General features: G+C 37.1%; 2 protein-coding genes across 2 annotated transcripts in view; one reads left to right on the plus strand and one right to left on the minus strand.

Moving 5' to 3' along the window:
- Nucleotides 1–114,758: 114,758 nt before the first annotated feature.
- FBN2 (fibrillin 2) lies at nt 114,759–242,199 on the plus strand. Its single transcript, XM_032214594.1, has 65 exons — nt 114,759–115,155; nt 117,442–117,524; nt 120,925–121,023; nt 122,713–122,808; nt 127,673–127,768; nt 134,774–134,971; nt 142,090–142,215; nt 148,371–148,496; nt 151,989–152,141; nt 153,146–153,352; nt 154,951–155,088; nt 156,713–156,832; nt 158,307–158,432; nt 158,784–158,906; nt 159,912–160,034; nt 160,531–160,683; nt 161,853–161,906; nt 162,621–162,746; nt 164,698–164,823; nt 170,376–170,495; nt 171,188–171,325; nt 175,900–175,950; nt 177,710–177,835; nt 180,217–180,444; nt 182,486–182,611; nt 185,810–185,938; nt 187,617–187,742; nt 192,422–192,547; nt 192,954–193,076; nt 195,009–195,134; nt 196,161–196,286; nt 197,492–197,614; nt 198,575–198,697; nt 198,998–199,123; nt 200,589–200,711; nt 201,683–201,805; nt 203,806–203,967; nt 204,193–204,261; nt 205,806–205,931; nt 207,052–207,177; nt 208,392–208,544; nt 210,463–210,531; nt 210,994–211,119; nt 212,072–212,197; nt 212,566–212,691; nt 215,215–215,331; nt 222,922–223,050; nt 223,743–223,862; nt 224,483–224,608; nt 225,394–225,546; nt 225,962–226,027; nt 227,138–227,263; nt 227,383–227,502; nt 229,684–229,806; nt 230,169–230,300; nt 231,455–231,580; nt 232,040–232,246; nt 233,056–233,181; nt 233,926–234,048; nt 235,248–235,364; nt 235,860–235,988; nt 236,996–237,115; nt 237,442–237,673; nt 239,734–239,899; nt 241,412–242,199. The coding sequence occupies exons 1-65, from the start codon at nt 114,932–114,934 to the stop codon at nt 241,775–241,777; spliced, it is 8,667 nt and encodes a 2,888-aa protein (XP_032070485.1). The 5' UTR covers nt 114,759–114,931; the 3' UTR covers nt 241,778–242,199.
- A 12,620-nt stretch (nt 242,200–254,819) lies between these two features.
- SLC12A2 (solute carrier family 12 member 2) overlaps nt 254,820–271,350 on the minus strand; it is a 49,963-nt gene continuing 33,432 nt past the window's right edge. The window contains exons 19-28 of the mRNA XM_032214509.1: nt 269,830–269,936; nt 267,765–267,844; nt 264,018–264,143; nt 262,992–263,039; nt 262,185–262,307; nt 261,969–262,080; nt 260,334–260,420; nt 258,737–258,872; nt 258,551–258,618; nt 254,820–257,293 (exon numbers count right to left, since the gene is read on the minus strand). Coding sequence (XP_032070400.1) covers nt 257,158–257,293; nt 258,551–258,618; nt 258,737–258,872; nt 260,334–260,420; nt 261,969–262,080; nt 262,185–262,307; nt 262,992–263,039; nt 264,018–264,143; nt 267,765–267,844; nt 269,830–269,936 — 1,023 coding nt within the window. The 3' untranslated portion in view covers nt 254,820–257,157. The remainder of the gene's footprint in view (nt 257,294–258,550; nt 258,619–258,736; nt 258,873–260,333; nt 260,421–261,968; nt 262,081–262,184; nt 262,308–262,991; nt 263,040–264,017; nt 264,144–267,764; nt 267,845–269,829; nt 269,937–271,350) is intronic.

The following is a 271,350-nucleotide window of genomic DNA, read 5'->3' on the forward strand; positions in this document are numbered from 1 at the left end:
GCTTTGCGGAAGGCCTGAAGGGTGGTGAGGGTCCGAATCTCCACGGGGAGCTCGTTCCAGAGGGCCGGAGCAGCCAAAGAGAAGGCCGTCCTCTGGGTGGTAGCCAGGCGACATTGGCCGGTAGATGGAATTCGGAGGAGGCCTACTCTGTGGGATCTAATAGGTCTATTGGAGGTAATTGGCAGCAGGCAGTCTCTCAAATATCCAGGTCCAATACCATGAAGGGCTTTATAAGTGACGACTAGCACCTTGAAGCGTATCTGGAGACCAATGGGCAGCCAGTGCAGCTCGTGGAGGATAGGTGTAACGTGGGTGTACCGGGGTGCACCCACAATCGCTCGCGCGGCTGCATTCTGGACAAGCTGAAGTCTTCGAATGCTCTTCAGGGGCTGCCCCATGTAGAGCGCATTGCAGTAGTCGAGTCTTGAGGTCACAAGGGCATGAGTGACTGTTGCGAGTGCCTCCTGGTTCAGGTAGGGACGCAATTGGTGCACCAGGCGAGCCTGGGCAAATGCCCCCCTAGTCACAGCCAACAAATGGTGTTCTAAAGTCAGCTGTGGATCCAGGAGGACTCCCAAATTGCGAACTCTGTCTGAGGGGCGTATAATTTCACCCCCCAGCCTGAGAGATGGAATATCTAGCCAATTGTTGGGAGGAAAACACACAAGCCACTTGGTCTTGTCCGGATTGAGTACAAGCTTGTTTACCCCCATCCAGACCCTAACAGCCTCCAAGCACTGACACATCACGTCAACCGCTTCACTGAGTTGGCATGGGGCGGACAGATATAACTGAGTATCGTCCGCATACTGGTGATATTTTATCCCGTGCCGTCGAATGATCTCACCCAGCGTTGTTGTTGTTGTTGTTGTTATTATTATTATTATTATTATTGCATTATAAATATAGATGATGAAGTTCACACCGTGGCTAGAAGGCACATTGTGTGCATTTCTATCTGTGTATCTCCGAACAGCTCTTTCCTGTCTAAGAGAGAACAGCTTAATTGGCTCTTTTTTTTCAATGCTGCCCCAGAGGAATATTTCTTTCTTTCACTCATGACTGCTATTTGGTGCCTGCATCCCACTGAACACGATAACAAGCAGGCTGGTAATAGGACCAGAGGGAGCAAAAATAGCATCTTAAAGGCTTAACTGTTAATATCTCATCCTCTATCACTGAGCAGCTGAGTGACGGTTTCCCAGTTTGGGTCAAGGAAGCAGCATTAGAAAACAGATATGTACGCAAACCCCTGAGAAGTTGGTGTGAATTCATTTAAAATATAATGGGTTATTAGAGAGGTATGAAAAGATTGTGCCTTCTGTCTCTTCCTGCTCCTTCTACTGTATTTTATTCTCACAAACATCCTTTCTTGCATGGTTATGATGTGCTATCCTTTCTCAGGCTAATAGTCCAGTGTCTCCATGCCTTTCCCACAAGAAAACTCATACCTACCACTAGCATGTACAGTTTTCTTTACAGTATTATGGGTGCTAATAGAGCTCCCTTCCCTATAAACCCAGCCAGTCACTTCATTTTTTGGAATAGCCAGCCCAGCTTGAGAAATTACATAAGTTAATAACATTGTATAAAAATAGTAGTAATTACATTTGTTGTCTTTTAATTGTATGAAGGAGCTTCATACAATAATCTTTCAGCCTTCTGGTTTTGTTTCAACAGATAATTTTCTGTGATTTTATCATTTACAGAGAGGAAGTTTAGATAAATTGGGAAAATATTAATCATTTATGTTGCCATTTTCTTCTAAAATATGCATATATACAGTAGATAAATCTTGTAACATTGAATCACACATTATGTAACTGTACTTGTAACTCAGAGAAAGCCTATGATTTGGTCCTCATTCTTATGTAACAATCTTAAAAGTTTAAAGCATATATATTGCAATAGCCTCGTAAGTCCTCGGACTTACGAATGACAACTCAGCAGCAGCCAGGCGCGTCTTAGCCAATCAGACGCTCCTGCAAGTTGCCGGGCTGTCATTCACAAGGCTATTGGCTCGTCCGTCTGACAGCTCCATATAAAAGGCTGTCAGACGGAGGCTTACAGTTACTGTTCTTGCCTGTAATAAAGAATTCCTGAAGGTTACCTCAGACGCCTCTTCATTTTTGTACTGCCGCCGATCTAACACTGGCGACGAGCAGTGGGATCACCGGCTCTGAGCACGACCTAGAGGGCAAGCAATGATCGTGTTAGGCGCGTAGACCGGACAAGAAAACCACGCCTCAAATCGCCTCAGCCACCTCGCCGCCTCAGCCGCGAACCGTTATGGCCGGCATGCTAGCCTTCGCTCCGTCCGGAGCTGCCGGAGAGAGTTGGGCTGCATTCTTAGAAAGATTTGAATGCTTTCTCATCGCCAACAACTGGCAAGGCTACTCTCAGGCCAGAAAGTGCGGATTTTTCCTAACCGCCTGTGGTCCTGAGATGTTCACAACGGCCCACTCATTCGCTGCCCCTAGGGCTGTATATGATCTGACCTGGGAAGAACTAACTGAGGGGCTCCAAGCGTACTACGCCCCAACCCCATCTCAGATCGCCCGCCGTTTCGCCTACCGCAGGCGAATGCAGAAGCCGTCCGAATCGGTGAATCAATTCTTGCAGGCTCTGCGAGTCGCCATGGCGCAATGTGACTTCCCCGACTTGGAAGACAACCTAGCAGAGCAATTTGTGTGCGGCCTCAAGGATATATTCCTGAGGCGCCGACTCCTTGGGAAGCCTAAAGTCACCTTAGTCTATGCTATTGATGAAGCCAGGGCCGCTGAACTTGCCGACCTCTCCTCAGTAGAGATCGACCATTATCTGCCTCAAGCGGCCCCTTCCTCTCTTGTGCCTGCCTTGCCAGCCTTGCCGGGGCCTGCCCCCGCACCACCACAATTGTCTACATATATTACTAACTTGATAGATGAGCTGGCACCCTTGCCTGAACAATTCTACACCGACCAGGTGGATTGCCTAAGGGCCACCCCTCGCCGGCCTCAACAACAGCAGCCGGCGCTGATTCGCGCTCCTGCGGCTTCTCCTGCTTGCCTCGGCTGCGGAGGCTCTCACTCCCGGTCTACCTGCCCTTTCAAGACCGCCGTCTGCCACCGATGCGGCAAGAAGGGTCACTTGGCGCAGGTCTGCCGGGCAGCCCTGCCTCCTCTCTCACCAGCCGAACAACCTCCAGTCTACGGTCCAGCAGCCAGGCGCGTCTTAGCCAATCAGACGTGCCTGCAAGTTGCCAGGCTGTCATTCACAAGGCTATTGGCTCGTCCGTCTGACAGCTCCATATAAAAGGCTGTCAGACGGAGGCTTACAGTTACTGTTCTTGCCTGTAATAAAGAATTCCTGAAGGTTACCTCAGACGCCTCTTCATTTTTGTACTGCCGCCGATCTAACACTGGCGACGAGCAGTGGGATCACCGGCTCTGAGCACGACCTAGAGGGCAAGCAACGATCGTGTTAGGCGCGTAGACCGGACAAGAAAACCACGCCTCAAATCGCCTCAGCCACCTCGCCGCCTCAGCCGCGAACCGTTATGGCCGGCATGCTAGCCTTTGCTCCGTCTGGAGCTGCCGGAGAGAGTTGGGCTGCATTCTTAGAAAGATTTGAATGCTTTCTCATCGCCAACAACTGGCAAGGCTACTCTCAGGCCAGAAAGTGCGGATTTTTCCTAACCGCCTGTGGTCCTGAGATGTTCACAACGGCCCACTCATTCGCTGCCCCTGGGGCTGTATATGATCTGACCTGGGAAGAACTAACTGAGGGGCTCCAAGCGTACTACGCCCCAACCCCATCTCAGATCGCCCGCCGTTTCGCCTACCGCAGGCGAATGCAGAAGCCGTCCGAATCGGTGAATCAATTCTTGCAGGCTCTGCGAGTCGCCATGGCGCAATGTGACTTCCCCGACTTGGAAGACAACCTAGCAGAGCAATTTGTGTGCGGCCTCAAGGATATATTCCTGAGGCGCCGGCTCCTTGGGAAGCCTAAAGTCACCTTAGTCTATGCTATTGATGAAGCCAGGGCCGCTGAACTTGCCGACCTCTCCTCAGTAGAGATCGACCATTATCTGCCTCAAGCGGCCCCTTCCTCTCTTGTGCCTGCCTTGCCAGCCTTGCCGGGGCCTGCCCCCGCACCACCACAATTGTCTACATATATTACTAACTTGATAGATGAGCTGGCACCCTTGCCTGAACAATTCTACACCGACCAGGTGGATTGCCTAAGGGCCACCCCTCGCCGGCCTCAACAACAGCAGCCGGTGCTGATTCGCGCTCCTGCGGCTTCTCCTGCTTGCCTCGGCTGCGGAGGCTCTCACTCCCGGTCTACCTGCCCTTTCAAGACCGCCGTCTGCCACCGATGCGGCAAGAAGGGTCACTTGGCGCAGGTCTGCCGGGCAGCCCTGCCTCCTCTCTCACCAGCCGAACAACCTCCAGTCTACGGTCCAGCAGCCAGGCGCGTCTTAGCCAATCAGACGTGCCTGCAAGTTGCCAGGCTGTCATTCGCAAGGCTATTGGCTTGTCCGTCTGATAGCTCCATATAAAAGGCTGTCAGATGGAGGAGAGGTGCCGGTCTACTTACAGTTACTGTTCTTGCCTGTAATAAAGAATTCCTAAAGGTTACCTCAGACGCCTCTTCGTTTTTGTACTGCCGCCGATCTAACGTATATGTGGCTATACCCCTATACACTGATGTAAAAATAAGTTCTAAAATCCAGTAAACCAACTTAGAAAACTAAATAGAACATCAATTAATGGCTCTTTTGTGCAATCAGATACAGCTCCTCGTTTTATACTACTACCATTTTTAAGTATGTCCTGAAACTGTTTTGTAGTAACCTTTGGAGGAAGCTATTATCACCACAAGAAAGAAATATCTTAGACTGATACTTCTGCTGCTAACGGGTACTTTGCTACTAAGCAGTGAAGAGCAACTAAGCATTCTAGATCAATAGTAGATTGCTTTGTCAGCTTGTTGTCTACGTAAGTCATTAATCATGTCAGCCATTGATGCCTGACCTGGATAACATTGACACTTGCTACAATTGCTCATGGCTGCAACCCATAGTCCTATGCAATGCCACTGACAATAAAGCAGCTGGGAAGAGAGCCAAAAAATGAGAAAAGGTTTGAACATGAATAAACACAGGGTGAATGAGTGAATCTTGTAGCTGCAATATCTGGCCAATTTTGTCAGTGCTTTGAAGCTAAGCACAATTGAGCCTGAAGGTAACTTGGGTAGCACCACAGCATGTTGAGGTGCAGGCTAGATTGAAAATTCAGAAAATATCCCCCAAGTGCAAATCACTTTCATATTGTTGCCTTAAAAATTGACTAAATGTGCCACATAATAACCTGGATTTGAACCCAGTTAGAGAGTTTCTTCATCTTAGAACCATATAAGGATCTGTTTTATGGTATTTCTGGCATTGTATTAACTTTCTATGGTACCATTTTAAATGATGATAAACAGTGCAGATTCAGTATTTGAAGCTGGCATGTATGTGGACAAAAATACTAAAAAGCATATTAAACTGGGATTAAATTTTATTTTATGGTGAAAATAAGTTGCATACCACATATATTTGGGGCAAACATATTTACTTTTAAATATATTTGTTTAGTTGTAAACATAAGCTAGGATCCAATGAGACTTAACTTTCTTGCATTTTTTGTAAACCATTAATTTCCCACCCCATTCATAGAAAGGGTGATATAATGTGGCTAAGAGACTGTTCACATGAGAGGTGATATTCAGCAGGTTCTGACCAGTTCTGGGGAACCAGTAGTGGAAATTTTGAGTAGTTCGGAGAACCGATAAATACCCCCTATGACTGGCCCTGCCCCCATCTATTCTCTGCCTCCCAAATCCCAGCTGATTGGGGGGGAATGGAGATTTTACAGTATCCTTCTCCTGGAGTACGATGGGAATGGAACTTTTACAGTATCCTTATTGTAATAGTGAAATCTAGTAAACTAAAATAAAAAAGAATAAGGAATAACCAGTGCAACAAAAAAGAAAAAATATTATAAAGAGCGAGAAAAGAAATACATAAAGAAGTGACTTCCAACCTTCATCACAATAAGTATAAACAAATTTAGTAACTCTTTATCTCTCTAAAATTACAAGCATGTACATACTTCTCCATACCATATTTCACCTCTTATCTATAAACCTGGCATCTGCAGAAAGTCTAGAGTCCTGGCATCTGCAGAAAGTCTAGAAAAGATAGCTAGAAGTAACAACATATTTTACTTTAACTTGATCAAATAAATCAAATTTATATTCATATCAGTTATTCAACTGTCATTAGGATTTAATTTCTCTTCATTTATTCTTTGTTCCATCACAAAGAGTTCTCCAAGGTTTAACAAGCCTCTTTTGTAAATTAAATATGAAAAATTTATTAAGGTCACTCTCATAGTTTGTTATTTGTATTTTGCTTTTAAATTTTAAAACCTCAACCAGTATCTTTTGAAATATCCTTTTAAAGTCATTCTCTCTGCTTGTCCATTATAAATCCACTTTTGATACCATCTCTATCTTTTTGGGTAAAAAGTGTTCTACATATGCCATTTCTTCAATAATATCTTTTGGACATAGTCTACCCATAGAAGCAAATATCATTACTTAAATTGCTGATATTGTGGCTATTATTTTCTGATTCCATTCTTCAAAAGACTCCAGTATTTTTATTGTCATCTTAAAAGCCTGTATATATTTCCTCAACCTAAAATCTTTAGTCCCCTCTAGTGTCCAATTTTTGAAATCATGAAATTACTTATGTATGTTGTGCCTCAAAACCAAAGCAAGGTCCATTTCCCAGGATAACCTATTTGTATTTTGTAATCAATTCCAAAATATTAAGGTAAACATTGCCATATTCCAATCTTATCTGGATCCTTAATCCTATTGTATTTGCCTAAGATTAAAATTTGACTTAGTTTTTTGTTGTTTATTTCAGATTTTTTAAAAAATCTTTCATTCAGGATTGAAGACAGGCTCATTTTGAATCTTCAAACCTGATGTCCAAAAGTTTCTAATACCTTAAAAGTAGTTAATCAGCTATTTCTGAAAATGATTAGAAAGTGACATTTGTAAATTTAGTATCCTCTATGCAGTTGTGAGCAAGATAACTAATCCCATAATTTCCCTGCATTCAAACTCGTGGAAATCGGCTGTCCTGTATTCTTCTTGTAACACGCAGCCATTTGGAGCACATATGGGTGATCTTCCATCTTTTCCTTACCCGAAGAGGATCCAGGGAACTGGTCTACTCACCAGTTCCTTGATCTTTGTCACAGTTACTCAGTTCATCATACATCCCAGTAGCCTTGAAGACCTGAATCTCAATCACTTTATTGTGGGGATATGGGGACATTCATGTGAGGACCAGTTACTAAAAATATATTCCCAAATGTTTCTCTTTAAATATGTATGCTTTAAAAGATGTTGGTGGAATTTATGGGCTGCCAAAGAAGCCTTTGGCCCACTGGCATTTAAAAAAAATCACAGTCACTGCAACCAGGAAAGATGTGCCATCATGACATCCTAGATTTTCCTATCTCTTCTGCCCTAAAAAACCCACCGCCAAGTGCCTCAAGGATATAACCAGCTCCATTGCTACCGCTGCTCCATTAGCTGCCAAACATGACCAACATGGCACTGCAATTATTGTAGGATATTAATGTGACACACACACACACCCAAATGTTGTTTATACTGCTTAACAATGTATTGTTGGATGTATTTATATAAATATATAATGACTGAGATAAATGCAAAATTAAAACTATATTGAGGAATAAATTCTCAAACAAAACACAAAATAAAACAGTGATGACATCATTACTTTTTTGAACTCTATTATTCCACCCATTCTTTAATTTTGGGTTGATTGCTCTTAAAATTATAACTAAGGAAAAAAAAGAGAGTTTAAAATAAAAGGAAACTAGCTTTATTGCACTTATATGATGACATCTGCTGGCAGGACTTAGTAATGCTTAATAAATGGCTTAAAGATATTTGGTTGAACTCATCTTCCCATTGAAAGTAACCTCTTGTAAATTTAAAATATATAACAAATAATATTAAAATATTAAAGTTTATATGGAAAATAATTTATAGCCAATGCAATGTGAACCACTTATAGGAAATAAGGACCACATAATAATAAGAGGATTGCAGTATTTTAGAATTTGTGTAGTAGAGGCAGCTAGTGAGATCTGCTAGAACAGCGGTTACCAACTGGTGGAGAAATGTTGGTGGTCCACAGAAAATTTGCATTTTTTATATTGCACTAAATCAGTAGTCCTCAAACTATAGCCCTTGGGCCAGATATGTGCAATGAACATTTGTGTTGCTGCAGAGAGTTTTGCCCTTCTAGGTCTTTTTGTGCAGTTGGAGATGGGGCAGAAATTCTGACTTGGGGTCTGCTTCAGCCTCCTGGTGCAGGGCTTTAGAGAAGGCTGGAGGGAAGTGCCACTGGTGGTGAAGAGCTGGAGGGCCTTCTTCCAGTGGGATGGCATCATGGTCTGGAATTGACTGACCATCTCAGCCCACTGAGCTTCCAGGTGCCAGTACCTGGCAAGTCTTCCCTCTACTTGGAAAGCCTATGCTCGTAGCTCTCAGTGAGGTGCTTCTGCTAAGCCTCCATCTCGGTCAGATCCAATTTGAACTGAGCAGGCTGTTTTTCCAACTCCTTCTCATGGTGGCTGCTTAGCTCCAGCAACTGCTTCCTGTTGGGGCACTAAGGAGCCCAGGCGGGCAGGCGAGGAGTGGCGAGTAGAGGTTGGCAAGGCATCCCCCGATGTGAATGACATCAAGTTGGCCATGCCCACCCAGTCACATGACCATCTTGCCACACCTATCCAGCCGGTAATTAGGCAGATCATATTAGTGGTCCGTGGGATTTAAAATTATGAATTTAGTGGTCCCTGAGATCCAAAAGGTTGGTGACCCTTGTGCTAGAGTGTGAATATTTATTTTTCTCTGGATCCACGTGCTGCTTTCTATTCTTCCATGTTTTCTTTTAATTAGCATTGCTTAAACTAGTATTTTATTCATAACATTTTAGCAATGACTCTAATCATTTGAATACCTTAAGCTCATAGAAACATTTGTCATTCAGAACTCTTTACAAAGTAGTACAGTTTTCAAACTGACTGCTTTCCAATAAGGCTCCCAGATCCATACTGTTAATCTGAAGGAGAATTGGAAAACAAAAAAGAGTTAACATTTTCAATAGCTCTTTGCTACAATATGATGTCCAGATTTTTGCAGGCAGACCATGCTGCAAACATGCAGTACTTCCTTCATTTTTTCTGCCTTTTCACAGATATGATTTTGGCAAGGATTTAATATCAATACTAAACAAGCTTGGAATTCTTTTCCCAATAAATACTATATGGTAGAATCAAAGATATTTTACCTGGCTTTCCAGATGTTAGTGTTTTTACAATCAATTGTTTTCTTAAATTTAAGTGCCCCTGAATAATATTGTGAAATCTCTGGTAATCCATATCTCCCTTTTAAAAAGCTTTTAAAATGATTGCTGCTAATGTGAAAACAATGAGAAACATTACTCAGATAAATAAAATAAGAAACAAAAATGGACCCTCCCAAGGAATAGAAAATAAATTAAGTGAATGCATATTAAATAAAAAAAGCCCAGTTCTTAAATAACAAATTACACTTTCATCCCACTCAACAATATTGATTGTGTTTTCAAAAATGTTGATGGAAATCTTATTCATACTTCCTTTACAATAACTGTTTTCTTGAAGAACTGCAGCTTGTGGCTGTCTTCTTCATTCGTACCTCCACCACAGAAACTTTTTTCTTGCTAACTCAATTAGAAATGGGATAGACAGTGCATCTGGGGATCAAACAGTTAAAATTATTTTAACTTTGGATGCCAGAACATCAGCTAGTAAAAAAAGAACTAAAGCCATCCAAAGGACAAAGAGAATAGAGCTGATTTTTCTATAGATGAAAATATTCTCATTTACTATAATTCAGATGACCGAGTAGGGTTTAGGAAGTTAGGAGTAACACGCTTAATACAGCAGTAGTATTTCCGCTGAAGATGTGCTCCCAAGGAAAATTCACATTATATTGTCTTCTCTGTGCACAAACCACTGAAGAGTTACATAGCTTCAAAATATTTATTTAAGATATTTCTTTTCCACCGTTGTCCTCCAAAAAGGTGCTCAACTTGGCTTACAAAAATAAAAGGATTAAACATGTATTTTTCGGACTATAAGAGGCATCGGTGTATAAGACGCACCAAGATTTCAAAGAGGTAAGTAAGAAAAAACTTTTTTGTCCTCCCTCTGCAGGCTTCAGTAGGGCTGGGGGGGGGGGGGAAACACCCCTGTTTTTGTTAAAAACAGGCACAAATGGGCCATTTTTTGCAAAAATGGGGCCATTTTTCCCTTCCCCCAGCCCTGCTGAAGCCTGCAGTACTTCTGGGGGCTGGAGAAAATGAAAAACACCTCCGTTTTTGTGAAAAATGGCCCGTTTTTCTCCCATTTTTCGCAAAAAATGAGATGTGGAGGTGGGACTTCGGGAGGCAAAAAATGGCTGCATTCGGTGTATAAGATGCACCAACATTTCCATGCTCTTTTAGGAGGGAAAAAGGTATGTCTTATACTCCAAAAAATATGGTAGCGAAAATGAGTAGCAAACTAAAAACAGCAGCAAAAAAAAGTAAAATCAGGCAATTTAAACAACAATAAAGAGTACTTGGTGGAACACACACACAGAGAGAATATATCCTCAGAAAAAAAACATCAACTAGAGTGTTGCCAAAAAGGAAATCTTCACATGGTCATGAATGATACCACTGAGGAAAAATTGCATGTCTAAGTGGGGCACAATAGTTGACTTTGTAGAATTGTAAAGGTTATAATTAGCATACTGATTTGCCCTAGGAAATGTGCTATCCATTGCAAATTACCCAGCATATAGCAACAGAAATCTATTACACTGCTAGAATAGCATTCTGATTTAGTTGACATTCCAGCTACTCATATCTTTCTATCTGGCTGTTAAAATATAGCTTTCATCCATCTTCTGACCTTCCTCTCTTGTCTGCTATCTTCTCCTACCCTACATGACTGCAAAATGCACGACCCTCTTGACCTTCTTGAATAATTCTTTTCTCTAACATTCCCTTCAATTTCTGTATGGTTTCAGCATTCCACATTCTGACTTTTTCTCTATCCATCTCTCCTTTCCCACTAATGCTTAAATCTAGCTTTCCCATATTTCTGAATATATTGGAATTGGGGGTGGGGGAGAATGCTATGCTGTGAAATAATTATTTGTCAGAAATTGAATTGGTGAATGTAAAAGGCCAATAACTTGTGAAAAGGTTGGAATCAGGTACATGAATCCTTCCTTAGTTTCTCTTCTCATCAGGTTTATTTATGTATTTATTTATTTTATTTATTTGGAGTTTTTATATGCCGCCCAATCCCAAAGGACTCCGGGCGGCTTACAAGAAATATAAAAAGCACATAACGACAAAACAATTTAAAACAACAGACACCCCTCATACATTCATTCTAGTTGGGGCCGGACCTCAACAGCCCCAGGCCTGCCGGAACAGCCAAGTTTTTATGGCTTTCCTGAAGGCCATTAGAGTGGATATGGTCCGGATTTCCGGTGGGAGCTGGTTCCAAAGAGTTGGAGCAGCCACCGAGAAGGTTCTCCTCTGAGGGCCCGCCAGCCAACATTGTTTGGCCGATGGCATCTGAAGGAGACCCAATCTATGGGATCTTACTGGCCGCTGGGAGGTATGTGTCAGCAGGCAGTCTCGAAGGTATCCTGGCCCTAAGCCATGTAGGTTGTCTGAAAAATATACTACTGTATATATATACAGAAACCATTAAGTTTACTTTACAAACATATGCACAAAAGCACACAAACTAGAGACATAGGATGTACATTTATATAGATTCGGGTCCTATTCATCTTCTGTATGCAGATATTGTTGTGCTGCTCTTTCAGATGCAGAATGTCCTGAAGTAGACATTTTATCCATTTACTGACCATTCTCAAGAAGAACTACTAGAAATTAACTATTCAAAAGCCAAGGTCATAGTGTTTGCCAAACATCCTAGGACAGGGATCAGCAAACTGTGGCTCTGGAGCAGCATGTGGCTCTTTCCTCCCTCTGCTGTGGCTCTGTCACCGGTTGGCGCCACCATTTTGAGAGGCGCTTCCAGGGGGGGAGAGAGAAGCACAGTGCACCAGGAGAAGACTCTATGGCAAGGGGAGGGTTTTCCAGTTGTCTCCACAACTAATAGGGCTTTCAGTTATGACAGGTAGAGGAAAAAGTATGCCAAGCTAGGAGGAGACTCTATGGTAAGGGAACTGAACTTCCAGTCAGCCTCAGAATTAAACAGGGAGCTTCCAGATACGACCTTTGTGTCTCCCGGTGTTTTCTGTGGGAAATGGGTCCAGAAGGCTCTTTGAGTGTTTAGGTTTGCTGACCCCTGCTTTAGGACACATGTCTGTCAGCTAAACAACCATCTAATAAAACAAGGTAAGGCCTTCAAATACCTAAAGATTGTTTTCTATGTTATGGGCAACATGCCTGCTATATCAGCTTAAATATGAAGAAAAGAGCTTCAGCTGTGCGATCTTCCTACTTATCTAAAGGAGCCCAACACATAGTTGCAGTGGTCAAAGTCTTTCCACTCAGACCTGAGCTTAGTTCCTCCTTGGAGTCCAGTTGGGTATTACAATAGTTTCTTCCCTTTGGAAAAGTTCAATCTAAGTGTTTGAACTATATCTTCCAGATACCCTGCTGCATTTCCAATGTGATGCTTCTCCATGAAGCCAGCCTACTTAAAATAGAAACTTCTGCCAAGATTTACATCCTTTTGTACTGGCTAAATTTATTTTTTTCCAGCTTGGTTCCTTTAATTGTGACTGACAGCTTCCAGTCTGTCTGGTGTTAGGCAATACATGAAAAATTAAAATCCTACTGCTCCTAACAGGCAGTCATCATCTTAATAGGCTACATATGTACACTAACATATTAAACCATGTACCAGAGCTGCAATCAGATTTGTCAGTTTTGTTCAGAAACATCCTTTTGAGCCACTCTAAACATTTACTACACATAGCCAGATACTTCAGTTGCATGACATCTCCTAAATTTAGAAGGGCTTTGTCCTTGTCTGGATTCAGTGCCCTTCCATCAGCAATTATTGAAGGGAGATATTGAAACATCCATTTTAAGCAGACATTGAACCTATGCAGTGAAAAAGTGATTAAAACACTGGAATATGTTACATTATAATGCTCCTTCTAGGAATTCCTATTTATCACCAAACACCCTGGTCACTGTGATTATTTTTTCATCGCTAATTGCTATTAACAAACCAATCTCATTATATTTTGATGAACAACATTATGAGGACTATGGAGACTGTTGATATTGTAGGGTAGACTGCTAATAACCAGATATAGGTTCAAGGTTCAGAAGGACATTGATAAACTTGAACACTGGGCTATATCCAGCAAAATTCAGTTTACTAGAGAGAAATGTAAGATTCTGTACTTAGTTAAGAAAAAACACATGCACATACAGAACGTACATGGTGCCATACTTGGCAGTAGTACTTCTGAGAAGGATCTAAGTGCCATGGTAGACTATAAATTGAACATGAGCCAGCAGTATGCTGCAGCTGCCAAAAGAGCTAATGCATACTTGGACTGCATCAACAAAGAAATGGTGCTGAGATCATAGGAAGTGATAGTTCTACTCTAAGCTACATTAGTCTGACTGCACCTGGAATATTTTTTCTAGCTGATTATCTCACTTCAAAAAATCTTTTAAAAACCCTGAAGAACTAGAAAGTGTTCAGAAAAGAGCAATGAAGGATTGTAGGCTAAATGCTATGAAGAATTGTTAATGCCTTATACAGCATGGGGCCAAGTTATCTGACTGCCTCTTCCCAATTACATCTATCTATCCTATCAGATCTGCCAAGCAGAAGCATGCTGTAGGTCCTGTCTGCAAAAAAAAAAAAAGGTTCATCTAACAGGATCAAGGAAATGAGCCTTTTCTGCCATGGCACCTGCCCTCTGGAACATCACCTCTCCTGGGATAATTTTCATGGCCTTCTGGAAAGTTCTTAAAACATGTTGGCTTTCTTTCCCCCAGCAAGCCTGGGAATTTTTTAGTAACAGGGAACCTGTTGTGGCCCAGCAGGAGCTGTTGGAGCTGCAAACAGACTCCGACAGCGAGGGGCCCTATGAGTCGGCTCTGGAAGATGTGGAGGACCCTGGACAGGGTCCGACTCCAAGCAGGGATCAGAGAGGCTGGTTGGCCACCAGGAGGTGCCTGAGGCATGGAGTAGCAGTGAAAGCCAAAGGGAGTGTGCTCCTGATGTCTTGGAGCAGTGGGGAGGAGACAAGGGAGTTGGTCCTGGATGCCCAGCAATGGCAGGCAGATAGGCATAGAGAACAACTACGTAGATACAGAAGATAATTGGACCCAGGTGGTTGTAATTAGGCTCCTCTCAAGATAGTATATAAGGAGAGATTTTGTGAGGAGGCTGGTTGCAGGAATCAGCTTAATTATCAACACTGGAAAAGCTGTTATCTGTATCTGTCGGAGTCTGAGTTGCTGCCAAGGTTCTTTATCTGTTCATTCGTGTTTGGGCTTTCAGCCACCAAGATTTATAGTCCTGCTAATAAAGTGTTGTGGCATTCCAGCTAAGCTTGTCTCGGCATTCATTACTGGACAGAGGGGGGGGGGATCAGAACAGGAACCTATGCATTGGTTGTATCATATTTAATGTTTTCCCTCTTGTTATTTTCCTTTTGTCTATATTGATTGCTTTAATTTTTTCATGGTAAATTTTAAGAGTAGGTTTCATTGTGTACTGCCCAGAGTCATTTTGAATGAATTGGACAGCCATATAAATGTGACAGACTAAAGAAATGAATCAAGTTATTTAGTCTAAAGAAGAGAAGTCTAAGTAGAGATATGATAACAATATTGAAAGACATAAAGAGCTGCCACAGAAAAGGCGGCATGATTTTATTTATTGCCTAAGGGCAGAGCAAAAATCAACACGTGGAAGGGGTAATCCAAACCTCAGAAAATGAGAACATTACTGAGAACTGTTAAGATGTGCAAATACTAAGAAATGGAACTCTTGATGCTCCATCACTTGAGTTTTACAAGCAAAATTTGGATAGTACTATATTTTACCTATGATAGTGTGATTTTGCCCTGGATTGGCCCTTTGTCTATAAAATTTCCTTCCAACTATATGATTCTGTGATCAGCTGCATACTGTCCAAATGTTCTACAAGCCTCCCATGAGATCTAGTCTCCTTGCATTGTTTCCAGGCATGTCGTCCCTAACTTTGGCAGCCTTCCTCAATAGTGCTTCCTTTAATTTTGCAAACGATTTGGGACACAATTCAAATTTATTGGAAGTAACTGGGAAAATTGAGAAGAAGATAGAGTTTATATTAGAAAAAAAAATGATGGAGATTGAGCCCCAAAAATTGAAGAGAAAAATGAATACAAAGATAAGAAAACTAATGATTTGATTTCTGGAGCGAAAATGGTTGAAAGTGAAAAAATGGGAGTATGGAAAATGGAATTTGATGGACCGGAGCTCTACCCCAAATCTCAAGGCACAAAATAAGAAAAAATGATGGTTTTAAAGAGAAAAAAATTATCAGAAGTATTTATTAGAAGCACGATTGATAATCAAAAATAAATTAATTAAAGTAGCAAAAGGGCGCCGAGATTACCTGAGAGATGCAACAAGCAACAAGGTGCGGAGAAATGTCCATACAAACTTTACCAAGGAAATAAACAGAAGATTAACTCCACAAATGGCAAAAGAAATAAGACTATATGCCTTCTGGAAGGACACAGGTTGATATATGAAAATTGATAATAAAAAATAGCAAAGTTTGATGATTAGTAAGTAGGAACTTAGTAATTTTTAGATTGCTTTGTTAAATAGTTGATAATGGTAACAAGGTACATTTCTATGTTGGCTGGAGGTGAAGAAGTTGGATATAAGTAATACATGATTTTGTTAACAAATATTAATAATAACAATAATAATGAAATGATATAGTTATATATATATATATATATATATATATATATATATATATATATATATATATATACACACACACACACATACACATATACATACATACATACATACATACATACATACTAGTTTAATATAAGGAATTTGGATATAAATTGTAAAGAGTGACTTGGAAAAAAGGCTTAGAAATTTTGTTAATTAATTCTTATTTTGAATATGTTATAAAGATGTAATGTTATTGGATGTATGAAAGTCGATAACAAAAAATTAACTAAATTTTATAATTAGTAAGTAGTAATTTAGTAACTTTTAGATTTTTATGTTAAATAAATAATTGATAATGACAATAAGGTACACACATGTGTTGGCGTGATGAGAAGAAAGTGGATATAAACAGTAAAGGATTTTCGTAAATGATTTTGTTAACAAATATTGACGACAACAATAATAATGAAATGATAAGAGATGTAGTTAATGATATATATATTGATATATATATATATATATGTACTAGTTTAACATAAGGAATTTGGATATAAATTGCAAACAGTGATTTGGGGAAAAGGTTTAGAAATTTAGTTAATTAATTCTTATTTTGAATATGTTATAAAGGTGTAATGTTATTGGATATATGAAAGTAGATAACAAAAAATTTAACTAAGTTTTATAATTAGTAAGTAGGAATTTAGTAACTTATAGATTGCTATGTTAAATAAATAATTGATAAGGGAAATAAGGTACACATATGTTGGTTCGATGAGAAGAAAATGGCTATAAACAGTAAAGGATTTTTTTGTTAACCAATATTAATTATAATAACTAATAATGGAATGATAAGGATAAGCGATACAGTTAATTATATATATGTCTCTCTGTGTGTGTGTGTACTACCATAACAAAAGGAACCAGCACACAAATTATAAACAGTGACTTGGGGGAAAAAAGGGCTTAGAAACTTTGTCAACTAATCTTTATTTAGAATATGTTATAAAGGTTTAAGGCTATTGGATGATTTTGTAATAATTAATGAAATGCCATCAGGTGGTTGTGTTTTTAACTATGGATTATTTTAGGCAAAAGGACACTAAAACAATTTCAGTCAAATGAGAACTATGCTACAGTATGTTGATAGTAAGACCCATTAAGAATCTTTGACATTTGATATGAATATAAGTAATGACTGTGGAAGAGATGCACGGAAGCTAATTGTAACCAATTGACACACTTTCTACAAGATGTAATGTAAGATGATGATTGTGTGTATGTGTGTTGTTTGTTTAATAAAAATAAAAATTTCTTGCCAAAAAAAATAGTGCTTCCTTTCCCATTACACTTCCTATTTCCATTACTAGCTCCAGATTATGATTGTTTCCCCTTCCATTTCCCAGTAGTACTACCAGGTCTATATATTCAACTCCACGTTCTGTTTTTGTTTGCTTTTCTGGAAAGTGAAATATTATCTGGTCAGGCAGTGAAGTGGTTGCCTCAAATGGCTGATAATGAATGCTAAGATTCACTGTTCTCTGATGATGTTCTCTTATAGATCCCATAGAATCTGCTCTATATCTATTAAGATTCACTGCAGCACTCAGGTAAGGTGAAGGTTGTTTCATCACCAGCATCAACGTCTGATAGCTTCTGCAGGTGGAATGGAATATTTTTCAGCTTGCCTTTTATCTTAGGTAACAAAAGTGCATGAGGGGATCTAATACACTCATTTTGATTTATCTTTTCCTTGGCCTTGAGTTAGTGAGCAAACTCATTAAAACGTGACTGGGTTTAAGCATCCAGTACATACATGTTCTGCTTTAATGTACTAGAAATTATAACCATCTATTGATTTTTCTGACAATTGAGAAACAAAGTGGAGATCTTTGAAATCTTAAGACTTGAACTGTTTAGGTCCATATATATATTGACAAAGAAAACTTCCGGAATCAAAATATATAAATCTAGTAGTACTGACAGTTTGTTCAGAACACACCAGCCACCTCAGATTTAATTTTGATTTACACAACAGTGACATTTGTTAAATTGTTAGACCATATCTGTCAAACTCTGTAATTACTTTTCCCTTTTAGACTTCACAGTCTGTTACTTGCAATACAATACAGTACCCTTTAACTGGGGACAGAAAGCTAAAAAGGTAATTACTTTCAAAAGATTTCTAATACTGCAGGAGCCCAAGCCTGACACAATGTTAAGCAAGGTACTGATAATATCAGTAACTTCTTTTCATGTCTCTTGGGGAGAGAGGCAAAGCAATAAATAACCTTCTATTGTGCAAAACAAGGGTCTAAAATGATTTATTGTAAAAAATTCTGAAAATTTATAACTTTGAGTTTTTCTTCAAATGTCCTTGAAGGACATTGCAATCAATGTAAAAGATAAATGAAACCCAGATTTTTAACATTTTAAATCTGAGATACGAGTATTTCATTATTTAAAACACTTCATGTAATATGTATTTCATAATAGTGAAGGACTATCTGTAGTTTTTGCCAGCAATTTACCTTCTATGTCTTATTTTCTAGGACAGTGATGGCGAACCTTTTCCAGAACAAGTGTCCAAAGCACATGTGCATGTGCAACCCGCCAAAAGGCAATATGCACATGGCCCCCATACATGCGCTCCACCCACACACATGTGCATGTGCCCCCACATGCGCCCCAACCCCTCACATGTACACACACACACATACCTGTATGCACCCCATCCCCCATGCATGCTCAGCAGAGAACTGAAGACCAGCTGGCAGGCGGGAGGTATGCATGCATGTATGGTGGAGTTGAGCTGGGTGACAACTCATGTGCCCACAGAGAGGGCTCTGTGTGCCACCTCTGCCATGAGTGCCATAGGTTCGCCATCACTGTTCTAGGATGCAGAGACCTCAGATAATATGAGCTGACTACTGGTAGTATGTCGCCTTGGTCTACCTTGACAAAGGGACATGGATTGTTAGTCTATCTCAGCCATTCAATCTATCCAGTGTCTTCTCCCCATAAATTTCGTTATAGAAAAATTGTTACCATTCCACTAAATAGGATGCTTCTTTATGGAAACACTTGAAGAGTCACTTAATTCAGATCAAAAACATGAAATACTTTTTGAAGTTCTGCTGCATCCTATTACTTTTTCTTCAGATTATGCATATTTGTATTCAATTTCTCTATTAATTTTTGAATCTTTTAAAAATGCTAAACTATAAATTCATACAAAAACAAAATGCAAAACGAGATGCACTTTGAATTAAAATGCCGGCCACACAATTTTCACTAATATCGCTAACTGAACACAAAATTCATAGAATCCAGTAGAAGGATCCATGACTATCCAGGTTTATTTATGTAGATTCCGATTTCCATTTTTATAGTTTGCTGGTCAACCAGCAACCAGTTTGCTTCAGTTACCCTCAAAAATACATTATTGAGACTATACTTCAGATCTAAAATCTAAATTATCATCATATATCAAGATCAAATACAACTTCTCTCTATGAAGTAGAGAACCACCACTTACATATTAGTTACAGAACTCTTTGAGTTCTTGATTTTAAGTTTTGTGGTACTGGAATTTTTGGTATCATTCACATTATTTAATTGCATTGGATACTGACTTTTCTATGTATGAGTAATGTCACATATTCTGCTTGGTGAATGATTGCAGAGTTGCTAATGCTTTACTTTTATCATCTCTCAAAATATAATCAAGTATAATCCATGATTACTGATTTAGAACTTGATGTTATGTGAGACAGTAAGGCATATCAAGTTCACATTTTTAATTTTTTCCCCATCTCTTTTAATCCAACTATTCAGTGGTTTATAGAATTGACTCATATAATCATGGTTTCAATTTAACAATATAAATATATCTGCTTATATACATGTATGGCAGTTGGGACCAGAATTTTTGTTATGAAATAATGCGGTCATAAAACATGATCACATCACTAAACAGTGACAATCCCTGCAGTCATAGTTGCTGTTCTTAACCAAGTCCCATTGATATTTGGCAAGGAAGGTTCCTGCCAGCTTCCCACAATCTAAGTCAGCAGGAAGTTGCAAGTCCCAAGCACACAGACAGGTAAATGGCTCTGCTGGGTGGAGGAGGTAGGAATGGAATGCACATGGATGAAGGGAAGGTTCAGGGAGGAGGCACACAGATGCAAGGAAGGGCTTGGGAAGGCAGGAGTAGCAATATGAGTTCAGGTGGGAGGTGGAGGAGAGGGTATAGGTGGGGGTGGGGTGGGGGAGACTTCTCCTAACAACTTGCAATGTTCCCTGCTGTCTTCCCCGTTGATTTTCTAGGAAAGTTGGCAAGAAAGATTGCAATCCCCTGATTGCAGGATGTTGCAACCAGTCATAAATGTGAACCTGTTGCAAAGTGCACAGATCACACATTACTATGGGAGTGCTAGGATGGCCACACCTCCAGGGACCAGTTGTAACCATCACTCACTCAGCACCATTAAATAAATGGTTGTAAGTTAAGGATTCTCCCCCCCCCCTCTCTCTCTGTGTTTTCCTCATTGTTTTGTATTCAGGTACTTTACAAAATGGGTTAATATTTTTGATGCAATCTTATACCTATCCATTCAGAACTAAATTTCCTCATTTTAATTTAATTATTCTGGAACATCGAAAAGAGAGTTATAGCTTTAACTATGAACCTGTTGATTAAATTGCAGCATTATAATCAAGTTGCCTTTTTTTACCCACCTTTATTATTTTTGTAAAGAAGAACAAGGCAGCAAACACACTGAATACTCCTTCCTCCTACTTTTTTTCCCATAACAACTCAGATTTTTCTGATTTCTAGCTTGTGTCTTAATCAGTCTGAAATTTAAGAACATATTAATGCTTTATGATCCTGAGATTTTATATTCTTGCATTTTATTTGATCTTCCTTTTTCAGATTTTCCAAGAAAGCTGTTGATGTTGGGTAGTGTAAAAATAATGTAATCAGGCAGTCTTTCACAGAATATACATATATAAATAATCATCTTACAGAAGAAATTAGTCCCCACAGATCCAATTTTCCCTGTGCGATTGATGACAGTAATGTTTCTTTCAGTTGCTGCATATAATTCACATATCTTGATGTCACCAATTTGGTATAAAAATTCTTTCCACACATCTGTTTTTAATCCATTCCCAACTGTGAGGCAAATTCTGATTCTTTTATCCTCTTTCTACAAGACATTTTAAAATAACAGGCACTTAATATGAAGCTGTCACTTCTGAATGTATGATGCGTTTCACTGACTGCTACAAGGACTGCTACCAAGGGTCTATCCCCCATCATCAGATGGAGGTGTGAATTCACCCTGTAAATCAGGGCTCTCCAAACTTGGCAAATTTAAGACTTTAATTTTTAAGAATGTAAGAATTCCCCAGCCAGCCAGACCCACAATCTGGATTTTTTTATACTTTCATACTCTGTTTTCACTTTCCTTTATATCTGGGGTGTCCAAACTTGACAACTTTAAGACTTGTGGGCTTCATCTCCCAGAATTCCCTAGCCAGCCGTGCTGTTGAAGTCCACATGTCTTGGAGTTGCCAAGTTTGGACAGCCCTGCTGTAAATGAACGCACACATGGAATCTGGTCGACATTGCAGGTGGAGAAGTCAAGAAAATATCTTCATTCCAAATTTATTTTGAAAGAAGATACCACAATACAAATATTAAAAAGTAGGAAGACTTTACTTTGCTTAACCAATTTCAAATTTTCAAAGTTTTAACATATTCAGTTCATTTTCAATTTGGAAAAAAAATGCACCAGAATCAATCAATCTGCCTGGATGGAGAGCTACAGGCTTTTTCTTCAATGAATATAAAAAAAAGAATCAAGAAGTTAGGGAAGAAATCATAGTAAATTTCCAACAGTTTCTTTTAAAATTAATTTCTTTAATATGAGTGGAGAATATATATTTCTGAGGTTATAGATGTTTTGTTCAAAAATTAATAAATAGGGCTGTACCATGCTTCAAATTCAAAGGCATAAAGTTGTTTAGGAGTAATAGGGAGCATGACCATAATTCCCAGATGATATTCCTTAAGACGATGTTTTTCAAACTTGGCAACTTCAAGATGTATAGACCTAACTCCCAGAATTCCCCAGCCAGCATTCTGGGAATTGGAGTCCACACATCTTAAAGTTGCCAAGTTTCAAAATGCTGCCTTAAAGCAACCAAAGTTCCTGTTACAGCTGCATACAATCACAGAAAAAGATATGTTTGGTTTAAGGACTTGCAGATATGTGTTGCATTTCTACATAAACAGTCCAGAGTGCTACAAAGTGCTGCACTGTATTAAAACGCATACCAATGGTCTTACTACAGTATGTGACTCAGTTTGGTTATAATCAAGCAGTGAAATGTAAGCATTGTGCAGTTTTTAAAAAAATAGAATGATCATAATCAAAAACGCCCACTTTGGACCTTCCATTCCAATTCCTGCTAATCATTGAAATCCAACTTAAATAATTCCTGGAAGATGTTGTATGGGGATCCTACCATTAGTCTGAGTAATTGAGTTTTCTGTTCCTATTGTTTAAAAAGGGTGTTTGTTTGTTTGTTTGATTTCTACCACACATTTGTTTTGTATAACTCAAGGTAGAATATATATAGCTCCTGCTTTCTGTATTCCCCACAACAACCCTGTGAGGTAAGATGGGCTGGCCCAAATCCACCCAGCCAGCTTGTTCTAACAAAGAGAATCTCCCTTTCTACAATTTAAATCCATTGCTATATGATTCTTTCTACCACAAATCTCGGCTTTTTGAAGCACTCAGATGCCCGGTTTTCATGACCAAATACCACAGCCTCTGAAACATCACATTTATTACTTCACTAAGTTTACTGGGTACTTTATGTAAATCCTGCTGAAACGTCTCTAAATTTTTTAAAAAGGATTTTTATTCCACTTTCTTGTTCAGCAGTATGATCAAAGAAAATAGCCCAACTCAGACTGAAGGGTTAATTTGTAGGTTTCAGGAAGTTAAACTCTCTAATAGCCAACTTAACATCTAGGGAAACTCTGCTTTCATGTCTCCCTTTCATTAACAAAAGGAAATAGTGTTGATTGTAGACATTCCACTAGAACACAGATAAATTCAAACTGTTTCTGTAGCCCTCTTTCCAATCTTGATTATGTAAGTTCATAGATACTATTGAAAGTCAGAACAAAGTGATTTTAAACAGTTCAAATATATCCTAAGGCACAAAATACTTTGAACCAGGTCCAAAGCCACTGAGAAAAAGAGGCATATATAGTGCAGAACTGCAGGAATGTATGATTTTTGGGATCAGGCAAAATCATGGCGAGAAGGTTACATATTACCCAGATGCAGGATTCTGGTAGATCCCAAACCAGTTCATTACAGTGAAAAGAGAAAGTATGATAAGGTGCATAATTGAGGTGATGCATAGGAATGTGTGTATCTTCTGAGATTTGTTCACAAAAAAACAGAAACATTCTGAGTTGTGTTGCTGGCTGACACCATTGTCTAGAATGTCAAAGTATGGCTTTATTTAAGCAATAACAGGAAAATAAATAAAAACATATGTTCTTTCCAATGTTACTCCCTCCCCCTTTCTCAGGAATTACCAGTTTTGTTGTCCATGGTTTGACAGGAGAAATAGCTTGTATGAAGGAGAAAGCATCTAAAATATTAGGTCAGAATGGAAGACCATGTTTATTTCTTGAAATAAATACAATAACCTTTTTTGAAGAGTAATACTGTACATTCATTATGGTAGAGATGTTTATGCACCAAAGAAAAAGTCTACTTCTATGCATCACACTGAGGCATTATTTTCTTGATTGTGGTTTAGATTTGACTAAGCTTATGGCACCATAAACCATAAATTCTACTACTATATTTAATGTCTGGGTTTAATATTCATACTAATGCAATGTGTGATATGTGTGAGTCCATATGTTAACTTCAGTTGGCAGAGATATGAAATTCGTGGATTTCTATTCCATCTGGTGAATGGATGGCCATGTTATTGAAAGCAAATGCTGATAATATGATATCACACATATATTTACATGTGCAAGACCACAACCCTCCCCCCCACACAGAAAAGAAACCATGACTAACATTAGTAAGCAGAGTAAGAGAGTTGCTGACAGACATTTGAAGCCCCCAAATTGAATCCTCAACTGCTATCATCCTATTAAACCTGTATCCTTCAAATGAAGTCTATTGAATTTAAAGCCTACCCTGAATTTAGCAAATTAACCTCTATTATGCATTGCATATCACCAAATTTAAGTAAGAATGAAGTGCCAGTCTCTCTTTTTCCCATAAAATAAGTAGCAATATCTTTCCTACATTAATGACTAAGCCATGAAAAGCATGATAGAAAAGCCTTAGAATGGGTTACGACATGATTTCAGAAATGCAGAAGTTATAATTTAATGATGTCATTCATGAGTTTATTTTGTGTACATGGTGTAGTATTGTAAAGTAAGTCTCTGGAAGACCGTCTAAATGATACATTGAGGTTGAGGACATCTTGATCATTACAATACAAAAGTTAAAGTTAATAAAGAGCAATAGAAAGAAGAGGTATTTCAGAATAGTGGCAATCAGGTCATTCATTAATTTGGTAGATGTCCCAATTAGGAAGGTTCTCAGAATCTTCTTTCCGGTCTAGGACTGAAATGACCATCAATCTGTCAGACCCACAATCTGGAATTATTTTATACTTTCTCACCCCCCTTCCCACTTTCCTTTATATCAGGTATGTCCAACCTTGGCAACTTTTAAGAACTATGGACTTCAACTCCCAGAATCCCTCAGCCAGTATTGGGGAATAAAGTTGCCAAGGTTGGACACCCCTGCTTTATATCAAAAGTATTTTTCAAGTTAATATTCAAACCTTCATTATTTATATTTTTTTAAAAATGAAAGAGTGTTTGACTCTCTCTTGAGCAATACAGATTTTCTGTTACTATGCCTTTTCAAGACAGGCAAGTTATCCAGTTATAGAATTGTACTTAATAATTGCAGAGGGCTGCCTAAGAGAAAGCATAATAGCATGTGATAAGGATGTCATCAAAGTAAAATTAAGAAAGAGACACCCTGCTTTCAAAGGGGACTATTTTTATTATGCCATAACATTTAACAGATTAAAATCTATTCATAGACTGCAGCTAGCAAATCACATTATGGTTCTTACATTTTCAAGTGTCACAGGACTTTGTTCTTCTCACATCGGCAGTTGCCCACAACCGAAGTCAGTCCTTAATATGGAGGAAGCTGAACTGTTTAATATCACTTTCAAATCAAAAGAGTTGCTTATTCAGAATGTCTGTGGGACAAATAATTTAAAGTTAGAAACAAGCTACACACTGATGTCTAGATGGTTTAAATCTTCCACATAAAAAGGTAATTGGATAATGGAAAATCATGTATCAATCCTATTATTATTGTTCTGCTTGTTCATTTATGCTTATTCTGAATATTTTACCATGGAATTTGACTATTTAAGTATATTTTATCTGCATTATTATAATGCATTCTATGAGAGGTAGTGTTGTGTCCCCATCGGAGCCTGAATCTGCAGAGGAAGACGACCCGGAACTGGAACCTGCAGAGATCAAGGGGGAGGCTTCGTTGGCTTCAGAAGAATATGGGGAGAAACAGGCTGAGTCAGGCCAGGGCCTTTCAGGATTGGGACAGCTTGTAGGAAGGGAGGTATAGGGGCAAATGACCAAGAGAGGTGAAGCAATGAATATGAGAGATAGAGCTCAGCCTATGAGCAAGGACCACAACCTCTTGATCTTTGAGCACAGAGAGTGGAGAGAATTCATGGAGTGTTGTGTGCCGTTGCCGATGTTTGACGTTTCTTGAACTTCTTGCTTTAATTCTTGCTTCCTGGATTAATTGCCTTGTTCCTTTGTTTCCTGAACTTATGACTTATTCACTTGCCCTGCTCGGTTTCTTGCTTTGCAGCCATTGTGCTCAGAGCTAGGAATTAATAAAATAAACAATAGACATACTACTAGGAAGCAATGGGATAATACAACAGACATACTATCACATTTAATAAACGGACAGTACTGAATGTGTCCATATAAGGTCCTGATATGGAATAAGCCAGTAACTTCTAACTATTTAGGCATGCCTCTAGTGCAGGCCTGCCAAACTGGTGGCCCACAGGCTGGATGTGTCACATGCCTACTCCACAAAGGCAAAAAAGTCACACGATTCATCATGTGACATTATTAAGTTTGATACCCGTGCTATAGTGCATATATTGCTTTTCTGCAAAAAACATGTTGCTATTATAGGTGCTACAACATGCTACTAGTAGTAGTACAATGGTGGGTTCTGGATCCCGTTCCAACCGGTACAGTAGGAACAGGCCCCGCGGCGTCCACATGGACAACTTAGCACCTCTGCGAGCCTCCGCAACACTCCAGCTGCTCAGCGGACCATCGTGCAGGCTCTGTACGCGCCGTGTGCGAAAGCACCTAAGAGTTAAGAGTGAGGAGCTTGGGCGGGCAGGTGGGGCTTCTGGAGCACCATACTGGAACGGTATCCAGTGCTCAGGCAGGCTCTGGTACGCCTGTACCAGGGTGTACTGCCTGCAAACCACCACTGTAGTAGTACCTAGCAATTCTACTAGATTTTAGCTACCAAACCGGGCATGCAAAATGCATCAATTAGATAAAAGAAATGAGATATAGGAAGTGGTATTTAAGGGTTATTTGGATTTTTACCCAAATAACTCCTAAATCGTCCAAGTCTTCGTCATATACATGGGTTTTCTATTTTTTGGTAGTTACTGATTTTTAATACAAAATGTAGGAAAGAACACTCTTCCCTGATCAAGGAGTTTGCTAGAGCCCTTACAACAAGGGAGCAAGGCAATGTAGGAGAAAAATTTCTTCCTTCCCTTCCCTCCTCTTCCTTTTGCAAACAACCACGTGAAAGAGATTAACAATGAAATCATACTAACAGAATGAGGAGATGGGACCTTATAAAAACATTAAGTTATGACCAGCTGCTAGAGTTCATAACCCTTAAACATGGATGCACGGTAGGTGTTGTAGCTGAATGAGAGAGAGGAGAGTGATGTCATTTCAATTCTTTGCCAGTGCTTATATATTTCAGTTTCCTGTCCACCAGGGGTAAAAGCAACACACTTCCTTCTTATAGATAGCAGAGGAATCTATGCAGCATTAGAGCTTGTGCTGTTGAATGGGTCGAATCAAATATTTGGCCAGGGGTGGTAGTGTTGGAGGTAGAATGCTTGGCCTTTGCCAAGAGAAAGCTTATCTGTGTGGGAATGCAGAGTGGATGGGGAGATAAGTTTAGACAAGACAGTGCACTCGCATATAGCAAAGGGGATATGAAGAGATTATCATTAGAGTAATGTAGCATTGCATAAGCATGTTTATCCTTTTAAACGATCAGATGTTTGTCTTTTTAAACTTCTGGGATTATAGTCTTAAAGAGCTACAATATCTGCAAGCAAAAGAAATATGCATCATTTCTAAAGCACTTTTAGGGTGGGTTGAAAGAGGAGAAGCAGTTCTATATTTTGTTTTGTTTTTTGATCTCCCCAATAGGAGGCAACTACATAGTCTATGGCAGTTGACCATGAGTGTATCTAGATTCTGAGACAGAGATGGATCGATCCTGTGAACCAGTGGTGGGTTTGTACCAGGTTTGTACCAGTTCGCCCCTGCGCACACGTAGTCTCTCGCACACGTGTGCGATGCTTCTGCGCATGCACAGAAGCCTAGGGGAGTGGGAGGAACCTCCCACCACCACCACTACTGGTTCAGCCAAACCGTGCCGAACCAGCAGCAACGCACTTCTGCTGTGAACTCATAGCTTCTGTTCTGACAGGCCATGTGGCAAACCTCCTTTTGCCCAATGCTGATGTTTGATGGAGTAGAATAATGACAGAAGAATTAGAAAGTTCAGAGAGGATTACAAGATCTTGATTTCTAAGGGTGAATTATTTTTTGCTGAACCATCATAACAGAAGAACTGGCCAGTCCAAAGGCTCATTTAGACAGATTGCTGCCCAAACACAGAATTGTAATTTTTATTGTATAAAAATGTGTGAAGGGTTATACCAAAAAATTCCACTTCCCTGTAAAAATGCAAGAAATCTCCTTAAGGACTGAATTGCAAAATGGTAACTTAGCCCTTTTTTCTAGAAGTATAAAACAGATAATTGCTTGAGAACAGAATAGTAGTTGACGTCCAAATCAATACCACTTAGCAGTCACCAACAACCTTTTCCCCATCTGGCCACTTATGAACTGTTTTGTCTTTTACTTAAACAAAACATCCTTTGCTAATCCTTTATTACATAATTAACAACTACATCAGGTGATGTTTTAAGATCTCAAAATATGCTTTAGAAGAAAAAATGTTACTGTAATAAGAACTGTATCATATAGAAGAGGAGGTCTTCCTATCCAGACAAAATTAATTGTTGCTTATATCATGATTATCTTGGCGGATGTTTGAATGCTTTGAGTGAGCTATTTAAATATCAGATTTAATTATCACTCAGAATTTTTAGGATTCTTAAAACTCATTACAACACAATTCTATCACTTCAGCATATACTGTGCAAAGGACAATGTGTATAATTGCTTCAGTCCTTTAGACCATAATAAAGTCTTGTTTGTTGGCTTGCTTGCTTTCTTACTTGTTTTATACTTCTTTAGAACTTAAAGACTAAGACTTTTGGTCATCTCTAGGGTACTTAAAGAAAACATAAATTTATTTTTTTTTAGTTTCACATTTTGTCACTTTGGGGAAGATGAGAATTTTATCTTCTGTTTTTAATTCTGATTTCATCACAATGGAAAATGATGGTAATATAAACAATGGGGTGTGTGATTTATGAGGGATTAGCTATTCATTATGTTGAAGAGGTTTTCTTGCCAAATAATTTCATTTGGATTTGGTATAATAACTGTATTTATGTTCTTGATGAATTATGGTGATCTGCGGTGGTTTTTATGCCAAGAGACACTCGATGTGTAGCTGTTAAGGAAAAGTTCCTGAGCACAATAGCCAAGATTTTAAAAAGAGGCGAAGACTTTACTGGAAGCACTTACAACTACATTTATCATACAGTTTAATACTGTGTAAATGTTTTTACAATTCAAAATATTGTTCATATCTCGGAACTGTTATTTCATTCCCACTTTGAATGCCTATAACATATTGTTAATAGCAATATATTTGATTTTTATATTTGGGGGTTTTGGGGGGAGATTGTGTTCATCAATCTAAACAGTGGGCCCTGCACCTGTGGAAACATCGCTAGGAAAATGATGAGGATGCGGATGAGTATATTTGAGGTTTTTTTATTTTGTTTAGACTAGAGGTCCCCAACCTGTGAGCCACAACCCACTAATGGGCCATAAGGAGATTACAACTGGGCTGTGGAAAAGGCTGTGTGCATGCGCATGCACATTCTCAATTGCAAGAGCATTGGGGGACCACATGCACACATGCTCCATTTGCGTGAATGGCAGGCATGCCGCTCATACAAATGGAGCTGATTGTGCATGTCCTGGCCAGCCACTCACACGGAGCCATCCCCTCTCACCCTCCACTGGTCTGTAAAGTCGGAAATGTTGGGGAACACTGGTTTAGACGTTCCATTTCATGTCAATCATCAAATTTAATTCTTCCATTAATCTGAAAATATGATGATATGGTTATTCTTAATTTAAAAATATTTATCAGGAATATGAATCTATTTGATAACTTCTTCGCTGTAAGATTAATCTTAAAGCAAATAACATTCAATATGATTTGACTGATTAATATTCAACCACACTTTGATTAATTTCATTCCAAAATATCTAGCTGATTTTCCTTCTCCTTTCTGATAAGTAGCACATCATCCCTCCCTCCAACTAGGATGAAGAAAGCAAAAGTCCTATGCTGTTTTACAAAATGGCTATCACCTTTTGGAAGAGGATTCTCAGAGCTAGCTAGCTAGATTACTGAACAGGGAAAAAAAGGCAATAAACATAGCCATTTAATTTTGGCCATGCTCCATTCCCCCACCTGTCACATTTACGTCCCGTTCCAATAAGAACTAAGAGTTCTGAGGTCACATTCTGCAGGCACTTCTGAGACCCATGACTGTTGAACACCTGGGTTGGCTTTCTGCAGCTTGGGAGGTTCTTCCATAGGCACTTCATCCATAATGCCTAATTCTGAGTAATTCCTCAAAGTGAAATATTGGCCATGAATCGTAGGCAGGCCAGAACCTGGCAAGAGTGGGACATGAGATTCTAGTCTAGTCCAGCCTAATATAGTCCTCTCTAGTCTACCTTTTGAGATTGTGATCTAAGAAGATGTTTTACTAAAACAGCTTATATCAACAGAACTTGACATATATTTTTACAATTCCCAATGTTTATTCCCACATTTAGACCTTCAGTGAAGGAACACAGTGAACTACATCTATTATTTTTAAGACTCTTCACTCTGAGCACTGATGATGTTACCTAGTTTGGGTAATGAAAAATCTACAAGAAAACAAACAAGCTCAGAGAGCACCGAGGGCCCCTCATTTTAACCATGAGCTACAAATATTCTACTTTATTGGTAGGGTTCGCTCTCTTGTTAAGTGTTAATTTTTTGCCCTTTTATTAAACAAACATTTTTTGAAATTAAAACATGTGGTCTCTTATCAATAGCAGGTGTCAGCACTAACCTAAATTACAGTTAGGAATTCAACTTGTCAGAAGAGGAAAAAGAAACTAAGGCATGAAAGATGAGGTCCATATAAAAACGTCCAATTAAACTGATTTATTGCTAACAGCCTGTGTACAACAGTCTTCTCAACTAATGCCTAGCACCTGCTTGGAATTAGATAAGGGTTCATGGAATTTAAGGATGATTGGAGTGAGCCCACTGATGGCTATGTAGCAGAGGTGGATTCCTACCAATTCGCACCTATTCGGTAGAACTGGTTCGTCAAATCTACCAAACCAGTTAGAAGAGGTTCCACCAGTGGACCCAGAAAACAGGCCACACCTACAGAAGAGGTTCCAAAAATTTTTGAAACCCACCACTGGTGGGTGTGTAATGTCCCACATTTACGCATTAATAATGATCTAGTAATATTTCCTTATACATTTTAGGGACCTTTCCTTACATAATTGGTGTTTTCTTTCATACTTTTGGATTTCTAATTTCTGTTTCCATTAGTTGGCAATTGCTAAAACCAATCCCATGTGAAAAAGTATTCAAAGCCTTCTTGATTTTAATTGTCAATTTATTTATTCCTGGGCATTGTAATATTTATTCATTTACATATCTCTGTTTTTCCACTGTTGTGCAAACACAATTCCAGTAGCTGCTAACATGTGTAAAATTAAATATATATTATACTCCCTTTCAAATATTTCTGGTTTTAATTCCATATCTTGCTTTACGATTGCTTCTAACCACTAACTTATGAATAGCTACTTGGACCGACCTAAGTACTAATTCATAATTTCATATCCGGTCACATGGGTGGCAAGCCACTCCCATCCGGTCACATGGGCAGCAAGCCACTCCCATCCAGTCACATGGGTGTCAAGCCACTCCCACAAAGGAGGCCACACCCACAGAGTAGGTTCCAACAATTTTTGAAACCCACCACTGCTATGTAGAGATTCTAGGCTTCTCCCTCTTTTAATTCCATCATCAGGTTCGGCTATTCCTTCTCCTACATTCTTTAGAAGAAAAACGAGAATATAAGATTTTTTTTCTGGATCATATCTAAACCATCGTTAGTATCATGCAATGATAAACCAATGCATTCTATCAAAATGTTGATCATCCTGAACAATTAACTGGGTTAAAATTGTAAGTCATTTTTAGCTTTCTAAGCTAAAGGTGCAAGACACAATGGAATGTCGTGTTAGGGTAGATACTATAATCCTTCTGTAATCAATTTTTTGGTGATCATTTTACTGCATTTGCCACTATTATGATATCTTAACTGAGGTGCAGAAAGCATAACTTTGTATAATAGTCTACGGAGTTTTAAAACAGTGCCACACTGTGGAAGTTATAAGAAATCAGGATTCTGAGCTCACCTTTTCCAGCTAACACGTTTTCTTTAAAAGATTTAACTTTTTGTAAGCCTACTTCAACATATATAACTCATGAAAAAAAGTATTCCTTTTGTTTGTTGCTACCATAAATGAACACGACTGTCTTCCCATAATGCCTGAGGAGGTGGCTACTAACAATGCAACCATTTTCAGTTTAAAAGATGATACAGTACATTAGGTTAATGCTTAACAAACAATTTCTAGCAGCAATTATTCTATATTCTTCCTATTAACAATTTTGTTTTTCACTCCTGGAGCATGTTACTGTTATCGATACCCTAAGCATAATAGAGGTACTCCTCAACTTACAGCCAATCATAGTGACCATTTGAACTTACAATGGTACTGAAAAAGTAACTTGTGGTTGTTTTTCAAAACTTATAACTGTAGGAGCATCTCAATAGTCACATGATCAAAATTTGAACCCTTGGCAACTGGCATGTATGCTTCCAGTGTCCCAAGATCATGGGATCCATTTGGCGACCTTCTACAAGCAGGCTCAATGGTGAAGTCAGAGTCACTTAATAATCAGGTTACTAAATTAACAACTGCCAGATTCACTTAACAACTATAACAAGAACGGTTGTAAAATGGGGCAAAATTCATTTAACAACTGTCTTGTTTAGCATCAGAAATTTTGGGCTTAATTGTGGTGGTAAGTTGAGGACTACCTGTAAAAGTCATGCTGGAGCTTTTATAAATAGAAGGTAGTCTTCGACTTACAATAATTCATTTAGGGACAGTTCAAAGTTAAATGGGCAGTGAAAAAGGTGACTTCTGCTTATTTTTTTTATACTTATGACCATTGCAGCATCTCTATGTCATGTGTCAGGTCTGCAGCCATATTCCTCTTGGATCTTTAGCCTGCCACACTTTCTATTATTCTACTATGCCTTTTCTATTGTGGGAAAATGGAAGGGGGGATTGTACGGAGTCAGATGCTATGTAGCCAAAACAAAATTCCTTCTAGAAAACCAAGGTCATCCTTTCTCTCTGCACCTTTGTACCTGACCAGAACTGGATGGGTGGAACTGCCAGCATGGCAGTGGAAGATTTAGACCATGTGATGGGTTTGTGGGTGTGGGGCAAGATCTTGAACTTTCAACTGGGTAGGGAAAACTGGGAAGCTTTCACTTTTGGGTTTTCCCAGATGTGCCAACATGGCTCTATTAATAAATTGGAACTTTGAGCAATACTTTGCTTTGGATTCTGATTTAATTTTGGATGCTATTTGGAACCCTGACATTGTGATTTACATTTGGATGCTTGACAACTGACTCATATTTATGATGGTTGCAGTGTCCTGGAGTTATGTGATTTCCTTTTGCAATTTTCTGACAAGCAAAGTCAATGGGGAAACCAGATTCATTTAACAACCATGTTACTAATTTAAGAATTACAGGGATTAGGTTTAGGTTTAGGTTTATTGGGATTTATATGCCGCCCTTTTCCCTGAGGGGACTCAGGGCGGCTTACAACCACAGGGGAGGGGGGTGCAAGGTCAGAAACAAAACAATATGTGCACAAAGAAAAAATAATAAAACACAACTTTCATTCAGCAATCAAACACTCGGGCGGGTAATTAGAAACCTATCCCCAGGCCTGCTGGGAGAGCCAGATCTTGAGGGCTGCGCGGAAGGTCTGGATAGTGGTGAGGGTACGGATCTCCATGGGGAGCTCGTTCCACAGGGTCGGGGCAGCAACAGAAAAGGCTCTCCTCCGTGTGGTCGCCAGTCGACATTGACTGGCAGATGGGATTCGGAGGAGGCCCAGTCTGTGCGATCTAATTGGTCGATTTAGGGAGGTAATCGGCAGAAGGCGGTCTCTCAAGTACCCAGATCCACTACCATGGAGTGCTTTAAAGATGGTCATCAGTATCCTGAAGCGCACCCGGAGACCAACAGGTAGCCAGTGCAGCTCGCGGAGGACAGGTGTAACGTGGGCGAACCGCGGTGCGCCCACTATCACTCGCGCGGCTGCATTTTGGACTAGCTGTAGTCGCCGGATGCACCTCAAGGGCAACCCCATGTAGAGCCCATTGCAGTATTCCAGTCTAGAGATCACAAGGGCTCGAGTGACTGTTGTGAGAGCCCCCCGGTCTAGGTAGGGCCGCAACTGGCGGACCAGGCGAACCTGGGCAAATGCCCCCCTGGTCACAGCCGACAGCTGGTGATCAAAAGTCAGCTGTGGATCCAGGAGGACTCCTAAGTTGCGGACCCTATCTGAGGGGTATAAAATTTGACCCCCCAGCCTAAGCGTTGGTGTATTAGCCAAATTATTGGGGGGGAAGCACAACAGCCACTCGGTCTTATCCGGGTTGAGTACCAGTTTGTTAGCACTCATCCAGTTCTTAACGGCCTCCAAACCCTGGTTCATCACGTCCACCGCTTCATTGAGTTGGCACGGGGCGGACAGATACAATTGCGTATCGTCCGCATATTGATGGTATTTTATCCCGTGCCTCCGAATGATCTCGCCCAGCGGTTTCATGTATATGTTAAATAGTAGGGGGGATAGGACCGAACCCTGAGGTACCCCACATGTTAGGGGCCTCAGGGACGATCTCTGCCCCCCGACCAACACCGACTGCGACCTGTCCGAGAGGTAGGAGGAGAACCACCGCAGAACAGTGCCTCCCACTCCCACCTCCCGCAGTCGTCGCAGAAGGATACCATGGTCGATGGTATCGAAAGCCGCTGAGAGGTCAAGGAGAACCAGGATGGACGCATAGCCTCCATCTCTGGCCCTCCAGAGATCATCGGTCAATGCGACCAAAGCGGTTTCTGTGCTGTAACCAGGTCTGAAGCCGGACTGGAAGGGGTCAAGATAGCTAGCTTCCTCCAAGGCCCGTTGAAGCTGAAAGGCCACCACCTTCTCGACAACCTTCCCGATAAAGGGAAGGTTGGAGACAGGACGAAAGTTGTTTAAGATGGCTGGATCTAACGATGGTTTCTTCAGGAGGGGTCTCACCACCGCCGTTTTAAGTACGGCGGGGAAGTGCCCCTCCCGAAGGGAGGCGGTGACAACCGCCTGGATCCAGCCATGTGTCACCTCCCTGCTGTTAGCCACCAGCCAGGAGGGACACGGGTCCAAAATACAAGTGGAGGCACTTACAGCTCGAATGGCCTTGTCCACATCCCCAGAGGCAACTTCCTGGAACTCAACCCAGAGCTGATGTGACAAATGATCCTCCTGTGACTCAGCTGGACCTACTGCGGTGGAGTCCAAGTCCGATCGAAACCGAGCTACTTTGTCCGCCAAGAATTGAGCATAATCCTCAGCCCTACCCTGCAAGGGGTCTCCCGCATCCCTCCTATTGAGGAGGGAGCGGGTTATCCTAAACAGGGCGGCTGGGCGCGACTCGGCGGACGCAACCAAGGCAGAAATATATGATCTTTTTGCGGCTCTTAATGCTCGGACATAGTCCTTGGTGCAGGTAGTCAAGAGTGCTCGGTTCGCCTTGGACCTATCGGACCTCCACTGGTGCTCTAGGCATCTCCTCCGGCGTTTCTTCTCCCGGAGTTCCTCGGTGAACCAGGGAGCTCTCCGGGATCCACTGACCCGGAGGGGCCGTAGTGGCGCAATCCGGTCGAGAGACTCCGACGCCGCCGAGTACCAGGCGGCAGCCAGAGTCTCCGCCGAACTGTGGGCGAGAGTATCAGGAATAACCCCAAGCTCCGTCTGGAACCTCAAAGGGTCCATAAGTCGCCTGGGGCGGAACCACCTGGTCGGTTCCTCCTCCCTACGGTGGGGGTTTGGCCTCCGGAAGTCAAGCCTCAGTAGGCAATGGTCTGACCACGACAGGGGTATGATCTCATTACCCTTCAGACCAAGATCACACATCCACTGCTCCGAGAGAAATACGAGGTCGAGCATGTGACCCGCTGCATGGGTTGGGCCCCGAATTACTTGGGTCAAGCCCATGGCTGTCATGGAAGCCATGAACTCCTGCGCCCCATCAGAGCGTTCACCGAGCGATGGCAAGTTGAAATCCCCCAGAACTATAAGCCTGGGGAAGTCAACCGCCAGCTCGGCTACTGACTCGAGGAGCGAGGGGAGGGATGCTGCAACGCAGTTGGGAGGCAGGTACGTTAGCAGCAAACCCACTTGACCCTTGAGGTCCAACTTTATCAGCAGAGACTCACACCCGACAAGCTCCGGAGCAGGGACCCTACGAGGTAACAGAGACTCCCGGATTACAATAGCCACACCGCCACCCCTTCCCTGGGCTCTCGGCTGATGAAGCACCTGAAATCCCTCTGGGCACATCTCTACAAGGGGGACTCCTCCTTCTGTGCCCAGCCAGGTTTCAGTAATACATGCCAGGTCTGCCCTCTCGTCAACAATTAAGTCCCGGACGAGGGGAGCTTTGTGAACAACAGACCTGGCATTTAGCGACAACAGCCTGAGACCAGGGTCCTGACTACTCGCGCCATCTGGTCTTGGAGTGGGACTCCTAGGGCCGGAAGGAGGGATCTCTGTAATGTAGCGAACCCTCCTTCCCCGGTAATGGCCAGCCCTAAGGTCCCCGCCGTATCTGCCTCTCCCTGTCTTGACTTAACAAATGTGGCAAGAAAAGTTGTAAAATGAGGCAAAAGTCACTTAACTAATTTTTCACTTAGCAACATCAATTTTAGGCTCAATTGTGGTGGTAACTTTAGGATTACCTGTATATCTCATTTGTTTCAAACCATGGCAACTTTCCTTTTATAGCTATTCAAGGCTGCTAATTCATAATTTTATGTTTTATTGCTGTCTAAACTGTTTCATTTTTACGCAATATATTATGCTCATAAGAATTTAATCTCTTTGTCTAAGTTCTGCAATGAACTCTGAATGCTTTGAAAGCAATATACCTTATTTATAAATTCTTGAATGTTGAAGCTAAACTGTTGCTTGTATTGTTTAAGAATGCTCACTGTATATGTGTTGTGGCCCACCAGTGGAGCTGGCAGCAGATTCGGACAGTGAGGCAGTTGGGGAGGAACATGGGCCAGTCCTGGAGTCTAGGGAAGGCTCTGATCAGGCATCTGTGTCAGAGGCAGAGAGGAGGCAGGAGCCATATGCCAGCTATCAGCTGCCTTCAGAGTCAGACATCAGTGAGGCAGACCAACAGTTGGAGCCTGTTCCCAGTGTGCGCATGCTCAGAGTTGCCAGACAAAGGGAACAACTAAAGAACAGGGGTTGACTTGGGAGTAAGGCCATACGATTAATGGCCCCTCCCAGAGGAAATAAAAGAGGAGCAAAAGGGGAGTGGAGTTTGCAGGAGACAATTAGTTCGCTAATTGGTTCATGACTCTCGGAGACTCCTTACCAAGTGCTGCAGATATTGGCCTGTCAGCTCTCCAAGCCAGATAAGGGCTGTGACTTTAAATCCTCCCTTGAAAAACTTTGCAGGCTGTGAATGAGCAGAATCCACAGTAAATTAATAAAAGGTTTTTTTGTTGAGACAAGGAGTTTGTTTCATACTCTTGAGAAGCCTAGGTCAGAACAATGTGTATCAAACTCTGAAGACAGTATGTGAGGAAATCATTGAAAAGTATTTGCTGAAATTAGATGACCCATTATTTTAAAGAGAAGACTAGCAATACCTGTATTTTCCACCCGCAATTATATCTGTATTAGAGATTAACTAATGAAATTGTCCTTCATAAATAGCCACATAAATGTATCATATGTTAAAGGCTATTTTCCTTTTTCATTTCCTCAACTGCTATGCTGAGTCTGCCAAAATATTTGCCAATTAGTCTACTTGCATTGGCAAACTGGTGAGATAAGAGCCTTGCTGAGAAAGACCACCCAGGCATTTCACTGGTTGCTGAACATCTGCCAGTGGATAGTAACCTTCCCTCACTTCAAATCTGAGCTCGATTCCAACTCAGCATTTGCTTTCAATGCCAATATTTGCTACTTAAATCAAAGGAAATCAAAGTAGAAACGGCCATTACACACCCTACTGAAAATGTTCATGTTCTGTTCCTTTGTTTTTCCCAAAACCTCTGATCTTTTGTATTTTATTTCCAGAAAATATGGATCTAGGTTTTATGAAGGCGGACAGATGCATGGCAATTTTTCAAACTGAACCAAAATCTAGTGAACTTTAATTGAAAGTTGAAAATTTCACCTTTGATAATACATCAGGCAAAAAGGGATACAATACATAACAGGTATGCAATAGATCCTGATACATAGAGTGAATCAATGCCACATGTGGTTTTTGTGCAAGAGAGGAAAAGTATTGAATGCAAAATTCAATCATGACTACTGAAAATGTGTCTGAACCTTTGATATTATGTAGGTACATTGTATTTATTATCATTCAATCCAGTAGAGGGCACCCTTGTGTTAAAATCAAGCATTTGGATGGAATGATGGAAGGAAGGAAGGAAGGAAGGAAGGAAGGAAGGAAGGAAGGAAGGAAGGAAGGAAGGAAGGAAGGAAGGAAGGAAGGAAGGAAGGAATCTGTAATATAAAATGTAAAGAAATACAAGTTATTATAGCAAATATCCTTCCTGTGAATTGTGTGAGAATTTAATTAACAAAAACCTGGAAGGCTCTGACTTTCATTCTGATTTTTCCTACAGCTCATATTTTCAAATGTAATCTCAATTTTCAAGAAGCTTCATACTGTTTCATCACATTTTTATGGAACAGTAACAAATAATTTCACTGGCCAGCATGAATTGATATATAATTTTGTACAAATCTTTTTTTTCTTTTATTGTCTCTTTTGTAAATTAACAAATCTAAAAATACATGGCCTTTTGGAATTTTCCCACTTTATTCTTGTTTTACAAGTTGCATGAATCCTATTAATATTTCAGGCACCTGGGCACAGGTAGTTGTTGCTTATAAGAAGTCACTAAACTACTCCAAAAATACTCCTGAGAATTGATGCTTTCATTAAACCTGTTTTCTTTTTGCAGCTTTACGGAGAAACTAGATGTTATACAGTAGCCTATGCTTTTGCCAATGCAGCTAACCTTTTAAAATTAAAGATAATTAACTAAGAAGAGAGGAAAAATGTTACAAAATTGGTTAAGAATTGAATACTCTTTGAACCTTATGAATGGAAGTTTCCTTAAAGAACCTTGCTGTACTCTAGGAAGAGAATTAATAGAGTCATGATGAGAAGTATACACCACCAAATACATTGGGAACATTTCCAGTCATAGATATTAATTAGTTTTGACATAGATCACCTTGCTTCTTCCCAAGACTGTACTGCTTCTTGGTTATGTCATTGCAGAATAAAAATAGGTCTTCAGATGTTTCCCTGGAATTTCTATCATTCCTGATCAGTGGGCTATGCTGGCTGGGTGGCTGGCAGATGCATCTAAAAGCATCTGTAAGGTCCCAGGTTTATCATCTCTGACTTATGGTTTTGCAGAAGCTTTTTTCGGTTAAATGACACTAACATCAGTAGATTAGGGTTCATCCCAGCTGCTACTATGTGAAATATAACAAGATCAGGAAGATACATCAACACAAGTCTTCCATAAAACAGTCCAAAAAGCATCTCCTCCCAAATGCTGCTGCTGCTGCTCCTTCTCCTCTGCTTAATTCAGAAAGCTTTTTTGAAAATCAAAATCTACAAATACTTTTTTTCTATATATGCTATCAAATTAGTTTTGATTTTTAGCAACCACATTGATACATTTTCTGCAGGACAATCTGTCTCCAACTTGGTCCTTCAAATCTTTCAGTAGTGCAGTCATAATCTCTGTAATTGACTTCATCCCAGTTTTCTGTTGGTCATCTTCTTTCTGTCTTTCCAGTTTCCGCAGCATTATAGGTTACTCAAGAGGCCAAGGTCTTTACAATAATGTGTCCAAATATGGTAATTTGAGCCTCAAGCTCTGAATGGATTTTTCCCATGAATAAGTAATTATTAATATTGTAAATTTCAAATGTTACAGCAATAATTGATTTCAATTAAACTCAAAAAATTATCAAATAGTCTCCATCTGAGAAATCCAAGAGTTTCGGTAACACTAAGGTAGGATATATATATATGATATATATATATATCCTACCTTAGGTTAAATGCAGCACTGCAGGCTACTGCTAGATCAGCAGGTCAGCGGTTCAAATCTCACCGGCTCAGGGTTGACTCAGCCTTCCATCCTTCCGAGGTGGGTAAAATGAGGACCCAGATTGTTGGGGGCAATATGCTGACTCTCTGTAAACCGCTTAGAGAGGCCTGAAAGGCCTATGAAGCGGTATATAAGTCTACTGCTATTGCTATTGCTATTATGACAAATAAAACATTTTAAGGGATAACATAGAAATATAATCCTATGAAACTCTGTGTGATGTTGTTCATGTAATTTAATCTCCAATCAAACTGGATACACAGATCTGCGACTAAAAAGCTGTTTGATTATTTTCATCTAATTTCCATGTATTTTGGTGTGCTGAAAACAAATAAAATATTGAAAAAACTCCTAGACGTCATGATTTGCCACAACATGCAAAACTGTCTTCAAACTTATCAATTCATTTAAAATGTTTAGTATTTTTTTATATTATGGGTTTTTAACCAAATTTAAAGTCCAAATTACTATTAATTAATTAATTCACACAAGTGCATTTAAGATATAAAATGCCAAAAAAAACCTTAAAAGGTTTGTCTGAGTTATGTAAAAAAATATAGCACTGTAAATCTGATGGTCAGCAATATATACATAAACTAAGCAAGTTTTAAGTCTGTGGTAGAAGGGGTTAATCTTTCCTGAAGAATCCAATGGGAGGGAGACACAGGGCAGATAGCAGCATCTCCGGTCAGTGCAGGGGACATGGCCAGCACTATGACATCTTGTGTACAGACACAGAGCTGCTCTCTCCTGCATGCCACACTTGTGCACGAATCATCATCAGGTTCTTGGTTCTAGGCTGTTCTCACTTTTTCATCACAATTCATGTTAGCTCGTCATTCTTCAACCATTATGTTATGGCTCCGCGAAAGTGTATTAATTTGCCAGACAGTTTCTGCTTCATCTGTAGTGAATATACAGTGTTGAAGCAACAACAGACTATTACAGAATTTGTGAAAAAAAGTATACTTTGCATACTTTGGACTAAAAATTGGAGATCAAGATAAAGTTTCGGCGCCTCATAAAATGTGCAAACTGTGTGTTGAGGACCTCCAAAACTGGTTCAAGGGTAAGAAAAAATCTTTCTGTTATGGGATTCCTATGGTATGGCGAGAGCAAAAGAACCACAGTGATGACTGTTACTTTTGTTCATGCGATGTGAAAAGGTTTAATTCCAAATGGAAGCATTCCATTTCATACCCCAATCTTCACTCAGCAATTTGTCCCATCCCCTATGGCACAGTTATACCAGTACCCAAGCCTCCTGCTACCTTTTCCAAGGTAGCAGGAGGCTTGGGTACTGGTATAACTGTGCCATAGGGGATGGGACAAATTGCTGAGTGAAGATTGGGGTATGAAATGGAATGCTTATTATGAAGGTAAAGTCATACCTGAACCAGATGACGAATCAAGTTCTGACTTTGAAGATGATAGAAGACCAAAATTGTTTTCTCAGGAGGAGATGAATGATTTGGTAAGAACTTGAATCTTCCCAAAAATGCTTCTGAGTTACTCGGATCAAGGCTGAAAAGCAGGAACTTATTGTTGCCAGGAGTGTCATCTTCATGGTTCAGACATCGTGAAAAGGAGTTTGTTCCTTACTTTGTCCAGGAAGACAAGTTGGTTTATTGCCTCGATGTCGAAGGTCTGATGGGTCAATTTAAAATCCAATATGATTCAGAGCAATGGTGTCTTTTTATAGACTCTTCAAAAAGAAGTCTCGTTGTGGTTTTACTCCACAACGGTTTTTACGCTTCCATACCTGTAGGTCATTCCGTACACTTGAAGAAAACCTACAAGAACTTGGAATTGGTTCTTCATAAACTTAAATATGAAGACCATGGTTGGCACGTATGTGGGGACTTGAAGGTCTTGTGCCTGCTGCTCGGGCAACAAGCTGGGTATACCAAATACCCTTGTTTTCTGTCTCTATGGGGCAGTCGAGACCGACAAAATCACTGGACCAAGAAGAGTTGGCAGCCAAGAGTGCTAACAGACAGTGAAAAAAAATGTCCTCCGAGAAACTTTGGTACCTTCCCATAAAGTTCTTCTACCACCTCTCCACATAAAATTGGGATTGATGAAGCAATTCGTAAAATCACTTCCAAGAGATGGAGAATGCTTCAAATACTTGGTCACCAAGTTTCCATGCCTGTCGGTGGCAAAATTGAAGAAAGGTGTGTTCATTGGACCAGACATTAGAAGGCTTATAGTTGATCCAGAGTTTGTCAATACCATGACGGATCCTCAAAAAGAAGGGTGGATTGCATTTAAAGAAGTCGTACAGAAATTTTTAGGCAATAACAAAGATCCTCAATACAAAAAGATCGTCGGAAGAATGCTGAAAGCATTTCAAGCTTTAGGTTGCCTGATGAGTTTGAAAATGCATTTACTCCAGTCCCACCTTGACTACTTTCCTGAAAATTTGGCAGCTGTGAGTGAGGAACAAGGTGAACAATTCCACCAAGACATTAAAGAGATGGAAAGGAGATACCAGGGAAAATGGAGCATTACAATGATGGCAGACTACTGTTGGATGCTTCAGAGAGACATTCCAGATGTTACTCACAAGCATAAATGCACCAAGAGAAGCCTCACAAGGAAGAAGAATCGAGTTTAGTGTGTGTAGGTGAGCTCATTTCAGTTCAAAAAAGGATTTTCATGAAAATATTGTAATAAAACTTTAATTTTGTAAGTCTATTTCTATTTATTTTGAGGTATTGCCTTATTTAACATAGTTACCTAAATTGTCAGGAAACGTGGTGTCCTATGACAAAATGGAGGTCATTTTCAGATTCAGCACACCAAAAAACATAAAGATTACGTGGAATAACCAAAACAACTCTCAAAAATTTTTTTTTGCAGACCTGTGATTAGCTTGACCAGTGCAGAATGGTTTTACTGGGATAAAATAAGTAGGAACTATCAGCTGACTAGCAGATAATATCTTATCAAGGCAAACAACAAGGCACTAAATAGAGAACATGATATTAGAGAAGAAATAAAATAATCTAATGTTGTAAAATGAGGCTGCAAGGTAGCTTAAAAGGAGAGCAAAGCAAGAATTATTCAATGCCAATATATTCATTCATTTATTTAACAAGTTTACATTATCAGAATCATGTATATATTGTCTTACATTTTCAAACCTAAAACAGTATATGATACCTACATTATTTTGATGTCTGGATTACAATATGGAAACATTTTTATTTGGATCCCTTTTCGATCATGCTGTAATTATGTTTTTAAGTCTCTATAACTATGTAATTACTTCATTTTGTTTGTTTTAATTGAAAACAGATATTTCTCTTTTACAAAAGAATCACTTTGGGATTTAAGGCTTTTAGAAGTCTCCCTGATTATAAGTCCTGAGTATTGTCCCATTTGTTTGGACTCTCTGTCAAAAAGTGACAAAGAGTTTCTGTCTGGGTTGTCTTCTGAATGAGATTTTGTTATAAAAGCAAATAAATCAAGGCTTGAACCATCCACCTTCTTTCTTTCATTCCTATGCATTCTTTTGTATGAAAAGAAGAAACACCCCGGTTGGAGCTGCATAAAGCAGATTTTTGGTACTACTACTGGAATCTGTGATGAAAATGTTTAATAATAATAATATATACTAAGACATACGACTGATGTGGTTGGGTGATCATTTCAATAGTAGAAAGAGGAAAGAAAGATGAAAAACATGACTGAGGCTTATGACACATGAAGCATAAGACAAAAGACCATCACTGCTACCAGATTTGCAACAATTAAAGCAATTTAAACAATTAAAAAAAGGCTTGCCCTTTAGCGTATTTTTTGGAGTACAAGATACATCTTTTTCCTTCAAAAAAGAGGCTGAAAATATGGTCTTATACACTGAATACACCATTTTTTGCCTCCCGAAACCACACCCCTTCACCAAAATGCTGTGCAAAGCCTGTAGAAGGCTTCCAGAGAGCTCCTGGGGGCTGGGGAGGGTAGAAATGAGTGAAAAACAGGCTGCTTTTTGCTCAATTCTCCCCCCCCCCAGACCCCAGGAACACGCTACAAACCTCCTAAAGGCTATTTATGCCCTTTTCTGACAAAAAAATGGGCCTGTTTTTTGTGAAAAACTGGCCATTTTGGGGAGGTCTGCAGAGTGCAAAAACTTTTTTTAAAAATTTGCCTCTTTAAAATCATGCTGTGTCTTATACTCCAGTGTGACTTATACTCCAAAAAAATACAGTATCTCTTGAATAGTTTCTGAACATTCATTATATATACATAATATCCTATCTTTCTTCTTCTGAATTATGAAATGTAATTCATAATCTTAGGAAAAAATCCTAATATGTTGCCCATCCAAGCATGCTTAGCAATGACAATTTTTTGATACTAGCACTCCCCAGGCAGAATCCTCTAACTGACTGCTATGAAAACTTCCTCCCAAGGTCCATCTATTTATTTGTGAATAAATACACAATCCTCCTAATCACACTGAAAGGAAGTGAACTTTGGATAAAGATCTGCAACCTTCATTTTGCAACACTCTCCCCTTCCAAAGAAGCATGGATAAGTATGAATAATGATTCTGACAGCACAAAATGTTGGAAATAATATTGATATACTTAGCAAGAAGTGAATTTTGTTTCTACACAAATAGTTGCTACAGAGGTGCAACAAATCTAGTGATTTATATCTATTGTAACAGAGAGATCACTGAGAGAAGTCTTTTTACCCAACTGTACAATAGCAAAAATCATACCATGAAGATAGGACACAGACCAGTGCAGGAGATCATCACTATAGTATTTCTCCATTTTATTGTAAGAGTACATATGCATGGACTAATAACAGAGGCTAGCAGATCAACATTGATTCATAATACCAAATAAAATATTTACAGAAGTAGAATTGAAAGAACTAAAAAGGTCTACCCAGGGGGAAAAAAAGCAAAATCTTGCCAGAAGTAGATAGGACTATAGCGGCAAACCAGGGAATCAGAAGTAAAGAAAACCATCAAATCTATTAACTCATTTTCATTCCCAAAGAAGGCACCCTCTCCTGTGCCTTCCCCTTCTGAAAGAACAAAGCCCTAAAGATAATTGAAACAAAGAATAACTGAGCGTCTAAAACAGCACAAAGACAATAGAAAATGTTCCTTGCATTAACATTTGTTCCAAAGAAACTGCTAGTACAAGTATTAAAATATTCCAATACTGTAGTATCAAATATAAGCACCAGCTCACTCCAAGAAACAAAGAACTAATGTACAGCATATCTGCAACTGAATACCCTGAATGCAAAGACATGCAGCATGGATGAAAAAAATGGTTAGGAATTTTAAAAAATGGTGTGAGAGAAATCGTAATAGTAGAAGCTACTATGGTGGAAGAGAGGACAAGGAAGATCAAGAATTGGTCAGCACCAGATGAAAATGAACTGCATAGTTTTTAGTTGAAAGATCTGACTAGCTTATACCCACTCATTGCCAAAGAATATAAAAGAACTTTATAAGTGAATACATCGTGAGAGTGAAGATCTTAAAGTCTTAACTCAATTGAAGAAATACTATCAAGAAAATTAACAACTGGTCAATTATAGCCATTAGATATACAACTTGAATAGAGGACTGGACTCAAGCAGAACTGAAAATAATGGCAATGAATCATGTCATTTATCCGTGCAGTGACATTGACAGATTCTGCTTACCAAGGAAATTAGATGGATGTGGAATGTTGCAAGTACACCAAAAGCTGAAGAAGATAAAAGGACATTGAAAATATCTGAAGGATAGTGAAGAAGATGTACTGAAGCTAGTATATTATGATGGTGTATTGAGTATTGAAAGACTAAACTGACCTACAACAAAGACCAAATGAAGAATAGAAAAGAGATGTGGCAAAGCAAAATATTACATGGCTAGTATATAAAAATGCTAGTAGGCAAAACAGATAACAAGACCTAGAAATGGCTCAGGCAGGAAAGTTGAAGAACTAGATGGAGGGGCTAATTCTGGCTGCACAAGAATAAGTTTTAAGAACAAATGCATACAAAAGCCAGAACTGAGAAGATAGCAACAGAAAGTAAATGCCGCCTCTGCAAAGATCTGCCTATTCCAGGACCTTGGGAAAGACTTAATAGGCAGATAAAAGTGCCAAATCCAATCCAAACATCTGCCTGACTTTGTCCAACAACAACAACAATAATTCCTACAAGCTGCATTTACTTTTGCAACAAAGAGTACAGCTATCCAATTCAGATTTCCAAAATCCACGTGACCATTAAATGCAGATAAGTCTAATTCCTTGCTACCACCAATGATTGTCCAGTTTTTTTGCAACACAGATTTGGTATCACTAGCCAAGAGGCATCTCATAATTCATGGGAGAATTCCTCCTCATTTTATTTCATTCCTTTGATTCTACCCATTTTCTTTCCTAACAGAGTGTACTGTTTGTGTTATATTCCAGTGTAAACAAAATCCCAGATGCTTTAGCACACTTGTCTGAAGCATATACTTTCTGTTCTTTATTTACATATTCTAGCAAATATTTTACCAAGGAAATTGGTGAATGTTGACTAGTTGGAACAAGATCCTATGCTACACTGTTAATTTCTTTGTAAAGTTTTTTTTTTCATTGAAATGTATATTGCTTTCTGACCACAATGACAAAATAATTTTAACTCCTCCTATTCAGTCAGTTCTTGATGTTATTCCACCTGGGATAAAAAGAAAAATGTAGTCATCTGGGACAGTGTTTCCTATTAATTTCAGTGCTTCAGTCTGAATGGATAAAATAAGAACAGAAAGGTCCTCTAGTGATGCTAGCAGGGTAGTAGAATCTGCCTTGGATTCCCTTGTTCCCACAGAGTATTGTACCATAAACATCAGCTCAGATAATAAGGCAAGCTTGGCATATGCTAAGCATGTGTGAAGATTGTCACTGTCTGCAGACTTCAGCTCCCTACTGAACTCTGAGTGCTCCCACACTTGTTGTATTTCCCTCATTTCTTCTGTTTTGATTGCCTGATCTTTCACTTGAACCATGAGAAATTTGGCTTTTCTTCATGAGAAATTACTAGCAGAAATAAAGTCGTGCCTCTGGTAGTAGAAATGGGATCTGCAACCAAACGCCAGGTTTGCATCCTGTCATCCTCTTCTGCCTCAGGAATAACCAGCATTCTATGACATCTTAGCATGAATTGCCTTTTCCTCTCCGGCCATAATATCCATCATACCATAAAGGGGTAGGCTTCAAAAATTTCAGCAATAGATTTTCTGCCTAGTTGCTGGGTGGACATGGTCTAGTCAGCCTCCTGCACCATGGCAGAGGGGAGCATTTTCACTTTCGCCAGGCTTTGGAGGCTTTCCTCAAGCCTCCTGAGAGGGCAAAATCTTCCTCCGGAGGCCAAAAACTGATACCATATATATGCAGAAGATCAGCTACTGAAGCACACAGAAATCAAGCCATATGTATAGGACTTTCTCCAGGCTTGTAATTCTAGGTTTTTTCCTCTCACCCTTTTGAGTCAACATAAACTTGGATATTTTCTTCCTGGCCTTAAAACTGGGAAACATCTGCTTAAAGTTTATAGAACTGTTTTGTCTATCCTAAGATCCGTTGCTTCTCACCCTACCAGAATAAAAAAATAAAGGTTTACCTTCTCATAGCTCTGTCATGACTAAGTCTGAATAATACTAAAGAACTATGGTGATAGGAAGCAGAACACAGGAAGAAGCTGCTGGCTATATTCAAATGGGGTAAGAAAATCCCTTTGATGTCATATGTAAGAAATATTAGATATTTTTTTCCCAAATTGTAAAATGCTAAATTTAGGGAATATTGTCAATTTGCTAGCATGTCTGTCAAATCCATTCAGAGCAATAAACCATAGGCCCAGGTACTGTTCCTCAGTGCGAACACTGGAGAAATAATTAAAAACAAAAAGATTGCTATATATTTTGTTTCATCTTTAACAGAAATAATTATTCAAAATATATTTAAAGTTTAAAGTTATGCAACAATAAATAATCAAGATTCCTTTTTCTTTCTGGAGTCATAATGATCAAGTCTTGTCAGCTAATAATTCTGAGCCTGAGAGATAATCCCCAGGTAGAAATTTTAGAGTTGAGGAGTTCCTGTTGTCAGAGGTTCATCCATAGCACACCATTAGAAATCCAATAAACACTCAAGAGCTAACAATGGAAGAGCCAAGGACAAAGCTCGGATAAAAAATTGCTTTTATTGCAGACACAATGAATCATAATAATGGAAATCAGCTACTGCAAAGTGTAGTCTGCTGTATTTAAAAGCTCAGAACTGACGGCCAAGGTGGGTTCAGCAGAGGAAGCATCACACTGCTAACATCCAACAGATACTAGAAAACGCAAGACAGTTGCAAAAAATACACTTAATGTTGCAGGTCGTGATATATAAGAAGTTTTATTGCGTAGGCCAAACAAATTGTGAAAAAATGTGGGTATATCTTTCCCCCATCTATCTCTTGAATTATTTGTATAATTACCAGAAGCAAGAGCCAGAACCGTTTATTATTTATTAGTATTACATTTATATGCTGTCTAAATTCCAAAACCTCTAGGAAGTTCATGAGTTAAAACATTAAAAACTAGAAAGAAATAGAATGGAAAATGACAAGAATGAGAACAAAACAGAAATTGACGCACATGATTCAAAGTGGGTTTTGCTCACCAGGCCTCACCAAAGGCCTGGATAAAGAGAATGAAACATGAAGGAAATAACTGGTTCTAGATTGGGAAGGAGTGTGCAAAAGTTCTATATGGTTATTTTATTTATTTGATATGCAAAGCATTTCATTAGAAATTCTAGACTAGAACAAATAGACATTTGACTTTAATAAATTCATAATCTCATTTATGCTAACAATATCATTATAGATGCTGAAAGTGAGCAAGGCAATTTCTTGTTGAAATTGAAAGAAGACAAAAAACAAACAAACCCAATCTACATTTTTTTAAATTAAATTTATAGGCCACCCAAATGTATCAAAACGAGTGGCTTAAAGAATAAAAACAAAAACATGAAGGGTCCTTCGTGATCTCTGAGCTTGTTTTTTTGCAGATGTTTCATTACCTAAACTAGGTAGCATCATCAGTGCTGAATTCTGGGAGTTGAAGTCCACAAGTCCCCTGGTCTACTGTATTTTTTGGAGCATAAAATGCACCAGAGTATAAGACGCACCAAGATTTTGAAGAGGTAAATTTTTTAAAAAAGGTTTTGCACTCTGCAGACCTCCCAAACCCTCTGCACTCCTCATTTTTTGTGAAAAACGGGGCATGCAGAGAGTTTGAGAGGCCTCCAAAGTGCTCCTGGGGGCTGGGTGAGGGAAAGCAAAAAATGGCCTATTTTTCACAAAAACGGGCCCATTTTTGCCCAAACAAAGGGCACGCATAGCCTTTAGGAGGCTTATAGAGTGCTCCTGGGGGCTGGGGGAGGCAAAAACGAACAAAAAACAGTCCATTTTCCATTCATTTTTGCCCTCCCCAGCCCACAGGAGCACTTTGCAGGCCTCCCAAACCATCTGCACGTCCATTTTTGTGGAAGGGGAGGGGTTTGGGGAGGCCAAAAATGCTGTATTCAGTGTATAAGACCCACCCAAATTTTCACCCTCTTTTTGGGAGATGATAGGTGCGTCTTATATTCCAAAAATATGATGAATCTTTTTCCATCTCTCTATTTATTATTTCTGTTTTACTTTCTAAAATTTCAATTTTGTCATGGTTTTATTTTTCATGTAAGTTGTCCTATAATTTTTTAATATTTTTGTAACTTCTTCTTTCATCTCCTCTTTCATCTTTACACACTTCCATTCTCACTTTAAAATCACTTTTAACAAATTTTAAAGCTTCAGATAATTGTTTTTTCCATCTCTTCAAACATTTTTGTAATATTTCTGAAGTCATCCCCATTTCTGTCAGTTGCTCCAATTATTCTCTTCTTCCTTTAACAAGCTTTGTTGTTTTCCTGGTGGTCGCCATTGGTTTTTTATAACCCCGGAGTGCAAGTAACTAAGTTACAAATATAAAAGTATAAAGCAGGTTCCACTTTTTCCTATTACACTTTTTCCTAACTCTTAAGGCTTTAATCAAATCTATCTTTCCATGGTTTTAATGGCACAATCCATTTTATGTTACACTTATGTCCTTAATTTGTAAAAATCCATCAATTGTCTTTTCCCTTTGATGTCAGACAGTCAACATTCCCATGTCTATTATTTAATTAATTACCAACAACTCCAAAAGCACTTTTGCCAAAAAATTAATATTTTGAATGTATATAATTCATTTTAACTGTTGTAACTTTCCTAGTCAAAATCTCATTAAGCTCTTTGCTGTCATTTTAAAGTCTTTTAAAAGTGTTTATTTTTCTCTTTATTTTCAGAAGGAAGGCTGCCTCATGAAGTGCTTGTTTCCTTTACTCGGCTGTTTAAAAAAGACCTCATTTCAACTGCAAATTTATTGTATCCAAAGACAATTTTTAAAAGTGAGGGTTTGGCCCAGGGATGGGTTCCTGTACCAGTTGGTACCAGTTTGCCTCACATGCACCCGCTATGCATTGCTCAAGCATGTGCAGTTGACTGTAATTTATTCTGCGCATGCGCAGAAATATGCCAGCAATGGAAGAAGAAATCGGGGAATCAGTTCAGAGGCGTGGCAAGGCATTTCCGTCCTATGGTTTCCTCAAAAGAAGCCGCTATCCGGGCTGCAGGTGGGCAATCTATTGGTCTCTCCTTTATTTGAAAAGGCTTTGCTGGCCAGAAATCACTGTTGTCCAACATTCACTTCCAAAGAGCCATCTTCACTCCTTTTGAGATGTCTACTTCACCACGGAACTTCACCCAGAAATCTAGCATACTGTGTTCTTAAAGCAAACCAGCAGCTTGTCAATATCCACCCACTATCCTAGATAAAGAAGTAGGAAGTAGAAGAAGCCAGTTTACCATGTTAAATGTGTTCCTTAATCTAGATAACTAAGAAAATTATAACCAAAATGAATAAAATCTATACAATTGAATTTAGGTAATATCTTTCCCACTTAACAACTAGAAGCTTGAGGCAGAAGGCAACCACTTCTGAATATCTTTACATCCTGAGCCCTCAGTTTGGAATGAGTCTCTTTTCCATTGTGGACTATTGAAGCAATGATCTGTAGCTGTGGGAAGATATAGTCAAGCATACAAGACATAGACTGCTATGTGTCATTAGTTTTTCAAAGCAGTTATATCAGAGATAATGGTAGCCATAGACAATATTTAAAAGAAGAAATGGCAGGTTTATATATCAATGATTTCATAACAGCAGGTTTTTAAATCATTGGATATATATGAATATGGAACCTGGCTTTTCAAACCCAGATATGCTATTTTACTTTGTGTTAGCATGGAGAATATTTTGGAAATATATCAGGAAACTTGTCTGAATTTTTACTTTTCTTTGGAATAATGTGATTATCCATTTGGTTCCTCATAAGAAAAGTTGGCCAAACGTTTTGTGGCTTGAACTCAGTAAATGAGACCAGTGAAAGCTACAATAGAATTGGTTTCTTTCATGATTTTGAAACAACACTGAATGCATAGTGCACACCTCCTCTTTTAACCACAAAAACTCCTTGTAGATAACCTGAAGCAAAAGTGTTTCTAGGGATTTGCTCATAGAAAACTGACAAAAAAAGATGGAAAATAGCCATTTGGTTTAAGGAAAATGGGAGGACCATGACATCCTGAGGTTTGAGACAGCTAAACTATATTAATCTTCACACTAGGGCCTCCTAGCAAAACTGCCAAGGTATCTGGAATAGCCAGTAGTGGAAAAAGCCAGAAGCATAGTATGGAAAGAAAGCTAAATATCAAAACTAGGTTAAAAATTATATTTTCTGTATTGGCAACCATAACTTGATGCATGCCAAGCACATCTAAAAATGGCCACACATGCACTGATGACTATGCCAGAGCATACGAAGGAACAAAATGAAATAGGAATACATAGTAGATACTGCTACTAGCAAAAAGAAATATAAGGAAAGTACAGTTCTGGAAATAATGTAGAAAGATATCTTTGCATTTCTATTTTCTTGTAACTTCCCTCAGCAGCAGATTTATTTATTTGTTTGTTAGTTTATTTATTTATTTATTTATTTGAGAAGGGAGATTTATTGTTAGTGAATCCATATTATACAAGCATAATTATGTTTGTAGCAATTTCAGTTTCAGTTTGTATAAGGAATCATTCCTTGGAAGACAGAACTTCAGTGGAATTGTTTTATTATATTGTCTGAGTTCAGAGATGGGTTGCTACTGGTTCGCACCAGTTCAGGCGAACTGGTAGTGGCAATCGGACTGGGTCACTGAACCGGCCACACCCCTGAACTAGTTTCCTGGTTGGCCATGCCATTGCCAGCATGGTTTTTTTTTTTGTCATTTTATAATGTTCTGTGCATGCGTAGAACAATTTATAGGCAACCGCGCATCCACAAGCAACGTGTGGCGGGCACACATGCGAAGTGAACTGGCAGTAACACTGGCAGCAACCCACCCCTGTCTGAGTTGCATTTGAATTACAAGAACCTGCAAGGAGAGGTATTTAGTTCATATTGTCTCTTCATTGTCTCCGGCAAAGGTTTTTCCTATCATTTCAATACTTTAACTCAGTATAGCCAGCCTTGTGCACTTCATCAATGCCACTTAGTATGACCCATAGCAACTTTAACCATAACTTTGGAGGGAACTAGGTTGCCTATCTCTGCTTTAAGTATGCATGGAGTGTAATATTTATTTAATTTGATACTGCCTGATTTCAAACAAATTCTGGGTGAGTCACAATCTTGAATAATGATTTCTCCTTATATTTGTACTATACTTTTTACAGCTTTTCCTTTCTCCTAGTGAGATGGACTTTGCAGAATAACAGAGTTGGAATGGACTTTGGAGGTCTTCTATTCCAACCCTCTGCTCAGGAAACCATTTCAGACAAATGGTTGTCCAATCTCTTTTTAAAAACTTCCAGTGTTGGAGCATTCACAACTTCTAGAAGCAAGTCATTCCATTGAACAATTGTTCTACTGTGAATGTCAGGAAATTTCTCCATAGTTGTATGTTGGCTGTCTCCTTGATTAGTTTCCATCCATTGTTTCCAGTTCTGCCTTCAGGTGCTTTGGAGAATAGGTTGACTCCCTCTTCTTTGTGATTTCAAAAATTAAACTCTCAGTCACTTTGGATTTAGTTTAAGATAAGAAAACCTTTGTTGGAAAAGATCACAAATATGAAATTGTGTTTCTCACACTAATCTCATCCAAGATTAAGGTACTGTCATCAGAGATTCTATTTTGTAGCATTAAAATAAAATAGTGTGTTCCTGACTAGTCTACATGGTCAACTGACAGGTACAAAGGCAGTATTTTTCTTTGACTAATATCCTCTAGCAATCAATATTAAGTCACATAATGTCCTCAGAAGATGACCTGATATGTTAACCAATATAATTTCAAACAGTAGTGAGCAGCCTTTTTCTTCTTCTTCAGGATGGGACTCCTCTTCAGCCAACAGGATAACTGAAAAACCACTATCTGTTACAAGATTGTTCAAAGCAGGAAACATAGTGGATTCATGGATTGTCTAATGGGCAGGATTCCTGCTGATATAGAAACCATCATTTTCATGCAAAAGTTCCTTCCCCTAGATCTTAAGCCTAGATCTGTGATGGCAAACCTATGGCACGAGTGCCACAAGTGGCAAGCAGAGCCCTCTCTGTGGGCACGCCAGCCGTCAACTGAGCCCAGCTCCACCCCACATGTGCGTGGGCCTCCTGCCAGCCATCTGATCTTTGGGTCTCTGCTGCACATGCACGAGCGGGCAGGTGCATGTGAGGTGTGCTCATATTGCATTTTGGGACCTTGCATAGCACTCCTGCACCCCATTTTGCTTTCCATTTTGGTGTAGAAAGTTTTCCAGGCACAAAACGGGGCACGGGGGGCCTCACATCAACCTGGAAGCCAAAAATGGGTGACAGAGAGAGGGGCAACGCTCGCATTGCATTTTGGGTTTTGAGCACTTGTGCTTGCTTTTGGCACTTGGCACCAAAAAGGTTAACCATCACTAGCCTAGATCTTCACTGTTTGCTCTAGCAAGATTGCCTCAAGTGTAACTCATAAATGGAAAGAGCTTCTCATCTTAGTTCCCATGTCCTATCAAAGTCATAATAAAGCACCAGCAAATTAACTAATTTTAGATCTCTCTAATCTGATGGCCATTGTCATTAACCATGTGCTGTGTAAAGAATTGCATCTGTCAGCAGGCTTCTCACATAATTTGTCTGCAATTCGTCTGCACTTTCCCTTTGCTGCAGTTTAGACGTGTGTTCTGAGTTTGTTCTTTTCATTGGCACGTAGATAATATACAAAAAGTTATAACTGGGAGACTTTAACAAAGAATGCAAAGTGCCAGAATGGATAGATGCAAACATGTTGGATTAAGTCTGTCATGTCAACCCAAAGCCCTCTGCCATTATAAGATCCCTGTAATGTCCCTTTTGTAATAACTAACAAATAGAGCAATAAGGTCTTCCTTGATATGTTAGAAAAGTTCAAAATACATGTTTGGTCAAGTTCCAGAAATAATTCATAATCCAATAATATAATCCATATTTGAGCTTTCTTCAATTGATACTTAATAGTATTGGTCAAATCATTTGAATAGCACTAGTGGTAGTCCTCAGTTAATGATCGTTAGTTGCTGAATAAGCATTGATTATGTTCAGTCTTCAAAGTTGTGGCCCCTGTGGTCATGTGATTGAGAACTCGGAACTTGGTAACTGGTTCACACTTACAACATTTACAGTGTCACTTCATGTGATCATAATTTGTGACGTTACTTGCCAGCTTCCCATAAACAAATGAATGTTGAAAGGGAAAGTCACAACTTGTTCAGGTAACTCTCTCCCATATGAATAAACAAATTCAGATGAAACAAGATCTAAACTAAGAGCTATGGTGGCACAGTGGTTAGAATGCAGTACAGCAGGCTAATTCAATGCTCACTTCAGGAGTTTGATTCTGACCGGCTCAAGGTTTATTCAGCCTTCCATTCTTCTGAGATTCCAGATTGTTGGGGGCAATATGCTAACTCTGTAAGTCACTTAGAGACGGTATAAAGCACTATGAAGTGGTATATAAGTCTACGTGCTATTGCTATTGCTAAACTAAAATAACTTTGACTCTATGTTGAAATATATTACCATTTTAATTCAATAAATTTATGTATAATTTTATGCCAAAATATCCCTTAACTTTTTCTTAAATCTACGTAAATGTTTGTCATTCAATATATGAAATGATTTAAATTTCGATTCCTGGAATAACCACACTGTTAATTTGAGCTGAATGTTCTAGAAAACATTTGTATTCATTTATAAACTCGTAAGAAGACTGGTGGACTAAAATGAACTTTTGTTCTGGCAGTAGACTTATGATGTCACAATCATGTGACTTTCAAAGTTGGTATCCCTCTCTTTCAATACAATACTGACAAAGACGAACATCGCCAAGAATTTAGTTCCATTAAGTTCCCAAAAACAATTGGTAAAAAGTGCTTGTAACAAACTGTTTTTCAAAGCCATAGTTTTTCTGCTGAAGCATATTAAAATTGAAAAGAATGATAAAAATAGTCTATATCTATTACTGTATGAACAACACAAACAATTTACAAAGCAGAAATACTGTTTAAATATCTCACATCTAAAATTACAAGCATGGGATGATGGATAACTTCCTGTGTCCCACCATCCATGTAAAAAAAAAAAAAGACGACCATAAATGTAGAGTCCAAAATAGGGATAAAAGATTTGGCCCTACTCTGAAAAATAATTAGAAATGATATGCTCCATAACTTTAGCCAAAAAGTTCTAAGTGGAAAGGCATGCTAAGCGTTGTTATTTACTTTCTCATATGGGTACATATTATTAGTTGCTCAAGTAGACCTATTATTTTTATTACCTTTTAGGCTGCTTTATTGTGGATTTTATTTTATCATCTGCTACAGTTTCACTTAATATTATACACAGATTGTCTCCATGATATCATTTGATGAAGGGCAAATTATAACTATTTAAAATAGATTTTTGTTAACTAAAATGAGTATCCATTTCTAACCTCAGAAAAGGAAATTTGTATAAATTTTAGCTATGGGTTTTGGATTTATTTCTATTTATGATTCTATTATGATCCTGGAATCTCAGACTTAGAACCTGAACCTGGTTCATTAGATTTGTTAAAACAGCTTAATGAAGTACAACATAGAGGGGCCAAACATTGAGCCAAAGTATGGTTTAATGTGATGGCCTGATTGACATAGAATGTTAAATCAGTGGCTAAGTTCCCACATAGTTCATAAATAGATGGGGAAGAAATGAAGGTAGATTTTATTTTTCTGGGCTCCAAGATCACTCCAGATTGAGATTGCAGCCAAGAAATGAAAAGATGCTTGCTCCTGGAGAGGAAAGCTATGGCAAATCTAGACAACATACTAAAAAGCAGAGACATCACCCTGCCAACAAAAGTGCGTATAGTCAAGGCTATGGTTTTCCCAGTTGCAATGTATGGCTGTGAAAGTTGGATCATAAGAAAGGCTGAATGCCAAAGAATTGAGGCCTTTGAACTATGGTGCTGGAAAGGACTCCCGTGAGTCCCTTGGACTGCAAGGTGATCAAACCGGTTAGTCCTAGAGGGGACTGCTCTTTAGAAGGCCAGATCCTGAAGATGAAACTTAAATACTTTGGCTATCTAATGAGATGGAAAGACTCACTGGTGAAGAGCCTAATGCTGGGAAAGATTGAGGGCAAAAGAAGAAAGGGACGACAGAGAATGAGGTGGAGTCTGTTGTATAGTTAAAGTTAGTCCTCGCTGTTACGAATGACAGCTCGGCAGCAGCCAGGCGCGTCTTAGCCAATCAGACGCGCCTGTCAGTTGCCGGGCTGTCAGGCGCGCGAGTCTGCGGAACTATAAAAGGCAGACTCTTTCAAACTGTCAGTTGTTCAGCACCAGAGCAGACGAACTCTCCGGTCCAGCTGGAGCTGCTTCGCTGCCTCTCTACACAGAATATCCTTCTGTTTGTTACATTGTTAAACCAGCACCATTGCCTGGTCGTATCCTGTTACTGTTACAAGTTGTGTTAAAATAAATTGGTTACAGAGTTACCGGACACGAGCCTCTGTCTCATTCCTGAAGATATAATAGAGTCACTGAAGTAGTTGGCGTGAGTCTTAAATGGACTCCAGAGGGAGGACAGGAAGGCCTGGAGGAACATTGTCCATGGGGTTGCAATGGGTCAAACACAACTTCTTAACTAACAACATAACAAAGTTCCCACAACATACTGAACTACCTGAACCAGTGTTAACCTTGTTTAGTATATGATTTTAGTTTTCATCCATAAAGGAATTTATGGAAAACTTGCAAAATATAGAAGGGATTAGAATTTCATCCAATACTTTGCAGTGGTAATCAGATATATAAACTTTGTGCTAAAACATCAATATGTATATTAAAAAAGCATAGATTTCTATTTCATGGTGATTAGTGGCATTACAATCTTCAAAAAAAGTTCCAAGTATTAGCACAAATTATCTTTCTCTCTTTTACATATTATTTAGATAAATTTAGACAATGTTAGGTCAACAATATAACTTAAACTGCTAACAAATTTAACTCATACATGGGATATAGTGTGTGTGTATGTGTGCATGTGCATGTGTGGTATGTGTGCAGTTCCCAATCCTAGAGCCAATTTCTGTCCCAATACAATTATTTTGTTGCTATTGCCAAAATTACTACTAATTATTTTTAGTGGCCAGCTGGAGAACATCTTTAAGAATACCATTTATGGTTTCTCTTTTGCTTGTTTATCTAGTGCTACATTGAACATACACTATCTCTTTGAATAAACAAAGAAAGATTTTTTTGCTAGTACAATGCAACTCATTTATGTAAAACACATACATTTGAAATTAACATATCTGATTAACTTTCTGAATGTTTTTTCTGTGTTTTGGGGCTCTAATTATAAGGTACAGATCTCTTTGATAGTAACTGGTATGGGTGGTGAATTGATTATTGATGATTACTTGTGGTATGATACTTCTAGGGATATTTTTTCAGAAAGAATAGATCCTTGATGTGATATGAATTTCTAAGAATTTTGCAAATAACATTTATAAAGTGGAAGTTTTACTTAAGACATTTTCTGATCACAACATTTTAATACTTAAGAGAAAATCTATAATTTTTAAATTCAGATTAAATGAAGTATTGTTTACAGAAAGACTTGATGGTAGGTGACTACAGGAAGATACGAAGTGATTTTTTTTTGTTTACGGCAATTGAGATAAAGAGATGGAGTTAAAGATTATTTGGGATGCCAATAAAGCTTTTATGAACGGGTTTTTTAATCCAATATGATCAAGAATTTTTAAAAAATCTCAAGAAAAATTACAGGCCATTTTGGATGAAATTAAAGAAAGAAGATGTATAAAATTCACCAATGAGTGCAACTATTATATATCACACTAAACTTCTACAAGAACTATCTATGCTAAAAAAAACTATCTATGCTAACTGTAAGATAAATGGAGACAAAATTGTAATGTGTGAAATACAAAAAATGAATTTGTAAATAAACCTGGGAAATGTTTTGCATATAAACTGAGAAAGGCAAAAGAAAAGGAAATAATATTGAAAATTCAAGGAGGTAAGGTATTAGTGAGCAATGCAAGTCTACAGAAAACTTTATTATTATTTCAATTTGTTTAAAGTATAAGATATTCTCTCAGGAAATATTGAGAAATAATTTAAAAAGTAAAATTCATCAAAATTTTCACAATCCCAGAAACAAATTATACACAAATTATAAACTATATACTAGTTCTATATCTGGTATATCTAGAAATATCAGAAGTTATAAAAAAGATTAAAATAGGGAGACAGGAGAAAATCTTTGTTATAAAAATTTTAAAGACCAACTTTTATAATTATTTCAGAAAATGAAGAATTCTATTTTACAAGCATTTTATTAGATGAGCCATTTTAGGGAAAAGGAGTATTATGTATATTTGCTGCCTTGAGTTACTTATAAAAGTAATAAAGGCCGGATAAAAATCAATCAACCAGTCAAATAAATAAATAGTTGGTTGGAATTACAAGAATTTGGCAACAATATAGAAGTGATTCTCCTCCTCTTCCTCATGTAGGATTTTCCTGATGATTCATCACAACTGAGCCAATTGCATTTAGCTTTTTTTGAGATGAGACAAGGTGAAATGTACTACTGCCAATTGTGACATAATGTATTCTAAACAGTCTCTCTCCAAGAATGCAGCCAACTGTATAAGAAATTAGGAATGTTTTTTCCATCTTTTTTTAAAATAAAAACTCATATTTGTAAAAAATCACACAAACACACACACACAAACGCACACACTGCCACACCTTATGTAACTAAATGAGGCAATATTAAAAACTCAAAAGAGAAATTTAAGCACATATGAAAAAGGAAAAGAAATACCATTTATTTTAGGTAAATACCTGCATGTTTATGGATACTATAAGATTAGACAGACAGACTTTAAAAACAAATATGTTTTTGTCTACCAGGAATTTCAATATTTCTATAGTTTTCTTTGGGCATATGAGAACAAATCATATACTACAAAATTAGAATTTAAATGAAGGAATGGGAATAAAATATATCAGTGTATGCTTTTAATTCCCACTCATTATTTCATATGTGGAGAATGTAATAGTTTTAAATGAAAAATCAGTTTTATATGGAAAAACATGATGTGACATAAAGAAAATGAAATTAATGCTGCGTGATTTTACTTTTAATGTTTAGAGCTTTATTTACTTTACTACAATATGGAATGGATTTGATTGTACAAATTGGGGACGGAAGGAATGGTTTTCTGACTTAAGTGTACACATTCTAGGGCAAGTACATGGGGTTGAGACATTTGTCACCATTTAAATGTTACTGAAATGCAGTTCCTATCATTCTTAATTTTTGTTAGTTTCGATTGGTCCTTCTTATCTCCTTGTGGCATTTTGAATCAGACGCCTCTTTATTGCACCTTTCCCTCCCCCCTTAATTCTTTGAGGTACTGTAGGGGCTATCTTATTTATCTTAGGAAATGTTGCTTGTAATTCAGACAAATTAACTTTGTATATGACATGGGTTCCATCCTGATGGGGTGTGCAGAATTTTTTGCAGGGTTTGTGGGCCACTGTAATGACTGGTGGTTGGAACAACCTACACAAAACTCGAGTAAAGAACCAAGATTGTAAATATGTTAGCAGCCACCCATCCTGTTAATCCCAACTACATATTTGACTGGGATAATACTGAAAACAGCCAAAAAAAAAAAAGCCAGAGCATTTCTAGAAGTTTGGCAGTCAAATAAATAGAACATTAACAGATCCAGTGAACTGGATACCATCTCCCATCCAGTGAAGTGCCTGAACCAAAACACCCATAAGATTAAAATGGGGAGGACTAATCAAAATGAAGAAAACAACATTCCCATCAACCAATTCATTGTCACCTCACAGAAAACATCCAATCACCAAGTAATATCCCAGAATGCAAAGTACAAATACCACAAGGCAGTCTTGCCACCTCTTCATACTCCTTGCACTGAAGAAGCCTGGTGGAAACTTGGGGCAAAACATCTGCAGACAACTTTATTACTGCCTCAAAGCATGAAGAATTTGAGTACAAGGTATGTACATCAAACCTGGGGCTGCCTCTGTTCCAAGAAATTCATTTTCCAAATGAGTTTAAGGAACCTTTCTGACACTGGAGAGCAGTGGTTTAAGTCCATTATTGTCATTTGAGATGTGGTAAGCACACTTTTGGGGATTACAGTATTCTGAATTATTATTTTTTTTTTAAAAAAATGCCCTTAAAACTCTGGACATCTAGAAACAACTGGACCTGTATTCTTCTAGATACTCAACCTGCAGAGATATTTGCATTAACTCATCCTATCATTCTATTTCATGCTGCATATCTAGGATGTACATTACACCACTTTTGAATAGTAACCCTGCCACAAGATACGGCATTGCCAAATTCTGCATAGCAGTGCTCAAAATCCATCAGATGATGATTTTTGGGTTGTGCTTGAGACACCGCATTATAAATTAGGTTCAGTGTGCAGCTAGCTTTCAATATGAGGATGTTTTGTAATGTAGAGTGTCACATTTTATTTTCCCTACACACTTCTCAAGCTCCTATTCCTCCTTTTACATTATCATGCTTTATATTAACATTTATACTTTTTACATATATACATACCAGGGGTGGGTTCCGGCAGTCACTCTTGCCGGTACGTTCGTGGGTGTGTCGTACATGCATGCACAGTGCAATAAAAATTGAACTGTGCATGTGCAGAAGCAAAAAACAAGATGGTGGCGCAAATGGTGAACCAATTCAGGGGTGTGGTAGGCCTCCAGTGACCCAGGCAGCCAAATCACTAGCGGTTTGGCCAAACTGTCCAAACTAGTAGGAACCCACCACTCATACATACATACATACATACATACATACATACATACATAAATAATAGCAGAGTTGGAAGGGAGCTTGGAGGTCTTCTAGTCCAACCCCCTGCCTAGGCAGGAAACTCTATACCATTTCAGACAAATGGCGATCCAACATCTTTTTAAAGACTTCCAATGTTGGGGCATTCACAACTTCTGGAGGCAAGCTGTTCCACTGATTAATTGTTCTAACTGTCAGGAAATTTCTCCTCAGTTCTAAGTTGCTTCTCTCCTTGATGAGTTTCCACCCATTGCTTCTTGTTCTACCCTCAGGTCCCTTGGAGAATAGTTTGACTCCCTCTTCTTTGTGGCAACTCCTGAGACATTGGAACACTGCTATCATGTCTCCCCTAGTCCTTCTTTTCATTAAACTAGACATACTCAGTTCCTGCAACCATTCTTCATGTGTTTTAGTCTCCAGTGCCCTAATCACCTTTGTTGCTCTTCTCTGCACTCTTTCTAGAGTCTCCACATCTTTTCTACATTGTGGTGACCAAAACTGAATGCAGTATTCCAAGAGTGGCCTTACCAAGGCATTATAAAGTGGTATTAACACTTCATATGATCTTGATTCCATCCCTCTGTTTATGCAGTCTAGAACTGTGTTGGCTTTTTTGGCAGCTGCTGCACACACAGAGACACACATACACACACATCTTTTCATGATTTATTTCTATTATATTTTCACGGGTTTGCCCCCCACAATGTCTGTATCCCATCTTTTAAGCTGGTGTATAAGCAGAGCAAAGATTTGATTTAATAGGTAGCTACTGCAGAGATGTTTCCTTAGGATAATCACTCCCTAGAAATCTAAGGCTGTTCTCCATTGCTTGGTTCTGCCAGGTGCCAAAAAGTGCCTTATCTGTGGTTTGCACAAATCTTCAACAAGTAGGAGGGGGTTACTTTCAAGGAACAGGAAACTGTCTCTTTATGGGGGGAAGATAATAATGCTTGTGGTAAAAGGAATGAAGGCTTGTAGACAGTGATCCAAAAGGCTGCAGCTGCTTTTGTCTATTCGGGGCAGAGAGAAGACAGCTGTGGGTTGTAACCAAACATTTTTCACCATTTGGCCTAATTATCCTTATAATGTGATATAGAAGGTATGCAAGAATGGGAACACTGCTTTTATATTGAGGAAGGAAGGGAAATGGTTAGGCAAGGCTATCAGAAATGTATAGTAGATTGTTTCCATTTGATTTTGAATGTGCTTTTGTCTTTATAGTCGTCCAGAGTCAGACGCTCGGTTTCCTCCTGGGGTGACTGTGGAGAAAGTGGCTATGTTGGGATAGGTTATTTCAACAAATAAACATTGTTGTAGTAGACTCTCTCTTTTTGCTCAGTGCCAAACCTTGGGTTGCCCGTTTTATAAGCTGTGTCAAGGCTGTGCAATTGAAACATGCACATTATTTTGGCACTGTTCACTGTCCCCCATTTGGCAGTCAGAGAGTTTAAGAATGCTTTGCAGCTGCAACAATAAAAAGTCCAGGCAGGAGAGCCCTGAATTTTTACTGGTTTTTTTTTTTTAAAGAAAGCTTGATTTGTACCATTCTCTGCAGATCTTCAAGTTACTTTTTCTTTGGTACCTTCAGGCTGTGGAAGAATAATGCTTTCCCTCTAGGACTATTTCTATTTTTCTTTCTGGATTTTTCAAGGCCAGATATTAGCACTTCTGAAAATCTGCAATAGGGCCACATATCTGAACCTTAGAAAGCTTGAAAAAAAAATGAGTTATGATTGAGATAATGATTCTTTTTAATAGACACAGAAGGTTAAGGTTCCTTATTAAAATGATGAGAGGGATTGTATAAGGTGACCAGATTTTCAGATTGGTAAAGAGGGACACCTTTGACCGGGGGGGGGAGGGAGGACTTGATTAAAAAATTTATACGGAGCAACAAAAATTTTCATACAATGCAAAAATAGTGTTGTAATATTTTTTTATTTCAACATAACTACAATTTACAAATATAAATTGTAACTGTTGCCAAACATCAAAATTTTGATCACGTGACCATGAGGATGCTGCAACGGTTGCTAAGTGTGAAAATGATCACTAAGTGTGAAAAATGGTCATCAGTCACTTTTTTCAATGCCATTGTAACTTTGGTCACTATACCACCTTTCTTGCCACAGTTCTTAAGTGAATAACTGCAGCTGATAAGTTAGTAGCATAAGTGAATCTGGTTTCCCCATTTGACTTTGTCAAAAGGTGGCCCCAGGACACTGAAACCATCATAAATCCGAATCTGTTGCCAAAAATCAAAATTTTGATCGCGTGACCATGAGGATGCTGCAATGGTCGCTAAGTGTGAAAATGGTCGCTAAGTGTGAAAATGGTCATCAGTCACTTTTTTCAATGCCATTGTAACTTTGGTCACTATACCACCTTTCTTGCCACAGTTCTTAAGTGAATAATGCAGCTGGTATTTTGTATTTTGGATAGAATCTTTTTTTAAATAGTCTAAGACAATTTAAAAAAAGAATCCACACAGAATAAATTGAAGTAAAACATTTCAAAGTATTGTGCATAGAATTTATTTTGGATAGAATCTTTTTTTTAAATAGTCTAAGACAATTTAAAAAAAGAATCCACACAGAATAAAAATATTTTAAAAAATCCTATGCACAATAAATAAAATATTATTTTAAAATACATTAAAAAATAAAAGAAAAAAACCCAGTTCACTTACCAGCAAGCACAAGTGAGCATTCCAAGTCAATCCAGAATGATGTAAATGTTAATACAAAGAACTGAACAACTTAAAATGGTGAAATTAATCAGGGAAATATTTTTCAAAGAAACTTTGCCACCATTTTTTCCGACCTCCAACCTCCATGCCCCTCCCCTCTGGAAAATCCAGGAAGTAACACTCGTGGCTTCTCTAGCCAAGCATTTCCTGGAGCTCTATGGTACTTGGTCATTTTTTCTTATAAAATGAGGTAAAAGGGGCGCAGAGGTGGGTGGGTCCGCTTTCTTGCTTTAATGTTTTAATATTTTCAATGAAAGTACTGAGACAGAGAGAGAGGTTAGTTAGATAGAGTGTCTTTTGTGTTGCCCCGGTTAGAATTTCTTAAGCAAATCCACTGGGCTTTCAACATGAAGCCAGAAAATCAGGACTTTTAAAAACCGCAGCGGGACACGGGACAAATTGTTATAAAGCGTGACTGTACCACTGAAATCGGGACATCTGGTCACTTTAGGATTGTATCAAAGTTAGTTTCAAATGAAGATGCAAGTAGATAAAATGTAAAACATTTAAATACTTATAGAATATTAGTTATAAATCTTTTGGATGTGTAAAGTTTAAACAATGGCAAGAGGAAACCATCTCCACTGATCTCCACTGATTTAGCACTAAATTGCTTTCCTCCACCTCAAGTGAGGAAGGACCTTCCTTCCTCATATCTTTTTCAATGGAGGATTTATGTACTTACTTACTACTATATAGCTTAGAAAAAAGTGGACATATATTAGAACTTGCTAATTATTTAGCCATCTTTTAAAAAGAAAAAAACTCTCAACATGAATTTGGAGTTTATGATAGAATCTTATCCACATGAAAATAGGAGAAAGACTTTTTAGTTTAATAAAGCTGGTTCCTCTACATATAGGTTCAAGATTGCCCCACTGTATGCATATCTCTAAGTAGGGATCAAACACTCTAAGAAAATATAAATGGATATTGAATAAGAAAGTAGAGTACTCAAATTAAGATTATACATGAAGTCAGATTTTTTTTTATTCTATGGCTAAGGAAATTGCTGGATGGATTCTGATGAGATAACCTGATGCTATTTTCATTCCCACTCCTTAAGTGTTTATTATGTTTGCAAACTACTCTTTCTTCTAAAAGGGATGAATACAGTTTTCATTTGCCTGAACTAGTACAGAGTTTCTTGCTTGAGCAGAGTTTGGACAAGAAGACCTCCAAGGTCCTTGCCAGTTTTGTTATTCTAACAGTTTTCCATTTTCATAGCATAGATATCACTACAAAATGTTACTCCTTTTGAAGGCCTGAACAAGATCCTTTAAGAAAATATAATTATTTTTGAAAATTAGCCATAGGCTGTCTTCTGAAGCTGAATTAATGTCGGTTTATGATTCATATCATACATTTCTGATATGTCAGGCAGGCAGTTTTAACACAGATAAGTACTAATGTCCATGTACTTTCCAAATAATAGTATAACAGCATCAGACTTTTTAAAATCTAAATTACAGTAAATGTACTTAAAACAAACATCTTTAAGATAAGTTGATTTAGTGTTACAGAATATTAAATTACTTTTTGGCTCACATGATAGTGTGTCTTGTTATATTCAAGGACACACTGACCTAGATAAGGTTTAAGAATTAATATCCTATCCAAAGTATATTTTTATCATCTTCCCAGACTGTGAACTTTGTTTAGGGGGGATGTGACTAGAGAAAAAGAGTTAAGTAAAATAATTTTTAGCCTAGTTTATATTCAGATTTTAACAGAAACTTTACACATTATGGAGTTTAATGGCTGCGAACATCCATCTTTTTCTACTTTATTTTAAAACATTTATTTTTCTGGGAAAAATAAAACAATGCTGGTAGTACATTCTATACATAAACGATTTTATCTGGTGTGTCCCACTCCCCAAGAAACCATCACTGAACCCCACCATTCTGAATAATTTTTGTCCAATCTCTCCTCTTCCCTTTTTAGGGAAGGTGGTTAAGAAGATGGTGGTGTTGCAACTCCAGAAGATCCTGGATAAACTAGGTTATCTGGACTCCTTTCAGTCAGGTTTGTGCCCCAGATATGGAACAGAAACAGCATTGATTGCACTTTTAGATGATCTCTGGCAAGAGCAGGATGGAAGTCTGCATCCATCCTTGCTTTTCTTGACCTCTCTTGCCAGCTTTCAATGTCATCAACCATGGTATCCTTTTGAGCCAGTTTACAGAGCTGGTAGTAGATTGTACAATAGTATGTCACCTCATCTCCTTCCTCAGAGACTGGTCCCAATTGATGCTGAGTTCATGGCTCCTACTTTGTGGGGTGCCACAGGGCATAGATGCTCTCTCTGCTCCTTTTTAGCATCTATGTTAAACCAAGGCTGGAAAGTCTCAAGAAGGTCCTTACTTAATGACCCACCATCCTCACTTACTGACGGCAATGAAAACTGTTGGGATTGCCATTGCTAAATGAGGCAGTCATGTGATATCATACTTTAAATGTGCTTCACAATGGGAATTCCAGCTCCAATTATTGTTTTAACCAAGAACCAGCTGTATGGATAGTAGCCATGTCTGAGGTTTACAAAGCTGTATGCAGTAGAGGGAAAATAGGTGTTTTTAAAAATCTCATTATATTAGTACATGTAAGTCTTTTAATAAAATCAGTGGAAATTGGGTACAGGGTAGAACAAGGGAAAATATTTCTTCACAAAACTCGTAATTAGCACCACCACAGCTAATCATGATGGCCATTATCAGTGCCTGCCCAAGACACTTTTCTGCCTGAATTCCAGATGAGAATTCCTGCCTCTCAGGGGTTTGCTTATGTTGTAATCTTACCACTTCATTAAGACCTGACTTCCTGCATTCCTTTGTTCTGCCCCACTACAGAGCAATGATCACATTGCAATTCCATTCTATCTGAGGCCTTGGGCTTTTAAAAATCAACAATTACCACATGAGAAAAACTTCTACACAAAAACAGAACCTGAACATTGTATAATTCTATGTGGGTTTTAATACTGATGCCACCATAATTTCTAGTATGGCCCTTTCCCTCTAATACAGACAGTGACTCAGAGGTGGCATTCAGCAGGTTCTGACCAGTTTTGGAGAACTGGTAGTGGAAATTTTGAGTAGTTTGGAGAAATACCACCTCTGACTGGCCCCGTCCCCATCTATTCTCTGCCTCCCGAGCCCCAGCTGATCGGGAGGGAATGGAGATTTTACAGTATCCTTCCCCTGCCATGCCCACCAAGCCACGCCACACCCACAGAACTGGTAGTAAAAAAAATTGAATCCCACCACTGCAGTGACTTACATGTGCGCCAGAACCAGGAGATTTATTTGAGTGTTGAATCCAATACAGACAATCCTTGACTTATAACACAACTTATGAACCCCAAATTTATGTTGCTAAGTGAGACATTTGTTAAGTGAGTTTTGCCCCATTTTACAACCTTTCTTGCTACAGTTGTTAAGTGAATCATTGCAGTTGTTAAGTTAGTCACAGGGTTGTTAAAGAAATCTGGCTTCCCCATTGACTTTGCTTGTCAGAAGGTCACAAAAGGTCACATGACCCTGGTATATTGCAACTGTCATAAAGATGAACCATTTTCCAAGCATCTGAATTTTGGTCACATAACCATGGGGATGTTGCAGTGCTCATAAGTGTGAAAAATGATCATGTCATTTTTTTCAGTGCCAATGCAACTTTGAACAGTCACTAAAGAAAATGTTATAAGTCCAGGATTACCTGTATATTAATCACTGCTTCACAAGTGATTTTCTTCACTTTTTTCCAGTATGCTGACTGACCTGGACTATGCAAGCCATACAGAACTGATATGTTAATGATTCCTATTTTAGACATTTTTTAAAATCGAGCAACTCATATGAACAAATGCATTCCATATAAAATAACATACTTAAGCATAATACCATCCACAGTGGGCTTAATAAAAAGGCAACATGGTTACTTCATGATCAAAGTCCTTTGTTTCATTTTGAGTCTCTCCTGGGGATGCTCCTGTGTATAAGATAAATACTTAGGAGTTGGGGGCAAAACCCTTCATATGCAAGATTTCAACTTATTGGCGATAATTTGCTTCATCCGTTAATATTTTGGAGCATATGATATTAAATTATAGGTTCTTGTCTGATTTAGCTATTGATCAGATTACATATTCATGGTAATTTTGAAATTATTGTTACATTAAACACTGGTAATATAGAAGTTTTGAATGTATCTTTCATCAGGTCAGTATGCTGTTTCCTTTATTTACATTGATGTTTTATATTACGCTTAATAGATGTTTTGGTTTAGCTTAGCAGGTAGCTTAGCAGAGTTTTCCTCCTGTGGTTCTTTAGATTTAACCACTATATTTCATATTTTTTAGACTCAGCATTTGAATAGACATCTGCTTTTATGGTTCACAGGTCTTTTTAATTTATTGCTCTATTTAATGTGGTGAAATCTGTCTTAAATATGTTTCAGTTTTGATTTGACACTTCTGAAATCTTTCACATTTCTCCTACATTTATATAAGCATTGCATTTTATTGCTTGTAATGTTAAGCTATCATTTAAAGCAGAAAGAGGTAACTCCCTACGCCTGAGAAGTTTTTCTTTTTAAATGTCTCTTTGGGGGTCTATGATTCTTTATGTTTTTGAAGGAAGAGTGATTGGGCTTTGAAAAGTATAAAAAAGTAGGTCAAACAGGAAAATCTTAATGCATGGATTACTCCTCTGCTTTATAGAAGCTGTATCTATTGCTTTGCATCTTTTGAATACAAAAACATATAATAAAGCCACAAATATTTTTTAAAAACCTGATTATGTTCCTCTCCTTGCACAGGCATAGCACAAAATTGGAAGAATCTGTTTCATTTCAGAATTTTCATATCAACCAAACCTGAAATGGGCCTGATGTTAACTAGGGTTGGTGAAAACAAGTTAGCTTTATCACTGACCATCTGAAATGCACTTGCTTCCACTAATTATAATTAAAATTAGCCATAATTTGTTTGAGTTTCAATTTAGAAACTGTGGATATCTAAGACAGAAATCAAAGCTTCTGAGCTCTTGCTCATAGCCAGGTTGACAGAGGGATGGAAGACACATGTGAACTTGGCAAGAGATTGGGTTCATAATAAAGACTATATTATAGTTTAGCATCATGTTTGAGCCAGGCAGTTGTTGCCTCTGAAGATGATTATTATTCAATATAAAGATCTCTTCCATCTGTTCTTCATAATAGCATATTTCTCATTCTTTTAGCATCAAGTATAGATGTATCGATTTAATGTAGTCAAAATCCAGAGTATGTTATATAAACATAAAAGACTTTTCCCAAGTAATACCACACATTACTTGCCTCTTTGTTTAGTTAAGGTCTTCAGTGACAAGTACAATTACTGTGTAGACTTTAGAAAATTCCAGTGTAAATAAAAAATGGATAATTTTTTTGAAAATTGTATTTATATTAAAGTTTACCAACTGGCCAATCACAGCCTCTTGGTATTTTTATCTTAAAATCTCTCTCTCTCTCACTCTCTCCCTCCCTCCCTCTCTCCCTTTTAGTTTACATGTATATCTCCATAAATAGAATGCATATGCATATTCTTTTTAATATTTGTGATCTATTAAATCCCCCAAGACTAACATTTTTAAGTGTGTGCACATTTTATGGAGTGCCACTCATTTTGCCAACAAAAATAACAAAAAAAAAAAAACCACAAAATCTCCTGTGCTTTTTAAAAAAAAATACATTTGGATTCCTTCACCTTTTATTTCTTTAATTTACAGTCAATGTGTTTCCATTCAAAAGCTTTTATTTTTGACTATAAAGCTAATGGGCTTTTTAAAGCAAAGTTGGATGTAATTTTAAATTATATTATGTAACTCAGGATAAGGAGCTATTATAGAAAATACAAAAATAAATAAGGAGTGCACTGAATATATTTGTAATGGATTAAGAAGGGATTACCTAAAGAGAATATCCTTTTAACATTATATTGGGTAGCATTTCTTCAAACAATCAGTTGTGTTGTCTTAGATCTCCTATATATTATTTACATATATACACAACTCTCTCTGTGTGTGTGTCTGATTGTGTGCCTGTGTCATAAAAAGTAATATCTTCATCCTTAATTATGTTTAAGGATATATTTGCATCTGATAACCAGAATACCTTGCTGTTATCTGAGTGTTTTGTAAGGTACTAGAATGAAGTAAATGTATTCAGAACACATTAAAAGGTCCATGTAGAAATTACTTGGGCTTGAATTTTGTATCTGATTAGTTTATCAGCTCTTTCAAAATGCATAGCCTCTAATGTAGCTTTTCCTTATAGTACATAATGGATTGCACATGTTTGGTAATGAATAAATGAATGAGAATCTGTCCAAAGGGACAATAGATACATTTATCCAACAACGCTAGAAAAGATACGAAGTGAATTGTAATATTTTCCAGATTAGAGTGCTAGTACTCTTCAGTAAATTTAACCAGTAACTATAGATTAAGATAAACAATTCTGTGTCTTTTTCTTATTATGCAGATGACTGATATTGGGATCAATCAAGCAAAGTCTTGCCAATCTGCTAATCCAATATACACATGCACAGAGACTCTAATGGTTGATGATACCCTCCTTTTCTGAGGTTCATGTGATGTAAAGCAAACTTTCCTGCTTGACATCCCACCCCCACCCCCCTTTGGAATCTCTTTGGACTTGATGATGGTGTCAATCCTGCCTACTTTCTATAAAGAAGTTAAAACCGTTTTGTTTGAACGTTTTTTGGTCCATTGCTCTTCTTAGCTGCTTTATGCATGTGTGTTATTTATAGTGGGTGTGCTTGGGCTGAATGCTTGATATTACTCATCCACAGAATAACAGGATTAGGACAGAATATAGAACATAACAGAATAACAGAGTTGGAAGCGACCTTGGAGGTTTTCTAGTCCAACCCCCTGCTGAAGCAGGAGACCCTATACCAGTGATGGTGAATGTTTGTTTGCTCGGTTGTCAAAAAGGTGTGTGCACAATAGCACATGTGTGCATGCCAACACCCATAATGCAATGCACGCACAAACCCCTTGTGCTCCCCCCCCCCATGCATGCACACAGGCCTCACTGAAACCTACAGACTTCCAATAGGCCTATTGCGCCATTTTTTGCCCTCTCCAGCTTCAGGAAACCCTCTGGAGCCTGTGGATGGTGAAAAACGGGCCCAACAGGCCTACCAGAAGTTTGGAAACAAACTTCCAGTAGGTCCATTGGGCAGTTTTTCACCCTCCCCAGGCTTCAGAGGTTTTCCTGCAGCCTGGGGAAGGCCAAAAATCAGCTGGCCAGCATGCACATGCACACTGGGGCTGACATAGGGCAACGCCTCATGTGCCCTCAGATACGGTTCCCCGTGCCACCTGAGGCACATGTGCCATAGGTTTACCATCACAGCCCTATACCATTCCACACAAGTATCCAGTTTCTTCTAAAAAGCCTCCAGTAATGGAGCAGTCACAACTTATGAAGGCAAGATGTCCCATTGATTTAATTGTTCTCACTATTTTGCATCAAAAAGTATAGTGATTTCTATCCCTGATTGGAAAAGGATTAAGCGTAATTAGAATAATTGAAATATTGTGTGTTTATTAACAAACTCTAATTCCAGTTCAGATACTGACATGCCTTATTTTGTATTGAATGAGAAAAAATGTCATTTCATTTGGTTCAAATGAAGTTGTGTTATTTTCCTTTTCTGTTCCATTTTATTTCCAAGTCTCTTTGGCTTTTTTCCATAAATAAATGTTACAAACCATTATTTAGTTTTGAAATGGGCATATTCCTGACCAGCCTAATATGTAATTTACAGAGTTTTCTAGAAGTAATAGAATTTCTTAGTTACTAAGTATCAGGAATAAAATACCAGACCCTGTATTACCTGTAGTCGCTATTTAAGGTAAAGTTGGGGCAACTGGATGAAGCTGAGCATTTATTGGCCAGATCCCTTCCTGACTTGCACCACCCTGCATGCATCTTTCCCAGAGGTGGGTTCCTACCAGTTCGTACCTATTCGGTAGAACCGGTTCGTCAAATCTACCGAACCGGTTAGAAGAGGTTCCACCAGTAGACCCAGAAAGCAGGCCATACCTACAGAAGAGGTTCCAAAAAATTTTGAAACCCACCACTGGTCCTTGGATATGATTATTCTACACTATCATGCTCATATTTATAAAACTCAGTGCCTCTGTGAACGGTAAGGATGACTACTGCGTTTGTGGTGCAATCAGAACATTGCGTGTGTTGAAGTTGTTTTGACCCAAACCAAACATGCCTTTTAAAAAACAAGTTTACATCATATTCTTATGCATGCCAGTGCTATGTGTGAGGTAATTTAAGGTGATTCTGACAAGTGTCGTCGGCATCTTCATATCCGGTCACATGCGTGGCAAGCCACTCCCATCCGGTCACATGGGCAGCAAGCCACTCCCACAAAGGCGGCCACACCCACAGAGTAGGTTCGAACAATTTTTGAAACCCACCACTGATCTTTCCTGACTTGCATGGCACCTCTTGAATACCTTCAGGCACCTTTCTCAATCCACATGCCCCCCACCCCACCATCTCCAACTGGTACAACACCTCTCTCTCTCACACCCCTGCAATACTGATGCACTCTTGACACATTCTGCCTCGTACACAACCCCATGACCACCCCAAACCCTTGATCCATGCTACCCCACCCTGCCCCCTCCCAATCCACATAGCACTTCTTTCGCATCCCTGGGCACTCCTCCTTATCTACCTGCAAGCCTTCCCTGACTTCATGCAGCATCTTTGATGCACTCTCATACACCTTTCCCAACTCATGCGGCATCTCCTATATATCCCTCGGTACCATTCCTGACACACACACAGCACCTCTACATACTATTTCTGAACCACACTCCTTTAATCCCTTCTCCACCTGGCAGCAGCCACTTATCTGCCTGCTGGCCTTGGATTTGCAACTTCCTGGTGGCTTCTGCACTGACTTTCTCCTAGCAAACTTCTCCAAAGCAAAGTAAATGGGGAATCCATCAAGAATTCTTGGGAGGGATGGAGGGAGGGAAGAAGGAAGAGTTTCTGATGTTCCCACAAGGAGCCCAGCATGAAGTCAGAAGTTGCTTCTGTTCCTATTGTTTTTTTGTCCTGCTCTGTTTCTCTATTTAGATAAGGAAAGGTCTTTGAAATGAGAACCCAACGGGGCATGAGTTGTCTATCGTGTTTCCCCGAAAATAAGACAGGGCCTTATTTTCTTTTGCCCCATGAAATATGGCCTTGGGATTATTATAGGGGAGGGCTTATTATTTTCCAGGGCAGGTGAGAAGCGAGGCGCACCTTTTACCTTTCCAGCTCCATCACGTTCCTCGCCCTTTCACCCATTGAATCCCCTTGTAAAAAAACCTCATAAGTTCAACTCATGGGGGTTTTTTTACAAGGGGATTCAAATGGCAAAAGGGCGAGGAACGCGACGGAGCTGGAAAGGTAAGAGGTGTGCCTCGCGACTCAACACTGCCCACCTCGCCCCAATGGTAAAGGCAGCCTGCCTGGTTCCCTTCCCCACCGTCCCTTTAGCGAGCAGTATCAGGTGGGGGGAGAAGCTAGGTGCGCCCCTTACCTTTCCAGGTCCGTTGGGTCCATTGCCCTTTCGCCCATTGAATCCCCTTGTAAAAAAAAAGCCCTGATGAGTTCAACTCGCGAGGTTTTTTTTACAAGGGGATTCAATGGGTGAAAGGGCAACGGACCCAACGGACCTGGAAAGGTAAGAGGCACGCCTCGCTTCTCCCCCCCCACCTGCCACCCCTCACTAAAGGGACGGCGGGGAAGGGAACCAGGCAGGCTGCCTTTACCATTGGGGTACGCGGTGTCTTTTTGTGTGAGAAGGAACAGGCAGGAGGGGGTGATCGCATTGCTGGCCTGCCGCTGTTTTTGTGGCAAGCTCTTTTTGCGTGGGAGAGAAGGGCGGGAGGTGGAAGCACTTTGCTTCACCTGCTGCTGTTTTTGCAGCGAGCTCTCTTTTTGCCCTGCAAGCTGTACCGGTAGCATGCGCTTAAATAGTTGACTTCCTGGGAGGAGCCTGCTGGTGGTGGCAGCAAAAAATCAGCTGCCTCCGAATTCCTGGCTACGTACTTGTTTAGAGGATCTTCCATCTGACGTCTTATCAGGTTTTCTTATCCTTCAGGCAAGAAGGAAAGAAGAAACTGTTTTGCTGGCAAATGCTCTTCGATTTTTGCAGCTTTTGTGCTTGCAGGGAAAGGGGGGCTAGCCCAAGGCAGAACGGCTGTCCGTGCTGGGAACTTCAAACTGCCTTGTGCAGGACAAAGTAGGTCTCCCCCACTCTGTTCAAAGTTTTGTTTGATTTAATCTTATCACGAGCTGAATCCGTTTGCGTGGACAATAATTGTTTATCAACATTTTAGCTTCTTTTCATTTTCTCCTCCGAAAAATTATTTACTTAGAGGCTTTTAAAATGGCACCGAGCAGGCTGGTTTCTCCGGTAATAACGAACACTTTTTCTTAATGCTCACAAGAATTCAAAACAAAAGAGATTGCTTATCATATGTTTTGGTTTCACAATAGGCCAGCAGAAGCTTTTTATTTAGTTTCATTTTTACAAGAATTTTACTCCTTCATTAACCTTGCTTATCTGGAAGTTAAATTGTGATGAATCTGCTGAACGGTCTTGTTACAATGTTTACTCACTGAAAGTTTTGCCAAGCCTTAAACTTCAAAATAAAAGGGGAACTCAGCCTCTTTACTTAAAGCTGCATATTCAGGCAATAGAGTTTTATTAACTGCAGGCAGATAAATTTTGAAATGGCCTCAAAACCAAATATTAACTTGAAGTCGTCACCCTCTACTTCCAGGGGCACATCTTCAGTGCCTGGCACAAAGCTGCAGCCTCCGCTTCCTACGCCCCCTGCTGGGGATGTGTTAACGAAAGAATTTTTCCTGAGTAATCTAAGCGAGGCTCTTAATGCACAGACAATTAAAATGGAAGATAAGTTTAGAGATAATAGAGAGGTGGTAAAGCAGGAGAGAAAAGAGGAAATAAAAGAAATGAAAGAAGAAATTAAAAGTGAAATAAAAGGACTTAAACAGGAGCTGTATGAGAAATTTGATGCTAAGGTTGGTAAAATTAGAGACGACATGCTGAGACTTGTAACTGTATTAACAGAACATATTTCTGGACTGGAAGATACTGTAGAGGTTCTTAATGATGCCAATGCTAACTTGACATTGAAAACAGAGGTGGTGGAACAAAAAGTGGAAAATGCTGAAAAAGAAATTATTATGATACAGTACCGACAAATGGAGTTCGCATTAAGAGTAAGGGGGCTGCGTGAGGAGAAACAGGAGAACCTGAAACAGATCCTATCGGAAGCTTTTGACCGCCTGATGGGAAGACCAGGGACCAACCTAGACTGGCAAATTGACAAAGCTTACCGCGTTAACTCCTGGCTGGCAAAGCAGAAGCAGCTTCCTCGAGACATCGTTATATATTTTACTACAAGAGAGCTTAGAAATATGGTACTGCAAGTGTCTTATAACACTAAGCTCCAAATTGGCGGTCAAGACCTGGCTGTTTTGAAAGAGATACCACCTCAAATGTTAAGAGCCAGGAGAGACTACGCTTTTTTGGTTGAAGAACTCAGAAATCGTCAGATACAGTATAGATGGGATGCACCATTTGGCATCATATTTACATTTGATAAGCAAAAGTACCGCCTCAACTCGGTATGGAAAGCCCGAGATTTTTATTATAATATATTGAAGGCCGGACACCCTGCACCATCTGGACCTAGAGAAAGACCACAAGAAGGACAGGATAGACAGCAAACTACACAACCACCAGACAAGATGGAGCATCTCTCTTCTCTAGAAGTGCAAGGTGCTATGGAACCAAGACCTAGCTGCATGACTACTAGACGTATGGAGAAACAAGCTAAAAAGCAACAGCATCAACAATCATCGGCCATCGATCAAGGAACTACAATAACAAATCTGGAAGCAGTGGGAGGAGCTAGACCTAAGGTTAAACAGACCATGCAGGAAGCTCTAAAAATGCTTCAACCAACCAAAGATGACAACTAAGATTTTAACATGGAATGTCAACGGACTGAATTCTCCACAGAAGAGGAAGAAAATATTTCATTATCTCAAACAGTTTAAGAACGATGTAATTTGTTTGCAAGAAACTCATATCAAGTCAACTGATCAAAAATATTTGATCAACTCAAAACTTGGTCAACATTTTGCAGCTTCTGCTATGGAAAAGAAGAATGGTATAGTTGTATACTTAAGAAAAGATATGAAAGCTGAATTAATAGAAGCATATCCCTTAGGAAGATATATTGCTTTAGACTTAATCTTAGAAGGGAAAAAGACATTACTTTTGGGAATTTATGCTCCCAATCAACAGCAAGATAGATTCTATAGAAATCTTTATGCTAAATTAGTACAGTGGAACTATAGTTCCTGTATACTATTGGGTGACTGGAATGGAGTGATAGACACTAAGAGAGATAAGAAGATTTCCCGCCTAAATACCAAGATGCGAGCAAAGTTACCCAAATCTTTCTTTGACATTATGGATGATTTTGAATTGAGAGATATTTGGCGAGAAAGAAATGCAGAGGAATATGACTTCACCTTCTTCTCGGATAGGCATCAATCCCTTTCAAGGATTGATTTTATTCTAACCACTAACGATTTGCTTTCTAGGGTCAAGAAAACAAAGATTGCGGCTAGGGTCCTTTCGGACCATAACCCAGTTTGGATGGAGTTGGGAAGGGTAGTGCAGGCAAGAAGGTCTTGGAGATTGAATGAAAACTTATTTAGATATGAAAAGTATATTAATGATTGTAAAAAATTACTATCTGAATATTTTGTTTTGAATATGAATAAGGGTACATCTATGGAATTTGTATGGGATGCAAGCAAAGCGTATATGAGAGGAGTCTTGATGAATATAAATAAAACACATAGAAATAAGCAAGGGTTAAAACGAACAGAACTGGAAGAGGAAATTAAGAGAAAAGAGCTGGAGTTAACAATGAACCCAGACGATACAAAGGTTAAGGAAGCTATTAACATATTAAAATCTCAATTTGATATGTTGATCTCTGACCAGGTAGCTACTAATTTATTATATGCAAAACACAATACTTTTTGTAATGCAAACAAACCTGGCAGATGGTTAGCTTATCAGATTAGGAAAAAAAGGAAAACTCAAAATATATCTAAACTGATTTACAGAGGGAAGGAGGTGTTTCAACAGGAAGAGATTCAAAAGGCTTTCTGGGAATTTTTTACAGAACTGTATAAAGGGGATAAAATTAATGGTTTAGACATAGACAAATATTTAGACAAAGAGAAAATACCTTCAGTTAGAGAAGAACACAGGCAAAAATTGAATCAACCAATAACCTCGGGGGAAATCCTGCAGGTAATTAAGCAATTAAAGTCAGGGAAAGCACCAGGTACAGATGGCTTGACAGCGGTTTACTATAAAAACTTACAGTTAGAAATGGTAGAACCTCTTAGAGAATTATTTAATATGATTCAAACGGAAGGTAAAGTCCCTCCATCTTGGAAGACAGCGTTTATATCTTTGATACCCAAAGAAGATCAAGATACTACTCAACCCAAAAATTATAGACCTATTTCATTACTGAATGTAGATTATAAAATTTTTACTAAAATATTAGCAAATAGGTTAATGTTGGTTATTCAACAATTGATACATACGGACCAAACAGGTTTTATACAAGGGAGACAGATGAAAAGTAATGTCAGATTAATTATTAATGCATTAGAATATTTGGGAAAGAACAATCAGATCTCTGCTGCGTTTATATTTTTGGATGCTGAGAAGGCCTTTGATCGAGTTAATTGGCAATTTCTGCTGAAGATACTGCAAAAAATGCAGATAGGAGATAATTTTTTACAGTCAATTAAAGCAATATACCAACAGCAAACAGCACAAATCATAGTCAATGGAAGTTTAACAGACTCTTTTCAAATTGGAAAAGGTACAAGACAGGGCTGTCCTTTGTCCCCGTTATTGTTTATTATAACTTTGGAAGTATTGTTGAATAAAATACGGGGCTTGGATGGTTTAAAAGGGATCAAGATTAGGCAGCAAGAATATAGAGTCCGCGCTTTTGCGGATGATTTGGTCATAATATTGGAACAACCGCAGGAATCCAGTATGGTTTTAATGAATACGATTAATCAATATGGTCAAGTGTCTGGCTTTAAAATAAATTTAGGAAAAACCAAAATATTAGCTATAAATATGAATATTAAACAAAAGGAAGAATTAGGAGTGATGTTAGGATGTGAGGTAGTTAAAAAAGTCAAATATCTTGGAGTTAACATTTTAACTTCAAATGGGAAATTATATACGCATAATTATGAACCACTATGGCATAGCATACAGACAGAGATGAAAAAATGGGAGAAATTGCACTTATCTTTGCTGGGTAGGATAGCGGCAGTGAAAATGAACATTTTACCAAAATTTTTATTTCTTTTCCAAATGTTACCTATACTCAAAAAAGATGCGAACCTTTTAGAATGGCAGAAGGGTATCAACAAATTTGTGTGGGCAGGAAAGAAGCCGAGGGTAAAGATGAAAATAATGCAAGATGTACGTGAGAGAGGAGGATTGAAACTACCTAATTTAAAACTATATTATGATGCAGTGGCATTATCTGTAATTAGTGATTGGACTCATTTAACCAATGATAGAATATTGAATATTGAGGGACACGATCTGGTATTTGGTTGGCATGCTTACCTGTTATTCAACAAAAAATTGGATAAGAATTTTAAAAGTCATATTTTAAGAAATGCTTTATTGCGGGTTTGGAAGAAATACCAATATAAATTAAATGACAAGATACCCATGTGGGCAATTCCTAGACACGCAATTGAAAATATGAATACAGCACAAAAACAGGACAGAATTACTTACAGACAGCTTCTTACCTCGGAAAGGGGGGTATTACAATTAAAATCTTTAGAGGTATTAAAAGAGGAGAAGGTAGTTCAAACATGGTTCCAGTATGGGCAATTACAGGCTAGGTGGAAAATAGATCAAAAAATTGGTTTTATCCAAGTTGAGGATAATCTGTTTAAACAAATAAGAGATCAAAGCTTGATGCATATAAAGAGGATATATAATGTATTAATACAGATGGATTCGGAAACAGAATTAGTTAAAGATTGTATGATAAAATGGGCTCAAAATATTGAGGAACCAATAATGTTGGATACATGGGAAAGAATCTGGGTAAGAAATGTGAAATTCACACAAGCTCAAAATCTGAGAGAAAATTTTTACATGATGTTCTATAGATGGCATTTAGATCCTAAAAAGTTGGCTTCTATGTATCCGAATGTACAGCCTAAATGTTGGAGGTGTGGTTCTCTCGATGCTACATATTATCATATATGGTGGACCTGCCAAAAGGTTAAGGCATTCTGGATAAAAATATGGTGGGTCATGCAAAATATTTTTAAAAGAAGGATAAAGTTTATTCCTCAGTTATTTTTACTAGGTATATGTACTGACTTTACAGTGGTAGAGACTAATTTGATTTTGCACCTGATAACTGCAGCAAGACTGTTGGTGGCGCAATATTGGAAGAAGGAAGACTTGCCTACAATCCAAGAATGGACATTGAAAGTGACAAACTTAGCCGAGATGGCTAAAATATCGGCATATCTCAAAGATCATTCAAATGAGATATATAAACGAGACTGGAAAAAATGGATTGACTATATACAAAATAAATACGGGACCAAGAAATTCCAGTTAGCCTATGCTTAAGATCAGAAATGATTTAAACTGTTAAAAGTTAGTTCAGTAAGAAGAAGCTAAGGTCAATGTAGAATGTCATTAATTTCTTTATTTCTTTTTTCTCAATAGATTTTAGACTGTGTTAGTTAAAAATCCATACCGTGTACGGGTTCTGGGAAGTCGGGGGGGGGGGAGGAGGGGGGTGGGGGGAGGGAGGGAGGGGCACACACAAAAAAATTGTATTTCAATATCTTAACGATTGACAAATAATGAAATATTTGTGTTTTTTTTTTAAAGAAATAAAATAAATATTTGGAAAAAAAATAGTTGGGGCGGGCTTATTTTTGGGGGAGGGCTTATAATGGTGCATGCTCTGAAAAGCCTGATTGGGCTTATTAGCAGGGCATGTCTTATTTTCGGGGAAACACAGTAGTGTAAAATTGTAAATGTCCATCTTCATCTTTAGGACTATCAGCCTTACAATTCTTTTTAAATATAACTTGTTTCTTCCCAATCTGGTAATTAGGAACTTCAAATAGGAGCTAATTTAAATTTGATTTAATTTAAAATGGGTACTTTCACCATTCTTCATACTATATTGGGGTCAACCTAATATTTGCTTGGAATTAGTGGTGGGCTCTCCTTCCCACTAGTTTTCATGTGGATTGCTTCCCACTAGTTTTCCTTTTGGGCATTTTGTGGGCACAAAAGCAGCCATTGCAAGATAATAAGACATTCTGTGTTGTTTTACATGTTGGTGATATACATACAGTAAGTGAGTGTATTGACTGAGGAAAGAATAACTGGATCATTTAATTTCTATAATAGAAATTCTTAACCTAGATTTTTGATGGTTTATAAATTATGTTTATGCTATTTTTCAAATCTAGTTCAGTTAGTCCTCAAATTATAACTGGTGAACATATGAAGTTGCAATGGACCTCCCCAAGGCTACTTATGACCCAAATCTGAAGTTCCAATGGCTGAGTCCACCCAGTACAGTCACATGATCACATTTTGAGTCTTTGGATGTCTGGATTTAGGGCAATTTGTAGTATCCCACAGTCATGTGACAGTGATTTTTGACATTTTTTGTTGGAAACCAGCATTTATTTATTTTCTTGCAAAAAAATGCCCTTTATGGACAATGAATTCACTTAAAAGCACCAGCATTTGCTTATCAACCACTGCAAAAATCAGTCATGTGGTAGCCTGCTTAATGATTTATGGCCATAATTCCAAGCTCAATTATGGTTGTAAGTGGACTACTCCCTGTACTGTATTATATTTTAGCATGATTGGTGTCCTTTGTAATGCAATCTATATTTTTGTATTTCTTTGCATTTAAATGTATGCTTCCTGAGAAGAGCTCTGTAGGTTTCACAAAATCCTCAAAGACTCATGGAATAAAAAAAAGTTAAGAACCTCTAAGCTGGTATATTATTTTACATAACCAAATGGTCCTGATATTTGTGGCTACGTGTGATAATTTATGCCTTCTGACAAGTGATCTATGGTATTACTTGTATTGAAAAAAGTGCTGTGGATGCTAAATGGGTGCCTTCAGCATGGGATCTGTTGAAAAAATGCTATTGTATATGGCTTATGTGGGAATGTTATTGGTAGAGATGTCATTAGTGAATGGCAACAGTGTTGCTGCAGAACCTATGAAAGTATATTTTGTTGCCGTCTCTTCTGTTGAATCTGTCTTCCTTTTGATGTTCCTGGGGAAGACTGTTTCCTGTTACACTACCGCAAGCTTAAATGCAGCAGTTCATATCTCATCTCAGCATTGCTCTGCCCTTTGGAAATGTCTGTAATCTAATTCTGTAATCTACTTCTGCTCAAAGAAGTGAAGCATGTATTTTTTTTGAAGAAATGCCAAAGAAGTTAAAACAGGCATTTGTTGAGTGTGACTGTCTGAAAAAGAACTGTATGTAATGTAATGCCAAAGATAATTTGAGGCAGATTTAAGGATAGACAGACAGAATGCAGTACTGATTTTTAGTTATATTTTTAAACACACATACACACATGTGTATGTTGTCATTGGGAGAAAAACAAAATTTCAACTCTATCTCTTACTTTTTTTAGTTTTTGCTAAATACATTAGCTGTCAGGTTGGGCAATTAATAATTTATCCAGACAGAGAGGACTGAAAAAGAGGTTTAAATAATGTAGCCATATTACTTCCATATGTTAAATTAACTATTCTGACGCATTTTTACAAGGTCAAGAACTCAATGTACTCAATGCTAGGTGAGTTAGCCATCTATTCGGCTGGAAAAATATATGTGTTGAGTTGATGTTGGTAGCCTGCCACGAAATCAGATCTAGCATCTCAGTCATGGTACAGTACAGACACAACAGGAAATAAGATTATTTTGGAAACTTACTTCCAATCAAATGTTTGTAAAATGTAAATTATTTATATTTTGCAATGTTTTTAGTTCCCGAGTTGACTATAACAAAAAATCATTTGGTCTTTAATATAATAAAAGAAAGTTTGCAGAGAGATAAAGTTCTTTCTATTTAGGGAAATAACTACATTATCTATTCACTCTTAGAAATAGTGAAACTTTCTCCTCTTGAACCACCAGGCTTAAATGGCCATGCCAACTTATATTTCATCATTTATATGTAATATTCATTTCACTTTTCATTTTCTGAATGATCCCAAAGCAAAAGATGCAAAGTAAAACAATACATGTAAATACATTTTTAAAGAACAGTAAAAAAAAAGTTTAAGGAGTGCAGATTCAAACAACAGTGTGAGCACACAAATATATCTTCAGCTAACAATGAAGATTTGTAACAATAGACCAAAACAGAAAAATCCTCATGCATTTAAAATTCCCAGCCTCTTATTTTTTCTCAGGGGTTTCCTGGAATCATCAGGCAAGTTGGGCTAATCATATGGTAGCATAGTTGCAGGAAATTCTGGATGAAAAAAAATATTTATTGCTGATTTAAATAGATTAGTCTCTTTCAGCATAGGAGGAGCAGTAGTAGTCCTGGATTAACCATTAAGGGAAATAAGCATGTGCTTAAGGAACTATGGGAAACAGGGCACCACACAGTTTTCCCTTGAGCTGTCATGCAATAACTCTTTCACTGCCACACCCATCTTTAATTTTCATCATGCTGAGTTTTAATGGCTTGTCAGCTACATATGGCTGAGAGGCACTATTGTTGGGCTGAGTTTAGGGCATCAGTTGGCTTTAATCCTACTATAAGGGGGAGCAATCTCTCTCTCATCACATTTATTGGCTAAAGTAAATTATACCACTTCTACTCTGTCCATTTTGTTTGATTTTTGAGTCAAAATAGTTATAGTCTGATCTCACCCGGAAACATATGAAAGCATCCAGTTTTCCTCCCATCAAAACTCTAAATAAACTTTGTTTTCGTCTGAGATGCAACAGAACACCGTCTATTTGTCTAACTCCCAAAGTTCAGAATCACTTGTATCAACATTGCTTCTTGGCTCTGGATTTAGCTTCATCTTATTTGTCCAGATTACAACTGTTCAGCCTTCATACAATCTCTCTTGATCCAGATGGAGTTATCACCATATGATTATCCTAGATAATTTCAACCAGTGGTGTAATTCATTTTTTTTACTACCAGTTCTGTGGGAGTGGCTTTGTGGGCATGGCAGGGGAAGGATACTGTAAAATCTTCATTCCCACCCCACTCTGGGGCCAGCCACAAGTTATATTTGCGGTTCTCTGAACTACTCAAAATTTCTCCAGAACCTGTCAGAACTGCTGAATTTCACTCCTGATTTTATTTGTATGGTCTACAAAGATCCATACAACCTTTCCCACTCTACTAAGAAAGCAGAAGCTTCCTATTACAATGAAAGGCTTGCCTAATTGGTTTATTCTGACCTTAAAAAAACCAAAATGTCAAAGCTTTTGACTGTAGAATAATGGGATCACTTTTATGGACAGTCATAAGTAACAACAGATTAAACAATCTATAGTCAGAAGACTTTCTGCAGTCTTCCAAAACTTTGGCTTCACCCACAGGATTTCACTAAATGTTGCATCTGAGTTCCATTTTGGAACTCAGTGATTAAATATCTTGGAAATAATCATGTGTATAATATCATGTTGACTTTAGTTGATTAACATGAAAAATTAAATCAAATTTGTTTATTTTGCTATTCCCCAGCCATGATTTGAAGTAAGCTTACCATTCATAGACCAAAATGGGATTTGTGACTGTTCTAGAATGCTATCTTACATAAGCAACACAGGAACACATAATACAATATCTACGTATACATAATATTTTTATAGACACCGTTGTTAGTTTGTTTGATTATCATCAATAATGATTATATGCACAGTAAGAGTCATGTGTACTATCAGGTGAAAAAGTCTCATGTGATAGCAGCATTTTAGTGGGTTTTGGATGCTAGACTTTGTATTATAGTCCAGTTCCCAATTGATCTTAGCACTCTCTATTTTCTTCTAAATACTGTATTAGATAAAGATATAAAAGATGTGAAGATAGAAATGAAATGAAGTTCTTGTTTATCTATCCAGAACAAGGGGATATTTCTATTCTAAGTTATTTATTTAGTATGTTTTGGATTAAACTAATTTAGTCCAATTATGTTTCAGTGGAAATGTGAATCAAGCTACTTTAGGAACTGGCTAGGCTTTACATTTTTAACTGATTCTTTGCCAGCCCTGGCTTATTGTATGGAGCAAGGCAAAGGCTGATCCAATATATCCAGCCATAAACATTTTTTAGATGGCAACCTGCCAATATATTGTAGAACTGTTTCCCACCATTTTTTGGTCAAATCCTTGTTGTTCTTACAGAAATAAAGGAACTTTATGTTCAATCTGGGGACAGTACAAATGTCACTACAGCTTCTTTTCTTTGGCAACTATTAACATTTGAAGGAATCAAAATATTCATGTGAATCCCTTCTTACCCCTATGGGTAGTATGTATTTTCCTCAGTCTCAGGTCCTTTACCAAAAAGCTGAGAGTTTGATGGTTCTGTGTAGTATCTTAGCTGTTCCCAGCACTTCACTCTTCTGGACAGATAGCTCTGGTGTTGTTCCTGAGATCTGTCAGAGTCACTCGCCCAGTTTAGGAGTCACATCCTCAAGTGCTCCTACCACCCAGGAACTACTTTATTCCTTCCTTTCCACAACTTTCTGGTTTCTCCTTTAGACCCCGGTACTTCTCCAGTGTCTCCTACTCATTTGACTAATGTTGCTGTCACTTGGCATTGCTATATCTATCACCACTGTCTTCTACTCTTGTCTATTAACACAGCGTCTGGTTGATTGGCCAGTATTGCCTGATCATCTATATCGGGATGTCCCATAAAATCTTAGCCTTGTTATCCTCTATGACCTTCTATGGAATCTCCCATCTGGATTTGGGAGAGGGTAGCCCACACACTGTGCAGATGTTCATGTACATAATTCCAGCTACTTGGTTTTGCCATTCAAAGTATGATGTTCCTACTTTATCTTATACCCTGCCATATATGTTGGATTGTCTCTGATACATCCCATGATGGATTTTGTCTTGCCATGGCAATTCCTCTGCTTGATCTTTCTCTCATCTCTGCTGCTGCCTCAGGCATTGTCTCAGCAGCTTATCTTTGAATATCAGTTGTTCTCCAGATCTTCATATTCTTGATCCACAGTTGGATGGCTGGTACTGCAGTGGTGGCTGGTTCCTACTCTGGGAGATTGCTGTGGTCTGTTCTCAGGTCTTACAACCAGTGTCCATTGATGTTATATGTCTTCTCTTTCTCTGGTTTCTTGAGGGAGAAGGAGCCTGGCAAACCTTGGGCAGATGGCCTTTCTTGCCACACTTGCGGCAGCCAGCGGATCTAAAATGGCAGAATGCACAAGCGTGGTTGCTGCCGCACCCAGCACAAGGGCTCAGAGAGGGCTTCTTTTTGGCTCTTCTAGAAGAGAGCATAGTAGACCTGAGGCGGCATATGTCATCTTCCTCAGTCTCAGACAAGGAGTCCTCCTCCATGTCTCATGGTGGACGTTCTCTGACTTGACAGGTGCCCTTGCAGCGTGGAATTTCTGAATTTCTGCTGAGGAATGGTCTGGCATTTCAGCCGCCGAACCTTCATCAATAGCTGACTGAAGGGTTAAATCAGGGAGAGCCAGTAGACAGTGTTGGAGCCGCAGATCTCGGACCCCACAGACTAACTGTTCCAGGAGGGAGTCATCTAAATTTGGGAAGTCACAGTACAAAGCAGCAAACGTGAGAGAAGCCAGATAATGGTTTACTGACTGACTCTCCTTTTTTATTAACTGCCTGAAGGAATATCTTGTGGTGATACGGGAAGGTCCTGGGGTGTAATGCGCCTTCAGTTTTTCCAGCAATGTCTCCCATGGCACGGAGTGAATGGACTAAGGGGCGGACAAAACCTTGGCCGTTCCAAAAATCTCAGGGCTGCAGGCATTTAGAAATTTTGCTCGCTTCATGCTGCTAGGCAAACCAGTCATATTGTTGGCCTCAAGGAAGCACTCAAAGCACTCTATGTAGGCTTCCCACGACTTGGTTGTCAGAGAGAAAACCGCAAAACTGTTTGAAGAAGCCATCCCGAAAAGGACGCATGGCTGAGGAGATTGCCTCACAGTTATCGTGTCAGTGACTATGAGGTGCAGTCAGTTCGTTGTGCCTCGGTTCTTAAATGGTGACTTCGCTCTTATTATTCGCCTCAGCCAATCTCACCTTCGTTGCCAGTTTTATATATGTAGAGGCGGCAAGAATGACTGAGGCAAAATGGCAACTTAACAGAAACCTTTATTAACACACTAACGGCAACTCCAGAACTAGGGTAAAGAACAGTTCCCGCTTGACAGCTTTTATACCCCAAGCTGTCAATGGGGCGGCCAATCAGGATGCGCTAATCTTCCTGCTCTGATTTTATGGCTTGGCCAATCAGGAATGACTGTGCACGGACAAGTCTCATGAAACTGGGACATAACACAATCTCAAGGGTTGACTGAAGCTAGTTTATTCATGATGTTAGTAAAACATTTTATTAGTAATACTTAAATAACACCTCATCCTGGTTTAGATAAGATTACATATATTCTAACTTCAAGAGATCACAAAGCTTGATCACAAAGTCACTTTCCTGACAATCAGTTATAAAACCTTGAACAAAGCATTGCAGAAAAACATAAAAGCTTTAATGAAAAAGGAGAAATATAGGGCAAAAACAGATGGCCAATTGTTAGGAAAGAACCTTATATAGGTTCCCTAATGGAAAACAGCCCCCACTCTCCCACACAAATCAATCCCAAATTACAGGAAGTCCTTGCTTAACAACCATTTGTTCAGCAACCATTCAAAGTTATGACGGCACTGAACAAACAGTAGTTAAAACTGGTTCTCAGAATCACAGCTGTTGCAGTGTCCCTGCCAAGGCATAATCAAAATTTGGGCACTTGGCAGCCCACCCACACTTACAACTGTAGCATGCACTTCAAATTCCCCATCTTCCTGTCTCCTTTGCATGGCCTTCACAAGCCCTTGCCGAAGCTGTGGGAGGCCTTGTGTGGTATTGTGAAGGCCTTGCAAAGGAACAGCAGCTGCCTCAGCCAGGTTCTGACTCACAAGGCCTCACAAAGAGCCAGCAGCTGCCTCAGTGAGATATAAGGATATAGGGAGACCTTGCATGCTGCCATGGAGATCTCCCAAGGCCTTAGGGAGGCCTGGCATGGTGTCACAAAGGCCTTGCATGGCTTCACAAAGGGCCAGCAGATGCTTTAAGCAGGGTCTGCCTTGCAAAGACTTTATAAAGGATCAAGAGCTGCCTCAGTGAGCCATTGCCACACGGAGGCCGTAGGGAGTCCTGGTATGGTGTCACAGAGGCCTCACGTGGCCTCAGAAAGGGCCAGCAGAGGCTTCAACCAGGCTTTAAAAATATGCAGATATTTTTAAAATAATTTAGGGCATGCTTCCTAGAACACAGTACTCTTCCTTCAAAAAGCTTATACAAAGAATTTATTGTCCCTGGTATCAAAGGAGCAGTAGTACTTAGCACTAAAATTTTAATAAGCTGTAGATTTTTGCTGCCTTAAAATAATAATTCCATATGAAATACTTGATAGAAGAAAATATTATTTAATGAAAAATAATTCCTCAGATGTTATAGTCCCCCACTTGTTTTAAAAAAAGAACATTTTGGTGTACCAAAACACAATAAATAAATTTTCTCTTACTTTTTTGAAAATTTTAAAAGTTTTTAAAAACTTTTAAGTTTCATCAAAAAATAAAATATAAGAAAACAAAAATAAGTAGAAAATGAAAACCTCAGAAAAGAAACAAATTAGGAACAAAAAAGGGGAAAAAGACTTTCTCTGGTACAGATACAAATATAAAATATAGGAATCCTTTACTATCATATTAACAATAATACACAATATTTCTATAATCACAAACAGTTCTAATTATCCCTGCGACCAATAAGATCACATAGATTAGGCCTCCTCCGTATACCATCGGCCAGCCAGTGTCGGCTGGCAACTACAAGGAGGAGGGCCTTCTCAGTAGTAGCCCCGACCCTTTGGAACGAGCTCCCCGTAGAGATTCGCACCCTCGCCACCGTCCAGGCCTTCCGCACAGCCTTGAAGAACTGGCTCGCCCGTCAGGCCTGGGGACAAGGATAATTCCCCTCCCGAATGATGAATGTATGTTGTTTATTATTTTATTATATGTCTTATCTTAATGTCTGTATCTCCCCTTCCCCTATTTTATGTGAGCCGCCCTGAGTCCCCTCAGGGAAAAGGGCGGCCTACAAATATTAATAAATCTCTCTAATCTCTAATTATCAAATGCCAAAATTAAAGTTTCATCCCAAAAAATCCAAAAGTGGTTTCCAGGTAAAAATACAACTTGATAAATTCTTTTTCTTTATTCAAAATAGTTAATTTCGTAATCTTCTCCAACTCAATTAGCTTCATCATCTATTCTTCCATTGTGGGAATCTGTAAATCCTTCCGTCTATGTGTATACAAAAGTCTTGCTGCTGTTATCATGTATAAAAACAAAGTTTCATTTTTTTCAAGCTGTGTCCTAGTTTCAAATGTACCTTTGCTCCAACAATTATCTGAATTAAAGCACATATTGATCTCCAAATTTCTTAGTTTTCTTACATGTCCCCCAATGATGATTAAAAGGCATCTTCAGCTTGATTACATTTCCATTATATAATTGACACACCCTTCTACATCTTTGACAACTTATCATATGTTAAATACCAATGACATCATTTTATAAAAATCATGTTTCAAATTATAATTCAATGTAAATTTCAATCCTTTACTCTACACATTCTCCCATTGATCATTAGAATCTAGTCATACTGTAGCATTATATTCAGATATTTTAGTCATAAATTGCATTTATTTCCAATATATTGAATAATGCCAGCAATATTCCTCCTGTTCCTAAACACGTTTAATTGGACTGAAATTAAAATGGGGTTTCCCTGAAATAATTAAGGGAACCAGAGCAATGTAGTGGTTAAGTTGCTGAACTAGTAACCTGAAGAGGCAGATTCTAGTTTAAGCATGGAAACTAGCAGGATAACCTCGAATGAATCATTCAGTCTTTATCAAGCTGTGGAACAAGCTGACTGAAAAAGAAATTCCCTTATCACATCATGCACTGATGTGTTTTGCTGAAGACCTAAGGTGAGCACGTGCAAAACAAGTGATCTTGCAACTAAGCAGGATAAGAGCTAAGAAGAACAAGAACAACTTGCCTGAAAGTGAATGTGTTTGGGATTCTGTTTAAAATACTTTGAAGATGACAAGTGCAATAAGAATTCTGGTTATTCTCTGCTCTTTCCCAGAGGTTAATTTGAGCCAGAAAGACCTAAGGCTTAACTCCAGAACCTGTTTTAAATACCATGGGCATGCAAAGTAGAAATAGAATACATATGTGCATATGAACAATGGCATTCTTTGCCACTAAATAACCACAACATCTCCCAGACATCTGGATTTACAGCCATCAAAGAGTGCAGCTTCTTGGCAAGCCGATTCTTGAACCCCAGCCCCTTCATTTTAGAATTCAAGCATTACTCCATGCGGTCTTCTCAGCACCAAATATAACTTTCCATTATTTTTTATCCTATTTTGTCTATCTCTGTATAAGCTATTTGCATTGCATATCTGTCCACTTTTTGCCTCCTCTCTTTTAATGAACTGGAACATCAGTATGCTTTTATTTCCAGGATATTGGGTGAAAAGATTATTTGTGCCACTTAACAAAGCAAAACAATTTTCCTTCCAAAATTCCAATATAGAGTAAAATAAAAAGGCAAAGCATCAACTCTGCTCTTGATCTAAGGCAGATTTCCCCAACCTAATACATGCTTTAGGGCAGCTCTTAGGAATATCTAGAATAACTTCTCAATGGGACTTCAGCCCTTTATTAAAATAGACAATTTGTTTACAGTTAAATAAATTTTTCCTGGACCATTGTTTTCCTATGTGTTTTCTAAGATTCTTCTAAAATGCAACTATTTTACTGAAAAAATCCAACCAGGTTTATAGAAATAGAATTGGCCTAGATTATTAGGTAATATTAGCTAAAAAAATAATCAATTGGGTAGTCTTTACTTAAAAACTGATCTGTCTAGTGACTGTGAAGTTATGACAGTAGTGAAAAATAACTTTACAATCACTTCTCACATTTACAATTATCACCATATCCCTATTTATCATGTGGTTGATATTCAGGCACTTTGCAGGTTTTATGACTGTCCTAGTATTTTGTGGTCATGTGATTGCATTTGCATTCTTCATAGCCCTCTTCCACAGAAGCAGAATCAATGAAGAAGTCCATAGTAAAATCATAAATTGCACTCACATGATTTCCTGCTTAATATGCCATCATTGTCATGTGATGTTTCATTTAGCAAGCACATCATTTAGCAATGGATTTGCTGATCCCAGTTGTGGTCACCAAGCAAGGATTACCCGTACTTTCACTTCCTAGTTTCCAATGAGCAATAACTTGTAATATTTGATTGTGGTGGTTTAAATATTGAGTTACATTGTCCCAAAGGTGCTTTTTTTCAAGAGGCAACTGGTGTTTCTGGTTTTTCTTTGAAGACGTTTCCCTTCTCATCAAAGAAGCTTCTTCAGCTCTGACTGGATGGTGGGGAATGGAAGGATTTTACAGACTACTCTTCTGAATACAGCAAAGTCCACATTTTGAATAGAGAGAACTGCTGGTTTGAAAGAGGGGTTAAATAGGCCATCTATGTCAAAACTGAACAGCCCTTCCTCAACAGAGGAGGATTCGACATCACCTATCTCCAATCTACAACACATTCCTTTTAACAGTTCCAAGAAGGCTCCACACCAGTTTGCACCACTCAGGTGACTCTGATGACCCAGATAAACCTCCAGGTGACCTTAACAACCTGCTAAAAGAATGCAAATGATTAGCTGCCTGCAAGGAGTATAAATCCTTCCAGTCCCCGCCATCCAGTCAGAGCTGAAGAAGCTTCTTGAATGAGAAGCAAAACATCTTCAAAGAAAAACCAGAAACTCCAGTTGCCTCTTGAAAAAGAACCTTTGGACAACCATGACCTGGCTGACTGAGAATCTCCATACACATTGAGTTGCATTTTTCCGCTCCAGTTATATACCAGGTTAAAACATGTGTAGAGGTAAGTATGAATAACCTTTGGAAAGAAGAGAAAGAGACATGTCCTAGACAACAGTATTATAAATGAAATTTGAATCTGAAGGAGCGGCAAAAGTGTCTCACAAGAGACCCTCCCTAGTTTTAAAGAGAGTAAACATGAGAGGCAGGAACAGTGGTGAACTTCAAAATTTTTTACTACTGGTTCTGTGCGTATGGCTTGGTGGATGTGGCAGAGGAAGGATATTGTAAAATCTCAATTCCCTCCCCACTCCAGGGGAAGGTTGTTGCAAAATTTCCATTCCCTCCCTATCAGCTGGGATCCAGGAGGCAGAGAATAGATGGAGGGCGGGGCCAGTCAAAGATGGTATTTACCGGTTCTTGAACTACTCAAAATTTCCGCTACCGGTTCTCCACAACTGGTCAAAACCTGCTGAATACCACCTCAGGGCAGGAAGGTGTCTTTCAGTTTTTCAAGATTCTGTTACTCTAATCTTATTATAAAGATAGATCTAGAATTCATTTTTCTGGTATTTCAGTGCAACTAGCAAGCTAGTCTTGCAATGAATGAAATAAGATACAGTGTAAGTGGTGTAACTAAATCTGGATAGCAGCTGATAGAATGGATAGGCAAGACTACGATAATCTAAATGGCTCCTGTAATGAAATTTCATTTTAATGAATGCCAATTAGTGTACATTCAAAGTGACAATAAAGTTATTCTAAGTCCAAGTCTTCCAAGTCCTTGGTCTCATTCTGGAAAGGCTTGAAGGAAATCCAAAGTTGACCTCCTGGTGCTGCTACTCTTGTAATCCAGCTACTTGGTTAGGACAAGAATGTATAAGATGAGACTGCATGGGACAGTCTGTGGTACAAAGAGAAGTGAAGATCCTTCAAAGTCCATGAAATCAAACACTGCATTATTACTATGATGCAAATTATACCAAGTACATCATTGCTGCAAAACAAATAATACAAATCATTTCATTTGTATAACCAACCAATGTTATTTGCATAAAACACAATCATATCAATGAGACAATTTGAGGTCTATGCATGTGATGTCTCTTGCCCTGAGATGAGGAAAACTGAGGACTAGATTACATTCTTTTATTGTTGTTGTTGCTCATAATATATGTGTGCTTATTGTTTAATTCACAAAAGTATTTTAATGCTTTTTGTACTTTATATGATTTTACTACAAAAAAGTAAGATATAGTAATATTTCTTAATGGCAATATGGATATTATAGAAATTTGACCCAAATGCTTTGGAGCAAAGATGTAAGTTTGCTTAGTACTGAAAAATAATTTTTGCTTAATTTTTTTGGCAAAATTTAATTTCTTTTAACTGACCAAAATTGCATTTTATGTTCTCTGCTTTCACAACAATGGGAAACATATGAATTCATTGTGTCACGTAGCTTCTAGCACACATTAGATATTTTGCAACAGAATATATGGTAATAAAAAACATAAGCAATTAAGCAAACTGTATTTCTAACTGGTGTGACTGTTGCGGATGAAATATGAGCAAGACTACCATCTGTTAAATTTTCAATGCAATCTACAAACTAGACTAACTGGAAGATTTGGATTTATGCCAAATTCAGGGGGACTAATCAGCTGAAGTTGGGTAGATAATTTAGACTTGATTATCTTCGGGATTCATTTTTTAATTTTTATTAATATTTCAGAATCTCTCTTTACAGATTGATAGGGAAAATTGTTCATTGACAACTTTTTATTTTCCCTTTGAAAGCTTGTTTTAAAAATTACTATGAAATGTGAAAAACACAGCATAGTACAATCATGCAGCATAACCGGAACGGTATAAAAGGGTAGCATTAATGCAAGTTATTTTATGCTTGGGTTTTTTTGTTTGCTTCCTGCCTTTTATTTTTACAATTAACTCAAGGTGGCAAACATGTTTCCCTTATTACATGTATAATTGGCTGTATTTTGAATAACAATATAAATGTAAATTTTGGCATATTAGCTTACTGGAATTATACAATATTGTCAACGTCTGATTTAGAAAGTATAATTTTATCTGAGCAAGCTAACCTATTTCCTTACATTTCTAAGTTGCCAGCATTCTATAATTGCAGACTTGGCATTGTCTTCTGACTTTTTCAAAATGCCAGATGAAATGAATGATTTTATAAAAGTCAGGAGATTTACTAGAAGAATTTCACCCTATGGAATGGATTGCCTTTCATAATGTAGATCATTTATCCTATACTGTAGTTTGTTATTTCATCCTATTAGATCAGAACAGTAATGCAAAGTACTGATACAGATCATATTTTTTTTAAAAGCCACTATATAACTTGCATCAGTTGTACAGAAAATACAAACTGCGTGAAGAAAAAACCTTATTAATTTGGTAGCAATTATTATTTTGCTATGTTGAGAGATATTGCTACAAAAAATTATTTACAAGCTAATTTTTCACAGAAAAATAAAAAAAATCTTGGACACCTAGAAAACATATCTGTATTTTAATGACTTTTGAATAATATTTAGTAATGTTTCATTTTTATATAAAATGCCAAAATATTAAAAGATCAAAATCTTTTTAACTCGACTGATATGCCTCACCATACATTTCTCACACCTGTGCTCACAGCATTAATTCTACATCAATCAATTATATCCAACTAAGTTGTGAATAATGAAGCCATGCATGACAAACATTTCTGAAGAAGTGCCAATAAAATCTTACTCCTATGCCTAACTCAATTTCTCTTTTAAAGGCTATGAATAAACTGTAAAAAGGTGTAGAAATTGCATTTCATACTCATGAATGCTTCCCAATCTTTGGAAAATCTAACTTCATTAGTGCTAATGTGCTTTATCAGAAAGGTTAATGGCAACGTTTTTAACAATATGAGGAAACCTTGTTTCATTGATTAATTGGTGGCAGAGGTCTTTGTTATTTAGAAAGTCCATTATTTCATCATAGCAATTGATACCATGATGATGTTATCTATGTGAATTACTTTATAATATGTAATTCATGCCATTGGTAAATCAATAATATGAAAAATAGTGGAAATTTAGTTTACTGTATATAAAGTCTGTAAATTGAAATTTGGCAATACATGTTTTTAAAATTAAAAAAAATTACAAAACCAGAGATATTAAAGAGTGTGGAACATGAGAACAGATTCTTATTTAACCAACGTAAGCAATTATTTGTGAATATTGCATACAAAGGTTTGTATATTATCAGTGCTTTTAAAAGCATACAGTATATGGAGCTATGAAAGCATTCATAGAGGGAAAGTTATGTACAAAATGTATAGCGGGTGATAATGAATGCTGTGTTTTCAGTAGTTCAAATGCAAAAAATATCTTTCAATGTTATAGGGCTTGGATTCATCTACCTATCCTCCTACTTTATAATTATATAGTATTGTTTATATTGTGAAAGCATTTGCTATCTTAAATATAAAGCTAATTTTATAACAACGATATGCACTGGAGGGCTAACTCTTTGTACAACTTCATTTATTATGAAAATAGTAAATCAAGTTATATGCCTTTTAGGGAGTAGCTGTTGGACACAAACACACATAAATATTTCTCCAGATTTAGTAAAAGCCCCAGGCAGATGAAAGCTTACTGTGATCACAATGAGTGGTATCCTATAACTTTAATTCTGTATCTTAATTCCAGAATTCTTCAAGTATTTTGAGCCGGGTTAGAAACTGGGAAACCATACATTCTAATCCTGCCTTGGCACAAAGCCAGCTGAATGACATTTGGCCAGTCATACCCTCCTAGCTCTTGGAAGAAGGCAATGGAGAGCCAATTCTGAAAAACATGTGAAGAAAACTGCAGTTAGTTGTGTCAGGACTCATGAACAAACTCAAAAGCAACAATAACAAAAAAAATGGAAATTTTTGTTGCAGTAAATGTTACATTTTCTATAAAGCATATATGATAGAGTCATATGCAAGGGTGCATCGTTGCTTGTTTGTTTGTTTTGTTTTGTGTTTGCCTTTCTAGTGTATATCACTTTAGACAAGTGCCCTCCTGGAATGCATTTTAATCTCAAGCTAGTTCTGATATATACTTAATAAATAACAGAGCACTGCTGATGATGCCATTAGCTTCTGTTATAGATTTACACTAGAAATGAAATCAAAGCCTCAAACATACATTTACATTTTACAGTATATTTTCAGCAAGATAGTTTCAGACTCTGGATCATTATATACAGTAGCAAGAATCCTTCGTGTTTCAGTCTATGTTCAGCCAGTCTAACAACTTCCAGTACAAATCCCTGGCATAGATTTTTTTTATTCTTCTCACTGATAGTGCTTAAGAAACTGGATGTAATTAACTCGGCCATTTTTTCTATCTTTACTGAAAAATAGGAATCTCTTTATAGATAAAACTGCTGTGTGTGTAAAATATTTGAATATCTGCTTAAGAAATATTTTATCTATACAAAAATTTAGAAACATTTAATTAGTAGAGGAATTGCTGAAGTTGTTAAGAACAATGAATAGTTGTGCTACAATCAAGAAGGGAGAGAGACTGAGAGGAACTAGACAATGAAAATGATAGCTGTAAGAGAATAAGACTGTATAATTAAAATAAGTGGAGATAGAAATTAGCTATATGAGGAATACTGAGCTGAAATGCATAACTGACATCTGTGAAATTATACTGATGTTTAATTAAAAATATTTGTTTTATCACTTTCTTTCCTCGATGCTAAACAGTGAGTTCTTGCTTGCTAGCTTCTTTTTCATAAAGAAAAGTTTGACTGGACCATCTGCTGACCTAAAACAGTATTACAGTGGCTTACTGTATGCTTATCAACTTTCTATTAGACAGCACTTGGCAATATTAAATTAACATATTAAAATATTTAAACATTATTTTGTTACTTTTCCATTCCAGTAATTTATGGATGACATTTTGAAGTTGAAGTTGATTTTTCCCCAAACAATCACAGTAGAAATCATTGTTGCTTCTATTATACACAAGTGAGTTTTAAATGTCTATTGCGTGCTGCACATTTTTAAAAATAAGCACAAAAAATCTTCACTATAGACCATTTCAACAGCTGTATTCAGTAGTTGGCACCAGTAGGAGAGCTGTGCAACATTAAACATTATGGCTTCCTAAGCATTTCAGGTGCTATTCCATTGTATCAAGCTTTCCATTATTTTTGGCAGGGACACCTTAGGAATGTCTGCTTCGTTCAACTGTAGCTTGGATGCCAAGATCATGCTGGGGCAAAAAGGGGCTTACAGTAGAAAGCAAAGCAAAGCAATACAAAGCAAAGGAAAGTAAATTCACTATTTTCAGAACCATGAATTAAAATAATCAGATTCGATCAGTCTGGCAATTAAGAAGATAGAACCTGTTTGCCAGACTAAATGGCTTCTCAAGGTAGCTCATTTATTTAGTTGGATGAAATACTCAGAAAACTGTCAATCTATGGAGATAAAAACAAGACTTATTCCTGTGTTGGTATGAGGAAAGGAGGCAAGCTGAGTATAAATTTAAGAAATTGCTTGTCAATAAAACACTTGCTTAGAACACTTCTATATACTGTTGGCTGCTTAATAAACTTAATAACTTATTAAAGGTTACTAAATATTATAACTAAGACTTGTTTTTAGAGAACAATTAAATATTGTTGAGAGGAAAACCTGAACCCTATCTCCAGATTTACATCAGAACTGGCATCCATTGTTTGATATGATGCAAGAATGTTATTTCATCGTAGTTGCAATGTGAACTTTTGCTTAAATGCCCGACATGTAGATCCTGTGTAACATTTGCTTTAACACAGAAAATGGTTTTTTCTGATGGTAGTTAATTAGTCCATGATAATTATTTTGTGAGTTACGTGAAATATTCTTTTTGATTTTTATTTCATGTTTTCAAGAGAAAATAACCAACCAGCATGGTACATCTAAAGAAAACCAGTTTGGTCTAATAATTAAGACACCAGTATAACAACCAGGAGACAGTGAGTTCTAGTCTTATTCTGGAGACTTAGTGTAGTTTAAGGAAAGAAAGCCAGCTGGGTGATTTTGGGCCAGTCAGCCTGTCTCCACACACAGCATCAGGCTCAGGCAACAAGCCAGTTGGTCAATTCCTTTGCAATCAAAGGATCAACACTTGGTTGATCTGGGGGGAAAAACAGGTCCTGCACTTGTGGGAAAATGCTAGGAAAAACTTGAATGCGATCTAATGGTAGAAATTATTGTTGGATTCAAATATTTATTTTTTGAGGTTCTCTTTTAAAAGATTAGTTTCATGTCAGTTTCAATTGAAAGAAGCTTATTTCACTCTGAAAGGGGAAACCATTCAGACCATAGTGGCAACTGAAGACTATAATTTCAATAGTAAAAGAAGAAAAGAGAAAGTTGTAAGCTTACCCGATTAGCATTTCATATGCCTTCAGTTGAAAAACAGAGGCATAGCATTTCCCATTTGTATATATTCAAAACTGGAGTGGAAATGATGAATAAAATCTATCAGAAATCTTGCCAATCAACTACTGTCAAAATGAATCCAATTCTACCCATCTGCATGACATGGCCCTGCCCTCTCTACATCATGGCTGTTGCAAATCTTCAATATCAAAAATCCTAAGTGCGGTCTGAGTTACAAAGAGTTTATATGTGTCCTGATTATATTGAACTTCCCTATGCTCCCCAAGCTTCTTCCTTTTCTTCATTTTATTTGCCAATAACAGAACATATTTGTGTCTTCCAATAATTTATTGTGGGAAGAAATTACAGGAGCCATCCACGCAGAAAACCATTTTTTATGTTGCCTTTGTTACATTTTGTGTTGCGTTTGTGCTGATAAATAAATAAAGGGAGACTAGTATAGATCTATTTCAAGCTATTTAGCTCCCCTACTGGGAATCGAACATACATACATGCATGCATGCATGCATACATACATACATACATACATACATACATACATACATTGACCTTATCTTTTATATTCTGGGATCTTTTTTTTAAACTAGAAATGCTGAGTGGATAAGTTACATTAGTATAGCTGCACTTTTGTCCTGTCATCTAATCCGCACTGTATATTGCAAGCCTAGGCATAATGTAGATCACAGATGATAGGTCTCAAGTCTATCTTTTTTTAACTAGAAGCCCAACGTCTTGTAGGCAGTTACTAGAGTTGAATAACAAAAGGATACTGAACATATTCTGATTGTTTGCTTTGCCAAACATTTTTTAACTCTTATTTTTACTCAGAAATATTATTGTCCATGTTACCTCCAGCTTTCTTCATTTTGACAGCCTAATTTAGATATAAGCAAGATAGATAGTGCTTGCTTCAGTTAAACACGTGAAAGTCAAAAGTCAATTATAATCAACCAGAAATTGCCCCTTTTTATCAATGTAATGAAGGACAGATTTTCAGAGAACATTTCTGTTCCATTTGTAGTTTTGGTCAGACAAAATATTAAGTGGAATTTAATTGTGAATTATCGGCATTACTTTTGCAAGCAGTAAATTCTACTCAGAACAGAATAGAACAAAACAGCAGAGCTGCAAGGACCTTGGAGGTCTTCTAGTCTGATCCCCTATTTAAGTATGTGGTTTGCTATGTTATGTTTATGTGCAAATGGGAACTCTGAATTATTTCTCCTTGAACAAACCAGGATCAAAACATGTTAGCAATGACAGTTCTGCTAGTCCCCTCTGCTAGTGCAATTGTTAGGCAAGTTGTTAGTTGCCATCATTAGTCAAGGATCTCATGTTTCACCTGCCCTGACATTGTCACTTCTGTTTCAACTCTCTCTGCCCACTTATCTTCCCTCTATCATCATGGTTCCAGCTCTCCAGGGGTGAAATCAACTTACCTTCGCTACCAGTTTGCAAATGTGAGGGTGTGCACACAGAGACCTTCCACACATGCGCAAAGTGTCAAAAACGGGATGTGATGATGTCCAAGTGGGTGGGTGGAGCCTCCCGCCGCCACTGCCGCCGATTCACCCGAACCAGATAGAATCACCTGAATTGCACCACTGCAGCTAACTATCACTGTTTTCTCTATGTTAATGATGAGGTGTGCTGAGCAAAGCAGTTGCTAGTACTTCAGGAGGCCACCCTGAGACCACCCATTCAAGATCTCAGGAAGGACCAGCAGCTTCCTTGGCCAGGTGCACCTTGACAGTGGTTATGGAAGAATTGATGAGAATCAGCTGGGACTGACAAGAGGCAGCAGATGTAGGTGGTGGCAGAGTGCAGGGCAGCCAAATAGACAGATATTGGAGCAAAATGGGCGAGGCAGTTAAAGCTCATGTTATGGTCATAAATATGTCTGGACTGCCAAGTGGCAGATTTTGTTCACATGACCACAGAGCCACTACAATAGCCATAACTTCAAGAATGGCCATAATTACTGTTTGTTCTATGCTGTAGTAATTTCAAGTAGGAAAACAAGGATATACCATATTTTTCGGACTATAAGACACACCAGAGTATAAGATGCATCATGATTTTGAAGAGATACAGTAAATTAAAAAATATATTTTTTTGCACTCTGCATGCCTCCCAAACCTTCTGCACGCCTCATTTTTTTGCAAAAAAGGGGGGGGAGCAGACCTTTGGGAGGCTTGTAGAGTGCTCCTGGGAGTTTGGGGAGGGAGAAACAAGCAAAAAATAAAGGGCATGCAGAGGCTTTGGGAGGGTTGTAGAGTGCTCCTGGGGGCTGGGGGGCAAAAACAAACAAAATCAGCCCATTTTTTGCTCATTTTTGCCCTCTCCAGCCCTCAAGAGCACTTTGCAAGCCTCTCAAACCCTCTGCACAACCATTTTTGCAAAGAGGGTAGGGTTTCAGTAGACCAAATGTTGTATTCAGTCTATAAGATGCACCCAGATTTTTACTCTCTTTTTTGAGGGATAAAGGTGTATCATACTCCAAAATATGGTAATTGGTTGTTGTTGTTGTTGTTGTTTATTAGTTTTGTATGCTGCCCACTCCCGAAGGACTCCGGGCGGCTCACAATAAACACGGAAAGGGAAATAAATAAGACAATACAAAGAATTTAAAAAATGCACAACATTCACAATTGAGGCGGGCCTGGATATTTCAACAGCCCCCAGCCTGTCAGAACAGCCAGGACTTGGTAGCTTTATGGAAGGCCGGGAGGGTAGTAAGGGTCCGGATCTCCACGAGGAGCTCATTCCAGAGGGCCAGTGCAGCAATAGAGAAGGCTCTCCCCCGGGGGGGTTGCCAGCCGACATTGGCTGGCCGATGAAACCCGGAGAAGGCCAAGCCTGTGAGATTGAATCAGTCTTTGGGAGGTAATTGGCAGAAGGCGGTCTCTCAGGTTCATGTACTAAAAACTATTAATGCTGTGAGCACAGGTGTGCAAAATATGTGGTGAGACATATCAGTGGAGTTAAAAAGAATTTGATCTTTTAATATTTAATATTTAATATGAAAAGAATGAAAAGTTGCTAAATATCCAAAAGTCATTAAAAATACAGATCAATTTGATAGATGTACAATATTTTGTTTGAAAAATAAATATTTGCCAGCTGTAAAATTGTACTTTTAATATTGGCAAAACACCCATTTTTAATGTGTAAACAACAATTCAATATGTCATAGTAAAACTTTGTTATGTTGGAAAAAATGTATGAAATCATAAATACTGTACTTCTGCTCTTATGTCAGATGCTTATGTTCAAGTCTGATAAAGGAAAAAATGAGTAAGGAGTAACTATACATCTCAGCTCTTTTCAATCTATAAGTTACAGCAGTTATGATTTTTTATTACAAATATAATTTGCTTTTCTTCAAAGAGTTTATTAGTGCACATAAATTAATCCAGCTTAATCCGCACATTTGGTGCTCAATAATTATTTATCTCAAGGCACCATCTATAATTTCATGTCTCAATTTTAGTTTTGGGGTGTCAAACACTATTTGCTTGCTTTGTCTATCCTTTGATTCAGTAATCCTTTGTGTAAATATAAGAACATACATCTAATTAATTAATTTGTACTAAAATTTGCCTCTTTATTTTTCTTAATATTATGCTTGTAACATTTATTTTTCTCTGTTGGAATGTGGGATGGTTAAGCTACTGTAGTGCAGAGACTAATGAATTCCATACGCTTGGGAGAGTCTCTAGATTTTTTTTCTTTTTTGTCATTGGAACAAAAGTGTTCTTTGTGGCATGAATAGTTGTTTACAAACTTGCACCAAGTTGTATCAGATGCAACCCTTCTTGGATAGACATAGCCATGCTTCAGTCATCCATGTCATAACAACTTCTTGTTTAAATTACTGAAGTGTGTTGCAATGAGGTTGCAAAATTTTGATTAATGCAGAATATGAGACCTAGAATCTGACTGGAACTGCATATTGTGTTATGTATGCCATCTCCATTGTCTTCTAGTTTATTTGTATTTTGTTTCTTATTAAACTCTTTATTGGAGTATGTTGTCTGAAAATATGCTTCCTCTTTTATAGATCTAAAATCAATTGCAGAAGCTCTCATATAAATAGCAAATAATGTGGCATTTTGAATAGCCACTTGAGTAGGCCTTTGTCATGATAGCCTTTGTGCTTGGCAGTATCATATTAGTGTTTCCTTAGGCATGAATGCTGGCTGCATGACTTTGGAGTTTCATATTCATTCTCTCTCTCTCTCTCTCTCTCTCTCTCTCTCTCTCTCTCTCTCTCTCTCCCTCCCTCCCTCCCTCCCTCCCTCCCTCCCTCCCTCCCTCCTTCTCTCCCTACATCTCCCCCCCAATTCTTCAAAACTATTTTTAGCCTACTTTTAGTATCTACTACTAGTAGCACTTCTGTATTTTTCCTAATTAAAATTGAATAGCTTTCACCCAAAGTAACATTACTAGCACAAAACTTTTAAAGTTATGATAGACTGTACAGGTATTTGAAGCTTTGTTTCTCAAGATAGCCAAATACCCACATATAGATTAGTTTTGCTGAAAAATTATTTTACGCTTTCCGGACCTTAGGCTGAAAAGCTAACATATTAAATAAATAGAAATTCTGTAGGTGTGTGTTTTGCCTTTTTCCCCACATTAAATTTCAATACTACTATAATTCATTCTGAATTTGAGAGAATGCCATCACAAATAGTTGAGAGACTCACAATAGGGTTGGTGTCTTTAGAGCTGGACCACTGTTATCTCTGTTCATTAATCACTATGGTAATTATGTAAATATCTATATTAATATCTTAGTATTTGCCGAGTAATTTTATATGAGTGGCTTCAAAACCACTGGGTTCAAGATGAGGGGAAGTGGGGCATATAGAAGGTGAAGTCACAGTGATAAATACCTTGTGCCTGCTCTTTTTCCAAGCACAAATTGTCATTGTTGATTGCATGTACTGAAGCAAGCCACTTTTTAGCAAGCTGGTTTTAGATAGAAAAATAATCAGACATACATCTTGCCATGGCATGTAAGCAATCATTGGTATTGATTCTGATTCTATGCATCTCTCTATGCATGCAAAAGATCTTTATCTGGTCATTATCATTATCAGTTCTCTAAAGTTTGTGAGTTAATTCCTTGGGAATAGAATACACTCATAAAATACCAATGGAAGGTTTTTGCATTCCCTATCTTAAAATAATAAAATACTACTTGCATCATGAGTGTGGGATCAACAGTGTCAAAATATTTGGTGTAATTGGGTAATTGAAATGCTGATTCTTTTTACATGCATGCAATGCAGATGACACATTTTTAAAAAGAGTTGGGACTTCAATTGCCTGGTTGCAGCTGTCATTTGATGCCATTGATCTCACTATCACAAACACACAGGTATCCATATTCAATATGAGAATGGAGGAATGGGATTAAGTGAATCAAGCTGTAAAATCCACCTAGGTTTTTAAACCGAAGGTTGTACGAGAAAAATGCTAAATTAAATGCTAAAATGTATACAGTATTGGTGGAAAAATAGACCACTTATAGAAGATTTTGGAAGGCAACAGAAGAAATGAAAATGATACACAGAAAAATATAATAGTTGGAAATGAAACAAAAGAACTAAGCAACATAATGTCATAATCAAAACTAGCATCTGGCTAAAAGCACCTGCTGGAAGAATCTTTCAGCCTTCTTGTCTGTTTAATTTATTGTCAATTTTAGTAAAGTACTTCACACTTGATTGATCATTCTCCACATCTACTCCAAGCTGTAAAGAGGAATGCTGTTATTTCGCCAAGAATATGTGGCAGTGAATGTGTTGGATGGAGTTTTGGGCAAATTTCCTATACCTTTTTTAAAAAATTGATAACAATAAATTAATAGTAAATATTTTGATTTACAACCAATGAATCAGTTCGCCAAATAAATCACAAGTATAGGACTGAGGAAAAATAGATACTATTCTTTTGGCTAATGGCACTGATTGAGCCCCCACTCATTTAAACCCAATCATCACACGCTTGGACTGTTGCAACATGCTCTGCATGGGGCCTTGAAAAATATTCTAAAGCTACAGCTGGCACAAAATACATCTCCACAGACAGTTCTTGGGGGCCCTAGGGTAGCCCACACCCTGTTTTGTAAGCTGCACTGGTTGCCAGTTGCTTCTGGGTCCAGTTCAAGGAATTAATTAACACATTTAAAGCACTTCATGCCATGGGTCCACATTGTCTAAGAAACCGTCTCACTCCAGTGGGATTGGTTAGCAAAAATATCCCCAAATCTGGGCAAGAAGTATTCTTCAGCTTATATTAGTGAAGTAATGTTAAGTCTAAAATCACTATGGATCCCAATAGTTCCACCACATGCATGTCTAGCCCATTGGCTGCCTGCAATTAATATATATACCCAGTAAGGGTATGGCTAGCTGATGAGAGCTAAATAGCTTGAAATAGATCTATACTAGTATCCCTTTATTTATTTACCAGCACAAATAAAACACACACACACACACACACACACACACACACACACACACACACACACACACACACACATATATATATATATATATATATATATATATATATATATATATATCTGTTTTTTAATGCAATTCAATTCATTTTTGCTTATAGTGTATTGCATATGGAACTGGAGTTTTTTTTTTTTTTTTTTTTTTTTTTTTTTTTTTTACCTTTGATGCATTTGAATGCTAGCTTCATTCAAAAGTTTTTCATCATCCAATTCCATTTTCAGTTTATTCTTGGTGGTCTCTTTGAAAGCAAGCACAGCACGTTGGCTATTGATGGAATCCTAATCCAGCTGAGACTCTTCAGCCAATCATGGACCCAAAGTACTGGACCACTTGTTTTTGTAATACATAAGCCTAGGAATATACAATACCTTGCTAATTATTATATTATTCCAGGGGTCCTCAACCCCTTGCAGCCTGTTAGGAACCAGGCTGCACAGCTGCAGGTGAGCAAGTGAGCAAAACCAAAATCATGCTCCCCTGCCGCCTGTTGAAAAATTGTCTTCCATGAAACTGGTTGAGTGCGGGGGTAAACACCCATTCTTCCTCAAAATAATAATACTAATACTAAAATGAAATTACTATTGAATAAATATTTTAATTAATTTCTCAGTCTTATTTACTCCTAAAATCCTTTTTGTAACATGGGTAATACGCAAGGAGTAGGAATGTTAGTTTATAGGATGATTGCAGTCAATTTTCTATACTATCTTTAGTATATTTTGGTGCTATTAAACAACTGGGTTTTTTTTTTTCCTGTTCAATCACGTCCAATTCTTGGAGACTGGACCGATCCCTTTAGGAGTTTTTTGGCAAGATTTTGGAGGCTTGCCATTGCCTCTTTCCTAGGGCTGAGAGAAAAGTGAGCAGCCTACTATTACCCAGCTGACTTTGGGCCTAAGGAGACACTAGAACTCATGATTTTCCTGTTTCTACCCTCATGCTTTTACCACTATATCAAACTGGCTCTGTAAACAAGTGTTGAAAAGAAATACAGAGCCAATTTGGTTTAGTGGTTAAGGCAAAAGGGTAGAAACTATAAGACTATGAGTTCTAGTTCTGCCTTAGGCATGAAGCCATCTGGGTGACCTTGGGCCAATCATTCTCTCTCATCCATAGGAAGAAGGCAATGGCAAACCAATCCCAAAAATACTTGCAAAGAAAATTATAGGTACCATTCCAGGCACTCACAGGTACAGAGACGAAGAAGAAACACATTATTGTGAATGTGATTTTTACAAGATGTATATATAATCAGACAATAGAATTCTGCATTAAAAAGTGGTTATCCAGCCCAATCTATTTAGATTCGGAAATACTGTTATTTGCTTTTTAAAATATATTGAAAGGTGACTCATCTGCAAAGATCCCTTTTGTAATAGCAGTTTACTGTGTATGTAAAGGAATTCAGAATATTTCTTTTTGCTTGAATTATGATCAGCTTCAAACACAGATGTAGAATTTAAAGAATTTTAATATAAAAAATATGGGAACAAAACTCAATATGCTATAAAATCAAGCATATTATTATGGAAAACTGAGACATGAACTAAAAGTTTAGTTCTGTCAAGTTTTGTTTTATCTGGAAAAATTAATAATGGGCACATCATCAAATACGTAATATATAACCATTATAATGATTTATAAATAATGAGAAAAAAGATGAAGCACTACATAGTGCTCTTTATGCCTGTTAGATGTGGGCTAATAACTTAAATTTTAAGGACATGTAAAATTCCCTTTTCTGTACAAAATAGTATTGTGATACATTAATCTTATTGCTGGAGCTAAACACTTACTTACCTTATCATCATCTGATTCTAAACCTCTTTTCATCCACCACCACCCCAGCCCTCCTACTGTTATACTCCAAGTCTTCTTTCACAGTCATTTTTCAAGAATGACTGTTGCTGCTGCTCCTTCAGTCTTAATTTAAAGGTAATGAATTTGAAATTAATTCTCACTTGAAGTCTGGGATATTTGCAGGGGAGGTCAAAAAAGTCAAGGTCGCAACCAAGTCATAGAACCAAAGCTCCATCCCTTTTTATGTATTGTGTATATATTTCGTTTTTAAAATCCTCAACGGTCTAAGTTAGACCACTCTAAACATTAGAGTGTTAATAATCTTTAATCAACACTGCACAAATATCACTGTATCAAACAATATAATGTATTGAGTAAGTTAGCAACAATATAATAAAAATATTACTATTTAAAAATGTTCTGTGATCTCTCAGCTAGAAAGATCTCCTTCATTGTAAGCTCAGCATCAAAAAGAGAAAGAGTTTCAAGCGCTAAGGCAATTGGTTGCTGATCCATTTTTAACACTTCTCCTAATTAAACTTGAAACAAGATCTTGCTCGTTTATTTTGGAGTGATCTTGGGGGGGGGGGGACTCTTGTTAACTCTCCTGAAACAAAATTATTGATGAAATGGGTTTGTTGTGAAGCCAGCCTGCCTTACAGCTCTGCCAGTATTCCAGAGTGTGTTGGGTAAACTGCAGACATTTTGAATCCACCATTTGTTTGAGTCTGAATGTAAATAATTCAGAGGGACAGATTGATTGATTGATTGATTAGATTAGATTAGATTACCATCCTACCTGTCATTCAAGAGCTCAGAGCTATATATGCTGTATTTCACCTTTTTCCAAGAGAAGACCTGTGAAGTAGGTTGAGCTGAGAGGGATCGATTGACCCAAAATCATCCAGTTAGCTTCTGTGGATATGTGTGTATTAGAAATTAGTCAAAACAGAAACAACTGTATGGTGACTCGGTGGTTTACAAGATTATAATATCAGAGCTTTTTGTCTTTCTTATTGACAGTTGTTAAGTTGGGGTGTTACGTGGCAGGTGCGTGTCTATTTGAATTCTGAAGTCCCAGACCAATATAGCTTCTTCATTTTCTATTTCTTTCTCTATTTTGTAATCCCACTGCTTTTGCCTGCAGAGAAATGGTATTCTTACAGATCTGCCAATGAAATATTGCTACTTTGTCATGCCATTATTTGTAGTCAGTCTGTGAGAACTTCTTGCAGCAGCTAATAAATGGTCCACTGTTTCTTCAGCTATAACACAGAGTTGGCATTTGACGTCTGTTGTTGTCATCTCATTTCTGGCTTTGTATACATTTGCTCTTAAGGTTTGGTCCTGTGCAGCCAGAATTAGCCCTTCTTTTTTTTCAATTTTCCTGCTCTTAGCCATTGCCAGCTCTTGTTATTTGCTTTACTATTTTTTATGGAGCTGTGTAATTTGTATTGCTGTGTCTCTTTTTATTCTTCATTTGTTCTCTCAGTTTGATCGTTCCAGTACAAGTAAGCTTTTTGCTGCTTTCATTATCAGGAAAGTTTTGGCAGATGTCAACCAATCTTCAATTTCACTTCTTGCAGTATATTTGCTTAGCAATGGAATGGGTATAGGCCAGTCAGATGCTTGCAGTTCATCTTCACCTGGTGCTGATTAATTCTTGATCTTCCTTGCCCCTTTCACCACTATTTCTGCTGTTATATTATTATTATACAATTGTATCACAGCGGCCAGTTGTTTTGCCAGATTTGGCATTGGTTACTAGTCGGGCCCCACCCAGGGGCCTAGGACGTCGTAACATATTTTTGTAATATCTGAGCAGATCCAAGCAGTACGGCTTTTTGCATTTGACTGATGGTGATTTTGTCAATTTTTAACTGTTTTAAATGTAATTCCAGTGCTTTTGGAATAGCACCCAGTGTGCCAATTACTACTGGAATTATCACTGCTGGTTTATGCCATAGTCGTTGAATTTCAATTTTTAAGTGCTGGTATTTTGCGATTTTTTTATGTTCCTTCTCGGCAACCCTGCTATCACCTGGTATTGCGATGTCTATGATTGTGATCTTATTTTTCTCAACCAGTGTGATGTCTGGTGTATTATGCGCCAGTATTTTGTTCATTTGTATATGGAAATCCCACAAGATCTTGACCATCTGATTTTCGGTGACTTTTTCAGGCTGATGTTCCCACCAGTTTGTTGCTGTTTTAATATTATAATTTTTGCACAAATTCCAATGGATCATTTGTGCTACTGAATTGTGCCACAATTTATAATCAGTCTGCGTGATTTTTTTACAGCAGCTAAGTATGTGGTCAACAGTTTCATCAGCTTCTTTGCAAAGTCTGCATTTGGCATCATCAGAGGATTTTTCGATTTTGGCCTTAATGGCATTAGTGTGGATAGCTTGTTCTTGCGCAGCCAGGATTAGTGACTCTGTTTCTTTCTTTAATGTACCTGTTGTTAACCATAACCACGTTTGTTCACTGTCCACTTTATGTTTTATTTTTTCCAGAAATTGGCCATGCAGTGCTTTGTTCTGCCAACTCTCCATTCTTGATTTTATCACATCTTTTCTGTATTCTTGTTTCATCTGTTGGGCCTTCAGTAGATTTTTGTTCTTTATTTCGATTAATAGATGTTCTTGACTTTCTTTTAAATAATCAGCCAGTGCATGTTTTTCTTCTTCAACTGTTTGCTTCACTTGTAATAATCCTCTGCCACCTGATTTTTGGGGCAGGTACAATCTATCAGTATCACCACGTGGATGTAAACTGGACCCAGCATTTCAAACTTGGCTTGGCTAAGACAAAGCAGTGTGGGACATCGCTACTTTTGAGGTGAACTCAATGCTCCTGCTAATACATCCCAAAATGGCACTTTCATGATTTATGGTGATGGTGGGGAAGAAATAACTGACCCATTGATCCTTTGTTGTTTTCCTTTATTTCTAAGGTCTACATAGATTTCCTGTAAAATGAAATACGGCAATTCAAAATTTTACCTGCTATTAAAAAGTCTTAATTCATTATACTGTGATTCCTTTTGTAGAATCTATAGTGGTTTTAGTGTCATATCAGAGTACAAGTATTTGTAGAATCTTTTAGAACTAGGATTTTTTTAATGTGTCAGGCCTTAGAATATGCTATATTTTGAGTTTTTAATTTTCTATTCTGTTGCAGTAAAATGGTATTCTCTTTTGAGCAATATCCATAAAAGTTTATAAAAACAAACAGGTCTACCACTCTAGAATGCTCATAAATTATATATTTAGATAATATATAAAGAATTTTTCTTACACAGACATTTAAAAAACACCTAAACAGATCCCAGGTTTTTTTTATTAGCAATTTTTACTAGCTTTCTATTTCAACATAGTCTAAATATAGCCAATTACTACTAAAAGTTAAAACATATATAGTTGGTGAATGTCTATGGAAATTCTCAGTCATCCAGGTCATGCTTCTCCCACAGATGTGTCTTTCCAAGAGGCGACTGGACTTTCTGGTTTTTCTTTGAAGATGTTTTGCTTCTCATCCAAGAAGCTTCTTCAGTTGTATAGTTGGTATTTCTATATAGACAATAAACATAAAAATTCCGTAGCTGTTGAGTTTAATTCTACTGACTACAGTTTTAATTCAACTGTTTTAATACTGTTTATATTTTGTATTTTTATTATAGAATTTTATGAAACATTTTCCTTAATTTAAATTATTTTGGGAGTTCTTTCTCTTTGGTGATTGGTGGTAGGCCATGCAATAATGACTATTGGCTGGGCATGGTTTCAATTCTTCCCAAACCAAACCATGTATGGTGTTTACTTTACTTTTTTTTTTGGTATGACTTTTAGTATGCCTTCCACAGGATGGGTATTTGGGACATTATCTACCTATTGATCACTTCCTGTCTATTTTTTCGATTAACGTTGGTACTTTTGTTGTTTGCTGGTATTTTTCCAGGATGTTTCCTGGCATTCTCATATTTTTCCTTATTGATATTTTTTTCTTATTTCTGATCATTTTTTCATATTTGCAAGTGCTCTGTTACAACTTTTGCTTTGCTCTCTTGTTCCTTGCTTATATGAATTTGTCATTCTGTTTTGGTTTCATTTCATCTGTCTCTTGACATTGCTTTTAACATATCCACCGGGTAATAGATTCAGTGTGCTTTGCTTGGCAGATAGACACTTTTTTCATTTAAGACAGCTGTAGATTAAATGGAGAAGCCTTCCTCCAATACTCAGTATTGTGTAATATAACATTTTAGTCTTTTCTTCCCTGATTTTGGCCCCTTCTCCCATAAATGGTATTGGTGAATTTAAAGAAAAAGGATGGCAGGAAAGAAAATAGACAATTCAAACATATTCATACTCAAAATGTATAACATATATATGGGAACTTTAATCATGGTATGGTAACCTGATATATCTATCTTGTTATGTATATGGAAACTTTAATCATGTAACCAGATATATCTTTCTTGTTTCCATTCCAAAAATCAGCTAGGGTTGTTATGTCATATTACTAAAAGTAATTTTAGTGTATTCTACATATTCCAATAGTGTTGGACGTCTTCAGAAGTGATATCTATATTTGTAGCATTATTTTTATAAATCAACCAACTTATGGAATCCTCCCAATAAGAATATATTTTAAGATGCAGTAATCCCTTATTAGGAGTCCATTGGGAAATGGGAAATTCCAAAATGTGATAAATAAACCCCTAAGATGTCCAGGAGACTAGCATGATTGCCTCCTTACCATCCAGTCTTTATCATGTCACTGATAATGCTGAAGGAAGTAAGTCATTCTGGGAGGTGTGAAAGGAGAGCAGGCAGCAACCATAGAGGAACTGCAGTAGCACTGGGAGCAGGAAGAGCTTCTTGTGAAGTTGCCTGGGTGAACCTGTCCTTGCAGCTGCTACTCAACCTTTTGAATTTGGTTGGCAACCATCTTGTTCTCATTGTGCAGGATCTGACTCTGGAAAGGATGGAAAAAACTGCCATGGGTATTTGGAACTTCTGAATTTCCCTTCTGGACTTTAGATCTTTCCCTCATGAACCTTTAATAAATGAGTTACATTTGAACTTGGAAGATTTTCATAAATGGGTGCTGTTTGGGCTTCACACAGAAGATAGCAATAGCAGTAGACTTATATACCGCTTCATAGGCCTTTCAGGTCTCTCTAAGCGGTTTACAGAGAGTCAGCATATTGCCCCCAACAATCTGGGTCCTCATTTTACCCACCTCGGAAGGATGGAAGGCTGAGTCAACCCTGAGCCAGTGAGATTTGAACCGCTGACCTGCTGATCTAGCAGTAGCCTGCAGTGCTGCATTTAACCACTGCGCCACCTTGGGAGGTGGTCCACCTTGGGCGCAGAGGTAGGAGGAGGACAGTAGCTTTCAATCCACCTTTGGGTTGATAGAAAAGTGTAAGGCTTTCTAGTACTCTGGTGTTGCTTAGTATTCTGGGAGGAATTTGATCCTGTTAGTAATAGTGGAATGAACAGAGGTTTTGGAATAGAAAGCTTGGCTTCCCATATATGGGATCTATGTCCCTCCTGATTAGCTTAGACTTATTTGGAGATGAAATATAGTTGGGCCAGGACACAATGAATTCATCCTTGATAGACAAGGTAGTTCTAAGGTTGGAGATAGCAGTTTACCTTCTCATCAAAAAGCCATCAATGTCCACTCGCCATCTTTCTCTTTCTCTAGTCCCAGGCTAGATAATTTAATCATCTGTATGAGAAGAATTGAGCAAGCAGCTGTTGCTCTTCTCCACATGTTTTGTCTACCTTCTCAAGAAAACAAGATGAAAATAGCCTGTATATATTTATTTCTCCTACCAGAAGAAATAAAAGCTTGGTTTTTTCAGAAGGCTTCTGGTGCTTCAGAGCTCTAAGAACCTGTTTGTATTTGTATTATTTTATCCCCTTATTATTAAAATTTTATAATATTCTATTATCAATGTTTTAATATCGCTAAACTATCTAGAATTCAAGAAACTGAAAGCACTACATTGTACAAATGGCACAAAAAATAAATTCTATTCAGAATGGAAAAATGTTGCTGGCAATGGTGCAAAGAGAAGTCATCTCTCTTCACTGCACCCATTGTCAAGAGACTTCAGAGAAGTCTTACAAAAGACCTCATTCTGATTTGACCCATCCTGAAAGTTCCTAACTTTGTTCTCCCTTTGTTTTCTGCTTCTTTGTTGCTTTCTGCTTCCTGTTAAAACAACGTTGCTGTGTTAAAGAGAAGGGGATGCTTAGGAGTAATAGGTTAAACTGACCCAAGTAGCTCATATTCCAGAGATTGGCCGGGGTTGAGCAGGACTTCTGAGAAAAGATTCCTCAAAAGCATTCTGGAAACTATCTCTGCTGGAAGAGCAAAACATCCATTTTGGGGGGAATAACACCCTCCTGCTACAATGCTTTCTTGAACTTTTTGGACCAAAGGGAGCAGCCAAATATTTTCATACCCTTCTTTTTCAAGGAATTATTGTTCCATTTCCAAGATCATTTTGCCAACAATGGAGTTCTGGACATGGATATTTCTGAAACATTGCGGGGGGGGGGGGGGTTGGGGGTTGGGGGATGACCTTCCCTTGTTCTTGTGTTTGCAGCTGCCAGCTTCTCTGATCAAAGCTGAGCCGGTGCTCTCAGTGACATCAGTGGCAAAGGATGGTGTCTTGAGCCTGACAGATAACTGAAGAATCGTTACGAAATCCCGTTGTGAGTGTCACAGAGAGACCCACAGACCCTGACAAACTACCACAAGCCAGTTGTGTAGCCTAAACACATTTCTTCCAAACTCAGGAAGTGAAGGGCAACACCAAGTTTTACTGGCAATCAATCCGATCCGTCTTTTTATGTTTTTATGGCAGTTGCTCTCCGAGGGTCTACAAGAATTGCGATAGGAAGCGGTGGCAACGAGCGAAAGCCTCTTTTTAGCTCCTTCGTTGGGTAAAAAAGAGGATGCCAAGAGCCGTCGGAGAAGGTACCACGACGCGGTACTCCTGGGACTGAGAGACTGACTGACTGGCGCCCACCTCCTCCTCCGTCAGTCTTCTCCAGCGCCCCCTTCCAACTTCCCGGCCTCAGCTCCTTCTCTCGCATCCCGGTTTCCCAAACTTTCCCCCCTGCTTTCAGCCAATTACCAGCGCCGCGCGGGCTTTCCTTTTCCATCCTCCGCCCCCACCCGACTCTCGGCGCCCCCTTGGCTCAGCCTCCCTCCCGCCTCCAGTGGGCTCCTTTCCCACGTGTTTGGCGCGCCGCTGCTGCTCCCCACTGACAGGCAGGCAATCGCCTCCCCCTTGCCCTTTCTTTCCTCCCTCGCCCAGCCGCGCTTTCCTCCTCCCCTCATTCTTCTTTCCGTACACCGGATCGCCGCCTTTCCTCGCTCCTGGGGCGGCAGCAGCGTAGCAAGGAGTTCCTGAAGCTTTTGTTTTTGCTTTTTTTGCCGCTGGGTTCGCCGCCCGGGTGAAGTTGGCTCGTGTCTGCTGTGGTTATTAGTAACTTTAATGTTTTATTTTTGTGGCGGACAATTCTCTTTATTTTTTCTTTCTTTGCAAAGAGCAGTTTTGGCTCCCTGAGGATTCTTTTCAGTTAGTGTAAAACGACTGGTTCAGACAACGTTTCCCGCCCTCCTGCCTTCCCCCCTTTTCCCCCCAACGGTTCCCTCGAAAGAAACTGGAAGCCTCACTTGTTGCTCTAATTTTTTTTCTTTGGGGGGGGGGTGAAATTTGCGCGCTTTCCAGTTGCTCAGGAGGAAAAAGGGGGAAGGAGGGAGTGAGAAAGATGTACCGCGGAAGGCGAGCAGCAGTCCCCTTGACCGCCACGACCCGCAAAGCGTCTCGCTGAGGGGGCGGAGGGCCAGCAGCAGGAGCGTCGCTCGCTTCGCCGAGGAGGGCAGCGGGCGAGAGAGGAGCAGCAGCGGGCGCTCCCCTAGGAACAAGTCGGACTCAGTGCCGACACCTCAGGAATTCCAGCCGTCCGCGATGGGGAGACGGCGGGCGCTTTGCCTGCAGCCTTATTTCCTTTGGCTGGGGTGTGTGGCGCTGTGGGCGCATGGATCCTCCGGGCAGCAGCGGCAGGGTCGTCCGGCGGAGGGTGCGGATGCTAGCCGCTACTCTATCTTGGGGAGCCTGGAAGGAGGCACAGCGTCCGCCGCCGCCGCCGCCAATCGTGTCCGCAGGAGAGGCCAGCAGGACGTGCTCAGGGGGTAGGAAAGCAACCTTTGCTCGCACCCACGTCCGCCACAGGTAGGCCTGTTTCCTGCAGACAGCAGTGGAAGGTAGTATAAACCTGCGCCTGGATGGGATCACTACAGACGGCAGGTAGGGAGTGGCATGCTGAAATGTGCCTTCCCAGGGATAAAACCGACTAATCCCTGAGCAAAGATAAGGAGGGGACTAGGACTGTAGTCTACCTACCCTTCTTGGCTCTGCTGCTATGCGCAGGAATGTCTTGGCTCTGCTCTCTCCCTTCCACTTATTGTGACCCTCCATCTCTGAAAGGGTTGTCTGAAGTGGTACAATTCAGCCACAGGTTTTCTTCCTCAGCTGCTGTTTGGGGGAAAATAGGCCACAACAGCAATTATGTAGTTGACCACATCTTTTAAACTTAGATATGAACTGTATAGGCCTTAATATCTGAAGGTAACTCACAGATAGAATGGTGCTGTCATTTTTTTGCTTCTGTAACACTTATAACTAGCCATCTTCCACCTTTAAGCATTATTCCACAGTACCAATATCAAGATAGTATAGGTACTAATTTTGTTCCTCCTTAAACAAAGGAGGTTGTGACATAGATTGTAGAATAGAGAGACACTTTGTCTTTAATCCCTTATGGCCTTCATCTGTTTCTAAAACTTTTCTTAAACTTTCCATAGCTTTAGGCAGGTAATTCACCTGCTTGAAATACAATGACCATCTTCATTCTTCAGCCATGTAAGCCTGTTGGCCATTGATCAAGTCTATGTTTTAGGTATATCCTCATTGACTAAAATGCCATTTCAAGATTGTAGTCTTTAAAGAGACAGCATACTATTTTATTCTGTGTCCTTAAAGACTAAAGCAGTCTTGAAATCTACCAGTAGTTACAGGCTTATAGTCCATAAGTCTGTTTTGATGTCACATTTCTGCCAAATTATGTTTTTACTTCTAAACCCATTGTCTTTCTTTGATTTGATTATTAACCTTCTCAAGAACATGGCGAGGCCTACATGATACAGGAATGTCTATGTACCTAACTACCTCAGCAACCTGTGTCCAAACAATTCATTTACCCACAGGTAGCATCAAGTCTGGGGCAAAACCACATTGTTTAAAACACACTTCCACCTTGCTTCGCTAACAAATCTGTATGTCCAAAACTGGATTGTACTTAGGTTTTAAATAGTTAATTGTTTGAAGTATTGCCATAACATTGGCAACACTTCACTCAGTATTTGTGTAATTTCATGACAGAATCTTGCTCACAAGTTTAAATTGGAAGTTCCATATATAATTTCCTTTCCTTTATTCCTATTTGCTTGTTGTGTTCATTTTAATTGTGTTACAACAGCCACTTCTTTATTTTACTTGTTTTCTCAGGTAAAATGCATCATATCTTAGTATATTATTCCCTTTAAAACTTTTAGTCTAAATACTTGGCAAGTATCTCAGTTTTCCTTTTGAACACTGCAATATATCATTTCCCATATTTATAATTGTTATTCCTTTTTAATTTTAATTTTGTTCCTTGTTGGAAACTTTTCATGTATCTTGAGGGTCTGGTGTAAAACTAAAACTAAAAAAAATAACTCAGGGGTCCTTGGTGCTTTCAGAGCTTAGTTGTTTTCTTGCAGATGTTTCATTACTCAAACTAGGCAACACCATCAGTTACTTTTCTAAAAGCCAGTTGAAAACAACAACTGGCTTTTAAAAAACTAAACATACATAATATGATACCAGCAAGAGTACCAAATGTAGTGGATATTATCAAGTTTTAAAGGGTTTTGGTATAGTAAAGTTGAAGAATCATTTCAATTAAACCTGATAAAGATACATGCTTTTTCAAATTTAAGGGGAGAAACTTAAAAGTGCCACTATATAAAATGTGTGACAAATCCTTTCCATTTTAAGTCTTTGTAATGGCTTACTTGCATACCAGTTTGATAGACGCTGTAATTCTTTCTCTTGAGATAGAAATGTTTTGTCAGATGTCTTTGATGTTTCACTCTTTAATAAAAATAAAGTATGCATGGATTTGATCCATTCACAGAATAGTTTAAAATGGAAAACATATTGCTCATCTCCCCCTCCTTTTTTTTTTTTTGCTAAGAAGCAAGTTATTAATTTTTAAAATAATTAGTAGGAATCTTTTTTTTAGAAATATAAAACCTATTTGAATTTGTCTGTCATTGCTATAGACGATACTTTTTTTTAATTCTGTGGCGCAAATATTTGAATGGCTGTTCTAAATGACCTGTGTTTTTGTGTATGTATTTGTTTGCATGCAACAGACCAAATGTGTGTGGCTCCAGATTCCACTCCTACTGTTGCCCTGGATGGAAAACACTCCCTGGGGGAAATCAGTGTATTGTTCGTAAGTGTTCTGGCTTCAGAGTTTGCAATATTGATTTTTAGTAGATACTTATATTTAAACAAAAATATGAATTTATACTACAGTAGCTGAATTGCTAAATTTAGCCTTCAACTTTGAATTTAAGAAATAGCAATTGCTTGACAGTTTCTAAAACAAAAATATGGGCAATGTAAACTAAAGTTTAAAAATAATGTGATAAAAAACTCATTTATGAAATTCATAAATAATATAGTACATAAATGATATGAATTGGTTAGGATATTTGTATTTTTGCTGTACTTAAGTTATAATAGATTTAGATTAGATGTGATAAGCGTATTTTAATAGCTTATCAGTCTTGTTTGGCCAATATTATGTGACTACTTGGTAAAATGGTCTTGGTAAAATGGAATTTAGTTGTTCTATGCCTGGAATTCACCAAGATAGACCTCTACAATCTGTGGTTGAGATCATCTTTCAGCTCTAGAACATTTGAAAAAAAATGATAAAAAGTATTGGGCAGAATATTTTTGATTTCTTCTGGTTTTTCTATTGATCTACTATCTATAGATAATATATAAATTATATCTATTTTGGGGTAAATTGAATTTTATTACAGTGAAATCCTATGTACGTTTATTTACAAGTAATTCTTATTAAATACAATAGGGCTTATGCCTGAGGGACAAACAATGGAGTATATTAAATTATGAATATGTGGTTGCTCTCCTTTTTTAAAAAAATTGAACACAATGGATTGACTTAGGTCAAGGCCACTGCATGGGTGGGGGAAGTTTTCACTACAGCCTTTACCTTTACTATTCTCAAATACATGAAGATTAAAATCATTGGTTCCAGTGAAACTTTTCACCTCTATGTGCATACATACACAAATGTGAATTTTCAGAAATGTAGAATTTGAGAGGATTAGTCTTCTTTATGTGGTGCTGGTTTTTGGTTGACAAATAAAAATCCCAAAAACATTTCTGTGCTACCCAATTAATACATTGTATAAATAGCCTGTTTTATTGTTCATTTTTGTGGTTATCAGAGAGGCCTACCAGTTATTCCACCCAATATAATAACAATTCATGAAGCAAATACTAAGCTTATATACTACCACAAACCTAATATTGTCCTAAATCAAATAGCTAAAAATCACACATGTACAGTGAGGCATAAATCTCAAATAACCTAACAATGTCAATCAATAAAAGAGACAGATCACCAGGAAAGGAAAAAACATGCAGGCCAGTGCAATGACATATAACAGACTCTAATCTACTAAAAGTACTCTACATCTTAAGTTATGTTCATCAGCTTGCACCACTGTGTTTTAGCTTCTCTGTTCCCTTCAGGCATCTGGATATGCTTTTTAAAAAGTGTCCCAAAGATGCTTTTTCAAGAGGAAATGAACTTTCTTTGTGTTTTTCCTTGAAGACATTTTGCTTCTCATCCAAGAACCTCCTTAGATGAGAAGCGAAATGCTAACCTTTGGGTCAACCATGACCTGGATGACTGAGAATCTCCATAGACATTCAGAAGAAAGTCAGCGTTCCAAATATCATGCAGAATTAAATCAGAGTCGAAGGCAAAACTATGCTTAAAGTTCCAATTTAATAAGGCAGGCATGTTGGCATTGTTCTGTGGGATTCCAACTCTGGAAGTTACAGCAGAATCCCACCCAGTTAAAAGTTTATGATCTTGCCCCCAAACCCACAGTCCATCACATGGTCCAATCTTCTTCTTCCACGCTGGCTTCTACGCCTAACTGTTTCCAGTCAGGTGTAAAGGTTTGGGAGAGAAAAGTTGACCTTGAGCTTCTAGGAAGGAATTTTTTATTTTGGAAACAACACATTCTACCCCTTGCTAAATCCCCTCCCCCTTAATAAAAGTATGGCAGGCCAAAGATTCTTAAAGGAACCATTGCAGGCCTGACAGTCGAACACCAATTATCCAGAGTTTGTTTTCTAACAATAGTTGTACCACCCAGAGTGGAGATAAAGGATGCCTGCCAGTTAATAAAATAAAAATAGAAAAATGAGGGAGATGGAACCTGATGGTTGCCAAGAAAACTATCTATGAGCATATGTGAATGTTATATTCCAGGTATAGAAACAGATTCAAATCATTCATTCATTATGGTGACTTGTCTTTTTTTTTTTATGGCTTGGCATTGCCTTCTTCCTAAGGCTGAGAGAGAGTGACTGGCCCAAGGCCACCCAGCTGGCTTTGTCTAGAAGCAGGGACCAGAACTCATAGTCTACTGGTTTCTAACCTGGCATTTCAACTACTACATCAGCCTGGCTCTCAAGATAGATTTGAAGTACAGCCTTTCTACCAATGTCCATAATTTCTTTCCGCCAAAATATCAGCCTTGCCAACTTGTTTGATGGCATTACTCTGCTTAATGCGGCTCTCATTGTCTATAGCATTTAATTAAAATATCCCTGTCTTAAGGGTATTTTGAAATAAACCTCTTTGAACTAATAAATTTCTTTTGAAGAAGTAAAGAAAGAAATCAACTGTAAAGAAAGGATGTATCTATAGTATGTGTTCATGTATATAGTTTGCAAAGGGGCAGTTAAAGCAGAATTAAGATCTCATTTTAATATTTTATAAATGTAGCCAGTTAACTAAGAAAAATATATTGTTCTTTGAAGTGAAGCTAGAAATGCATTTGCAATTAGTGCATCTAAACAATGTCTAAACCTAGTATATCTCAAAAACACATGCTTTGGTTGGGAAAATAATACTACTGAAGGTTGTTTTTTAAAGATATCAGCTGGAAAGCAATAGTTTAGTCCTAGCTACATGTAAGAATCTATCAATAAATCTGTCAAAGTAGCAATCATGAGATTGTGTGGAGAAATAAAACTAGAATTCAGATAAATGGGAACTGATTTCAGTTGACTTCCCCTTTCATATCCCACTTCTGATAGAAATCTTTTCCCCCTGAAGGTGTTCAATGGGAAACTTCCATTGCCTATCATTGATTTTAATAGCATCTTAGGGTAGGCTTATTTGTAGACATTCCTGCCCTACTGATCCCCATATCTCTCAGTCTTAAATTGTCTTGACAATAAAAACTTGATATCCTATTTTTATCTATATAGATGATCTGGATGATTCTGATTTCTATATCGACTTTGTACTACCTGTATATAATTTCTTTGGAGAAGAATTTTGTGTGCTTTGTCCCACACTGAACATTTTAAAGATACTGAATGAAGACTATTGTTTTCATTCTGTTTGTTGAAGCATTAAATAGATTGTAAATGAGAGCAAAATAATAAAAATTCCTAATATAATTAAGGAAAATGGCTACATTCTGTAGTTTTGAAACTTTAAAATCTATGTTTTATTGTTTATTTAACAATGTAATATTGCAAGTCATCTAATATATTATTTTTTTCCACAGCAATATGTAGAAATAGTTGTGGTGATGGATTTTGTTCTCGTCCTAATATGTGCACTTGCTCCAATGGACAGATATTGCCAAGCTGTGGACCAAAATCTAGTAAGGCTTAAATAGCATCATTTTCATTTTATTATACGTAATAAAGGCATTTGCTGTTTAAGGTTAGAGGGATTCCATTTATTCTGGGATTCTGTTTAAAAATAGATAAATAGTAATCCAGTTACTGTCTTTTGAAACTTCTAGTATGTGTCCACAGTTTTCCTACCCTTCTGTTGTGTCTCTTCTGTTGCATGTTGGTTACCCATACCTAAAAGCACAAAAAGCTTAGCACATTATCTGGGTTTGTTCACAGATCATGCTGGGTCAGGATATAATGTTAGTTTATTGAAAATTTTAAATAGCTCTGTTCGTATAACACAGTAATCACTAAATCATGATTGAGAAACAACTGTGGATACACTGTCAGAAGCAAACAATCTGCTTTACAGTATGTAAATATGGATGAACATGATCTGATTCTAATTCTAATTTCACTGTTTACTTAGTTTCTTCCTAGATCTATATGTTTGAGTGCAAAGAACTTTGCAAGCAAGATGTTGTTGACTTTTTGCTATGTTTAATTACCTAAATAATAGGGCTGTGCAAAGTTTCAAACCCTTTTTTTGTTTTGATAGCTTGCATGAAGCACCCCTTTGAAGTTATCTCATCGACTATATCCCTTTCCCCCTTCTTATAGCAAAGTGAATATAGTTTTCCTTCCTGTTGTTTTGACCTCATTCATTTTTGTTTGTGATCATTTACAATATCCCGTTGTTTTACTGAATTTTTATATTGGTTAATAATTTTTATGAGCCACATTGGTTTTTTGATTGAAAAATAAGATATCAATTGTGTTATGTGGTAAACAACTAAAATATGTAACTTGTATACTCAAAATTGCAATAACATGAGTTTAGATGTGTGTTGGAGTGAACTTAATTAAACAAAGTGGAAATTAGTTGAAATCAGAATGATAGAGTTTTAAATTAAATGAATGTAATAAAGATAAAAAAAGCTTCAAAGCATTAATAGAGAACCAATTAAAGATGATTAAAGATCAAGGTAATGTAGTCAAAGGAATTAGTGGAGGAAACCATATTCTAAATACAAAAGAAAAACTATAGTTGGGTTGAGTTTATTAATGCAGAATTCAGATACTCTAGTGTTATTTTGGCAAAGAAATGAAACATTGAAACAGCATTTGAGAAACAAAGAAATAGATGAAATGTGTTAAGGACAAATGTATATGTGCTGAGGAACAGTAAGAAAGAGGCATTAATAGGAAAACTGCACAAAAAAACTGAACAGATAGTCCCCAAAATTATACATACAGTAGCATTTATAAAGAAACATTTATTAATTTACATCCTGCCTCTATTGTTTTTATAAATAACTCAAGGCAGGGAACATAGCTAATACTCCTTCTTCCTCCTATTTCTCCCACAATATCAACCCTCTGAGGTGACTGGCCAAAGTCACCCAGCAGGTTTTCATGGCTAAGACAGGACTGGAACTCACAGTCTCCTGATTTCTAGCCTGATGCTTTAATGACTATTAGTCACTTATACTAGAACCTTAAATCAGTTTAAAGTGAAATCTTAAGCCACAAAAATGCTAATAGATATTATATTTTACATGATGTATTTTTAATGTATATATATATTATTGCATTTCTCAATATTTGTGTCCCTGCTACCTAATATAAAATGACAATTTAATGCACAATTAATTGTCTATATTTTTCTGTAGTACAACAGTGTAACGTCAGATGTCTGAACGGTGGTACCTGTCTAGATGACCAATGCCAGTGTCAAAAAGGATATATTGGCACTTACTGTGGGCAACGTAAGTAGACATTTGGCAGCTGTGATTTATTTGAATTATTCCTGTCATGGATGTAGCATAGGTATTTGCTTAGTCTTCTGATATTTTTGAATGGCTGCTATTTCATCTGGATATGGAAATTGTGAATTTAGTGCATTTTTCATCTGTTAGGTTCAATGGATAGTCATGAACAAACATGTATTATGTAGATAGGGTAGTTACAGGGAAGACATATTTCTCTCAGATGTAATTATTATAAAAACACAGAGATGTATTTATAAGAAGCAGTAATAGCATTAATTGTTTAAGCACCATTAGAATTGTGAATTAAAGTACTGGCAGTAAGTAGGAATATTTTGAATGAATTTTTACATTTCAAGGAGTCCTTAATTAAGCAGACTTTTTAGTTTATATGTAAAAACAATAACATTGTTATATATTTTGTGTTTTATGTATATATATCATCTGAATTTCTGCTGTTCACTTCAAATGCTACAGCTATGCTTCACATTCTGGTGTTTTTCAGAAAAAAAAATGATAATAATAAGTACTTAATAATACTTAATAATAAGTCCTGATGGTTTGGTTTGTCAATATGGCACTGTAAAGTCTATGCAACAGCCTTTTCATTTGGAAAAGATTTGGCATGTAAATTACATTAAAATGCCTCAAATGTTAAACTTATGGCACTCATACTCTACATGTAATCTTCATTTAATGTCTACCTACCTGCATAGTGAAATAGAAATGACTACAATACTTACATGCACTGCTGATTAATGTAATAATTGAAAAGTGATTGTTGTCATTTCTTTGGAACATATAAAGCCATGTATAAATAAGTATAATGGAAGTTTGAAAACTCTACATTTTATAAATTACAGCCTGCAGCAAATGACAAACTGTGACTTAAGGAAGCACAGGGAAATTGGAGTGTTTCTTCATTCACTGAATTTACAGCTCAGTCTCTGAAACAGCTAGTAATTGATAACTAATGAAATAATAAATGCATTTTTCTCTTAAAGGTTATAAAATTTAAAAGTTTCCAAAAACTAATATAGGCGGTGCTAATCTGGTAGCAATTAATTTTGTAGAATGTACAATATTTTCTGAAGTATTTGCTTAGCTGATTGTGTAGAGCAAAGCAACTTAAGGAATCTACACTAGAACATTTAGAAACTTCTTTCTCATGATATTATTAATATTTGTAAACAGGACCTATAAAGTATATTCTAAAAATGTGAAGCCATGGTTGGATATTACCTCAATAAATAGAACGTGGCTCCAAAGTCCTATACTCCCTCTTTATATTATAAATTCAATGTTTCCTTTCGGGTTCTTAATCAGTCATTAATTGCCCTTAGACCGGATTCCAAACACACATTTTAAGAGCAAGTTAAAGTTATAAAGCAATAATTTGCAGGTTCTGATAAGTGGTAAATAATCTATGTACAAAAATTGAAAAGTTTTGTAGAAGTGATGGAGCACAAGAAGAAGACTGGGAGATGGAGCTTTTTTTAAAAAAAAATCAAAGGATTGATTTTGTTTCTGAAAAAAATTCTGGTTTATTGTTGTCGGCAACTTGTTCCTTAGCTATAAGAATAGAAATATATGATGTAAGCAAAATACAGTTATCTATTACTTGTCTCAGAAGATCCTGTTTTATATCTGTTGCTCTTTTTTCAACCTTCTTTCTTTTCATAATACAGTATTTGTATTCCCACTACTTTTATATTAGCTGTTTCATGCTATGTTTCTCTACTAGTTCATTGGTTCTGATTAAACTATGCATCATTTCATTACTTTGTTTCTTACTGCTATATCCTATTTTTGCTGTTTTGAGTTGGAGCACCATTTTTAAATGAAAAAAGTACCAAAATTCCACATACATGGTCTTAACAAATTTGTGAATTGTCATTAATTTAATTTATCAAATTGATTATGACCTATTACACCATTAGACAGGAAAGTTTACAGAATTCTCAAAAAAAACCCATTAGAAATGCATAAAAAGACAGCCTCAGACTAAATCAAGCAGAACAATAAACCATACAATGCAAGAAGGGCCCCATATGTGCATTAAGAAACACATTAACCCAGGCCTTGAAGCAGAGCCAGCTCTTAGGGACTTTGTGAAATTCAGGGAGATTATTTAAGGGAAGAGAACTCAATGAAGAATCAACATGGTTTGTGTTTAAAATTCTTGTATAGTGGTGTTACAGAAGAATGGAATATCCTGAAGAAGGGCATGGCTGATTAAAATGAGGTCAGGATAAAATTATATTGTAACATTTTGTGGCAATTCCCATTTGGAGTCATTGAATTTTAGTTCACAAGTATTTAGAGAGATAATCTTTAGATTATGACAATATAGTTATTTGTTACATAAATTGTTCAGTTGCTGCCATAATTCACTGTCCTACTTTATAATTTATTATATAAAAAATAATTGTATGGTAATTACCAAACAGCAATCATTCATTCAATGAGATCTAATTTCTTTTTTCCATGTTTAAATAGTCCCCCTCCCTTCTTTCTACTTATCTGTTCTTTTGGCACAAGAGAATGAATGCTTTCAATAGCTGATCATATGCTGTTTGAGCCTTTAGTTGCGAAAATTGCCTAAAATACTCAAACCAAATAACCTTTAGCTTTTTCTTAAGGAAGTTATAAACGTGTTATAAATGTATCTGTTTTGTAACAGTGAAATACAACTATTATGTATGCATCATTTTTTCATACTTTGTAGACTATTGGAGCAATTGTGCATACTGCAATGAAGGATTAATTTTGAATTTATAGGCAAGTATTGCCTTTTTAAAAAATGTCTTGGAATTCAACATGTCTGCTATAGAAGTAATACAAATTTGTCAAGTTCTGTTATTCAAGTTTAAATAAGCTAACATAAACATACTTGGAAAAAAACGGATGCCTGTTCAAAATTTGTATTTTTTTTTAATTCACACAATTACACAGACCATCTGTGAATGAAAATGTGTTGACAATTTTAACACTGGTTTCTACATATACTTAGGACTGTTTGTAAGTTTACATTTTTAGATTTCTGTATATTCATTAGTTTTACTCACCCTTGCTTTGGAAGATTTTACCTTAGTTATTAATGACTACATTGTGCCAGTAAGAGAAGAAATGTATTTATTATATTTTTATGTATTCAATGCAGGAGTTTTTCAGGTTGATTAGTGTGTTATAGAAGAGTAAATATAAAAATACTAACAAAATAATACAGTAAGCAATGAAATATATTTATTTTATTAATAGATAACAAATTAAATCAAAGAAGCATTAAAATAATGCAATTACCCTGATACAAAAGCATATGAAATAAAATATATAAATACAACTATCCACGTATAATATGGACAGTGTAATTTTTCACTCTCTTTTTACAGATGACATACATAATCCCAAGGTTTTGTAGCCTCAAAACATATGATAGAAAAGTCTTTAAGCTGTTGCCATTATTTTTTCAACACTGTAGATGAATTATGTTGCTTTTTTTTTTTTTGCATTTTGATCTTTTCAACACAATCTTTTCCTTAGTTCCTTCACTTTGAGTATTTCTTGTCTCCTCTAACTATCTGGATGTATGTTTTCCCCCCTTCTTTTCCCAGACACTGTGGCACTGCAAACAAATGTCATGTCCCTTGAGATGTCTTGATCTGCAAGAGAAGGGAGTGGGTTCTGCTGAATATAAATGCTTGTTTTCTTAGAGGCCAGGTCAAAAATCTTAGGCAATATAGAAAGCATAACAAATGGTGCTTTAATCGTTGTATGGTAGAAATTCTTACTTCAGACAGATGTGTGAAATCCTTTATTTTAGAAAATCCTTTCAGGCTGTACTTGGCACATGTAATTTCTATATGTTATATTTAAAAAGTGATATATTTGAATATGATTTTCAGTGAAACTGTATTTTGATATTTTAGTATTGAAAACAACATTTTAATGTAGCATAACATTTCTTTCTTTCTTTTCTGCTACAATTAATAATTGGTTTAAAACTGTCATACAACATTTTTTTCTTTGATTATACAGCTAACCTCTGAATAAGTAGTGCCATTTACCTAAATGTTTTTAAGACATTGTGGTCATGTTTTGGAATAGATTTTCAATATCTATTTAACATTCAAATACCTTCTGATTTCTCCAGCCGTCATGTATGACCTTCTTTCTCCCAAAGCTTTAGGCACAATGTATACAACTAAACTTATCATTAAAGCAAATGTCTTCCACCCACCCATCCTTCAGGTTCATGAGAGCAATTAGTCATTATTTTTCCTTTCAAGAAGTTATGCTTAGTATGAGGGGAGAGAAAGCTGTGGCAATCCACCAGTTTTTTTTTTCATTTGTCCCTCATTAAAATTGTAGGGACAACATCTGCCAGTCATTTTAATATGGTCATGAGGAAAAACCTTAATTTAGATGTTCCTCAAAAATCCATTTACATTTTCAATTATGCCTTGTCAACACCTATTGCAATGACACTTGTATTGGTTGAGGGCAAGTACAAGGTATCATAGCTTATTTTGGACTCATCAATGAAGCTGTGTCATCTAGTGGGATGCAGGAATCATGGCTTTTCTGATGTAGTACCTTTCCTCTGGAATGACAACTGGCCAGAGAAATCTGATAATGTTCAACAATTAAATACTTGGCAAAGAATTTAAGCCTTGTCCCAGGCTTAAAATTGTATGAATTAGCTAATTAATTAATTAATACAGGCACATTTTCCTAATTCATTTTCTTCTAAGCCTTTTAAATTAGGAATAATGATTATTGTGACTATCTAGATTTTTAATAGTCCTCAAGTGACTATTTTCACTTTATTATAGACATATAATAATTTTATTCAAAAACACAGCTGTCTGTGAACATGGATGCCAGAATGGAGGTCGCTGCATTGGGCCCAATCGTTGTGCATGTGTATATGGATTCACAGGCCCTCAATGTGAAAGAGGTAAGAACCACAAAATCAAAATGAAATGTACCCAAAATATGAATGTTAAGTGCTGTAGTGCTAAATAAGAGGCATGCGCGATATCATTTCTCTTTGCAAGCAATTAGAATAGCAGTTTTTAATATGATGTTGATATTACTCCAGTTGGAAATTTAAGATTTTTTTTCAAAGAATCGGCAGATAGCAGAGCCCTGTATTTCCGCTAAGCAAGATAGTAGAGTTGTACAATAATCTGAGCATTGGGAATGGATCAGCATGTAGGTAATCCTCAACGTATAATGGTTCATTTAGTGACTAAAGTTAAAAAGTGATTTATGACCGTTTTTCACACTAATGACGATTGCGGCACCCTCGTGGTCATGTGTTCAAAATTTGGGCATTTAGTAATTGGTATGTATTTATGATGGTTGCAGTGTCCTAAGGACATTTGATCACTTTTTTGCAAACTTCTGATAAGCAAAGTCAATAGGGAAGCCAATTCACTTAATAAACGTCTTACTAACTTAACAACTGCAGTGATTCACTTAACAAGTGTAGCAAGAAAGATTGTAAAATGGGGTAAAATTCACTTTATGTTTTGCTTAGCAACAGAAATTGTGAGCTCAATTGTGGCTCTATGTTGAGGACTGCTTGTATTAGTAAAGATATAACTGAATTAGAATTCTTAATGCTTGGTTAGTTTATGGTTCAGTGTATTGTACCCCATGCAGGATAATAAAGAAGAGGTCTTAGCTTTTAGCGTTTGGTTAGTTTATGGTTCAGTGTATTGTGTCCCATGCAGCAATCCAAACTAAAGAATTCCTGAGAAACGACTACTTATACTTGTTATTTCATATATTATACTCCAGGATAATAAAGAAGAGGTCTTAGCTTTTAGCTTTTGGTTAGTTTATGGTTCAGTGTATTGTGCTCCATGCAGCAATCCAAACTAAAGAATTCCTGACAAATGACTACTTATACTTGAATATATCTTTTGGAGGAGCACAACTCAATTTTTATATAATTGATTCCAGTGCTGAATTTCTCTTGCTACCAGAAAAACTTTCATCCTGTTCAAATGGAATCTGCTTTTCTGTAGTAAATTAAGTCTGTTATTTCATATATTATACTCCAGGATAATAAAGAAGAGGTCTTAGCTTTTAGTGACATTCCTTGAATAATGTCTCATGCACCATGAACATTCCTAATCCATCAATTTCTCTTAACAGAATTTAATGTATGGTATTAATAGATACTTTTGTAGTGTTGACTGCCAAATTTCATTCTACTGTTTTCAGTCTATTTGTATTCAAAATTCATTATGAATTCTACTTTCTTCTACCATCTTAGTTATCCCTCCCAGTACTGTGTTGTCTGCAAATTTTGTAACTTTTTATGTCATCTAAATACAGGTAGTTCTCAACTTACAACCACAATTGAGCCCAAAATATATGTTGCTAAGTGAGACATTTGTTAATGAATTTTGGCCCATTTTACCACCTTTCTTGCCACAGATCCTAAGTGAATCACTGCAATTAGTAAGTTAGTAACATAGTTGCTAAGTGAATCTGGCTTCCCTATTGACTTTGCTTGTCAGAAGGTGGCAAAAGGTGATCACATGAACCTGGGACACTGCAGCCATCATAATTATGAGTCAATTGACAAGTGTCTGAATTTTGATCGTGCAATTGTAGGGATCATGCAATTTTTGTAAGTGTAAAAAATGATCATAAGTCACTTTTTTCAGTTTGTAATTTTGAACTGTCACTAAACAAACTATTCTAAGTCGAAGACTACCTGTAGTTAATAAAAATGTTGACTGTTAAAGACCAAACACTAGACCTGGTGGCATATATACGTACGTACATACGTACGTATGTACGTACGTACGTATGTACATACATACATACATACATACATACATACATACATACATACATACATACATACAAAAGGGGCCATTTTGGGGAGGTTTGCAAAGTGCAAAAACCTTTTTTTTTAAATTTGCCTCTTCAAAACCTTGGTGCGTCTTAGATTCTGTTGCTTTCCTAAGTACATTTTTCTATATAAATATTTATATTCATTATTGAACTGTTGGTTGTGGTTAGCTCTATTTCTGGTGTAAAAGACATACATTCTGGGAGGTTTTTTTTGAATAAAACCTAGAACAAAATGGAAACATTCTTTTTAAACACAATGTATCTTATAAATATAAATTTGTAAGTTATAAATTTCATTTAAATTATGAGAAAATACAAAAGGTAATGGCATTTTTTTTTTAATTTGCTTGGGAAAGTAAAGGTTTTAAAAAGGTGCCAGAAAGATTGTAATAGAGATGCCAGATACATTTCTTTAGGGAAGACATTCCACAAGTGGGATGTCACCCTCAAAAGCTTTTTCTTTAGTTGTTTCTTGGCTTGTTTTCAGTAAGCCTTTTCTTGCATTTACTTATATTGGCTGCTTGTGACTCAATATAATTCAGCCCAGTTACGCATCTTACTATAAAGAAGCCACAATATACACGCCAATAGCAATCATTAAAGATTGCGAAATATTTCTTTATCATTTTGTTTTTCCAGTGTTTCAGACTGCAATGCATGTGAGCATATATATTCTATATGTTTGTTTCTATGTATCATTTTAAAGTAAATAATTGGAATTTCTCAATTTAAAATACTAGATATTCAGTACTCTTTATTGACTTTTCTGTTCATAACATATATTTTACCAAAATAAGATATATTTTAACCAACTTAAGGAAACTATTTCATAATAAATTTAAGAATTGTATATGAACATAGTTTAATGAGTAAAATAATTATCCTTACATGACAATGATACTAATGCTTACACTTGAAACATTTTTTGTTTCTCAAGTTGTATATCTATATTCATAATTATTATTTATAATCCTCTAATCATCCTTATTTATCTTCTATAAAGCCATCTAACTCTTTATGATAAAGCTGAAGACAGTGCTTAGTGGGATCTGCATAAGTTGAGTAGAGTGAAATGTCCTATTATTTTGAAGTGTGTGTGTGTGTGTGTGTGTGTGTCTGTGTGTTGCTGATTCATAATATATTTACAATACAATACAATAGTAGAGTTGAAAGGCACTTTGGAGGTCTTCTAGTCCAACCCCCTGCCTAGGCAGGAAACCCTATATCATTTCAGATAAATGTCTATCCAACTTCTTCTTAAAGACTTACAGTGTTGGGGCATTCACAACTTCTGGAGGCAAGCTGTTCCACTGATTAATTGCTCTAACTGTCAGGAAATTTGTCCTCAGTTCTAAGTTGCTTCTCTCCTTGATTAGTTTCCACCCATTGCTTCTTGTTCTACCCTCAGGTGCCTTGGAAAATAGTTTGACTCCCTCTTCTTTGTGGCAACCCCTGAGATATTGGAACACTGCTATCATGTCTCTCCTAGTCCTTCTTTCTATTAAACTAGACATATACAGTTCCTGCAACCGTTCTTCATATGTTTTAGTCTCCAGTCCCCTAATCATCTTTGTTGCTCTTCTCTGCACTCTTTCTAGAGTCTCCACATCTTTTCTACATCATGGTGATCAAAACTGAATGCAGTATTCCAAGTGTAGCCTTACCAAGGCATTATAAAGTGGTATTAACACTTTATGTGATCTTGATTCTATCCCTCTGTTTATGCAGCCTAGAACTGTGTTGGCTTTTTTGGCAGCTGCTGCACACTGCTGGCTCATATTTAAATGGTTGTCCACTAGGACTCCAAAATCCCTTTCACAGTTACTACTGTATAGCCTATACTGTACCTGTGCATTTCGTTTTTGTTGCCTAAATGTAGAACCTTACTCTTTTCACCATTGAATTTCATTTTATTAGATAGTGCCCAATGTTCAAGTTTGTCAAGATCCTTCTGTATCTTTAGCCTATCTTCTGGAGTGTTGACTATTCATGCCAGCTTGGTGTCATCTGCAAATTTGATGAGTTCCCCATTTATTCCCTCATCCAAATCATTGATGAAGATACTGAAGAGTACTGGGCCCAAAACAGAGCCTTGGGATATTCCACTGCATACTTCCCTCCATGAAGATGCAGTTCCATTGAGGACTACATGTTGAGTGTGGTTGGTCAGCCAGTTACAAATCCATCTGATGGTGATGCTGTCTAACCCACATTCTTCTACTTTATCTAGTAGTAGGTTATGGTCTACCTTATCAAATGCCTTACTGAAGTCCAAGTAAACTATATCGACGGCATTCCTCTGGTCCACTAATTTCTGTCACTTTGTCAAAGAATGCAATAAGATTAGTCTGGCAGGATCTGTTTTTGACAAACCCAGGTTGGCTTTTGGCTATTACTTTGTTTGCTTCTAGGTGTTCACTAATTCATTGCTTGATTATCTTTTCCAGAATCTTTCCTGGTATTGAGGTCAGGCTGATAGGTCTGTAGTTTCCTGGATCTGTTTTTTCCCCCTTTTTTGAAGATTGGGCTTTTGTAATCTCATTTTTCAAAATTTCCCAAGTTTCTTGAGTTGTTTTCCCCTTGAGGATTCTCATCCATGGAATTTTTCCCAAGCTCTTTCTAAGTTTATATAAATTAGCTCTCTTAAAGTTCAAGAATCTAGTTTCACTTTGTTCTTCTACTTGTGTTTGCATAATGTTGAATTCCAATATTGCATGGTCACTTGCCCCCAGGGTTCCTGTGGCTTCAACACCTTCTATCACTTCCTCTCTGTTAGTGAGAATTAAGTCCAATATGGCTGATCCCCTTGTTCCCTTCTCTACTTTAGGGAAACAAAGTTGTCTGCTAGGTTTGTTAGGAACCTGTTGGATCTTCGACTTGGTGCAGAGTTTGTTTCCAGTTGAGGTCAGGGTAGTTAAAATCTACCACTACTATTTGTAGGTACTTTTATTTATTTATTTAATTTATTTAGCATATATTGACTCTTGGAATTTATCAGTATGGTGAGGAGCATTTTTTCAGCTCTTCTGGCTTTTTGTCCTTTGTAGTTGTTTATTTTGACAGATGGACATAAACAATTCCAGTCAGAACCTATCCTTTCCCTTAATCAATTTTACATATGGACAATATATATATTCTTTAAATTCAAAGATTCTAGGGATAACCAGCAGAGTAAATTTTGTGACAAACAGAAAAGTGCTACAAGGATCTGGTGTGTTAAATTAAGCACTACCTAGTTAAAAAGTCAGTAATTCTTAGTATATCTGGAATAGAGTAACTGGTTCCCAGTATAATTTGCATTGCTGTCCTTACTCATGTATTAGAGGACTGAACAGCTGAAGAAGGAAAGAAAGCCTATAGGTGTTTCATGTGATTAACAATCTTCATTCAGTCCATAAAGTTTTAATTGGTCCATCCATATTGCCTGGAGAAGGCTTTAGGCTACGTGTTTAATCTTGTTATAATTTTATGGTGCATTCAAGACTGGCCATTAGTAAAAATATGATTTTCCCCATAATTTTACATTTCCAAAATTTTAATATCTATTAGTTTTTTAAAATATATATTTCAATGTAATATTAAAAGTGTTTTTCAAACGAAAAGCTAAAGAGAATAATGTTAGGAAATCACATCCACATCCTCAGTTTACCAGGACACTCTATGGAACTTTACAAGTCTGGAAGCTTAGCTAGTCATCAAAAATAAATGAAGATTATTCAAATGTTATAATTCAGTAAAATGAATAACCACACAAAAGGGAAATTGAGACTGAATAACCCAATCTGATAATGTGATCTTCAATTTATTATAAGACTAATAATCATGAGAGATATCATCCTGGGAAATATATCCATGTTGGTTTGAATATATATATATATATATATATATATATATATATATATATATATATATATATATATATATATATATATACATACATACATACATACATACATACATACATACATACACACACACACACATACACATACTTTAAAGTCACAACCCCTGGTATGCCCAAGTATGGGAGGAAGGTCACACTTCCACTCTCTGTCATTAGGCTCGTCACAAGAGACCATCCAGACAGAAACCCAATATTTTTTACTGTTGCCTTTTTTGTTACATTTGTTATATTTATGCTGATAAATAAATAAAGGGAGACTAGTATAGATCTATTTCAAGCTATTTAGCTCTCATCAGCTAGCCATACCCAAGTTTGGGAATCGAACCTGTGCTCTATTGCCTCCCAGGCAGGGAGTTAACCATTTGAGCTACAGAGAACGACTCCTTATCATATATATGTGTGTGTGTGTGTGTGTGTGTGTGCGCGTGTGTGGGCGCGCGCGCGCAAGCGCATATATAGATATAGATATAGATAGATGATAGATAGATAGATAGATAGATAGATAGATAGATAGATAGATACATACATACATCATCTAATGATGGAGGAGAATGTATTTCAGTTAAGTTATTAATTGAATTTAACTCTTTTTTAAAATCAGGAATGGGATAGAAGGTTAAAATAATCTGATTATAATTGTAAAACAGATGTTCTTTAATTGCAAAAGTAAAGATATAATCCTTTATTTGTTAAATTTCTGGTCTTGCAAATATTTGAATAATAATACTGTGTTTTTCCCACCTCAAGGGATAACTTTTTGAACATGATCATTTTCTCAAATACATTCTTTACCTGAATTATTTTTAATCTGTTTACATTTGTGTGTGTTTTCTGTAAATTGAAATAATAAAAAGCAACATTTTGAAATTTGGCATTCTGTCAGTTATATAATAGGATATTGTATAGTAGAGATTTTTATTAAACCCTTCCATTATTTGAAAAGATAGACAAGGTGCTCTAAGACTAGAGTTTCACTTTTAATATTTTTGGTGGTTATAAAAAATATTTTAAAAATCATGCCCTTGGACCTTAGAGATCAGTGGTTTATTGGGACAAGAGCATTAATGGAGAACAGATTACTGCATTGGATAACAGAACTAGATTGAAAAATTCCTGTGTGTTTAAACAGATGGGATGGAGGGACACTGCTTGTATATTAAACTGTTTCCTTTTAATTTCCAGATTATAGGACAGGGCCTTGTTTTATTCAAGTCAACAATCAGATGTGTCAAGGTCAGCTAGCTGGTATTGTTTGCACGAAGACACTTTGTTGTGCAACTATTGGACGTGCATGGGGCCATCCTTGTGAAATGTGCCCTGCTCAACCTCAACCATGTCGTCGTGGTTTCATTCCAAACATCCGCACTGGAGCATGTCAAGGTGAGCAAAGTACTTTACTAATGTTAAATGTTTTCCTGCTGTGAAATATCTTAGAATAAATTATTCCAGCCAGATGATATTTATTGCTTTTTGTATACTGTTTGTGCAAGTATCAAGTACTTATTAGGTTGCATTATGTCACAATGAAATGAATGTCTTTGGGAAACACACTACAAAGAAAACAAGAAGCAAAAAAGAACTGTATTGTGTATTTGTTAATTAAGACATGAGTTTAATTTCTACAGTTTTCTTGGATATTAATTATTAGGGAGGTTTCAAATGCAAATGATCCATTGCAGGTCCTACCTACATTTTTGAGTTTGAAACAACTTTTTGCATTTGAAATTATCTCAATCATTTTGGATATGCTTAAACTCTATTTTGAATTCCTAAAATTTGAAAACTGGAGCAACTATTTTGAACTTAAAATAGTTTTATTAAATTTTTTAAGAAGTTTGAAATAGAACATTACTACACATTATCACATTTCCATGTATTAAATAATTCATGTTTCCTTAAGAAGTAAGATAGAGACGCAAATGATGCTTAACTAAAAGATGATTCCATAGTGAACATTTACTATGCAACCATAACTCCCTAATTATTATTATTTTTATATGCATTAACAGGGCTAAAAAGTACAAGACAGATATTGCGAGATATCCCTTTGAGGGATATTTTTTGCTATATTTTATTCTAAACATAATAGCAAATACAGGGTAGCACATGGCTGCTTATTTATAAAGTTAACAAATGCTTGCCAGCAATGAAGAATGTTGTCATTTCAAGAAAAAGGCAAATTATAGTAGGATGCCACCTGCTAAGTGCATCATTGATACTATCACAAGATGGCATAATATTTGGCAGATTTAACTAGCAGTGATTATAATTAGTAGTATGAACATTTATTTATTTATTTATTTATACCCCACCTATATTATTTTTATAAAAAACCTGAGTGGTGAATATACCTAACGTCCTTCCTCCTATTTTCCCACAACAATCATGTGAGGTGAGTTCGACAGAGAGAAAGAGAGAGAGAGTGACTGGCCCAAAGTGACCCAGCTGGCTTTCATTTCTAAGGCAGGACTAGAGCTCAATTTTTCAGTTTTTAGCCTTTCAGTTTCTACCTGAACACTAGATTAAGCTGACTTGTATATAAAATATGGCAATCATATTATTTTGCTTTATATTTTGACAGGATATTTTTAATCTATTCTTTAAGATTGTTACTACTGTACAATTTAACAAACATGAAGCTCATAATAAGAAAAAAGCCCAATTATTTGTGGTTTCTTTTGCATTCTGAATACAGCATTCTTTCATTTTAAAATATTATCATAATAGTATTACAAGGTTAATGATTATTGACCATGTTCAACAAATTGGGAAAGAGAGATGCAAACATCTTTATATCTACATGAACATGTCAGAACAAATGGCAGTGGTGGGTTCCTGCCAGTTCGAACCTCTTCTATAGAAGAGGTTCCACAAATCTACAGTGCCGTTTAGAGCCGGTTCTAGCTCCCTCCCCCCACTCGTCCACACATCATCAAGATGAAGAGTGAGAGGAGGAATTCTGGGAGTTGAAGTCCACAAGTCTTGAAGCTGTCAAGTCTGAACACCCCGGGGTTTTTTTCCTAAAGGGTTAGGGGTGCAAGCGTCTTGTAACTTGACAGCTTTAAGACTTGCACACTTCAATGCCAGAGTTCTTGATCCAACATGACTGGAGGAGAAATCCTGGGAGTTGAAGTCCACAAGTCTTAAAGCTGTCAAGTTTGAACACCCCTGGGGTTTTTTTCTAAAGGGTTAGGGGTGCGAAGGTCATGTAACTTGACAGCTTTAAGACTTGCGTGCTTCAAATGCCAGAGTTTCTGAGCCAACATTTTGGTTGCTAAGCAAGAGCTTTGTTAAATGAGTTTCACCACATTTTACAAGTTGGCCACGCCCATCCAGTCACATGGCTGGCAAGCCACTGCCACCCGGTCACATGGCTGGCAAGCAACTCCCACAAAGCAGGCCACACCTACAGAAGAGGTTCTAAAAAAAATTGAAACCCACCACTGACAAATGGTAAAAAGATTTTAAAGATTTTAAATCTTTACTGATTTCAGCAGTTCCCTGTTGGCAGTGGAAGTACAGAAGATGAGAGCAGCACAAAAACCCCTTATTTGTGTAATGTAGTTATACGTCTCAAATGCTTCAGGCAGTGAGACACAACAAACTTAAACATACATAAACAAGTAAAAGCATTTTTGAAAATATACATATTAGAAACTAAGTGTCTTTAGTTTTGCAATTTTGTTTGCAGTCAAATATATTTGGGAGGAAACTCTCCAAGTTTTTAATACATTATTTAATACATTATGTTTAATTAAACATTTATGTTGGGAGTGTGGATTTTTTGTTTCTTTAATTCAATTTTATTTTTATTCTTTTCATTTGTATTCTTTCTTTATTCTTTCTTACTACCCACAAGCTCATCTTATCTGAGACCGAACCTCAGACTAATTATAATCCAAGTACCAATATATCAATTTTATAACCAACTGCAAAGTATAGCATTCTGTTCCATTAGCTCAACACATATAATTTCTAGACTTAGTTGTTCCTAAAGTACTCTGATAGAATGCATCATATTTTTTTAATTTGTTTATTGTTTTTATTAAACAACACACACACAAAAAAGAATCATCTTTCATTACATCTTGTAGAAAGCATGTCAATTGGTTACAGGTACATTTCGTGCATTCTTCCGCAATCATTACATATATTTCATTCAGGTTGAGTTGTACATTTTAGAATTTATGTATTTTACTATCATCGTACCACAATTTTCATTTAATAATAGTTACTTAGACGTGTTTTTTCCCCCTAAGATCATTCATATTTGAAGACACAACCACCTACTGGCATACTTTCACAATCTCAGTGAATCTGTCATAACTTTACATCTTTATATCATATTCTAAAAGAAAGTCAGTTAGGAGAATATCCAACATTCCCTCTCCTCCCCCCCCCCCAATCTCACATATTAACGCTTCTGTCTATTTAACTTTTACTGGTATAACATAACTGTATGTATCAATATTTAATGATACCTGTATGTATCATTAAATATTATCCATTAACTTTTCTTTGTTATTATTATAGTTAACTAAAGATTATTTACTATTTATCTCACCTCTCCTGTCCAAAGGCCCAAACGAGATTATACCTTTATAACCATCTTTAAACAAAGATTTATTAATAAAATTTATACGTCTTTTCCCTCAATCCCAGATTAATTAATTACGTGTTAAGATAAACATTAAAAATCTAAAACAATCTAAGAGATGTTAACATTTCTACTTAATAATCACCAAAAGTATACATTAGCATTTCCTTATTTATATCACGTCTCGTCTCTTTTGACCCAAATTATTCATACCTTCATAACAAGATATAAACAAAAAATTTGTAAGATTTGTACATCTTTTCGCCAGATCCCGAATTACAATTTATGGCCCATTATTTATCCTAATTAAGGTTATTATTTCACTATTAGTATCATACTAAATTATATGTTAACGAATAAACATTCAATGATAATCTAGAACAGTCTACGAAGTACTAAAATCTCTACTTATTAATCATCAATAATTAGTTAACTTTTTATCATCAACTAGCATTGTTAACCAGTAAACATGTATCATGTTTTTCACAATCAGGTTATGTTAGAGAAACTAGTTTTAGGAGTCTGACAAATAAAAGATTAGAATATTGATTAATAATATACTTCTTAGTTAAATACAAAATCATTGATATAACTGAAAGGAAATGGCATTATTTCAGCAATATGGGCTATTACAGATTTTATGAAATGAGATTTAAGAATGTACATCAGGATAAATAAATAAATAAATAAAAAATAAATAAAAAAAACCAACTCAGGAGCAAAGAATACAATCCCTGAAAACTATAAGAGAAAGGAAACAATTCACATTTTAATTAAGGATTTTAATTAAGAATTCAAATTGCATAGAATTATTCTAAATATGATACCCTATTATGAAGCATGATAATAAAGCTTCTAGCTATAACTGAAAGACCTAATCAAACTACCTAAAGAAGCTCAGAAAAAGCTTCTAGCTGTAGGTAAAAGACCTAATCAAACTAACCTACATTTGAAAGAAATACAGAACAGACAAATATAGGTACTGAAGATTTTATGATTCTGTTTCTAAGAACAGATCCCTATAAACAAGCTAACATAGTGGTCCCCAACCTTTCTGGCTCCACAGACCAGCAGCAGAGATCAGGGCAAAGATTTTGTGCGTGCAACCTAATCCCATGCATACGCAAATGAAGCTTCACACACTTGCCAACCATTTGCATGGCCCAATTTGTTTGTATTTGGCAGTGAACAATCATTAGCCTTCAAAGATAGGCTAATTGTCATAGGACAATAATTTGATATCTGTCTTAGATTAAATAAAAGTTGTTACAGTGGTGTTGCCAAGGAGTTCAGCTAGTGGAGAAAAAATCAGAATAGATTTAGTAAAAGGAATTATAGAAAGAGATAACTGTACAAAGGGAAATGTGATTTTTCATTTATATTTTCTGGTAATGATTCACAGCTATTGTGAATATATCATTGTGTATGTCTATCTGATATATCTGCAGATATACTTCAGCCCTAGGTTATTTCCTTGTCTAGTAAGATATTTTCTAACTTCAGGTCATAATATAGGAAAACTATTTTTTTTAAAAATCTTGATCTCTTTTCAGTAGATCAGTCTTAACATAATGCAAGTCACCTGCCTTTCCTCATTTAGAATTTTTTTTTTAATAATTTCGTTATAGACTGACTCAACATTTGTTCAATGCAAAAATATTTTTAAGGAGAAAGGGAAACTTAGCATATTTTTGTTTCCTATGAGTACAAGGGGTCCTTGTATTTTTTCTCTGCTAATCATTGCTCATCTCTGCTTCAAGACCTTAAGTACAATAATTCCTTTTAATTAGTTAATTACTTCATTTCATTCAACTGTGAAACAGCTTCTTGTGAGGGAGTCAGACAGAGACTTCTTTGTAAAGTAATTGTCACTAGATAATTCATATATTTCTGTTTCCACATTACTTTGTTGCTTAAAAACATCTGTAAATTGTTAGTACTAGCTAGTGCTTTCCTGACAGCCTTGGCTAAATTGAACAATAACAGTGGCAGATAAAGAATGTATACTCAGTAATACCCAGTAACTAAATGTATTAAGTGCCCATTGAAGCATCAGTCCAAAGCAGAACATAATTTAAGAAATGAAAAGGTTATTGGGAATATTGAACTGGTTACAAATACTATGCTTCAGTTAGTATCAAGTTGGTCTGGATTGTATTTTATAGTATTTTAAATACACAAACATCACCTGTTACCATTTTGTTGTTTAATCCTGTTTCACCATTGATTGCTTCACCTGAAATAGAATGTATTTCAATGATTTTCCATCCAATTAAAACATTCAGTTTGAAGGTGACAGGAAAATTCTGTTCATGCATTTACTGTTTGGTGTTTATTGATATATGTAAATTGCTAGTTTTTGAATGATAAACAAGTATGCAGGTTTGGAATCATAGAAATTTGCTCATGATTTTATCTTGTTTCCAGTTTGTTGATACATAGAACAACTGAAAACAATCCAAGAAAATAATGGTCCAAATGGTATTGATACTAGCACACTGTACTATTATATCAACTTTGACAAGATGCACAATATATGCAACTGCACTCATTTTTCAGACACAATAGAGTAAAATTGTGCTGTTCATAGATGCTTGATGATTGTTAATTATTAAATTACCAATATTGCTCACATTTCTGAAGACCTTGGTAGCAATATTTCCTCATATTTTATGGTAAAGATAATGTTTATCAAAATCATTACTGTTGCAACTACTAACTCACTAAGCTCAATAGCACATATTGAGCTTTTTCAGATAATTCCATTGTAGAGCATTTCTATGTGTAAAATTCTCTTTTTAGAAAGTATATTAATTTTATTAATCTACTGTGAAACATATTAAACAGCCTAGACTGTGCACTAAAATGGAAATGTATTAAAATGGTAAGCCTTAGGAAAACAGGATATGAACATGGCTTTGTCTCAGTTTAATCTAAATGATACATTATGGAAACTGAAGTGTTTTAAGTAAATTCAGTAAAACATAAACACATCCTCCAATTATACTAAAAACTAAAGCTTAATATTCATTACTATGCTACATGTTCCAAACCCTTTTTTTCCACAGGATACATTCTTTCAGATTGTTGGATCTTTGAAAATATTTCTATATTATTATTTTACATAAGTTTGTTTACTTTAATATTAAAGTATAGTAACTGAGGGAAAGTGAATTGGATCCATCCAAATGTACATTTCAGGATATATGTGCACATAAATTTAAAACAAATAGCATTTTCTAAAACTAAATAAAAAAGCTTGCAAGGGTAATTTTTTTCTAAGATTTATACTAATAGTAATAGCAATAGCAATTAGACATATATTGCTTCACAGTGCTTTACAGCCCCCTCTAAGCGATTTTACAGAGTCAGCATATTATCCCCAACAATCTGGGTTCTCAGGTTGGAATGCTGAATCAACCTTGAGCCGGTGAGACCCGAATTGCCAAACGGTTGGCAGCCGGTGATCAGCAGAAGTCGCCTACATTACTGCATTCTAACCACTGCACCACCCCAGCTCTTAGAATCTGGGCAGCATAGTGGCCTAATGGTGAAGATACTCGCCTTCTACTTGGAAGATTGAGAGTTCAATCCTAGGTAGCAGCAGGTATTTCTCTTTTAGGGCACAAAGAAAAAAATATCTGCTGCAAACTGCATGATGTCAGGAAAGGCATCTGGCCTATAACTGTTTAGCTCCATCCAGTTGCCCGGACTGAGATTACAAGATCATAAAAAGGGAGACATTTTCCATTGACCTTTGAAGAAAATTCTGTATGAGTTCTGTATTCTAGTTGTTACCAGTAGAAAAATCCTCTATAGAGAATGTCTTGCAGTCAAATAAAACTTATTTTGAAGAACAATGGAAGATAAATTTTCAGAGTTTATCTTACTTAATTTACAGATATAGATGAATGTCAGGCTATCCCTGGAATCTGTCAGGGGGGAACTTGCATCAATACAGTCGGATCATATGAATGCAAATGCCCTGCTGGTCATAAACAGAATGAAGTAACTCAAAAGTGTGAAGGTAAGTAAAATGACTTAAAAAAATAATATACAGTAGTTGGTACCTATATTGCCTTTTGAAAGCATAGATAATGGAAACCCTACAATTTTCATGTCATTTGGAATGACCCCAAATAGCAATTGTGGGATTTCTAATGTTAAATAAAAATAATAAGGAACTTTTAAAATCTTTTAAATGCATATTATGTTCTTTAGACAAAAATGGCATTTGCTTAAAAATACAAATTTGAAAATATAACATTGACATAATTGGAGGCTGAGGTTAAAAAATAATTTTTAAATGGAACTCCCATTTTCAGAGAGTGAGAGAAGAGTGAGAATTATTCAGTCAATAGATGAATATTTATTTTTTCCTTAATGTAACTGATCTCACTCGCAAGTATCCTGTCTACTCCCTTCCTTTCCTGATACGTGCACAAAGCCAGTTCAAACATTGCAAAGGGGCAAAAGTTTTATAGGCCACACCTAGGCAACATGCCAGGTTTAAAATATGACTTTGAAATTAATGATCCAGGTTTCTTAAATGGGAGGCCTACAGTTTCAGTTATGTTTTAGCATGCTTAAAATATTTTTTCCTATCAATAATCTGAATAAGTATTGCTATTACATTTTCAAAAGATTTCTAGCTAAAATTCCTTTAAAAAGCAGAACATTTACTAAATGTAAAGTTAGTTTACCTGGAAGTACAAAGTCTATTGTACTTCTGTAATTGCATGCAATTGTATATTAGTTTTTATTACTGAAAGCTTTTTATTTAGTTACTATTATATAGTAGTATTGCAGGAAAATTAAAGAACCTTAAAGGATTGCTAATAGTCTCTTACCTTACATTCCATGTACATTTTGCGTAATTTATTATTGTCATTAATTAAATAGAATGCACACATACATGTGTATACACAAATATATATGTACACACATACACATACTTACAGAGACATGAAAGGCTTGATGTATATTATATATTTAAACAGTTTTATACAAATATTTCAGTAAGTAGTGACTACATAACACTTCATACATTGCCTCTAAGCAATTTATTATTAAATTTCAAGTGACATCAGATCTTCAATCTATTATGTGATCTGAATGTGAAATTTATCTTTTCAGTATTATTCAGATATAACTTCAATTGATTTTAATGTATCCTACTTCTAATAATAATGAAAAGTTTTGTTAGCTTTAAAAATAGATATAAAACATCACATACAAAAAGCATTCATAATTTGCTTCATGGTTTCAATTTAAATATATATATAATACTAGCTGAATACCCTGCTCTGCTACGAAACTATGTGAATGGGCTTGATAAATTTGCACTTACAGCTTGAAAATTAATGAGTAGTTACCATCGACCTCTCCTATCCATTTCTCTCCCTCAGGTTTGCTCACAGAATCTCCACCTATCTTATCACCTTCTCTCCCTCAGGCTCCTCTCCAAACTTCCAGCCAGCAGGCCAGATGAGTCACGTGCTGGCCATGCCCATGTCCAAGTTTTCACATTGGGAGGGGGAGTAGAATGTCTAATTCCTTAGCATCAGAGAGTGTTAATAATAATATATGAAATACTAATGCTCTGATGGTCATTTCGAAAAATCCTTTGTTACCAAGCATCTGGAAGACAAGAGGAACATATGTGCCAAATTGCAAGTTTGTAGGCTTTACAGTTCTGTAGGTTTCATGATTCCTGCGTGAGTGTTTTCGCGTTTATATATATATATAGAGTCACTGTCTGGCGGTTTCTCTGCCTCCTCAGACTGGAGAGGAACCTCACATATAGACTCTTTCAGTTCTACAAAAAATATGTTGTTATTTATATGAAGACCTCTTACTGTCTTCACCATGTCAAACTGGAATGTCCATAAGCTGCACTGTCTTTGGAAAATTTCCAAAGACTGCATAGTAGTTTTAGCCACTTTGAAAATGGGGTGAGGAGTTCGAAGACTATGCATATTTAAGCATGTGTAGGAAGCATTTTCTGGAGAAACTAGGTCTGAATAGGAGGCAGCAAAGGCAGCAAAGCCCTGGGCGAAAAAGGTTGATGTGGGAAATTGGGAGAGAACACAGCTGAGTGAATGAATGTTTGCTGGCATTTGGTTTGCTTGCTGGTACACACTGAGTTTGGGAGATAAAACAGCTGGATAAATCAATGCTTGCTGGTGCTTGCTAAAACTTCCCATGGTATAAGAACTATGAAGCTCTGGAGCTGCTTGCCACCTCACTTGTCTCTTGGCTTGGGGCAAGTGTTTGTGGGGTAGTGCTGTCAGGGAGGGTATGTGTAGCGATGCAAAATTACTACATGGGTCAGGGAATATGTGTGGGGTGTGACACAGGTCAGAGACGATACATGGGAGCTGTTTGACTTGGGAACTGTATGCAGGGTTCCTCCCTCCCTTCCTCTCCCCTATAGCCACCTATTCGCTCACAGCGACTTTTGAGTTATCCTGATTTGTTTTGAGATGAAATGTGGAAGAGACATTTTTCTGGATCACTGCATTTGATTTCTTGTTGCTAATGCCAAAAAATATTAAAGAGAAATACTCCTCTTTCTAGATTAAGGAATTCAATAATTGTTGAACAGTGAGGAACAGCAGTCCACCACAAAGTATCCATTAATTTCAGTTAATCTAAAAATATTGATTATAATGATGGAAGGGTAATCCTTGATTTGTAGTTCAATCTAATCTTCACCAATAATCCTGGTGACAACCAAGACCTGAATGACTGAGAATCTCCATAGACCTTTGCCAGTAATGGTTTCCAAACTTTTGGAATTTTCTTATGAATTGTTAGTAGACATTTCTAAGAGCAACCAAATTCAGAATGTTGGGTGGCTCCTTTTCTGGTTTTATTAATGCATAGAACTATAAGAATAGACTTTTTAGAAGCTTCCAAATATGCGATCATACAGTTTTAAGTGCTTTATTAATAATAATATCAATTCTACTATTAACAGAAAAGAACATTTATTCATTTGTATGTGTCTGCAAAATTATTCTTGTATATTGGTGGAATTATTTATTAGATACTTATTAGATATTAAATGAAAGTATTTTAGCAAATAGATGCATTCTTACTTTATTCCTTTATTTTCTCCTTGGAGGAAAACTGTTTTTCCTGGCAGGCTGGCTTTTTATTACCTTATTCCATAGCTGGGAATTGGCCATCAGTTTTATAGCTGTGTTCTTACATCCCTGGCCTTGTTAGGACTTAGAACAATGATTAATGTTTTCTCCAGTTAAAAAGTTTCTGTATTCTTTATCCTTGTAAATAGTTACATATACATTTACTTTGGAGGTACTGTAGAGATGATTTAAAAAATCATAGCATCTGCTAGGGGCCACTTCCAGTGTAGCTAATGGATTTATTACTTCTACATCACACATTTTAAGTGAACACAGCAACCTTTGAAAGAGAGAAGTGCAAAATTTAAAAACTGCATCTAGTAAAACAAGTTTGTCTGAAGTTTCTTTAAACATACTTCCTACATATTTATAATTCAACTTTTATTTTCATGCATTAATGGACTATAAAATTAACTATAGAAACAATCTTCCATATGAATCTGCCTTGAATAAGATATGTGTTGCTCATTCTTCTATATATTCTGCCATTAAGGAGGCTAGGTTTATGGGAATATGGGGCAAGGTTCTTTTCTGGTTTCACATCCTTTGCATAATTCATTTTATAATGAGTTTCATCTTTTATTAAATGATGTTAAATATATGAACACTATTTTAAAGAACTTTTTCTTATTAATTTTAATATATAGATGTTTGTTATTTAATTTATTGTTTTTATTGTATTTTTATTACAGATTACAATTTATATTTGTTTTTTTAATCTATTGTTTTAAAGTTTAAAGTTCTTAAGTACATTTAGTATTATGTGGGGGTTCAAAAATGCTGTTAAGTAAAAAAGTATCCCTCCTGAACTCTACCTCAACATGTTAAGTTAAGTTTTATATATATATATATATATATATATATATATATATATATATATATATATATATATATATATATATATATATATATATATTAGTGTCACAACCCCTGGTAAGCCCCAATTATGGGAGGAAGCTAACTCTCCCTTTATTTATTTATCAGCACAAATAAAAACACACACACACACACACACACACACACACACACACACACACACACATACATACATACATATATATATATATATATATATATATATATATATATATTCATTGATTCAATAGTGATTGTACATACTTCTTGAAGAAGGAAATAGAAGCAATTTGTACTACAGAAACCTAAATATTTTTTTCTTAGCTGCTTAGTGTTTCCTTCCATCATCTAGGTACAGAAGCAACAATGCATGTATGCACTACATTGTTTAAATTAATAAGGATAGTTGCAATTTTCAAAACACAAGGAAACGTAATTTGGATAGTGGGATCAAAATTTGGAGTGGGGCATCACTATTTTATTAAGAAATCTTTGCTTTTGAGATGAACTTATCATTAACGGCTATTTTTTACAACTTATATAGCATGTACTAATTCATTATCTACTATAATAGAGATGTAATTATTATATTTAATAAATATATGTGCATGATTTACAATGTGAAGTATTTTTTAGTATTATTGCTTTAGAAATGATGCTTATTAGTAATACTATTGAAGTTTAGAATTCTGAGCATTAATATAAATTGAAGTATGGTAGTCCTCTACCTTCCTATAGTGTTTTGGCGTGGAATGGAGATAGAAGAAATGTTATTACTACTTGGCCTCAAATAATTGTGAAACTAGCTCATTTTTTTCAAATACATGCTTTTATTATACTCCATTACCATTTTTGTGCTCAAAGTGAACATAACTGAAGCCAAAGAAATATGATTACCTGCTCTACTATCTGAAATAATCTTGGATATAAGTTCTAGATCTTACAAAAAGTATGGATATGCTTTCAATCTGATATAATAAGAAATATGTACTGTCCTGTTAATTTGGACATAGGGATATGGTGCTGGGTATACTGTATTGCTGAGTGCAACATGTACATATTGTTTAATACAGTATATAAGAAAAATAGTAATTAGAGAGATCTGAAGTGTTTACTTGATTAGCTTGATTACAAACGAGAAGTCCTACTCATCAGAAAAATAATATGTATGAAACTTACACATGCATATTTCTTGTATCCACTGGGACTGTCCCCTCCAAAAGAAGAATCTAGATTTCCAGAAAATTCTACACAGGTATCATTTTCTATGTAGGTAATGATTGTCCAACAAAAGATTTGACAGCTACAATAACATATAATAGTGATGTCCTTACCTTGTGTTAAACAACAGCATCCTTTTTAACATTGGTCCTTTCTGAGTAATGACCTACACTTTCCAAAATGTGTGTTTAAAATGCTGTTAGAAATTTGGTATGAATCTCTATTCTGAGATTCATAGATAAATCTTCTTTCTTGACAGACACTCTTCACTACATTGTTTTGTCTTTTTTCCATTAATCTTTTTGATATGTTCATGTGGAATTTCTATAGTCTAAAAATCTTTTAAAACATAGAGGATCAATATAAATAAATTGAAGGCATTATTTTCAAGAAAGTTATAGAGTTTTGACCCTCTTACCTTAATTACGCCTCCTTGTCTTTTGAAAATTGCAATCACATTGTTGTTTTTACACCTGGCTAATGAAACAAAACACCATGTTTTAGTTTTTCTGATAAAAGACAGACTTTCCCCCCATGCCTATCTTCTGTCACAAATACATATTTTGTATCAGTGTAGGATTTTTACATAGATAAGATGATCTTTTGTTGATGAGATTTAATATCCATTTATGTTAAAGAAGTGTCTTATCCCCCCCCCCCCCCAGTTTAGCTTTATCCTATATACGGTTTCTATAGTATAATGATATTTTGTTACAGTTGCAGATCACAAATTGCATAAGATTTCCTATACTTTATTGAGCTAATATTAGTTCTGGAAATCAGATATAAAAGTGCAGGAGAATTCAATATTTGTAGATATATATCAAATAATCAGAATTCCAGCTTGCATATAGAGCCCAATATAGTGCACTCATGGATATCATATTTAATAACAAATATATTTAAAATAATTATATTTTGTGGACAGTCATTCCTCATTTGTTTAAATCTGTAGATATTAATGAATGCAGCCTCATCCCAGGAATCTGTGATGCTGGTGAATGTTCCAATACTGTTGGAAGTTACATTTGTCTATGTCCACGTGGCTTTGTGACATCCACAGATGGCTCTCATTGCATTGGTAAGTTATGAATCCGCAAAGTAGCAATTTTTATTGTCCTTTCTACGGATTTTTCTTTTTTCTTTTCATTTCATTTGTTATTAGTCTCTGGCAGTGACATGCACTGAGGTTTATGGCTGGTGAGGCAAAAAGAAAGAAAGAGGCTTTTGGCCGCTCCGGCGCTTTGTCCGACTCTGACATAGAAGCGGGACACGTCCCGCTTCTATGTCGGAGTCGGACAAAGCGCCGGAGCGGCCAAAAGCCTCTTTCTTGAAAGCGGGCACCGGGAGGGAGATTGAAAAGAACTGGCCTTGGTGATGTCACAATGTAAAGTAAAATCTCCCCTCCACATTTTAAGCCGTTCGCAAAAATGCCCCATTCCAATCCTTCAATGCTGCAATCCTGGAATATGTTGAAGGCTCGAAATGGGGCATTTTTGCGAACGGCTTGAAAATGTGGAGGGGGATATTCCCACCTCTCCCCCTGTTCTGAAGGTCAGCACAGTCTGAAAACAGGATAAGAGACAAAATCCCCCTTCCCCATTATCAAGTAGTTTGCAAAAACTATGCCTTCAATCCTGCAATCCTGGATAATGTGAAGGATCGGAATGTTTTTGCAAACTGCTTGAAAATGAGGAGGGGGGATTTTGTCTCTTATCCTGTTTTCAGTCTGTGCTGACCTTCAGAACAGGGTGAGAGGCAGGAATATCCTCCTCCACATTTTCAAGCCGTTTGCAAAAACACCCATTTCAAGCCTTCAGTGTGAATATGTAGGTGAGAAGCCACCTCTTATAGGCATGAAAATCCATACATTTGGGACATTGGAAGAAGCCCTGTGAGGAGACGATGCTGCCGAAGTGCAGGAAATCTCACCCGCCCGCCTGCAGATTGTCCTTTCAAAGGGGAGTTTCAGTGGTTCCACAAAGAAAGTCAAAGACAAAAGGCTCTTTTTGCACCATCGAGGAAGCCAGTCAAGACAGCTGTTTTTAAACCTGGGATGCCTCGTAAACCTTAACACTCATATGATACGCGCGCACACACGCATCAGTTTTCACCCGCAAGTGGTTTAAAGTAAACAAGATACCACCAATAGCCTTCCCCACCCCCCACCCTCACCCACCCCATACCTAGCGACTCGAAAGCCCAGGTGAAGCCCCGAAGCCGACTGTTTCTCGCCGCTGCTAAGCTCCACTGCCTCACCCCCCGCCTCCTCCGACGAACAATCCTCTGCTTTCTTCAGCTCGGACAGAGCCGGGACACCCAAGCTGCTGGTGGCGGTGGCAGCGGAGGCCACCTGAGCAGCCATGATCCCCCCTCCCCAGCCAGTCAGCCCAGCCAGCCCATTCCTCCACCGGCATGGCGAGCTCCAGCGGGCTGGATGTGGGTGCGAGGGGCCTGGCAAAAGAAAGAAAGCACCAGCCCGCCAGCAGAGGTGGGTAAAAGACCCGCCTCTGCTGGCAGGCTACCCCTCTCTTCTCAAACAAGCTGCCATCCCTGCCTCTCCCCCTTCCCTCTCTTCTCAAACAAACACTCTCTCAAATTGAGAGAGAGTTTGTTTGAGTGAAGTGAAGAAACAAACACACGCACACACAGAAATTACTTACAATAAAAAATTACTTACAAATTACAATAATTTTGAATTCCTCCCCCCTCCCTCCAACCCACATACCTTTTCCAGCTGTTTCACAGAGGATTTCAACTCTCCTTTTGTCTGCCATGATGAAAATGTAAAAAAGGTAAAAAGAAAAAGGCAAGAGCTGCTGAAGTAAGGCTGGGCTAGCTGCCAGAGTCCCAAATGAATGACTCTTCTTAACTGTTTTTAAAAAGCCTCTTAAAAAGTGCCCTCTACAGGAGGAGGCAAGAGAACCACGTGCCTCATCTACATAAGGAATTTTTCGCCTTTTAACCCTTGCTTAAATCTGCTCAAGTGATCATAAAGATAGACTAAATGAGGCAATTGGTTCTCTCGCCTCCTCCTGTAGAGGGCAGTTTTTTAAGAGGCTTTTTTAAACAGTTCAGCACTAAGGAGAGTCATCCACTGTGACTCTGGCAGCAACTACCTCAGCCTTTTTCCTTTTATTTTTTTTTCTTTTCATGATGACAGTGGTGAGGCCCTGCCTCCCCTGACTGCATGTCCCTGGTCTCTGGAGTAACTTTCAAATCTTTGCCCAATTCTGCAGTTGAAGTTACTTCATTCTGAAGATCTTGTTCAGAGAACATTGTATCAGATGGTATGCAGTATTGTGTTCTCAATTATTTTGGGAAGTGAAAATGTTATGGTCTTACACACTTTTGCCTTTTTTCTACACTTTTTTTTGTAAGATATCATTTTGTACTCTTTATCCTATATCAGAAACCAACTCAGCAGTGGATATGCTAGGTATCAAGTTAGTAGCTCAAAGGCTTCAGTATAACTTGGTGAGATTTTCTGCACTAAAAGGAAAAATTCGTGAATGTAAACAAGTATCCATCATAAAGACAGTGTGGAGGCCAAGAGAAGAAATCCAAAGCTTTTCTTCTTACAGCGGGGTAGTTCTTCAAGAGGGCACAGAAATTCTGAGAGTAAATTCTGAGGCACTATTCTATGATACTGTTCCTCAGAAACTGCCATCTATCTTACTGTATATGGTTGTCAATTCTTCTAAAAAATAAAGATACACTTTCTGGCCACATTTATCATGCTTTCCTTGAGAGTCTAGAAGGCACAATTAAATTATTTATCACAAGGAAATTTCTATGTACAGAAGGGTGCCACAGACCTTCTGTTACAGATGCTTGCTGATCCATCCAAGTGATCTAGATACAAATACAAAGTAGCAAATTCACAACCCCATGTTAATTTCCAGCCACAAGATTCCTGAAAATAGCCACATGACAAACCTGATAATGTAAGTCAATAAAAGATGTACGAAATAAAAGTAGTTAATTTGCAGCATATTTTAATCTAGTCATCATTTCAATTAGTCACCATTAGTTTTTAATGTTTTTAATAATAATTATTATTATTTGTGAAGGATTGTTTTTTAACTTTATTGTACACTGCCCAAATTTGCTTGTTTTGGGAGATGGATATATTTTACGGTTCTAGTTAGTTTTTAAAGTACTGTATTGGGGTTTTTGAGGAAAAGGGGAGGATTTGTATTTATAGAAAACTTTTCTATATCACTCAGGGTCACTTTGTTAGAAATGGGTGGCTATACACCAGTAAATGCTGTAACTAAATAAGCAAATCATTTCTTCTCTCCCACTGCGAATTGCAGTGAAAAACGAAAAGTCTGAAGTAGTGCTTAAGTACAGAGTCACTTGACTGATTTGTGGTGTAGATATAAATTTATTTGCATACTTTTGTCTTTTTTTGTCTGTGGTCTTCCCAAATGTTCTTAACTTATTCACAATAACAGCAGTCACAAATTGCAGATGGTAGTGTTGCCTGTTTCACTGATTATATTTATAATAGTTAAGAAAATATTTTTACTAAGTGCTCCATTAATAATTTTTTAAAATTAATATCCAGATCAAAGAGCAGGTACTTGTTTCTCCAGTCTGCTGAATGGTCGCTGTGCACAAGAGCTTCCAGGCAGGTTTATCAAGATGCAGTGCTGTTGTGAGTCTGGACGGTGTTGGGCTCTTGGATCCATTCCAGAAATTTGTCCAGCTAGAGGCTCTGGTAAATATCTTAGCGTGTTAAATTTACTAGAAAAACTCATTTTAATATCAATCCTGAAACAATGAAAAGGCTTACTTTAAAGTATTTATCAAATTAAGCCCCACTGCTTCTGATTTATTATTGATTGAGCCAGTTTTTCCTATAGTTATTTGAAATAATTCTTTAAAACAAAATTGGTTTGAGCGAATTATTTATCATTTGGATTTAATGAAGCAACTTTCATTTCATTGTTAAATTAAACTGATAACAATTTTTTATATCTTCATTCTGTTGGATCTTCGAAGGGTGAACTTACATACAGAAAGCATCAGCCAATAGGATGTTTTTGAAATAAAAAAGTAGCAAGAAAATTTAGTTATATGAGCTATTTGTCTGCATACAAAATTATATTTTCCTATATTGCATTGTATATGTAAGAGTTGTTCTATATAGAACTCCTTTTTTCCCTTTAAGCTAATTGAAATACATCTTTAGTTAGTAGCTCATTGACTTGCTGAGTAGGACAACATTTGTAGTGGCTGATGGAGAATATTGATGTGAGAAATAATTCAGAATTATACTTCATTTTAATGTTGCCTCTATTATCTGCATCTATTATGTAGATTTGCACTAGCTTTTATTGTTCCTTTTAGTTATTTTATTTACTTTGATTAGAATAATCTTTTCCGTATTAAAAGCCTACATAATTTCCTGAGAAATGTAGACTTAGAGTGTAATTATATTGGAGGTGTCTTAAATTTTATCTAAATGTTCACAGTTATCAATATTTATCATATAGTGAACTAAACTAAATTGATAACTAAATAAAATGTATACTAGATCTAATAAAACGTTATACTAGATCTACTCAATAGTTACTCATTTTTGTATGTAAAGAATAGCAAATCTTATAGTAAAATGCTGTTTTTCAACAATTGATGTCTATGCATGTTTTGAAAAATATGTGATCTTATGATTTGCATTTTTTGGAAAAATGTGATTATAAATGTTTTTAATTTTTGTAGATGAATATCGTGGGCTTTGCATAGATGGCATTCCTGTTATAGGAGGTTCCAGGCCTGGTGGCACAGGAGGAAATGGCTTTGGCCCAGGAGGAACAGGATTCATCCCTATTCCTGGTGGAAATGGGTTTTCCCCAGGTGTGCATGGAACGGGAATAGGGACTGGTGGCCAAGGTCCCACAGGAAATGGCCCCATCATTACAGGACTGAGTAAGTTGCTTCATTGCATAATTATAAAACTGAAAGCTCTTACAGTAAACTTTTTAATACCTTCTTTTCTGCTTCATGCTTAAAACTAATAGGGTTTTTAATATCTACTTTATCAGTAAAATATGGCTAACAATATAAACTTGATTTTTTTTCAGTTCTTCCTATTGCTTCTCAAGTTGCTTTACATTCCCAGGATACTCCTATTGCACTTATGAGTCATTCAGTATGTGAAGTATTATCTGTCCTCATTTTTTTAAAAAAAATCATCTTACATTTTAAGTCTATGCTCACAATCAATGCTAATTTAATCTTACGTAAAATTTCAAATTCGTTATATATTCTAAGTAATTTTTGATTTAAAAAACATTAATTGATCTGCACTTGGTCTTTCCATATTTCATGCATTATGGGCTCTATTTCCATTTTCTTCCTGATAGGAACCTGGCAGTGACATCCACACTCTCTAGCTGCTTTCTTTAGATTAATGAAAGAAGTAACCCAATATAAGGTGTACCTCTTTTGGGCTTCTGGGAAAACACAGATAGCACTTACATTGCAATATTGTGATGCTGCTTTCATCAGTCCAGTGGAATCTGATTTCCATTTCCAAAACTCTAGATTTCTTCATTGAGGTTCAACCAAGTTATGTAAGGAATGAAAAATGATGAATCTCAACATTATGCGAGAGAAATCTGCAGTTCTGCTTAAGTTAAGAAGAAACCAGCAAAAACCAATAGGAAAATACATATGTGCAACTAGTCACTTGGTGACCAAAGTTAGGATAGTTGCTCCCAACCTACTTATGACCTGGTTTCAAAGTTATACCCACTGCAGTGCCCCTGTTGTCACCCTTATGACTCACTGCAATATGTTGCAGAGCTGTACCCATAGATCTCCCTCACCAATCCCGGCCCATTGGATAATCTGCAGACTTTTTCCCTGCTCCCAAGCTAGTCATTCAGGGAGCCTCAAGTCAGTTGCAGAGGTTACCAATGTGTGCAAAGCTGTTGAAGCTTCCAGGCCTTGGTCTTGTTTCCTAATCAGCCACTCAGCCACCTAGGGCTTTGCAGGGCCCTGGAACTCAAGCCAATTTCAGGACCCAGCAGCATTCAACTCATCTTTCTTTTTTTGCAACTTCTGAGAGAGGCACCCAACAGATGTAAAGCTCAGAGGAAGACTTTTGCAAGCATGTGCTTTTCTGAAATCCTTTGGAAATCTCAATTTTTAAAGAAAAGGGAACCTCCGTAACATGAAGCCTCCTTTGAAATGGAATTCTCTATAGGATTGTGAGAATACCACTTTCTTTCACAAGAAATTCCTATATCCATCAAAAAGAACTCCGGAAATAAGTAACAAGCCCTTACCTTGGCTGAGCTGTTTGAAACCCTTGTTGTCTGGTCAAGTGTAATTTGAAATGTTTCCAGCATCATCCTACATTCCATTCTAAGAGAGATTCCACAAATGCAATTGACTTCAGAGAATGTTGAGTTCACCTAATAACACAATATTTTTTATTTAATGTTTAAAAACAGTACTGTTTTTAAAAAAATAAGAACTTTAGAGGTAATAATCCAAACTTACTTTATGTCTTTTTATAGCAATACTCAATCAGACAATAGATATCTGTAAACATCATCCAAATTTATGTTTAAATGGGCGTTGCATCCCAACAATTTCCAGTTACCGGTGTGAATGCAATATGGGATATAAGCAGGATGCCAATGGAGACTGTACTGGTGAGTGCAACTTCCAATTTCACCTTTTTTCTTATTATATCCTTCTTTAAAAATCAGACTTTTAGAAATGTCATGTTTCTGATTCTAGTGCATTTTTGCAAGCTCTGATCTATCTGAAATGTAGATAGATATGTTTTAGATAACTGATAACAACATAATTTTTATTTGTACTTATCTCACCAACATAAAACCTTCAAAAGACATATCCAGCAAAGGAAATGTTTTCTGTTTCTGTACCAAATATATATAAATTAGTAACATACTTGCTAGGTAAAAATAATTAAGAATATAAAGATCTCCACTAGCCCTTTGCTTCTTGAGACATTTTAGAGAAAAATGACAGGAAAGCATTTGCAATATCTAAGATAATCAAATTCTTGAACAAGTTCATATAGGAAATATATACTGAATTATTAGAATATGCTAAGAAGCAATGCCTAATACATATTTCAGTTACAGCTCCAAATTTCTAACTATATGTTTATGAATTCATTTATAAAATTCCATAGAAGCATTGGTTGTGAAATAACTTGCTTGTATGGACAAAACAAATACTGTATAATAAATTCCCATGTAAGTTAAAATATTAAAGAGAGTACTTCGGAAGAAAGTGTTTAGAAAACACTGAACAATCTTAAGGTAGTTTGAGTAGTATGGCTGGGAAATTACAAAGATGTCAAAACACAATGTGATTTCATACATTTTTTTTCTGGATAGGTTTTTTTTTACTTAAAAGACAAGGAAGGTTTGATCTTATTCTGTATTCATTGATCTGAATAGAAAGAAAATATTATTTCTGTCCAATTCAGAGATAAAGTACTATACATATATAGTGTGCCTCTTTTTGGACTTAGCACACATACTATTTTTTCTAAGCATACTTTAGAAATTTAGAAATGGTACACTGCCAAACAAAGCATTGGGCTAGTCACATGTAATCTTTATTTTCAAAGAATATCTAAGGAGCCATTATTTTTTGTTCCATAGTGCTTCTTGGCAAAAATACTCTTGGGGAAAAAACGTGCTGGATTCTCTAATAACTGCAGTTTGCTCTGCAGAATGCTAGTTGCTTCATTTACTTTTTTTTAAAAAAAATGAAGCAACTTAATTTTTTTAAGTCAAGTGGAAGTATCAGCAAGCACAGTGCAGCTCACAATTACTTGAGCAATAGTTTCCCTACAGAATAATGACCTATTACTAGGGAATACTTTAATGTTATTGTACTTGACTTCTGTGATACTGTATTTTGCTTTGTTTGTTAATAACATTATATTAACAAAATTCAGTATATCTAAATCTGTATAACAAGCTAGAGTAAAAACAAAAATTGGAATGTAATAATGTTAATAATTACTTGTATGTAAAGGTCTATATTTGATTATTTCCTTTTTGAAGATTTTATTTGCATGGAATTTAATATTCTATTTTTAAAAAAGCAAATTTATACTTTATATTACGTTTGTTTAGAGAATTGTGATACTTACGTATTTAAAATGGGGAAATGAATTAGGTAGTTTGTGATTGATGTAAGCTAATTGTATTCATTTATGAAATGCTGTATCTTATTAAAAACTATTATGGATCAATTATGAAATCTGATTGCATTCTTTTCTGATGCCAACAGATGTTGATGAGTGTATATCAAATCCATGCTCTAATGGAGACTGTGTGAACACACCTGGCTCTTATTATTGCAAATGCCATACAGGTTTCCAAAGAACACCTACTAAGCAGGCTTGCATTGGTATGGAAATGTTGTTTGCAATCTATCAATTCATCGTATGCTTATATTTGATTTGAGTCTGATACCTATTCAACTCTGAAAACAAGATTATTTTGTCTCTTCAATAAACCATGGTAATGATTTAATGTTTGCAGGTATTTAATTAAATTTATGGTATAGTGAAGCAAAATTTGACAAACTGTATCATGTTTAACTCCGGTGATCCTGCACACATGTATCTTATTTGAACCATGAAAAAATAAAGCAGCATTCCATATGTACAGTTCTAATAAAACAGTTACTGGTTCTGTTAACAAGATTTCAATGAGTCTTTTTTCCAAGCACATTTTTCATTTTTTTTTCAAATTAACGTTTGCCAGAAAAGAACTAAAAAAAATCTGAAGAAGCTTCTATACCCATTTTGATCCTAATGATAGCATTAAAATTTTAATCCATAGGCCTATTGATCCCTAGCATATATTGGACTCTATTGAACTCAGGTGATAAAGAGTATTCTGCTGACTAGGAGAGTTCAGGTTTCAGTATATGAGCTCAGATATATCCAGGATATTCTGAGGCTTTAAACATGAAAAGCTGTAACCCTCTTGTTGCTTGAATGCTCCATTTAGATAATGAAAAATAATGAATAAATTGTATGCTTGCATATCCAGTTTCTTTTTTCATCAATCATGATTAATTCTGGAAGTTTGCAATTTGCAATGAATATAATTTCTCATTGGTGTGTATACAACACAAGCATATGGTTACTTTTTTTAGAGTTCAATTTTTAGAACAAAAATTGTTCTGAACTTGGTTATCTGTTTTATTCCAGAAATTATAGCCAGAGGAGAATTCATTCTTGCCTAAGTTCAGCAGAAGTTACTGTTCAAGACAAGAACACTTATTCAAAATAGCCCCTAACCTACTATTTCCACGGGGAGGGGAAATGATTTTGGGGAAATCATAGCAATCCAAGTTAGGGCCTCAATATGGGTATGAATTAAAGAGTCCTAATTTAATGATGTCCGATGCAACTACACATTATTTTTAAGGCAAAGAAAGCAACTGGTATGTGGAGAACAGAGTCTTGATTGTCTTAATCTTTGGTCAGGGTAAATAGCTTAGTTTTGTAGTTAATTTTATTTGTTTTAGAAAAAGATACTTGCGCTGTTTTTTAATCTGCCAGTAACTTTTGGTCAGTGGTTTTAAAATTTGTGGTTTTAAATATAGTGACAAAGTGGAAGACATAAGGAATAAATTTATTTGAAAAATTTAAGGGGTTTAAAACATGTGTTTTTTATATTAAATGCCCATTTTATACTTAGCCAAATTCATTTTCTTTCTTGCTGCTCCACCTCTCACCTCTGTCCATATCTGGCTCTTGAGTCACAAAATAGTTAGGTTCCCAGGATTTATAGACGAAGGTAGTCTTAAAACTCTTGAGATAAAATAGTAGCTGGTTATTGAAATGTTTACTTTTATTTGTTTTTCTCAGACATTGATGAGTGTATTCAGAATGGTGTCCTTTGTAAGAATGGTCGTTGTGTGAACACTGATGGTAGTTTCCAGTGCATTTGCAATGCTGGCTTTGAACTAACAACTGATGGGAAAAACTGCATTGGTATGCATTTTTTATTTTATTTTACTTAGATGAGCTTTGAATTTATGGTTTCTTTTAGTTATAATTCCTAAAATTATTTGCTAAAATCAAATTCCTTGAGAAAAGCTTGCAAATTGCTAAAGATGCATTCCATGGATTAAGGAATTATATTGGATACTGTCAAGTTTTGAGGTGTGGAGTAATGGGATTGGCATAAGGAGGAAAACTAGTTTTTAAAAAATCCCACCTTTTTGTCCTGCATCAGGAGTTTCCATTAGATCAGAATTCTATTTCTGAGTAGAAAACGAATATTTTGGTATTTAGAATTTGAGCTATTATTTAAATTGTAATATCTAATGCTTTATTTTCCAGACCATGATGAATGTACGACTACCAACATGTGTTTGAATGGAATGTGTATTAATGAGGATGGCAGTTTCAAGTGCATCTGTAAACCTGGGTTTGTCCTGGCTCCTAATGGACGTTACTGTACTGGTATGTATATGTATATATAGATATATATTATACCTGTCTTGATGAGACCAGTATTTGTATAAAAAGTTCTATACTTATATAACAATACTACTAAATTTACATTTCAATACCGCCTGACTCCTAGCAACTCTTGCTTGTGATGTGTTTGTGATGTGTTTTCTGCATTTTAAAGTGTGATGAAAATCTTTATTATTTATAACATGCATATGTTATCTTTTTGTTGTTAAAGTCTTTAATGTAATTGCAGAATTACATTACTGTAGCTACCACATAATATTAAGCCAGATTGTTTTCAATAATAGTTGTTGAACAATCGTGGAGAATTAGTTACACATAACATTTATTTATAACATAAGTAAGAATATTTTACAGAGACAGTCTTTTTGTGGACTGTCTGGGATTCCACCAATTTTATCTCACTGATAAAATTCAGTAGGAAATCAATGGTATATATTTTTTCTTTTGGGTAGTGAACAAAATACATGCATTAAGATGTTGGATAAGTTTAAACATCAAACAAATGAATGAGAGAAAAAAATGACTTCATTGACTTCTAATTCCTTTATGATAATATAAGCTTGTTCTTGGCTGAAGAAAATAGTTTTTTAAAAAGTGGTCCCCAAGTGTTCAACTGCATTAGGGTGTAGGCTATATCAGGAGTCTCCAGCCCCTGGTCTGTGGCCTGCTGGGAACTGGGCCATCGAAGCATCAAGTTTCATTTGTGCATGCACAGGATCTAGATTATATGCACGAAACCATCATTTATCCCCCTGCCATTGCCACTGATGGTCCGTGAAAGGTTTAGACCGCTGGGTCATATGATTGTGAATGTAAGATAGCAAACTTTTTTTAATGGTGGGAAATATTCATTGATTAATAAAGCCATATTAATTGTTTATCAAGCAATCTACTTAATAAGATTTTTGTTTATTTTAAAAAAATACGATCTATTGGTGTTCACATAGGGAGTACTAAATAATATGTACAATTTACTTTTTCTAATAGATATTGATGAATGCAAGACTCCAGGTATTTGCATGAATGGCCACTGCATTAATACAGAAGGATCATTTCGTTGTGATTGTCCATCTGGACTAGCTGTTGGAGTTGATGGTCGAGTTTGTGTAGGTTAGTATTTTATTCTACTTTAAGAAAACATTTTAGGTCTAACCTAGTTTTGAGATTTACTAGTGGTTTTCCAGTGCTAATTGGGTCCAACCCTGTTTATCTTGTTTTTTAATTAATCAGGCTCAGTTCAATATAATCACCTGTTGCAACAAATATATCTTAGATTTTAAAAAAAGTAATGTTACAAATAGTAGAACATGGATTCATTCATATCTGAAATAACATGTTTTTGTCAAATAAATTAATTGATAAACTTTAGTATGCTACTTAAGAAATAATTTGTAACATAGATAAAATACCCACTTAAAAACAGTAATTACATAAACCACAACTGGATGTTAGTATTTGACTGGTATAGAATTTTACGGAAATTCTTGGATTCCATATGAATCCATAAATTTTAGGTGTAAAAATTGGATTCATTTTTTAATTGAGAATGCATATTTATGTCATTATAGAGTAAGAATTTATATATTGTTTTCACATTGTTTCTTAGATACTCATATGCGAAGCACATGCTATGGTGGAATAAAAAAGGGAGCATGTGTACGCCCTTTTCCTGGAGCAGTGACAAAATCTGAATGTTGCTGTGCCAATTTAGATTATGGCTTTGGCGAACCATGCCACCCATGTCCTGCCAAGAATTCAGGTAATGGGATATAATTTTGGACTACATAACGTATGAATAATAAATTGTAAACAAATGAATTATAAATCTTGTCCATTGTTTTTTAAAAACAGGGTTTTTTATTATTATGAAGAACCTACACCATTTTGGTAGCATTACTAACAAAGAGAGGGAAACAAAGAGAGTTTTCCAAAGTACTATATTATATGTCTAGGACATTTGATTCTGCTGGGCTTTTAATGGTATTTCAAATCAGTTTCAGATGAAAGTATATCTCTTTGTTTTTCAGTGGGAGTTTTAATACTTGTGTATGTTTTTCTTAGGAAACATTATTTGTCTTTAAACCACAGACAATAATATAATATAGATCCCCTTTAAAGTTTATATTACTGAGAGCATTACACTTTTCTTATATACAAAAAAATCATGCTTTGCATAAAAAATCACAATGGATTGAATTCAATTTTAGTAAATAAAAAAGTATACCCTATAGCACAAAATAGGAATGTGGAAAGCAAAGTGTATGTGCACAGGACATTCATAATAAATTAATCCAAGCATTGAATTTAATTGGATCTAAATGTTGAACTGGATTCTGTTCCAAAAAGCTTATTTGATCATATTCCATAACATGCAAATAAATATAAAAACAGAGGATATTGAATATAAAAACCAATACTTTGCAACTTGTTTTTATTCCAGAAAAGCTTATTTTACAAACTTTGCCAATGGTAAATTATTAGTTGAGATACTGCTCTATTACAATGTAGTGTAATTGTCCAGGAATTTTGGAATCTGTGAAGGTGGGTGGTATATAACACACAATAATATTGTGAACAGGATAGTATTCTGTACTGTAAATGAAGATATAATCTAATGATTGTAATAGAAGGTTTGTTTCCATATAAGTAATGTGTGTACATTTGACTACATTTATCTTATTTAAAAACAGTAAATATGGTATAGTTACTATAGTAACATTAAAACAAATTATTTTGCTGTTATTTTAGGAAGTGTTTCTGAAGTTATTTTATTTATAAGAGAATGAAAATGATTATGTTGAGTGTATGAACAAGAGCAGAATTTTCAAAGAATTTAACTACATTCATTAAAATATTTTAAAATATTAAAACTTAATATAGTTGCTCTAATTATATTGTGTTTTGCTATTTTTATTTTCTCATGGGAAGCTGAGTTCCATGGCCTTTGTAGTGGAGGAGTAGGAATTACTGTGGATGGAAGAGGTAAAATATGCATATACAGAAAATAACAAATAACATTCATATACAGAAGTAAACCTAGTCTTTGATTTACAACTATAATTGAGCTCCAGATTATAATCATAAACTCTGCTGGCCATTAAGTGGATCATGACATGACTGCACTGATTTTTTTTCCTTTTTGTGGTAAATGCTGTGGTCATTATACAAAGTCATTAGGGACAATGGACATTTTTGCTGAAAAATTAAAGTAAATGCTGGTTTCCAGCAAAATATGTTGTAAAACGCTACAATAAGTTGTAAATGTCATCCAGTGGCTGAATGCCCAAAATGACCACAAGTGGTGGGTGACTTTCAGAACTTTGAATCCAGGTCATAAGTACCTTTTTGGGATTCATCGTAACTTTAAATGGTCACAAAGCGGCTGATGATAAGTCAAGGACTACCTGTATTCTTGTGCATGTAAACTGTTATAATGACTACATATTTTTCTTTAGAACCACATAGTATTGGGTTCATTCTGTTTTAATACATTGTAATATGTTGGATATTTTGATGATGCCATTTTTAAATAACAATGTATATGTCTCTAGATTTCTAACTAAGATTTTTTATTTTATCTATTAATGTTCATATTGAATATAAACCTGTGCTGACCTTTATGAATAATATATCCTTACTATTTAATAAAAAAAGGAACTGCAGAATATACTCTGACAGATTATATTATTATTGCAGATATAAATGAATGTGCTTTAGATCCCGATATTTGCTCTAACGGGGTTTGTGAAAACTTACGTGGCAGCTATCGTTGTAACTGCAATAGTGGATATGAATCAGATGTTTCTGGACAAAATTGTGTTGGTATGTTATATGAACAATATTCATTCTGAAACTATTTCTAATACCTTAAGATTTTGATACACAGAAAGAATAGGGACCTCTACTAGAGTATGTCTTCACTTACTATCAATAAGTTATTGACTTTGTATCCTATAACAGTTATGACCAATTTTTAACTGCATATAATATATTTAACCATATAATATCTACCTTCCAATATTATAGGGCAGTGTTTCTCAACCTTAGCAACTTGAAGATATCCAGACTTCAACTCCCAGAATTCCCAGCCAGCGAATGCTGGCTGGGGAATTCTGAGAGTTGAAGTCCGGACATCTTCAAATTGCCAAGGTTGAGAAACACTGTTATAGGGAATCATTTTCTTTTGTGTAAGAGCCAAGGTGGCGCAGTGGTTAAATGCAGCACTGCAGGCTACTGCTAGATCAGCAGGTCAGCGGTTCAAATCTCACCGGCTCAGGGTTGACTCAGCCTTCCATCCTTCCGAGGTGGGTAAAATGAGGACCCAGATTGTTGGGGGCAATATGCTGACTTTCTGTAAACCGCTTAGAGAGGCCTGAAAGGCCTATGAAGCGGTATATAAGTCTACTGCTATTCATTTTGTTTATTCTATTAAACATTGCCATTTTGTGGGAATTATGAAATACGTTGCTTGTCAGCCCCTGCGCCGCTGGGGCTTTAGCTACTTTAGCTATTTATTGAACTTTTGCAGTATAAATACATTTCCTATAAATAGAATGTGAGATCGTTTTCTAAAATCATAATTAATATCTTATCAATCCATTATTAGCATTTTAGAGGCTAATAAAAAATAAAGCCTTAAAAAAATCATTGTTATTTTTTATTATGTTCCATCATATAAGTATCACTAAGTATCACCACTTAAGCCCTTATATAGATATTTTTTCTCCATCACAATCTGTTATTATCTTCATGCCGAACTGTCCCTAGCCTAGTCCTTTAAGTCTTTCTAATCCATTGCCACAGTAACTGAGGCCATCTTTCTCCCTGATGTTTTCAGAGGGGTAGATCCTCACACAATGTGTCTGAAATGTAATATAGTAGTTTGAAACTGAACGTTTGTGCCTTGAGTGGGAATTCTGGGTTGATTTTTTTGGGATGATCAGCTTGTTTGTTTTTTTGGCTTGTATTCTCAGAAATCCAAAACTGAAAAGTTTTAGAACTCTTCCTATCCTGTTTCTTTACAGTCCAATTTTCGTCTACACAAAGTGTTATAGGAAATACCATTGTTTGCATTATTCTGAATTCTGTAAAGGTAGATACAACACAGCATTTGAATTTATTTTTCAAGGCCTTCGTGGCTCCTCTACTAAGTTCTAATCTTAGCAGTATTTTTTTCTTGACTATTTGTTATTTTTTTGTGGATAGTTGATCCTAAAACACAGAAGCTATCATCCATTTTGATATCTAGTTTGTCTACGGCACATTGTTGTATCTGCACAGTATGAATTGATGCTTCATTATTGTCCCTAATGTGACTCATGTGATTTTTGCATCTTCCTATGTTGCTATTTATTTGACTGCCACCCACTAGGTATAGGCACCTACTTGTTTTAGCTGAGCAATGGAAATAGCAATAGTAACAGCACTTAGACATATACTGCTTTACAGTGCTTTACAGCCCTCTCTAAGCAGTTTACTGAATCAGCATATTGGCCCCAACAATTTGGGTCCTTTTTTACCCACCTCAAAAGGATGGAAGGCTGAGATAACCTTGAGCCTGGTGAGATTTGAACTGCCAAATTGCAGGCAGTCACCATGAATAAAATGAATAAATTCACCATGAATAAAATGAATAAAATGAAGTCTCAAGAAATGAGGCAATCTATTATAGAAACACTTAGTAATGTGAAAATTAAGTGTAGGTATAGCTTGCTTATAGAAGAGCACATTCTCTAGCATATAAACTAATTTGAACTATTCATTTCTTTTCTAGACATTGATGAATGTTTTGTGAATCGATTATTATGTGACAATGGCCTTTGTCGAAATACGCCTGGAAGTTACAGCTGTGTGTGCCCAAAAGGATATATATTCAGCAGTGAAACTGACACATGCGAAGGTAATAATTTTTAATTAAAAAAAATAGGGATTCTGTTGTTTAATCAATTCTCTCATTAATTTAAATTGATAATATTAGTAAAGGTAAAGTACTTGATTACAGTAGGACTTCTTCCTTTTAAAAAATGTAAAGTGCCAAAAGTCTTCATTCTTATAAACTTTAATTGTAAGCTAATTTTTTAATTTTTGAGACATTAAAATAGACAAATCTTGAAGTCTGATTCACTAAATATTAATAAACTTTTCTGGACAAGTAGGACATATCTGGAGCTAAATTGAAAGCTAATTTGTAAAGTTGCATCAGTTTTTTAGTTGTTAGGGCAGATATTTTACAGAGTAACTATTCCTCTAAAAGCTGTTGGTGACGGTGGTGTATGGCATATTTGCTTAAATATTCTGGAAGTCTGTTTATGATATTAAATGAGAAGTACATTACTGGGTTTGAATGTTGGGCTATAATCTTTTGAAAAATATTACCATGTACTACAAAGTTAGCCTGATTTAGATAACTTTCTAAATTATTATCTAACATTTACATCTGCCGAACATTTACAACATGTAAAATCTGCATGCAAAGCAAAATGTGATTTGAATTATACATACGAATAGCAATAATTTTGAAAGGTGCTGCTTCAGTTCCAGTTGATTAACTGATCTATTATGAGATAGTATAGTGCTGTGGAAAAATAAGGCATCTGTGGTTGATAATGATAAGGCGATTGCCTTCATTTTGCCCACTGCCCAGTTTCAGAGGAAATGTGTTGTGTGCAGATAAATGTGGAGAAAACCAGCAAAATTTGAAGTGGTGAACTCAGTGAAGTAGTAGCATAACAATTTTGTTGCACAGGTAAAAGTTGAATGGTACTTTGTACAGCCATGCAGGAACTCATGTGTTCCTATAAGATTATCCATATTTGTACAGAACATGATTTCTTGTTCTTAAATAATTTTATGATAGCCATCGGAATCATAATCTTATATACCATGCTACAACATTGAAAATGCCCTATTGGACAATGCCCTACTTGTTTGTTAATAAAAGCAGTCTGTTTTCAGGGACATATTGTAGCCAATAGAATTCACAGTTCACTTCCAGGGACAGTTTAATTTTATCAATGCCCAATCAAGCAGCACTTCTCAAAGCCTTCCCAAAAGTTCAGTGAAAACTTCGCTCCTGATTTCCACATACCTTATGGTTAACATATACTCTTTCTACATATCTACATTTTGGTTCACTCTAAATAACCAGTTTCCATTATGGTCAAAATTTGAACACTTATTGAAAACCTTGTAAGTATTTTTAAAAAATCACATTTCTGTTGTAAAATCAGGATACATAAATATATCTGCGTAAAAATATATTGATGCAACAAATAACACTGCAACAAGAGTTATTTTATGTAACACAATTCGGTTCAATTGGAAGTAGATTCTGTTGAACCCTGGGAGACTTGCATTAAATAAACATGCTTAGCATTATAGTGCATGTCAATGTTTTAAAAGCTGTCCACCAGATGGATATTTTTTTCTTTATAGACCTCTAAATCTGGTTTAAAGAGTTGGGGGAAACCTCCAGAGTAGATTTGTTGTAGAAGACAATAAGGAAGAAGAACTAAGGGAAATCAGATTGCAGGATATTTGAAGTTGTCCTTTGTTGGGAGTTTAGATGGTTGCGTATGTGTTTTAATATTTTAGTACTATGGAGAATTTATTAAAAAATGAAGGCTGAAATAGTACAACAAAGAGATGCTAACTGTATCTGTTTATCTTGATATTTAGCTTCAAAGAACAGCTGTAGCTATAAACATGTTCACGCTGTTATACATGAATCCAGAACACAAACAACGATACATAAATCATTGTAATGTAATCACAAGGAACATTTCAGATGTTGGCTTTGACTTTCAAGAAGAAAAAAAATAACATAATAGTTTTATAGCAGGAGAAAATTCAGCTACGCTAAGTTTTTAATGTAGAAATTACAATGAAAAATAGCCTGTTTATAATCTTTATAAATCTTTTTTTCTTTAACATTTTATTAGATAAAAAACTCCCTAAAACCTGTTCTAAGATGATTGCAAACTCTTATAAGCGTATTAAAATATTGAATAATCTGGGCTTAAATCTATGAGAAACAGAAATGAAAGTTGTCATATTTTTTATTTTGTTTTAAATAATGTTATTTAGTTCTTAAACTGCTATGGCAAATATATAAAATACTCAAGGGTGCATTAAAACAAAGAAAATAGAGTGTTGCAAAATGTAACACTATAGTCCACTACAAACCATATAAGAATAGGACTTGTCTTAAAAAGGTTTACATATAAATTACCTGTAGTAAATAATAGTAATAGTAGTAGCTCTACTGGGAACAGCTTACAACCTGCAGTGATATCTCTAACCATCAGACATCAACAACTGCCTATTCCAGGTCCTTGGCAAGGACTTACTATGGATAAAAATGACAAATAGCAATAGCAATAGCTCTTAAATATACCACTTCATAGTGTTTACAAATATCAGCATATTGCCTTCAACAACCTGGGTACTCAAATCCAGTCTAAACATTTGGTTGACTGTGTGACGAACCATAATTTATCAAATTTATATGCTATCAAACTGCCAACATTTCTGGGTTTAGAAATAGTTAATTTTAAACAAGAAACCTCACAAAACAAAAAGAGTACAAAGATGGCTGAGATAGCATATCTAAAGCCAGGTCTTCAGGACCTTTCAAAATTCCAGTAGGGTGGGACTGTTTGCATTTTGGAGGAATCTCATTCCAGAGGGCAGGTGCTATTACAAGAAGATGTGTTTCCATTTTTCTTCTTCAAATAATTATTATTTACTATTATTATTATTTACTATTATTAACTACCTCCTCCATTCTATAATTCAATAAATAATTGTATATTTTCTTAATCAATTTATCCTCCGTACCTTGTAAAATCTTGTCTAATTCTTGCAGTTATTTTGGAATCCATGTTGTTCTTTGTCCTTCCTATATCTTGCCTGAATTTGCATGTATGGCCACCAATCGATATCTGTGCCCTGCTCTTTTAGTTCTGGTCTCGTTTTCAATTCCCCCTGCTCATTTAGTAAATATTTGTATCTCTTTATTTTACCTATATCTAACACGTTTGGATAGATAAATGCTTCCATCGTTGAAAGCCAATTTGGTACTTTAGTGTAATGCTTAACTTTAATTTTTTTTGCCATACTTGTAGCAGATAGAAAATGTGTTTTCAGCACCCAATAGATAACATTGTTTAACAGAAGGAACCTGCAGTGTGCCAACCCTACTACCTTGAATCAAGCAGGCAGATATTATGCGACACAGGGGTCCATCAAGTAACCAGGCCCTATGCTATGTAAGCCTTTGAAAATAACAACCAGCATCTCTAATGACACCTAGAAGCATGTGCATAACGGAACTGGAAGAGAGAAGCTGGTCAGTGTGCATGCGTGCCAGACCAGCTGGCAAGCACACATGAGCACCATGGAACCCAGAAGAGCAGCTGATTACCTTGCACATGCACACCGGCTGCTCTCTTCTGGGTTCCTGCGCGCATGCGCACATTCCAGTTTCAGCTGTCAGTGCCGAAAAGGTTAACTATCACTGATCAGGGCATAACTGGCATAATAGATGAAACTGTGTAAAAGTCTTGTCTGACCACCCGTGAGTGGGAAAATGCTAAACATGGAATATTACCAGAATATTACCAGCCACTTGGGCTTGGTAGGTTTATTATAATTAATAATATGTCTAGAAATATAAAGTTACAAGAACACAGACATTTACAGTTCACTTAAATGGTGGACATATTTTAAAAGAGCAAATTTTCTCCATGCCCCTGGCAATCTCTTAAATTTATGAGAGTTTCTAAACACTAAACATGTGTAAAGTTAGCAGAAGAGAGAGGGAGAAGGAGACGACTGGGGAAAAAAAAACCCTTCTATTCATTTGGCACCCAAAAAAGGCTATTTGGCCAAAGTCACAAGGCACACTTTCTAATCATTAGAAGTGATTACAGGACATAAATACAGATTCCCCATTTCCACCTAACCTCTTGAGAAATTTGCCAGCATTTTTATTGATATATAGTCTTTATAGAAACTCAAATTCATTTAGATTAAGTAAAACAGAGTTTTCAGTACCTTGTCCAAGTTCATTTTTTCCCCAAATTGAATTGCTGATAGAATTTAGGGATGTGTAGATATGCAGATGTGTTAATGTCTGATACATTAAATAATAAATTCATTGTATTCCATTTTCATTGTCATTTACAGTTTATCAAAATATTCAAAATGGTTGTTTCAAGGATTTTAAACTCAGAAAACCCCCTCCCTCCAAGTCTAGAATTTCACACAAGCTCATGATAAAATGGGACATGATCTGCCCTAACTGATCAGGCAGTTAAAAGCAATAGGAGGTCCTTTCTAGGTTTCTTGCTGTGACATTAAGCCATTGAGAACTCTTCCTTGTCTTGTCTGATTGTTCCTTTGACAACATCTCTTTCCCTTGTTTATCTAATACATTCTCACATACCATTACTGGTTGTCCCCAATTTGAATGTCTAAAGGTTGTCCATTGTACCATTTAATCATTAGCAGACTATTAATAGACATGTTCGGCCTAGAAGTCAGAACAACATACTGGAAAAGTGGTACAGGTATTCTTGCCAATAAAATAAGTGTATTAATCTTAGTTATACCAGATATGAAACAGACACATGAACTACTACTATATTGTAATGCTAATTAACAGAATCTTACAAGTCTGAATGTATAAATCTCCACTGTTCCTTTTGAAGCCTGTAAAGTTAGGGAGGGTGTCTTCTGAACCTCTTTCTCCACCCTTTATGTAGCTGTGGCCTGTATCTTCTCTTATCTGATTATTCTCTAAGCTGTATCACTTTGCCCTATTTCTCAAGGTCTTTTTCATATACCATTTACACAATGCCTAAGTCACTAAAAACAACGCTTATTTATCTTTCTGCAATTAATACCAACCGTCAGATGATATGTCTTCACATGGAACTACTTAAACACAATTGTGGAAAAAATGGAGGAGAATAGATTATTGCAATCACACACACCTCTCTTATACAATATTATTTTCCAAACTCTGTCTGAGTCAGTGGAGTCACAACACAATTAGTTTATATAGTTTTTAAAAATATCTTAAAGCTGTATGAGCCATAAATGAAAAAAAAAAACAATTTTTGGACATATTGTTGCACAGAACATGCTGCTTCCATTAAAAAGTATTCTTGATTTCTCACAAAACAGTTATTCTGGAAAACTGCTTCAGTTGAAATTCTTATATATTTCTAGGTTATTTGAGGTAACCAATTATCACTTACAAAATTATGCAGGCACTGTTATCTGCCTGTCATACATTCTTTGCATTATAGACATTTAATTCTTTTCTTAGATCTGTGAACACATTTTCCAGACAATCTGGCATAATGTTGTTATGGCAAGATTCATACATTATAATATTTTCCAGAAACATACAGTGAGTCTGACATGTTTCCTTCTGCATTATAGATATAAATGAATGTGAAAGCAGTCCTTGTGTCAATGGTGCTTGCAGGAACAATCTTGGGTCTTTCATCTGTGAATGTTTATCTGGCAGCAAATTAGACTCTACTGGCTTCATTTGTATTGGTAAGTCTAATGATTTCTTTTTTTTAAAAAAGTATGGATTTTTTAATTTGTTTTTACACAATAGTCTTTAAAATAGAAAAGAAGAGTATATGGTAATATCCAAGAAATAATATAGCTGAACAATAGCTCCATACAATATCTTACTTGGTGACATTCTAATTAAAATTCATTTTTCAGCAAGAAAATGCTATCAAACTTCAGAAAAAAAGTTTCAGAATATGTTACAAAAAGAATTTGTCTTTTATTTAGTGAAACTTAAATATACCTCAGAGGAAAAATAAGCTGTAATTCATGATTGGTACATTTATTACATTTAGAAAAATCCTAATTGTTTGCTGTTAATAGAAGAAGAATTAATATTTAATTAGGAGTTTTCTGATTTACTGATAAGGTCTCCTCATGAACTGTGCCAGTTGGGTGGCTCACAATAATTGAAAGCAAGAAATTATAAGAAGAACCAATTAAAGGGAATAAATAATATTTTAAAAAAGGCATGAAGAACAGGCTGGATAGAATGACATTGCCTTATTTATAGCAGTACTATATTGTAGCAGCAAAATTTGACAAGCCAGTTTGAAAGGCTCTAACAGTAAATTTCTACAAGATCAGTAGTTATTTTGTGTTCATTTATAATTAATATGCTTTACCACAGATGAATTAGGAAGGCCTTATTGTGTTTGACTTTCCTGTAGATAGTCTGAAAGGAACATGCTGGTTGAACATCCAAGATAATCGTTGTGAAGTAAACCTTCATGGAGCTACTTTGAAATCAGAATGCTGTGCTACTCTGGGAGCTGCTTGGGGTAGCCCTTGCGAGCGTTGTGAATTTGGTATGATTTCTACTTAATAATGTTTTCTAAATCCTATACATACCTTACATATTTGTGTATGTAAGTAGACTTCAACTTCAGTAGAACATGTATATGACACAGTTTACTTTGTGTTAAAATTATTTATTATTATTATTTTGTTTTATTATTTTAATCTATATTAGTTTTAATGCTTTTAGGCTCTCCAAAGACATCTCTGAGGTGATAGGTAACATAGATAAATTTAATAAACAAACTTATTATTTATATGCATGAGTATAAAAGAATACTTTCATTTTACCTACGTTTTTAAACATATAATTCCAAATTTTAGATTTTTTTGTAGATTAAAGTTAAAATTTTATTTATACTTCTTGGAATATTGTAATGTAGTTCTCAATTAAAATAAAAGTAGTCCTCGACTTATGACCATAATTGAGCCAGGAATTAAAGTAGTAGGTCTGGGGTTATAAGTGATAGCATTATGTGAGGGCACCATATTTTTTTACATCTTTTTCAGTAGTTGTCAAGTGAACCCTAACACAATGGCTGTTTTTTTTTTACTGGTAACCAACATTAAATGCTAGAAACTATAGAAAAAAAAGCTATAAAGCTGCAAACATGTTCACGTAACCACAAATGGCCATAAATATAAGCTGGTTGCCAAGTACCCAAAATATGATTATGTGAACGAGGTAGGGGTAACCATCATAATTCAAAAATGACTCTTAAGTAATCTGTGGGTATTGTAATTTTCAACAGTTATTAAGTAACAAGACATATGTTGAAGACTACCTGTAGTTTTTATGTGTTGATATTTTTTTTTAAATTTCAAGTGCATTTATGCTGCTTTAATCATTCTGCCTTTTGGCAGCTTATAGTAAGTCCTTGACATAGGACTGGAATTGAGGCCAGAATCACAAGATTGTGGTTGTTAGGCAGGACACTATATTTTTTTTTTGTAGTGATCATTAATCAAATAAAACAAATCCATTTTACCCAATGGAAATTTTATTTGCTGGAAGCCAGAAGTAAACACCTGAAATCTGCAAAAATAAATTAAAAAATCGCAGTCATGTGATCACAGGACACTGCAGGTGGCTATAAAGGTGATCCAGATGCCAAGAATCGAAATGAAAACACAGGATTGGAGGGGTGTGTGCAGCCATTGTAACTTTGAAATTAGTCTGTAAGTAATTTTTGGAAGGGAGGTCTGTCATAACTTTGAATGGTCACTAAGAGGCCTGTCATAAGTCAAGGGCTGTCTATAGTACAGCAATATCATTTTTTTAAAAAAAGCTGAGGTTTTGGCAGCTCCTTAAGTACCAGGAGTGAAGCTACAGGTCTTATTTCTGATGTATGGGTATTCTTGAAAAGTTTTTGTGTTTCACGTTCTTTCCACTGAATCTGATTGGAACCCTGGGGGCAAGTGACCATGCAATATTGGAATTTAACATTATACAAATACAAGTACTAAAACAAAGTCAAACTAGAGTCTTGGGCTTTAAAGAGCTAATTTCAATAAGCTTAGAGAGAGCTTGGGAAGAATTCCATGGATGAGAATCCTCAAGGGGAAAACAACTCAAGAAGCTTTGGAAATTGTGAAAAATGAGAAAGCCCAGTCTAGCAAAATACCAATGAAGAAGAAAAATAACAGCTCCCAAAAGAAACCAGCATGGCTGCATAAAGAACTCTCTGACAAATTGAAAGACAAAAAAGATAAGTATAAAAAGTGAAAAGAGGGGGACATAACTAAGGCAGAATATCAGCAAATAGCCTGAGCCTGTAAAGATGAAGTGAGGAAAGCTAAGGCTCACGATGAAGAAAGGTTTGCCACAAAAGTAAAAAATAACAAGAAAAAAAGTTAAGGAAACAGTTGGTCCATTGCTGGGAGAAAGTGGCAAGAAGGTGACAAGCAACAGGGAGAAAACAGAACTATTTAACTCATTTTTTGCATCTGTCTTTACACAAAGGGATAAAAGAGTCCAACCTTTCAAAAACAGCACCACAAAAATCAGATTAGGAACACAAGTTGAAATAGGGAAGAAAATGGTAAGTGAGCACCTGTCTACCCTAGACAAGTTCAAATCACCAGGACCGGATGGATTACACCCCAGAGTTCTGAAGGAACTGGCAGACAAGATCTCAGAACCACTGAACTATATATTTCAGAGCTCCTGGAGCACCGGGGAACTGCCAGAGGACTGGAAAAGAGCTGATGTGGTTCCTATCTTCAAAAAAGGGAAAAAAAACAGATCCAGGAAACTACAGACCTATCCGCCTGACTTAAATACCAGGAAAGATTCTGGAAAAGATAATCAAGCAACAAATTAGCGAACACCTAGAAGTAGACAAAATAATAGCCAAAAGCCAACATGGGTTTGTCAAAAACAGATCATGCCAGACTAATATTATTGCATTCTTTGATAGTGACAAAATTAGTGGACCAAAGGAATGCCATCAATATAGTTTATTTGAACTTCAATAAGGCATTTGATAACCTACTACTAGATGAAATAGAAGAATGTTGGTTAGACAGCATCACCACCAGATGGATTTGTAACTGGCTGACCAACCGCACACAACATGTAGTCCTCAATGGAACTGCATTTACATGGAGGGAAGTATTCAGTGGAGTACCCAAGGCTCTATTTTAGGCCCTCTTCAACATCTTCATCAATGATTTGGATGAGGGAATAAATGGGGAACTCATCAAATTTGCAGATGACACCAAGCTGTTAGGAATAGCCAACACTCCAGAAGATAGGCTTAAGATACAGAAGGATCTTGACAAACTTGAACATTGGGCACTATCTAATAAAATAAAATTCAATGGTGAAAAGAGTAAGGTTCTACATTTAGGCAAGAAAAACGAAATGCACAGGTACAGTATAGGTGGTACCTTGCTCAATAGTAGTAACTGTGAGAGGGATCTTGGAGTTCTAGTGGACAACCATTTAAATATGAGGCAGCAGTGTGCAGCAGCTGCCAAAAAAAGCCAACACGGTTCTAGGCTACATATCTAGGGATAGAATCAAGATCATGTAAAGTGTTAATATTGTTTATAATGTTTATAATGCCTTGGAGGCCACACTTGGAATACTGCATTCAGTTTTGGTTGTCACGATATAGAAAAGATGTGGAGACTCTGGAAAGAGTGCAGAGAAGAGCAACAAAGATGATTAGGGGACTGGAGACTAAAACATATGAAGAATGGTTTCAGGAACTGGGCATGTCTAGTTTAATGAAAAGAAGGACTAGGGGAAACATGATAGCAGTGCTCCAATATCTCAGGGAGTGCCACAAAGAAGATGGAGTCAAATTATTTCCAAGGCACCTGGGTGTAGAACAAGAAGCAATGGGTGGAAACTAAACAAGGAGACAAGCAATTTAGAACTGAGGAGAAATTTCCTGACAGTTAGAACAATTAATCAGTGGAACAGTTTGCCTCCATAAGTTGTGAATGCCCCAACACTGGAAGTCTTTAAGAAGATGTTGTATAGCCATTTGTCTGAAACGGTATAGAGTTTCCTTCCTAGGCAGGGGGTTGGAATTAAAGACCTTCAAGGTCCCTTCCAACTCTGCTATTGTATTGTATTGATTGGTTATGGTGACGTCAGCAAACTTTCTTCAGACATATCTTGGGTTGCCAGATTCTATCTGACTAAATGGTCTCACAGGTAACCAGATCTTAAGGCCCTTGTATGTTGAACCAATTTGCATCGAAGAAAATGTCTTCTTTACAAGTGTTTATGGATATACTAAAGAGTCCCAGTTGGCGTCCACGCAGTCGCAGTTATACATTTAGCATTTTCAGAACAATGTTCAGTTCCACATTGTGGGTGAAGTGATAAGATCATGAGTGACCATTGCCAGAGCTTGTGTGTGTGTGTGTGTGTGTTTGTTTGTTTGTATGTATACAGAATTTTACATTCAAAAGGAAAATTGCATTTGTCAATAATTCCATAAATCAAAAACATCTTCCCAGGATTGTAAAGCAGCTGCAGCTGCATGATCCTGATAAAAGTTGCAGCTGCTTTAAGGAATTATTGACAGATGCTGCATATATCAGCCATGTGCTGTAGTCTAGATGATATTTTTATATTTCTATGTTATATATTTATAAATTTAATAAATATTTTTTTCTCTTTGAATCTGAAGTCCTACCTAACCTGGATATGCACAAGTATGCATGTATGAATACCCATACTTATAAAAGTTTGTCTTTGGTGAAGTTATATAAAATGTATGTGTTAGGGGAAAATACTTCCAGGTTTTTTTTTGAAATGGAAGAAATGGAATAATGAGTAAAATACATGCAAATCTGAGATGGATTTATTAATATATCTTTAGTTCATAAAGCATGAAATATTTTGTTATTAGGATAGTGGGGTTTGCAATATTGGACTTATTTGCTATTACTCCAACAATCATTCTCTTAGTATATTTTTTCCTTCATGTAGCTGATAAAAAATGTTTTCCGTTTTTAAAACTGTGGTTTATCCTGTTCTAAACTAAGTTTGTGTGTGTGTGTGTGTGCGCGCGCACGCACGCATATGTGTATTTCTCCAAATGTTTCTTCTTTTCTCTTACAGATACTGCATGCCCTAGAGGATTTGCAAGAGTCAAAGGTGTTTCTTGTGAAGGTAATCTTGTTAACTATTTGAGTTATTTTAACTAACAAAATAAAATGAAAGTATCTTACATGACACATATTGCAGTTGAAATCTACTTATTGTTCCCCAATGAACACTATCTTTTATATTAGAATAATAATTGTAATCTTTCCTTTGAGTTCATTTCAACTCCTTCAGGTTCCAGTTATTTTCTGGCAATAGAAGATATGGACCTATGCTCCATATTCAGTGGTGGGTTTCAAATTTTTTTAGAACCTCTTCTGTAGGTGTGGCCTGCTTTGTGGGAGTGGTTTGCCGGCCATGTGACCGGGTGGGAGTGGCTTGCCACCATGTGACTGGGTGGGTGTGGCCAACTTGTAAAATATAGTGAAACTCACTTAACAACGCTCTTGCTTAGCAACCAAAATGTTGGCTCAGAAACCCTGGCATTTGAAGCACACAAGTCTTAAAGCTGTCAAGTTAGAAGACCCTTGTACCCCTAACCCTTTAGGAAAAAAACCCCCAGGGGTGTTCAAACTTGACAGCTTTAAGACTTGTGTATTTCAACTCCCAGGATTCCTCCTCTCGCTCTTCATCTTGATGATGGGCGGGGGGAGGGAGCTGGAATCGGTTCTAAATGGCACTGTAGAACTGGCAGGAATCCACCCCTGTCATATTCCTTATAAGGTCAGATCCTGAAACATCCCTTAAAGAATTGCAGAGAATTGTTCTATTCAGAAGAGATGGTTCCAATAGTAACCAGGAATTAAGGCTTTATAATTATATATAAAATTATATATAAAATTATATATAAAATTATATATAAAGTTATATATAAAGTTATATATAAAGTTATATATAAAGTTATATATAAAATTATATATAAAGTTATATATAAAGTTATATATACAATTAGATATACAATTATATATGCAATTATATATACAATTATATATACAATTATATATACAATTATATATACAATTATACATATAATTTTGAATTGCCCTCAGAATTCTGCGGTACCCACAAAACTGGGGTTAATCAGCTGAAGCAACTGCCACCCGTCAGCAAATGAGCAACTACCTTCTGTATTGTTTGTACTTTCTGAACAATCTTTAAAGGCAGACTGTTGTAACATTCTAATGTTAAGGTATAAGGTGAAAAGTCACTGTTGCGGAAATTTGTTGGCTATAAAAAGAGCCACAAATGACCCACCACCCAAAGCTTGTCAAAGGGATCCCCTATCCAGGGCTTTTACCTTTTGATCAACTGTCCAGACCTCTTCTTTCCTGTAGGGACCAAATCCTCTAAATGACTGACATTTTAAAAACTACTTTAGCTACCTATTCTTTGGATTAAGAAATATTTCCTAACTTATGTAACCAAATTCTTTGCAGTTCAAAAGTTATATGAAAAATCCATTTTGAATCCTGATTTCAGCTGCAGTCTATAGAAAACAGAAAACTATTAAATTATCAAAGTTCTAACCTTTTTCTCAACAGATACCTTCACAATCACCTTTCATTTTTTAAAAATAAATCAGTTCAATTTTGACTGTGCAATTTTAAACCTAAATATTCAAAATAAAGTTTCACTGCTCAGTAGAGCTTACTCAAAAATAGGTGTACCTAGCATTGTACTCATACTTGCATTTTCTTACTTCAAAAAATAAGCTGTATAAAGAAAATGTAACTTATTTGTAAGAAATATACTAGGTATTTTATATTTCTGATATATGGTATGCCTATAAGAATAGATTGTCAGTTCCCTTTTATGTATATATCAGATGTAAATGAGTGTGAAGTTTTTCCGGGTGTGTGTCCCAATGGGCGGTGCATCAACAGCAGAGGCTCTTTTCATTGTGAGTGTCCCAACGGTCTAACCTTGGATGGAACAGGCAGGGTGTGTTTAGGTGAGTATTCAAGATATTAAGCTTCTGTCTATCTACATAAGCCACTACAAGTTACACAGTGAAAGAGATCCTCAGCTTTTATCACTCACACACGTTGGCCTTTTCTAGTCTGTTATCATCCAAATGCTATATATCTGCAAGTCTTGGACTCTCAGACATATTTGTGAACTGAAGAAAAATGAGATAGAACAGGTATTTTCTGTATTTATTGTGCACTTGTTCAGGTTTAGCTTCAGAGTCAGAGATGCTAAAGACAAGAATTACATGCTAGAATTATGCACACAAACACAACACAGGCACACATAAACATACACACACATACATATACACATAAATATACATATACATATACATGCAAATGTATTGATCATAAATGTCTGTGGAGATTCAGTCATCCAGGTCATGATTGTCTCAAAGATGCTTTTTTCAAGAGGCAACTGGACTTTCTGGTTTTTCTTTGAAAACGTTTCGCTTCTCATCCAAGAAGCTTCTTCAGCTCTGACTGCGTGGTGGGGTATGGAAGGATTTTACAGCTCTTTTGAAGATTGCAGACTCCACATTTTGGACAGAGAGGACTGCTGCCTTGAAAGAGGGATTAAAGAGGCCATCTATGTCAAAATTGAACAGCCCTCTCTCAACATCACCTATCTCCAGTCTTCAACACAGTCCTTCCAACAGTTCAAGCAGGTTCCACACCCATTTGCACCAGTCAGGTGACCCTGATGACTCAGATAAACCTCCAGGTGACCTTAACGACCTGCTAAAAGAATGCAAATTATCAGCTGTCTGCAAGGAGTATAAATCCCTCTATTCTCCAACATCCAGTCAGAGCTGAAGAAGCTCCTTGGTTGAGAAGCAAATATCTTCAAAGAAAAACCAGAAAGTCCAGTTGCCTCTTAAAAAAAGCACCTTTGGAATATATTGGTCATACTTACTGGAAAGAAAGTCCATTAATTAAATGGAAGTTGTTTTCACCTAAGACCTTAATAACACAGAATGACCAAAATGGTTAGGAAAAAAAATACAATATAATAACAAAGCCTCTGTTTTGTTTTTATTGGTTCATTTGTAGGTGTACTTTCCACCCACTTCTTAGAATTTCACATTATATTTGTACTTGTTAGATGCCAGCATTTCGTAATGTATCTGTAAACATATTGAATTAATTTTACAAAACAACTAAATTGCAATAAAATTAAAAACAGGGCTATGTCTCTCTCACCACAAAATAACATATATAATATATAAAAACATATTCAAAATAGACAATACATTTACATTTTCTTCTAAAAAGATAGATCTCTGCAGGAGTTTTGTCAGGATGAAGAAAGCAACATGGTAATGTTACAACTGCAGTTTCTGCTCCTTTGTTACATGCATGTAATGCAGTGGTGAGGTTCAAATTTTTTTAGAACCTCTTCTGTAGGTGTAGCCTGTTTTGTGGGAGTGGTTTGCTGGCCATGTAATCAAGTGGGAGTGGCTTGGCAGCCATGTGACTGGGTGGGCGTGACCAACTTGTAAAATGCGGTGAAACTCACTTAACAACGTTCTTGCTTAGCAATCAAAATGTTGTTGGCTCAGAAACTCTGGCATTGAAGTACGCAAGTCTTAAAGCTGTCAAGTTACAAGACCCTTGCACCCCTAACCTTTTAGAAAAAAAAACCTAGGAGTGTTCAAACTTGACAGCTTTAAGACTTGTGTACTTCAACTCCCAGAATTCCTCCTCTCACTCTTCATCTTGATGATGTGCGGACAGGCGGGGGGGAGCTGGAACCGGCTCTAAACGGCACTGTAGATTTGTGGAACCTCTTCTATAGAACAGGTTAGAACTGACAGGAACCCACCCCTGGTGCAATGTTATAGTGCATATACAAAAATTTACAACATCAATCTACCATGCTGTTTTCATCCTTCTGCCCTCTTGTGTATATGCTGATTTGTACTAAATTCTAGAATATTTAGAAGACTTTTTTCTTTAAGAAGTAACAGTCTCCTGTAATTTATTACTATTTTTAATCCTTAAGAAAGACTTTCATACATAGTTGTGGAAGAAATAGTGTTCTTTTGAATTCTTATTTAATTTGAATTAATTATAATTAATCTTTATTATATTTGACAAGCACAAATGGGAATCTTTTGTATTTATCTTTCATATTAATTTTCATATCTGCTCACATAATGAGCAACATATAAAGCCGTTATATGAATGCACATGCTGATTCCCTTACTTTTAACTGGCAGTAAACTAATCAACACATTTGAATATAGTTTTAATATTCCCAAAGGGCCACAGCCCAGTACCGGGTCAGGTATACAGCATATACAAATAAGTGCAGCAGAAAAACTTCCATATGTGATATTGCTTTTAATGACACATGCAGATATCCGAATGGAACAGTGTTACCTGAGATGGGATGAAGATGATTGTGTTCAACCTGTGCTTGGAAAATTCCGTATGGACACATGTTGCTGTGCTATAGGTGCTGCTTGGGGTTCAGACTGCGAAGAATGCCCCAAGCCAGGCACAAAAGAATATGAAGACTTATGCCCCAGAGGTCCAGGCTTCTCCAACCGTGGGGATATTTTAACTGGAAGGCCATTTTACAAAGGTAAAGAATAATATTTCAGATAAACTTTTATGTGCTTCATTGATATTTTTTTAAAATTCCATTACAGGGACTCATAATCCAGCAACTACAGGTTGTTCTCGACTTACAACAGTTCATTTATAACCATTCAAAGTTACAACGGCATTGAAATAAAGTGACATTTGACACTTATGACCATTATAACATCGTGATCAAAATTCAGATGCTTGGCAGCTGTTTATGATGATTGCAGTGTCCTGGGGTCATGTGATCCCCTCTTGCAACCTTCTGACAAGCGAAGTCAATGGGGAAGCCAAATTCACTTTACAACCATGATATTAACTTCACAACTGCAATGATTCATTTAACAATTATGGCAAGAAATGTCATGAATGGGTTTTGCCCATCAAATGTCTCACTTAACAACAGAAATTTTGCACTCAATTATGGTCATAATTCAAGGTCTACCTGTACAATTTTAACACATACATTTTGATAAAAAAACTGAAGTCCTTATATGAAATACACAATTGTTGAAACAATCTACATAACTCTCTTCCCCCTTTGCTGTGCTTGGAAGATCTTCTCCAAAACATATGAAATGTTATATAGAGTATATGATGCAATTATTCAAGCAAAACAAAATAAGCATTTTCTTTTTCTTTTCTTTTGAAGCAGCTACAAAGGATTGTGAATTTGGTGAGGAATGAAAGTTCTTTCCCCTAGAGATATTTTCCACTCAAAATCATATTCCAAAACCATATATTTTGTCTCTCAAATGAGAAATAGCTGAGAAAAGTGTTTTTGACTGGGAAAATGGTTAAAGAAGAAACATTTAAGCAGCTCTGCATAGCATTCCTAACAGATGTTTTTCGTTATAGATGTCAGGAAACTACTAAATACTCTTCCTTGTAAGGTCTAGTTTTACCATTGTATAATTGAAAGGAGAGTGTGGAAAGTACATCTTACCACTGTATCCAGGATGACAAAAGGTTCTTTCAAAAGTTTGAAATATGCAAGTATGCAGCCCCATACATGGCACTCAGTAGCACTTATCCGAGTCTTTATATATTGAATTGCAGCCAAAGAGATTTTGTTCAGCTTAATATATTTGTCTCTGGGTTTTTGAATCATATATAACTATAAATAACAATAATATTTATTTATACAATCAACTCAATTATTGAGCCTAATTTTCTGTGAAGGAATGAAATTATTTGGTAAAACACATTTATAATTCCCAGACCACTGTCTGAATAATCAAGGAACCCTCTCAGATTTGGCCATGTAATCTTAATCTATCCCTTGGTCCTTTATTCTTTTCCAGGCAGCATATTCAGACTTTCTTTGCCAATGCTTTCTTCCTACAGCTAAGAGGTCAAAATCACTCATTTGGCTTCTGTACCTAAAATAGCGTTAGAATTGAAGTCTCTTCACTCAAATCCAGTGCTTTAATCATTAAACCACATTGCTGTTGGTTACGATTTTGTTTGTTTTTGCCTTTTAATAATTCTTTCCTGCTAACTATGTGGACAAGCATGTGCAGTTTTCTAGGCAATATTTTGAGAAATGGTTTGTTGTACAAAAACATTCCTTCTGTATACAGGATGTTATTATTACTTTAATTATGACTTCACAGACTTGCTTAGTAATTTAATGATTTAATTGCCTACATCAAAATAAATCTGTATCTTTTCTTATTTAATCTAAGTGACATGTTATTAACTGCCAGCCACAAAGAAGCACAATTCCTAATTTCAGACAATGATATCTTTCTTGCTCATGACATTAAAGCAAAAATGAAAGAGTTTACTGTGCATTTTGAGAAAATACGCTTTGATACAAATTCATAATGGTCTGAATTTTCTTTGGAGAATTGTTTTGTGATGGAAAGATCTACAAAATAAGTATAAGGCATCTAAATGAATGGAAACATTAAAACTGTTTATTTATAATGATTGTCCAGATATATTCCTGTGCTTTATGATGTTTTTAAGTACATTTTTCTATCTGATAAGTAACCTTTTGAATCCAAAAGTATGAATTTATTTTCTTGTTGCAGATATAAATGAATGTAAAATGTTCTCTGGCATGTGCACAAATGGCAAATGTAGAAATACAATTGGAAGCTTCAAATGTAGATGCAATAATGGATTTGCACTTGATATGGAAGAGAGAAATTGTACAGGTAAATTTGAGGGGGGATTATATATAAAGGATTGCCTTTCACTGCTTTATTAGATGAGAGACTCCATTGCTGTCATTAGATTCTCACTACTGATCATGTGTATCGATCTTGCAATAAAGTTTGAAAAGTATTGATATCAACATCTGATGTTCATTAAAAAAAAGTAAAACATTGTTTTTCTCAACATTCCTACAATCTAAATTTAGGTGGTACGTCATTTTGAATGGTTAAAATCACCAAATAGTAAAAATTTGAGTAGTTTGTTCCACCTTCCATTTTTCTACCAAAACTAACAAATATTTGTACACTTTTCATTTTAGAAATATTTTGAAAAATATTTATGCAATAGCCTGCCCACAGGTGTTTAAGATCCACAATGTGGGAATTAGATGTTTGTAAGTAAGGTTGTACATGCTTTGGAAATGATTCAGAAGTGTTTTGCACCTCTCAGGTAAACAACTTGTTTGCTGTTCATTAAAGCAGGCTAACTTTTCAAACTCTCATGAGAGCATATTGCTGTAAAAGTGGGAAAGTTGGGCTGCTTTAATGAAAAGCAGAAAAGAATTCCTTCCAAATCATTTCAGCCTTAAAGGTAAAGCAACTTTTACATTCCAATAGTTGCTAGCATTCAGCCCTGGGGCCTTCTTGTCCCGTCTTCTCTCTACAGGCCTTGTTAATTCTTTGATCTTGAACTGTTAATGAGAGAACATACAGAAGCAACAATTTTTTCTCCAGTTCTTTTGTCTCTGATAGATTATTTAACATGAAGCATGCCTATAGAAAATACTTATCTCAATCTATTTTGACACACAATGCCACAGTTTAAAAATGCTAAGCCCATTTTGCACTGTAGTCCAACATTCTGTCACTAATATACTTGGTGTGTCTTTTTAAAAATACAGGTAGTCCTCAACTTATAACAGTTCATTTAGTGACCATTCAAAGTTATAACGGCACTGTAAAAAGTGACATGATCATTTTTCACATCTATGGCTGTTTCAGCATGCCTAAGGTCACATGATTTACTTTCGGATGCTTGACAACTGGTTCACATTTATGACAGTTGTAGGGTCCTGGAGTCATGGGATCCCCTTTTGCGACTTTCTAACAAACAAAGTCAATGGGGAAACCAGATTCACTTAACTGTGTTATTAATTTATTAAGAAATGTGGCAAGAAAAGTTGTAAAATGGGGCAAAACTCGCTTAACAAACTTCTCACTTAGCAACATAAATTTTTGGCTCCATTGCGGTCGTACGTTGAGGACTACCTGTACAGAGCTCATCTTTTTAACTGTAAGGAGAAAAGCATAAGTAAGAATCTTGTTGACAGTAGAGCTTGAAAAGATTTCTTAAAATGAAGTTGTACTACTGTATTTAAAATAACAAGAGTACTAATGTAAAAAAATTGGAAAAGTTTCAGGGAGTCAAGAGAAAAGGCAGGTTATTTAAATTATCATCAACTGGCTTAGTTTGTTTAAATATGGTTTCAACCTTTCTAAATAAATCACTATCCAACGTTGTTCTGAAAGGAAAAATAATTCTTTAGCATCTAAAAATCTTAGATTTAGTTAGTGACTTTATACATCTGTGAAGAATACCATAGTTGTTTGCATTGTGGGTGGCTGCACATTTAAGTAAAGAGAAGTTTGTTCTGGAACGGTAGAAATTAAATCACCAGAGTAATGTAAAATGTGTGTGGCAAAACATGTAAATCAAGGTTTTCTTGGTATTAATACTGCTGTAGCAGTTATTTCCTTGTTTATATAATGATTGTTTTCCTTGTTTTTATAAAGATTGCATTCATAAAAATGTTCTTGCCAAACGTAACTTAAAGTTTGGAAAGAAAATGTTACCCTGAATTCGTACGCCTATCATGTATCAGGAGAATTTCCTTTTCCTCTGACATAGAGTCACCTCATCACTAGAAGAAAGGTCAATTCTCTCATTAGGGGAGCAAGGCCAATTTCCCAGTCAAGTTAAATAAAAAAATAGAGCCCCACATAAGTTTATACTCATGCTATCACATTTACCTTCCTTTCTTTTCTTTCATAATATGTAGGGAGAGATTAGAATGTCAACTGAGTAAGTCAGGAAGTGGCTTTAAATGTTGTTAATGGGAGGCCTCCTGCTCTTTTTTGTGTCAGAACAATGTGTGTTAAATTTTTCTACCTATTCTGCCTGCTAGATTGGGAAAAATATACTTGAAACCTTCCTTCAGTCTTAGAATTTTGATTGGCTTGTCTCACTTCCTTTCCAGTCCAGCCAATTTGAGAAGTAACCATGTGCCTGCCATCCTATACATTCATTAGTAAGGATGGGCAAGCTTTCTGCCATTTTTTTCTTCAGTTTGAAGCAAAAAAGAAAACGCAGAAAGAGAAGGCTTATTTGTTGTCATACTTGCTGGTCAACTGTTCTGGACATCTCAGAGCAATGTGAAAGAGGTGCATTTCAATATCAGTCAATAAGGCCTTTGGTTTTCCTCCTGGCAGTATCTGTCTGCCTGTCTATCTGTCTATATATCCATCCATACATGTATCCATCTACACAGAGCAAGTTATAAAATTAAAATGCATATTACAGATATGATAGAAAGTATCAAAATGTTTATGAATATCAACATAAAATCAATATAATTCTGGTTGTGGTTATTGTAAATTCAAATGTTGATTAACATTAACAGAGCTTCCAGAGTGAACACCAGTTCATGTTAAGTGCTTCCAGATTCAAAATGTAGTCTTTAAGTCTGAAGTTGAATGGCATAACATAGATCAAGACCATCCATACTGCAGACTCCACGATGTATCTTCTTGGGATATGTGTAGTATTATTTTCCACAGTGCAGACAGTATCCTAGGAAGCCAGCAAGATGAACTTCTATCCACCTTATGAGAAGAAGTCATTTGCTTATAAATAATTCCAGTAGAAAGAGGGAGAAATCTGAGAAGAATGAGAAGGGATAAAAAATAATTGATTGTCAATGATTGTAGAAATTACTAGTTATAGCAGTGCATCCTTTCATTATATAAATATCATCTTCTTGTTTCAGTCATCATTCTTCCAATTAGTTTCAATAATTGTAAGGCTCCTGTTGCCTCTGCATTTGAACTGTATTATTGTCTCTGTTTTATGGACAATTAATTTATTTGATGCTTGTGTTAACAATAACATATTATTTCCTTTTTTTATTCTGGAACTAGATATTAATGAATGCCGTATCTCACCTGATCTTTGTGGAAGTGGCACTTGTGTCAACACTCCAGGAAGCTTTGAGTGTGAATGCTTTGATGGCTATGAAAGTGGATTTATGATGATGAAAAACTGTATGGGTGAGTGATGAACTTTTGCGCAGTTTTTTTCCACCTTCAAATTTTCCACATATATTGGACTGAGAATCTTACAATTGGGGTACAACAATTTTATATATACGTATTTATATACTATACTACACTACACTACACTAACTACACAGGGTTCACCATTGGGGTACAGCAATTTTATATATACATATTTATATACTATGCTACATTACACTACACTACGCTACGCTACGCTACATTACAGGGTTCCCCAACCCCTGGCTGCGGTCCATTACCAGATCATCAGCCATTTGGAACTGAGCCATGGAAGTGGTGGGCGAGTGCGCAAGTGCACATCCCCACTTGTGCAAGTAGAGGGTCCATGCGTGCATTTGTGCTCCATTAGTGGGAACAGTGGTAAATACAATATCCACCACTTGCTCAAAAGGAGCTGCACACATACCTGCCACCCGCATAGCCCCCCCCCCCCAACTAGGCCACAAAGGTGGAAAGGTTGGGGAACTTGATATAGTATGGTATGGTATGGCATGGTATGGTATGGTATGGTATGGTATGGTATGGTATGGTATGGTATTCTACTATACTATGTTATACTACACTATACTATATTTGTGATGACAAGATCTACAAAATAAATATAAGGCATACATGCATTTTAATCCTGATTGCCATTTAATTATTTTAGTTTGCTTTAGCGATATCTGCTATTTTTATTTGATGATTTGGTATACAATTCAGAGGCATGGTATCCCATAATAGTACAAAGTAAGTGCTATGGGACTAATAGAAGCCACTAACACTGAATCTAAACATAAAACTCTTTCTCTTTCTTTTTCGGAACATAGAAATCCATTAAATTAAATAGTGGTCTAACTACAGAAAAAAGATTTTTCAGCAATACCAAAAGATCACAAACCACTTGTGAAAAGCACATGAGACTTAGCACCTATTTTGCTGCTTATAGTCTAAAACAAAACTCTAAAAAATGTGGTGGGACCAGAGGTGGGTTCCTACCAGTTCAGACTGGTTCGGCCAAACCAGTAGTGTTTTTCAAGCCTGGGTCTCTGGAACCGGCAGCGACCCAGGCCTGCCACACCTCCAAACCAGTTCTCCAGTCGGTACAGCATGTCCCCCCACCCTTTTAATGTTCCGCACATGCGCAGATCTATTTTTTGGTAACCCATGTACAAAAAGAAATTCTGAGTGGCAAACAGAATAATAAAAAAAATCTGATTTCTCCACTTTGAAAACTATAATCAGTTTACCTTTAAGCTAATTCAAATTATTTCATTGTGCGCACACCGAACTGGCAGTAATGCCAGCAGCAACCCACTCCTGGATGGGACATGATCTTTTTGCACATATTAGAATATATAAAATAACTTCAGAAATAGCAGTAAAAGGAAACCTCAATACATTGGGTTTTAAAAGGATTTTGTAAGCACCAAATTACCCATATTCCTGTAATATCGTTATTCTGTTGCTTTGCATGTACACTGTGACCTTCTGCACTGTAGACAAATTCCTTGTGTGTCTAAACACACTTGGTCAAATAAAGGATTTTATTATTACTAAAAAATGTAGAGGGATAAGTTGTCATTGTTTTTATAAATAGAATCTTAGAATGTAATTGTTTCTTGTTGCTTCCCTACATTGGCAATTAACATATCCTTTAAAATCTTTTCAGACATAGATGAATGTGAACGTAACCCGCTTCTCTGTAGAGGTGGGAAATGCTTGAATACTGAAGGAAGCTTTCGGTGTGATTGTCCTCTTGGGCATGAATTGTCTTCATCACGTGAAGAATGTGTGGGTAAGTTTCATGAATTTATGAATAAGTTATTGTGTGAATAAATCATCTATGATGTTCAATAGCATGATATAAATTCATCCACTAATTAAAATTGTTTCACCTGGAATATTTGGACTACCTACATATCCATCATACTGTTTTCTTTTGGGGGAAAGCAGTGTTATGCAAATTTCAGAGTAGAAGAAACAAATAACAAACAAAACAAAATAAAGGCAAGATATAAAGAAAATAAACTAACTAATCTAGCTTACACTAACACCATTCACTATAATTTTCAATATTTTCTATTCTTTTTTAAACAAATTTTTATTTATTTTTGAACATAGACAAACAAACATAAAAATAAATAAAAAATCTTCCATTACAAATTGTAGAAAGTGTGTCAGTTCTAGATAAAGCTTTTAAACGTCCTCTCATATTCTCCATGTGTTGTTTATATAAAATTTATATTTCAAACTAATATATCTATATGTTTTGTTATTATTATTAATCATTATTTAACTATAGCTATTGTCACTTCATTTTATACATACTACTAGTAAACTAAATTTAGCTTAGTTTTTTATTGTACATTTTCATTACATCAACCTGTATCTTTCCAGTAATAGTGCAGTCTTATACCTCTTGCCATTTGTAGCATTAATATTCTAGTTACTTTCTTAATAAATCTTTTATGAATTTCTCTTCACAATATGTTGTTCCTTTTGTATCTCATAAAAGCTCAAAGCTCTTTCCATCAGCTTATCTTTGCTTATCACCAGTGTTTCCGCCAAAATTTGTCTCCTTATCTCCATCAATTTTTCTCTCTTTTCTTCTTCTGTGCTTTGAAGTCTGGGGTAGAGTTCCAATCCATCTATCTCCCCATTCCTTATTCCGCTCTTGCCATTACCAACTACACTCACTTTGTTATCAGTATCCAGAGTTTTCCTATCTCTTTACTCATTTTTTTTCTTCCATTTTTTGAACTCTGTCCTCCACATTCTTCATTTGATAAACTGACACTAAACTCCTATTTATATTGGGAAACTTAATGATTTTGGTCAAATTTTTTTAGGGATTTCTGGTTCTAGTTGCTAAGCATGCATACTATTTCTTGGAAATTTGAAAAATACTTATGCAGTTTTGCACATATCTGACACAGCTATTATTTAATATTCAGCCTTTCTATATGGAAAAAATTTCTCCTTTATATTTATTTAATTAACAAAGATAAATGACAATGTTATCAAATATTAACTAATTAATAGCTTAATATTATCAAAGACACATGTATTTTCAGGGTTGATTATTCAGGAGGATCTCTAAGTGAACGTGAAGAATTTAATTTCACATATCTAATCCAAAATGTGAAGGAAGCTAAAGTGGAAAGCTGTAGCAGGTACAAATGAAAATGGTCTGACCCTGCATAATTAGGGTATCTTATACAGACTTGAGTTTCATTACAATGAAATGGCTAAAAGCATGAAAAATATCACATTCGAAATGACATTCACTTCTGACCCAAAAAGCTTCACCAATCATAACCTCTGTGAGGTCCACCGAGATGAGGAGATCGTTCCTGCTCACACTCTCCAGAATTGCCAAAGAGAGTGCATCTTGAATTTCCTGTACGTTATATATCAATTAAGAAATTTGAGGTCAAGAATCATCCTCCAGCCCCCCAAAGACTTTGGTACGATAAAGAGACAAGAGTAGAACCCTCGTCCTACCTGGCCTGGGGGCACAGGTTAAATGGCCTGAATGTGGAGCAGGTGATGAATGGCTTGCTCCACCAGGAGTCTCTTGTGAGGATCCCTGGATATTGGACACGTGACAAAGTGGTTCGGGGGGCTGGAGCACAAGTCCAGAGCTAGGCCAAATCTGATGGTGGACCTGACCTACACGTCATTGGTGATGTTGTCCCAACAGTCCAAAAAAGCTGCCAGGTGTCCCCCTATTGCCTCTTGAATGACTTATTGGAAGAGTCCCTGAAGGACTTCTGGGGGGAGAACCTCTGGTTACTCCTGTTTGATTGGTTGGAGAATGAGGGACCCTGTCTGGGAGAAGCCTAACGTTGTGGATGGGAGTTGGAGAAACCCCTGTCCTGGCTGCAAAAGGGCTGCCTACAGTAGAAGGAGTGGCCTTGACCTTCCTGTTTCTTAATGGCAGCTTGGAGAACCTTCCTCTTATCTTTAGATTCTACTAAGAGGGGCTCCAAAGAGAAGGTTGGAGGAGTAGGCTGAAGAAGCAAGCCTCCACTTAGCCTGGGCCTCTGCTTGCCATTGCCTGAGCCAAATGAGTCTGCGGGAAGAGATAGAGAAAGCAATAGATTTGGATGCAAAGTAGGCCAAGGAAGCGTCTGTGTTGTATTCCAGGGCTGCCTTTAGCTTGTTAATGTTTTTGCAAGTCCTGGAATCGCTAGGAGGAATCCTTTCCTGAAGCTGCCAAAGCCACAGAAGGGCAGAGCGGCTAAAGAAAGAGGAGGAGATTGCAGCCCGAACAGCCCACACCGCGGCTTGATGGGCCTTGAGAAGAGTCTGTTCGATCCTTTTATCCCCCGTGCGAAGCGCCTCTTTGGGAGCAGCTGAAGCCGCAATGGGAGAGGACAAGGTCAACACAGGCAAATCAATGGAAGGTACCTCAAGAGCTTTGGCGAGGTCGAGACCCACATTGTACAGATGCTTGTCCAATGTGGAGGGGAGAGGACCTGTACCTGGCAACACTCACTGTTTCTGGACCACATTGATGAATAGTCTGGGGGAGGGGATCACTTCCTTCTCCACCCTGGGTTGAGTAGAGAAAGGATCTGTAGTGTCTGTCTTGTCCGCTTCCGCCCCCTAGGGAATCTTCGGGGCTGGGATGCCCGCGATCTTTCTCACCTTGATAGAAGATAACAAAAAACAGCTGGTTTAAACAGACCAACAAAAGAAGGGGGGTTGGAGGGAGATCCTCATCCTCAGACAGGTCCAAATCTCTGGCTGGATGCTTCTCTTCTCCAAAAAACAGACGGTTTGACTGGAGGTGCCTGGAAGCTTGTGAGAAATGGAGGCTGAAAGGTTCATTCTTCCCTGCACCTGGAACTGGAAGAGGAAGACCTGCGAGAAGTGGAATGAGAAGAAGATGAAGACCTGTGCTTTAGTCCCGCAGCAATGCCCCGCTCAATGGCATCAGAGATGATAGCTGCCATCTCAGGTGTATAGGGTAGGGCCCTGAAGGGTGTAGCACCAGAATTGTGGGAGAAGACCTCGCCTTCAGGAGTGAGACTCCTATCCCCGTCCGACTCCTCCCCACTGTAAACCTGGGCATCTGCATCCCTGGCTTCCCCAGGTTGAATGATGGAGGCTGCAGGACAAAGTTCCTCGTCAGAATCTGAAGAAAGGTCTGGAGGAGAGCTAACCTCAACCTGCCTTTGGGCCTGGAAAGAACAGGGTTCCACATGTTTGGTCTTCTCCCTGGCCTTTCTGGGGGGTGGGGCAGTTGGACTCCACCCCCTTCCTCCATCGGAGTACCTGAAGTAGGCCTGCAGTTTGGGCCTGTGTGTCTTAGTTGGTGGTGGAAGCAGAGGAGACCCCATTGGTGGCCCTGCATTTGGAAGCCCTGGTGGGGAGAGGATCAGCCTGAGGGATTGAGGCCTGGTTGTCTGGAGGAGCCTGCGTGGCCTTGATCTTGTGTGGCAGACATGGCCAGTAGTCACTGTGACACTCAAAATGGCAGCCGGAGGTTTCCTGCCATTCAAAATGGCCACTGAGGCAGAAAGCCTCAGAAGGCAGCGTGACCGAGAAAGCCACAGAGAAAGCCACGGAGACGAAGGATGCTGCGGAAAGCTTCGGCTGCACCCGCGATGCTACAGTGGTGGCAGCGGGCATGATGGCAAGGACGGGGATGACAGCGATGGCAGTGGGGGCAATGGTGGCGGCAGCAGTGATGGCAGCGATGGCGATAGCGGCAATGAAGGCGAAGGCTGAAGTGGCGGCTGCAGCAGCTGTAGCGGTGGCAGCGATGGCAAGAAAGGCCAGTTCCAAAGCCAGAAGGCTGGAAAGGGCTGCCTGATGGGCGGTAGCCTCCAATGGCCAGTGTCCAGCAGTGCCGCCGCCCAAAGAGCGCTGAGGAAAAATGAGGCACCTTGTGGTTCTTCTTTCCCTCAGCCTTGAAGGGCTGCAAAGCCCAGAGCTCCAGGAGGGAGCTGGAAGTCCGAAATGAGATTCCCTGCCTAATTATTAGCAGGGGAAGCAAAAACAGGTAATTTAATTTGAACATAGCCAGTTTAATAATTTTTTTCTTAATTTCTAGAAGCAGAGAGAGCAATCAGCACAGCTAGTCGACTGACTCTAAAAAAGCGAGAGGACACTCCTCAGACGCTATGACATCATTTTGGTAGACTCAGTCCATTGATTACTGGCTAAGTTAACCCATGCATGGCTGTGTCTCCACCAACTTTGGAGAACGTAGTGTCTCTCTGTATATGTGTGTTACGTATATAGGGACTGGAATTTGTATTTTATCAATAATGTGATTGTGATTTTTCTATGACTGTAATATTAGCATTCTTGTAATATTACGGCATAAAACAACTGGCCCTTAGCTGTTGAAAAGTTTAACTTCATATCAGAACCCCCTTTCGTGATATTGCTAGATTTTTTTCCCGTTGAAAATCTGAAAAAAAAAGGCAAGAGCTGAAGCAAGCAAATTTTCTTTTTCAGATATCAATGAATGTTCTCTTAGTGATAACCTATGTAGAAATGGGAAATGTGTGAATGTGATTGGAATGTATCAGTGTTCCTGTAATCCTGGGTACCAGGCAACTCCAGATAAGCAAGGTTGCATTGGTGAGTACTAGAAATTTTAAAACCTGACAATTTTATAATACTTTTTAATGTGTTCTTTTCAGAATTTCAACTTCATAAAAAATAAGATGTAGCTTCAAGATCTATAAATCTGTGCCACCCTGAGTACACCTCAGTACAAAATTGCACTGTTAATTTTGTCAATTTAGCTACATTTTACATTCTAACTATAAAACTAAACTAAAGTTATCTAAACTATAACTTTAGTTTGATAAGTTATATACCAAAATATTGACTCCTAAAAGCACTTATGTTCTTCTGTTGATAGAGATAGGGATGAAATGTGAAAAATAGAGAATAAAAATGTAAAAATGCAGCTATTAGAAACAAAAAAAAAGGGATGCTTTGTAAGATACGTGTCTCATCTGTCCCAAATATACTCTCCTAGATATTGATGAGTGCATGATTATGAATGGAGGCTGTGACACTCACTGCAGTAATTCAGAAGGCAGCTATGAATGCAGTTGCAGTGATGGATATGCTCTGATGCCAGATATGAGGACTTGTGCAGGTAAGATAAAGAAGTTTGACTTTATTTCTTATATTACATCCACCGAACAATTGAGAAAATATCAATATGGTTCTATAGTAAAGAGGCTTAGAGAATGAACCACGAACCATCAAAGTTAGAGTCAGGGTGATATAGTGGTAAAGATGCTGGGCTAGAAATGGGTGGACGAAGGTTCTAACCCACCCTCAGTGAGTCATTTTCTCACAGCCCAGCCAGCACATCAGGCAATTGTTCTGGAGGAAAATTGGAGGAGGGAATATGATGTACATTAGCTCGAGCTAATTGAATAATGGAAATATAAATCAAATAAATAATGGTCACTTGTTAGATTTATATTATGCTTATTATATTCTATTATATAATAGAATTGCAGCCCAATTCTTTTAGTAATTTCCTTACTTGCCTTTAAGCTGTCACACTAGAATCTTAGCTTTGACAGTAAAATTAGTATGATTCTAACAAATGTGTGGTTCCAGTAAAGTACAACAAAGTAGCAGTATACACCAAATATCAGGTTAAAAAATTAAAATACAGAAAGAAAGGACAATCTCTGCAAGTCTTTGCAATCTTTGCAACCTTGTATAGCATCAAATGGTGCTTTAAAAAAAAACATGAAGAGATGTCTCTCCTATCTTTCTTTCTATTAAAACCTGTGAATTAGGAAAGATTTGAAGGTTTTGAAGGTTTTATTCGACTTGTATGCCGCCCTATTCCTGAGGACTCAGGGCGGCTAACAAAACCAAGGGTGGGGGGGAAGACGATACAAAAGGAAAACCACAACAAAAACAAACAACAGTACAAAACAGTCTAAAAAGGTCTCAACACGCATACCCATTCGAGTAGGGGATGGGACTCAGCAGCCCCAGGCCTGCTGGAACAGCCAGGTCTTGACGGCTTTACGGAAAGCCTCAAGGGTGGTGAGGGTCCGAATCTCCATGGGGAGATCGTTCCAGAGGGCCGGAGCAGCCACAGAGAAGGCCCTCCTCCGAGTGGTCGACAGCCGGCATTGGCCGGCAGATGGAATTCAGAGGAGGCCTAATCTGTGGGATCTAATGGATCTTTGGGACAGTAGGTAGTGGTCTGACCATGACAGGGGCAAGATCTCAATACTCCTCAGACCAAGATCACAACTCCACTGCTCCGAGAGAAATTTAAGATTTAATTTAAATTTCTGAAAAGGAAAGTTTGCTTAATAGGTAATAGTTTCCTCACAAATTTCAGTCTGAGCATTAGAACTATTCATTTTCAACAAGAAACTGATGAGGGATTTTTTTTTTAGGCATCAGAAAAATGAAATGAAGAATCAGGGAAAGTGAAGTCAGGAATGAAAATAGGCCATGGGTTAAATGCACAGACAGCCGTAGCTTCAGTTGCTTTTATCAAAATGACAAAAACAATGTCACACAGTCGACATACAAGTTCTGCTCTTTTGGAACATGCACATAACATAAAAATACATATGTAGAATAGAAGTATTTTGCATGGTCTACTGGATTAGTGATTGCTTCATAAAAGGAATAAGGGAAGCATTTGTACAGTGTAAGAATCACTTCAGATTAGCATTGCCGGACCCGGGAAAAGGATTTCGGATGCCTAGATTTTAGAATAAAATAGAGATGATGGTAAGAACTTTATAGTAGTCCAAGGGAATAAGTAAATCCTATGGCAAAGTCACTGTGCAGAAATGTTAGGAAAGTAAAATATGCCTGGAAACAAGGGAATTTTGGGCACTTTAATACAGGTAAAGACTACAAAATGTTGACATTCTACAGTTATGCTGAAAAAAAATGTGTGCCCCAACAAATATTTCATAGTAGATTATAAAATGATGCATTTGAACTTTTTTTTTCAATTTTATTACTGGGAAAAAGTTATCAAATTATTTGGCAAATGAAAGATCAAATGTGATGATATTGAGATTTTTTTTTTCAGATATTGATGAATGTGACAGCAACCCAGATATCTGTGATGGTGGACAGTGCATTAACATTCCAGGAGAATATCGTTGTCTTTGTTATGATGGATTCATGGCTTCGGTTGACATGAAAATATGCATTGGTATGTGAGATGGTTACAGATTTCAGAGGTTACTTTTTATAAGATACTGTTATAAAACACATACAAGTAGGGGAAATGAATTATAGTTTTTCTGTGCTTAAATGTAGTTTTATTTCAGATAGATTTGATTTCAGCCTGTGAAAATTCTGGGAATATAATATATTTTGATTTTATTTGTACTAATGATATTCTAATAAACTAATTTTGGATGGGAAGATGGCATATATGTTAAATTGATTCATTGCTGGTCATAGTTTTCTTGAATGGTTCCTCATCAAATTGAATAAAGATATCAAGTGGAATGGCATAGAAATTAGTGCTCGGCCTAGTATATTTAACCTTTTTATTTATAATTTGGATGAAAAAGCAGAAGGAATGCTTATCAGATTTGAAGTTCACATACCACTTAATGAGATGGCTAATAAGTAGGAGGCATATATTAAAAAAAATCTGCTGAAAAGATGCTTCAAGGGGTGCTTTGCTCTAATGTTCATGAAATAAAAGTGTCCATTTTACTCCATACCAGGCAAAATAATAATATTATTGAAATGTGTTTGGGAATTGAAACTGATCAGAAGCTGAATTTGGTTCTATTGTAAATTGTGGTGTAAAAGAACAATGCAATCTTAGATTTCAACAGTACAAATAAAGTTTCCAGTTCTCATGAAGAAAAAGTTACAATGCTGTATTGTTCATACTCCATTTCAACAGAGAGCTGTTCAGATGCCAAACTTAAAAAAGATTCAAAGAAGCTGGCATATGTTTAGAGCAGTAGAATTGGGGTAATAATGGCTATGTTTAGCTTTGATGTATGATAGTACTTTTCAGGTAACCAAAGGGTTGTTTCAATCATTATCCTAAAAGTGAAACACAGAATAAAGGTCCAATTCTATAACTCTCCATGGGATTAAATAATATGCTTAAGTAATTTATTAATATATAACAATTCTTTATTAAATGCTTTTGTTAATCAAGCTCTTTTAAATGTTAGCGAAAATATAGAAGACATTTTACTTTTTTATACAGATGTGAATGAATGTGATCTAAATTCGAACATTTGCATGTTTGGAGAATGCGAGAACACTAAAGGATCCTTCATTTGTCATTGCCAACTGGGTTATTCTGTCAAGAAGGGAACTACTGGATGCACAGGTATGATATTACAATACAAGCACAAACAAACTTAGATTTGCCTCCTTGGAGAGGTTCTGAACATTTTCCATTGTTATTGATTGGGCTTCCTTCTCATTCTATTAAAAAAAGGGATTCCGCAAATAAGAAGTCATGCTGGTGAAGCTTAGTGTGAGCATAACTGATTCTAGATCGACTCATACAAGTTGAATAAAACCTATAAAACCTAGATGAGGGAGGGTGCACAAGTGATTCATGCAGTGCCATGCAACTGGGCCCTGGCAACAAGTAATGCTAAGGGGGAGATGCAAGTGACTTGCTGGGATGACTTGTGACCTTCCCTGCCAGTTTCCCCATTCTTTTTGATTGTAGGAAACAAGCAGGGAAAATCACAAATTCAGTCACATGATGGTGGAATGCTGCAACTTTTATAAATGTGAGTCAACTGCCAAGCACTCAGATTGTAACTTTGAAGGGTCACTAACGAGTGGTCATTAACTGATGACTACCTGTAGCTGAAGTTGAAATCCCAGCGCTTCAAATTTCTGTACTTTGTTTTCTTTAAAAGCAAATGTTTGCTCATCAGAAAAATCTTATAAGGAATTTATGATTTTCACATGCTTGTTTCTCACTCTTCTCATTCTTGCTGTACTTTCCATAGATATGATGACAGCAGTAGAAATCAGATGAATGTAAAATGCTTTCTATGAAATTTGTACATCAGTTTCTCTTCTTACCTTTAATTCACCCTTTCTTGCATGTAATTCAAACACATAATTTTTAGTTTGTTTTGGAGGTTTTTTTGTATTTGATTTATTGATTATTTTATTGGAATTAAATTGTAACCTCTTCTGTCATATCAGGAACTCCAAGAAAATGTGACACTGAGAGATGTGGCAGGTTTTCTTTTCATGTTATATTGGCTCCTTTATATATTTTGATACTTTTCTATGATTAATTGCTTACAATTGCCTGGGTCACTGTATTTCTTTCTTAGGTTTATAAAACGAATATCCATTATTTTTAAATCTATATTAAATCTATGTTATGATTTATAGGCATTGTTTACAGCTATTTTATCAGTTGCAGACATTCTAAAGAGATATAATCATGGTACTTAAAGTATGTGGTACATTAAAGCCATTATCATTATTACCAACCTAGCTAACACTTAACAAGTTAATTGAAAGTTTTGATATTTTAATGTTTAACATTTCTTTGTTTAGATGTGGATGAATGTGAGATTGGTGCCCACAATTGTGACATGCATGGCCTGTGTCTCAATGTTCCGGGAAGCTTCAGATGTAGCTGTAAGGAAGGATGGATTGGAAATGGAATTAAGTGTATAGGTGAGTAAAGATAAATTGATATGGTTGTTTGCCTCATAAAAAAGCAAATGTAAGTTATGTGTTTCTTTTATAATTGATTCTATAGGTTGTCAATAAGACAACTAGCTAACTGACACCACAGTAACAGAATCAGTTGTATATATACTGTTAGGGAATGGTTTTAAAAGAATTTCAACAAATTTCTGATAGAATCTCTCCTCCCCCAATTTGCTAAATCAAATGCTTCCATTTTACATATTGAATGTATTGGTTATTTTCAGAGAAAAAATTATAAACTATCATCTAGAACTTTATATTTATAGAATTTCCTATTCCAAAAGATAATTTCAGACAATGATCTTCACTGTCAGCTGTAAATTCATTACCAATTCCCAATATAGCTTAGGCTGTGTATTTATGCAAAAATTAAAATGTAGCTCTGAGAATTTCAGTAAACCAATCTCATTATCTCCCCACTCCCAAGATAGGAATCAATTATATCTATTATTTTTTTGCAGTATCTTCTCTCCAATTTCAGATGCTCTTTTGGTTCCAAATCTTCCTGCCCATACCAGTATTTTAAAAGTACATCTGTATATTACACTATTATTAACTTTTCAAATATAACCATTATCCGTAAGACAATCTGTGAAACTTGAATGATCTCTAGTGTTTCCCTGAGAGGGTACCACCTTATGGAATCATAACTATTCTCATAGTTCGCCAAATGTTTTATGGCCTTTTTAGAAAACCTGAGATAGCATTTAACCAATTCATCGATTTTCTGATGTTTCAATAATAAATATCAAGCTAAACTGTTTGCTCTTTCAAGGGAATTATATCATAGTGATTGAAGCCAATACTAATAGCTTTTAAGCCAACTTCTGCTAGCAATTTGCTTCTGTGAATTCCATAAAGCCAAATAATGGATACTATTAGCATGTTTATGATTTTTCTCTTTCTTACTAATTGCTTTAATAGATCTCGATGAGTGTTCTAATGGAACACACCAATGTAGCATAAATGCTCAGTGTGTAAATGCTCCTGGATCATATCATTGCACCTGTGCAGAAGGATTTACTGGAGATGGATTTATTTGTTCAGGTAAGAGAAAGTTTAAACATATTTTATGAAAGAATTATATTTAATTTAGAAGTTGAATTCAGAACTTCATGTGACAATGGATCGATTCAGCATTTACTTTTATGTGAACCTTAATATGGAGTTTCATCAAAGTCCTAAATTTTCTGATTCATCATTTCAAAATATAGATTATTTTGAAAATAGTGTATATATTTCTTGGAGAATAAACTTTATTTTTCTACTAATAAATTTAAGAAAAAGCGAATGAAATGAATTTCTAATCTATAAATGCTTACTGCTTTAACATTTCCGATTCAATAGATATTGATGAATGTGCAGAAAATATTAACCTGTGTGACAATGGACAATGTCTTAATATCCCTGGTGAATACCGTTGTGAGTGTGAGATGGGCTTTACTTCAACTTCCAATAGCCGAACTTGCCAAGGTAATTCTAACCTCATTTTGAGTAGCTGGATTGCGACTGAGTAGTGGCTCAGCAGTTAAGACCCTGGGCTTGTTGGTTGGAAAGCCGACAGCCCAGATTCAAGACCCAAGTATCTCATGATGGGATAAGCTCATGTCCTCATCCTAGCTCCTGCCAATCTAGTAATTCGAAAGCATGCAAATACCGGTAGCTAAATAGGTACCACTTTGGTGGGAAGGTAAGAGTATGTTGGCTCATGACAGCAGAAATGTCTTTGGACAGCACTAGCTCAATGGCCCTTGAAACAGAGATGAGCATTGTGTCTATTGTCAGCAACAACTAGTGGAGTAAAATCCACAGGGATAACCCCCCCCCCTTTTTTTTTTGAGAATTTGGATCAGATATGAGGAGGTAATTTCCAAGTACTAACAGAGCTTTTGTGGGATTCAGAATATATGATTTACATATAAAGCTAGCTGTTTCTTTCAAACAAAATGTCTGCATGTTAGATGTTTGCACTAGATGGATAAAATGTTGCATTAAACAGTCAATTGGCTATTTTTGTCAATTAACAAATAGAGTGTAGAAAAAAATGTTCTAGATACACCATTGTATGTATATGGAAATGTATTACATTAATAGGGATCTTACAGAAGTAAACATAAGAATTTTGTATTTGTGATAATATATTTTTCAGTAGATTTCAAAGTAAAATGAATGATTTAATTTAGTGACATGGCTGTGGTCTTTCATGATTCATTTGCATTATATCCATCATGTTTATCTCTGCTATGATATTTTAAATTTATTATTACAGCTCCAGTTGCATTATTGTTTTTATTGCAGTCTTTATTTTAGCACTGTTGATAAAAATTGATTTTATCAATTATTTTGTCATGCTGTTTAAATTTTTCATTTTTTATTTAGCTGTTTTGAATGGAAAACAATATGCAATATGACTACAATGTGATATGCAAATGTTTTGAAATGATCTCCATTAAATGTTCCCATTATATACAAATATTGTATTCTAAGATATATACATTCTCTTCTGCAGATCCAATCTGGCTTGGTCACTGGGAGCATAGGTTTTGTTTTCCAAGTTTTAGGATTTAGGCTATAGCCCATCTTCAGGGAACTTCTCTCTAGCAGAGTATGACATTTCCTAAGGATAGGCTGTAGCATGAGTCCAAAAACTCGGAAGACAAAATCTCTGGTCCTAGTGATGGATCCAGATTGGATCCTGCAACATTATCCTGGGAATACATATATTTGTCTTCATTCATGACATTATCTTCTTATTGTATAATAAAATTAATAGAGCCAACTTTCTCTCAGTAAAACACAGGGAACCATATACATATAAGATTTAGACCCTTCAAATATAGGTTTGCATTCTATGAATTAATAGGAAATAAATTATTGGGTGTATGTATTGTATTCATACATAGTAACTAATCATTTTGGCTATTATCCTTTGTTTCAGATATTGATGAGTGTGCCTTTCAGAATATATGTGTGTTTGGTACTTGCAATAACTTACCTGGCATGTTTCACTGTATTTGTGATGATGGCTATGAACTGGACAGAACTGGAGGAAATTGTACAGGTAAAAAAATATGCCTGTGGGTGTGGTAGGTGTATATATGGAAGTATGTGTATAACCAATCCTCTATGTAAAGAGGTCAAAACAGGAACATTACTGAGACAAAGAGAAAGTTATTATCACTGGACTACTGTTCATTGATTTTTTTTTTCAAATATTTCCAAAAATACAAAATTACATATTCTTCCTATGAACAGATTAGGTAAAAGCCGTAATGATAAACAATCTTAAAAAGAAAAATGCCAGCATAAAAAAGTTATATGTACTAAAGCAGTGTTTCTCAACCTTGGCAATTTGAAGATGTCCGGACTTCAACTCCCAGAATTCCCCAGCCAGCGAATGCTGGCTGGGAATTCTGGGAGTTGAAGTCCGGACATCTTCAAGTTGCCAAGGTTGAGAAACACTGTACTAAAGTATAATTATATATTTATTATAATAATATTATAATAGCTATGAAATTCAAGTATATTTTATATAATTAGACATTGGTTAAAAGAAAGAATTCTGACTTCTTTTTTCATTATGCTAATCATTGCTAGAGTATGAGTGGTGCCATGGCCGAGTGTGAAGACACTCCCCTCCCACTCAGAAGGTTGAGAATTCAAAGTTAGGCAGTGACATATGTTTCTCTATGAGGACGTAAAGAGAAAATATCTGCAGCAAACTCCACATAGGCATCAGAAAGGGCATCTGACCAGTAAACATTCAGCTCCATTCAGTCACCCTTATAAAAAAGGATTATAGGGTCATAAAAATAATTAAAAAATAATAATTCCTAGAATGTAGCCATGAAATCAAAATATAATGCAATGAAATGCTGATTGGTTCAGTATTTCAGAAACTGGTTGAGATTAATAGGTTGTGTTAAGTAAACAGTTAAGAAGGAAGTGTGTTTATTTTTTATTATGAAAAAAACCGAATGAACTGATTATAAAGGCTTAAGATTAATTTCAGATACATGTTTTTTACTTTAGATATTGATGAGTGTGCTGATCCTATAAATTGTGTCAATGGCTTTTGTGTAAATACTCCTGGAAGGTATGAATGTAACTGTCCTCCAGATTTCCAGCTCAACCCTACAGGAGTTGGCTGTGTTGGTATGTAGAATTACACATATAACTATTTTATACACGTGGAGAGGAAAGATTACCATATGGATGTTGGTATGGAGACAAGAACAAAAATGACAGCAAATGTTTCATGATGCAGATGATTCAAATTCATTAAACGTGCTAATCCAGTGGGATTGGCTGGCAAAATGGTTAATTTCTAAAAGTGAAGCATTGTGTTCAGATTGGTTCTTGAGGAACAAATTAACAAGTAGGAAAATAGCAGGTTATAAGGCAACCAGAAATAACCATAATTATAGCTTATGACTACGCTGTAATTGAACTAAAATCTAAAAGAACTAAAAAACTAAAAAATCTATTATTCTGCACTTAAAATACTATACATTTCAGTATGTTATATATGCTTGTGTTATAAACACAGCTTTATTACATGGTGTGTTTTGTGATATGCCTGATGACTTTACTTGAATAGAATAGAATAACAGAGTTGGAAGGGACCTTGGAGGTTTTCTAGTCCAAACCCCAGCTCAGGCAGGAAAGCCTATACCATTTCAGACAAATGGTTGTCCAATCTCTTCTTAAAGTGTTGGAGAATTCACAACTTTTGGAGGCAAGTTGTTCCACTAGTTCATTGTTCCAACTGTCAGGAAAGTTCTCCTTAGTTCTAGGTTGCTTCTCTCCTTGATTAGTTTCCATTCATTGCTTCTTGTCCTGAACTTAGGTGCTTTGGAGAATAGCTTGACCCTCTCTTTTTGTGACAACATCTGAGATATCAGAACACAGGTATCATGTCACCTGTAGTCTTTCTTTTAATTAAACTAGACACACCGAATTCCACCAACCTTTCTTTATATGTTTTAGCCTCCAGTCCCCTAATCATTTTTGTTACTCTTCTCTGCACTCTTTCTAGAGTCACCACATCTTTTTTTTTATATTGTGGTGACCAAAACTGAATGCAGTATTCCAAGTGTGGCCTTACCAAAGCATTATAAAGTGGTATTAACACTTCACAGGATCTTGATTCTATCCCTTGTTAATGCAGAACTGTGTTGGCTTTTTTGGCAGTTGTAACTCTCTCACAGTTACTACTAATGAGCGAGGTACCCCTTAAAAAATATGAAAAGAGAACATATTTTTAGGTTTAGTATCTGTTAGGTGGAAAAACAGCCTGAGAATCATAGCCAGAGCTTCATAGCCATTACAATAAATAAGCTGTTCTTTAGCTTGTTTAGGAAAGTCTTCTTGGATTATTCTCTAAATGCATTTGTGGAATACCTTTCTATATTTCTATACATCTTCCTACCTCCAAATTATTTCCTTCATGGTGCAGAACATAGGAGGCATAACTGGTGTTCTACTTTCTATCTCTGTTCTGGTGCTCTTAGAGCTGTAGCTAGAAAAACCAAATGCTGTTTTCTTTCGGCTCATTACCCATAATATACTTCAAATGGCTATGGAAACCTCATTTTGATAAATACATGAATACTGAACCTGTAGACTGTTATTTTGATTGAGGGACTTGGGAGTGTGCTGGGTGCAAACCAAACTAGGAATTACCTATAGTCAATTTCCAACATTTTGCTGATAAACATAGGTTAATTTATAAAACCTAAACTTTGTTTCACAAGCTTGTGGAAATAATGGAATGAATTTATTGCATCTTAATATGAATGGAGCACACAAGTATGAGTAAAATATATCATTACCATTTTCAATATCATATCTTGAAGATAGCCAGTATATAATAAATGTGATTCATTCATTCATTCATCCATCCATTCTCTTCAACCCAGTAAAGAGTATTTATGGTGTTAACAACCTTATTAACAGATTTTAATTTACTTAATTGGATTTTAACTGAAATGATTTCCTAAGTTTAGTAATAGTGATAAAATTAGAACTTAGAATAGGTTACCATAGTCATATGCTATTTATTTGTTTGTTTAATTTGTTCATTGCTGTTCTCTACAGTCTCATTTTAATGACATGCTTATCAACACCACTTTATTTTCTTTTGTTCTGTCCAGATAACAGAGTTGGCAACTGTTACCTGAAATATGGACCAAGGGGTGATGGAAGTCTGTCCTGCAGTACTGAAATTGGTGTTGGAGTCAGTCGTTCTTCTTGTTGCTGTTCTTTGGGAAAAGCCTGGGGCTATCCCTGTGAGACATGCCCACCTGTAAATAGCAGTAAGGAAATGACTCTGTTAGATGGGAGGACAAATAACTAATATAGCAGATAATATCGCTATATACATAAGCCATAAGGCTTTCTCTAAACCAGTGCTTATGAGGAATCAAGCATTTCCTTGAGGTGATACATCAACTTGTCAAAGTTCCTTGCTATGCTTCTATCACATGTCAAATTAATCCTCATGACTTGTTTTATTCTTGGTTGTTTTATTTAATTCCTAGGTGAATATAATACCTTGTGTCCAGGAGGCGAAGGCTTCAGACCAAATCCCATAACAATTATCTTAGAAGGTATTTCTGTTTCTTTCAGTATAACCACCATAGATTTTGCTGATAGTAGGCAGATTTAGTCAATTATCTATAAAAGGGAGATTTGCAAATTGAGGTTAGAGAGAAAGTACTTTCAAATTTAGAATAAATTTACAATCACATTTTAAAATATAGATGGGAAGATTGATAAAAGTTCATGATGATAATTCAACCTTCTCCATTTATATAATTTTTCCACCAATTCACGATTTCCTTTTGGAATGCTGAGGTCCTCAGAATTTCTTGTTAGATTTGGCAAGAGTTACTGTTAAAGGGGAATAAGGATGTTAATATTAGTTGCCCAAATTTTATTACTTTTGATATCTCTAAGGAATTTCCATTTTTTCTTCAGAAAAAGAATAGCGTATTTTCACGACTATAAGCCGCACTGAAAATCCTAAAATTTGATCAAAAACCGGCAGTGCGGCTTATAACCCGGTGCGCTTTATATATGGGAAAAGATCGAAAATCTCTCCCTCCCGATTTTACGCTCAAACTTGAAACTCGCAAGCGAATGACCGCGAGCAGGCACGCACACGTCCCTTGGGTCTCTCCCTCCCTCCTTAGCTGGGAGGCACCAAACTGCGCCCAGCCATCCTCACTTCGTCCTGGTTAAGGGTGGGAGTGTCTGAGACACCGCTGGGAGAATGTCCACTTCGGGTTGCCGGGACAGCAAATTTCAAGGAAAAACGCAGCTGCTGGAATCGGTGCACCACCGAAAGTTCTCTGGTCTGGCTGCACCCGAGCTGGTGAAGCGCCCTTGCGATCGGAGCAATCGCGCGGCTCACCTGCACTGGCTGTCTCCCTGGCGATAGGCGGGCGGTTGCGAGCACTCCATCAGCTGTTGCGACGTCCAGGGAGGATAAACCAAGCCGTGCGCCTCTCCCAGCTGCTTTCGCGGCTTCCTGGAGCGCCAAGAACCTTCGCGCTCTTCTCCGCTCCTCGCGACTGCAACAGATGTCCAGAAGCGTCGGGAAACGTGTGGCTTATAACCCGGTGCACTTCATATATGGAAAAAGTTTGAAAAATTAACGTTAACTGATACTGCGGCTTATAATCCGGTGCGGCTTTTGGTCGTGAAAATACGGTAATTAGAAATATGAATTGGCAACGCTGTACTTGATTATTAGTTCCTGCTGCAAGACAAAAAAAGGCTGAAAATGAAAAGTTACTGAACATGTATTAAAATCTACTGCAAAAAGTCTAAGATTGGTTAAATCAATTTAATAAAGACAGAAATTAATAGGAAGTATGATTTAATTGTAATGATTTTGTTAGGAGAATCAAATTTGCTCAGTATTTTAATATTGTACTTAATATTTTTCCATCCAAAATTATGAGAGTTAATTATTCTCTTAACTTTGCATGGGTAATCATTTATTTGCAGCTGCCCTACCCCCAGATCTCTGTAATAACAAAAGTAAGCAGATTTATAATAAAAACTAAAAGCATAAGTTAATGATTTAAAAGTCGTCTTTCATGTAATTTTTATCAGCCAAGAAACATGGCCTTCTTTTTCTTCGCAGACATTGATGAATGCCAAGAATTGCCTGGTCTATGCCAAGGTGGAAACTGCATCAATACTTTTGGCAGCTTCCAATGTGAATGTCCCCATGGGTACTATCTCAGTGAAGAAACACGTATCTGTGAAGGTGAAAATTCTTATTTTTCGTTACAGCAGGAATGGAAAAACAATATTCTTAAGCAATATTTTGTCCCACAACCATTTTCCTCTTGACAATATTCTATATATATTTAATGTGGAGTCATAAATTAAAGCTTGTGGGTTCTAGCTATTCTGCAGATCCCATTACTGAATTTCTTATAAATAATAGAAATTTAATCCTGACTTCTTTGTATTCTGATATTAACCCAAATAACCCAATGGGATACAAATTATGTCCTTTCCCATGAATTTTTTTTTCAAAAATAGGTTCAAGCAATAAGTTCAAAAATGTATTTAGGTCACTGTCTTACACAAAGAAAGACAGATATTTTAAATAATTTAAGAAAGATTCAAAGGACTTAAAATTCTTAATTTATAGTAATTGCAGTATAATTCACTATAAGCCACAATTGATGTACTTAAGTTTAACCTATTAATATACAAACTCTAAATTGATGTTATTTGATTTAAATTCAGAATGTTGATTTCTTTTTTTTTTCTGTTTTGAAATAATGACAACTTGATCTATGTAGGTAGTTCTTGACTTAGGATCGATCGCTTAGCACTCATAAACTTACAACAGATCTCCCCAAAGTTATTTATGATCCAGATTCACATGATTATATTTAGGGCACTTGGCAACTAGTCTCATTTATAGCCATTTGCAGTCTCCTATGGCCACATGACCATGATTTTTAACATTGTTTTTGGTGGAAACTGGTGTTTATTGGTTAGCTAGTTTTCAGTGAAAAATGCCATTGCAGACAATAGAATCACTTAACAAATGTAGCATTCACTTAATATGTCTAGTCATACGGTGAGCCACTTAAAAATTAACACAATTTACAACTATAATTCCAGGCTCAATTGTGGTTGTAAGTTGAGGACTACCTGTATAATCATTTGTTAATGTTGACATTTAAAAGATTAGTAAAATTTCAAACACAGGATTAAGAGATCCATTATATGTACCTTGAGAACTTTGTAATAGAGTATGGTAGTTGTCATTTCTTCAATCTGTTCTATGTTTAAATTTTTCTGATTTGTTATTATTTGTCATTTTTATTTATTAAAATTAATTTTGGTGATTGATTCCCCACCCCTAGATATTGATGAGTGTGTTGCACATCCTGGTGTATGTGGTCCTGGGACATGCTATAATACCTTAGGAAATTATACCTGTATTTGCCCCCCGGAATATATGCAGGTGAATGGAGGACACAACTGTATGGGTATGTTGTCACATTTATATGCTATATTTACTTTCTTAAATTCTTAAAACATTGGGCCAGTTTACACTGATAATTAAGCTTAAGTGGAATGTACTTTAATTAGCAAAACACCAAAGCCTCGGTGGCGGAAAGCCAAGCAAACAAACAGATAAGGATCTTGGCAGCAACTCAGACAAACTCAGGCAGCAATAAACACAGATAAGGCTTGGCAGCAATCCAGCCTGCCAAGCTCACAGAACTGTCCTCCAACATTCAATCCTGCATTGACTTCTACAAAAAGGGCCGTGTGCACAAATAGTTTTTATAGTCTGGAGAGGAACCTAATGACCACCAGCTGAGTACAATCACCTCCTATAATTGCGTAATTGTTCCTGACGCCTAGTAGCTCTTCGATGGCATGCATCCAGGAACAACTCATTGCTGCCTTCTGGATCACTCTCCCTTGTCTCCCCCCCCCCATTGGTCCACGGCTCAGGCGCCACCTGGTGGCCAACCCGACTCTCTGCGCCCTGCTCAGAGTCGGAACCCTGTCCAGGGTCCTCCACATCCTCCAGAGCCAACTCATAAGGCCCCTCGCTGTCAGAGTCTGGTGGCAGCTCCAACGGCTCCTGCTGGGCCACAACAGTATTCATATTTATTATTAATTGGTGTGCAAACGTATATGTGCACATAAACATACAGCTATCCCCCAAACTTCATATCTGTTGAATATCCTACTTATAAATTAAACCAAACTAATACATGTTATACTTCCTTCTGTCTAAATTACTTTTGAAACAATGAGTATTGGAAGAAACACATTTAAAGTAGAGTCCATAACATAAACTGTCCAATATTAATGATGCATTTATAATTCTTTCTTTATTCCTACTTTCTTTGATTTTGTAATTATGCCAAATTTTGGAGCTATAAGAGGCCAGATTGATCCAACGTAAAAATAAAAGTCACATGAATCTAACCTTCCTTGATCTTGTTTTTCTTCTGGAAATTCAGAACAAAAATTAACCTCTATCATGGCTAAGTTTCCTACTTACCCTCTTTTCTTCACCCACTTTAATAAATCATGAGATATAAATATGTCTGACATATTGCTGCTCTGTCATATAAAATTGAGCTTTCTTAGGTCAAAATCTCTTAGCATGATAAATACTGAATTAAACATTTATTGTACTCTCGAAGATATTTTTAAAAGCATGTGATTTTTATATATTTAGATATGAGAAAGAGCTTTTGCTATAGAAGTTACAATGGAACATCTTGTGATAATGAACTGCCCTTTAATATTACCAAGAGAATGTGTTGCTGCACTTACAATATTGGGAAAGCCTGGAACAAGCTCTGTGAGCCATGCCCAGCTGCGGGGACGGGTAACAATTTATTTACATTTTCTTGAGCAATTTATATTTAAAGGATACATTTGAATGTCAGTTTGGTATCATGGTAGCTTTAGCATGTTAGCCTCACTTTCAATTTCACAGCAAGGAAGAAAGTAAATTTTAAATTTTTTCTCTGTCTCCAGTATTGTGTTTTTTCCATGTACAATTAAACTTGTTAAAAATGAAAATTCCAATTCTTAGATAGTAGTGAAAGAAAGCTGTCTTCCTTCAGTTATTTCTTTAATTATTTATTTGTTAATTTATTTGTTGCTTATCTCGCCATGAGGCTATCTAGGCAGCTGACAATAGTAAAAGAGAAATGAAAAGAAATGTAAACCTAATAGTAGCTAAATAATGAAACAATAAAATAAAGAATAAAAATACAGTAATATGAGATTAAAAGATGGCTGGATGAGATCAGGAAATACGGGGTGAAGGTGGGAAAATTAGTAGCCACCTCCAGTGTGGGACTGCACCACTGGGTCCTAAGGACAATTGGCAGAGCCAGGTATCTTGCAGAAGGATAGAAGGGTAGAGGCAGATCCCTCCGTGGGGAGGTGGGATATTCGAGAGAGTAGGATTAATGCTTTCCTCTCCATTGCTGTATTTTGATAGGAAAATTGAATAATTTAAAAAAGGTAGGAATTCACAATTACCATCTCTTTTCTACAATCCTATCTTGCAGTGTGTAATCAGTAATTAATAACTGGATTATTTTGGCTGAAATAAATATTCCTATATAGAAGTTTATAATGCAGTATTTTCTTCAGAATTACTGGTTTTTACATTTCCTTTCTTATTGATGCTGGTGTTTCGTTTGCTAATCCAAGGCAGGAAAGTATTAGATTAGTGATATGAAGCAACTATTTATTTTTTTAAAATATTGAAATATAATTATACTACTTTTAAAATAATGGTATATTTGTCTAAGTCTTGCAGTGAAATGTATTTATTTTCTTCAATATGCAGTTCTTTTCTGGCATATTAAGTATGTTATTTTAGTTAAATTAGGGAATGCTATCTTTGTTAATGTTTATAACAAATAAAGTAATTCATTTTTAATTATAAACAAAAAAATTATAAGTGGCTTGAACAAAGATAAGGAATGAAATATTATACAGATGTGAATTTGACATATCATAAGAACAATATAGAAATCCTCTGCAGTGGTTTTATGAGGTAATATATTGTGCAAAAATAATTCTTTAAAATTAGATATACTAATAAATTAATACCCTGTTTTCCCCAAAATAAGACCTCCCCAGATAATAAGCCCAGTCGGGCTTTTGAGCACATGCACTAAAATAAACCGTACCCAAAAAATAAGCCCTTCCCAAAAATATTGCAACACAGCAACAGCCATGAGGTGATCACGCTCAACGTCTCCTGCACCTCAAAAATAATAAGACCTCCATGAAAATAAGGCCAAGTGCTTATTTTGGGGGTCAAAAGAAAATAAGACTTGTCTTATTTTCAGAGAAACACGGTAAATACAATATACATATACAATCAGAAAGGTTATGTCCTTGTTGGGTTTATTCATATATGGAACATCACAAATCTGAAAAATAAGGTTGATTTCTCACTAATTTACCTTGGATTATTCTGGAAGTAATCTGTGTTTCTTCTCATATCAAATAACTCAGACTTTTTTTTCAAATCAGTTCAAAACTTGGATAATTGACAGCCATACAATAGCAGGGAAAGAACAGGAAAAAGCTTTCAGTCTTGAGAAGAACATGATGATTAAAGACAAGCTTTTATTTGATATGAATTTCTACAGACCTCTACAGAATTTTTATACCAGTTGATAGTTAATAATTAAATACAAGGATTGTAAAATAAAACTATGAAGTAATTTTAAAAGACTTCCAATAAAAATAAGTTTTTCTCCTTTTTGTTACTTAAGTTGAGTTCAAAACATTATGTGGAAATTTTCCTGGTTTCACCTTTGACATTCATACTGGAAAAGCAGTTGGTAAGTCTGAAAGCTGTGTGTTTTTTAAACTACATAATTAATAATGTAAGACAGTGATAAGCAAACCTCTTCTATTTTTAATTACCTTTTAAAAATCAAATAAATAATAAAATTCTAACTTCTGTTGCCTGATGTTTCAGAAATTACAATGTTTTCTCAAGAATCTCTTCCCAAATTATATTTTGAAGATAAACTGAAGCTCATTCTGATATTTACATACATAGATATGCATGTGTCAGTCAGCCTAGCATTCCTCATTAAAATGAGTCATTTGAAATAAAATACATCAACATACTGTATGTATCTCTGCATGTATTATTAAATACAATTATTAAAAGAGAAAAGCCTACTCTGATTCCCTATACTTTTACTTTTTATGTATAATTTTTCTTAAAGCTTTAAAATAAAAGCATACTAGCATATGAACCCAGCACATTTAATTAAGGAATGTTCATGTTTCAGATATTGATGAATGTAAAGAGATTCCAGGTATTTGTGCAAATGGTGTTTGCATCAACCAGATTGGAAGTTTTCGTTGTGAATGCCCCACAGGATTTAGCTACAATGATCTGCTCTTGGTCTGTGAAGGTGATGTACTTTCTTGTAAAGCCTGACCATTACAGCAATTATATGTGTTTAAGCTGATGCAAATGACTCGCTGTATGCATTACAACTGTCTGCAGATTTTATACACTTGCACTGGCAAATTACCATTATCTCCCAATCTACTGTGTTTGAGTGGGCCAGAAAAAAAAATGCACAAGATGAAATACTTGTGGAATGTCAGTGCCTATCCCTCCATAGTTTGGAACTTTGTGAATGTATCCTTAAAACAGTCCAATTGTTAAAATATATGAGAATGTTAATGTTTGTTGAAAAGATAAAAGGAAGGTTGTCTTTGAAAAATAGATTTTATTTAATTTCATTTCATTGAATTTCTGGCTTGGTGTGTGCCAGAATATTAGTCTTTAGACTGTTTGTTAAGTTTTTAACCTTATTATGGGTTACAATTCTTTTCCTAATATAAAGACACTGTATTTTGACATATTCACAAGGTAATATTTATCCTGATAATTTGATTTCCTACTTAGGAAAAAAAAGAGAACAGTGACCCTCTATAAGCAAACATTATGAAATGTTATGTTGATTTTCTTATTGTTTGCTATATTATAAGCAAAATGATAGATTTTTTCAATAATTTTTAATACTGATAATCTTCTATTACTATCTTTATTATTTTAAATATATATTTGGGAACATAGTATTGCCTTTCAGATGATGTTGTGATCTTTTAATTAACAAGTAAATTAAAATATTTATGTCTTAATAACATATAGGTAGTCTAAAATACTAGGCAGATATACATAGATCCGAAATGCATTTAGGTTTTAGATTTCAGATAGATTAAAATGAATGGAATATAAATATCCTTTGCCTGATTCATATTCACTGTTCCTTGTTCAATATAGGAAATATCTGAAGGTTTCATTGTGATAAAACACATAAATTGATTCTTAATCATGGATTATTGATGTTACAGATATTGATGAATGTAGCAATGGTGATAATCTCTGTCAACGGAATGCAGATTGTATCAATAGCCCCGGTAGTTACCGCTGTGAATGTGCTACGGGTTTCAAACTTTCACCCAATGGTGCTTGCATTGGTAAGTAGTCAGTTATGATTAGCATATTGCTTAATTTTCATTTTAGTTACATATTTTCCAGTTTTCTATAATGAATTTGCATTTTATTCACCCTTTTGAAAATTCATAAATGGAAAAATGTAAGAAAATTAGTGTTGTAATTTCCTTCAGTATAGCTAATATATTGATTTTAACATGCACAGAAAATAAAGCTTGTTCAAAGATTGCTGATTCGGAGAATATAGCTTTTTCGAACAACAATTTTGCCCAGGGAGTAAGCTTTGACTCTAATAATCATTAACAGATTCTAAAAGTGGAATTATGAGTCAATGATAAATCATAACACCATAGATAAATATATGCATCATGTGTTTTATGTTTGGTTTTAGATCGCAATGAATGTCAGGAAATACCTAATGTATGTAGTCATGGCACATGTGTGGATAAAGAGGGGAGCTACTACTGCATCTGTCAAAATGGTTTTAAGTCATCCCGTGATCAAACAATGTGTATGGGTATGTGAAGAAATATATAAAATTCTTATATTATAGTAAATTAAAGTATTGCTATGCTGAAGATAGGATGGCAACAGTAGAGTATAATAGGGAAGTATAAGTTTTATATGCACAGATGAAATGTAATAATTAATATGCCAAGCTTTGTTACTTACCAGAGGTACAGAGCTTACACTGTCAGAATCCCAGATAGACAATATTGGTTAAGACTCTATTATATGAATAAAATCAAATAACACTATTGTAACCGAACATCAATTGCCATGAGAAGATCAAAATATTGATAATACCCAGTTACACATTCTGACATAACTATGAATCTAGCTAAAATTATGTCTTGGTCTTTGGAGGATTTAAGGGAGAGGAATGGGCTTATCCTCAGTTCCTACAAGCTGTAATGACTATGGATGCCGAAATTAATACCGTAGTTTCTAATAGCATTTCTTCTCTGGTCCTGAGTGTTTTTGTGTTCTCTCACATGAAGCAACTAGGCAAGTTATTCTTGGTCTCATGATTCCTGCTAGAAGAGCAGGTGGAGACCTTGACCTTTGCACAACCTCATATTGTACACCAACTGCAACCATTCCTGTGTCAAGAAATTTTGCAAAAGACCAGTGCATGAAGCTATCCTAGAAGACCATTCAGAAGTTATTTTAATTCAGAATGCAACAAGTTGAGTAGCCATTGGAGTATCATGGTCAGTTCATATGACCCCGCTAGTTAGGGAATATAAATAAATAGGGTAATAATTAGGGAATAAATATAAAATGGCAAACAGTGACCAAACACACTAATAAGAACCATAAGGAGGTCCATTCAATTTCATCCAAACATTTTAATATCGCAAAGCTTAAAAGAGGGAAACTGGACCCTACCATTCTCATGAGAGAGTATGGATTGGGTTCTTGGGAGAAGGCACTATTGCAAGTAACTCAGTACTATGCCATGTAAGGCTTTAAAGTGATAGCGCAGCTTATAGAACAGCAATGTTACATGGATGTAATGATGCCACCCTGTGCCACTGCACTCTGAACCAACTAAAACTTTCAGATGGTCTTCAGGGCAGCTGCATATAGAGCATGTTACAATAATCCAATAAAAAAAAATCTAAGTATATAAGTATAGTATCCCAAGCTAGCAACACATGAAACTGGCATACATAATATAGTTGTGGAAAGGACCCACTAGCCATAATAGCTACCTGCTCTATGAGAAATCCTAGATTGCACAAATCTGAATGGGACAGTACCACTCTATTCAGAACCAAAGTCAAAAATACCCTAGCTCCCAGATCCCGGGGATCCAAATCAGTCTTAGAAGGCTTCAGCATTTGTTGAATCACTGATACTACTCTAAGAAGCAAACTGGTGGATGCTTCTACAGCCAGAAATCCAAAAATTGGAAACCTTCCAAATATACTGCTCTATAGGACTCTGACACTCCATTGAGAGACCACATAATAAATGACACCATCTGTCAGCAGTGTTGCAATTAGCCAGCAATAGCGGATGAAATCCAAAAAGGAGCTGAGATCATTTGCTCTCCACAAGTACCCATAAATTACTCTGGAAGTCATTACCTCACAGATAGAAAGTTCAGTCCAGAGATTCTACATAAGGCAAATATAAATAAAGGCATAAGGCAAATAAAAATATGCAAGTAATACAACCCATTTATACATTAGATTTGAATCAAGCTAAAACCTCAATGAAGTGAGCCGAGGTGGTGCAGTGGTTAAATGCAGCACTGCAGGCTACTTCAGCTGACTGCAGTTCTGCAGTTCGGCTGTTCAAATCTCACTGGCTCAGGGTTGACTCAGCCTTCCATCCTTCCGAGGTGGGTAAAATGCGGACCCGGATTGTTGTTGGGGGCAATATGCTGACTCTGTAAACCGCTTAGAGAGGGCTGAAAGCCCTATGAAGCGGTATATAAGTCTAACTGCTATTGCTATAAGTTCAAAGCATTGTAGCAAGGCATTGTATTAAACATCTATAGCCCTACAGACTCATAATACTAGGGAGATCCAGTTCAAATGTAAAGTCTTGATGGCTGAGGACTTGGATATCTGTAGGGCCACCTTATCTCAGTGGAATTTGCTTGCCCAATAAGACTGAGCAGGGAAGTCTTGCTGTGAGCCCCATTCATAGAGAATGTGACTATCAGCTTCATCACTGCATGGAAATAAGGATGCCTTCCTTGATAGCTACTTTTTCTGAATAGTATTTAAAGTGTGGATGTTATGCAAGACCTTTGGGGATGGGTGGTTTTTTAGTTGCTCCTGAGGTGTAAGATACTTGTTATATTAATGAGCATAGATATATGACAAATTACGATAATGATGATTGTTGCTATAGTTTTGTTGTTCTTTTATTAATTTTTAACCCAAAACTGTAATGAGATCTGTAAGCTGCCTGGAATAATTTTCTGAGAGCCATATGAGCTCTTATGTGTAAAACACATAAAGTAACAGAAAATTAATTGTATTGTGAATAATTGTTTGGTATTAATGTTTTCTATCTCTAGATGTAGATGAATGTGAAAGACATCCTTGTGGGAATGGAACTTGTAAAAATACAGTTGGATCATATAACTGCCTGTGCTATCCAGGATTTGAGCTAACTCATAATAATGACTGTATGGGTAAGAGAATGAATAAATAGTACATATCATTTAGAAAAAGTGATGATATATTACTATCAAAGAGAAACATGGAAATGCCATAATATTTATCAGAAAATACTACGATAATCTTTCAATTTCATAAATTTTATTGAGCAGTGTAATTATAAATATACTTTTAACAACCATATTTTTCGGAGCATAAGATGCACCTTTTTCCCTTTAAAAAGAGGCTATAAATCTGGGTGCATCTTATACACTGAACACAGCATTTTATGCATCCTGAAACCCCACCCCTTCACCAAAATGGCCATCCAGAGCCTGTAGAAGGCTTTCAGAGAGCTCCTGGGGTTTGGGAAGGCAGAAATGAGTGAAAAGTAGGCCGTTTTTTGCTCAATTCTCCCCCCCCCCTCAGCTTCCAGTAGTACTCTATAAGCCTCCTAAAGACTATGAATGCAATTTCTTTTGACAAAAAAGGGTCTGTTTTTGCTCATTTTAGGGGGCACCCCCCCCCCCAGGAGCACTCTGCAAGCCCCCTAAAGGCTATTCATGCCCTTTTTTTAGGGGGAGTTTCACAAAAAAGGGCTGTTTTTGGGAGGTTTGCAGAATACAAAACCTTTTTTAAAAATTTGCCTCTTCAAAACCTTGGTGCGTCTTACACTCTGAAAAATACGGTAATCAGAATTTGCAAAAATTAGGGTTGTCATTTCTCAGTTATTTCTTCGTTGTTGTTTTACGTTGCCTATCGTTATATTTTAATTCTACCAGTTTGTAGTCGAACAAAGCTCTTGATAAGAATGATAGATAATATGAGGACATTCTACCAAAACTTCTTATGAGTCAAACTCATGTAGGTCAAACACAGAAGATCTCCAGTTGGCTCACACTTGAAAAAACAAATATTCTATTCCTTTCCAAAAATGTTTTTTTCTGGATTTGGAGTTTTACTTTTAATTAAATACAAATAAGTCTACTTTAGTAGGGAGAAATTACCCAAGAATGTGGTTGCTAAGCAGTTGCAGTCTGTATTCAGACAGATTTGAAAATAAAATTGGCCTAATTGCCCTGATAGATTTCCTTTTGTTGGAGAGAAATAGAAGGAGTGCAGTTCTGATCCTGCTTGAACTTTTAGCACTAAGCACAAAATCTTTGGAATCATTTCTGTGGTGGAGATTGTGATGTTTTACCGTGGATGGTTTCAGAGAGTAGTATTGAATATTCAAAGGTTCATTAATATGTATAAGCCATGCAAATGGCCTCGTTGTTTTAAGTACTTCAGCACCTTGTGCTGGTCAGCAACAGCCTCCTCCGTCCTGATTGGTTAGGACGCGAGGGAGGCTGTTGCCGGCTGAAAGTCAGTTCTGATTGGCTGAAGCCCCAGTATATAATGTTTGGCGCGCTAGTTTTCTGACTGAATCGCTGTCATACTTATCTTAGTAATAAAGTCTGTTCTTCGTTCACCCTGTGGTCGCGTCCCTCCTTGCGAACCTCAAAACTGGCGACGAAGGTGGGATGTGCGATTCCGTGACGCTAGGGTGAAAAGAGAGAGACAGGCAGTTAGCTGCCGCCGTCCAGACCGGCAACGAACGCTGCCTGAAGAGGAAAAAAATTTTTTTTTGTGGCCTCTCAGTGTCTCTCCCTTCACGACTGTCAAGATGACATCTGCTCTACCTCCCTTTGCCCCTTTCGGTTCGGCCGGAGAATCATGGGAGGGGTTTATGGAAAGGTTTGAGTGTTACCTGATCGCTTCCAAAAACCAAGCTCAAACCGAAGAGGAAAAATGCAGCTTTTTCCTCTCATGCTGCGAACCATCTATGTTCGCGTCAGCGAGAGCCCTGGCAGCCCCACGGCCAGCATACAAGCTAGGGTGGGACGAACTCATGGCCAGATTGAAGAACCACTACGCACCCACCCCTTCTGTCATCGCTCGCCGTTTTGCTTTCCGCAGGCGAGTCCAAAAACAAAATGAATCAATCAGCCAATTTTTGGAGGCTTCGCGAATGGTGGCTGCCCAGTGTGAATTCTCAAACCTTGAGGAAAATTTGGTGGAACAGTTTGTGTGCGGGGTCCGCGATGTCAACCTGCGGAGCCGCATGTTCCGAAATCACCGAATTACCCTACTTCAGGCCGTGGAAACTGCCCGAGCGGCTGAACTATCTGAGCAATCCATGGCCGATATTGAGCGGTTGCAGATTGCCACACCGGAGCGACCGCCGCCTGAAGCATCGCCCCAAGCCCACATGGTCGAGGACGACCTGGCTTATGAGGATCCAGAAGAGGAGGTGGTGGCCCAGATGAGGACTGTGCCTAAGAGAAAGCCAAAACCGCAGCCTGCAGCGCAACAGGCGTCCGCAGTGCCCTGCCGGGGTTGTGGAGGCCGTCATAAACGCCAGGCCTGCCCATTTTTAAATGCCATTTGTAACCGATGCAAAGGGGAAGGCCACCTGGCTAAGGTCTGCAGAGCCCTATTGCCGGCACCCTCGTTCCTTCAACCTCCCAGCCGTTCCCAGGCGCAACCGCGCCGCCAGCAGCAGCGGCCACCGAAGCGGGCGGAAGATTGCTACCAGTCCACCAGTCAACCATCTAATTTTGACAGTACGGCGAGCCAAGCCGTTGCAGGGGCCCGGAAGATCTCAACCTCCGTCCAGCTGGAAGGTCAGCCGTGCCGGATGGAGGTGGACTCTGGCTCTTCTCGGTCCCTCCTGCCCTGGTCTCTCTTCGCCAAGCTATGCCCTAAAGTGCCCCAGAAACGCCTAAGGCAATCTGAGGTTTCCCTAAGGGATTACCAAGGGAGGTTGATTCCCACTTTAGGATCCTTCCCTATCTTAGTACGTTATGGCCAATTCCAGGGAAAGTTACCCATTCTCATAGTCAGGGAAGACCTGCCGGCCCTTTTGGGCCTGGACTGGTTCCCGGCCCTGGGATTATCTATTGGGGGGGTCCACCGGGTGGTTCCTAGCAACCTCGAGGACACATTAAGGGAATTTTCGGACGTTTTCGACGGCCAGTTGGGATGTTACAAGGGGACCCCCATATCTTTAAGTTTAGACCCTCAGGTTGCTCCCATTAGGCTGAAAGCCCGTAGGGTGCCTTTTGCCTTAAGGGCCAAGGTTGACGCCGAACTGGATAAGTTGTTGGCGCAGGGAGTCATCGAGCCCGTTGATCATTCCCCTTGGGAGACACCCATTGTTCTCCCAATTAAACCAGACGGGTCGGTGAGGATCTGCGCCGACTACAAGTCGACGATCAACTTGGCCCTTCAGGCAAACCCCTATCCAGTCCCTGTAGTGCAACACCTGCTCCATTCCCTGGGGCAGGGTTGCACATTCGCCAAACTGGATATGGCGCAGGCCTATCAACAGCTCCCGGTGGATGACGATGCGGCGGCTGCCCAGACCATCGTCACCCATCGTGGGGCTTTCCGTTGTCGCCGCCTGCAATTCGGTGTTTCCGTGGCCCCGGGGATCTTCCAAAGCCTAATGGAGCGGCTGCTCCATGGGTTGCCGGGCGTGGTTCAGTATTTTGATGACGTTCTGATCGCTGCTTCCAGCCGCTCAGAACTCATCGAAGTACTGCGGAAGGTCCTCAGTCGTTTCAGGGGCGCGGGCTTAAAACTGAAACGCAGCAAATGTTCATTTGCTGTTCCGAGGGTGGAATTCTTGGGCTTCATGATTGACGCCCAAGGCATCCACCCCACACCTTCTAAGGTCGCTGCCATTAGGAACGCCCCTGCACCCACCTCCAGGGCGGAGCTGCAGGCGTTCCTAGGGCTCCTGAACTTTTACGCCCCTTTTATACCGCACAAGGCGTCACTAGCCGAGCCGCTGCATCGGTTGCTCGACCGATCTGCAGCCTGGCGCTGGGGGAGCCGCGAAGCGCATGCGTTCACGGCTGTCAAAGAAACTCTGACGTCAGCGGCAGTCCTGGTCCAGTACAATGACAGGATGCCACTGACGTTGGCATGTGACGCCTCCCCCTATGGAGTCGGGGCCGTCCTAAGCCATGTCCTCCCAAATGGCTTAGAGGCCCCTGTGGCCTATTACTCCCGGACACTCTCCTCGGCGGAGCGCAATTACAGCCAGATAGACAAGGAGGCTCTGGCTGCAGTGTCCGGGATTAAGAGGTTCCATGACTACCTCTATGGTCGGCCTTTCACCCTTGTCACTGACCACAAGCCACTCCTTGGGCTTTTGGCAGGTGACAAGCCGACCCCCCCCCCATCCTCTCCCCCCGCATGACTAGATGGACGGAGTTCCTTGCAGCGTATTCTTATACGCTGCAGTACCGTCCGGGCAAGCAGCTGGGGCACGCCGATGCCTTAAGCCGCTGCCCGTTACCGGAGACCGATACCGCCCTAGTGCCCTGTCTCTCCATCCTGTCCATCGCGTCTTCCGGTTTCCCTATTTCGGCCGCGGATGTCGCGGCCTGCACCAAGGCCGATCCGATCCTCTCCCAGGTCGCTTCCTGGGTCTTGAGGGGATGGCCATTGGACAAAGTGGCAGAGGGCTTCAAGCCCTTTAAAATCCGGCAGGCGGAGCTCTCCCTCCACGGGGGGTGCCTCGTTTGGGGGGATCGAGTGGTGATCCCCACCGCGCTACGGCCACAAGTCCTGTCCCTGCTCCATAAGGATCATCCGGGCATAGCACGAATGAAGGCATTAGCCCGTAGCTATGTTTGGTGGCCCTTACTGGACTCAGAGATAGCGGCCTATGTTGGCCGCTGCAACCCCTGTCAACAATCTAGGCCAAATCCCCCAGCCGGGCCGGCTTGTGAGTGGGAGGCTCCGAGAGGCCCATGGTCACGCCTCCACATAGATTTTGCCGGTCCCTTTCACAGTCAGAATTTCCTAGTCGTGGTGGATGCTTACTCCCGCTGGGTGGAGCTGGTCCTGATGGGCTCCACCACAGCTGAGAGTACGGTCCGGGCCTTGAGAAGGCTGTTCGCGACCCATGGGTTGCCGGACCTGATTGTTTCAGATAATGGGGCCCAATTTATGTCCACCACGTTCCAGGAGTTTCTGGCCGGGCAAGGGATTCGACATGCGCCCATAGCCCCGTACCACCCGGCCAGCAATGGCCGGGCGGAGCGGGCGGTCCGCTCAGCAAAGGAGGCACTGGGCCGCATGGACCGGGGCGACTGGCAGGAGAAAGTGGCGGCTTACCTGCTAAGCCAACATTCCACTCCCTGCCCAACGACCAACCGAAGCCCCTCGGAGCTCTTGATGGGCCGGCGCCTGCGGACTCCCCTGGACCAGCTACATCCGTTGTATTCAGGGGATCAGCCGAGCAACCTGGGGGTTATCCCTCCCCGTTCATTTAAATTAGGGGACGCGGTATGGGCCCGGGAATTTTCGGGGCCTACTAGATGGGTGCCAGCCACTGTGACTGCCCTGACAGGCCCGTGTTCTTTTAGAGTCGGATTGGCTGACGGATCCCAATGGAGGTGTCACCTGGATCAATTGAGGAGACGCCTCCCACCACCAGCCGGCAGCCCAGGCCCAACCGATGCCGGCACCGCCTGCCCGGGGGAGCAGCTCGAGGCCTTCGCCACTCCAGGCCTCTCCTGTCAACAACCGGGAACTCAATCCGGAGAAACAACGCCTTGGGCCTTCGCCACACCAGGCCCAACCTGCCCGAGTGCCCCCTGCCGGGAACTTCCACCAACATCTCAAGCCGCCGCAGAACGGTCCCCACCTAGGCCAAGGTTCCTCCCTCCAGACACGCCGTCCAAACATGACACTGTCGCCGTTGACACGCCACCTCGCCCCTACTCACCAGTATCGTTGAGCCCTCTTTCTGGGCCATCCCAAGAAGGCGTGCCTTGGAGCTACACCCCCTTCCGGGAGGAGCTACCACAAGGAGGTCCGCCTCCGCCGACGACTAGTGTAGAACTGCGTAGATCAGGGCGGGTCCGGCACCGCCCCGCCTACTTGCAGGACTACGCATGCTCCACCCGCGGAGCATGCGCGGAACTGGGGGGAAGGGGTATTGAATATTCAAAGGTTCATTAATATGTATAAGCCATGCAAATGGCCTCGTTGTTTTAAGTACTTCAGCACCTTGTGCTGGTCAGCAACAGCCTCCTCCGTCCTGATTGGTTAGGACGCGAGGGAGGCTGTTGCCGGCTGAAAGTCAGTTCTGATTGGCTGAAGCCCCAGTATATAATGTTTGGCGCGCTAGTTTTCTGACTGAATCACTGTCATACTTATCTTAGTAATAAAGTCTGTTCTTCGTTCACCCTGTGGTCGCGTCCCTCCTTGCGAACCTCAACCTTACATGGTTGCACTTCTATTCTGGCATCTATATTATACGATTCCAATTCCACAGAGTACTATCTCGACTATTAAGTTACAGTATTAACCTCTTTTTCATATATCAACATACACTATATTTGTACTCCCCATTGCCAGTGGGGCCCTGTCTCTGTTGCATCTATTTAATATAACTGTCAAACTAAAATGTCTTGGTTTGTTGGTGTGCCAGCCAGTTAGGCAAGGTGATTGTGCTTATCCTCTGATTTGATGCTGTATGCCTCCAGCTTATTCCCAGCCAGCAGTCAAAATATCAACCAGAGTATAATAGTGCTGCTATCCATTTGCCCAGGCAATGCCTCCCTCCTCAAAATTGGAAGATTTTCTTTCCTCTGCTAAACTGAAACACTCTTCTCATTTTTCACTATCCAATAAGTGAATATGAATGGACCGTTTCAACTCAGTTTAACTCTTCCTGTGCCTAGAATTTTCTTGGATAACATACCTGATGCTGGTACGAGTTATTAGGTCATGTGCAAAGACTTGAAAGATTTCTTTGCTTTAGTCAATGACCTAATCAAAGAAGCCTCTCTTTGTAGTTCTGCCATAAAGTGTGGCTGTCAGGGTTCCACGTAATAGTCCTAGTAAAACCCAGAGGCAGATGAATTCCTCAAAGAATAGCTTTATTGGAAATATCATATTGGCACAAATCTGGTAAAATCGAACACTGAAGGTCCCCGCGGGTTTCACCTAATTAAAAGAGAAAGTTTTCCCACAACCCCAAACAATCAGCCACATGGTCTGATCAAGTTGCTGTCTGGTTGTCTAGTGACCTCACTCCTCCTTCCTCGGTCCAGGTGTGAGAATGTCCTTGGTTCTCAAGAGAAAATATTTTATTTTAGCTACACAACACCCGCTATCTCTAATCCCCTCTCCCTTTCCCTCAGCTCCAGTCGGGCAGCACTGAAGCTCCAATATGGCTCCAGTCAGATCAGCTTCAGGGTTGACAGTGGCAGCCATATTGGCTTTTGTATATGCACTAAAGATTAAAATCAAAATGTATATGCAAATATTTCTGGTCTTTCTGAATAGATTTCTTTGATGAATGAAATATTAAAAAAATAAAGATCTGTCTAGTAATATCTATTCTTAAAAATTCCATATACCTTAAAGTGCTTGAGATATTATTTTTTTATATGCAAGGATAAAAATATACCTCTTTCCTTAGAGCTCTGTTGTGCAATTTCTATGATTTTATCCATTAGCTGTGTTTATACCTTAAAATGGTAACTCTGCCTATATATGCATGTCCTTGTATTGAGCTCGTGAGAAATACTTAACTTTTTCTTGTTTATTTATAGATATTGATGAGTGCAGTTCCTTCTTTGGGCAGGTGTGCAGAAATGGAAGATGCTTTAATGAAATTGGTTCTTTCAAATGTTTATGTAATGAAGGTTATGAACTTACTCCAGATGGCAAAAACTGTATTGGTATGTATAAAAGCAGTTATTGAGAGCTCTATGCTACTACAATGTAATGCACATTTAATCAGCTGCACTGGACATTGTGGAATATACTTTTACAAATATTTTACAATATTCCTCTGAATTTTTAGACACCACTCATAGAACTTGTAATTATTTTATTTATGTATTTAAATTTATTGGCTGCCCAACATTTAGCTTTATTATTATTTGGGATGCAGATCTGAAGTAGCTTAATTTCTATAGGATAAATATACCATTAAATTTCCATGCAAGAGATTTGATTATGCACTATCTGCAGGGGCTGATTTTAACATTAGATGTAATTTTTTCATCTGCAGATTTAACAGTACTTTCAGCCATGACACTTTCTTGAAGATAGCAGTTCTATATAGATGAACTTACTAGAAAAGAATCCAGAAAATTAGTGATAGTAATTGAGGGAAGTTCATTGAATTTGTATACGTTTGCCTATTATGTGCAGTAATCGAACTACTGAACTATCAGTAGAAATTAAATTTATCCATGAGAGTCATTAAGTGATTATGAGACAGTCTGTCAGTTGGATCTATGCCTGCTTCTGTTATGGACAAATAATGAATCTTGCTCTCTAGGATGCCAGCCAGAATATAAATGTAAGAAATAAATTCAACTCAGAATCCTTAAATTGCCATGTTTTCCCCCTCCATTCTATTTAGATATTAATGAGTGTGTAGTGCTTCCTGGCTCATGCTTTCCTGGGACATGTCAAAATTTGGAAGGATCATTCAGATGTATCTGCCCACCAGGATATGAAGTAAAAAGTGAAAGCTGCATTGGTAAGGCTGCCTTTTCTTTCTGGAGATGATTTACATGGTAACAAAACTGTTTATGGAAATAAAATTTAAGTATTGTGCTATACACACACACACACACCAGAGGTGTGTGTGGGTGTGGGTGTGTGATTGTTGTGTGGTACCAGAAACATACTGATCTTCGTGATCTTTCAGATGTTGTTCTCATGCTGAATAAATCTTATGAAAATTGTAGTCAAGCCTTGGATCATCATAAATTTCCTATTTGGTCTATACTCACATTAGTTATAGGTGGCCTGTTTCTTTATGTGACTTTTTGGAATTCAGGAGATTGTAACTATATATTTTATAAACTTATGCATTGTTTTCTATGAACAAATTTTCCTCTTGAATGCAGTACCTGCATTTTTTTAAAAAAATTGAGATGGATGCTATTTTTATATTCAGAAAAAAATGTCTTTGCTAATTATTTATCAAAACCATATCTGAAGCAAACAAATAAAAACAAAATGTTTTTAATCTAAGATACATGTGATTTTAAAATTTCTTTTAACATATGATACCTTGAGAATTACATTTTCTGTCCATTCTCTGGTTCAACTGATTGCAATAGAAAATATTTATTGTTTTAATTATATTTTCAGATATTGATGAATGTAATGAGGATCCTAACATTTGCCTGTTTGGATCCTGCACTAATACTCCAGGAGGATTTCAGTGCATCTGCCCTCAAGGTTTTGTAATATCTGACAATGGTAGGAGATGTTTTGGTAAGTATACTTGTTATAACAGGTAATAATAATGAAGTCAAATATTATGAGTGATTAAATTAACAACAATATGGAATCATGTTTTTTATTGAATAAAACCATTTCTATCTCCCCTTTCCCTTTAAAATTTTGTCAGAATAGTTAAAAGGATCATTTAATATAACAAATTTTGTAGATATGAAGAGTAAATGTAACAAATTCAGCTGTACAGCTGTAGAGCTGAGGTGGCGCAGTGGTTAGGGTGCAGTACTGCAGGCCACTTCAGCTGACTGTTATCTGCAGTTCAGCGGTTCTAATCTCACCGGCTCAAGGTTGACTCAGCCTTCCATACTTCCGAGGTAGGTGAAATGGGACCCAGACTGTGGGGACGATATGCTGACTCTGTAAACCGCTTAGAGAGGGCTGAAAGCCCTATGAAGCGGTATATAAGTTTAACTGCTATTGCTATTGCTATTGCTACATGCCTTTTTTAAAAAAATAAGCAAATAAACATTTAAAAGAAATCTCAACTAACTTCATGATATAGGATTGAACATAAAAGTAATTGTTGCTAATTAAGCATGTACTAATTAACCCTAAGTAGGACTGTAGTGAATTGTGATTAATGCAAATTATTGTTGGTAATCAACACTAAGGCTTAATAAAAAACATGGCAATGTATGGCAAATTACTATTTCCTACTGATGAGGAGTGTCTATGTTGGAATATGTCCAAGTTAAAAGCCTGGATTAATTTATTCTTAATGTGGAATTAATTACAGTGGTATGACTTTTGATTTCTCTCAGATACTCGACAGAGCTTCTGTTTCACTAACTTTGAAAATGGGAAGTGCTCTGTGCCAAAAGCATCTAATACCACCAAGGCAAAATGTTGTTGCAGCAAGATGCCAGGAGAAGGTTGGGGTGATCCATGTGAACTGTGTCCTAAGGAAGAAGAAGGTAGTAAAAACTTTGCAAAGCTTTTCAAGAAAAGCAGAAAATGAAACCTGAAGCCAATACATAGTGTCTCCATTTAAAAAACCACATCCTAAATTAAAATATTGGATCTCACTCATCAAGTCATCATATGAAATTGGAAGTAGAAAAACATGAGTTGGAACCCATCATAGAAAAACTTTCTTCATCTGTTTTTATTATCATCTTATACTAGATGCTGAGCAGTATTACAGCTATAATTACTGATTACATTTTGGACGTACTCTTCGCTTAGCTGAATTCCTTATACAAGAGTAATTGGAAAATTTCCTTGATAGAATGTGTTGAAAATGCTATTTAAATTACAATAGCGAGTTTAATATATTGCTTTGTATATTGTCTCCCTAGTAGTGGTATTTCAACAATTTTCTTTTAACAGTTGCTTTTCAGGATCTGTGTCCATTTGGTCATGGAACAATACCTGGAATAGATGATACAAGAGAAGGTACAAATTTCCTCATTACCACACGACTAAATCTCACTCTTGTTTTATATAATAAAAGAAATTGTGTACAGGATGGATCTCTTTTAAAAAAGGATTTATAAACTAAGGGAAGTGAATATACATTTTATTTCAAGAAAGCTTTGCTGCCTCTAAGTGCAGAATTATCATAAGGTAGTACAATGTAAGGGACCCGGTGGCTCAGTGGCTAAGATGCTGAGCTTGTCGATCAGAAAGTCAGCAGTTCAGCAGTTCGAGTCCTTGGTGCCGCGTAATAGAGTGGGTTCTCGTTACTTGTCGCAGCTTCTGCCAACCTAGCAGTTCGAAAGCACATAAAAAATGCAAGTAGAAAAATTGGAACCACCTTTGGCGCTCCGTGCACGTTCGGCGCTTATTCATGCCGGCCACATGACCACAAAGAAATATTCAGACAGCGCTGGCTCTTCGGCTTGGGAACGGAGATGAGCACCACCCCCTAGAGTCGGGAACAACTAGCACACATGTGCAGGGGAACCTTTACCTTTATCTTTAATACAATATTGTTTAATATTATTATAGTTAATGCTGGTTTATATCATTAATAAATAAATTGTTATATCCCATTTATTGTATTACAAATTAAAGTTGCTTAATAAAAAATTAAATTCTAATAAAATATATAAAAACAAATGTAATAAATACTTAAATATATAAATCATTGCACTAATTAACATATTGATACCAAAATGCTAAACAGTTAGCACTTCACATTTTAAAATATAAACCTATAAAAATAATGCATCAAAAGTTAGCTAATCACATGTACATCCTATGCTAGCATCCAGTCAAATTAAAAATATTTCCAGTCAAATTAAAAACATTTTCAACAATATGTAATGAGAATAAATCTGGTGAATCCCTGAAAGGATATTCTGGTATGCTCTTGACATTATTTTATGAATAAAATTTTAATGAAAGTGATAGCAGATATTGCATTTAAACCTGTGGTGTGTTAAAGCTTTTTATGTTTTTTACTCACTGTTTTTAACAGAAGAAACTGACATTCTATTATTCAATAATGGTACACCGAAATCTTAATAAAGAATAAAGATTTGGCATAACTTTTTCCTTTAGATGTCAATGAATGTCTGGAGAATCCTGGTATTTGTTCTAATGGACACTGCATAAACACTGATGGATCATTCCGTTGTGAATGTCCCTTGGGCTACAACCTTGACTACACTGGAGTGCAATGTGTAGGTGTGTGCTGATTCTTTATTGCATGTTGTTTATATACTACATGTTTTATAACCATTAAAGTTTATAAACTTGGCTTGAATTTCAGTTTTAAAATACTTGTTTGGCCTGTTATATTTTAGATACTGATGAATGTTCCATTGGTAATCCTTGTGGAAATGGCACATGTTCCAATGTGATCGGTAGTTTTGAGTGCAATTGCCTGGATGGATTTGAACCTGGGCCAATGATGAATTGTGAAGGTAAGTTACAGTATATTTTTTATACAACTGAAGCAGTGGTGGGTTGCTAACTGGTTTACTACCATTCACTCATGCTCACATGCATGCTTGTGCATGCATGCAATGCTTCTGCACATACACAGAAGCAGGTGGGCAGAGCCTCCCACCGCTGCCACTACCGGTTCAGCCAAACTGGGAGCAACCCACCTCTGAAATGAAGAGTGTATTTCAACAGCTAGCCTGTTCTGGGTACTTACCATATTTTTCGGAGTATACCATGTACCAAAATATAAGATGCACCAAGGTTTTGAAGAGGCAAATTTAAAAAAAAGTAGGTAGGTAGATAGAGGGATAGAGAGGGAGAGAAAGAAAGAGAAATACAGTAGTTAGGTAGGTAGGTAGGTAGGTAGGTAGATAAAGGGAGAGAGAGAGAGAGAGAGAGAGATACAGTAGGTAGGTAGGGAGAGAGAGTGTGTAGGTAGGTAGGTAGGTAGGTAGAGAGAGAGAGAGAGAGAGAGAGAGAGAGAGAGAGAGAAATACAGTAGATAGGTAGGGAGAGAGAGTAGGAAGGTAGGTAGGTAGGTAGGTAGGTGGGTAGGTAGGTAGGTAGAGGGATAGAGAGAGGGAGAGATAAATACAGTAGGTAGATAGGGAGAGAGAGAGTGTGTGTAGGTAGGTAGGTAGGTAGGTAGGTAGGTAGATAGACAGAGTGATAGAGAGAAATAGAAAGAGAGAAATACAGTAGATAGGTAGGGAGAGAGAGTAAGTAAGTAGATAAAGGGATATATATATAGAGAGAAATACAGTAGGTAGGTAGGGAGAGAGAGTTTGTATGTAGGTAGATAGGTAGGTAGAGTGATAGAGAGAAATAGAAAGAGAGAGAGAAATACAGTAGATAGATAGGGAGAGAGAAAGTAGGTAAGTAGGTAGGTAGATAAAGGGATAGAGAGAAATACAGTAGGTAGGTAGGGAGAGAGAGAGTAAGTAGGTAGGTAGATGTTTCCAGGTGTATTTATCCATGTGCTGGAGAAGAAAATCACTGACAAACCTTAAGATTTTGTTTCTGCTGGCATAGCACTTGATCAATGTAATTCTCATCAGTAAAAGAGCTTTCGAAAAGGAAAAAAAAGCTTTTGCACTCTGCAAACCTCCCCAAAACGGCCCATTTTCCATGAAAATGAGCCTGTTTTTTTTTTCCCTTGGGGGAGCTTGCAGAGTGCTCCGGGGGCGGGGGCTGCTAACAAAAAATGGTCCGTTTTTCGTGAAAACGGGCCTGTTTTTTATCAAAAAAAATTGCATGCATAGCCTTATGGAGGCTGCTGGGGGCTGGGGAGGGGCAAAAAACAGCCCATTTTTTGCTCATTTCTGCCCTCCCAGCTCCCAAGAGTTCTCTGAAAGTTTTCATAAGGCTCTGCACAGCCATTTTGGTGAAAGGGTTGGCAGAAAATGCTGTATTTGATGTATAAGAGGCACCCAGATTTTCAGCCTCTTTTTTGAGGAAAAAAGGTGTGTCTTATACTCTGAAAAATACGGTATATTTAAGAGAAAAAGAAGATGGTAGGACTGTAGCAAGTTTTCAATTAATTGCATTGTTAATTGCCTGAAATTAATCAGTTCAGCTTTAAGATGGCCAGAACCCCCACAATATAGCAAAAACACAAACAGCAGCAGTGAATCTCATGTCTCTGCATTCCTGCATGTAGAGTGGGCTTGATAAAGTAAAATATATTCATCTGATGCATTGAGGCCTAGGGACCTCTGCACACTGGTGAACTAGTGAGATGTTTCCATTATTAATAGAATAGCACTTAGACTTATATACTGCTTCACAGTGCTTTACAGACCTCTCTAATCAGTTTAGAAAGTCAGCTTATTGCCCCCAACAATCTGGGTCCTCATTTTACTGACCTTGGTAACATCCCTTTCCCTACTATTTATTTGTTCTAATTATGTTTTATTGTTTTAAATATTGTTGGATAATAATAATGATAATTATTTTAGGTATTTATTAATTATTTTAGGAATAAAACAAGTCATGTATGACCAGTACACTAAATTTTGTTTGTTGAGAAAGAACTTCATTAATTCTTATCCACATGTAACTGCACCACCCACAGCATTAACAAATGTGAAAAAATGATTAATTATAAAGTATAAGTATACTATTAAATGCAAGTGTATTATTCTGTTTGTCTTGCTTAGATATAAATGAATGTGCACAAAATCCTTTGCTTTGTGCTTTTCGCTGTATAAATACGTATGGTTTTTATGAATGCACTTGTCCAGTGGGATATGAATTAAGAGAGGACCAGAAAATGTGCAAAGGTAAGGATCTCTTTAGCATGTTAACACTTTTGCCAATACAATTTATAGAACAATGTATTCTGTAAAGTTTCTGAAACTGAAGCATGACAATGTACTATAGAAGAGAAGGCTATTGCTATAATGTATGAAAGATGGAACTGAGCATTAAAGAATGTATGCAGAATGTATAATAAAACATTGAATTATTTGGTGTTAATTAAAATATTGTCCCTCATAAATTACTGAATTGCTACATTATATTTCAGTTTGGCTTTTGATAAGGTTACAAGAATTGGGATGCCATTCAATTTCCAATTAACTCTGGTATCAAGAAAAAATAGGTATGTTTGTCCACCATTTATATTATTTTGTTTTCTGAAAAGATCTCGATGAATGTGCAGAGGGTCTACATGATTGCGAATCAAGAGGCATGATGTGCAAAAATCTGATTGGAACCTTCATGTGCATATGTCCCCCTGGAATGACTCGAAGACCAGATGGTGAAGGTTGTATTGGTAGGTACCGAAACTAGGTACTTTACTTTTTTCTCTGTAATTAAATTAAAAGCAAACTATTTGATTTAATCATTCATTCTTATTGTGTATGTTATTGCTAGGCATTATAATTATATACAATTGTCAGAGAAGCAGCTATAGAATCCAAATAAGGTTTGTAATACAAAAAAGGCTTGTTCATAGGCAGTAGCTGCTAACAGGACTTCTACAGGTAATATACAGATGTATTACCTTCCACATCCCAGAAACTAAGGCCAGACCTTAATGAGTTAAGAGGTATAACTGAACACCTTGATACAGAGCTTCATGCCAAGACTATGTATAATTCTGCCTGGCAATCTCTGACATTTTAGTTCCCACATCTACTAGGGAGAACATTGCCAAGTCAATTTAGGATTGCAAAAATAAATAATCTATATTTCACAAAGGACTCTTATAATAAAAGGCTTACGTATATTATGGTTAGAATGTATTGAGTCATTATAAATTGTCATGTGACAATGAATAGTAATTGCATTATCAAGGTAGTGTTGCTAGAAAACAAACAAACTACCGGCATATTTTATCAGCTCTTAGTAGATTTGTATCTTTATAGTTTAAGACACCTGGAAAAAATAAACCTGAAAATTTTGCAATATGAAAAATACATTACTTTTAATGTATAGCTATAAATATCATGAAGAATTGTCAATCATGAAATAAGAGTTTTAAAATATTTTTGTTCATTAGAAATTACATCATTTTATATTATTTTCTTTGTTCAATCCAGCTAAAGCTTCAAATAGTTATTCAAATAAGTGCATACTTTCCTTCTAGTCTCCGACTATTTACCATTTACGTTTTTCAGCAATTTTACACATATTTGTACCAAGGCAGATGCAGATCCCTGTCATGCAGTAATTGTTGTATATCTTTCCTTCACCACTGCTCTCATTGAAATGTTTTTTGGAAATGCAAGCTTATAAGAATTAAAATCATATCAAAAATTTTTTACACTTAATATGACTGTCTTTTGAGGTTAGACATTTTAGCATTGAAATTTTTTTCAATCGGCTATCATCAGAAGTGTAGCTTTCATTTTGAATTGTGGGAATTACTGTTACTCTTTTTGCTTTTGTGTTATTTCATTTTTTGTTTGTTTTCTTGTGATCAAGATGAAAATGAATGCCACAGTAAGCCTGGTATCTGTGAAAATGGTCGTTGTATAAACATTATTGGAAGTTACATATGTGAGTGTAATGAAGGTTTCCAGTCAAGCCCATCTGGAACTGAATGCATTGGCAAGTACATTTTTATTCCTTAATTTCTATGTCTGTTTGTTTATAGTTTGTAGCTGCTTCTGACAAGAATAAAGGTATCTTGTTTGCCACATAAAATAGAGTTGTTGTTTTTTCACAAAAATCAATCTTTACTAACTTTATTATTATTATTAGGATGCTACAATCATTTTTTAAAAATTACTTTGATGTAAGAGAGATAAATTATCAAATGTTTTGAAATAAACAATCAAATGTTTTGAGTTAAAAGTTATTATATGTGAAGTGTTAAATTGTTATCATAGCTAAAAATCTTCATTTTATTTCATGAAATGTATATTTAGATGTTGTTTTTATGAAAATATATGTTTTTCAAAATATGGTTACTCTAGGGATCGTGATTGAAAAATGAGAAATTATTTTAACAGAATGAAATGCTCCTTAGTTAAATGTGTATGTTATTTCTCCACATTCATTACACAGACAACCGACAAGGTTTCTGCTTTGCTGAAGTCTTGCAGACAATGTGTCAAATGGCTTCCAGTAGCCGTAATCTTGTCACCAAATCAGAATGCTGTTGTGATGGTGGAAGGGGGTGGGGCAATCAGTGTGAGATTTGCCCACTCTTAGTAACAACTCAGTACAAGAAGCTGTGTCCACATGGTCCAGGATACACCACTGATGGGACAGGTATTCTTCATGGAATCTTCAGACAAGTTTCCTTTTCCTAACTATAGGGTGGTAGAGAGAGGAAGATGTATAATATTGCCTTAGTATCCCTAAGGATATCTTGATTTTGAAAATAGAAGAATATTGTGGTGTACTTTAGCTACATTGCTTAGCAAACAATTTCACATTCGTGAAATTTTCCAATGCAGTTAATAATTAAAATGGATTACTTCTATTGATTTATATTATAGAGATTATTCATTGATAAACAGCTAGAAAATTCATTGTTAATAAATTGTCCAACCTTCCCAATCTCAAGAGAACATGCTGTTTCTGTATAGATGTGAACCATCCAAAAATTGGCACTTCTTTTGCATTTCTCTACCAAATTTTAATATTGTAGTAACATTGAAACAATTGATACTAACTGTTGTGAATAAAACTAGTAGGCATCATATTGAAATACTATAAAGTGAAATTTGGGATAATCTATGTTGGCTATGAGTGAGAAAGAAGTAGCAAAGTTCTGCTGTGGTTTGGGGAAAAGGAAGATGTTGCAGGGGTTCTCATTTATTTAAAAAATTATCCTGATTTTTTCAGTAGCTTTTTAAATCTTAACACCCTCATTTTCAGTCTGGTTAAATAATGCTTGCTTCTCTGCTGATGAATCATTTTGTCCATAGACAGAAAGGTATTACACTTTGATACATACAAAAAACTCATAGGGATATGACTATATCATTAATTTGTATTTTTAATGGCATGTATTTCATTAACTGCAAGCAATTACATGCCAAAATAAAAAATAATTCTTATTTTTTATTCCATAGATATTGATGAGTGTAAGGTCATGCCAAATTTATGCAGACATGGCCAATGCATAAACACCATGGGTTCCTTCAGATGTTTTTGCAAAGTTGGCTATACTACTGATATAAGTGGTACTTCTTGTGTGGGTAAGTTATAGCCTTTATAGTTACTTCTATATTATATTTTATTATATATATTATAACTTGTTGCATTTTCCATTTTGTGATTTAAAATATTTTGCTATAAAGCCTCATGCTTTGTATTTACTTTTTCATCAAATATAGAAGGTTCCCTTCAGTTATATTCCTGATTCAAGACTGTCTAATGTCAATAGGAATAGTAACTTAACACCTTTTAACACAGTCCCTGTATTGTGATCAAAAATAGTGTTCTTGTTCTGTAGAGTTCCAAAGCTTGGAATTGGGAAGTGGGATTAATGTCATAAATTATTTTAAGCAAAATAGTATTTTCTTCCATTGCCTTTGGAAATATTTTTATGAAGATTGGAAAGTAGTAATATCACTGTGGTTTATCAAGTGAGAATTTGAGACTGAAACTTACATAGCTTCCTATATGAACTGTAAACTTGATATTGTGAGTTTAAACTTTCTTGAAATATTTTTTCTCAATCATTTTACAAATTTGATTGCAAATGCTGAACTCTGAATTGAGTTGGATTTTTTTCCAATACTAAATGAGAATTTCAAAATTCTTATTTCCTATCAGGTTGATTGGCCTTTTTTCACTATGATGAATCTTGTCTTTAATCTTATTAAGCATGTTTTTTAAAAAAAATAAATTTTAGTCTATTAGGCATTGTCCTCTAGTTTTATTTTGGATCCAATGCTATGGAATAAATTAAACCTGAATATGAATTATTCTGTAATTAGATCTTGATGAATGCTCCCAGTCTCCCAAACCCTGTAATTTTATCTGCAAGAATACTGAAGGAAGCTACCAATGTTCATGTCCACGTGGCTATATCCTCCAAGATGATGGAAAATCCTGTAGAGGTAAAAGATTGAGTAACTTAGTGGATTTTTCTAACCAATTAATTTATTATGTGATACATTCATGTTTTATATCAACTATCAAAACAACAATATTAAATGTGGCCCATTGGATTCAATCCCAAAGGTGCTTTTCAAGATGCAACTAAACTTTTTTTGTTTTTATTTGAAGACATTTCACTTCTTATCCAAGAAGCTTCTTCAGCTCTTCATCTTCTTCAGAGAGTTGAAGAAGTTTCTTGAATGAGAAGCGAAATATCTTCAAAGAAAATAATGATAAAATCATAGAGTTCAGTTACACCTATATTGGATTGTTTATATCAGGGGTGAAAAAGTGGGCTCAAAATGGGCCTGAAAACCTCCATCAGAGTTCTGCAAGAGGCCACGGAGAATGAAAATGAGGCATGGAGGGGAGGGTGCACGTGGACACTCCCATGCCGTTTTGGCTGGCAGGGTGCTGCAGGAAGCATCCATCCAGCCTGCCCCCCTGCTGCCCGTCCCTGCCAGCATGTGGAAAACTGCAATGCTGATCTGGCCCTCGAAGAAATCAAGTTTGACACCCCTGGTTTATATATTCCAGTTCTATGGGCAAATGTGTAAAGACTGCCATTATTCCATTCTTACTGAGCATTTTTGTGGGTTTTTAAAGATGCTTCTCTATACACAAATCCTTAAGGAAGCATTGCTCAGGGAGTCCTGATCTTTTATGCTTTTTTGGATGCCATTCCCATCACCCTGACCAAACTCACTATCTGTCCAAATGACAGCAGGGCAGGCCAGTTGCCAGCATCCTCTTATCTGAAAAGCATACAGGGCAACACAGAATATGGGATATTAACAAAATTAGAATCTTGAGAATTCCAAAAAAGGACAATTTATGAGAAAACCAGAGAGATTGGATTTTTCTAGGCAAAATTGGTAAGGAACAGATATCTATGGTGGGGTGGCTCAAATGATGCAATGAGTGCCATACCATTGTAGGACAACTCCACCCTTTTAGTATATCCATTGTGATTCTACATGTATGTTTATAAGGGATGGCACTTAGACTGTGCTGTTTTTTGTGTTGAATCAAAGAAAGCCTTTTAGCTAATTCACTGCATTTAAAAGCAATTTTGATTGCTGCAGCGGTGTTATTAAATATTAGATTACATAATTATGTTGCCTTCATTTTAAAAGAAATAAACACTTTATTTTTTCAGATCTTGATGAGTGTCAAAGTAAACAACATAACTGTCAATTCCTTTGTGTCAATACTCTGGGGGGATTCACATGTAAATGTCCACCAGGTTTCACCCAACATCATACAGCCTGTATAGGTAAGAGGTTAATGTTGTTGTTGTTTTTCGTTTCATGAAAAACATGTAACATTTCTCAGATCTCCTTAGCAACAAACCGGACTAGTAATAAGATTGCTAGATTAATAAAATCAGATTAATATGATTTAATAAGAAAAAGATTAAGATGAGAATTTGATCAATTCCACTTGGCATATATCTTTCCATTTATTGATCTTTATCATATATTCATTGCTATTTGCAACCTCTTTCATATGGAGGGAAATTGTGAAACATTCTCAAAGTGAAACCATAATTTTCCTATATTGCTTGCATTGATAGTATGCAATAGGTACAAATAGTTTTCATATATTATAATGAAAGCTAAAAGCCTTGATAATATTTGAAATTGAGAGCATGTCTTTATGATACTAAGAATATCAATTATACATACAATTCTGCAAAAAATTTGAACATAGCATTCTTTATTTTTCTTTTGGTATCTGATTTATGAAAAAATGAAATGCCATTTTGTAGATAACAATGAATGTGGATCACAGCCTTCACTTTGTGGATCTAAAGGAATCTGTCAAAATACTCCTGGAAGTTTTGCCTGTGAATGCCAAAGAGGTTTCTCTTTAGATTCCACTGGATTGAACTGTGAAGGTAATAAGTTGTGAAAACTGTGAGTGTCATAAATTACATACTGAAGAGGTATTTCTGGAAATTGCCAGTCATTACTTAATCATGTTTGTATCTGTTAGACATCATGTGATTTTTGGCATCTTTATTATTCACCAGAACTCTTTTTACTCTTAGTGTTATTGGAATTTTGTCATGTATGTGTGGCAGAGCTATAGAAATATTGGACAATTTTGAATTTTTGACCGATTATGTGCCATCAAGTTGTTTTTAGCCCCTAGTTACCACATAGATAGATTTTCTCTATCACATAAATTGATGACAATCTATGCCTAACTTGTTCCTTTAGGTCTTCTAACAACATACCCATTGTCACTGTAACTGAGCTTATCCACATTGCTGTTGTTCTGAGCACCGTGAGGAACATAATGTTTTTTCTTCCTGAATGGATTGCTTTAGTTGTTTTGTATTTTACTGCTATTTTAATTTCATAAAGCTTTCCAGAGTCTTCAATTTGGCCTACAAATTCAACAAACAAATGAATAATAAGAGAGAGAAAATAAAAGAGTACCTGAAATGTACAAAATATGTCATAAATCTTCCATCCTTTCATTTACCTGAATCTTGTCCTTTTCTCAATAGCCAACAAGTAAACTGAACTTTCTAGCTAACCATGTGCAATTGTTATTCCCATCCCATCCCCACCATCAATAAAGCATCTGCTTCTCCCACTGAATACTGAATGGCTAAGGGTAGGGCTGCCCTCCTGGCCTTTGATTCATAATTATCCTTCAGTGAGAAGCAAGAGAAAACTGAAGCATTATTTTCTTGTAATGGTTGTAGAGGATTTTTACAGCTTGAATCTACTTTTCTACTAGTAAAAACTTTAATAATAACAATCTTTTGCTCAGAAGAAAATGTCAATGAGTAATATGGAATTGTTTTTCTAAACATATATACACAAAATTTAGCAAATTATTTACTGCTTTATTCTTATATCTTTTTCTTTGTTTTAATATCTTTATTTATAGATGTGGATGAGTGTGATGGAAATCACAGATGCCAACATGGCTGCCAGAATATTCTTGGTGGCTACAGATGCAGTTGCCCACATGGATATATCCAGCATTATCAGTGGAATCAGTGTGTCGGTAAGAAACTCATTTTACATAAAGAGTGCTAGAATTGATACAAAGTAGAGAATAAAAATGGTGTACAGAAACAACAAATTAGTTTATTTTATATCATTTAATCCTTCATGTTGCTATTGATATACCAACCCCTGCTATTAAAATGAAATATATTTATTTTGTTATTCCATGTTCTTTAAAACAACACCTATTTCTGTATGCCAATCTTAAAAAAGAAAACCGGGAAATACATTTATTAGCCTTAGAAACTAGTCACTGTTGTCACACTGTTCTCTCCCTTGATAAAACCTGTATACTTAAAAAGTATGCTTTTAATTGCCCAACAGATGAAAATGAATGCACAAATCCTAGCATTTGTGGTTCAGCTTCATGCTACAACACTCTAGGAAGCTACAAATGTGCATGTCCCTCTGGATTCTCTTATGATCAGCTCAATAGCGCATGCCACGATGTCAATGAATGTTCTTCTACTAAGAATCCCTGCAATTATGGCTGTTCCAATACTGAAGGCGGATACCTCTGTGGCTGCCCTCCAGGGTATTACAGAGCAGGGCAAGGGTGAGTAGTTGATCGTAGCAAACTCTTCCTGCATCTTTTGCAAAACTGTGAGCAACTAACATATTTTAGTATGAAGCAATTTCTACTATCTTGGAAGTCAAATCTTAGTTCATTAATAAATAGTTAATATTTCCTGTTAGTGAAATCCCTGATCTGTGATCTCTGATTTCGTATTATGCTTTCATGAAAGATTGAATGTTTAAAACAGTTAATAGAAACTATAATAGTTAATAGAAACTATAATTTTTGTTCCTTCACAAAAAAGGAATGTATGTGTAATATATGTCCAGGTCCTCTGTTCTCCAATGTACACTGAATTCATGCTATTCCAGTTTCATTTTTGTAAGACAAATCATATACCTGTTGCTTAAACATGAAATATTTATGAAACTGAATAAGATGGTAGCCATGGTGTTTACATTACAATTATACAGAATTTACAAAGTATAATTCAGATGGATGAAAATTAAATATGTGAACCAGTTCCAGAGTAAAACCACCACTGACAGAATAGCCTTTTTCAGCAGGAGTAGATTTAATCAGTAGAGTTTTTTAGCTGCATAAATTATGCAAGAAACAATAATCTTATTTTCTGTGGTATCCTATGTCTCTTCTCCACCGTTGTTTCATGAGTTGAATTATTTTGATCTGACCCTGGAAGTTGCTTCCCTGACAGCATACCCGCAGTCATCTGATCACAATTTGGTGCTTATCAATTGGCTTGCAATTACAGAGAGTCCTTGTTTAATGACCATTCTTTCAGTGACCATTAAAAATTACTTTGGTGCTGAACAAAGAGATTTTTGAGCAGCACCTGAACTTACAGTTGTTGCAGCACCCATGAGGACACAGGATTGTGATCTGGGCATTTGGTAACTCATTCACACTTAGGATGGGTTGCCAACAGAAGTGGTATTCAGCAGGTTCTGACAGTTCTCGAGAACCGATGACAGAAATTTTTAGTAGTTCAGAGGACTGGTAAATACCACCTCTGATTGGCTCCGCCCCCATGTATTCTCTGCCTCCCGAGTCCCAGCTGATCAAGAGGAAATGGGGATTTTGCAATAATCTTCCCCTGGTGGAGTGGGGAGGGAATGGAGATTTTACAGTATCCTTCCCCACCACGTCCACCAAGCCAAGCCCACAGAACCGGTAGTAAAAATATTTCAATCCCACCACTGGTTGCCAAGCGCCCTGCAATCATATGATTGCCATTGGCAAACTTCCCTGCTGGTTTTTCCAGAAAGTCTACAAGATCGCAAGCTGTTGCTGTCTGGTTGGTTCCTGGGGGCAGGCTGAAAAAGGTCCATCCCAAAATCTAAGACTGGATTTCAGGACAGACCTTTTTCAGCCAGTCTCCTTCAGAGAAAAAAATGCTGCTTGTCTCTTTGGCAAACAGGAGGGGAACTGCAGCACTGGATCAGAAAAAAAAAGACTCTCACAAAGTCCTTTATGTGCATATAGGGGAGTGGTCAGGTAGTTATTTTGCTTCATTTGTTTAACAACCACAGGTTGGAAATTTGGAGTGTGGACATAAAGTTGAGTCAGATCATGTGGTGACCTGCTTTACGGCTGCCATAATTTATGACCATAATTCCAAAGCTAATGATGGAATATATCATCATTATCCAGTGATGTATTTTTGATATCACATCACCTTGAATGAAGACACTATACAATTTCTGATTTTTATATACAAAATAGCAGTAATATATATTGAGAATCTTGACAATAAAATATATATTTAATTCCATTTACATTACCTTTTTAAATATATCATTGACTTGCCACTCTGAAGAAAGAAATAGAAATTTATTCCTTTGTCTTACAAATGTTTGTTCTATTTGTGTTAGTGTCCCTGCTTTTGTTTGTTTTGTTTAAATATGTATGTAATATACATAAAAAGTTTAGAAAGGAATAAATCCCTCCCTGAAGTTAAGTTACTAAAAAAGGTGAAAAGTAAAAGATTGAAAACATTACTCTTTTCTCTTATGAATTAGCAACCTGGTAACAAAAAGGCTTCTTTTGCCGGGTACTAATATTATGACATTATTTATCAGGCACTGTGTCTCCGGTATGGGATTTGGTAAAGGCCAGTATCTACCAGTGGATCAAGGTGAAGAGAATGCTTTGTCCCCAGAAGCATGTTACGAGTGTAAAATTAATGGATACTCCCAAAAAGACAGCAGGAAGAAAAGAAGCCTCAATCCATCTCAGCCTAGAGAGGTAAGCAAAAACTGTCCAACTGATTTGTACTTGGTTTTCCAAAACCAGATCTAAGCAATATCATCCACTGAATTTGTCAGAATCTTATGGAGTTTTGAAAAGAAACTATTATTTCCATTATTAACATCAAGAGTGATATTCTTTTGGCCACTGTTTTCTGTCAATAGCAGTTTTTTACATGAGTTTGCGTTGCATTAATATAGAATGTGAAATCATTATGCACAGTAGTTCTGCCCTTCCAGTTTCAAAGAGATTTTGTATATACAAACAGAATAAAATAATTGAATTGAAATAATTGAAATTGGACTGAGTTGCAATTTATCTGCAATCATCAGAGAAAAAGATTGTTACTATAGAATATTGAAGAATCCTGAAAAAACTGTTTCAAATTAATCTTCATATGATTACTTTATCAAACTTGATATAAGCCACTCAGATTCATTTTAGAATTACAGCATGTGAGTCTCAGAAATTTAAATAAACCAATTGATAATTTTGTTCTGGTCTACTGAATTCTACTTTCAATTCTACAGTCAATTCTTGACTGTTTTTTTCATGCTTTGCGGTTATTCTCACCATTAGTCATTAATCATTATAACTGCAATGAAATTTCAGTGCATAATGGAATAGATATTTTATGCAATGGATCAAATGTTCACTGCAGTTTATATAATTTGGCTAATTATGATTATGGTAATGGTATAAATGTCTTAATGTGTGCAGAAGTCATCACACAAATGATGCCAAGTCAGATTTTGTGCCATTTGATTATGTCATCACAGATGATGTAAACCTTCATAGTAATAGGCTTTCCAATTTATCAGATATTTGTAGACATCACACACACTTCCCCCACAACTGTTTTATTAAAATGAAAGAACAGTGAGGAGTGAGAATTACTTCATGCTAACCTTCCTCTAGATAAACACTTGGTTTAATTGATATTTAACACCATGTATGCTTTGTTCCTACTAGCTGACAAAACATAAATCTCACACATCTGAAGGCCTGTGTGTGAGGAAGGTTGCTTTGGTGAAATGATTAAAGTATGTTGATCAGCGTCTGTGGAGATTCTCAAACATCTAGGTCATGATTGTCCCAAAGATGCTTTTTCAAAAGGGAACTTGACTTTCCTATTTTTTCCTTTTGTTTCACTTCTCATCCAAGAAGCTTGTTCAGCTTGTGTGTTGATCAGTATTTCTGATCAGGTCCTATGCAAATTCTATATTTTGCTGTTGAATAAATTACCCAGTAAATTATCAGAGCACAAAAGATGATAATTTTGACTTATTTCTGTAAAATTCATGTTGGATGAAATATTCTGGAAGAATGGTAGATGTCCATACATGCTCCAAAATGCCGTTTCTGGTCTTGGTACCATTTTACAGCCAGGTAGCAGCAATGATGGAAAATTAGAATAATTAATGATCTATGGTTTTAAAAAATGCCTAAACAGAAATATTGAGGTTTGCCTATCCCTTTTACCCTTATCTTTGTTTTGTGGTTTAACAGATCAGTTTGGAAAGTTTGGACATTGATCTTCCATTGAAGATGAGATTCAGCGTAACTGGCCTTGGCAATAAAGAACATATATTAGATCTCATGCCTGCAATACAGACCCTCACAAATCACAACCGCTATGTTATCTCCTTTGGTAATCACAACAGCACCTTCCGGATACACCAGAAAGATGGGCTCAGTTATCTTCAGGTTGCTAAGAAAAAACCCACAGCTGGTATTTACACACTGGAAATAGTTAGCATTCCTCTGTACAAAAAGGAAGAACTAAAGAAATTGGAAGAAAGCAATGAGGACAACTACCTCCTAGGGGAACTTGGAGAAGCTCTTAAAATGAGACTTTGGATTGAACTCTATTAAAACCTTCCTTCCTCACTCCCATCATGAAGGATTCCCTTCTGTTCACGTATCATATCATATACTTTGGTTTTGAAAGCTTTAAAGGGGTCAGTAATTTACTTTTTCAGAAGACCCAAAATTGCAAATAGTGACCTCTGCATCCTTCTGTCCCGAATAAGACTGAAGAACAGACCTCAACATTTCTATTACCAAAACCTTGATTACAATGCCAACAATCATGATTACTATATTGTCTATATAATCTCAATTTTAAATATATATTTTTTAAAAAAAGAAGATGTGCTTTAAAAATCATATATGGCACTAAGTGGCACAAAATGTGAGTTACTTTTATTCCTATTAGCACTCTAGCATATTGATGATTTTGCTGTAGTTCCTAAATTAAAAACAGAGATTTTATTTATTTTTAATGCAATAATATATGGAGAAATTAGCAATCTGTGTTAAAAAGGAAAAAGAAAACACTTGTTTTTCTTTGCAATTTTATGAATTTGAACTATTACATGTATTAGGTATTTTAGAAAAAAGAACAGAAACGAATAGATTGAAAAAGTTTCCTCTCAGTCTTGTGCCTATTATCCACAAAGCATTTTTTTTAAATCACATGATTAAATGAGCACTGTAATATACTACCCAAGGGCTTTCTTTTCCCTAGGCAAGATATTTAAATAATGCATTATCTTAAATAAGTACGATCAGAATTTCAACTTTAAACTTGGTGCTGATACCCAATATACACATCATACAAACTAGATTTTTCTATCCGAGAAGACTATTCATGGAAATGATGCACAACCACTGTAACAAAATACCTGGAATGCTTGTGATATCCTTGGTATTGCAAGCTAACCCGTACTGTATTTCCTTCAGGTAACCTCACTATGTCACACAAACCTCATAAACTACAACAAAAGGTGCTTGACGTATTTGCATTACTGTAGGCAGCTGATTACAAATCATGTATTCTTAGAAGGGAACATCTTAGATGTTTCATTCTAAGTGGTGCTGGCTTGAATTCATCCTGAAATAAACATGGCTGAGCTATTGCAGAATTGTCATATGTGTACACTATTCATGCTGCATGGAAAAAAGCACATATTGGAAAATAAGAATGTTCATTAATGCTGTAGTTATACACAATATGTCTCCTTTTATCATAACCTATTTTATGTTACCTTTGTACAATGTGTTGGCATTTATTTTAGTTGTTTTTTATTTTTGTTTTAATTTGTCATTTAATAAGTGTATGTCACCATGGTGCTATTAAATAATAACTTGTACTTGTTACAAGTCATATAAAAAAGCCTCACGTGAACCAACACAAAACACATTCCATGCCTGCTTTTTCCTCTGTTTTTTTTAAATCTTTACTGATCAAAAATTACCAGAAGTTATGCTCACTGTTTTGGTTCATACTCTGTATTTTCTGTCTATTTTCTTTTATGAAAAGAGAAAACCTTGTAAATGGCATTTTGGAAAAAAGCAGTATTATTTTGTTGGTCTTTGTATTAATACAGTATCAATTTTCCTGAAATAAAACTTATTTTCTGGTAGCTGCATTATTTTCTTTTGATATGGGGAAATGGTCAAACTTATAACATTAAGAGTGAAGGATGATGATGTGTTTTCTCTCCTTATTTTCAATTTTGCAGAATTTGCACAGGATTATAATTGTTTTCTGGGTGAATTATAGCACTTTTCCTGAAACAAAACTGAAAAATGTTACTGTGAAAAACAGGACAGGTGGAAAGTATGAAAAAGGGCTCCACTTGTACATTGTGGGTTAAAGTATATTGGGAATCTAAATGAATTAAGTTAATGACTTGGTAATTTTATTTAACAGTTTTAAGTGGTGGTCCTAAATTAATCACTTATGTGATCTAATCTGCACAGGTAGGAAGAGCAATAATTTCCAGAGTCTGAGATGTCTTTTCCTGCACAGAGGAAAAGGCAGGAGGGGAGCAGAATAGAGTAACTCAACGTGGCCAACTCACTCTGGGACAATTTACTGTGGGAGAATTCAACAATTCAATTTAATTTAAAATAATTATAAAAAAATATTTTTTTTCATTCACATTTCATTTTGTCCCTCCTTTTACATCCTTTCTTTAATGATTCTATTCCACCACTTCTTAAATATTATGTAATTCTTGTCCTGTGGCCAGTTATTCTGCAGCGGGTTCACCATGATGAGTTAGGTGCAGCAAGTTGGCTGTGGCAAATTGGCTATGGTGAGTTGGCTTCAGTGAATTGGCCATGGCAAATTATCCTAGACTCGGAAGGGAGGCGCTCTACCTGGGTTGGGTCTCAACATGCCTTGGTCCCAGCATTTAGTGACATGACAGCTCTGGTCCCCCACACATATAGATCTCACAAGATCATACCCATATAGAAAGGATTTGAGGATTCCCATCCCATGAGGGCTTCTTGATGGCTGTCCTGATGACCCGATTTTTAAAAAGGACCTTAAATACAGGTTTTTATTCTGAGCGTTCAGGGTGCCAATGGTCTCCTTACAACACTTCTGTTTATTACATAGGATTCTAAACCTCCTTGAGCCCTATGAAAAATAGGTAGTGTAGAAATCAGTGCGTGCAATAATACATACTATTCCTGGCAAAGCATTGCTAGACAATCCATAAAGCTTCTGCTGATACTTGTCTATTCTGATGGCTAGCAGAATCCTAGGCAGAAGGATGTGAGTCATGTGGGGCCCTATGTTTATTGTTTAAACATGGTGATAACAGATTGAAGCTGGCCCTGCCTCCCCCTGAACAAAAACATCCTTTGTACTCTGGAAAAGGAGGCAAGACAGATCAGGCTTCAAGGTTAGCTATCTTCTTGCACCAGTGTTCTCAGTTTGGCAGAGAAATATTTCCTTAATTAACAGATTTAATGAGCTTTTACTGATTAAGACTCCCACTTTATGTACCTCTATAAAACATACTTCAAGTTGCTATAAGGTGTTCATTAAGAGCCACCAACGTGTATTAAATCATGAACATTATTGCTGGAACTTTCTAAGTTATACTTTTTAAATATCTGACTTTTTTTTTTGAGGAGCTTCTAATTTTATTGTTTGGAACAGAATACAATCAAAGATGCGGTGGTTCTGGATAGTTACAGGATTGCTGCTTTTGTCAAAATGGCTAAGTAGTGTGGCACTGTTGTGCTGTGAGCTTCCCCCTTTTATGGGTACATGCAAAACAATGCAAGATCAATGTGTGTGCTTGTGTCACAAAGGCCTGATGTGGTTTCCTTCTTTCTGACCCTGCACACTGCCCTTCTCCCAGATGCTGGCTTTGAGAGTATCCCTGATAGAACAAATTGGAGTCTCATACTTTGAAAGGCCAATTTGGAAAGAATGGAGGTTTATAAGGAATGATGCAGATGAACTGATTATCAGGAAGCAAAGCAATGTAAGGAATCCATCACTAGTCTTAAGGGGTCCTTGGTGTTATCTGAGTTTGGTTGTTTTCTTGCAGATGTTTTATTACTCCAATTAGGTAAGACTAAGATGACCAGATTTTCAGATTGGTAAAGAGGGACACCTTTGACCGGAGGGGGGAGGGATTAAAAAAATTTTTTTTTCACTTATCAAATGTGGCAAGAAAAATTGTAAAATGGAGCAAAACTCAATAAATTTCTCACTTAACAACATAAATTTTGGGCTCAATTGTGGTCGTGCACTTATCTTCAGTGTTACTTCATTCTGCTGTAGCATTAAATTTCATATAGAACAAGCTTGTTCTTTCAGAATTGTGGAATTGTTATATAACTGTCTACCTTTAGAAAAGTTTCTCTTGAGTTAAACTCAGCTCCTATAATTTTATTGATGTGTCGTAATTTTCTTAGCAGTAGTATGGAAATTGTCATTGTTGCTTTTGGACAATTTTTAATATTTTCCTATTAAATATACAGTACTGAGATTCCCAGGTGGATTCCCCTCCAATTATTAGCCAGGTTCAACCCTGCTCATCTTTTTGAGAGCAGGCAAAAACAGCCAGGTTACAGCCCTACAAATTGAAAGCTCTCTCCCTCCCCCCCTCTCTCTCTCTCCCCTCCCTTCCTCTCTCTCTCTGTCACTGTGTGTATGTGTCTGTGTGTGTGTCTGTCTCTCACTCACTCACTCACTCACTTAATCATTCACTCTGTGTGTCTCTCTCTGTGTCTATCTCCCTCCCTCCCTATCTCTCAATCTCTCTCCCCTCCCTTCTTCTGTCACTCACTCACTCACTTAATCACTCACTCTGTGTGTGTGTGTCTCTCTGTGTCTCTGTCTGTCTTTCTGTGTGTCTCTCCCTCCCTCCCAACATGCAGATGGGCTCTGGACCAGGGGAGCCTCTTCCTTCTTTTTAACCAGGTGATCTTCTAAGACTAAGACATAACAAAGAACCTTAATTACAGGCTGAACAAAAGAGTCCATCTGGGAAGACTAGTAACATGAGGGCGATCCCTCATGTTACTCAGACCAGCTGAGCCTCCCTGGACGTCGCAGCAGCAGCAGCCCCAAGTGCGCCTATCTCGGCATTTTTTGCATCGGGGTGTGCTGCAAGAAGAGGAAGTGAGTGAAGACCTTTTCTAGCCATCGCAAAGGACTTCCCAAGACTTGCTTTGCAGCAATCTGACTCACTCACTCCCTCTTGCAGCCTGCCCCATTTGCGCCAGCTAGAAAAGGTCTTCACTCACTCCCTCTTCTTGCAGCACGTCCCGATGCGAAAAACACCGAGATTAGCGCACTTGGGGCTGCTGCTGCTGCTGCTGTGACGTCCAGGGAGGCTCAGCTGGTCTGAGTAGGCAGGGCAGGGTAACGCGGTGCCCAGCTCAGGTGCTCCGAGCAGAGGGGGAGCCGCCTCCTCTGCCAGCGCTGGGCAGCAAAGCTGAACATCTCAGCGCTCCCCCTCTGCTCGGAGCACCTGAGCTGGGCACTGCGTTACCACTGCCCTGCCCTGCCCCCTCCTCCACCGCCGTGCTTTTGAGGAGCCATCGGGCCATTTTTCCTGCTCCCGCCCCTCCGCCGCCTTCCTACTGGCTCCCGTGGCCTCAAGGCTCCTCAAAAGTACGGCGGGAGCTTTGCCAGCTTCACCTCAGCCGCAGCACCGGGCAGCAAATCTGGCAGTGCTGTTAGAGGAAGAGGAGGCAGCAGCAGTTAGTCCAGTGGTGGCGGGGGCTTACCGTCAGTCCAGTTGCCCCATGCTCATCAAAACAAATCACTGTGGCTACGCGGGAGTTGAAAAGTGCTATGCGGTGTTGCAAGTGGCAGCGTATGGGTGGGGGAGCGAGCGATCAAAGAAGGTGCCAAAATTAAAGCGGGATCTTTTGACAATGGCCCGGGACACGAGAAAAATTATGTAGAAGCGTCCCTGTCCCGCCAAATGCGGGACGTCTGGTCACCTTAGGTAAGACCATCAGTGCATTGAAGATGTTACCCAGTTTGGATAATGAAATGTCTGCAAGAAAACAACCAAGTCTAGACACTAAGGATCCCACATTTTATCCCTTTGCTACAAATATTGTTTATTGGATCACTGGTCTTTTCCAGAAATCAGAATGAGGCAAATCAAAATGATCATGTCTTAATCCTTGAACTTCTACTCCCCCAATCTATTCTTCTCACTGGGGTCCAATTGCAAAGAATATTATAATTGGGGGGGGAAATACTACCCCTCCTCTTTCTCCTTTCCCTTTGTAGCTTTTAGCTACATGTTAAAAGATGCTTCCACTTTCAGTGCAGCTACTCTGGCAAATGACAATGGAATTTTGTAGAGCTCAGGGACCAGGCTGGCAGAGTTCAGATCACCTGCGGCATTCCAGGTAAATAGAAAGTTAGTGAGAATGACCTTACTTTTAAGAATTAAACCCAGATTTCAAACCACCCCTGTTGTGCATTTATGCTGTTCTTTATACCTATTCTTATTGCATTGAGTAAGCCTGAATATTTTCCTTTACAGGTGAAAGTGTAGCAAGTTGATTATAATTTATCAGTATCTGTAGCATACTGTATGGTGGCTAAGAATTATGGGAAATGTAGGCCAACCCAGGTGGAAATGTATTTTTTACATTCGGTTCAGTTTTCAAATTGTACCTGGTAATGCACAGAATCAGGTTCTCCTTCATTCTTTTCTTCTTCAAAGACTTAAAATAGTTGGCTGCACTTGGCCCTACCTTTATTTAAATGGGTGCCTCCTCTGCTTTTGAAAACAGCACAAGGAGTTTGAAAAAAATGCTGGCTTTGGAATTTAAGAATCACCTGCATTTCTCAGCAAATGCTGAAGAAGGTAGGATGAGCAATACAAAGTTAGCTACACTACAAATAATGAAAGTTCTGTGCGTAGAGAATGGTTGCTTTGTTTGGATTAAATATTTAATGGTTATTAATATTAGTTCAAGGACCCTTCTCTCCAGTGCTTAACCTAAAGACACTGGCAGAAACTCCTGTTATATGACCTCAGATCTTTTTTAGCCTGAATTTGTATACATTGATAATTTTAGTTCAATTGTAGCTCTTGCTTAGTTAAATATATATAAGGGTTCAGGAAGACTTCTAGAACAAAAAAAAAAGTTATCATAGAAATTGAGATATGGGGAAATTGTCACACTTTAAATGTCTGTATTTCAATGTATGTTTTGCTGAAAGCACAACAAAAGTAATTCTTACCTGCTCTATAGAATTAGAATTAACAAAGATTTTCCTGAATATTGTATAGGTAGTGCTGGAACTAAAGGAATAATGTCAGTTTGATGACTTTGCTGAAAACCTCATGCAAGCTATAATACAAAAGTCTAGGTATTAAATCAGCAGAGGTTCACTGCATGTGTGTGTGTGTGTGTGTGTGTGTGTGTGTGTGTGTCAGGGAGGTGCAATCAGGGGAGGCAGGGAAGGCAGGGCCTCACCACTGTCATCATGAAAAGAAAAAAATTAAAAGGAAAAAGGCTGAGGTAGTTGCTGCCAGAGTTATAGTGGATGACTCTGCTTAGTGCTTAACTGTTTAAAAAAGCCTCTAAAAAAATTGCCCTCTGCAGGAAGAGGCGAGAGAACCACGTGCCTCATTTAGTCTATCTTTATGATCACTTGAGCAGAGTTAAACAAGGGTTAAAAGCCGAAAAATTCCTTATGTAGATGAGGCACATGGTTCTCTTGCCTCCTCCTGTAGAGGGCACTTTTTAGAGGCTTTTTTTAAACAGTTAAGCAGAGTCATCCATTGGAGGCTCTGGCAGCAGCAGCTAACCCAGCCTGACCTCAGCAGCTCTTGCCTTTTTCTTTTTACATTTTTTTACATTTTCATCATGGCAGGCAAGAGCAGAGTTGAAATCCTCTGTGATTGTGAAACAGCTGGAAAAGGTATGTGGGTCGGAGGGAGGGGGGAGGAATTCAAAATTAATGTAATTTGTAAGTAATTTTTTATTGTAAGTAATTTCTGTGTGTGTGTGTGTGTGTGTGTGTGTGTGTGTGTGTTTCTTCACTTCACTCAAACAAACTCTCTCAATTTGAAGAGAGGGGCAGCCTTGTTTGAGAAGAGAAGGGCAGCCCGCCAGCAGTGGAGGGTCTTTTACCCACCTCTGCTGGCGGGCTGGTGTTTTCTTTCTTTTGCCCGCTGTGCCCCCCCTTCCCTTTCTCCTCTCCCCCCACTGGGAGCCCTGTCCTGCTCCCCTCGCCCTTTCCTCCTCCTCCTCCTCCTCCTCTCCCCTTTCTTCACCAGCTGCAACTGAGCAAGGAGGCACCGTGGGGCCAGGCCCCTCGCACCCGCGTCCAGCCCACTGGAGCTCGCCACGCCAGGGGAGGAATGAGACCCCGTTGTCCCACGGAGCCTGCCACTGCTTGAGCAGGGAGGAAGAGGAAGAGAGTGGTGAGGCCTTGTGCCGGCCGGCCAGGTGGGTGGGCTGGCTGGTTGGGAAGGGGGAATCATGGCCAGCAGCTTGGGTGTCCTGGCTCTGTCCGAGCTGAAGAAAGCAGAGGATTGTTCGTCGGAGGCAGGGTGCGATGTGGCGGAGCGCAGCAGCGGCAAGAAGCAGCATCCCCACTGCTGTGTCTGACAGAGGCCTCTCGCATCTATGTCCACCACAGATGTGAGACACCTGTCGGACACAGCGGCGGGGATGCTGCTTCTCACCGCTGCCACACCTCCTCCGATGAACAATCCTCTGCTTTCTTCAACTTGGACGGAGCTGGGACACCTAAGCTCCTGGCAGCGGGGGCCACCTGAGCGGCCATGATCCCCCTCGCCAGCCAGCTCACCCAAACCCCACCCGACCTATTCCCCGTGTCTCGCATCATGGCGGACACAGCGCTGGGGCGTCCGAACGCCCTGCCGCTGTGTCCGACATAGGGCGGCTTTTGCCTGCTTGTCTCACCAACCATTTTACACACTCTCACAAACATATTAATTTCCAACGGATTCCAAAGAAAAACAATTACCAATCTAATCCAAAGGGAGACTCCCCCCAAAAAACGAGACACAGAACAGGACAACAACATCGCCCTCCTCCCTTACATCAAAGGCACCACAGATAAAATCAGCAAAATTTTCCACAAACACTATATCAAGACAGCCTTCAGCACTGACCAAAAAAATAGCCAACATCTTAAGAAACCCCAAAGACAAAATCCAGCTAGTAAACCAAGGAGTCTATGAAATACCATGCAAAATCTGCCCAGCAACATACATAGGACAAACGAACAGGAGAATAAATGCACGCAGAACGCAGTAAGAAAAAAAGAAAAAAAAACTTCCTCCCTTTTCTAGCACCTTAAAGCTACAGGACATGAAATTAATTTTGAAGGAACCAAATTAATCTCCAAAACTGAACACTTCAACAAGGGAATAATTATCAAAATAGAGAAACACCCCCACAATGTGAATAAACGTGACGATACCTCCCACCTACCAGACATCTTGAAACCAGCCCTAGTCAACAAACGAGCCCCACCCACCACCCAGGTCATTACAACACAAAACAACAACGGATACATAGCTAGCATCAATCAGTACCAATCATGATACAACCACACAACCAATCAATCCATTTACTGAAACAAAGCAAACACTCCACACACCTCCACCAAGATTTATAGAAAGACAGCAGCTCCGACCACGCTAAAAGAAAACACCAGCCTAAAGATGGCAAGTGAGACCTCGCCGAAATGTTGCCAAGACAATCTCAATCTTATATGGGAAAAGACCCGAATACAAGTGTCTATAGTTTGATATTAAAATAAAATTAAGTAGGGTTTGTAGGATTTTTCTCTGACCACAAGATGGCGTTCAACAACTTTTATATGTGTTCTCAATTTCTGTTTCCTGGTTGACATACTATCTGGTACATTTCAAACTTGACATACTATCTGGTTCAATTCAACTGGCCTCTCCATTCCTGAATAGACAGGAATGAAGAGGCCCCTTGAGAGATGCTTCTAGCAACCTTGCTGGAAGGGAAAACAAATTGGAGGAGAGATAAAAAGGACATTTCCTATCATTCTTGAGAAATATTTTCACTCTAATTTTGCAAAAAAAGAAAAAAAAAAGACAATAACACAATATTGAATATTTTAAAAATCCAACAAGAACCCCAAATTAACAAGCTTGCCCAGGTAGCAAGTTCATATCTACTCCTTTTTCCTGGAGGAAATTAAATGCAATGGAAAGCTAACTTGTGAGCCTACATTCCACTCCAATATAAGCCTAGCTTCCTCCAAAGGGAAGTCTAAGTTTGAACCAGAACATTGGAGTTCAGTCCTGACTATTATCTTTCTCTCCTTCTTTATTCTAAGGCAAGTTATAGAGGAGGACTAGCAAGATCTACCACTCATTCACTCTGGTATCCATAGTGTGGTTATCCAGCCCAATCTGTAACACCATCGCTCACATATACCTTTTCCCCTCCCAAGGGATAATTATCATGCTCTAGTTGTCAGCGTTCCAAATATCATCCAGAATTAAATCAGAGTTCAAGGCATAGCTTTCATCAAAGTTCCAATTTAATAAGAGAGATGTTGGTACATCTGTGGAAACCCGAATCTGAAGACTTCCTGGGGTTTCCACCCAGTTGAAAGTTCATGATCTTTTCCCCACAACCCCAAGTCCATCATATGGTCCAATCTTCCACTGCCATGCTGGCATTTCCACCCATCTGTTTCCAGTCAGGTCCAGAGATGCGAAGACAAAGAATGACTTTGGGCTTCTACTCCTTACTATTCCGCCTCCAAATTCCCCACTAATGAAACAGCATAGTAAAGAGAGTGAGTGTGGCAGGCCAAAGATTCTAAAAGGAATATGACCGCAGGGCTGACACTAGTGCTCCCATTTTGGATGAACAAATCAGCCCTGCAGTGATTTCAAGGCATGCTACTCAGCAGACCTACCTCTAGATTTCTGCGAATGCTGTCATCTGGGGCCACAGGCAGAGTCAAGGAAATGAAATGCCTGTTGAAGATTCTAATTCCATGATGCTTTGTTCCCTCATAATCTATGGGCCGTAGATATAGCGAATCAAAGTACATATAAAGGGTAAATTTAAAAATCTTGCCTTTATTATTTATTATTTTTATAAATAACTCAAGATAGTGAACGTATCCAACACAAATTCCTTCTATTTTCCCCACAGCATTAACCCTGTGAAGTACGTTGGGCTGTGAGAGAATGGCCAGCTGCCTTTCATGCCAAAGAGGAAATAACCTCACATTAGCCACTTCTTATAGCAGGCAGATAGCCAGTATAAGGTGGGGCTAACCTTATACTGGCTATCTGCCTGCTATAAGAAGTGGCTAATGTGAGGTTATTTCCTCTTGCCTCTTCTCAACAACGTGGGACATGGAATGTAGTTAGCTCAGTGCTAGGAGCTGCCTATCCTTATAATGCATGTTCTGCTACAGTTAAAAACCTGCTTCGCTAATTATTGCTCTGAGTAAGATTCTCCCCCTCAGGAATGCTCACAGGTCCACAGAGAAAACTTCAGCCTCCAACAAGATGCAGGTGGTTAGTCAACGTTGCTAAGCAGGTGAAAAAATAAAATAAATAGCAGCTTATTTTTTCCCTCTGGCCCAGCTTAGTATTTGGATAGGATTTGCAATTTTAGATTCAGAGCTCATGACCAGAAAAATATCTATCATGAAACCTTAAACCAGGGGTGTCAAACTCACCACCTGCAGCCTGGATGCGTCACATGCTGGCCATGCCCATCCCCATTTTAGCAAAGGGGGAAAAAGTTGTGATACATTACGTGTCATTGCGAGTTTGACACCCCTGTGTTAAACCATACACTAACCAGACTAGAGCTGAAAAGGCAATTATTGGTAATTCTGCATAGATTTGTGAATCACTGAAATATTTTGCTGAACTCCTCGGGGGTTAAAACTAAATGCAGAATTATTTTGCATCTTAATGAATAGAACTGGGTTTTTGTAGAACTGCACACTAATCAGCTGAAGAAGAGGACAATGGGAGAAAAGCAGACAGGAAATTTTATCTTTAACAATCTCACAAAGAAAAAAATTTGAATACAAAAAATGAATGTAAAATAATCCAAGTTTCATTTTCACAAGTATTGCAGTAATACAATAAAATATGATTACAGGTCAGCTGAATTTTTAAAAAGCGTTAAAACTTTTATAGGAGCTGCATAATTAACCACCAGTTCCAGCTCAGTGAAGCGGAGCACGAAGCTGAAAAAAGGGGTGGTTTCAATGCAACACACGCTGTATCAAAGACAAGCCAGGAGTGCTGACCGGTTCTATCTCAAGGGACTGTGGCCCTCCAATGGAAGAGCAGGAGAGCTCCAAATGAGGTCAGGGGAGGGGATTTTTAAATGCAATTAAATAAAATTGAAAGATGCAAGTGCAGCAATGACTGGGAAAATATTTTCCTGGGACTGGAAATGTGCTTCTTTATAGGCTTGTAAATAAGGCAATTGTGATGGCTCTAGAAGTCTTAAGTGCTTTTTATTCCCATTTTTGTGTGTGGATAGTTATTTTGAATTCTTTAACTATTGGCACTCATCCATAATGTTGGAAAACAGCACAAATGGCACAGCCCTTGTATCAGTAAAATTATGCCCCTCCCCCCCTGAAAAAGTGCCTCAATTTCTAGATATTGTAAAACTGCAACTATGTCTGCCTGTATTCAAAATGCAGTATACCCTTATTTGCAACTGAGCTGCCACAGCAGATAACATTTTGAAGCAGGGACAGCCAGAATGGAGTTCCTTGGGGTGATGTTCACATGCAGACAGCCAATACCGAGGGAAGCTGATTTTTCATACTTAGGGTACTGATACTGAGTGGAATAAGATTCGGATAGATCTATGCAGATTTCTGTGGCACCTTAATACCAATACAAATATTTTTATGGATCACAGTCCTCTTCATTATATGCAGAATAATCGTGAAAAAAGGAATATTCCATATATACACTGGAATATGGAACATTATATTCTATTTGGCTTCTGAGATAAATGAGGATTCTGCTGCTGATGTTTCGCTGAATTGGGGGCAGGACACAGCCTGGGAGGGAGGAAGGGGGGGAGGAAGGGAGAGGGAGAGGGAGGGAGAGAGAGACAGAGACCATCTGTGGCCTGGGTGGGTGACTGGGAAGAATGACACAATAGTCTTTGGATGGGACTAGATGTTTCTGAACTTAAGCATACAAGTTTCAAACTTAAGAATGAGTTTATTCACAAATAAATAGGCAAAAAACCTGTGCATTTTTTTTCTTATCTCTGACAAGCAAGACTGCTTGGGCTAGGCTGATTCTGCCAAGTAATTCATATTGGGCTTGTGTGCAGACAGTTAGGACCAAGTAGCTGTTTAGGCAGATTCCCCTAGAGAAGGAAGTGGACCAACTATGATAGATCAAAGTTCTCTTATCTGGAGACGACAGAAAGAGTGTCAATGGTGCTTGAAATATTAAACCTGCAATAACCAAAACAGATGACATGGAAGGAAAATGGTCAGAACTCCACTGGGTGGATGTGGGAAGTGCAGGGAAGCACATCAATAAAAATGAAATGATTTAGACAAAAAGTATTTAATTCACTTCCATTTATTGCAGTGATCCTTCTTCAGTATAGTAGCTGCAATACTCCATGTTGTTAAAACATTAGAAAAGTCATAACTGTAGATAACAGTTACAATACATTATCAAAATATGACATAACATTTTTGGACTGTGGATAGTACCAATCAAAGCTCAAGCTTTAAATTAAGACCGTAGTTCATTTTTAAATAAACAAAGTAGCATATAAAATAATTGTGTAAAAAGGAAAGACAAACATAATGAAAATAATAAATAATCAATTTCTTCAACTATTTTCTAAACACTTCCAAATTTCACAAAATAAATTTATAAAAATGATATTGCTGAGTGTCAATGGAAAACTATTTCAAGTTATTGATTGAAACTTAAAAAGCATCCAAAAGAAATTTAAATGTGTAGTAAATAGAAACTGGAATGGGTAAATTTGCTAACAAGTTAATAGTATATATTACCTGGAGAGCTTTAATGTTATAATCAGGATTTGGCATTTGGAATTTCTAATATTGGATAAAGAACTTTTAAGTCACAGACTACATTTGGTACCATTAATAGATCCAAATGTTAAAATAATTATTTCAGCCACCACACAGACAGAAATGCAATTCCTTTCTTTTGCACATCACAAATAATGGCTGCCCTGAATGGGCCAAACTACTACATGCCCAAGTGCATTTCCTCTGGAGGGTGACATTGTTTTCTATCCTATTCTAAGTCTGCACTTAACAAAACAAGGGAAAGGAAATTCAGCCTCAATGAGTAATTTTACATCCTCTCTCATCACAGCAACAATCAACCAATCTGGTAGTAATCAATACTCTATTTGCAATGTGATTTTTTAAAAAAGTAACAACAAACTATTATAAACTTCCAATTTCCTTTGAAAAATATATCCTGGCAATGAATTACTCTATGTGGCAGCCAACATGTATTGCACTTCTGGAAAAAAAAACAATCAGCATTAGAGCAGTTGGTTACTGAAGGTAATACAATATGCAAGAATCCTGTTGTCCCAATAACCAGATCTTCCAAAACAATTATTTGTTCACAGATTTTGATCTCACTTAGCAAGAAAGCTGTGTTTTTATATGCTATGTATTCACTTACAAACTCTGAAATTATAGATCTTTGATCTAATATGGCGTTCTGTATTAAAGCCAAAAGTTGAAACATATTTTAGGCAATCTACAGGTAACAGGTATAAGCGTTGTTACTATTTATTGGATAAAGCCTCAAGAGATTCTTCAGGAAGCAGTTCATAGAATAAAAAAATATAAAGCAATTGAAATATATACCCATCCATAAACAGAGGGCACACAAATGGGCAGTTCTGGAATACACCATCTTATCAAATTAAAAAGCTCAAGAGAACCAAACCTGAGTGTTTAGCAAGAGTTTTAGCAGATTTTAAATAAACTGCCCTTGGATGCCCTGGACAAAACATGGTTCCACAGAACTACTCTTTATCCATATGGTGCCCCCCAAAAGAACACACACAGTATCAGTCCCAACGCCGATGGCATCCTGTGACAAAAGCACCCTTTGACAACGGAGTTGCACAATAAAATCTGTTTGGTTAATCTTCTGTCATAGGAGCCCAGGGAAAACAGGACAGGATGGAATCGGAGAACATCAGTAGTTCCCCATTAAGTACATCTTTCAGTAGTAAAAATTAAACATTACAAAGTCCTCAATGCTAACTGCATGAATTTGACTTTATTATCATAGCCAAGTCATCCCACTTATCTCTTAGGTCTAACCAGTCTCTTAAACTGACACATACACAGACCACAGACACACAACCCCTTGTTCCAAACAGTAAGAAACATACAACAGTCCAAACTAATACCTTCATGGAAGACCAGAATGCAGCATCTTTATTATTGTAAGATGGAAGAGTCTAGAAACTAAAGGAAGTCTGATCTAAAGTTTTAACCAATGGCAGACTGACTTTATAAATTTACAAAACGATATATGGATGAAATTTGGTTAACTTCAGAAGGCACCTCAAGGCTAAAAGGTTTTTATAAATCTATAACCCATTCATTGATCAAAAATAAACACTTTTATTGCTGCCTTTCAAGTAGCAAAGAAAAACCGGTTTATTTATTCTTTACTAAGGAATCCTCCCCCATTTAGCAAGATTAAATTACAGAAGAATTAGAAAAAAAATGGAACTTCCACAACTTTAGGAGTATAGTGACTTTCCTTATGTGCTTTTGAGTCAGGGGAATAGTGAGAAAGTTATCACTTTCTGCCTCTGTATGAGGTTAATATTTTAATCGAACGTTCCAGTCCCTTTCCTCTAGGCACTGAAGTACCATTTCTTCCCCGTTGCATCTTGCACAAGAGAGTTTATGAATAGAAGGTAAGAACACTTTGATGATTTCCACGGACAAGGAGAATGGGTGGCAGGTCTTTTGAAAGAGCTTCTATCCAGGCCATGTACAATGCACTCGATACTGCACTTTTTCGTGCAACTGGTAAACTCCTATTAAAAAACAGAGGGGGGGGGGATTATTCACAGATGCACAGGATTAGAATTGTATTATGTAATCTAATTTAAACTGATCTGACATCCAAAATATTTTTGACATGAAATGCTTTTACTCAATGTTGTTCATTGAGTAGTATTGATAAACAATTCTACTGAAAGCAGTTTTTAAATTTTTATTTGATTTACTATTTCTACTAATCATCCCCAAATTCTTTAGTAGCAAAACCTATATTCAAGCAGAACTCACCCAATTAAATAAGTAATTTCCTGCAAACCCCCATACTGTATTCTTTCCATTATCACTTACTTCTTATGCAGTTAAGTTTACATTGATCCAAGATTATTTTAGTTATTTAATGCTTATTAGCAATATTTATAAATCTCCTCAAACCCCCCAAATTATGTTCTTTTTTAAAAAAAGAAAGCAAAACAAAGACAACAGGGTTGGTATAAAAATGAAAATTCCCACAGGAAGCCTGTTCTATAGGAACTTCATGAGAAGGGGGTTGGGACTCACAGCAGACATGTCTAAGACAGACTCAAGCTAGAAAATCTCTGATCATGTATCCTGCTGCAACAGTGGCTTTCAAGGAAATGAACTGATCCCAGAAGCTACTGACAACCAGTGCAACAACCATATAATTGGCATCATTTTACAAAAATGAGGTCATCTCACAATGAGTTTGTTATCATGTTTGTCCTAGGTGCAGCCTGAGTCATCTCACAAAGCATCTAAAGTAGTTCATTCAAGGAATGATCAAGGTTAAACTGGAACTGGTGCAGGTGGAATGTGCAAGTGGCTGGTGAGGTGAATTGCAGTGGGACTGGGGGAGGGTATGTGAATGGCCAACAAACTGTAGCATGACCATGGACTAAGAGAACAGGTCGCCGGTGAGGCCTGGCAAGAGTGAGAGATGATGCACAAGGGTGCAAGTATCCCTAGAGTCACAGCACAAGAAGTCCCGGAGTCACGGTGCCTCCATGCATGGCCAGGATGGTAAACCCAGCGGAGAGGGTGAAGCAGGCAAAGACAAAGACTGGTCATAAATGTGAACTGGCTTAAATTACCATGTGGGTACAATGATGATCGCAAGTTCAATGATTAATCACAATTTCATTTTTTTTCCACCTCTGTTGCAACTTTTAATATTTACTGAATGAAAGGGCATTAAACAAAGACACTTTTGAGTGATTTGTTATTTCAAATATTTACTGGAAAGGATGCCAAGAATTATAGAAATGAGTACTTACATAACAATTAGATTAGCTGTGCTTGAATGTTCTTTCAGTAATTCATTTAATCTAATCTGACGGTAACTCTGTAAGAAAAATGAAAGCATTACTGATTTCTGAAAGGCAAATAATCATTTTAAAATTAATTTGAAATACTGATGTAAAGTTCAAAAATTTGTACATGTGGGAAAGAATGCTACATACCTTGGTTTTATATAGCTCAATTTCATTATCTGTGATTCTCCAAGGTTCATCTTCTTTCATTTTGTCTGCAACATCTTGCTCTTTATCATCTTCATGAAGTCTGAATGGCTCAATCATTTCTTCAAAGGCTGCAATGCTGAAAGTTATTTGATCACAAGAGTTGGAATATATCAATTCTAGGTTTTAACCACAATGTCAGCAGTAAGGCATACGACTACCACGTCACATACCATATCATGCCATTAAAAACTGCAGGCTTAGTAACTGGAATTGAACAGCTACTATATCTCTGCACAGAGGTATCCTGGTCCCTAGCAATTTCTTTTTCCAATAGAAGAGAATAAATGTAGCTTGGGTTTAAGCAATGGAATCCTTGATCTTCTCTGAGCTTGGATGTTTTGTTATCTCAACTAGATAATATCTTCAGTGCAGACCCTGAGCAAACAACCAAGTTGAGAGAGCACTAAGGACACCACAAATTTGCTTTGCAATTTACCTCTATTTAAAAACTAAGTCTTCCCAGGTAGTGTAGGGCCTTGTTGATTACCTTGTAAAGTTGGAATTTTCATTTCACTGAAACTTTAATTCTGCCTTTTTATATCTGGACAAGATTCACTGGTTAAGACTTTAGAGGGCAGAGGCTTATTATTGCAGATAATAGTGTGCTTGGACTTATCAGAGTGCTGAAGAAATAAATTAAGAATTGGTTCTTGAAATAATGGCGGTTGCAGCATCCACATGGTCACACAATCTCAATTCAGGCACTTTGCAACCTGATGTTACCATTTGCACCCTTCAAAATCAGGTTTCGACATGAAAACTCAAGGGGCAGATTATAAATTGTGGTCATGTGACATTAACAACCCATTGTGATATGCTTAATACTGCAATGCATCTGCATTGTAAATTTGGCATGATTGTGTGATATTTTGGTTAATGACTGTTACTTAGTGATGAAATTGCCGATCCTAGTTATAGCTGTTAAGCAAGAATTATCTGTAGTCTTCCATATTACCATCTGTTTTCAGATTTTAGTTTGAGAAAATGATTATATGGTAATTAAAAAAATCATACTAACATGTTATTTTCATTATTGAGATTCTGCTGTTAAAACTATAATTAAATAAATTATCACAGGGAAATGCCATTTAAATAGTAGCATGGCATTCATATGGCACTTAATGATTCTGTTTTTAATAGAAATTCAGTCCATGTTCTGTAAAAGCCATTTCTTACCCAATATCTATATTTTTTTTTACTAATTATTTTAAGTTATTTTTAAAAATGTAACCTCATTGAGGGGGTGAAATTCAATTTTTTTTACTACTGATTCTGTGGGCGTGGCTTGGTGGGCGTGGCAGGGGAAGGATATTGCAAAATCTCCATTCTCACCCCACTCTGGGGTCAGCCAAAGGTGATATTTGCCTGTCTCTGAACTACTCGAAATTTCTGCTACAGATTCTCCAGAACCTGTCAGAACCTGCTGAATTTCACCCCTGCCTCATTGTATAATCATTTTACATTAGAGTCTAAATATTGATGTAATATTTCATTAAATTACATAGAAATTGATATTGGAAATCAGTATGCAACTTACTTTTCTTTCTTTGGTTTTGTATTGATATCACCAAGAACCATGATATCTGAAAAGTCTATCCGAAATTTGCTAAGCAATGTTGCCATCCTGAAAGTTAAAAGAAGGAGACCATACTTAACAGTAGGAATTTAGAATACTGCATCCACTTCTGAGCTCAGTAATGTAAGGATATTGATAAGCTGGAATGGTTCCAGAGGACAGTAGCCACAATAACATATTTATGAAAGGCTAAGAGGCACTGTGTACAGCTAGCCCGAAGAGCAGGCGATGGGGAGCTATAATGATTGCTTAGAAGTCTCTGAAAGGCTGTCGTCTAGGAAACAGAACTGAACAATAAGATTATTTCTGAAGACAGAAGCAGCAATGGCTTTAAATGACAAGGCACAGGTAAACATCAAGAAGAAAATCTTGATGATAGAACATTCAACAATGAAATGTATAGTGCCTTGAAAGTTGTGGATCCTCTTTCTGAGGAAGCATTTGAATAGAATGGCCTCTGTAACATAAAAGTAAAGGTTTCCCTCACACATATGTGCTAGTCATTCCCAACTCTAGAGGGGTGTGTGTGCTCATCTCCATTTCAGCGCTGTCAGAAGATGTCTCTGTGGTCATATAGCCGGCATGACTAAATGCTGAAGGGACATGGAACGCTGTTACCTTCCCACCAAAGTGGTCCCTATTTTTCTACTTGCATTTTTACATGCTTTTGAACTGCTAGGTTGGTAGAAGCTGGGACAAGTAACCGGGGTCTCTGTAAGGATATTATTAATATAGGCAGTCCTCAACTTATGACTATAATTGAGCTCGGAATTATGGTTGTGCTGGTTGTTCAATGAGTCATCATGTGATTCCCATTCAATTGTACAACCTTTTTTGTGGTCATTAAATGCAGAGTTTATAAAGCAAACATCATGGTCATTAAGCGAACATGGTCTTTCAACAAATCCCGTTCACAATGAGCATTTGCTTTTTGCTGTAAACTGCAAGTAACTGCCAGCTTCTGGCAAAACCCGTCATTAAACATGGTCACATGACTATATGACACTGTAAACAACCATAAATGCAATATGGTTGTCAAGGGCCCAATATGTGATCATGTGACTGGGGTGAGCCATCAAAACTTTGAATCTGGGTTGTAAGCTGCTCTGGGGAGGTCCACTGTAATTTCGAACAGTTGCTAAGCAACCAGTCATGTGTCAAGGACTAGCTATAATCGATTTCTGCACTGTACAGACATTAGACTAAATTATTTCTTCCAACTTTTACATTCTATGAAATGTGTAGGGTAAAATATTTTGTATGAGATTTTTTTTAGTGTGTTCTAAATCTAATGATTAAGTAAAAATAGATTCATTTAATTTTTCATCCCACTTTTCATTTCATAAGCAATTCCTTATAAATGCTTAAGTGCTTAGAACATGATCAACAAAACATAAAGTGTATATTATAAATATAATAATATAAATTTTTCATCCATTGTGGCACTATCATTATTCTAAAGCAATTTATGAATTTTGATATAAACAATATAAATATATCAAATATATTAATGCACTGATTGGGTTTGATTAATTGATTTGGTTAAAATAGAAAAAAATCTTAGCCAAGGGAACTTTGTTAATTCATTAAACTCACGCTCTTCTGTCATGGTCGATTCTATTTATTTTTCCACCAATGAACACCCTGATCTTGCAGTCTTTCCATTTTTTCTTGGTTGTCAGAAGATATGGAATCAAAAGTGTTAAGCCTAGAGGGGAGAAAAAAAGCCAATATTAGTGTGGAGCAAATGCTGGAAAAGAAATACGATAACATTTCTAATTTTCTTGTAATTTTTTTTTTAAAAAGTCTTACCCCCATCATCAAAGAGCCACCAAACATCAATGTAATTTTTGCCTTGTTTTTTCTGAAATTGGGAACTTGCATCAAGCAGCTTTTGATCGGCCAAGTTCAGAGGAACAGACGGGCCCTTAGGATCTGTAAAATTGAGAAGTGACATTTGGAAGAAAATGAAGTCCAAAATATCCAATCAGCCATCTCCATTCAAATGCAGAAGCTGGTTTACAAGGAATAGAAAAAAATAAGAGATAAAGAGGATATGTTCTAAAATTTATGGACCTAATATAACACTTGAATTTTTTTTTGTTTCATCACATTGCATGGCTTTGAAGCTCCCAATATGCAGTGCAGGTGACTGCTGAGAGGAGTGGGAGTGTAAATGAATGGTCAACCACTTTTTACTCCGCTATCTAGATCTGTATTTCTCTGTTGTTGGCAGCTTTAAGCTGTGTGGACTTTGCAGTTAAAGTCCACACAGTTTAAAGCTACAAAATCTTGAGAAACACTGATGTAGATATTGGTCATGGCTTGAAATAATTAGCATCACTTTTATCAGCTATTTGCAATGACACACATACACTGTGATATTATCCTTACATTTTTAGCACAGCAATAAAAAGTGATTTAGGTAAACACTGAATTTTAAAAAAAAATGCTAACACTGTCCTAGCCAAAACATCCACCCAAGTTCTAAGGAAGTCGGAATTATTAACTTCTACTTGTGATAAACCATATACAAAATAAGATATGAAAGAAATAATAAATGGACACTGACAGAAAGAGGAAATGGATTAAACAAAAAAAAGATGGAAAATGGCCTGCCTTTTTTCAAAAGTGGCTGTGTTGTAGTCTTGACATCTTCTTCTTCTTCTGGACAAGTTTTAAAAGTAAACAAAAAATGAAAAAAGGTTATTTGCAATATTAATGATAATGGACCACTCAGTTTTACCATTCAATGGTAAAAAACGAATATGAATTAATACATGCCATCGTTATTAATTAGCATATTCACAACTTTTCTTTATACCACTACTTTTAAAAAAAGAATCATGTTAGTAGCTGAAATAAATGTCCACTATATCCCTCCTCTTTGCACTAGATATATGAACACACACATGCATACAAACATACATATACACAAAAATATTTTTATCCAGGGACAAAATATTAATAGAATTTAAAATTCCACATTAGCTTAAGATGGAAATAAGATGAGTAAAATCCATGATCAGTCTCACATTTAACTCAAGACCAGCTGTACCACTGGGCAAGTATGTAAAATAGACTAAGTTACTATACAAGTAATACATATTTTAGAATTGGCAGAGCCAATATATTTATCTATTAAGTTTAATCCACATTATAGTCAACAAGCTTGCCATAATCATATCAGCAGCCCCTTTGGTGCAGTGCCTCAATATACCAAAAGCTTTATTTATTCATTTAATTTGTAATGAATATGATTCAGTAACACACTGTGCATCAACAAAGCTGAACACTGCTGGTTCTGAAACTCTCACCAGCTTCAAATTTTGCAATATGAAGCAAAATGTAATAAGGAAAAGATTTGAATTAACATATTCCCTTCCCCAGATATCTGGCCAATAAAAGATCTACACAATTATTCCATTATACAACAAGGAGTCTTAGATTTAAATAAACACAGCACTATGACATTGTCATCAGTTACTATTTGGAGTCAAATCTACATTGTAGGGTTGGTATAATAATAATTATGTGTGTGTATGTATGTGTGTGTGCACACATACACCTATGTGAAAAGAACTATACAAGCTACTTTGAGTTCCTAGAAAAAAAGAAGTATACATATACTACATACATAGTTACCTTTATGAATAGGTCCTTTTTCACTAACAGGCTTAGAAGTTACCGTATCAGTCTTCTTGCTGTAGTCCACATTTACTATAATGTCTTTGGTTACTGGTGATTTCTCTTGGGATGACAATAATTCTTCTGTGAACATTAATATATATATAGCTTAATATTTATGCAAGGATAGGTTGCTATTTTAAACCATGATTTTTCTAGGAGGAATCTCAGCTTTTGCACATAGGGATTCTACATAGGTGTTCCACTAGAATCTCTTAACTAAAAAATTTCAATGTTCATATTCAGAATGCACAGTAATAACTGCCAAGGTAACATTTGCCAAGAGCCATGCTGGCACAATGGTTAGAATGCAGTACTCTAAGTCAAGATCGACTCAGCCTTCTATCTTTCTGAGGTGGGTAAAATGAGGACGCAGATTGTTGGGGGCAATTTCCTGACTGCAAACCGCTAAAAGACTGCTGTAAAGCACTGTGAAGCGGTATATAAGTCTAAGTGCTATTGCTATTTGTGCAAGAGAATGGAGATTGGTTGTGTGAATGTGCTGCAAGTGAAGAGTTATAATCACAGGAAAATAATCTTTCTTCATGGTGTCTACATATTAAATACATAGTTATTTAGTAAGCTTATCACTGGAAATGGTCCCAGCTAGAAAGGAAAGGATGTAAAATATTTTTTTCCAAAGGTTTAGGTTTAGGTTTCGTTTTATTTATATGCCGCCCTATTCCCTGCGGGACTCAGGGCGGCAAACAAACCCAAGGGGGAAAGGGAAACATAAAAGTACAAATACAAGCATTTAAAAATAGCCAACAGCCACACAGATCGAGAGGGGAAGGGAACTCATCAACCCCAGGCCTGCCGACACAGCCAGGTTTTAACGGCTTTTCGGAAGGCCTGGAGAGAGGTAAGGGTCCGAATCTCTGCGGGGAGTTCATTCCAAAGGGCCGGAGCTGCCACAGAGAAGGCCCTCCCCCGGGTGGTAGCCAGATGGCATTGGCTGGTAGACGGAACCCAGAGGAGGCCAGCCCTGTGTGATCTAATGGGTCTTTGGGAGGTAATTGGCAGCAGGCGGTCTTTCAAGTACCCAGGTCCAATACCAAAGGTTTCAGAAACATCAATTTATGAGCATATACGCATGTAAAGATGGTTATAATGTTACAGCGTTAGATAAGGTATCCCCAATTCTTCACCTCATTAACTTCTTCATCAAGGTTCAGGTTGTTCATTGATCCCAAGAAATTTATGAAAATAATATAATAAATACTTCTTTGAATAATAGTACTTTACATATTGGATAATCTCATTGACCCTTGAAGATCAAGACTGATCACTTTGCAGAGATCTGTATTATGGGTTTCAGTAATGGTTTTCCATGACTAAAGACAATCTATATTGTATTAGCCCTTATAGAGATATTATTTAGCTCCCCGTTGGAAATGTTCTAGCAATCAGCTGGTAAAACAATTCTACTTAGCCTATGATCCCTCTGGGAAAGTGTTAAACTGGCAAATATTTTGGCAAGAATTTGTGTAATAAAGAAAAGATTTTGGACCTACCAAAAAAATGGTGCCCTAACCTTTTGGCCACCAGGGACTGGGGTTTGGGCGTGACTACCTAGATCCTGCACATGTACAGATAAAGCCTTGCTCACTTGCACGGCCCATTCTTAACAGGCCATAGACTGGAACCAATCCCCAGACCGGGAATTAGGGACCCCTAGCCTACAGAAGTCCTAAGGTGTATAGGCAATTAACTAAGTAGAACTTGTAAACTATGTTAGATAAAACGGAATGGGAATCTTCTGAACATATAAAGAAAGGATAGTCAGCACTAAAGCTCTGTTTATAACCTGGGACAACTGTTCATGCTTCTGGTGGTTGTATCATAGTAATCAATCTGAAATATAAAGTAGTTCTCATTTAGCAACTGCCTCATTTAGCAACCAGAATTATGAGGGTGATGAGAATAAAATATGTGACCAATCCTTGTGCTTGCAATCTTTACAGGTTTGTAAAACAAAGGAAAGGGAAAGAAATCTTAAGCACAGATGTGTTTCATTTAGTGACCATTTCTCATAACAACCAAGTTGCTGGTCCCAACTGTAGTGGCTAAACAAGAACTAACCAAAAGAAATGTAAAAAATGAAGGACAATTAGAAAATCCTTAAAGACTTCAGAGCTGAGGAGAAAGAGACTGAATTGCAATCTGAGACTGGAACACTAGAAACAATAATAAATATACTTTCATGAAAGAAAGTATAGAACTTTAAATTAAAAAATGAAAAACGTCTCAGTAATAGATATCAAGCATGTAAATAACTTGACTTAAACAAGGAATTCGATTAATAACCATAGGTTTTTCAAGTGAAGGTTTATATACTGCTTCTAGGAAATTTCCTAAATTTACTGAAAATATCTCCTGGAAAAGAAACAGGTTATCAGACAAAGAAAATGCTGATCCAAATGATGCAATTAGCCTTACTCTGCATCAGAAGACTATCTCTAGCCGGAAAGCACAATGAGTTCTTTAGAAATAACAAAAGGATTGAGAATCACAGCTGCCTGAACTGTGACAGAGTGACCAGGATACAAAGGACCAAAGGATCTAAGAACATATTGAAAATGTTTGCAACAACACAGAAGAAAAAGCATATTCAAAGTATGGCCCATTGCAGTTGTGCAGATCAATGTCCCTGAATAACCTATTATGGCCTACTTTACGGAAAAAGTTGTCCTTTAAGTTTTTACTGCTGAGACAATTAAGTTGATGACTGTGATTCTCAAAAAATAAAAATTATCCAAAATATAGTTAAGTGAAGCATCAATTCATATGAAGCAGTTTGGGTTCAATTGACGGAATTTCTTATCAAAACTGGAGAAGTGCACAATTTGTATTTAGGAAGTCTAGTGAAGGAAAAATGAAAAACTGCACAGGGGAAACAACATATTCCTAGAAGCAGGAGTGGTACATATTTTGAGGCCACAACACATACATTATATTCCAGCTGCTATTGGTCTCAATTCTAAAACAGGGAGGAAAAGGGAGGAGCACCACTGATGCATATCTTGATGCAAATCATTTCAACAATATTGTGTAAACAAAGTCTGATGAAATATTTGATCACTGGAGATGCAATAATCTACATGCTTGAACCTGGGGCTACTGTGACAGAGGCGTTTCATTTTCAACCTGAGAGATAATTGGGGGAGGGGGGGTGTTCAGCAGTAATTTCATGATCTCAATTCTTGGAGCCAAGTTTATCAAACTAGCAGTGATGGATAGCAGAAATGAAATCAATAGAAATAAAATGCTGAAGACGACACAAAGCAAGAAATAGTAGCTCCAGGCTATTAAATAATGAACTCACTAGTGTCAAAATTGTGTGATTATGGAAAGAAAGATTTTTTTTAAAGTGTTTCTTGTCCTCATCATTTTTAGCTAAAAGAAAAGGCAAAACTCCCAAGAAGCCACCATCAGAGGTGGTGATACAACATTTGAGAATAAAATAGAACTCAACTCAAGTGCTCATAATGGGAAGAGAACAAGATTAAGTAGAGTGCTACTATAACAATGTTCTAAGGAGTTGGGTTTGTTTTTCCCCTGAGGTTTTCAAGAGTCTGATGCAGACATTACAATAGTATCTAGGAAGCTTATTACAGTAAAGAGAACATCAGAAGAGTGGTTACTGTTGTAAAGCAAGGATATAATTGTAATACTATGAAAATCCCAAATCATATTAAGGATTACCTTGTCCCTGAAGATGAGATATGTCCAAACCTTCCCTCAGACGGATGACAACCACTCCATACTGATAGTCAAAAGCATCACTGAAATAAAATAAAGTGGGAAAACCAGTGAGCAGTCACAATTGGCTAACTAGTACAATTAATGTGAAAGGACAAGCAAGTTTGATCAATCAAACCATATAGGAAATGTCTCCACTGGTCATCCTATAAAACAAAAAACTTACTTAAAATACTGTTCTTTCTAGCTTCAGCTTTTTGTTCAAATGCTATCCATTGGCAAAATCTAAGTCTTTGACTTAGAACATCTGGGTAACGTCAATATCACACAAAAAAGCAAAAACCACAGTACATAATCACAGTTTTATAATCATACACCACTTCTCCAGGAACAATGTATCCTTCCACACAATCCTCAAATCCAATGTCTTTTTCACATCGCAAAACAATATCAGGGATATGACCACTCCCATCTCTCTAGGCACATTATTCCCAAGCGAAGGAACTGCCACAAAGAAGCTTGCCTTCAGAAATCCTACTAGAGATACTGCCTAGGGATTGTGACCTGCAGCAAATGTCCTCTTTGGAATTCACTGGAGGGGCCTGAGCCATAAACACTTTAAAAATAATGACAATTAACTTGAATTATACCAATATGCTTTCTGACAAACAATGCAGCTTTTGTAATAGATATCTAATCTGAGTAAACTGATCTGATCTACTGCATTCTGGAGCACCTATAGCTTCTAAATAGTCTTCAGAGGCAAGCCAGTGTAAAATTAATTGCAAAATCCAAGTATAAAGTAACAAAAGCATGACTAATAGATAACAAAGCCTGTTGGTATAGGACTAGCCCACATAAGACTGTGCTGTGCTGAAAGTCCTCCACTCTGCTTTTCCAGCAGGAGCTGTAATGATGATAGGATCTCACAATTGTATGCTTGCATTGCAGAGTGAGCAATCTAGGATCAAAATTCTATTGAAATTAGCTAATTTCTCAACCCACGGCCACACTTGCTATGCTGGGATTCAATTTAAATATGTTTGTTTTCATCCAGACCCCAACAGTCCCCATACATTAAAAAAGAACTTTGTTAATACCTCATCTTATGCAATTGAATAAAAGTTCTCAATGGCTTATGTAAATACTAAATATAAGTGGGATAGTTGTGCCTTGCAGCCCACTGAAGAGCTTAACCTCTCTTCCACTGATGGATCACTTATATCAGTGGTCCCCAACCTTTTTATCGCCGCGGACCAGTCAGCCTTTGATAATTTTACCGTGGCCCGCTGAGCGCGCGCAGGGGCGCGCGAGGCTCTCTTCCCTGGAGCCTTTGCGCACGGCCCAGGAGCTTTTGCGCACGGCCCAGGAGCCTTTGCGCTGCAGCGATCATGTCCCCCGGCCGCTGCAGCGATCATGTCCCCCGGCCGCTGCAGCGATCATGGCCCCCGGCCGCTGCGCGGCCCGGTGCCAGGTACTCCGCGGACCGGGGGTTGGGGACCACTGACTTATATGATGTCCTCACTCTCAACCTTCACAGGCGATCTAGAAAAATGATACTGAAAACCAACTGAATATCATTTCTCCTATGTTATTCTAACTAGAATCACCCATAAAAACAATACGTTTAGTTACATATCCTGTCCTGAAACCCAAGAGAAAAGGATCCAGACAATCTAGTTCATTCAGGGTGTTTATCTCAATAACCACCCTTGAAAACTCTCTGTAGGTAGTTCAAGGAGCTGTGTTTTTTTTTCATTTGAAGTTATGTTGTCAGTTCATCAGCAATCCAGGACCCTGTTTTATTGAAATCCCAGAACATCCACAACAGGAGTGGATAAAAAAAGCTCCTTCTCTCCCTGCATATAGTCAAAAGGACTCTGAATGAAATATGATATCCACTTCAGAACCATCAATATGCCTAGATCAGTTTATAAGGCAGTATTGTACTGAATTACTGCCCACAATATCAGAATATACTAGCAGAAAAAGGTGGCTTATAATTATTCTGGAAACTTGATTAGTATAGCTATTCGGTTACAAGAACAATATCTTAATTACTACTTACTGAAATAAGTTGATGTAGATGTCAACATCATTCATATCAGCTGACTGCCAATCCTTCTTAAATCCAAGAACAAGAATATTTGGCCTCATTCTTCCTAGACCTGAAGCCTAGAAAAAAAGTACATACAGCACTTTGGAATGGTATGTCTATGTCTATCTTTAAACTTTGCTTTATTCAGATTAGATAAAACACTGGAATTTTTCTACCCTACCTAGTCCTATGTTTTACTGAGAATCATTTGACAACACTAGCTGAAATTTTGAAGCCCTCTAAATGCCTCGAGATGAGGAATGAAGTAAAAACTAATCTTGTAAGCAAATTTAAGCCCAAACATGTGATTTTAATGTCTCAAAACGTTTCCTACATTTTTAATAGAACATTAGAATAAAATTATATTATAAAATTATATTAATACATACATAATCCTTCTCCCTACATATAATGAATCATTAGCCTCCAGAGGGAGAAAAACAGCAACCTACGGGCAACCCAGAAGAAGGAAAACGGGCCGGGGGCGGGAGAGGCTGTTTTTGTCCTCCCCAGGCTCCTAGAAAGCCTTTGGGAGGATGAAAAACAGGTCCACCACGCCATTGCATGCCAAAAGCAGAGGGAGGGTGGGGGTCACGTGCACATGTGCAGGAGGTGTCGCGCACAAGCGCGAGGGGAGGACGCATAGAATTATGGGTGTGGGCATGCACGACCCCATGCTTCCCCTGCTTTTGGCATGCGATGGCAAAAAGGTTAGCCATCGCTGGAATAGGCTATAAAGAGATTCTCAGAACGGCACCTATTTTCCTACTAAAATAATATACTGCAGGGTTTGCAGTATATTGGGCGGCATATAAATGCTATTAAACTTATAAACTTATAAACTTAAACTTTGCAGTTGTTTCCTGATTTCTATCAGCCACCTTCTAGATTCTTCTAATGAAAGTCAGAAAGGAGGTACAATTATAAAGGTAAAGGAACCCAGAATTATCTATGTAGAGACCTAGCATTTTTTATTCTATTATGGATGAAATTCTTTCTGAAAGGGAACAGGAGAGTGGTTTTGTCTTCTTATAAGAGCACACAGAATTTTATAGCTTTACTATAAACTTTTATAGAGTTACTTCAAATCTATTGTCATGTTGCTTTCTAATGAAGAGAATATTTAAATACACATTTCTTGAATACGTGTACCTTTCATTAATATGGAAGAGTAGAAGAAGGAACTCTTTAAAATGTACTAATTTTTAGAATGGTCTGCAGCAAGTGAGAGGCAGTGAATTGCAATCCAGCTTCACAATGCATGAAACCCAGCTGCAGAAAAAATAGTTTTCCCTCCTCTGCTTTTTGATACTCAAAACCAAAAGAATGTCAATTTCTAATACATGAAAAACAATCAAGCTTCACTTTCTGCTGTATGAAAAGCAGTGTTCACCTATTTGTCACCATTTTTATTTTCTGGATATTACTTTTCCTATAATGTAGTTCTAAAACATGTGTAGATAACATCATTTATAAACAGAAATTATTTAG

This window comes from Thamnophis elegans, chromosome 3 (genome assembly GCF_009769535.1).
Source record: "Thamnophis elegans isolate rThaEle1 chromosome 3, rThaEle1.pri, whole genome shotgun sequence".
Taxonomy (NCBI): Eukaryota; Metazoa; Chordata; class Lepidosauria; order Squamata; family Colubridae; genus Thamnophis; species Thamnophis elegans.

Coding starts and splice junctions, on each gene's coding strand:
- FBN2 (XM_032214594.1), top strand. CDS start 114,932: ATGGGGAGACGGCGGGCGCTTTGCCTGCAGCCTTATTTCCTTTGGCTG. Junction 199,124..200,588: donor CAATAGCCGAACTTGCCAAG/GTAATTCTAACC, acceptor CCTTTGTTTCAG/ATATTGATGAGTGTGCCTTT. Junction 227,503..229,683: donor GCCAATGATGAATTGTGAAG/GTAAGTTACAGT, acceptor TGTCTTGCTTAG/ATATAAATGAATGTGCACAA.